Source organism: Cetorhinus maximus, chromosome 17, assembly GCF_964194155.1.
Source record: "Cetorhinus maximus chromosome 17, sCetMax3.hap1.1, whole genome shotgun sequence".
Classification (NCBI taxonomy): domain Eukaryota; kingdom Metazoa; phylum Chordata; class Chondrichthyes; order Lamniformes; family Cetorhinidae; genus Cetorhinus; species Cetorhinus maximus.
The window spans coordinates 100,062,251-100,350,608 of NC_135895.1; the positions used below are offsets into that span (position 1 = coordinate 100,062,251).

The 288,358-nt window shown below is 43.2% G+C and overlaps 1 protein-coding gene and 1 long non-coding RNA gene across 2 annotated transcripts; both read right to left on the bottom strand.

Moving 5' to 3' along the window:
- Window positions 1-27,916: 27,916 nt before the first annotated feature.
- Window positions 27,917-113,343, bottom strand: ptprc (protein tyrosine phosphatase receptor type C). The gene is made up of 30 exons (XM_078561801.1): window positions 113,169-113,343; window positions 110,567-110,629; window positions 106,169-106,249; window positions 105,206-105,280; window positions 102,666-102,692; window positions 98,705-98,953; window positions 97,653-97,772; window positions 93,273-93,410; window positions 90,530-90,640; window positions 84,663-84,830; window positions 79,634-79,836; window positions 79,482-79,539; window positions 77,094-77,202; window positions 74,515-74,549; window positions 74,299-74,408; window positions 73,334-73,424; window positions 72,027-72,103; window positions 71,480-71,516; window positions 64,610-64,707; window positions 60,552-60,677; window positions 60,289-60,446; window positions 59,103-59,238; window positions 53,781-53,930; window positions 45,946-46,036; window positions 45,630-45,766; window positions 39,360-39,491; window positions 37,863-37,982; window positions 35,023-35,189; window positions 31,269-31,404; window positions 27,917-29,952 (listed from the first exon to the last, which is right to left on the bottom strand). The coding sequence occupies exons 1-30, from the start codon at window positions 113,341-113,343 to the stop codon at window positions 29,677-29,679; spliced, it is 3,654 nt and encodes a 1,217-aa protein (XP_078417927.1). The 3' UTR covers window positions 27,917-29,676.
- Window positions 113,344-124,999: 11,656 nt separating this feature from the next.
- Window positions 125,000-190,301, bottom strand: LOC144692643 (uncharacterized). The gene is made up of 3 exons (XR_013579362.1): window positions 190,197-190,301; window positions 189,968-190,085; window positions 125,000-126,748 (listed from the first exon to the last, which is right to left on the bottom strand). It is a non-coding gene; the product is annotated as an uncharacterized LOC144692643 (long non-coding RNA).
- Window positions 190,302-288,358: the final 98,057 nt, after the last annotated feature.

Sequence of the window (288,358 nt, forward strand, 5' to 3'; positions counted from 1 at the left end):
TAGCCCTCAGGTGACATTTTTGCCCTCTTCACATGGAAGATTTAACCACATTTGATGTACAATGTACATAAACAAGGGGCAAGCAATGAGAACCTTGATAAAGAGAATGACCTTTTTGATAGAACATTTAAGTCTGAAAATTGCATACCAATGCACAAATAGGAAAAAATCCCTAAAAGCTGGATTCTGAACTTAAAACCAATTAACACGATGCAAGCAACAGTTCAGGAGGATGGGATGGGAGGAGTGCTGATGGTAAAAGAAAAGAGGGATAGAAAGTTGGAATTAGCACTCCATGAGTTTGCCAATAAACTGGATTGGGTGGATTTGTCTTTTAGATTAGTTTTGTAAATGGCCCAGATGCAGAATGTGCAAGGTCGTTCAACGCATTGTGCCTGTATAAACAGTGCAGGGAGCTTCTGGTCCAATACAAAATTTGGAAAACAGTTAATCTGCTTATGAACTCATGCTAGTTTAGTGTGCTGTCATTCTCTTAAATCAGGTCAAGGACTTTGTAGCAAAGGATACACAAGATACACAACGTGTAATAAATTTATGCGCCCTGTCGAGGTGTCAAGAATATCTTCAATCTTACAGAGCCGAATTTCTACCTAATTTTGCCAATGCAGCTGAGCTGAGCTGAGCTGAGGTTATATTAATTCGGTCCTTGTTGACATTTGCAGACATGCAGCAGCTCAAGAAACTTCTGTCACTTAGTGATTACAAAGGCTCTGTTCAAAATAAGAAGTCTAGCCACAGGAAAGGACAAGATATAGCTACTACATAAAGACCCCTCCGTTTCTTCTAAATTTACACAAACCTATCCACAGAGATATTTATCGCTGAGGTGCCTAGGTGGATATTAACCCTGGTTACAGGACTCTCAATGCTGATATCTGATCCGTCCAACTGTCACTTGTCTGCAGAGGAAGAGCTAAAATGAATTTATTGGAATGTGTGCAGTGCAAAGAAAGGGCCTCACTAAGTATGGAGCAATAGAACCTCTATATACTCAAAACATTAGTGCTTTATCTGGTTTGCAAACTGTTCTAATGTTAGTGGAAGTTCCTTGCTTACTGAGGTCAGGCACTATTTATGTTTCAAACCCAACACCACAGCCACTTTGTGGCCTGTGTTCCTGATTACAAGAAAACAAATGACGCATCAGCCAGTGGAGGTATTACAGAAATAAGGAACTCAGACGCCACCATCCCTCACCCCTTGTATATCATAAAACTTTTGCAAACTCCATCTTGAACTCTAGCAGAGCCATCCGTGGCTAACCACAGACAGCAGTAAACAAAAATGTAGCAAAATGTCAGGAATGACAGCGTAATATACAGAGCAAATGAAAAATAGGCTCCCCTATACATTAAACTCAGTGATTCTCCTGTCGATTATTTCATTTTTTTGTCTGAAAGCAATTGACATATTTTTGAACTCTCTTCTTTTGAATAACAAAACACGGTTTGTTAGAGGTAATTCCCAATTAAATGCTCACAATTCTGTTGGGAACCTTTCTGCCCGAAATGTTGCCATGTTGCAGTTGGATTTGTTATTCTCATGATATTTTCAGAGAATTTCCTGTTTCTTAAGTCTCCAGCTCCACATTCTGCCCATTTTCAGTCAGTACGCAGCTCACCTTTCTTGATCCTCATGCAGCGAGTTCTGATCGTTTATAATTTAGTGTAACTTTCATACTACAGCACTTACTTTCTGTAGCTGGCAATTCAGTCAGATTACCATAGGACCGCAGCTCTTGCTTTCATTGCCTTACCTTAGATCCACACAAGCATGTGAAACATGTTTCAACCTGCCTTATCAATTTAAGATGGTTCAATTTTAACCTGAAGTGCACAGTGGGCTGTTGGCACTGCCCATCCATTGATGCCTCATATGGCACTAGTTATTGAGAGACCCAGTTTCATCTAGACACAGCGTAAGCTGGGGGCACCAAACACACAACCCCAATGCAGTTGACCGAACGCGGGGAGGCAAAAAATTGTCCAGATCTTGTCCTGAGCTCCTGGCCCTCACGAATTAAAAATTCGCCCAATCCCGAAAGGCCTTCAACGATCCCCTTTAAAGGATCACAGGTTAGGTTGCTCAATGCTTAGCACAACTGAGCAGAGTTTGTGAACTTCACACGCTATCGGAGTTCTATGTAGATCAGAGTGCCAGATATGCATGGTACAAATAACCCCACCTAAAACAGGAAATGGTCTAGCTAACCATCTTAGGACCCGACCTAAGCTGGTGGCCGCTGTACTGCCAGAGTACATAACTCGGTGCTGGATTCAGTGCCATTTTCAGCACTCACTGCTCATTTATACAAAGGCGAAGGGAGTTAAAAAGCAGCCTTTTAAAATCTTTTAGGTTTTGTACCACAACATATGTAATGTTAAAACTGGTTTCACATTTATCTTGTCCTCTCCTTTCTGCACCTTCAATATGTTCAAGTGAATTGACCCAAGTGATGGCTGTCGCACACCTCCATATTTCCTATTAATATAGACTGCAGTTATTGTGCCACACTCAAGCCAGAAGCAGTCTGTGGTGTGAATCCAGGCTTGTCAGCTGTACCTTGTGCTCTATGCCTACTGCTCTCAAACTGTTGCAGAGCTATAGCTTCTCAAGCCTTCTGGGCAGAAATTTTCGCTGAGTGGGTGGGCGCACGCCCAACCCGCTCGAGCAAAAAAATGAAGCGCGATGACATCGGGCGAGCCTCCCGATATTTCAGTCGGCGGGTAAGCACGGGAGCCGGCAGTGTGCTCGCCGACAATTAACAGGCCTAATAAGGCCATTATAGTTCTAATTGAATGAAAGGTTGGACAGCAGCAAAAACTAACGGTTGGCAAACAGGTGAAAAGGCCAAGCGGCCTTTGGATCTTTTAGGAAACCTCATCCACGGGCGGGATGAGGTTCCCAAGAGCAATTAAAAATTGAATAAAAATGTTTAAATTTCATTTATTACATGTCCCTGCTCATGTGGCAGAGTCACATGAGGGGACATGTTTTTAACATAACAAAGTTTCCTATTTCTGATTTTTAAAAATATTCAGTTCCCCGAGGCAGCTCTGTGCCTCAAGGACCGCGCACTCGCACGCATGCGTGAACCTCCGCACTCACCCTCTTCTCGTCCCTACACCAGCAGCGCTGCAGCGCACATTTTGTGCTGGCTGGCCGTTAATTGGCTAGTCAGCGTAAAATTGAGGCCGGGGCCCGATCGCGGTCAGCGTTCAGCTTCGCGACCGCTCCCAGGCCCATCTCACAAGTTAAAAATCCTGGCCACTGTTTCTTAAAAGGGTCAAAATAGCTTCCAAGATATTTCAGGGTCATTTTTACGATTTCCTAGGGAATCTCAGTGGTCATTTGAAAATGGGTTAATGCATCAAGGGCATTGGCATCACGTTCACATTTAGCAGCGAAAGAACAGGAATGGACTGGGGCCCTGTCAGAACACCAGCAAGTGGGAAGAAAGTGGAAAAGAAAATAAGAACAAGGGGAAGGCAAAAGGGTCAAAAGCTGCTCTTTCCAGAAGGCACAAAGAGGACTGTGCATGGCTAACGTAAGTTGAGCATGTGGGAAATAGACTTTCAAAGTACAAGATATACATATCACTCAAAAACACATAGGTCGCTGGCTATGTGGCAGGAGGTAATAAAATTCTTACCCAATTGAGGGATGCTGCTCAAGTGAAAAACTGCAGGAGTTAAACTCAAACTCCCTCCACCCGGTAAATCTGAAGGCTGGATTGTTGTCTTTAATATCCAGTATGTGAAGGTTTATGGACAGAATGTATGTGTTCTCTTACTGCCCATAATCAGTATGTTTTGTATGGAAAGGAGTGTGTTTTTTCATATCCTTGGAGTATGCATTCCAATTAAATATTTCAGCAGCAAGATTTCATGAGTTTAAAGTAAATAAGGTTATTTATTCTCACACACTTACCCCGAATTAATGTAATGTCACACATTCGATATAATGCAAGCACATACGCAAAGATTGGATACAGATGGAGATAGTGTACTTTTACAGATTATGGTTAATTACGGGGCAGGCTTGAGGGGCTGAATTGCCTACTCCTGCTCCTAGTTCTTATGTTCTTAATTCTGTCTCTGGTTTATGATTTATTGTCTCCCGCATGATAGGCCTATGATTTTGTGAATGGATTCAATGATTTAAAGTTGAAGCAAAGTTCTTGTAAAGCGAAGGGTTCACAGCAGGTTCAGGTTTCTTGTAGTCAAATATCTAGGACGTTGGTTCTCAGGTGAACTTTGAAACTGGAACAGCTCCAGTACTTTGGTTATTTGATGACTTGTAGTTTTTGTGTCTGTTCTCAGATTGGCTGATGACTGGTTCTGATGGACCTGCTGAGTCCTGGGGTAATAAAGGCACAATCCCTGAAACCAGCTTTGATCACATGACCACTGGGTTAACACTCTGACCCACCAAGTTTACTTGTATGGAGGAGACCATTGTGATTCAAGAGGGAGTTGATAGTGGCTATCGAGCTTTGATTTTCCCTTTTGTCCTGTATGAAACATGGGCATAGGCAGTCTGGAAACTCCATAGCTTTTAGGTGTTGGTCCATCCTTAAACAATGAGATGTGTGAATTCCACCAATGACTGTGAGGTATCCTCACCTTTGTCCATATTTACTTAGGTATTCACTGGAGACTTGAATCTCTCAAAAGTCCAAATGTCAGAAGTGACATGATTTGCAGTGGCCATCTTAACAGTTTGTGTCCAATTTTTATTGACTGTAAGTTCATAATATGACATGACAGCAGATACATTGTAAGTGCTGCCTCTTTTCTATGTCATAGATTCACTTCTAGGGTAACACTAGTTTGCTTGATCAAATTTTAAAGAATTCACCAAATTCAATTCACTGGATTTACTCATTTCAAAACAAATAACAAGAAATCATGGATCATGGATAAAGGTAATAATCTCCTAATTACTACCTGAGCCACGTGCAAATTGGTGTAGGGTGAATAAGATTAGAAAGGCAAATGTGTGTCTCAATAATTGGTGTGGGAGACATGGGTTCTGATTCATGGGGCACTAGCACCAGTACTGGGGAAGGAGAGAACTGCTCCATTGGGACGGGCTTCATTTGAACCATGCTGAGACCACTGCCCTGGCAAATTGTATAACTAGGGTTGTAGATAGAACTTTAAACTAACTAGCCGGGGGGTCGGGCGGTGGGGTGCGTTCAATTGAAGGGAAGTTTAAAAACTCAGAAAGAAACGAGAGAGCAGAGGTGTAAGGTAGTGAGGAGGCGAATGCTAATATAGTGTGACAGGAAGGGGTAGAAAATATAAGCAGAAGAGTGCAGCAGAAATTAGAACCACAATGAGTAATAATGGTAAAAAGTCAAAGCTTAAGGCTCTTTATCTGAATACACACAGCATTTGTAATAAGATAGATGAGTTAACAGCACAATTAGAAATAACTGAATATAACTTGATATCTATTACAGAGATGTGGTTGCAGGGTGACCAAGATTGGGAACTCAATATTCAAGGATATTTGACATTCTGGAAAAATAGGCAAAAAGGAAAAGGAGGTCGGTTAACTTTGTTAATAAAGGAAGTTATCAGTGCAGTGGTGAGTAATGATATAGGTGCAATAGATCATGATGTAGAATCAGATTGGGTGGAAATAAGGGATAGAAAGGAGAAGAAGTCACGGGTGGGACCCTCAGAGAGCTGCCTCACTGCAGGACAAAGTATAAATTGGGAAATATTAGAGGCATGCAAGAAGGGCGCTATAATTATCATGGGTGATTTTAATGTGCATATTGACTAGGCAAATTGGATTGGGAGGGGTAACATGGAAGACGAATTTGAAGAGTGTATCAGGGGTTATTTCTTAGAGCAATACGTTGCAGAACCAACCTGGGAACAGGCTATTTTAGATCTAGTAATGTGTAATGAGGTGGGATTGATAAGTGATATTGTAGTTTAGGATCCTCTAGGGGGTAGCGATTACAACATTGTAGAATTTCAAATTCAGTTTGAGGGTGAGCAACTCGGGTCTCAAACCAGTGTCCTCAACTTAAATAAGGAATAAAGCGGACTGGGAAAATAGACTAAGGGGAAAGTCAGTGGATGAGCAGTGGCAGACATTTAAGCAAATATTTCATAACGCTCAGCAAAAATTTATCCCAGTCAAAAAGAAGGACTTGATGAAAAGGTTGAACCACCCTTGGTTAACAAAGGTGGTCACAGAGTGTATCCAATCAAAAACTAAGGCATACAAAGAGGCGAAAACTAGTGGTAGGCCAGAGGATTAGGAATTTTAGGAACCAGCAGCAGATGACTAAAAAGCTAATAAAGAGGGAGAAAAGTGATTATGAAAGTAAATTGGCAAGAAATATAAAAACAAACAGCAAGAGTTTCTATGGGTATATAAGAAGAAAGATAGTAGCTAAAGTTAATGTCGGACAGTTGAAGAATGCTTTTGGAGAATTGATAATGGGGAACAGGGAAATGGCAGATAATTTAAACCAATATTTTGCATCAGTCTTCACGGTGGAGGACACTATAAACATCCCAAAGATGTCGAATAAGCAAGGAACTAATGGGAGGAAAGATCTTGTAACAGTCTCTATCATGAGGGACAAAGTATTTGCCAAACTAATGGGACAAAAGGCAGGCAAATCACCAGGACCTGATGGCCTACAACCAAGGGTTTTAAAGGAAGTGGCAGCAGAGATAGGGGAGACACTGGTCGAAATACTCCAGAACTCACTGTATTCCGGGAGGGTCCCAGCACATTGGAAAACTGTTAATGTGATGCCCCTGTTCAAGAAGGGAGGGAGACGAAAAGTGGAAATTATAGGCCAGTCAGCCTAACATCTGTCGTTGGGAAAATGCTAGAGTCCATTATTAAGGAAGAAATAGCAGGACATTGAGAAAAGCTTAACGTAATCAAACAGAGTCAACATAGTTTTGTGAAAGGGAAATAGTATTTGACAAATTTGATTCTTTGAGAATATAACAACCAGAGTGATAAAGGGGAACCGGTAGAGGTAGTGTATTTGGATTTCCAGAAGGCATTCGATAAGGTGCCACATAAAAGGTTATTGCACAAGATAGGAAGTTCTCTGTATTGAGGGTAATGTCTTAGCATGGATTGAGGATTGATTAACACACAGAAAACAAGAGCCAGGATTAATGGGTCTTTTCAAGTTGGAAAAGAGTAACTAGTGGAGTGCCACAACAATCAGTCCTAGGGCCTCAATTATTTACTACCTATTTTAATGACTTGGTGAAGGTTAGAGTGTAATGTATCCAAATTTGGATACATCAGGGGCATAGATAGGACATGTTGTGATGAGGACATAAGGAATCTGCAAGAGGATATAGATAGTGCCATAGAGTCATAGAGGTCTACAGCACAGAAAAAGGCCCTTCAGCTCATCGAGTCTGCACCGGTCAAACAAGTGCCTAACTATTCTTATCCCATTTTCCAGCACTAGGCCCATAGCCTTGTATGCCATAGCATTGCAAGTGCACATCCAAATACTTATTAAATGTTATGAGGGTTTCTGCCTCTACCACCCTTTCAGGCAGTGAGTTCCAGATTCCCACCACCCTCTGGGTGAAAAAATTCTTCCTCACGTCCCCTCTAAACCTCCTGCCCTTTACCTTAAATCTATGCCCCCTGGTTATTGATCCCTTCACCAAGGGGAAAAGTTCCTTCCTGTCTACCCTATCTATGCCCCTCATAATTTTACACACCTCAATCATGTCTCCCCTCACTCTCCTCTGCTTCAGGGAAAATAACCTTAGTCTATCCAATCTCTCCTCATAACTAAAACTCTCCAGCCCAGGCAACATCCTGGTAAATCTCCTCTGCACTCTCTCTACACAACCTTCCTATAATGCGGATTCCAGAACTGCACGCAATACTTTAGCTGTGGCCTAACCAGTGTTTTATACAGTTCCAGCATGACCTCCCTGCTCTTATATTCTATTCCTCAACTAATAAAGGCAAATATCCCATATGCTTTCTTAACCACCTTATCTACCTGTCCCACTGCCTTAAGGGACTGGTGGACATGCACACCAAGGTACCTCTGATCCTCGGTGCTTCCCAGGGTCCTATCATTCATCGTGCATTCCCGTGCCTTGTTTGTCCTGCCCAAGTGCATCACCTCACACTTATCCAGATTAAATTCCATTTGCTACTGATCAGCCCATCTGACCAGCCCATCTATATCCTCCTGTAATCTAAGGTTATCCTCCTCACTATTTGCCACCTCACCAAATTTCGTGTCATCCACAAACTTACTGATCAACCCTCCTACATTCAAGTCTAAATCGTTTATATATACCAAAAACAGCAAGGGACCCAACACCGATCCCTGTGGAACCCCACTGGACATAGGCATCCAGTCACAAAAACACCCCTCGACCATCACCCTCTGCTTCCTGTTACTCAGCCAATTCTGGATCCAATTTGCCAAATTGCCTTGGATCCCATGGGCTCTTACCTTGGTTACCAGTCTCCCATGCAGGATCTTATCAAAAGCCTCGCTGAAATCCAAGTAGACTATGTCAAATGCATTGCCCTCATCTACACACCTGGTCACCCCTTCCAAAAATTCAATCAACTTGGTCAGATATGACCTCCCCTTAACAAACCCATGCTGACTGTCCTTGATTAATCCCTGCCTCTCCAAGTGTAGATTAATTCTGTCCCTCAGGATTGCTTCCAATATTTTCCCTGCCACTGAGGTTAGACTGACTGACCTGTAGTTCCCTGGTTTATCCCTTCCTCCCTTCTTGAATAACGGAACCACATTGGCTGTCCCCCAGTCGTCTGGCACCTCTCCTGTGGCCAGAGAGGTATTGAAAATTATTGCCAGCACCCCTGCTATCTCCTCCCTTGCCTCACTTAACAGCCTGGGATACATTTCATCCGGGCCTGGAGATTTATCTACTTTTAAGCCTGCTAGACCGCTTGGAACCTCCACCCATTCTATGCTAATTTATTTAATTATATATTTAATTATAGTTGAGTGAGTGGGCAAAAACTTGGCAGATGGAGTTTAATGTAGGAAAGTGTGAGCTCATGCACTTTGGTAGGAAGAATCAAAAGGCAGACTATTATTTAAATGGAGAGAGACTCCAAAAAAGTGCAGCACAGAGGGATCTGGGTGTTCTTGTGTGTGAAACACAAAATGTTAGCATGCAGGTGCAACAAGTAATTAAAATGGGATTTTGGCCTGTATTGCTAGGAGTTGGAGTTTAAAATTAGGGAAGTCTTGTTACAGCTGTACAGGGTGTTGGTGAGGCTGCACCTGGAGCACTGTGTACAGTTTTGGTCCCTGTATTTAAGAAAGGATATACTGGCATTGGAAGCAGTTCAAAAGAGATTCATTAGGCTGATTCCTGGGGTGAAGGGGTTGACTTATCAAGAACGGCTAAACAGGTTTGGTCTTTACTCATTAGAGTTTAGAAGAATGAAGGGTGATCTTACTGAAATGTACTGAAGGGGCTTGACAGGGTAGATGTTGAGAAGATGTTTCTACTAGCGGGGAATCTCAAACTAGGGGACATAGTTACAGAATAAGGGGACACTCATTTAAAACTGAGATGCAAAGGAATTTCTTCTCTCAGAGGTTAGTGAATGTCTGGAATACTCGACCCCAGAGAGTTGTGGAGGCTAGATCACTGAAAGTATTTAAACAGGAGGTAGATAGATTTTTGAAATATTGGGGATTTGAGGGCTGTGAGGAGCTGGCACGAAACAGGAGTTGAGGCCTGGGCCAGATCAGCCATGATCTTATTGAATGGTGGGCAGGCTTGAGGGACCGAATGGCCTACTCCTGCTCCTATTTCTTATGTTCTTATGTTATGTTCTTATGTCAGAACAGCAATCAGTAAATGAGTAAAATGGGGAATGCACTATAAATCAAATTTCAACACAGTTTAGTGTAACTTCTGTGCAACAGCCAGAAATCTCTACTGAAAGCAATCCAAAAGAAGTAGGAAGTATTAGCTTTTGACTCCCGAATAACGTTCCCTTTAAATAGAATGCCACTCGCACATTACCTTTAAACGGTTAAGCGACTGTAACAGCACTTAAAAGTGGATGGCACTTGCCCCAAATTCATAGCTCTCATAGGAAGTGAATATTTCGAACCATGTTGCTTCATTCGTTAAACCATTGTCAAATCTGTGTCTTGCTTCACCACCTCCACTACGCTTTATCAGTGATAGTCATCATCCTCCTTCCCTCTCTTCATGGTAAGAAGGCGTCCTTCATCCAACGCATCAAACGTACGCACACCAGAAATGGAGATGAAAAATAGAAACGCTGAGTTTCAGATGTCTGGCAAGGAAAGGTTGCTGAAACAAACAGAGTGCTCTTATTCCTATATTTTTTTCCCTGCCAGTCTGGGGGTTATTTGGTTGTCCATTTCAGAAGCACACAATACATAGTGCTGTGGATACTTATCCAGTTAGGGTTGCAATGTTGTTTATGGGATGATTTCTCGGTTCAATTTGCAACAGACATTGCTACTGTGGTGATACTTTTAAGAGTTTGGATGCTGTCAGAGAACCTGACAAGAAAACAGCTTATGAGTTAGAAATACATAGTAAGCCCTTTCACAGATAATGGACTGAGGAAGATATCAATGCTGCAAATCAAAAGAATTGTTAGCTATTTAAAAGGCACATTGTCATCATGGGAGAGTGCTTAGTTTGCTGTTTTTCCGTTGGAATCGGAGATGGCCCATGCCTTTTCTTTTTCACAACATTGTACCTTGTAAGTGACAATGATAAAAATGTATTTAATAAATCAAAATGTGTGAATACCATGGGCTGAATTTTACTGGGTTGGCAGAATTTCTATGGCTGGGCCAAAAGAGGGAGGTGACTGTGCTTTGGTTGATGGTGGGGCGTGGGGAGGCATGTTCCCCGTGGTGACCAATTAAGTGGATCTCAGTCCATTCCTGAGAGCTGCTGTCCCAATCAGGGGGGTTGGGGCCATTAAGCTGCAGCGGGACCCTCCAGGGGCCTTGGAGCACCCAAAAGGGAAGGCCTGCCCGTCCCATCCTGGAGCCCACTTGGCTTCGCTTGGTGGTCTCCCCAAGCGACAGCTATTTGCCCACAGAGGCAAGAGGTAGGACTTAATTGGCAATTTAAATGGCTCTCCGTGGGCAGCTGACCTGGCAGGTTTTGAACTGCTGGTGGCATGGCAATGGGAAGACACCAGGGGCAGAACTTTGCCCTCATTGGGAGGGCTTGGCGGGGGTGGGCGGGACAGGTCAGAAAGCCTGACCGCGATTCCACACTGGTGGGCTACGTAAGGCCCACTCAGTGAGAAACACGGCCCATCACTGGCCGGGAAGGGCCGAGCGGGGGTCTGTCGGCTGCTGGGTCCAATGGTGACCTGGCGGCCTGTTTAAAAATGGCCCAGGCAGCCCCAGAAAGGCTGCTAGGGAAGGACGTCTGTCTGCCGTTCTAAAGATGGACTCGAGTGCGGCAGCAAACGCCAGGTGGGAGGGCCGGTCGGGTGGGCACTCGGCCCCCTGTTTTCCTGATGAGTACCTCGCTGCCCTCCTGGAGGAGGTGGCTGCCAGAAGAGACACCCTTGTGCCCGGGGATGAGAAGAGGAGGACACCGCACCTCACCAAGAGGGCATGGGAGGAGCTGGCAGCCCGGGTGAACAGCCAGGACACGGTGCAGCGCACCTGGGTGCAGTGCCAGAAGCGCTTCAATGACCTGCTGTGCTCAGGAAGAGTATGTGCCATGCTGGCATGAGTCAGTGTGTTCAATTGTTTTGTTAAGGGCTGGCCATCCCCCCCGTGGAGCTCAGGGGTGTTAGAGTGTGAGTGCCAACTGTGAATCACACCGGAGCTGGCCAAGGGCCTGAGCCCTGACTGCTTTGACTGAGTGCTTTGCGGCTCAAGGGCCATGACTCTGAAGTGCCCGGCAAGGTGTTCCTCAGCTGGGGTTGGCCAGGCTGCAATGGCGCTGCAGGTAGAGAGTGGATTAATGAATGCTCTGTCCTTTCAGGAGAAGAGATCCCAAAACAGTTTTGAGAGGTGGCGAAGGACCCCCATGAGGACCTCCTCATCCTCTCCTGGTACGCACAGGAGACCTTGAAGCTGGAGAGGCGCCATGCACCTCAGCTTAGTGGCCATGGTGAGGCTGGGGTGTCAGACAAAGGTAAGAGTGCAGTGCACTGAGGTCAGAATTTGGCTTGTGCAACCATACTAGTGCAGTCTCTTCATTGATCTGAGCCTCGAACCCGAAGTCCCCATTGATCATTGAAAGATGATGGCACCATGATGCAGATCTCCATTGTCTCACCAGGGTGCCTGGCATGCACAGTGACAGTGTGATGACTTTAACTAATGACATGTCCTTCTCCTCCCTTTAAGGTTCGGAAGCAGGCATTCGCTCTCTGGACCCTGAAAGGCCACCCCTGACACCGGAGGACCACCATGCTCCCCAAGCACCTGTGTCACACCCGCTCTCTGAAGCAGGCACCAGTGCAGATACCAGCACATCGGCAGCTAGTATCTCGGTCCACATCGTTGAGGGCACTTCACACTCGCTTGAGTAATAAATGGAGGCAGAGAGTGCCCAGGGCGCCAGCAGTCGGAAGGCGGCTGGGGACCAGGATGATGCTCAGTCAAAGGCTGATGATGGGCCTCTGGAGTCGTCCATTAGATAGCAGATGCTGGACGTCCAGTGGGATGTGCGGGAGGATCTGGTGGAGATCCATGAGGATCTGAGTGCCATGGTCTCCGCTGTGGAGGAGTCCCTGCAGAACGTGAGCACAGAGCGTTGACACTCATGGCCGAGCACACTGCCTCCTCCAATGAGAGAGTGGTGACTCTCATGGAGAGGCAGCTCCAGGGACAGAATCAAGGGTTCCTGAGATTGCGCTTGGACCTTCTAGCCCTCACACAGGTAATGACCTCAGCTGGTCAGTGTCTGTGAGTGAGATGGATGGGGCACCCAGTACCCCAACTAGGATAGTTGGGATCATTAGCGAGCAGGGAGGTCACATTGGCGACCTCACATTGGTGCCCGAGCTGCTTGTGGTCTCTGCGGGCTCCTCTCAGGGTGCTGTGGATGACGGCAGCAGCTACTCTGCCCCTCTGCCAGTGACCGTCGCATCTGATGAGGCAGCGATGACTGGGGAGATGCCAGCAATGGCACTGGCTATTCCCTCCTAGGCAGGTACAGCACAGGCTCCACTGGCCAGAGGACGACTGCCTGGGTCATCCAGGCCAATGGGACAGCAGAGTCAGCAGGCTGTCTCCAATGCTGGTGCCAGCGAGGGGGGAGCACCTAGACATAGCACCCGTAAACGTAAATTTAAAGCACCTTAAGCACAAGAGGGACTCAGCATGGGTGATCTTTTGTTCTCCCATTTTGTTTTTCTTTTCGTGGCACAGTGGAGGAATGTCCATGGCCTGCTGGGTGGATTCTCATGGACATGGCTCCACCGCGAAGCAGCTCACGGAAGTTGGAAAGTCACCGTTGACGCTCACAGTGGATGATGGATGAGGGGGCGGGAGAGGAAGGTCTAGCATTGGCTGGGAGAGGAGGTGGTTTTGCAGGGGGTGGGGGGGAGGTTGGGTGGGGAATGAAGGTGTCGGCGGAGTGAGGTTGGGAGCGGGGGAATCAACGTGTCGGGGGGGCAGGGAGAACAGGGGAGGGAGGGGTAACGGGGAGAAGATGGAAACTGGGGAGGTAGGTGTAAGGGGTGGAAGGTGTAAGGGAAGGAGTGTGGGGAGGGGAAGGAGTGCAGAGAGGGGTGAAGCTTGACATCTGTCATGGGGAAGTTGTTAGAATCGATCATTAAGGAGGTTATAGCTGGGCACTTAGAAGAGCTTATGGCAATAGGAAAGAGTCAACATGGTTTTGTGAAAGGAAAATCATGTTTAACCAATTTATTTGAGTTTTTTGAAGGAGTAAAGTGCGCAGTGGATAAAGGGGAACCTGTAGACATGCTGTAATTGGATTTCCAGAAGGCATTTGATAAGGTGCCACCTCAAAGGTTATTATGGAAAATAAAAGCTCATAGTGTAGGGGGTAACATGTTAGCATGGATAGACGATTGGCTGGCTGGCAAAAAGCAGAGAGTATGCATAAATGGGTCTTTTTCGGATTGGCAGGATGTAATGAGTGGAGTCCCAAAGGGGTTTGTGGTGGAGCCTCAACTTTTTACAATTTACATTAATGACTGAGATGAGGGGAGTGAAGACATGGTAGTTAAATTTGCAGATGACACAAAGATAAGTAGGAAATGTGTTGTGAAGAGGACATGAGGAGGTTGCAGATGGGTATAGATAAGTTGCGTGAGTGGCAAAGATCTGGCAAATGGAGTTTAATGTGGGAAGATGTGAAGTTGTTCACTTTGGCAGGAAGAACAAAAAAGCAGAGTATTACTTAAACGGAGAACGGCTGCAGAATTCTGAGGTGCAGAGGGATCTAGGTGTTCTAGTACATGAGTCACAAAAAGTTAGTATGCAGGTACAGCAAGTAATTAAGAAGGCTAATGGAATGCTATCCTTTATTACAAGAGGAATTGAACATAAAAGTAAGGATGTTATGATTCAGTTATATACGGCATTGGTGAGACCACACCTCGAATACTGTGTGCAGTTTTGGTCTCCTTATTTAGGGAAGGATGTAAATGCATTGGAGACGGTTCAAAGGAGGTTTACTGGATTGATTCCTGGAATGAGTGGGTTGTCTTATAAGGAAAGGTTGGACAGACTGGACTTGTTTCCACTGGAGTTTAGAAGAGTGAGGGGTGATTTGATTGAAGTATACAAGACCCTGAATGGCTTTGACAAGGTGGACGTGGAAAGGATGTTTCCTCTCGTGGGTGAGTCCAGAACTAGGGGGCACTGTTTTAAAATTAGGGGTCGCCTTTTGAAGACAGAGATCAGGAGAAGTTTTTTCCCTCAGAGGGTTGTGCGACTCTGGAATTCTCTGCTTCAGAAGGTGGTGGAGGCGAGGTCATTGAATTTTTTTTAAGGCAGAGTTAGATAGACTTAGGTAAGGGAATCAAAGGTTATCGGGGTTAGATGGGAATGTGGAAATCGAAACACAAGAAGATCAGCCATGATCTTATTGAATGGCAGAGCAGGCTCAAGGGGCCGAACGGTCTACTCCTGTTCATATTCCTAACGTTTTATGGGAGGGTGTCTGGGGGGAGGAAGGGGTGCGGAGAGGGGAGGGACTAAGGGTGGAGGAAGAAGTGAGGCTGGAGGAAGAGGTAAGGCTGGAGGAAGGAGTCACGAGGGAGGAAGAACTAAGGGTTGCAGAAGGATTAAGGGTGGAGGAAGGAGTCAAGAAGGAGGAGGGACTAAGTGGGGTGGGGGGGCGGGGGGGATGAGGTACCTGTGGTTGGGGGAAAGAGGTGTGAAGTGGGGAAGGGGCACGGAGGGGGGATGTGCAGGTGAACGTGCATGGGAGGGGGCGGATAGGTCCATGTCTGCCTCCTGGGGAGTGAACTGAGGGTGGGCGTGGTATGGAGGAAGGGTGAGAATGACCAAGGGCAGAGCGAGGCAGGAGGATGGGAGGGTGGGAGGGTGAGGGTTTGGCGGTAGTGATAGAAGGGATGGCGTGTGTGGTTGGTGGGGACCCGGAGGCAGACATGGACCCTGGGAAGGAGGAGTTTGTGGAGGTGAATGTGGATGTGGCTGGGATTTTTGGGAACGAAGGGGACGTGCATGTTCACCTGGACATCCCAAAGGAAAAGGGTTGTGGCTGGTAGGTAACGGAGGGGAGGTGGAAGGTGACACCAGGGGGGGCCAACTGTGATGGGGGAGAGGAAATGGGTGACTGGGGGAGGGGAAAAGACAGGGAGCGCACAAAGTAGTGAAACCAGACCATGCTTGCTAACTTGAAAGTGAAACAAGAATTGTGGTGGGCGAGATCAGGTGCTGCATGGAGGTGTGATCAGTGGGTGGGCTCAGGTGGACAACTGAAAGCAAACCCCAGCAGGCATTGAAAATGCTCAGGACATCGAGATGAGTGTGAAACATGAAGGATCCACATGAGTGGGAAATGCTTGCATGAGGCTCCAAAAGGCCCTACCACATACACACTTGTCCCTCCAGAATCACTCATGGCCCAGCGGCTCCCTCTACGCTGACAAAGGATGGGGTTCAGGAGGTCACAGGCAAAGGGGACTCGGAGGGAGCGGGCAGCCTCTGAGATTCCCCAATGGATGGCCCAGGGGAGTCCAGCTGCTGGTCCTCCTCCTCTCAGGTGCCCGAGGGCCCCAGCCTGTCTCCTTGAGGGGAAGGAGCACCTGGAGGATCATCGAGATGCCCCGTTTCCCTCTCACGTTGCCAATACAGGAACTCACCCATGGCTACCATGATGGAGTGCAGGTCTGCGTTCATCTCTGGACCAGGGTCTCCATGGTGTCAGCCATCCTCCCCATGGATGCACGCATTTGTGGGCACCATTGCATCAGAGACCAGTCCTCCAACTCGCATGTCACTCTGTTGGGGGCTTCCAACAGCTCTGCGTGATGTTCCCCCACCTTCTGCTGACTCTCTAGGATGAGTTGGAAGCCAAAGCCAGAGGTTCATCATCTGACTCAGACCTCTTCCCCAGGAGTCCTCCGAGTGCCAGGGAGCTTGGCTGAACCTGCCTCCTCCTGCTGTGGACATGTGTGTGTGTGGTGACCACCAGACTGTGAGCCCAAGCTTGCTCTAGATCTAGGTCCCACCAAGATGTGTGTCTCCGTGCTGGTGGAGGGTGTGGGTAAGCGCTGTGATGGGTCTTCCAGGCTGCTTATTTTCAGCTCTTCACTGGAGGAGGTGTCCTCTTGGCTGCAGATGAGGATGTGGATGGAGCTGAGGGACTGGCTGGCTGAGGGTATCGGTCTCTTTGCAGAGCCTGTGGACCAACATAGAGATCATTAGTGCATGGCAGCAGAGTCAAAGCTAGGAAAGAGAGCACTCACAGTTGCGTTGTCATTGCCAGCCATGCTGGATTGGTGATGCCACTAACCATCCTGCAGACAGAGCTGGGGTAGAGGACATCATGGCGGCACCCCCACAGTGTCCAAATGGCATTACAATGACATGTCATTAAACGTGTGGGCTGCAGTCTTTTTCCCTTTCGTGGACATCTTCCCTACAGTCATCGTGGGCAGGAAGCACTGAGATGTGTGCACGTGGCTAGACTTTAAATATGGCGCCCGACATGAAGAAGCAGCGAGGCAATGGCGTGGCGGGCAAATGAGAGCCCGCCCACCATGGAAACGACATGTTTCCCGGGAATGCATAAGTAATACGGTGGGTTTGAGATGATACGACGTGAAAACCCACCATTGCGGCCAGCGGGTAAAACATTGTTTTACTCACCCACTACTGCACTTAGTGCAAATCTGGGACGATTCCTCCCCAAGACTGCTTTTTGCAACCCAAGACCTTTCTGGCTTGACTGGATAGTTAATTTTAACTGCATCTTCTCCCAGCCTAGGAGATCTTCCTCACATAGCCAAAAGCCAACAACTCCACAGTAATTCTAAGATACCTTCTTCCCCCCCTTCCATCATTGTTCTCACACCTCTTTGAAACTCAAATCCTTCAAAATATAAAACCTTTCATGTCTCTATTTAGTCTCTGCCTTTGGGTCAATAAAATGTAATGTACCCTCTTTTGTTTACCCATGGAACTCCTGTAAGATGCAAAAATGTTTCTTGTCACCTCTGACTTCCTGTCGATATTCAAACGACTTCTCAACTTATCTAAAAATGCAAATGTTAGATTCAACCTATTTACTTGTACCTCAAACCCACCATAATATCTCATCATAAATGCACAAACTTAATGCCTCTATTCTTTCATGTCTCAAGCCTCCCAGACATCTTGTCTCCAGTAACCTTTCCCCAGCTTAATTAAATCATTTACACATACACACATACACGCAGCCTCCTTTACAGGATAACACAGTATTCCCCAAAAATATTTTTAAAAATAACATCCATTCTCACAGTACTTCAAATGTCTGTGTCAGCCTTCCATCTCATAAAACAATGGTTTGCACTGTGGTGGTCAACTCTGTGTTAAGCATCACCTGGTGTGGCTCAGGAGCCCACTTGCTACAGGGGAAGGAAGTGGGCTAAGAAGGTGCACAATTTGCTGGCCTCTATTTTTTCTGGACCCGCTTCTCGGCCAGCTGACCTTTTCGTTTCTGCTCGCCTTTTACAATGCTCTTCCAAACAGTCAACCTCCAGAGGCTATGGCCGTCAGCGACTGTCTCCTAGTTGGCAGCATCAATGTCCATCATCTTCATACTTCTCCTGCAAGTGTCCTTGAATGAATGCCCAGGAAGTCGTGACCTGGTGGCCAATTCACCAAACAGGAAGTCTTTGGGTATACAGCCATGAACGTGGCCGAGCCAGCGCGGATATCATTGATCTAGCAGTGACTATACGCTGATATAGGCCTTGGAGTGTGTTCACTTTGAGTTGGTGACCTTGGCCTGCGAAGAGCCAATTATTCCACCTCCCATCTTCTCAAAAGGCCACCATTGGCGAAGAGATCCAACACTAGATCAGTTGTGCCGGCTCAGCCTTCTACAAACTACAGCAGCAAGTGTTTGACAACAAAGACCTCTGCAAGTCAACCAAAGGCCTAGTGTACAGAACAGTTGTCATCACCACACTCCTTCGCTACAGTGAGACCTGGATTGTGCATCAGCAACACATAAAAATGCTCATTTGCTGCATCCTCCAGATTCAATAGGAGGACCATCGAACAAACATTCACGTAAAACTCCTGCAAAATCAACTTTGATGGACTGGACAATGTCTGGGTGGCTGAAAAGCACCTCCTCAGCCAGCTCCTATATTGTCAACTCTCAAATGGCCCATATTCAATGGGAAGACAAAGAAAACTCTTTAAAGATGCTCTGAAGACCTCCTTGAAGTGCGACAGCATTGACATGACTGGAGGAGCTTGCTACCAATCGTTCAAAATGATGACAAATTATCCGAATCAAGCTGCAACATGCTTCAAGCCCAAATGCCTCAATGATGAGGCACAGCAGTGGCAGAGAAGGAAAGGAAGCAAATCCTGCACTCTAGATCCCACTATCTCGTGGGACATCCTACCCCATGTGCCCAAAGTACTGAAGGACGAGAATCGGCCTGTTCAATCACATGAAGACCCATGGCAGAATCTCGCAACCCCAAGTAGACATCACCCTCGAATTAAGGGCCAACCGAACTTCCAATGCAAAATGAACATGATGGATCTTCCATATTTCACTTTCAAACATATTACTTCATTGTAGGAACCAAAAACTAAATGATAACTGTAAACTAGGTCAAACTAAACCAGTAGGAAATGAGAATGAAAGTGACTTACCCTAGGGCAGGAGCAGGCTTAACTACTTAAGATTGTATGTTGTATGATTTTAGCACACTCTTCCTACTGAAATTAATATTACTGCCTAATGCATAGGGGATAGATTACATTTTGTTTCGAACACGCCAGCTGAGTTAGTATTAATTGTACATAATGGTGGCCTATTCCTCTAATTGGGGGGAAGTTATTCCTGAAATACTTTCAGCTCATGATTTTCTTTGTTTCTATTCATACGCTTGTTCTGCTTTATAAAAATCACTCTACACACACCTCAATTCCCCTTCATTTTAAAAGATCAGTCCAATTTTAACATTTTATTTCTTTCTACTCAGGACAGATTCAGCCTCCCTAAACTTTCTTTATAACTCAGTAATCTAACGCCACAACAACAAACTTTCAGGCTTGGACGGAAGCAAATGCAAGGCACCTTCATAGAAGTACACATGTCAAACCAAGGTAGTGTTATGTTCCAGTATATTATGAACTTTAATACTTTATTTTAATACAATATTTGAACATTTTGAACACAAACAGACTCTTAAAATGGCTGCTGCAAATCATATGACCTTTGGCATGTCAAGCTCCAGACAGTCCCAATTCTCAAGCAACTATCTAATTAAATATGGCCATTTACAGCCATCCAGGGGATTCACACATCCCTTTGTTTAAGGATGGACCATCAAGAAAATAACTATAGCATTCTAGCCAGCCTGTCTTTCAGTTTCATAATGGAAAAAAGAAACATCAAAACTCAATGCATGTTAGATAAATCTGAATAGGTCCCATTGACATTCCATTGTGTTAGGATGGTCCCTCATACAAACTAGAATGGGTGGATTTCAAGGTGTCAAATGACAACACAGGATGTGTAATCAACACACCACCTCTTTTTGGAAAAAATATAGTGAACCTGTACAAGTTGCATGGTGAGGAAACCATTTTGTTGTCTCCTTTCAAACAAGAACAAGCTGTACTACGGGCAGAGCTCCATCAGAAAGCCATTAAACTAGTTCAGATTCATCTAGGCAGCCAAGGTAAGAAACAGCAATACCTTGAAAATGGAAGAAGGGCTCCCCCAACCTGTTCCAACTTCGAGTTCACCTGAGAAACAACCTCTTGGGAATTAGACTACAAGAAGCCTCACAGCTTACTGAGAATCCTCTGCTTTCCAAGTCCTTCACTTCAACTAAAACATAAACTCATCTAAGAAACCGTAGGCCTGCCACAAAAGAGACAATCAACATTGTAATTGTATTGTCGTACACAGGGTAAGTGTGTGATAATTAATAACCTTTTTTTTAAAACTCACAGATAAGCTTGATTCTGGGCTTATTTAAATTGGCGCAATCACTGAGGGTAAGAAAACACACACCTTTTACATACAAACATATTAATCACAGGCTATAAAAAGGAACACATAAATTCTGCCTGTGACAGTAGGGAAAGGAAAATCAAATACTACTTGAAACTAGATTGCGAAAGCAAAAGCAAAGAGAGCAATTGTTCAAACTAAGAGAAATTTAGGTCTGATTTAATCACCCTTTTTCACATAAAGAGTGATTAAAACATGGATTTTGGTGTAGAGACTGAAGGGGGAAATCCTGGAATCATTTAGAATACAGTTTGCTGCCATAATTGAAAGGAGGGAAAGTCCAACAGTAGGATACTTCCAGATGAATGAGTTAAAATGGTTTTCCTGATCTGTCTGGAGATTCTGGTGACTGGCGTTCTTCAAATCCTTTGCATTGTCTCTAGTGCATTTCATGAACACTAGCTTACCGATTCTGTTCTTATGCAAAGTCAATCAAGTAAAGAAGAAATAATTTCGAGTAACATTTCAATAAATCAATTTTTAATAAATGAGGTGTAAAGTAAAATAATTGGAAGAAAATAATTGAAAAAAGATTAACAGTGAGAACTTCTTAGCTTAAATAAATTTTTTCTTTATCAAATTCTATCGTGATTTTAACTTGGCAATTACATGGCACTGCACAAATGAGCATTTACCAATAGACTTAATTGACTGTACTAATCAAAACTTGACTAATTAATCCATTTGTGTCAAGTAAATCCTTTTATCCAAAAACTATTGATATATGCATTATTTATTTTCAAAAAAATGCTCTTGTATTCACATGGTGTATCCCTGGTCCCAAGTATCCCCATTTCTAACCAAATATAACCAACCATATTTCATGAATTTATGGATCTTCAGAAGCTTAGGGGCAAAAAATTAAACTGTGATTATTTAGTGATTTCATGTGCTTTCCCAAGGCTACCTCCATGCTCAATTTGGTGCATCATTGCTCAATTTATGTCAATTATCGGGTTTTTTTACTCTTTCATGGGGTATGGGCAATACTGGAAAGGCCAGCATTTGTTGCCCATCCCCAATTGTCCTTGAACTGTATGGCTTGCTAGGCCATTTGAGCGGGCAATTAAGAGTCAACCACATTGTTGTGGGTCTGGAGTCACATGTACGCAGAGCAGGTAAGGGCAGCAGATTTCCTTCCCTAAAGGTCATTACAACAATTGATGCTAGAAAGACTAACTTTCAATTCCAGATTTAATTAATTGAATTTAAATTCCATCAGCTACCATGGTAGGATTTAAACCAATGACCCAGAGCATTAACTTGGGTCTCTGCATTACTAGTCAAGTGACATTACCACTATGCTACGGACTCCCCTAGCTATTGTAAAAGGTTACATAACTCATTTTTCACCCCTCCTCTGTGGAAGGGGGAAAGAACAGGAGGAAGGGGAGAAAATAAAGGGATGCACAAATCATTGGAGAGGAAGCACGTGACAATTGATAGAGTGCTGCAGATCAGAGAGAGAGAGCACAAATCAGAGAAGCTTATCCTTGGTCTCCAACCACAGTGAATGGAACCTTCAGGGAGAGTGCTGCATCCTTCTTCAGTGAACTTCAGCTCAAGGGCTGACTTTCAGGCTGCTTTTATATTTGCCGATAAATGTCATCCAGTTTTGCAAGAATGTTTGTGCATCATTCTCCCAGGTTCCCATTCTTGCTGCAATGCCATTCTCTTAAAATCGATCTCGATTTCTGTCCAACTCATGGACTTGGCTCTCCACATCAGTTACATCAGTAGTGTGCAGCCATATGAGAGAGAACAAGTTAGTGCATATGTTTAAAACACCTTAGCTGTTGTACCTATTATCCTTTCAGGTTATCGGTGGATTTAATTCACATTATTTTAGTCTCATGTTCTTCTTGGAAAAGTGCAGGACTCATCTCATGTTTCAGTTGAATACAACCTGAGGGAGAACTTTTTCATCCCTTTTCCCAGCATTTTGAAATCTGCTAATGGGCTGTTCAATCCCTTAGTTGTTTGTTTATGGCAATATAGTAGATTTGAATATTTGACTTCCAATTATTTTACTTTACACCTCATTTATTAAAAATTGATTTATTGAAATGTTACTTGAAATTATTTCTTCTTCACTTGATTGACTTTCCATAAGAATGGAGCATCCTGTTTTCAATCTTGGCATCAGAGCACCAGGCTTCACAGCGACTCAAACAGTCTGGTATTTTACACTTGTACATGTCAATGGTTCATTTACAACTAAAATCCACCAGCAAAGCTACAAAGTGCTTTGATAAGATCTAGTGTGTCAATTCAAGTTGCTTATTGCTGGTGTTGTTGTTGGTAGGTCAGTCGTTGACAGAAGCAATAGAGACCCACAGGCTAATGTCTGAAACTATTGGATGCACCATAATCACTACAGTGTCTTGAACATAATAAAACACCCCCAGATGCTTCACAGTTGTCAAACTAAATGTGACACCAAGCCACATATGGAGAAAGGTAATCAGAAAAACTTTGTCAAAGAGATAGGTTTAAAGATGTGTCTGAAAGGGTTGGAGAGGCAGAAATGTTTGAGAGAGAGGGAGAATTCCAGAGTTTATAGCCTTGGTAGCAAACGACACAACTGTCAATGGTAGAGGAGTGATTAAAATCAGGGATGCACAAGAGGTTGGAATTGGAGAATGCAGATATCTTGGAGACCTGGATTACGGCCAGAGGAGGTTACAGAGATGGTAGGAGAATGGGGCTGTCAGGATGAGACCACAATGGGATTGGAAAACAAGGATGAGAATTTTGACTCAGAAATGTTTCTAGGCTTTCTAATGTAGATATGGAGCATGGACTGATTTGTTACAGAATTTGCTGTTTTAGGATAAGGGCAGCGGAGATTTGGTTTACAAAGTTTACAAAGGGTGCAAGGTGAGAGGATAGACAGAAGAACATTGGAATAGTCAGGTCTAGCGGTAACAAAGAAATAGATTAGAGTTTTAGCAGCAGATGAGCTGAAGCCAAAAAAGTTAAAGGCAGCACTTAAAAGCAAATTCTGCTGGATTATGTACCGTAATAAGGGATTAACATGATGATTGAAGCCTACACTCTATCTGTATCTCACTGAGTAGGCAGCCTGCAAAACTCAATTCTTTCATTTTCCAACTTAAGATTGACTGCCCCAGAAAGATTGACTCAAACTTAAGGTTACACATACACATACATACACAGACACCTTCCCAACCTCCTCAAGATTACTTCTCTTTTTGTTTGATCTGGTTAACAGCCTTAACTGAAAAGGTTATTGACATTCGAGAACAGTTTACAAGTTTTGAACCATGACAGCAGTATCCCGGCCCAACAACTCTTAAATAAGGAACTCAACATAGTCAAAGAAAAATAGGAACAACAATGTGGAAAGACTAATTCAATTACCATGTTAAGTGCTGGCATACTGTCAAAACACAATGACAAAGCATTTAAAGTAGCATTAATCACACAAGAAGTTGCACAACCATTGCCATTTCCAATGAATGCTCCTTCCATTTCCTGAGTTCACAGAGATTGTGAGAGAGGAATTCAACAGAACCTGTAACACAAATGGCCATTCAGCACAACTTGCCGATGCAGATGCTTATACTACAACTTTCCACCCTCAACACAGTTGTAGAAGGGGGGAAGGTGGTGCTGCATGTTGAAGGGAGCCAATGAATAAACTGTTGTTTCATACCCTATATTTTCCTGCATTTTCATTTCACAATAATTGATAAGGAGAACAAATGTTAAAAGCTGATGATAGGCCAATTTACCCTGGAGGATCACAATGCATGAAGTCTGAAGCGATGATCACGTCTCAGGTCTTTACTCACATTTTACCATCACCCTGCTCATGCACAGCACCAATTATCAAAATTACCACTTCCCTTAACATAAAAAGCCATATTCTCGGAGGTAGGAGTGATTACAGCTTGGTTTAAAATTGACCAAACTCACAACCATGTCTAAATAATCAGGAGCTGAATGGTATTTGTCACCTGTTTCCTCATTTTATTCTCTTCCCGTTCTAAAATCTGTGACTCTTCTAATAGCAACATTATCATTGCCCATATCATTATTTCAATGGCAAGCAGAGCAAGGTATCTTTTCGGAGGCCTCACAAGTTAACTTGAAATCAGACCCTTAGTCACAATGTAACATTTAACCAACAGTGAGAAGTGACAAGGTAGCTGTGTGTGTCGCTGGGCTTGACTTTAAACTGAATCCTGCATGTCTGACATGTCATTGGTGATAACATGTGACAGAGGTTGTGCTTAACATTGAGTCCCCATCACCAAAATAGCAAACAAAAATCAAACCTTGACTCGGACCAAACTCAGGTCTTCAGAGGCAATAAACCATTGGCTCAAAGCAAAGAGTTTTGCTTTGTTACTGTGAGGAATGTTCCCCAGCCCATATGGAGGTCACTGTTGTAGGATAAAAACAAAATACTGCGGATGCTGGAAATCTGAAATTAAAATCAGAAAAACAGAGCTCTGAAGAGTCATATGGACTCGAAATGTTAACTCTGTTTCTCTCCCCACAGATGCTGCCAGACCTGCTGAGTGTTTCCAGCATTTGCTGTTTTTATTTCGCTGTTCTAGGAGATGGTTTTTGTCTTGCACTCTGTTTGCAACAGGATTTCAGCACCGCCTCCATCAGATCTAATGACGAGATTGTGGACCACCTTTCGTCTTCAGACTAAAAAGATCTTAAAATTAACAATGTACTAATTTGAATATGACTTTCCTTATGACTGATCAGAGTGTGGTGCTTCAACAAACTTTCTCTCACCTTCTTGCATAAGGCATTGACATAGCAATAATCACTCAAACAACCCTTAATCCTGACAGTACAGGCAGTAGGAGGATATTATAGCAGAGGCTAATCTGGTCTTGGCCAGTCAGTTAACCATGAAAAGGTTTCCACAAATCAATTCAATACCCCTCCTTAACCCAAATAGGATGAGGCTGATTCTAGAACTTGCTATCTAATCACACTCTCTGACTGAGAGCAGCTAACTGAGAACAGATTGAGGATCAAACTTGGGATCTTCTACTGGATACATTCATCGAGCCGCTGATGAAGTTCTATTGATTATATTGGAGTTAAGCAGAAAATAAGTGAATTGCAAAAAATAAAGTTTAGAGCACAAATTCTGCAAGAACATGAAATATACGCTATCAGCAAGCTAAATGTATCAGGATCGTTTTCACTGCATTTGAGAAACAAGATTACATGAGGTGCTGTCTGTGGTTAAGTGCAAAATCTGGCACTAAATGATAGCAATAAATGATAAAATTATATCCCACTTTTCCATCAGTATTAGTTGGAGAAAAGTTGGTATTAGAATGCTGTTGAAGCAAGATCAATTACTTTTAAAATGGTTGTGCCAGCTTTGGACTCTGCAATGGGACAAAGTCACAAACTTCTGCCACCACCTGCATTCTATGCAAAACTGTGATTTAAAGATGGACACCATGGAAGTCAAATTTACCTTGAAGAAATGTTAATATAAAGAAATAACATTGAAGAATCCTTCGAAAGCTACAACAAACATCTGGAAAAGTGGAGGGTCCTTCAGGGTCACTGAATACATGCAAGGGGCAAAATTTCTTTGGAGACATTTCCTCTCTATGCCGTAGCCAAGAGGAAGTGAAGACAACAATCTTTTACGCTACTTTTAATGTTGCTCTGCGAGTGGCAATTCAATAGTGAGAGAACAACATTCTGTGCTCAGCATGTTTCTACGGACACTTAAAGGATTGCTGACTTAACTACTTCACAACAGCTGGCACAAGCATATGCCTCGCCACACCACAACTGGTGACACAAAATGCATATCCTTCACTGTGAGAGGCATCCGCTGGCACAAAGCACACCCTTCACCGTAAGAGACCAACTGGTGCATAGCACATCCCTCACCTCGAGATGCCTGCTGGCACAGACACATATTGGTGGGTATGGCTTTGCAGGGATTTGTATGATCAGATCTGTTAGACAGTCAGCTAGTACAGGCCTCACAATCTTGAATATTCTGCACCTTTGGCAAGATAAAAAGCTGCCACCCTTTCGAGCCAAACAAAGGAAGCTTACAAAATCAATCAAATCCAACTGGGGTGCATGGCTTTAAAAGGCCATTAGGAAATTTGACATTCCTCTACCTGGAATCAATGGCTTTGGATTTGGGAATGCATATTGCAAACAGGTGCCTCTGTTAGTCAAAGTCAGCAGAATCAATAACTACCCCTTAACATCAATTTAAACTGGGTACTTAGCAATAGGAAACTGAGGACATAGAAGTTAACTACTGGCTTACGAGAGGATCTAGTTGAAAACAACACACTTGCAATTTAAGGTTAATGCGCATCTTTTTTCCACATCCATGTAAAAATAATGAAATCTAAATAATAGATAAGGATTCTTTCAATGCATTGTTGTTTTATAAGGTGCCTAGTGACATACTTGTAAATGCCTTGAATCCCTCTTGGAAACTGCTGTGGTTCAACTCTTAGAATAACACTGGGATTTGACTTGTGATTATTATTAAATCCTGTGGTGATTTTGTTTTTCCAATTTTTTTACAAATCCTCATGAAGTTGAGCTCATCTCATCCACACAGGGGGCTGTAAATAAAGGCAGGTAGCAACGCCTTAGCTGCACAACAGCTCATAGCCTGAGAGCACCTCTGTAGCCATTCTTCATGTGTTAGTGTATGTGGTTGATGGTTGACAGGTCATTCAATCATGGAGGCTATCGGATTTGTCATGAGGAGCAAGATTCCTCACCAATTTCTATTCTCCAATCGAACCCGAGACTTACTTGTCTGAGTGACTCCGAATAACAGCAGTTTAAGGCTGTACTTACTCCCCAACATATGCTACCCAAACTCTTCAACTCTCAGTCCCCAAAAGTGCTGATGGTGATATTTCTATTCAATTTACATTTTTTTAAAGTCCTCAACAAGACTGGTGTTGTGTTATTTTGTGCAAAATACTGCAAAGTGGATGGCAAGGCATCTTAGAAAACCATATTACATGATGTTATTTAGATGATGAATTATTCTAGGCAGTGCATGGCTACTGCTGGGTTCAATGCTGCTACTGACTAGTACTGTGCTGAGACGTGTACATTAATACATTCATACTATACAAAGGAACATGTGATACAAATTACTTTCCTTTTGTTTATTCAAAAACACTATTAGTACAAAATTTTTTGTCATTATCTTTACAAGATGTATTTTTGAACAAAACAAATTAGAAAACACTATAAGCTATTGAAAAAAGAACCCAAAACTGGAAATAGCAAGCTCTTGTGTAAAATATGCTGCAACCAACTTTAACTTGACAGACCAAACAAATTCCTGGTAACCATGGTAACCATCCGCTGTTTGAAGCAACACATTTTCTTCAACTAATGACATAATAACCTTGTTATAACTTGAAGAACAAATTGATTTTTACTGTACATCTTGTTGTTGCTGTTTAAACTTGAACCCCTAGCTAACTCCTAGAGACCCCACTGAGATTTGGAATATCTCTTCCATTTGGCAATACTTTATGCATACCGTGAATCCAGAAAACTTTATTTAAGAAAGGAGAGCCGCTTGATCAACATCCATGGACCAAAGAACAAGAAAGAAAGATATACATATCTTCAGATGTTCATATCCTCAACGACCAAAACCTTAAAACTACCCAAGTGACGAATGCCATGAAACTCCTGACCTGTTGGCAGTTCATTCCAAACTTGCCATTTCCGATACATTATTGACTGACACTTGGCAAAGGCTGCTTCTGTCCAATCTTAGAATCAGCTTTCAAGCATACGCTCGAACATCCCAATCGGTAATGTGACCTTGCGTCCTTTGATGAGTGGAAATGCAGATTGTCAGTAGATTCCGAGATCTTTTGCTTCTCAGGCAAACTGCAGCAAATCAACCCATGACGAGACTGCTGTGAATTCCTTCTCACATCTCTATCACTGATCCTTTCTATGGAGTCGAACCTATTTAAGTTAGGCTTAAATCCACAGTGGTATTCTCTGGTGCTGCTGCTGTATTGTACACTTTCCCAAAACCCTCCTCTGAAGTCATGTTTCTGTTTTCTTAATACTGACTTATTTACGAAGTCATGCTCTGTCTTACAGGCAACATAAAAGAACAGGCTTCAACAGACCATGTTTGTCAGCAAAGTGTGATATCTAATTTACAAAAGGCAGCAAACTCCCCTCTCTGACCCTCTGCTGTGTTTTCTGAGTCGGGTACACCAGAAATCAGTTTGGTCCACCGGAATAATATATTTTCTCAATGCAACATAAGTTCAAACAGTTAAATACATCTGATAAGCAGATCAACTGCACAGCTTTTAACTTTAAAAAACAACTATAAAAATAATTTGCAAAGGACAGTGAAAAAATTGCTGCATTATAAATGTCAGAAATCTCAAAACTTAATAAACCTGCCAAATTACTTCATACTCACAATGAACTTCATCATAGTTGTAACATAGCATCTTTGTAACATTTTAAAATGTGAACACTGCCAAAACATCTTGAAGCAGGTTTGGCATTTAGCTTTTCCACACACCTGATAAAATATATATATATAAAAATGATCTGAGAGTTTTTTTTTAAAAAAAAGCTATCTGTGCCCTTCTTTTAGAGTTACCAGTGTAACCAGAAAGACCAAAACATTATAATTGAATTTTAAATTAGGAAACTATTCCTTTAATTGAGATACATTCACACTTACGTTCAAGTAGATTACCATTCTTGAACAGTTCTGTATACAGGCCTGTTGGAAAGCATCCAGTGATAAACCAAGCTTTGTACATGTAAAAATGAAATTAATGGTGATATTTTCAAATCTCCCTTACAAACACATATATTGATTTATTCGTACCTATACTTCACACATCGCAACCTTCCTTCACTCAATTTCACCACTTGTAACAGGTCCATTAATAGGATTTTCTGCTGGTTGTTTGTTGTTGCTGCTGCTAGACTTTGCTTCATCATCTTCCGTGGACAACACTTCCTTGTTCTCAGTAGAGTCAGAAGCAGTATTTTGTTGAGATTTGTTCTCTGGATTAGTTTCAGAGATTACCTTCACAGTGGTCTGTGCTGGACCATTATCAGATATTAATGTCCCATTCTGCACTGGGTAAGTGCTGGCAATTATGTCATAGAGAAACTGGTACTGCTCCTGTCAAAGAAGAACAAAACAAATATACAGTTATTTTTTTCTTTCAATCTCAGTTTCCTCTAGAATCTTTCTACCACCCCAGCACCATTTTCTGGCCAACTGGCCCTTAACTTTCTCCTAACCCCATTTCAATGGCGTCGGCACTGGAACTTCTGTGCAATTTTCTCCTCTCTCCTACCTTGTGAGCTCTTGAGAAAGTAGCTCACCTCCACTTGTCCACATGTTTCACTGGACATCTGTCCTTCAGATCTTGCCATGAAGGGAAGGCTAGGGGAGAACCTACGCTTTGACTTTATGTTGCACAGCTTCCCCCATCTTCCCAAAAGAACTGTTTACAAACTTTCGTCAGTATCAGTTAAAATGCAAAACTTATTTTAAAATTAATTAACATTGTGACAAAAACAGACTTACATAAATACTGCAGCACTTGGTCTAGCCGACTAATCAGGTTATCTTAAAATCGAAAGGGATGTGCACAGTTAAAGGGAAAAAGTAGAATAGGGAGGCAAAAGTATTGTTGAGGCATCAGCAAATGGTCAGAAAGCATTTCAAGCCATTTGCAACCTTTGTTAAGGCTGAAGCAGGAAGGTTAAGAAGTGACACAACAAATTGGAGTGAAAGGAAATCCAAGATGCAGGCGTGAATCTGCAGGCAAGTGGAGGCAAAACTGTGCAACTGACTCCTTGTTTGAAGACTGCTGAAGTTGCAATGGTTGCAAGGTGTGTGCCTCTTTGACACTCTTTACAGCATTCACACAGCATGCCGAAACGAGATGGAGGCAGGCTTTAGATTACAAGCAATCAGCACTATTACAGGTTTTTCAGGTGACCTTGCAGCAGACGGCACAGCACTTTGGAGACCCAGAGCCTTGCGAAGGTAGTCTGACCAGCCTCTAAGCCTGGAAAAAGGTTGTTTTCAGAAAGCAAGGTGGGCCCAATGTGGCAACAAGCCAGGTCACCTATACTACAATTCTGTTTCTCACCAATATTTCTAGGAGGCCATGCGTTTTTTTTTTCCCTGTTTGTAAATGTAATATTGTTGGGAAATATTGTTAGGTGTGGGACTCACATGTCCATAACAGTGGCCTACTTCAGTGAATAACTAATACTGTGAGACACTGCCACCTTGACTTTCTGTACCTCCAGCAGCTTACATTCCTCTTGAAAATCATTCATGCTGTGAATATAATCTGCTTACATTGTTCAACACAAAGGCTTTTCTGAGACAGTAGAGAAAAGTGGGTAATGGATTGAAGGTGCCCGACAGAGAAGGATTAAAAAGAGGAATAGTCAGTTGGTGGAATAGCCACTACTTACAAAGGTTGGAAGCATTCCTGGCCGCTGTTTGCGCAGTGCTTTGACTGTCTGGAGAACATCTATTAAATTTTCAGTATTTGCACTGTCAAGGATGTTCCAGAGCGCATAGAATAGTCCCGTCTGCTTGGCTCCATCACTGAAAGAAATGAGGATTTTACAACGTAAGAAACTTAAAAGGTGTGGGGTAGACAAGAACAGTTTTGGGAGTGAAACTCAGCTTTGGTGGTGTTGGGAAGGGTGGGACACAATGGGCTATGGTGGATTGGCTGCATCCTGGTTTTCCTTCCCACTGATGTCAGGATAATGGGTTACCAGCCACTTTGCCCTGCTTTAGTTTTGGGCACCACACAAAGCATTGGACGTTCCATTAACCTGCGTTAAGGAAGGAAACTTTTATAGGCATAATCATAGAATCAGTGCAGTGCAGAAGGAGTCTATTTGGCCCATCGTATCTGCACCGCTCTCTGAATGAACAATTTACTTAGTACCATTCCTCCACTATTTCTCTATTAATAAAGTCCAGGGTACTGTATGCTTTATTAACTGCTCTCTCAACCTGTCCTGTCACCTTCAATGATTTATGCACATATATACCGGGTCCCTCTGCTCCTGCAGCCCCTTTAGAGCCATACCATTTATTTTATATTGTATCTCCATGCTCTTCCTACCAAAATGAATCACTTCACGTTTCTCTGCAATGAATGTCACTTACCGCCTGTCCACCCATTCCACCAATTTGCACATATCCCTTTCAAGTTCTACACTATCCTCCTCACAGTTCACAATGCTTCCAAGTTTCGTATAATCAATGAAGGAATACCGGCTGACAATTTTCTCAGAGTGGCTCCCACTCCCTTGTCATATCTTTGCCGGAGCAAAATCCTAGATCAAGTGCACTCCGAGGAAATTCCCGGCCATTATATGTGTAGGCATTTACTCCACACTGTTTGGTACTATTCTTTATACCCATGATACAATTTCATTAACTGGACGATCAAGGAGGTCATGGATATACTTTGCTACAACACCAAAAGATACTCCTGCCAATCTATAGATTTGAACTGTTGTGAAATTAATTAGTCCATTACACAGTCAGTAGAGTTACTGATCAAAGTGGGAAGAACCTGTCTCTCAAAGATACAGCATCAGCCTAATAGAGCATTCCCTTACACTACTATTAATAGTCGTGTTCATAGAGAGAAAAATTCTTGTTACAAGAGTAATTACTAATGGCCTGAATTTTACCATAGTGGCAAACAATTGGCATCAGCCACTCATTAAACTTACACTTGCCCTCAGAATTTCTATGTACCTTTGCGCTGCAAATTGCAGTAATTAGAGAACCAAAACAGTGCAGTGTTCTACACATGGGATCTCAGACTTGTGTTACTAGAGCAAGCAATGGCATGTCTCCTCAATCAAATGGATTTAAGGATCCTTCATGAGACATGCAGAGCCTGAAGCAAGAAGTGTGAATTAGGATAGTTAATTCAATGTCAAATCATGTAGAGAAAGTGAAAAAAGAGAGGGAAAAAATGGAATTAAGAGATGAAAGAAAAAGGAAAAGGAAAAAAATAATTATTTTAACATTTTTATTTATTAAAATCTCCAATTACAGTTAAAATCTGACAGAATGATACTCCACACCAGTGAACGTAAATTTTCAGTGCTAGAGAGGTTGGAGGCAGTAACTAAGAATTACTGCCCCAGTAAAAATTCACTTACACTTGAATGGACAAGCCCCAGCTATTTCTGGTGTGTTTAGTGGGTTTCTGATGGGTAGGTAGTGCAACTTGATGCCCTTCAAGTGTTTCAATGCCAAGTCTCTCGGCAAGATGCTGTTAGACCAAAGTTTCTGGAGATGCAGTACATCTCTGCTAGCAGTTTCCTGATTTCCACATTTAACCGCGCACGTGCAGATATCTGAATTTTTATCTGATAGTCTTGCTATTATTTTTACTGCAAAAATGGTCTACTGTAATTTTCATCTTTATCATAACTTCTCTGCTTGAAGGCAGGTCCTTGGCAAATATTCACTGAACCATGGCTTATATGTTGTGGCTTTTACTACAGGTAGGGTGAGAAGGCAGGCCCCAAATCTACCTCAGCTGGAACGGGGATCGGACCCTGTGCTGTTGACATTAATCTGATCCACACACTCACTGTTTAGCCAACTGAGCTAACCAGCGTGCCCCCAACCCCACCATTGTGATTTTACTGTAGCCTTAAAGCTAGTATGTGTTTACATCAGAAAAAAAATTAAAGTCGAGATTGTGCACATAATTTTCACTGTGGAGCTGATAAAGATATTTTAGTGACTTTTAAAGTTGTGGTGACTGTAGTAGTCGAAGGCCTACTTGTATCTGGCTGGGAATACTGGGAGCATTTATTGGCACACGGCATTTGCACCCCACCAGGTCTCCGGGACTTGGCTTTGAATCTAGCCTAAACTGAGGGACTGCAGACCTTTCTCTGCTAACTCTAAAGATCTTGTGAGTTTGTATTGTCACAACTCAATACTTGACTCTTAGTCAGTGAGGGCTCGCAAAACAAAGCAGCTTATAGTTAGCATACGTACGAACTAAACTGACAATCTCGAGCAGATGGAAGACGAGGGTAAGAATGGGAAAGGGAAAATTTCATACTAGTGCATTAAGGAGATACTTTTCTGAAGTTGTGCTTAAGTGAACCACTAGGCAAAACACAGCACGGTTAGCTCTGGGCTGGATATCAAGCTGAGGGTGGGCTCCCTGCATCCCAGTGTACATTTCAGATTACAGCCCACCTCCGCTTAGCTGGCTCACCCCGCTTAAATTTTTTCAAGCGATGGCCCTTTAATTAGGCATTGAATTAATGAGGCAGGACTTCCATCCAGCTCCTGGAGGAAATCCCGCTTCACTGAGCTGCCGGCCAATTGGAGGCCAGCAGCTCTGCACACCAGCAATGCCAAGCAGAGTGGTGGCCACTACTGGTACTGCAGGTAAGGCAGGAGGTGGACCCAAACATTCAGGTAAGTCCGAGATCTCAGTGGCAGGGCCAGCAAGGAGGGGCGGGGATGATGTTAGACAGGGCAGGGGGTAGGGTGGAAGTGAGGAGATTAAACTGTGAGGGCAGGCGGGGGGTGACATAGGCAGTCAGTGAAGGAGGCACCCCCAACACCTCAATGCCTCCCCTGCTTTTACTGACCAGTAGTCCGCACGATTAAACCTGTTGGGCTAAACATTGGGTGCAGGCCTCTCGTACTGCCCGTTATATCAGAGCAGTGGCAGGATGAGACCCTTAATTGGGCATTGATTGTTCACTTATGGGCCTCAGCTGGGCCATGGGTGGGTGACCCATGCAACACCTCCCCAGCTGCCCATAAAATCATGGTGGGGTTGGATGAAATGACAGTGGGCACACCGCTGATGGCATGATGCTCTAATTTACAGGTCCACCTGCCTGTTTTTATGCTCACTTGTGGCCTGGTAAAATTCAGCCCTCTATGTCTATGCTACTAGGCTATTTTTGAGGCTGATGTTGGATACTTGGAATGTTGCATTTCCCCAGCATTGGCGTCACTCTCCTTTAACAAAACTTTCATCAAGCATAATGAAGGGAAAAAAATACACATAGAAATTCAAACCTAAGGAACTACCTAATTCACCTTTCCCCTCTAGAAGTGAGGCATAACCCACAAAAATGCTAAAAATAGGATATTTGTTGCAAATGATAATCAAGAACAGCTTCAACACATTGATGCTACTAATATTACCTGCAGTGTACAATGACAGGTGGTACTAATTCTTCAGTTTCTTTGAGTGTTGACAGTTTTTCCTTGATGCTCCTTATCATATTGACGAAGTTATTGGGATCTTCAGGAAGCTCTGATTCAGTCCAATTGTGAAAATGATACTGGTGTACTTTCCGAGTTTCTTTTCTCTGAAGAATGAAGTAGTTATATCAGTCATCAATTTTTGACTAATTTTATCAACACTTTCCATTCACTCAGTTGATAGCAAATTAATGACGTTCAAGGAAAGTTTCTAGTCACTGCAAAGCTAATCAAATACTAGGATAGATCTGGCAAGGATTACACAGGAGGTTGAAATTCTAATGTCGTGTCAGTTACTGGTGCAACTAGATTCAGAATATAGTTGCTTAATTTTGGAAACCCTTCTTTCAGAAGGACAAGGATATATTGGAGAAGGTTCAGACAAGAAAGAAAATTGTTCTGGGCCCAAAGGTTATGAGAAGAAACAAACAAACTTGGACTTATTTTCAGATGATAAAATGAGCTTAAAGTTCCATGATCCCATGTAAGTTCAGATTTTCAAATGGGCAAGGCCTTTCAGCCCACTCCAATACTTTAGGTGGCTACTTAATGTAAGTACAAAGCCATTACCACTCTGAGGTGTACTCTCCGCATCATTTTTCTCAGGAGATTAAATGCATGGTGCAGCCCGAGATAGATTTTGATTAGAAAGGATCTAATTTGTCCTTTTCTCATTCATCTTTTAAAATGTACTAATGACACGATTATTGAGATAGATTAAAGGCCGTGTCTATTATATACAGCCATTTATCACCATGCTGTGAGAATTTGTTTATTTTCAAATTCCCAAACATTTCCCAGTTAAAACTGTTTCCCAGTACATAAGGCCAATTTTGTATCCTCATTTTGCTAGGCTTTGGGACCCTAATATGAAACCTTAATGACGTTCACAATCAGTTTGGGCAGAAATTCCCATCTGTGTGCACTTTAGACAACCCATGGCTACCTTGGGAGTTGAAGCATAATCTTCAACATAGGTTAATTCACTGAGATTGAGATCCTGCAATTGTCTTCCAAAGATCCTGGGCAGGATTTTCCCGTCAGCAAGCGGAACTCCCAACGTCACCATTCCCCATTTCAATTTTCAGGGAGGCGGGGGCTCAGCAAAATCAGCTGTGCACCTGCCGACCTGTCAATGGCCAATTGAGGCCATCGACAGAGTCATTAAACTAATTAATGGACCTGCCCATCTAACCTTAAGGTTGGCAGGCAGGCCAGGAGCCCTGGCGGGCTCCAAAAAAAGCATGAAACTTCTTCCATGGGCGGGATGAGGTTTCATGTAGGTTTTAAAAAATTTAATTAAAGCTTTTTAAAAAGTTATGGACATGTCCCAACTCATGTGACAGTGTCACATAAGGGGGCATGTCAGGGAATTTTTTTTTTCTATTTTTAATAATTTGTACATTGGAACCGATCTCCCTGAGGCAGCACTTTGCCTCAGGCAGATGAGTGCGTTCTTTCGTATGCATACGCGGAACAGCGCACTCTCAGGGTTAGGGAATCCCCCCCCGGCCTGCACAGGGGGTGCATAGTGCTTCCATGCGGACGTCACGCTGGGTGGGCCTTAATTGGCCCGCCCACGTAAAATGGCGGTGCCATTTGGGGACACCAATTGGAGGCGTGTCTCCGCGCACTCGCACTTCAACTTCCCCCTGCCCCCTGTTTATTTACCTGGCAGATAGCAGCAGGAGAGAGAGAGAATTGGCATCAAATTGAAAGGCACAGGGGACTGTAGATTAGCTGGAGGCATCATTGGAGAGCAGAGATGGTTGGAATCATCAGCAAGCGTGCCTTCAAGTTGGGCCTTGAGTTGTCAGGCCAGAGTCTGGATTGATTAGATGTGACACCCACTAAGCTATGGCATGTGTCGAGGATTGTGACTTTACAAGATGGGTGTTGCAACAATTGAAAAAAGGGACAGGAAATTTTATGGCTAAGTTGGTGGTGTTTTTGTGGATGATTGAAGAACTGTAATAGTAGCCTATATCTTGGAGCATTTTTTGTTGCTGTAATGCATTTTGTACAGGTGTTTTTACTGGAATATGATTGGACAGATAATTTTGGAGGAAAACAAGTTTTTGTTTGCACTTTTCAGAGAATTATAGAAAGAGAAACACAAAAGCCGAACCAAAAAGGAACAAGCAAACTAACAAATTGTGACTATTGGTGAACATCTTCCATGACTATGTTCACCAACTTATTAAAGAGAGAGAGAGCAAGAAATAGAGATAGAGAGATAGCCAGATAGATACATAAACAAGAAGACAGATCTTGATTTCCTGACCTTGTAAGTGTCAAATTACCATTTGCACCTCATTATTCCCCAACAAACACTTTGTTCCTTTCACACTTTTTCTCCACACATACAGAATGTAACCATTTACAAAATACGTCTTCCCTTTTATTTCAAAGGACTAAATATGCTTTCTGCTTTGAACTTTTACAAACCACCTTTTATGATGGCACAACACTTTCTGACAAGAGGTGGTTAGCAATCCTCCTGCTAGATGTTACTTAGTTCTTTCATTGGTTTCAAAATTACCGAAAAAGTTCAGATCAGTGAGTCACTTTCTTTCATCCATTTGAAAAGTTAATTATATGTTGCAACAATTCAACCACACTGTTTAATGGATGTTGGACCATAGGGAGATCTCTGCAAACAGTTTACAGCAGCCCAGCAGAATTAAAATGATTGCCTGTTCATTCAAAACATAGGGAAATTCTGTGAGCCTACAGACAGTAATAGCTCTTTGTCCCTCAAGATATTACAAAAACTTTACCTTTGTATGTCTTATTTCAAAGACACGAACAATAAATGCTGGATCGTTAATGCATTCACCTAACGTAACTTCAATATCATTATAGACTTTCGTCTCATCTTCCCAATATTGTGAACAATCCTAAAAGCAAATTAAATTGATTAAATTATTAAAACACTGAGGCATTTATTGGCAATGAAAGAAAATTATATTATACCACTGTGAATGGTGTAGTTCTCAGCAGCTAGGCTACTTTGCACACGATCTGTTTCATTGAACAATATCTCTATCACTGTAAGATAGCATGGTTATTTCCGTGAGTTCAGTATACATTTCCTGCAGGAAATACATGTTTCTGTTTAGCGAAATTACATGGTTTTGTCACATCTCGTGAAACCATCATGTAACGTGTATCCCAGAATATCCATGACAATTCTGGAAAGAGCTGAACAAATCCAGCAGGAATGTCTGGAAACTAGGCACGGACCTGGTTATGTTGAATCCCAGCCTAGAACTGAGGTCCCCAGATGAGCCTCGTGGGGATGGATCCGCCAACTGATGCTTACAAAGCCACTGACATAAGGAATTTGTGGGGTTTTGCATCCTGGGCCTTTTTAGGGATGCTATATATTTCAGGCCGAGGTATGTATGGTGGGAACAGATGAACCAGTCGATCCAGTGTGGGAACCACCTCCAGGTTTGGGGCGCGTGTGTAGGTGAACATCTGAAGATGTGAGCTTGCAAATTTTTGAAGTGATCTTAAGGTGCCTTCTATCTACTTTGCAAAGGACACACTGGGGGGGGAAGGGATCACTTGTTTCCAAGGAACCTGTGCACCAATGCCAAGCATGCTGGTTTCTTTTGTGTAGTGGTTCACTCCTGAAACAAGCAGGCCTTAGGGCACAGATGGTTCACTGAATATGCCACAGAGTGAGCTTTGGAAGGTGATGGGCATTTTTGAGGAACCTCCTCTGAAGACACGCCTCAGACAATTGCAGGCACACAGCCTGAACTTTGGCATTAGTTGGCATCAATGGACGGAAAATCCTACCCACCAGTTTCCTCATTGTCAGCACAAAGTTAGAAACTTTAGCACATAATTTGCGGACTTTCAAAGCAGAAGTCAAAAAGGGTTGGGAAGACTCATTTTCTGTTAGTGTAAAACGACCCTATGCCTGCCATGCACAATATGGTGAGGAATATCGGAACGGCCAATTTTTCCCGTCCTGGAATGACACATGTTCCTCAGGCCAGGGATATTCTAGGATTTCTACCACCTGTTACTGTAAAATCTAGTATGTATTCAAAGTATTAATTCAATACAAAATTTCTAGACAAATCTTGGTTTTAAGCACTTGTCTCTTGACACGTAAGTCAAGCTTCTGTTATCTCTCATATTTTGGAACATTAAATGAAACACTTTGCATTGTTTTGCCGGTTACCTTGACGAGGCTCGTCAACAGGATTATGGTCCTGTAAGGTAAAGGTAAGGTCATGAAAAAGAGCACTAGTTCCTACCTTCTCATTTTTTAATTTGCCCAGCATTGCGATGATCTTCGCCTTCTTTTGATACATCATCATCCAAAAGTCAGCAATGGTTTCAGGCAGCGGAGTCTGAGTGGCAATCAATGTTTCCGAATGCCAATATCCCTGAAAGACAGAATGCAGAAGGCAGTTGACGTTGGAGTTTTGTAAGGGTCCTTTTAATGTGCTCTGCAGATCCACAATCCAAGAGAATTCTCCATACTCTGTTCTAGATTTCAATCTTGTGAGTTGCTTCTTTTTTCCTCTGGATTGAAAATAATCAGAATTCTTCCTGCTGTCCTATAATAAAAGTTCCCAACACTCCCTTTGTTTCTGAGACTGTCCAAATGTCATGTTTCCTTTTAATGAACAGATTTCCTGCAGATTTAATTGAAGTTTTACTTGAACTGTCCCTCATGTAAAAAGTGGCACAGTTTCAACATTCACTAACACATGCACAAATGGGGATCAGAGTCAGCACAAGTGCAGGGGAGCTTCAAAAAGTGACGTCAACACAAAGGTGAGAGCTGATTGGTGAGTAGTGGGTAAGTGTTTTTTCTCTCCAGTTTGTTCTCCAGTTTAAAATAGATTAAGCTAAGGAAAGGTAAAAGTTCCAGTTTTTACTTAAAGTACAGAAATAATTTAATGTTTTTTTTTACTGTACTTAACTTAAAATAAGGTTTTTTTTTGAACTAGAGGCATGGCAGGGCAGCTCAGTCCCGTGTTATGTACCGCCTGCAACATGTGGGAAGTCCTAGACGCTCCTTGCGCTCTGACCGACCACATGCACAGGAAGTGCCACCAGCTGCAGCTACTTGAACTCCGAGTTTCGGAAATTGAGCGGCAGCTGGAGGCTCTGAGGTGCATCCGCGAGGCTGAGAGTTTCGTGCTTAACACGTTTTTAGAAGTGGTCACCCCACAACTTATGGAAATGCAGACAGAGAGGGAATGGGTGACCATCAGTCAGAAGAAAGGTGTCAGGCAGGTAGTTAGGAAATGCCCAGGGTGCATCTCACTCGAGAACCGTTTTTCTGTGTTGGAAAACGGTGAGAGTGATAGTTCCTCTGGGCAGTGCAGCCACGCTCATGGCACTGTGAGTGGCTCAGCTGTACAGGGGGGGAGGAAAAAGAGGGGAAGAACAATAGTGGTAGGAGACTCGATAGGAAGGGGAACAGACAGGCGTTTCTGCAGCTGTAGATGTGACTCCAGGATGGTATGTGGCCTCCCTGGTGCCAGGGTCAAGGATGTCACTGAACGGCTGCAGGGCATTCTAAAGTGGGAGGGCAAACAGACAGAGATCGTGGTAAATATTGGTGCTAACGACGTAGATAGAAAGAAGGATGAGGTCCTGCAAGCAGAATTTAGGGAGCTAGGAAGCAGATTAAAAAAACAGGACCTCAAAAGGTAGTAATCTCTGGATCACTTCCGGTGTTACGCGCTAGTGAGTATAGAAATAAGTGGTTAGTCCAGATGAATGCGTGGCTGGAGAGATGGTGCAGGAGGGAGGGCTTTAGATTTCTGGGAGGGGTGGGACCTATACAAGGCCGACAGGTTGCACCTGAACTGGAATGGGACCAACATCCTTGCGGGGAAGTTTGCCAGTGCTGTTGGGGAGGGTTTAAACTAACTTGGCAGGGGGATGGGATCCTGAGAGGAGGTACAGCAGGGGGAGATGCACAGCCAAAATTAGAAGAGAGTAAGTGAGTCTGGAAGGCATAGAAATTACAGGCCAGTTAAGGTACAAGGGAGTTTGGCAAGGTTGGATGGTATTTATTTTAATGCAAGGAATCTGATGAATTAGGCAGATGAGTTGAGGGCTCAAATTAACGCATGGAAGTATGATGTCATTGCTGTCACAGAGACATGGTTGAGAGAGGGGCAGGATTGGCAGCTCAATATTCCAGGATATAGGGTCTTCAGGCGAGACAGGGAAGGAGGTAAAAGAGGAGGGGGTATTGCAATATTAATCAAGGAATCAATTACAGCAGGAAGGAGGGATGACATCTTGGAAGGCTCCTCAAATGAAGCCATATGGGTAGAACTGAAAAACAAAAAAGGAGCAATCATTGGGAGTGTACTACAGGCCCCCAAACAGTCAGAGAGAAATAGAAGAGCAGATATATAGGCAAATTTCAGAGAAGTGTAAAAATAATAGGGTAGTAATAGTGGGAGATTTCAACATCCCCAATATTAACTGGGTTAGTCATAGTGTGATAGGTTTAAAGGGAGCAGAATCCTTAAAATGCATCCAGGAGAGCTTTTTAAGCCAATACGTAGAAGGTCCTACAAGGGAGGGAGCGGTCCTGGACTTAATTTTAGGGAATGAAGCCGGGCAAGTGGTAGAGGTATCAGTGGGGGAGCATTTTGCAGATAGTGATCATAACTCCGTTAGATTCAAGGTTGTTATGGAAAAGGACAAGGATGGGCCAGAAATCAGAGTTCTAAATTACGGGAAGGTCGATTTTAACAAGATCAGATATGATTTGGCCAGAGTGGACTTGGGAGCAGCTACTTTTAGGTAAATCTGCGCCAGAGCAGTGGGACTCATTCAGGAAGGAATTAGAGAGAGTACAGGGCCAACATATTCCAGTAAAGACAAAGGGTGGGACCAACAAATCCAGGGAACCCTGGATGTTGAGAGATATACAGGATTGGATAAAGAGAAAATGGGAGGCTTATGGCAGATACCGAGGGCTCAAAATAGCGGAAGCGCTAGAGGAGTATAGAATGTGTAGGAGGGAAACTTAAAAAAGGAAATTAGGAGAGCAAAAAGGGGGCATGAAGAAACACTGCCAGGTAAAATAAAGGAAAATCCAAAGTTATTTTACAAGTACATTAAGAGTAAGAGGATAACTAGCTAAAGAGTAGGGCTTATTATGGACCATAGTGGTGATTTGTGTGTGGAGCCGGAAGACGTTGGTAGGGTTCTAAATGGATACTTTGTGTCGGTGTTCAAAAGTGAGACGGACGACATGGGTATGGAAATCAGGCAGAAGGACTGTGATATAATTAAAGAAATTAGCATAGAAAGGGAAGAGGTTCTAAGTGGTCTGGCAGGCTTAAAAGTAGATAAATCTCCAGGCCTGGATGAAATGTATCCCAGGCTGTTGAGTGAGGCAAGGGAGGAGATAGCAGGGGTGCTGGCAATAATTTTCAATACCTCTCTGGCCATAGGAGAGATGCCAGAGGATTGGAGGACAAACAATGTGGTACCATTATTCAAGAAGGGGGGAAGGGATAAACCGGGGAACTACAGGCCAGTCAGTCTCACCTCAGTGGTGGGGAAACTATTAGAAGCAATTCTGAAGGACAGAAGTAATCTACACTTGGAGAGGCAGGGATTAATCAAGGACAGTCAGCATGGCTTTGTTAAGGGGAGGTCATGTCTGACCAATTTGATTGAATTTTTGGAAGGGGTGACCAGGTGTGTAGATGAGGGCAATGCATTTCACGTAGTCTACCTGGACTTCAGGAAGGTTTCTTTTAAGGTCCCGCATGGGAGACTGATAATCTAGGTAAGAGCCCATGGGATACAAAACAATTTGGCAAATTAGATCCAGAATTGGCTGAGTGGCAGGAAGCAGAGGGTGATGGTTGAGGGATGTTTTTGTGACTGGATGCCTGTGTCCAGTGGGGTTCCACAGGGATCAGTGTTGGGTCCCTTGCTGTTTGTGGTATATATAAATGATTGTAGGAGGGTTGATCAGTAAGTTCGCGGATGACACGAAAATTGGTGGGGAAGTAAATAGTGAGGAGGATAGCCTTAGATTACAGGAGGATATAGACGGGCTGGTCATATGGGCTGATCAGTGGCAAATGGAATTTGATCTGGATAAGTGTGAGGTGATGCACTTGGGCAGGACAAACAAGTTACGGGAATACACGATGAATGCTAGGACCCTGGGAAGTGCCGAGGATCAGGGGGACCTTGATGTGCATATTGAGGCGGCGGGACAGGTAGATAAAGTGGTTAAAGAAGGCATATGGGATACTTGCCTTTATTAGCCGAGGCATAGAATATAAGAGCAGGGAGGTTATGCTGGAACTGTATAAAACGCTGGTTAGGCCACAGCTGGAGTATTGCATGTAGTTCTGGAATCTGCATTATAGGAAGGATGTGATTGCACTAGAGAGAGTGCAGAGGAGATTTACCAGGATGTTGCCTGGGCTGGAGAGTTTTAGTTATGAGGAGAGATTGGATAGATTGGGGTTATTTTCCCTGGAGCAGAGGAGATTGTGGGGAGACATGATTGAGGTGTATAAAATTATGAGGGTCATAGGTAGGGTAGACAGGAAGGAACTTTTCCCCTTGGTTGAGGGATCAATAACCAGGGGGCACAGATTTAAGGTAAGGGGTAGGAGGTTTAGAGGGGATGTGAGGAAGAATTTTTCACCCAGAGGGTGGTGAGAATCTGGAACTCACTGCCTGAAAGGTTGATAGAGGCAGAAACCCTCATAACATTTAAGAAGTATTTGGATGTGCACTTGCGATGCCATGGCATACAAGGCTATGGGTCTAGTGCTGGAAAATGGGGTTAGAATGGCTAGGTACTTGTTTGACCGGCGCAGACTCGATGGATTGAAGGGCCTTTTTCTGTGCTGCAGACCTCTATGACTCTATGCCGAGTCAACCCAGGAGACTGTCAATGGTCCACCAATAGCTTTGGAAAAGCAAACACGTGCTCAAAAAAGCTGACCCCTCAGGAACACATCTAAATACAGGCTGATGACATATAATTAAATCAAGGGCATGGGTTTGTCATTATGTAAGCTGAAGCTTCCAAATATATAATGGGAAAAATTGGTACTCAATGATAATTAGATTATCTGTGATTGTCATGAGACACAGAGGCTCCTCACCCCAATCCCATCCCTTTCATTCATAAAAGCATTGTTCCTGCCCCTTCTCTCCTTCAACTGGCATTTGCACTTCCTTCCTATAGTTCAAGCTGGCTTTCTCCATCTCCTTCCTACCCACTATGTACTGACGCTCCTCTTCTTCCCCCTCACTTTACAGATCACTCTGGCACTCCTCACTCCCTAATTCTTAAATCACCTCTCCTTCTCTTCCCTTTCCCAGGTCTTGCTAGCATTGTCTTCCTTCTCTTCCCTCATTTCAAGCTGGCATTCTTCCCTTCCCTTGGTTTATGCTGACAGTCTTTTCCACTCTCAGATCATGTTAGTGCTCTTCCTGCTCCTAAACACAGACTTTCTAATGGCAATCTTCATGCCTCCAATCCCATTCAAACAGGCATTATTCTCTCCTACCTCTTTGCTGTCGCTAATTCATTCTTCCCTCCAACACACCCCTCACCTGTGTCATCCTGGCTCCTGTGTCGTGCTCTTGCTCGAGGGGGTTGAATGCTGCTGCACATTGTAATTGGCCACTTCTGGTCTTGCAAAACTATTGTGAGAATTCCTGACTAGCAAATGCAAGAGCAATCAATTCCCTGGAGCATGAGCTGCAGGCAGGAGCTAGGAGAACCTCTAACTTTCATCCACCAGTCTGAACAAAGGAACAATGATCTGAAAATGTGAACGCTCAATGTGGTTGGCATGTGCGTGCCTGTGTGAAACATTTAGTCAGGGACCCACAATGTCAAGGACACACAATGTGAGCATGTTTCTGAAACGTGATTAACACCAACAATAGCAACAGTGATGAATCTGAGCAAAAGAATGAGGTAGAAATGCAAACATTTCTGATAAATATTAATCAAGGTCATAGCTTAATATAGCACCGAAGGAGGCTATTTAGGCCGCCGTGTCTATGCTGGCTCTTTCAAAGAGCTATCCAATTACTCCCACTCCAGTACTCTTTCCCTGTTGCTGTGCAAATGTTTCTCCTTCAAGCATCTGTCCAATTCTCTTTTGAAATTATTATTAAATTTGCTTTCACCATTCTTTCAAAGGTATTTTTCAAATATCCTCACAATTTTTACCCTTCCTGTCTGAGAAACCATCTCCAGGCCTAGGCTCCATTCCTCTGGCTCTGAAATATTGTTTATTCGCCACTTCGGGCTCTCTGCTAATGGAGCAACTGGCAGTGATTGTGCCCCGGGATTCTCTCAAATTCAATGTGCCTTGTTAACTCTGTCTCAACCCCACCCCCTCCTCTTTATGCAAAAAGCCATTTTCTGTACTGTACTTTTGGTTTCTGCCACCCAGTTCTTCCACTCCCCTTGAGCATCTACTTTCCTCAATGACAAAACCTTTAGATGGTCTTCTACAAGAGAAGAATTAACTTCTTGTGCTAATACATACATCTATGTAGGAGGCATTGATATATTTAATGAATTCTTCATCTTCACTCTCATCAGAGGATAAATCAGTGTCACTGTGGCTCTCGCTGTCTTTGCTTTTCTCGTCGTCCAATTTGATAGTTACTCTGTTGTAATCATCTTCAAAAGAACAAATTTATAAATCACATATCAATTTCATTTCAGGATTGGTGCCAATATAAACAACGTCCTCTTCTTCTGACCTTTTGCAATCAATTTTACAGTCATATTATGATGCAAACCTGAACACTTTCATGAAGCATCAAGCAAGACAGAGAAAGATCAAACTTAATACTCACATGGGATCACCGAAAGAGAACGATTTTTACTTTGATTTTCTGCCCGTCTTCCATTGTTCTGTGATCTCCAATCAGTATAAGGTGGGATCCTCTGCAGGATTCAGAGATATGAAATAAAAACCACACAATGTTGTTCACACAAAATTGAAGAATGAAGAAGAATAATCTTTAACATTTGTTTTCTTTCAAAATATTTAGCACATTGTGAGTCATTGCTTGGAATTGAATTGCTTGCTTCCTGTAGTTGGGATTTTTCCTTTATTGCCCCCTCAAATGATTTTCCTGAATTTTTCCTCATTGAAAACTCCCCTTTGGTTCTTCTTCTTCTATATTAAAAATGAGGGGTAACTTGGAAGTGGAAGTGCTGAGGATTTCCAACTCTGCAAAAAGCCTCACATCACCCCAACCCGCCCCCACTGCCCTCCACCTTAGAAAGCCAGTTCCACCTTGTATCAGTGTCTAAAGCTCCTGGTAAAACAATTAGCTTTTGATACGACTGAGCTTCAAGGGAGTTACTCAGCATGTCTCCTTCAAAGACAAAGACTGCTTCAAGGTCTTAGCTCCATACAGCTTCATAAGCAAGTTTGTGTGTTTCCCCTCAAACTTGGATTTATCCCCATGCCATTATTAATCCCACTAACCAGCAAGCCAAAACACCAAACAAATCATGTCATTCACCCTTACTTATTAAACAAAGGAGCTAAAAAATAAACAGTTATGTGCAGAGTGAACAAAAGGTCGGCAACCGAGCCCATCACTCCCTTATTGTTTGAAGATCCATATTTATGGCCTCTAGTTATGTTCTTTCCCACAAGAGAAAACATTCTCTTTATATCCATTCTATGAAAACCTTTCATAAATTAACGACCTATATTAGGTCATCCCTCAGCCTTTTTTTCCCCAAGAGAAATTAGATCCACTCTGTCAAGCCTATGTATGCCCACGCACTCACGGTATCATCTTTGTTAATCTTCTCTGCATCGTCTCCAGTGTCTCTATATCCCTTCGATAAAATCGTGACCAGAACTGCACACAGTACATCAAGTGTGATCCAACAAAGGTTTGATGCATAACTTCCCTACTTTTCAATCCTATCCCTCTAGGAACAATCACTTGCTTTGCTTTTTAATGCTTTATTAGCCTGTGACACAACTTTTGATTGGTGCATTTATCCTCCAAAATACCTTAGATCCTCTACCCCATTTAGACTTGCACTTTTCAAGTAATAAGTGATCTTTCTATTCTTCAGACCAAAATGTACTGCCTCACGTTTATCTGAGTTGACCTTCGTTTGCCAATTATTTGCCGATTCTGCAAGTTTATTGATCTCCTCCTGTTGCAGTCCTCCTCAGTATTGACAAGCCCCACCCCCCAAACCCATGTGGTACCAAGCGCAAATTCAGAAATTGTGTTTTTGAACCCAAAATCCAAATTGTTAATGCAAATTATGAACAGCAGTGGTCCTAGCACTACTCCTTGTGGAGCTCCACTTCCCACCTCCTGTCACTCTGACTAACTGCCCTTTAATCCCATTCTTTCTAGATCAGGATTAGGCGTTAAATGGTCAGAGAGTGGGGCTAAATGTACTGATTCATGACTAGGGAGCTGATCACACTAGTTCTGTTACTGGCATGACAGTGCTCCCATTATTCAAATAACCCTTGTCCCGATGATTTGGATGCCAGCCTTAATTCATTGCCCGTGCCAGAAATTGCTTTGCTTGACACTGCTTTACAAAACAAAACAACTCAAGAAACCTTCTACTTGTTTAATTAACTTGGGTTTGTTTAAGTGGAAATGTAATCTTAATTTGTGGATAGTCTGCAAATTGACAGATTAAGTTGGCGGGCAAAACTGTGGCAGATGACTTTCAATGCAGATAAGTATACCGCCATTCGCTTTAGATCAAAACACATAGATTTAAACACCATGGCCTGAATTTTTCCCGCGTCGCGCAGGCTTGGCGGGAGCGGGCAGGGGGGTTCGGGAACCCGACTGCCACCCGCGGTTGGGTCCACACCGCTATTTTACGCGGGCGGGCCAATTAATGCCCGCCCAGCGTAATGCGCGGCTCCGGCATCAACGTGAAGTGGCGGGGGCTCAACGTCCACGGGGTCCAATGGTGACCCAGCGGCCTATTTAAAAACGGCGCAGGCAGCCATGTGAAGGCTGCCATTGAAGTGCCGTCGCCACACAGAACATAGTAGCAGAACAGGGCAGGCGGGAGAGCAGGTCAGAGGGGCAGTCGGCCCCACGGTTTTCTGATGAGTATCTCGCTGCCCTCCTGGAGAAGATGGCAGCACGCCGGGATACCCTTGTCCCAAGGGACGGGAGGAGGAGGCCCCCCCAACCTCACCAAAAATGTCTGGGAGGAGGTGGCATCCAGGGTGAGCCCCCATGATGTGGGGAGGCACACATGGGTGCAGTGCCGCAAGCGCTTCAATGATCTCCTGCGATCGGGAAGGGCGAGTACTGTGTTGGCATGGGTCACTTAGCACAGCAGTTAGGAGCACCCTTCCCCCCACCCCATCCCCACCATCTGGACCTCAGAGTTCTTAGAGTGCGAGTGGCAAATGTCAATGAGGCAGCATCTGGGCAAGGGGGTGAGCCCTGGCTGCTTGGCCCGAGTGACTTGCAGCTCCAGAGTCACGAATCGGCTGAGCCCTGCGAGGTGTTCCTCAGGTGGGGTTGGCCAGGCTGCAGTGGCAATACAGGTACAAGGTGGACTAATCAATGATCCTCTGTCCTTTCAGGAGAAGACAGCCCACAGTAATGTTGAGAGGCTGCGGACTGGCGGAGGACCGCCCCACCTTCTAATATTGACCAGATACGAGCAGGAGGCCCTGGAGCTGGAGAGGCGCCATGCACCTAGGTCAATCGGCCACGGTGAGGTTGGGGTGCCACAGGGAGGTAAGAGTGCAGTGCACTGAGGTCAGAATGTCTGTAATAGCAACTATTCCACTGCTGTCTCTATATCGATGTGAGCCTCGAACATGGAATCCCCATTGATAGTAGAAAGACGAGGGCACCCTGATCTGGGTGCCAGGCACGCACAGTAACAGTGTGATGACATGTCCTTGCTCTTCCTTTCAGGCTCACCAGAAGCCCATCGGGGTGAGGAGCCCGTAGGCCCGCCACTCACCCAAGAGGACAGCGACCATAGGAACGCGCCTGCATCACACCTTCTCAGCCAGGCAGGCACCAGCGCAGATACCAGCACCTAAGTGGGCATTAGATCGTCAGATAGTATCTCGGTGCACAGCGGTGAGGGCACTTCATGCTCGCTTGAGGTACGGGCGGAGGCAGAGAGTGCCCAGGGCGCCGGCAGTCGGAGGACTGCTGGGGACCAGGAACATGCTCAGTCATTGGCTAGCGTGCCTCTGGAGTTGACCCTGAGGCAGCAGATGATGTCCAGCGGGGTGTGCAGGAGGATCTCGCGGAGATACACGAGGGAATGCGTGCCATGGTCTCCGCTGTGGAGCAGTCCATGTGGAGAATGAGCAATGCAATGACCCTCATGGCCGAGCGCAATGCCTCCTCCATGGAGAGAGTCGAACTCTCATGGAGAGGCTCCTCCAGGAGCTGAATCAGGGGTTCCTGGGGATGTGCTCGGGCCTGCAAGCCCTCACACCGGCAAAGACCTCAGGTGGTCACTGTTAATGTGGGAGATGGATTGGGCACCCAGTATCCCAGCTAGGTGCCCGTCCATCAATGGTGAGCAGGTTCAAAGCCACCTCACATTGGCACATGAGCTGCTTGTTGTCCCTGTGGGGTCCTCTCAGGGCGCTCCAGATGAAGGCAGCAGCTCCGCCGCCCCTCTGCCAGTGACTGTGGCATCCAGTGAGGCTGCAGCGACTGGGGAGATGCCAGCCATGGCACTGGCCGCTCCCTCCCAGGCGGGGCCAGCACAGGCTCCACGGGCCAGAGGATGCCCGCCAAGGTCATCAAGGCCAACAGGACAGCAGAGTGAGCAGGCTGTCTCCAATCCCAGTGCCAGTGAGGGGGGAGCACCTAGACGTAGCATCCGTAAACGCAAACTTAAAGCACCTTAGGTACAACATGGACTTATCAATGGTGTTTTTTTTTGCCCCACGTTTAAGTCATTTATAAGTTGGTGTGATGGAGAACACCTTTCCATTTAATTTGATTTATGTATACCAGGCACCACACCATTAAATGTGTTTGTTTTCAACAAGCCTCTGGGTGCTTCACTAGTTCTGCAGGTGCAAGATAACCCATGATGTTATGAATGACTTGTTTGTGACTGAACTTTATTGAAATGGCACATAGCGCATGTTGTTCACCAAGCGAATGTTCCTGTCAGGTATTGAGTAAGGAGCCTTTAGCCCTGGCATGTGGTGGTGGTTCAGCTTTGGTAGGCTAGCTGAAGGAGCGTTGGATTAAAGCCTCCCGGGTGTCCCTTCCTCCCTGGAGGTTGCCCAAGTCAGTGTCTATCCCCTCAGCATTCTCCTAACCGTGTTCCTCCTCAGACTGACTACTGGCCTCATCGTCTACTGACAGAGCAGCTGCGTCAACATCTTCTCCCTGCACTGCATCCCCCCTTTCCAGCGCCAGATTGTGGAGAGCACAGCATACAACCACTATCAGTGACACACGATCTGGAGGGGTATTGGAGTGTGCCTCCTGAACGGTCCAGGCATCGGAAGCGCATCTTGAGAAGACCGATGGTTCTCTCTACCGCCGCACATGTGGAGGCGTGGCACCTATTGTACCGCTGCTCCTCCTCTGTTCTTGGGTGGCGGAGAGGTGTAATGAGCCACCTTTTCAAGGGATAGCCCTTGTCACCCTGCAGCCAACCATCCAGCCGGGCTGGAGCACTGAACAGCCCCGGCACCTGGGAGTGTCTGAGGATGTAGGCGTCGTGGGAGCTGCCTGGGTACCTTGCACAGACTTGCAGAATCAGCATCCTGTGATCACACACTATCTGCACGTTCATGGAGTGGAAGCCCTTCCTGTTGACGAAGGCACCGGGCTCACCTGCTGGCGCCTTGATGGCCACATGTGTACAGTCTATAGCACCCTGGACACGGGGGAAGCCAGCAATGGCCGCGAAGCCTCTGGCTCGCTGTGTCTGGCTGGCCTCATCCATGCGGTTAGGAATGAAAGTCATTACCCGCCTGAACAGAGCGTCTGTCACCAGCTTGACACAATTGTAGACAGCTGATTGGGAGACTCCATACAGATCCCCCACTGATCCCTGGAAAGAGCCAGAGGCATAAAATTTGAGGGCCACTGTGACCTTCAGAGCTTCTGGCATGGGGTGTCCACCCACTCAGTCGGAGCTGATCTCAGGGCCGATCATCTGACAGATGGAGGTCACTGTCCCTTGAGAGGTGGAGCCTCCTTCGGCATTGCACCTCAGCCATATTGAGGAGCTGCATCATTGCCTGTAAACCCTGGCAGCAGGTTAGTGGCGTCTTCTGCAGCGCCTTCCACCTTGGACTACCTGCTGGCCCTGCGCTCCTTGTGCCTGCGCCTCTCCTCCCACAGGTCCCTCCCCTGGGGGCTGAATAGGGACACCCGGCCTCCTCTCCCTTCTGCCCCTCTCTTCCTCCTCAGAGGAGGTGCCTCCAGCGGAGACCACAATCCCCGTTCCCAGGGTAAGGGACGGTGTCTGATACCTGTCCAAGTGGTCTGAATCCTCCGGAGCCTTAGACTGAAGCCTGTTATTTCTGTCAAAGCAGCTCTGAAGCAAAATGAAGTTGTCCTGTTCACACAAGCAAATAGCAGTAAGTCATAATCTAAAGTACTAACAACTCACATTCGCAAGCCCACTCAGCCCTCTTATCCCGCCCGTGGATGAGGTTTTTGAAAATGTGGCCTATCCGCCTGCCTGTTGCGCCCATGCGACGCCCTGAAAATCGCACAGGATGCGCAAAATCAAATTCAATTGGTGCCTCAAGGGCTTTAACTGGCCCGTTAATTAATGGTGGGCGCGCCTCCGCCCTCATAGCGCCCGCCTACAGAAACATCGCGATGGTGTGCGGTAATGTCGGGATGCACGCTTGATGTCATCGCGCGTCATTTTAAGTTTCGGCCCGTTTTACATGTCGGGCCCACCCTCGCACACAATGTAAAATTCTGGCCCGTATGTTTGAGTCATAAGGTGGTGGTTTCAAGCCCCAGTCCAGAGACTTTGTACATAATCTAGGCCCACATATAAATTCAGCAGAAATGATGCACTGTCAGGTGTTTATCTGCTCGGGTAGACATAAAAAAATCCAATGACACTATTCGAAGTAAAGCAGGGATGTCCTCTTTGTGTCCTGACCAATATTCCTCCTTTGATAAACACACTGAAAATTTGCTGCTTGTAGATCCTTGCTATGCACAAATTTGGCTGCACATTTTTAAAAATTCATTTAAGGGACGTGGGTGTCACTGGCTAGGCCAGCATTTATTGCCCATCCCTAATTGCCCTTGAAAAGGTCATGGTGAGCTGCCTTCTTGAACCGCTGCAGTCCATGTGCTGTAGGTACACCCACAATGCTGTTAGAGAGGAAGTTCCAGGATTTTGACCCAGCGACAGTTAAGGAATGATGATATATTTCCAAGTCAGAATAATGAGTGGCTTGGAGGGGAACTTCTAGGTCGTGGTGTTCCCATGTGTCTGCTGCCCTTGTCCTTCTTGATGGTAGTGGTCGTGGGTTTGGAAGATGCTGTCTAAGAAACTTTAGTGAGTTTCTGCAGTGCATCATTTGACTACATTTGACTACATAATAACATTAAGTACACTTCAAAAATAACCCATTGGCTGTGAATCATTTAAAACATATTGAGGATGTGAAACAGGCTATATAAATACAAATTATTATTTTTTAAAACATTGAACAAACCAAATTGAATTCGAAAGAAGTCTAAATTTAACTATTTGTGAAATTGGGGTTAATAATATAGCTTATATTGCAATGTATATATTGTTACATAACAGGCAAAGTGATAAAGAAAAGATCAGTGTCAGACCAACACAGATCAATGTCAGAACAAATGAATTAAATCTCCATTCTGTGGAACTTCCTGTGTGTTGATAATTCTCCCATTCTTGGCACAAACACACATCAGCAATTTTACCCTCTTGCTTACTGAAGCCACACTGCTCCCACTGATTACTCTCACTAAACACTTTGTTACATCTCACCCAAAACACAAACTAGTGTGAACTACAGCAAAATTCATCATCATTTTACTCTGGCTCCTAGTTGACTTTACTTCCCCAATGACAAAACTCCCAGTTTAACCTCTGTAGTGGCACTGAGTTAGAATACAGCTCTTTGAGGTTTTGGCATTTCAGAGAACAGATTAATTTGGTGAATCCGTTGTTTTGATATGGCTCAGAAGTCCAGGAGCCATCAGGTAATAGCTTGGGCAACAGATTTTGTAATAAAAACAAAAAGTGCTGGAAAAGCTCAGCAGGTCAGACAACATCTGTAGAGTGAGAAATAGAGTTAAAGTTTCAGGTCAAGGATCTTTCATCAGATGAAAGATGCTGATGAAAGATCCTTGACCTGAAATGTTCACTCTGTTTCTCTCTCCATGCTGCTCTAACCTGCTGAGAGTTTCCTCTTTGTTGCGTTTTTATTTCAGATTTCCAAGATCCTCAACATTCTGCTTTTCGATTGGTTACTTTGTGCCCTGCTGAGTGACAAAGCACCCCAACAATATCTTTCTGCTTCCTAATATTTGATAGAGTTGGCCTGAAGTTCAGCTAAATAGGCAGTAACTCAGTGACCTTTTGCCCTACTTTTGCTATTATTTGATTTATGAGTCATTTATGCTGACTCTTGAGGTCAGCTTTTCTAGATGAATGAACTGACCTGGAACTCTGATTCCAGCAGGGATGGCTCAGTTGGTGGGTCATTCTTTTTAAAGTTAGTGAGGTGCTTGGGTAGCTCAGACAGGCTGACCTCAGTTTCACCATAGAGATAGTACTCCAACAAAGCCTGGTGGATCAGAATGTACTGGGCCTGCAATAAAACATACCTTTGTTAAGACACTAATAAGTCAGTGAAGCTCAATAAAGCCTAATGATAAAAGTAATTAGTTAACATAATCAAAATCAACATTTTTAATCAATAGCTCTTTGAGGTTTTGGCATTTCAGAGAACAGGGTAATTTGGTGAATCCATCAGAAGCTCCATAGGCAGAGCCAGACATTCAAAAGTCAAGTCCCATCTACAGTTGAGAGACTCCATCTTTCCTCAGATGGAGAGTGGTCAAGCTGTGTTGTGTCATTAGTCAGAGTGGAAGCTGGCCTTCCAAATGACAAGAGACCATGAAAAGGAAGTAATCTGGTGTTCTAACTTCACTTTCATTTTAGCACCCAATAGTTCAACACAGAGTTACATTTGAACAGAAATCATGGAATTATGTATTGCTGGTTGATCACCCATTTTCATAGCAGTGCATGTTGGTGAAAAGATAAAAATAGAAAGAAATAGTCACTTGGTAGTACAGAACTTCAGTATTGCTCTAAAAGGAGACATTCTGTTGAAGCTTTCCACCTTGCACTCATCAGGACAGAATTGCAATAATACCAAATTTCAAGCTGAACAACAATGTATACTGCATGAGAGAAAGGTGCTAATTGGTAGGCAAGTGGGCTCTGATTGGTCAGGGTGTTACACCATGTATGTGTGTATTATGTATGTACATATTTATGTCAGGTATGTAGGCCATACGTCCCAACAAATGATGGACTGCACCAAACAGCGCGTCCCATCAGCTGTCCACAACAGGCAGAGAATAGACCACACTCAACCAGTCCGTGCTCGCAAAACTCAGAACACAGGGTCCAGCATTAGATATGATTCCACAATTGGGCAGCACTTACTTAACAATCATCAGTGTGCTAAGAATTGCACTAATTCAAGATTATCAGTCTGGTTCACAATGGGGCCCACTTATATTTGCTAGAGGCTACATATATTCTCAAGCAGGGCCCTGTCTTCTGTAAACAAAAAGAGCATGTTCAGGCATTGTGCCTTTTTCAATTAAACAATAGCTTGAGGGAACAACATTTCCCTGGGGCATTCCCCCATGGCAACACCTTGACCAATCAGAGTCAACTTGCCCGAATTGAATTTAAACAAAAGCTTGGGAATAACTGTTACTTCTTTTGCTCTCCAAAGCAACAACTCAATTAGAGTTCACTTGCCTACCAATTAGCACCCTTTTCTCATGAAATTGTTGTTCCCTTTGAAATTTGGTATTCTTGCGACTCTGTCCTGATGAGTGCAAGACAAAAAATTTTGATAGCATGTATCATTTTACAGCAATAGACAAATAGAAAGAAGGAAACTTTGTAAATTCAAACTAACAAACAAAACTTTAACTGAAACAAGGACTATGCAGTGAATTGACCTTGGGATCCGGGGTTAATTCCAGTTTAGACAGAGAGGAATGAACATTTTCTCTCTCTTCTATGATGGCTCTGCATAAATGAGCCTAGGCCACAACAACCCAGTACACAAAGGGTACAGATCCACAGAGCAAATCCACCACTAACTGTGCACAAATCAGTGGACCTACAGAGGTCTGAAGGATGGCTGGTGTGAGAAGATTTGTTGTAAAAGTCAAACTGTTCCCTTGATCATCACAGAAGAACATAACCATACCAGAACTATATTGCCTGGATTATAGGTGGACATTTTCTTGAAGTATTAGGCAAGTACCTGAATGGTAGAAATCAGACTCCCCCAACTAGATTGCTTGAGTCTGGACAATCACGAGTAGACTGCAATGCCTAATATTGCCAGTTGCCCATGAGTTAATTTGGCACCTTGAAAGACTTCTATCAGCTTTTCATACAAAATTTGTTGGTCTCTATGCATCAGCAGGAAAATGCAATGAGTACCAAGTCTCACAGAATGGTTTGCTATTATGTGACTGCTGCTGGAAGCCTATGTGTAGAAAAGACAGCATCAAGCTTGACTGTGATGATCTACCCTCAACTCCCCTCTCTCCCTCCTCTACATTTGGGCAATGAAGTTCCTGGCACTATCGTGCCAACTGCTGTTGGAAGGCCTTCAACCTAGCTCGACAGAGGTGTGGGAACCATGAGAGCACATTAGAGTGGAATACCAGGGTGCATAAAATACTGGGAGAAACAGATAGCACTAGAATAGAGAACTGTCAGTTAATAGGTAGATTCGGAGTAAGGGGGAAAAGTCATGAAGTCTAAATCAAGATTACTGTGCACGGATGTGAATGAATGGAGTATAGTAAATAAGATTGGGGGGGGTTACAGGCACAGATTGCCATGTGGAAATATGATGTTGTGGCGATAACAAGACCTGGCTCAAGGAAGGGCTGCTCTGGGTGTTAAATATTCCTGGGTACAAGGTGTTCAGGAAAGATAGAGCAGGAAGGAAAGGAGGAGGAGTGGCTGTATTGGTTACAGAAAGCATTGCAGTGTTGGAGGAAGAGGATGTCCCAAAGGGGTCAAGGACAAAATCAATTTGGCTACAGCTAGGAACAAAAAGGGTGCAGTTACATTGCTCGGTGTAGTCTATAGGCCACCAACTAATGGGAAGGGTGTAGAGGAACAAATCTGCAGGGAAATTACAGAGAGTTGCAAACATTATAGAGTAGTTATAATTTAATTTTTAATTGCCTACTTTATTACTTTATTAATTACTTTAATTATCTGAATATAGACTGGAGTAGTGGTAGTGTCAGGGGCAGTGAGGGGCAAGAGTTCCTAAAGTGTGTTCAGGAGAATTTTCTACAGCAGTATGTGTCCATACTGACAGGGTACACGGATGGACCTGGTTCTTGGAAATAAACTGGGCTAAGAAGATTAAGTGTCAATGGGGGATCATTTAGCAGACAGTGATCACTGTACCAAAAGGTTTAGGATGACAGTAGAAAAGGGCAATGGGCAATCCAGAGTAAGAATAATTAACCGGGGGAGAGCCAACTTCAATGGGGCAAGAAAGGAGCTGGGCCAGACAGACTGGAAGCAAAGGTTGGCGGGAGAAACTGTAACTGAATGATGGGCTATCTTCAAAGAAGAAATGGTTCAGGCACAGTCAAGGTATATTTCATTGAAAGGGAAAGGTAGGGCAAACAGATCCAGAGCTCCCTGGATAAAAAAGGAGATCGAAATTAAGATAAAGAATAAAAAGTATGCTTATGACAAGTGTCAGGTAGAAAATACAGTAGAGAACCAAGCTGAATAGACAAGTTTAAGAGGAGAGGTGAAGATGCAAAAAAGAGAAGCGAAGAGGGATTATGAGAAAAGATTGGCAGACAACATAAAGGGGAATCCCAGTGTCTTCTATAGGTACATAAATAGTAAAAGGGTGATAAAAGGAGGAGTAGGGCTGATTAGGAACTAAAAAGAGGATGTACGCATGGTGGCAGGGGGTGTGGCTGAGGTGTTAAATGAATACTTTGCTTCTGTCTTTACCAAGGAAGTAGATGCTACCGAGGCCACAATGACACAGTGACACAATGTCACTAGAAAGATTTAAAATTGATAAGGAGGAAGTGTTGAATAAACTGTCGGTACTTAAAGTTGACAAGGCACAAGGATCGGATGAGATGCATCCAAGGATATTATAGGAAGTGAGAGTGGAAATTGCAGGGGCATAATCTTTCAGTCTTCTCTAGGCTCAGGGAAGGTACCAGAGGACTGGAGAGTTGCAAACATTATGCCCTTGTTTAAAAAATGCTGTAACGATAAGCCCAGCAATTACGGACCAATCAGTTTAACTTTGGTGGTGGGGAAGCTTCTAGAAACTATTATTCAGGATAGAATTAGTAGTCACATGGAAAAATGTGGGTTGATGAAGAAGAGCCAACATGGATTTCTAAAGGGGAAATCATGTTTAACTAATTTGCTGGATGTTTTTGGAGAGGTAACAGGGAAGGTTGATGAGGGTAATGCTGTTGATGTGGTGTATATGGACTTTTAAAAAGCATTCGATAGAGTGCCACACAACAGACTTGAGAGAAAAGTTATAGCTCATGGAATAAAAGGGACAGCAACGTTGATAGAGAATTGGCTGAGTAACAGGAAACAAATAGTAATGGTCAATGGATCTTTTTCAGGCTGGAGGAAGGTTTGTAGTGGAGTTCTCCAGGCGTCAGTATTGGGACCCTTGCTTTTCCTGATATATATTAATGTTCTAGATCTTGGTGTGCAGGGGACAATTTCAAAGTTTACGGATGATACGAAACTTGGAAGCACTGTAAACTGTGAGGAGGACAATAAAGAACTTCAAAAGGACATAGACAAGTTGGTGGAGTGGGAAGATAGGTGGCAGATGAAGTTCAATGTGGAGAAGTGTGAGATGATGCATTTTGGTGGGAAGAACATGGAGAGACAATACAAAATAAGGGGTACAATTCTTAAGTGGTGCAGGAGCAGAGGGACCTGGATGTATATGTGAAAAGATCATTGAAGGTGGCAGGACAGGTGGAGAGAGCAGTTAGTAAAGCATAGAGTATCCTGGGCTTTATTAATAGGGGCGTGGAGTATAAGATCATGGAGGTTATGCTTAACTTATATAAGACACTAGTTTTTCCTCAGCTGGAGTATTGTGTACAGCTCTGGGTGCCACACTAAGGGAAGGATGTGAATGTATTGGAGAGAGAGTGCAGAAGAGGTTTACAAGAATGGTTTAAGGGATGAGAAACTTCATTATGAAGATAGATTGGAGAAGTTGGGACTGTTCTCCTTGGACAGGAGAAGGCGAAGGGGAGATTTGATAAAGGTGTTCAAAATCATGAGGGGACTGGATTGAGTAGATAGGAAGAAGCTGTTCCCGCTCGTAAAATGATCGAGAATGAGAAGGTACAGACTTAAAGTGATTTGCAAAAGAAGCAAATGTGGTGAGAAAGAACTTTCTCACACAGCAAGTGGTCCGAGTCTGGAATGCACTAACTGGAAGTGTGGTGGAGGCAAGTTCAATTGAGGCATTCAAGAGGGCGTTGGATGATTATTTGAATAAAAACCAATGTGCAGGGTTACGGGGAAAAGGCAGGAGATTGGCACTAAGTCATAATGCTCATTTGGAGAGCCAGTGCAGACACGATGGGCCAAACAGCCTCTTTCTGCACTGTCACAACTCTGTGATTCTGTGATAGTCCACTTGTGTACATGTAGCGGTTGGTTATAATGGTAAACCTACCTCAACCTGCACCATGAGGCAACGTTGTCGGCGGAGCTGAACTATATAACCGTAGATATCCACTCGCCCCTCAGCCTCGAGGCCCTGCATCATGGCATCAATCCCGATGTAGCTACCTGTGCGACCCACCCCAGCACTGTGAATGAATACAACAATCAGTTTACCACACAGATTAAACACAAGAAATAGATTAATAGCAGAAAACACCAGAATTACTCAGAAGCTCAGGCAGCATCTGTGGAGTGAGAAAAGACTATGTCCTTCCAGCATTTTCTGTTTTTATTCCAGGATTTCCAGCATTGGAGGTATTTTGCCTTTGACCTAAATTAATGTTTTTGACTGACCCACAATGGAAACAAGTGCACATGAAAAAAATAAATCAAATGACCCTTGGACTAAAAATTCAAGAGTGATGCATGCGCTGGTTAACCGAAGACCCAACTCCAGGTCTATTTCAGCAAAATACAGCATCTATTAAATATCAGATTTATATCATTTATATTCTATTAAAGATGATGTGATCAAATATATTTATTCTTATATGTACTCTTCTAAGTTATTTTTAAATAGCTTGCAATAGGAACTTAACGAAGAACAATAGTATATGTAAGTGCATCTTCCGCGACACTTTAAGGAGATATTGGTTAGGTGATGCTGGGCATTATTTGGGTAATTCTGACAAGCTATGGGCACTGAATCAGCACTCATTGGCAGCTTGCCAGGCAAAGCGGGGATGGAAAATTCAACAGCTACTCCATGGATCTATGTTAAAAACAATTCAGCCCCACCAACGGCCGACAGTGTAGTTTCAGGACAACAAGCTCCCACGAGCTTTATGTATTTTAATGGAAAAGTTGACACAAAAGTGTGACAAAAACCTAAAAAAAGAACAAATCTTTGTCCCGTTGTTATTCACAAATGATTACACTTAAAATAGGAAATACTACCCGGTATATACTACATATCAAGAACGTTCATTTGTTATACTGTATTTTGTGAAAGTAAGCCAAAATGCAGGATCATTTTTATCAGCTTGTTTACCAGAAGGACATTTTTTGTTCAGATTGGAAGTCTCGCTGCAATGCTAACCCCATTTCTGTGACATGCAGATAAGTACAGGTATTAGCAAGTAAAACCTTACTTCCGGACTATGGCAGAACGCTACCTTTTAGAAATCCTCATTTACCTGCAATGCACAACTATTGGGCCGCTGAATAGGTTTCTGAATGCATTAACTCTCTGACGCAATTTGAGAAGGAGGTGTGGATCTTCTGGAACACCGTGGTCTGGCCACCTAATGAACTGGATGTGCGTTACTTCTCGCTCAGGATTTTTTTCCTTCTTCTTAAGAAATACAGAAAAATATCAGTTTGCGATTTCTTCAGTCAGTCACAATGAAAAGCAACAGTGACTGGAGTAGAAACTAATGAAGAACTTATTTAAACTCACGTGTGAAATTAAGAGTTTCCGAATGACATAGTCCGGGCACCACTTCTCCTCGTTAATTCTTACAGTGAGGTCGCCAAAGGAATTGGACTCGTCATCCAAATTAGGCCAATACTGAGCACATTTGGGCTGAAAAAATTAGGTTTTTTTTAATGGCAATTGCATTCTAAAGGTTTTTCCCCACCCCCCACCTCCCCTGCATAGAAGCCAATTCCTACAAGAGTCAATTTTAACTTTTGAAATTAATAGTTAAGAAATCCAAATAATGTCAAAGAAAGCGTAATACAATATAGAACACAGGTTGGTACAATGACTGCCTGATCTCTGACTTGCTGTCAGGGTTTATGCAGGTTGGAGATCATGGCATTGCCAAACCTGGTGGAAGAATTGGTAAGTCCAACTGGGCGTGCAGCTCTGGTACATGTTGAGTAAGCATAATAAAACTGTCATTATTGGCACTGGTAGGGGCCTGCGAGTGGGTGACTTGTTGACTGTCCTGATTGTGAAACATGGAACACTCAGAGACATCTGAGTATAATAGAAAACAAATGAAAGAAGGAGCATTCAGCATCATGTCTTGTTACACAGAACTAATTGATATCATGGAAGATTTCAGATTTTGGATATGAAGTTGTACTTTGCACAAATAGCAAAACGGTTCTTTAAATATCCTTAGCATAAGTAGTCCACTATTCTCTTGTCATTATATTTTATTATGGCCCTCTCAAAAATACCAATCTTCTGCCAGGAACTTCAACATACCTGTCAAAATGTCAAACCAAAATATTACAATCAAAAGAGAAACCAGTGGATCAATGAACTAGAGAGAAAGAATAACCTGAAAAGGTAATCTCAGAGATAAGTAAGTTACTGCTGCCTCTTCCATACCAACGTTGGTTCAGAGTGTTTTATTGAAACAAATTTCTCTCAGGCGTTAGCTCCAGATATATGTACGGTATGTGTTCTGTGGCCATTAAAGCATTATGTACATTAAAGGATGGCAATAGTGTTCAGTGAAAGAAGCCTAGATTACCAGCAAGAATCGTACTCCTGCTTTGTGGATTATAAAAAGCTTTTGACCAGGTGACCTGGCAAAGGCTATTGGAAGTGCTGGAAGTGAGCAGAGTTGACTGGAGAAATAAAAGAATGATTGGAACTCTATTGGGACAGACTGCTACAATCAGGACAGTATTTTGTGAAACTGAACTTGCTGTAATCGGGTGTAGGATGAGACAAGGCTCTCTACTATCACCATCATTAACATCTATGCAGAAGCCATGGTAAAAGATGCATTAGGTGAAGTACAGAAATATGTCAAAGTAGGAAGTCAATTGGTGAAGGTAGTGAGATTTGCAAATGACCAGGTCCTGGTGGTTTGCGCAGCATAAGATCTACAGATACTAATGGGTAGAATGAATGATGTGGTGAAAGCTTATGAAATGAAAATTAATGTAAAAATGACACAAATTATAAAGATCAGAAGAAAAAATGGTGGGAAGGCAGAGGACAAGACACATGGTCAACAGCTGGACTAGGTATTGCAATTTATGGAAAACGTGGAAACATCCTGTCAGAAGATGGTAACCGTCATAAAGAAATCAGAGATAGAATAGCCTTGACAAAGAATGCATTCTTCAAACATAAAGGAATGCTCAACATAGGAATGAGTAGAGATCTTAAGAAAAGGATTATCAAGACAATGGGCAGAGTTTAGCCCCGGTTGGACGGGCTCGGCAGGGGCGGGCGGGAAGCTGACTACCGCCCGCGATCGAGGCTGGAAGGCGATTTCACGCTGATGGGCCACATAAGGCCCGCCCAGTGTGAAATGTGAGTGGCAGCGCTCAGCGTTGCCTGTGTGGGCGGGGGAAGGAAGGCGAGTGAACTTTGTGCACGTGCACAAGTGGGTGTTTGAAAATCTGCCTGAGGCACAGTGCTACCTCAGGAAGATGATGTGTTTTTAAAAATAAAAAATAAAGATTTGAAAAATGTAATAAGTGCAGGGGCATGTTATTAATTAAATTTTAAAACTTTTATTTTATTTGTATTTGCTTTTGGAAACCTCATCCCTCACGTGGATGAGGTTTCCAAAAAGATGCAAAGGCTGCTTGGGCCTTTTCGCCTGCCTTCCAACCATTAGGTTGGGCAGGCAGCGAAAAATTTAACTTAATTGGTTCTCTAATGGCCTTAACAGGCCTTTTAATTTGCCAGTGGGCACACTGCCGACTCCAGCGGGTGCCCGCCAACTGAACGATCACACAACTGCGCACTGATGTCGGGATGTTCGGCCGACGTCAACGCGTGACATTTCAACTTTGAGTGGATCGGGTGCACGCCTACCCGCCGAGCTGAAGATTTTGCCTATGAATCAGAGTGTCTCGTTGTACAGGGCTAAAACATGAACCTTAAGAGAAGTGGACATCCAAGTATGAGAACATTGTGAAACGGGGTCCTGGACAAAGATGGAGCGGGTCAGATTGAGAGAGCACAACAGCACTGAAGAGGTTTTCAGGATAGAGGAGGAGGAAAGAATATTAGTGAGTTTTTTTTATTCTTTCATGAGATGTTGGTGTCGAAGCTGAAGCCAGCATTTGTTGCCCATCCCTATCTGCCTTTGAGAAGATGGTGGTCAGCCACTTTCTTGAGCTGCTTGCCTTGTTGAGTTGCTGCTGTGCATCTTGTAGATGGTACACACTGCTGCTATTGTGGGTGGAGGGAATGAATGTGTAAGGTGGTGGATGGGGTACTGATCAAGTGGGCTGCTTTGTCCAGGACAGTGTCAAGCTTGTTGAGTGTTTTTGGAGCCGCACTCATCCAGGCAAGTGGGGAGTATTCCATCGCACTCCTGACTTGTGCCTTGTAGATGGTGGACAGACTTCGGGGAGTCAGGAGGTGAGTTACTCGCCTCAGAACTCCCGGTATTTGACCTGCTCCTGTAGCCACAGTATTCATATGGCTAGTCCAGTTTAGTTTATGATCAATGATTGTCCCCAGGATATTGATAGTGGGGGATTCAGCGATGGCAATGCCATTGAATGTCAAGGGGAGATGGTTAGATTCCCTTTTCTTGGAGATGGTCATTGCCAGGCACTTGTCTGGTCCGAATATCACTGGCTACTCATCAGTGGTCAAGAAAAGGAACAAAACTAGGTTGGCCATGTTCTAAGGCATGAAAACTTCAGAAGAAGATAACTGAAGGCACGTTAGAGGGATGTAGAGTAACAGGAAGAAAGACATTGATGATAGTAGACAACTTCAAATTGAAAATGGGAGACTCCTGTGGGCAACCGAAGAGGAAAGCACAAGCCCATAAGGCATGGAGAAATGAGCAGAGGACATGCCCCTAGGTATGTCACTATTACAGACACATTGGCCTGAATTTTCCCTGCATCAGGCAGGCTCGGCGGGATCGGTTGTGGAGCTGACTGCGATTGGATCGGCACCGTATTTCACGCAGCAGGCCAATTAAGGCCCACTCAGTGAGGATCGTGAGAGGCGCTACCTGTGCGGGTGGGGGGAGGAGGGAGAGTCGGGTCCAGCGCTCTTTCGCGCATGTGCGCGAAAGGGCGCTTAAATCTCCCTGAGGCACAGAGCTGCTTTTTGCAGAGATTATTAAAAACATTAACAATTTAATGAAACTTGTCCTCTCGTGTGACTGTGTCACATATTTTTATTTTTAAAAAAAAACAGGTTTTATTCAAATTGTAAAAGCTTGAGGAAATCTCATCCCGCTCGTGAATGAGGTTTCCTAAAAAATGTAAAGGCCGCTTGGCCTTTTTGCCTGCCTGCCAACCGTAAGGTTGGACGGGTAGCGTAAATTTCAGGTTAATGAGGTTGCTAACGGCCTCAATAGGCCTTTGATCGGCGGGCGCGCAGCCAACTCGGGCACGCACCTGCTGAGTGAAACATCGTGAGACTGCGCGATGACGTTGGGATGCACGCCCGATGCCATCGCACGTCATGTTACGTTCCGGCGTGTGGGGGCGGGCCCCACACGCCGAATATAAAATCCTGGCCATCAGAGTTAAAACAGGCAGCAATCAATTGGAGAGAATGAGACTTACCCGCTTCCCTTCCTCACAGCGAGTCACCATGACAATGATTGTTGCTTTCTGTTCCCACACCATTTTCCAGAAGTCAGCAGATGTTTCTTCCTTTGGGCCTAAAGAAAACAGAAGTCATTGCTGTGTAAATATTTCATAAATTAATAATACTTTTGTGTGATCTGTGCATGTAAATCTTCCTGATTTCTGCCTAGGCCGGGTTAGGGAAAGCTACAAAATCAGGCAAAGGAACACCAAGAAACTGACCGGAGGCTTGAGGAAGGAAAAGGAATGAAACACAAAGAGAAAATATAAATGACAATAAGAAAGCGTTCTTATGGGAATATCAGGAGCTAGAGACAGGTGGAAAGGATTGTTCACCAATCGGAGTGGGGAGATGGTGTCCGAGGAAGTGGTGCAATTAACCAATCATCATTTGGTGACAACTTTTGCCACTGAATGCGGGAGACATAACTGCTTTGAGGGAGAACAGACTGGAGCTCCTGATAGCATAAAATGCTTGCATTTATAAAGGGTCAGATGGTTGAAGGTAGTTAAAGCTCCTGACAAATTCTATCCAAGTGCATTGGCGGTGTAAAATGTACAAGCAGCTTCTTTTTATTGGAAAAGACATTCACTTAAATTTGTGAACCCAGCATTTGACTGGTTCTCCTCTCCACATATGTGCTACCTTATCCTTTGAAATACCTCAATGACCATGGATATCCATCCTTTGATTTTTATTTCATTTTTCATCGTCCAAAATAACCACACTGCTAAACAATTTATTTCCCTACAAGTGACTTACCAATAAGTGTTTTTATAACTTACCCTGCTACTTCCCCTTAGTCCCAGTGTATGGCAGGCATCTTCTAGAACCTCCTCCAGTGCTTCTCATTTGTACTTCCCCTGTCTGTTAGTGGTAACCCTTGGGATTGAGGTGGCTCTGTACCTGCTTCTGCTGTGACATGATCATGACCCTGCTATTTATTCCACCATATTCGGTGGTGGGTGGTTGGCTGATGGTCCCGTGCAGCTTGATACCTGTCAGAAATCCTCTTTGCATTTTTGTTGCCTCCATGGCATTTTTTTCCCAGCCAGGTACTCCGTCCTATTTAGATCATTTGCTCCATCCAGATACTTTGTGATGCAAACTTATTTTTGCAATCCAAACATGGTTGCAATCCAATTATTTTGTACTCCACATTCCGCTACTTGGGAGTAAAAGTCAGGGGCACAACATGGGGCATAGTGGATCAGATGCCCTTTATGCATCGAATTCAATGGATTGGAAAATTGGACAGGGTGTGTGGTGATTGTTGCTTTAAGGCCAGCCTTACTGACTAAGGGTCACGTGGTCAGAACAGCCAATCAACACCAAGCGCAGGAAATCTCATAAAAGGGTGGAGTTTTTCCAGTCTGAGGGAGTGTATTGTAGTCTTGCTAGAAGCAGGCAGCTAATCCAAAAGCTCTGTAAATAAGGTTTGTTGTTCAACTAAAGAAGCCTCTCGGCAGTACACCTCCACATCTGGCGACAAAGATAAATGATCCTGGTGCTACCTCTCACCCTACAACTGTTGAGTATCTCATTTTAAAGAAGGAATGAAAGAAAAAAATATATACTCAAGAGGGTGCCTCTCTTTGGGAGGATCAACCCATTTGACCCCTCCATGGATGACTGGATTCAATACATCGAGCGCCTTGGGTTTTATTTCCAGGCCAACGAAATTGGGGAGGAGGCAAAGCATCTTGAACATCTGTGAGAGTCAATACTATAACCTTATTTGCAGCCTCACAGCCCCAAGTGCGACCGACTTCAAATCGTTCAGTGAGCTCTGGATTTAGTGAAGGGCCATTTTTACCCCAAACCATCAGTCATTATGCAACAATTCAGATTTAACATGTGGGTGAGGGACCCAGGCAAGCTGATCGCAACTTATATTGCTAAGTTGAAGCAATTGTCAGAGCATAGTGATTCGGAGCGACCTTGAACAACATGCTATGGGATCGGTGAGTTTGTGGCGTGCGTGATGATGCCATTCAGCATTGATTGCTGGCAGAAGTTGATAGAAATTTTAAACAAGCAATGGGGATAGCGCTGGCCATTGAAAACGTTGAAAAAGATTTGCAGGAGCCATACAGCTTGCACAATGGCACTGTTTACTAGTTAGGGCAGGAACCTGCAGCCAGGCGTGGTGCCAAAGCCCCTGAAGCAGCCACAAAGCCGGAATCATTCTCAATCACCCAGAAATCAAAAAAAATACCAGAGGCAATCAGACAGTGATCCTGAAGTTGAAATGTTACCAATGTGGGGGCAACTATACCCCTGAAACACATAGATACAAGGAAGCCGGGTGATATTACTGTCGCAAAACAGGACATTTGATAAAGCAGTGCAGAGCTAAGTCCAGACTGCCAAGTAACCAGCCGGCAAAGATGTTAGAAGTACATAACGTGAAAGAGTCTGAAATAACTGATTCTGACATTGACTCTCTTTTTAATCTTAATGCAGTTAAGGCAAACCCTATTGCAGTCACATTCCATGTGAACTCTAGTTATGGAGGTGGATACAGGGGCATCAGCCACAGTGATGGGTGAGCGCACATTTCAATACCTGACAGAAGGTACCCAAACCTTAAGCCTGGAGAGAACTTCTGCCCAGTTGAACACGGGAGAAGCAATAAAAGTAAAAGGCACCACCGTGATACCTGTGAGCTATGGGCAGCAGTCAGCCCAGCTCCCAGTAATAATAGTGACTGGGGAAGGACCAAGCCTTCTGGGCCGTGATTGGCTAAAAGAAATCAAGTTAAATTGGTCCAAGGTTTTTCAAGTGCGGGCAGGAGGACTGCTAGAATTGTTAAAAAAATACGACAGCGTCTTTCGCAATGAATCAGGTAAAATCAAAGGCTTACAAGCCAAGATTTATGTTGCTCCAGAGGCAACTCTCTGATTTTTTTTAAGGCAAGATCAGTACCATATACCTTAAGAGAAAAAATGGAGGCTGAGTTAAACAGGTTGGAGGAACTAGGCATCATACAGCCGGTTCAATCTTCAGAATGGGCAGCCCTCATCGTCCCCGTACTGAAACCGGATAAGACCGTCCGCATTTGTGGCGATTATAAGCTAATAGTTAATCAGGCGCCATGTTGGATAAATATCCAATTCCAAGAATTGAAGACTTGGAGGCAAAACTGGCAGGAGGTCAATCCTACACTAAGTTGGATATGAGCCACGCGCACCAGCAACTTGAGTTAAATAACACATCCCGGGGCTTTGCCAAAATAAACACAAACAAAGGCCTGTTCCAGTATACGGCATGTGCAATGTTTCACTGGAAAGTCTGCCACAGGGATTCCCAGGGGTTGGAGTTTACCTTGACGATGTCCTTATAACTGGATCGACAGAGGCCCAGCATTTAGCAAATTTAGAGGTGTTAAAAAGATTTCTGGAAGCTGAAGTCAGCCTAAAAAAAGGAGAAATGCACTTTCCAAACCACCGAGGTTACCTACCTGGGGCACTGTGTAGACGCACAAGGATTACACCCCATGGAAGAAAAGACTAAGGCGAAGAAGGCTAAGGCACCACAAATATCACCAAACTCAAATCATTTTTAGGGATGGTAAACTACTACAGACAATTTTCACCCAACTTGTTGGCTGTACTGGCCCTCTTGCACATACTGCTGAAGAAACACCATTGTTGGTCCTGGAAAAGCTCCACAGGAGGCAGCCTTCAACAGAGTAAAACAACTGCTGCACTCCTCAACCTTGTTAGTGCACTTCTAAATAAATCTAAAGAATTGATATTGATCTGCGACGCCTCTCCATATCTCGTTGTTGCAATATTGTCCCAGGAAATCGATGACAGTTCTCAGAGGCCAATAGGTTATGTATCAAGAACCCGCTCATCGGCCAAAAAATGTTATTCACAGATCAAGAAGGAGGGGCTGTCAATAGTCTTCGGAGTTAAAAATTCCACCGGTACTTCCGTGGCAGGCACGTTACAATCGTCTCCGATCATAAACCACTTTTGGGCCTTTTCAAAGAAGGCAAGGCTTTCTCGCCGATAGCCTCGGCAAATATTCAGTGATGGGCATTAATTCTGTCCGCCTATGAATACGCTTTCAAGCACCGACCTGGGATACACATAGCGAATGCGGATGTTCTTAGCTGTCTACCCTTACAAGAAAGCATCTCGTGTACTCCTGTACCCCAAGAAATCGTCCTTGCATTGAATTTTTTTAGACACATCACCCATCTGCGCAAAGCACATCAGGAACTGAACCAATCAAAATCCACTTCTGTCCAAAATGAGAAACCAGTCTCCGAGAAAATGAAACTATTTTTTACCCGCAAACATGAATTGAGTTGTCAGGATGGCATTATGCTCTGGGGAGCAAGAGTAGTCATTCCTATACCAGGCAGGATACAGCTCCTAACCGCATTACACAGCACTCATCCTGACATTTCTAGAATGAAAATGCTCGCCAGGAGTTATGTGTGGTGGCCCGGTATAGATGCAGGTATCGAGAAGCTAGTCAAGCACTGTCAACCGTGCCAACTGCAACAAAAGCTGCCAACCACAACCCCCCTACACCCTTGGGAATGGCCTGGTCCAGCCACGGGTGTGGATCCATATAGACTCCGTGGGTCCATCCCCAGGCACAATGTCTTTGCTCATAATCAGCACACACTCAAAATGGATGGAGATTTGTGAGGTGAAATCACCCAGGTCGCATGCTCCTATCGAAAGGTTAAGCCAATGCTTTTCGACTCACGGATTGCCTGAAGTTATTGTATCAAGACAATGGAGCCGTATTTACAAGTGCTGAATTTCAGAACTTCACCAATCTAAACAGCATTAAACACATCCGAGCTGTGCCTTACCACCCAGCATCAAACAGACTAGCCAAGAGAGCCGTCCAAACTTTCAAGTCGGGACTAAAAAAATTGTCGGGAGGAACCTTGGAAACCAAAGTTTCACGCTCCCTTCTTGGCTACCGCACGACTCCACATGCAACAACTGGAGTTCCACCAGCAGAACTGCTTATGAAGTGTCGTCTCCAAAAGAGACTAAGCTTCGTATTTCCAAATTTTCCAAGGAGGATAGAGAAGAACCAAGGTAATCAGAAAACAAGCCACGATTTGTATAGTACAGCCTGGGAATTTAGGGTAGATGAAGCCGTACATGTAAGGACCTTCGGTAGCGGTCCAAGTTAGATCCCAGGGATTATTGTCTGTGAGACCAGACCCCTTTCATACCAAGTAGACATGGAAGGCTGAATTGTTCGTAAATACATGGATCATCTGAGGAGCAGGGAGATGCTTCCCCAGTCAATGTTGCCATCAAGGAATGTTATTGAACCTGTAAGCACCGAAGTACCTGATCGACCTGTTACAGACATAACTGATGTCTCCGTTGAATCAATAAGTGATGAACTGCCTGTGCCATAAGAGGTATCCATTATCACAGTTCCTGTTAGTGTTGATCTTATAGGAAAGCCTCAAGCTATAGAATTACACTGCTCTACCCGAAATGGAAAACGCCCTCAACAACTTGATTTGTAACTACTGGACCCATGTATCTAAATGTAAAATCTGAATTCATGACAAAGTGCCAGTGTGATTATTTCTTAGATTTTTTGATATTGTTTTCTATTCACCTGTGTAAAGTAATTTGTGGAAGGAAATGCAAAACAAGGCGTTAAAGGGGGAGGGATGTGGAGACTGTTGCTCTAAGGCCAGCCTTACTGAGTAAGGGTCACGTGGTCAGAACAGCCAATCAGCACTGAGCGTGGGGGATCTCATAAGAGGGTGGAGTTTTCCTAGTCGGGGGAGCGTATTATAGTGTTTCTCGAAGCAGGCAGCTAATCCAGCAGCTCTAAATAAAATTCATTGTTCAACTAAAGAAGTCTCTCGGTAGTACAACTCTACAGGGTGCATAACAAAGAGATATAATGATGGGGCAGGCTCCACAATGATTGGGGGGGGAGGGGGGGTATAAATGATGCGGTAGGCTCTATAACTAGTGCTGAAGATACAGCAATGAGAAAGGCTCCAATCGTGGTGGGATGGGCTCTATAACAAGGAGCTGGGCTATATGGAGGAAGCAGGTTCTATAACAAGGGCAAAAATACCTGAAAAAACTCAGCAGGTCTGACAGCATCTGCGGAGAAGAATACAGTTGACGTTTCGAGTCCGTATGACTCTTCATCAGTCATATTGACTCGAAACGTTAACTGTATCCCTCTCCGCAGATGCTGTCAGACCTGCTGAGTTTTTCCAGGTATTTTTGTTTTTGTTTCAGATTTCCAGCATCCGCAGTATTTTGCTTTTATCTATAACAAGGGGACAGGCTCTATAATGAGGCGGTGGGGGCATAATGAGGCACTGACTCTGTAGCAAGGATATTGGTTATATAAAGAATGAGCGGGCTGTATAACAAGCAGGTGAGGGGCTACAACCAGTGAGCAGGCTACATAAAGAGCAAGTTGGGGTACAAAGGGCATGCAATCCACTATCACCTGTTCTGCACTCCCACCGACATTGAATTTTTATCTTACTTACCATTCCACTTGCATTGAAATAGCCACTGCAGCCCATGATATTGCTGCAGCAGGACACAAAATCCCATTGTGAAAACCCCCAACACCATGCATATTTCCGGCTGGAAGATCACACATTAATTATTGTGCTGAGCTTGACCACTCTGTCTTACTAGCTGTGCAAACCGTGTGAGCACACTGCCCCATGATCCTCTGTCTTTCATCCTGAATATTATTTAGCAAACTTTTCAGTAACACATTTCTATGACAGTGATTTCCTGGGCTACACATATGATTAAGCTACATCACCAACTACAACAGTAGTGTCTACATAGAACTAAACGTACCTTGGGCAGCAATGTACTTCCGGGACTCGTTGAAGCCCTATTGAGAAAGACACTAATTAATGATAAATATGGTACCAGTGCACTAATAATTAAATATTCCTACAATGGATAAAATTAAAAATATCAGAGCTACGAAGTATCCCACCCTTACAATCATCAGAATTCAGTTCATTCATAATGGGTGTAAAATATGTTACATGAATGGTGAGGCCAAAGCACTTCAGGCGTCATTATAATGGAGCCTGTGACACTTAACAGCTAGTGGTCAAAGACAAGAGCAAGATCAGGCCAATGCTAGCATCACAGTGGTACTCAGGCAAGTGGATCCTGGGAGTGGGTTTAGGACCTGGGCCAAGGGTTGAATTGGGAGTCGTGCTGAGGTCAGAGCTTTTATGTTTTTACAAGTTGTAGTTTTATATGAAACCAAGGAACACATTCTTCTGGGTTAAGGATTGCAAAGATCCTATTTCCATCAATTTGGGGCAGTATTTATAACTATAAATTCTTAAATATTATTTGTCTGTCACTTCAAAATATATATACTTACATCAATGAAGCTTGCATTGATATAATCTGAGCCTTGCTCTCCAGCCACTGGAGAAAGCTGAACACGGTTGTAATCATCTGTTGGGAAAATCCAACCCTTGTTAGTTCTACTTGAAGAATTCACCAAATTAACAAGGTAAAAGTATTCTAACTTTAATCTATTAACTGCTTACAACCACAAAAGAAGGTCTAAGTATTGTCAGTGATTTTTTCTTTTACACTGACCAAGCCCTTAATATGTTACTGCATTGAAAGATTGTGGTGAGTTTTCATTAGAACAAGAGAGATTAAGGGAGAATGTGATAGGAGTATTTCAAGTTATGAAGGAATGCAACAAAGAAACTTGAAATAGATTGTTTTCAGTGATTGAGGAGGCCAAGAATGAATTATACAGCATGTTAAATGTTGAATAAAAACACTCTTACTGCACTACAGGTTGAAATAAACATAGTTTAAAAGATTAATGACAGATAAGGGAGAAAGTCTTTATACTTAGAGGGTTATGAGACTTTAGAATACGCTTCTGGAGTTTGTGATTGAAGCAGAGACTATGTTAACATTTAAAAGCAGGTTAGAGAGATGGTTTAAGGAAAGGGATATAATGTGATCTGGAAACAAGGTGGACACTTAGAATTATGCTCGAATGAAGGATGAACATGGACTGGTTGGGCCGAATGTCCTGTTTTTGCGATGAAGTTTCTATATGAATTTGTATATCTTTTCTTAATGGAAAGTATGGTTTAAAGTACTGAAACAGTAATAGTGGTAAGATAGCAGAGGGTGTTTGAAGTACAATGGAGCAGCAAGTGTTAGGTCTGACCATTTAACGAAGTTGAAAATGTACAGTAGATCTGTCTCAATGGGTGCCTGACTGCTGCAGCTGTGAGAAACAACTTGACAGGGACTTTCCTTCCCTGACCTATTTGCATGTCCCATCACCCCCAAAGCACAGAATCAGAGAATTCATCAGTTTTATGTTAAATGTTTGAAGAAATAAACATTTTTTCTGCATCACAAGTAGATGATAAATGAAAGCTACATTACCAAAGAATGCTTTCCTTAAAAAAAAACAGAATGGGTGATTGCTTCAAAGAGACAAGGATGAATTATAATTTGCAATGAACTAGAATAAAACAATTGCTGCTTAGGCCTATACAATGCATTAATCTAACATATTTCTTTAGCTTTTTCCTCAAATCTCTTGGTATTATTTCAATATTGAATTATTCTGTGAAGTTTTGCTTTAACTAATGGCATATTATTCAGATAGACATCTTCAACTAGTTAGCAGATTCCACTGATACTCACATGGCAGGATGTCAACATATCGGTTCTTGTTTGTATTACAACCTCGCCGTGCCTCCTTGACAGAAAATTTGCTGAAAACTCTTGGAATACTCTGTAACAATAATTTCAAAAATACGTTTTTTTCCATTGCTAAAATAGGTACACTTCTAATTTGGTCCACAGCTAAGTTCTGGGTATTTCATTATTATCATATTGTGAATAATTGTCACCTTCGCTGTCAGACTGACAGAGTGGATCACCTGTCTTTCATAGAATCCACTCAGTTTTAATTTCATGGAGTGGGGAGTGGGAGGTTGGGGTAGGGAGATGGTGTAAATAACCCCAAATGTAAGAACTTATGACATACAGGTGTTATGTGCATTAATAAGGCATGGGGAAATATTTAAGTGTTTATCTAAAATGGCATCAACTACTCATCTGTGATTGGGATGATGGGAGTGGTGGGGTCAGACAAGGTGATGAGGTCAAGAAAGCGAATGTTAAACCAGGTACCTGTCTGTCCTCTCAAGTGGTTGTAAAAGACTGCCTGGCACTGTTTGAAGAAGAGATGCTCCCTGGTATTCTGGCCAATACCCAATTGTCTATTAATATCACCAAAAATATTTGCTATGTGAAAATCACTTTTCTTGTATGAAAGCAGTGACTACACTTTAAAAAGTACTTCATTTGTTGTGCAGTGCTTGGGATGTCTTGAGGTTGTTAAAGGCTCAATATAGATACAAACTATCTTTCTTACTTTTTTTCCTGTTCTTTTAACTTCATCCTCACCAAACACCTGAGCAGTCAACTCCCTTTCTAACTTACATCCTAGCGGAGATTATAAACGGTTACCTCTCCTCACTACTGCTCCCCTTTCAAAATAGCAATCGTTAACCCCTCAGTCCTCATCATGGGCAAACAGTTCAAAAATGGAAAATGAAACAGTTACAATCTTAGGAAGGTAATGATTCATCAAGTACACATACTTGGAATTCTGCTAAAAATAATCTTGATTCATCAGCTTGTTTTCTCCTGTATGCGTCAATCAGTTGTTCTGCGAGGATGGGGTCCACATTGAGTAGCTGCTTTTCGTCATCTGCAAGAAGTGATAGATGACATTAAAGCAGTGAACATACTTTCCCAATGGGAATTTATATACAATGCTGCACAGAAAAAGTTAAAGGGAAGGTAAGGTAACTGACCATGTTCGATAAGTTCCACAGACTCTTCGGAATGTCTATTTAGGAGAGAACAAAAACAAAATGGTTCTGCATCATTGGCAGACTTAAAGACAAAATATCATTGATGAACATACTTTGTATTGATACCTCACATGACATATTAATATGCACTATGATAATGTTGCACTGCACTTGTTCGCACTTGTCAAAGGCATGCCACTTATATGCAAAAATATTCAACGTAATGGTAATGTGATTTTTCACTGACTCTTCTGTTAATTTGCCCACAAACAATAGCATATTTCATGCTAAATGGAATTGACCGAGTCTGTTTGAAAATAAAGGGGTGAGTGGACTAAATGTTTCAACTGTCTTTTCCCCTTTGGAAGCAGAGTTTGAGTCCAGACTAACTGATTAGAGAAAAGCTTCTGGTCAGTGTAGTTGGCCACAATCGCATACCAGCCTAGACTAAGTAATAACTTACATTAATTTCGCAAACTGCACAAAGCCAAAAGCGTGCCTGATGCAGGAAATAAAATGCTGGAGCACCTCAGTGGAGTTTCTTTCTAAAATTGGAGTTACACTACGTTTTTGAGGTGAAATGCTAGAAGATTTTAACCTTTTTATATCGGAGTTGTGGGTGCTTAATGCTGAGAACAGTTGTAAAGTGTTAAAAAGCATTCACTTCCCCAGCATTCACCTTGAGAAGAATATAAGAAAACACGTGGGGGAATTCTGAAGCTGGAACTTTGCCATATTCTGCTGAGTTCCTCTTGAGTGTAGGAATAACTGTCCTACTACAATCTTACTTTGCATTGATATTGGTCAGACTAGAAGTTTCCACTTTTGCTATCTAATTAAAAATCAGAGCCAAAAAACATTTCTGCTGTAAGGAATAAGCTGTCTGCTACTAAAAGAAAGGGGTATGTTTCAAAACTGTTGAACACAATTCAGCACAGAGTAATCCAGACATCTCTTAAACAGTAACTTGGGGCACAATTTTGTTGTGGGATATGGGGATGGGGACAGAAGAGGGCAGCTGTGGAATTTCCCGATTTTGGCAGGATTGCCACTTCCCCGCCACAGTCCTGAGGCGTGGCTATTGCCCTGGAGGCTAGATCAGGCACGGAATGGCTACCCATCTGCAAGCAGCGGGTAGCTTGTTAACTCAATCCAGAAGCCAATTAAGGTCACTGATCAGAGGGCGGCTGGAATTTTCCATTTGGCTTGTGAACTCTCCATGGCATTGGGCGCACAGCAGGTGCCTGGAGGCGGCCTCCAGGTGACAGAATGGGCAGCCAGCGCTCCAGGGTCACTTTGAGGTACCCCTGTAGCTGTCATACCTACTCAGCCACAGCTTTTTCCCCTCCACGTTGGTGTTCTGCCATTTCATTCCTATGGATCTGTCAAAAGTACTGAGAGGGTGCCTTCATCTGGAGGTGCCTATTGGTCCTTCAGCTTTGAAAGCCAGCCCAACCTCCTTAATTGGACAGTGAGTGCACGCTCTGGCCATTACTTGGCTAATCCAGTCAAAATCACTATCAGGTGACTAGTGCTGACACGGTACAGGGTCCAGACCTAGATTTGATCCCAACATCAGAGTCCTGACTCCAAAACAGAAAATCTTGCTCTTGCACTTTAATTCAAAGCTAATTTGCTAGCTTAAGACTTCTCCATTGAGCACGCCCATTCTGTCTTCCAATCACTTCATGACTGAATTGACACAGCAAATATGAGACATTAGCATGAGGAACTGAGGCTGGCGATCTCATTGAAAAAGTGAAATAAAGTCGATCACATTCACATGGAGGGGGGGGACACACATTACAATGAAATCAAAACTTTATTTTCTTCACTGCAGAGTCAAGTCTAAGCTTTGGTACCCACAAATGCCCGTCACTGCTGCCAGCAGTTAAACAATGTATGAGCAGTGTCAGGTGCTACACGATGCTAAAGTACTTTGTCTCAAAGAAACAATAAGGGCCATCAAAGCAGACCTTAGAAACATAAGAAGTTTACAGCACAGATTGAGGCCATTCACCGCATTGTGCCTGTGCCAGTTGAAAGAAAAACTGTCCAGCCCAATTTCATGATACAGCTCTTGGTCCATGTCCTTGATTTGAAGATGCAGAGCCTGCTCCCAGCCAGTCTCTCAGTAATAGGCCGGGATTTTCCAGCCCTGCCATGGCAGGATCCACTGTGTGGGATGTGACAGGCCAGACTAAAGACCACTGGTTTTCGGCGGGACCAGAAGATCTCAGCGGTGGGCAGGGCCGGAAAACCTCAGCCATAGTAACACAACTATGGGAAAATGTTCCTGGTTGAAGAACAGAGTGTAACAACAGATGGAGAAAAATGGGTAGTATTCAAATGTTTACAACAATTTAAGATTGGAGTCATTCCAATAAACTCCCAAGGAACTTATCAGAATCCAACAGTTCTTTCCAAAAATGTCAATTCGTTCTGAGAAAGTACGCTTTCTGGTGTAACGTTCCTATTACTTTTCACCATGCCTGTGGAAGTATTTTATTGGTTGGTACAGAGGTAAGGCTAATTTAAAGTGTGGGTTAAAACAATTTTTAAATGAATAAAACAGATACCTTGAAGATTTCCTCTGCAAAATGTATATTTTGTAGAGTACGATGGCCAGAGCTAATGAAGTCACAACGATCAGGAACACCAGGAATCCAATTAAAGCCTTGTCATTATCTATAACATGAAATTCTATCATTACTCACAAGACACGGTTTATTGCAGGGAAATGTACAATTCAGTTTAAAATATATTCAAATGGTAACTTTGCATTTTGGACAACTAATGGTGTTCATTATGGGTGAACAGTGTGTTACTTCCAGCATCCAAGAGTTACAGTTCAGGTGCACTTTTAGAAGTCTGAATGTGTTGAAAAAACATACAATGCACCAGATTATGACTGCAGTAACAGTGCTGAGCACCCTATTCACTGGCTTAAACATTCACGCTCTTTATCACGAGTGTGCCATGGTAGCAATGTGTGCTATCTACAGAATGCACTAGAGCAATTCACTATGGTTTCTTTGACAACACCTCCCACATCCATGACCTCTACCACCTAGAAGGACAAAGGCAGCAGTTACAGGGGGGCACCAGCTTCTCCAAGTTCCCCTCTCTGATAGGGCGGGAAGAGACTTTGGTAAAGCATAAACACTGGCATAGAGGGCAAACAAGACCCAGGTGCAGTGAGGACATGGGTTATACAGCTTGTGGTGAGTAAGCCTTGAACTTGAACATTTAAAAGATTAAGGTGCCTACATATTGCAAGCTGACCTACAAAGGTCCTTCTCCCATGATGAAAACAAATGTCAGCCCTTCTGCTGATGAGAAAACTCTGAGGTGTGGAAACAGTAACCTGAAATTGTTTAAATTAGCTTATTCTTGTTCATGTATGCATAGGTTTAGGACTTGGTTTAATCTCATATGATTAAGGCTTTTGCTTTATTTTCACTCATAGCTTGTAGATTTGTACCGAGGCGAGGGTGGTAGGAGTCTATTTTTTGCTGAGGTGCAGGATGTGGGTTGCAGGATGTGTGATTCATTACTGTTAACTTTGTTTTGTCTCCATATTGTGAAACAGCATAGCCAAAACAAGATAGGGACAATGGAGGCATGATGATTGGTTACCTTCTCAATGGTAAAATAGCTTGGTCACCTCGAGGTTTTGTAAGAACTACCTGAAGATCCAGGGTCATCTTGTTCACAATAACTGTTATCACAGAATCATTAAATAGTACAGCATGCAGGAAGCTGGAGGTGGTGGCGTAGTGGTATTGTCATTGGACTAGTGCTCCAGATACCCAGGGTAATTCTCCAGGGACCTGGTTTTGAATCCCACTGTGACAGGTGAAATTTGAATTTAATGAAAAATCTGGAATTACAAGTCTAATGATGACCATGAAACCATTATCAATTGTCAGGAAAAACCCATCTAGTTCACTAATTCCCCTTTAGGGAAGGAAATCTGCTGTCCTTACCTGGTCTAGCCTACATATGACTCTAGACCCACAGCAATGTGGTTAACTCTTAAATGCCCTCTGAAATGGCCTAGCAAGCCACTCAGTTCTCAAGGGCAATTAGGGTTAAGATGGGCAATAAATACTGGCCCAGCCAGCAACACCCACGTTCTATGAATGAATTAAAAAAAAAAGCTATTTGGCCTCTCAAGTCTGTGCCACTCCCCAGTTCATTCCACTTATTTAAGAACATTTTCTCCTTCAAGTAATGAGCCAATTCCCCTTGGAAAACTTATTATTCAATCTGTTTCCACCACCCTGTAAGACAATGCATTCCACTCATTGCATAAAAAAGATTTTCCTCTGTCACCTCTGGTTCTTTTGCCAATCATCTTGAAGCTGTGCCCTCTGGTTATCAACTCTTTACTTATTCTATCTAAACCCTTCCTGATTTTAAATACCTCCATCAAATCTCCTCTTAGCCTTCTCTGCTCTAAGGAGAACTTGAGCTTCCCTTCACAATTTAGAATTCAACGTGTGTGTCTGTCATATGTTTAGGAGGATAGTATCAAAGAAATTGACAAATTTCATAGTGTTTCGAGCTGTTCACTGTGTCGATCAGGGGCGGCTCATAGTCCCTGCTGACTGTTAGGCTCATAGATGGCTGAAAGCCAACTAGTCTCAACCACTTGGTTGGTGAAGGAAGGAAAACAGGATTTAAAACAGCGTGCCTGAAGATGGGAGTTCAGAACACATCAGATACTCAAATTCAGTAATATGATAGGTCAGCAATACTCTAGGGTATTGTTGCTGAGTAACCAGCCCCATTAATCAATGAAACCTGGAAGGGTCAACATGTTAGAGGGAACTGGAACTTGTTGCACTTGGTTATGGAGAATCATATGAGTCTAATACAGTAACTCGTTTGTGGGTAAGCAGCAGGATGCTTCCAAGCACTTGGTGTTGGCAAAATGTGATTTTAACAGGCACTTCACTTACAATTAGTTTTGATGAAATCGGAAGTGTGTGATGAATAAAATCCATTAGAGGCACTTAGCTGTAATAGGACAAACAACAGTTACATTGGTAAAAGTATGGCGTCTGCATCATATAATTTGAAATAAGCCTGAAACACAACAAATTCACGTTACCACTATTTCGTAGGTAGTCAGATAGTCTAAGTTTTCAAATGTAAAGACTGGAGTCAGTTCTGTCTTATTAAATTTTCCATTAACAGTGGCTGAATATAAGATACTTTTTCCGTGGATCTGGTCTTTTGTTAATTCGTAACATTCGACTTTGATCACATTATTTGATAGTAAGGATTTTTTGGCTATTTTCAGTTTGTCTGGATCTGTGAGAAAAATGGAAATATTTTATTGAAACATGCCATCATATTAAATTAAACAATAACATAAACACATTTGTGTTTAAATTTCAAGGAGAAAAGAGGTTCCATGTTTACAATACAGAGCTGAAGCACAATTGCACTTCAAGTTTTCTGTCACAGTGATTTTAGTGCTCAGCAGATATGGTTGTGGCGTTGTTATAGTTATGAAATGATACAACTGATGAAAGTTTGTGGTTTGGTCTTTAAGCTACTAGTGTCTCTGTTAAATAATGGGCCCAAATTTTGGAGACACAGTTGACGTTTCGAGTCTGGATGACCCTTCATCAGAACTAAGACATATAGAAATGAGATGAAATATAAGTTGGAAGAAGGGGGTGGGACAGGAGAGCTCGATAGAGGGCCAGTGATAGGTGGAGGTCAAGAAGAGACTGCCAAAGATGTCATAGACAAAAGGACGAAGGAGTGTTGACGGTGGTGATATTATCTAAAAGATGAGCTAATGGGGACATTAAGGGTAGTAAACAGGACAAGCGATGGCCCTAGTGGGGGTGGGGTGGGGGGAAGGGATCGAAATGGGCTAAAAGGTGGAGAAGAAACAATAGATCAAAATAAATTTAATAATAGGAGGGAAAAGAAAAAATATAGTTGTAAAAAAAATATATAATAATAAAATAACTATAAATTATTGGAAAAAGGGGGATCAGGGTGGGGATGGAGGGGAGAGTTCATGATCTGAAATTGTTGAACTCAATGTTGAGTCCGGAAGGCTGTAAAGTGCCTAGTCGGAAGATGAAGTGCTGTTCCTCCAGTTTGTGTTGAGCTTCACTGGAACATTGCAGCAGGCCAAGGACGGACATGTGGGCATGAGAGCAGGGTGGAGTGTTGAAATGGCAAGCGACAGGGAGGTCCGGTGATACTCAGCTTCATGCACATGGCAAACCTTGGGTGTCATCAGCAAAATGACAGATGTTTCAGTAGCAGTGTCAAATGTTTGAACATCTATCGCAGTTTCTAGAGGCAGAGCAGTCCCATTACCAAATGATGGAGGAGTCCATTCATGCCACAAGTGGCTCCGTATCCCTAGCATGTGAGCACATGACATCCTCCATCGAGACAGTAGCGACCCTCATGGAGAGACAAATGGAGGGGTATTTAATTAGGTGGGATGGTGATGTAACTGAACCCTCCACATTCCCACCTCTGCCAGAATTAAGTTCTGGCTTTGGGGGTGGAAGTCACCCATTGCCGACCTTCCTGCCACCTATTAACACCCTTAGGTGGGCAATTAATAACCACATAAGGGCCTCATCCTGCTGCCGCTGGTATTAACCCAGTGGCGGGTGGGCCTGTTGCCCTGCAGCCTACATGGCAGCTAAAACCGTGCAGCTTTTCACCTCTGGTATGGGGTGGGGAGTGGAGTATCTCTCCCTTAAAGGCACTCAGTGCCTGATCAAGGGACTCCACATCAGGAAAGGGGTTCCCCACATCCACCCCCTACCCCCCTCTCCATTGAGAGCCAGCCCCTGCCCTTGCAGCTGACCCCACTGCACCCCTCCCGCCACAACCCCCTCCCCTTGCCTGCCGCCACATTCCGTACCTGTGGCCTGGGTTGCTCTGCGAACCTGCGATTCTGGTGCCTGTCTTTCTCGCAGCAGCCACAGCCTCCCCTGTAGCACTACTGAGCACAAGAGCTTCCGGTCTCCGATTGGCCAGCAGCTCTCAGTAGGAAAGACCTCCAGCCTCACATCCCCCACAGAGTCTTTACTCCAGTGGTTGGGGCAGAGTGGGGAGAGGGGGTGCCATTGCCTTCGACACCGCCTGATTGGCTTGTGGTTCAACAGGCCTTCCTGAAAAGAGGCAGTGTGGGTCTCTCACCGGCTCTCCAGCCAGCAGGCAAGACCCCTGACGCCTCAACAAGATTCTGCCCTAAGAATTAGCCAAAGTGAACATCAAGCTATCTGACTGTTGTTAAAAACAGCTGTTTCACTAATGTGCTTCAGGTAAAAATACTTCACAGACAGTAGTGCTTCCAGACAGTGGGACATCATAACTTTTTTAAAAATGTGATCATGGGATGTGGGCATCACTGGCTAGACCAGCATTTATTGCCCATCCCTACGCATAAGAGTCAATCACATTGCTGTGGGTCTGGAGTCACATGTAGGCCAGACCAGGTAAGGACGGCAGATTTCCTTCCCTAAAGGATATTAGTGAACCACATGGATTTTTACAACCAATCAACAATGGTTTCATGGTCATCATTAGACTTATAATTCCAGATTTTTTTTAATGAATTCAAATTCCACCATCTGCCGGGGTGGGATTCGAACCCGGGTCCCCAGAGCTTTACCCGGGGTCTTCGGATTACCAGTCCAGTGACAACACCATTGCACAACCATTGATGGCCGTGAAATGCCTATATCCTGAGAATGGGCAATATCTTCCAATCTGGAGTAGCAGTTTGATGGCATGAACAGAAGTGAGTGCCACTTCCGCTCATGGGCAGATCAGCCTGGATGCACGAGGAGCGTAGCGAATCTTGCGGCAGGGCAGGCATGAAACTGACACTCGTCGTTACCTTATGGGGTCAAAGGCCCGAGCACCATATTTAAAGGGCACCTGGACAGGCAGTTATTCACTCAAGCCAGGAGCTTTGATGGATGTTTGTCGTGTTTGGTTCTGCAGCTGTGTGTACCATCTCTTCACCTGTCCCCACCACATCCCACCCCTTGCTTATTTTCATCTAATGAATCCTCCCTTTTACCTGCCCCACTTTTGGATTACCCCACCTTTTACCAGCTTCCCAGCCCCTCCCCCCCAACCCCCACCCAGAATGTCAAACTGCAGATAAAGAGCGGCTCTGCGGTTTAGCAATACTTTGGTGCAGGTGCTCCTCCAGGCCATCTGGGAAAGGTGGGGGTTCCTTTATCCCAGGGATGGCAACAAAAGGCCCTCCAATCTGACCAAGACAGTGTGCATGGAGGTGGCAGCCTAGGTCAGCGTCCATGGGGCCCACAGTAGAACCTAGATTCAGTGCAGGAAGAGGATGAATGATCTGCTGCGTGCGCGCTGCTAGGTTAAGGAGCACTTATTATTCACTGCAACCCCTGGCACTCATTAGGGCAGCAGTACTAAACAAGAGGGAGATAAGGAATCTTGATCTCCCTCCTGGTTCCCCTTTTCCTCAAGGAGGCAGGGAGATGCCACCACTCACCAACAAGGAGGAAGAGTGCAAGCAAGGCATCCCAGGACACTCCAAGGGTATGCTCTCAATCCACCTCCTCTCTGCCAGTGACCTCATCGTCTCCAGCAGGTCAGACTGAGGAGGGTGCACCTGTACCTGTGAAAGAGACCTTGAGCAGGCCGGAGACCCCTTGGCCTTGGACCACAAGAGGGCAGCTGCCAAGGTCATCTCAGGCAACAAGGCATAGCAGTCAGCAAACTGCCTCCACGTCAGCTGTGGATGTCGGGGTTACACCTAGGTCTTGTAACAGCAAAAGAAAAACTCATGAACGGGCCTAAGGATTTCACTTTGTGCAGGGTGCAGAAGATCCTAATAATACAGGATGCTTTTTCTGGTGAGTATTGCAACACTCCACCAGAGCAGTCCAAGCAGCAGAACCTCATTACTAGCTGTCCAATAGTCTGCTCTGTTTGTTGCCCTTGTTGAGGCATGGACACTCATCCTCAGCGGCACTAGTGTCATCAGCCTGGTCATCTGTGGGTATTCCTTTAACAAGGAGCCAACCCTGCAGTCAATGAGGTGGAGCATACACCTTTGGCACCTGAGAGTTGTTCAGGATGTAGGCTTTGTGAAAGCTCTCTGGGCAGCACACACACCGAAGGATCGGTTTTCTGTTATCACACGCCAGCTGCCCAGTCAGAGAATGAAATCCCTTTTTGATAATGAATGCAGTGGATTGATCCCAGGGAACTCTCAATGCCACATATGTGCAGTCATTTGCCCCTTGCACTTGTGGGAATCCTGCAATTGTACAGCTCTGGCTTCCTGGCTTTGGGGGTCTGTACTGAAATTTACAAATTCATTTGCCCTTCTGAAGAGAGCATCTGTCACCTCCTGGACGCATGTGTGCGTGGCAGACTGGGATATTCTGCACATGTCCTCTGTGGAGCCCAGGAAAAAGCTACTGGTGCAGTAGTTCAATGCTGCTGTCACTTTAAACATACTGCCATTGGATTGCCTCCGGGTCGGATGCAGGTCCTCATGGAGCAGCTGGGATAGGTGAGTTACCACATCCCGTGACATCCTAAGCTGCCTCCGGCATTGCCTCTCAGACATTTGCGGGTAGCTGCGCAGCCTGTGGCATACATGACTGCATGCCAATGCTCGCTGTTGCACTAGCCCCTTGTTGCCAGCGTCATGTGCTGCTTGACCCTCCCCAAAGAGGAAAAAGCAGCAGCTACTCATGCCACCTCCAGCAAGTAACTACCTAACATACTGCATGCCACTTATATGCAGTAATGTATTTGAATGCATGTATTTCTCGCTCGTGGACAGCTTAACTTAATTCTGGATTTCCTTCTAATGAGCATGCCATGCAAATACACACAAAAGATCTACCTGCCACTTGCTGTCAGGAAGGTCAGCCCACCTTCAAATTTCCCTGAACTCAATAGCTTAGTTTCAACCCACGATCGGGAAGCTGATTTTTGGCCTCCTGTTCAATAAATTCCCCCACCTGCCTTGCTGCCCAGTCCTGCGAGCAGCACAAGATTCCATCCAATAAATAAAAAATGTTAATGGCCTTTAAATGGAACAACAGTGTTCATTATAATAATTACAATAATGCTAGTATTAGAATACTTACAATCTGCTTCAGTCAAGGCCGTTGCGTTAGATGAATTTGACTGGTTCCCACCTTCGCATTTCTGATTGGTGGCAATAATAATTACAGTATAATTTGTGTATGGTTTTAGATTTTCACACACAAATGGTTTTTGATGAGTCGCATTCATTATCGTATGCCTGTTTTCATCTGTAAAGGAAGGATACAGGTTTTGAATTATTCTTATGAAGGCTTGAACTTGGAAAAGCTCGCTCTCAAAAACGGCTGTGTTTCCGTGGTACATCATAACTTCAGTAGGTCAGAGAGTAGCTGAAATCCAGGCCAAAAGCCTGGATGGTTTTCTGATATTGAAAGCTCTGCCAGTCCTTTACTGCTGTGAGTGAGGTGGTGGAGATTAGATTACTATTATTAGATTAAAGCTCTTTCTACTACCTTAGTTATTCAATTCATCAGGGTTTAACATAAAGCAGGCTGGGATTGGTGCAGAGAGACATGAAGTAAACTGGGATTGGTTCAGAATAACATAAAGCAGGCTGGGATTGGTGCAGAGTGACATGAAGTAAACTGGGATCTTGTAGTAGTAACTTCAATAATCTAATGAACAGAGCCACAGAGGTCTACAGCACAGAGAAAGGCCCTTCAGCCCATCAAGTCTGCGCCGGTCAAACATGTGCCTAACCATTCTAATCCCATTTTCCAGCACTAGGCCCATAACCTTGAATGCCATTGCATTGCAAGTGCACATCCAAATACTTCTTAAATGTTATGAGGGTTTCTGCCTCTACCACCCTTTCAGGCAGTGAGTTTCAGATTTCTACCGCCTTCGGTGAAAAGATTCTTCCTCATTTCCCCTCTAAACCTCCTGCCCCTGACCTTAAATCTATGCCCCCTGGTTATTGATCCCTCCACCAAAGGGAAAAGTTCCTTCCTGTCTACCCTATGTCCCTTATAATTTTATACACCTCATTCATGTCCCCCCTCAATCTCCTCTGCTCCAAGGAAAATAACCCCAGTCTATCCAATCTCTCCTCATAACTAAAACTCTCCAGCCCAGGCACCATCCTGGTAAATCTCCCCTGCACTCTCTCTAATGCAATCACATCCTTCCTATAGTGTGGATTCCAGAACTGCACGCAATACCCTACCTGTGGCCTAATCGGTGTTTTATACAGTTCCAGCATAACCTCCCTTGAACTTGGAAAACCTTGCTCTCAAAAACGGCTGTGTTTCCGTGGTACATCATAACTTCAGTGGCAGTAGGTCAGAGAGTAGCTGAAATCTAGGCCAAAAGCCTATTCTATGCCTCAGCTAATAAAGACAAATATCCCATATGCCTTCTTAACCAAAACAAAAATAGCTGGAAAAACTCATCAGGTCTGGCAGCATCTGTGGAGAGAGACACAGAATTAATGTTTCGAGTCCATATGACCCTTCTTCAGTCTCTTCCCACCTACATCTGTGATTCCTCTGATGTCCTCCGTCATATCAACAATTTCCAGATCCCTGGCCCTAACCTCCTCCTCTTCACCACGGATGTCCAATCCCTCTACACCTCCATCCCCCACCGGGATGGTCTGAGGGCTCTCTGCTTCTTCCTCGAACAAAGGCCCGAACAATCCCCATCCATCACTATTCTCCTCCGTCTGGCTGAACTTGTTCTCTCACTGAACAATTTCTCCTTAAACTTGTCTCACTTCCTCCAAATAAAAGGTGTGGCTATGGGTACCCGCATAGGCCCCAGTTATGCCTATTTCTTTATGTGGTATGTGTAACATTCCTTGTTCCAACCCTACTCAGGCCCCCTCCCACAACTCTTTTTTTGGGTACATCAATGGCTGTTTCGGTGCTGCTTCATGCTCTCGTCTGGACCTGGAAAAAAATGATCAATTTTGCTTCCAATTTCCACCCTTCTATCACCTTCACATGGCCCATCTCCAACACTTCCCTTCCATTCCTTGACCTCTCTGTCTCAATTTCTGGTGATAGACTGTCCACCAATATTCATTACAAGCCCACCAACTCCCATGGCTACCTCGACTACAGCTCCTCACACCTTGCTTCGTGTGAGGACACCATTCCATTCTTTCAGTTCCTTCGCCTCCGTCACATCTGTTCTGATGATGCTACTTTGCAAAACGGCACTTCTGACATGTCTTTCTTCTTCTTTAACCGAGGTTTCCCCCACACTGTGGGACAAGGCCCTCAGCCATGCCCGACCCATCTCCCACGCCTCTGCCCTCATATCTTCCCCTCTCTCCCAGAACCTTGATAGGATCCCCTTGTCCTCACTTTTCACCCACCTGCCTCCACATTCAAAGGATCATCCTCCGCCATTTCCGCCAACTCCAGCATGATGCCACCACCAAACACATCTTCCCCTCAGTCCCCCGTCAGCATTCCGTGGGGACGGTTCCCTCCAAGAGACCATGGTCCACTCCTCCAACACCCCCAACACCTCATCCCCTTCCCACGGCACCTTCCCACGCAATCACAGAAGGTGCAACACCTGTCCCTTTACCTCCTCCCTCCTCACTGTCCAAGGGCCCCAAATACTCCTCTCAGGTGAAGCAGTGCTTCAGTTGCACCTCCTTCAATTTGGTCTCCTGCATTCGCTGCTCCCAATGCGGTCTCCTCTACATCAGGGAGACCAAATGCAGACTGGGTGACCACTTTGCAGAACACCTCCGGTCTGTCCGCAAGCATGACCCAGACCTCCCTGTCGCTTTCCCTGCCATTTCAACACACCACCTTGCTCTCATGCCCACATGGCTGTCCTTGGCCTGCTACAATGTTCCAGTGAAACCCAAGCAAGCTGGAGGAACAGCACCTCATCTTCCGATTAGGCACTTTACAGCCTTCTGGAATTTACATAATTAACAGCTCTGAAGAAGGGTCATACGGACTCGAAACATTAACTCTGTTTCTCTCGCCACAGATGCTGCCAGACTTGCTGAGTTTTTCCAGCATTTTCTGTTTTTGTTTCAGATTTCCAGCACCCGCAGTATTTTGCTTTTATCAAGGACAGAATCTATTTGATTTAAATTATTGCATTGCATTGCTGGGTGTAATAGGCCACTAACAAATGGGAAAGATATAGAGGAAAAAATTGCAAACAAATGACAGAGAGGTGCAAGAATTATAGTAATTATAATTGGAAACTTTCATTATCCTAATATAGATTAGGATGATAATAGTTTAAAGGGCAGAGGTTGGCAAGAGTTTCTTGATTGCGTTCAGGAGAATTTTATACATTAGTATGTTTCCAGTCCAATGGGTAAGGAGGCATTACTGGTTCTGGTTCTGGGAAAGGAAATGGGTCAAGTGGATCAAGTGTCAGTAGGGAAACATTTAGGGGACAGTGATCACGTTGGTATCTCAATGTCATACTGACACGCAGCTGAGTGCTCTCCAGCTCTTGGCTAGGAGGGACTTGCAGGTGGGGTGAAGAGATGAGGGGGAATTTGAAGGTCTTTGGAGAAAGTCAAGGGGGCAGATTGCCCAATCATGGAGGTTCCTCAGGCAGACCCCTAGAACCAGGAGTTTGGCATGAAGGCACTTTCCTCCTGAATCCTTCAAGTTTAAATCCTTACCTCAAGGGAGCTGCCAGTTTCCTGAGCCTTGGGAAACCCAGGCAACAACAGTTAAATTCAAATTCAAAACCTATTCAAAATGTAAATAGCAATCAGGCTCACTGCCTCCTTTTCATATTTAAAGTTCCAACCCGCCTCCTTGGACCAGGTTAGGCATCACCTACCTTCCAGCCTCAGTTAAAGATGGAAATGGATGGGTTGGAGGTGAGTTTGGGGGGGGAAACAGATTTCTGAGTGTCAGGAAGATATAATAATTTTCATAATGTTATTTGGAATTTATTGTAAGAAAGTGTGTGTGTGTGTGTGTGTGTATATATATGTGTGTGTGTGTGCACATGTGTATGGTGGGGGCAACTTAACTGAATTAAAGACAGCTGATCTGAAGGCCTTGATGTAAGAAGAGAAGCTAGGTATGAAATGCTAAATAGGTAAACATGGGTGAGGGTTTAGAATGTGAGATGTAAAGGCAATATTTACATTTTTCAATATACCAGAGTAGCTTTAATTCAAAAGAGGGGAGTGAAATGTTACACCTAGCCAGAAGTAGTTAAGAAACAGTGTGTTTGTTTTTTCCCCAAAGATTACTGGTAAAATTAGTACTATGATAGGTTTTTATTATTAGAAAGGTAAAGTCCAAAAACAGTGAAACAATGGGAATTTGCATTCAAAGAGAAAAATATGTATAAAGGAGAGAAGGCTGTGTGTAAGGGCAGGCATTTTAAGATCTAACACAAGTGTGAAAAGCTTCAAGTTGCTGTCTACTAGGAACTGAAGCTAAGGAAAACTTCACCCCGAATTTGACTGTCCAAGGTGTATGCTTTACCTGGGTCTGTTTAAATCGATGTGTTTTATGTGGAGGTGTAATTGGGAGTCAGATTAATTAGGGGATTTAGGAGTTATTATGGTAGTAATTTGTAGACATATGTATGTGTTTAAAATAGTTTTCTTTTATTAATAAATGTTCAATTTCATTTGGTAAAAAACTTCTGAGCTTCGGTGGCCTTCTTTTTACTGAATTCAAAGCTCGCATCTCAAAATAAATACAAATTGTAAATAGTTGTGGCAGCTTCTTCAAGTTTCCTTCTGGGATTTGAGTAGATTGTCATTATCATCTGCCTGCCATAACTTGAGATGTTAACAACCAGCACACCGCCTTCCCCCTACCACCAACCCCCCACATCAACCCCCCACTACCTGACCCAAATCCACTCATTGTTTTAAAGTTCAAATTCAGCACTATATGTCCAGTTCTGCGCACCACACTTTAGCAAGGATGTCAAGGGCTTAAAGGAAGGTTTAGAGAAATTTAGTAGAAAGTTATCAGGACTTCAGTTACATGGAGACTAGAGAAACTAGGATTGTCCTCCTTAGAGAAGTGCCATGGAATGTTACAGATGCTATATAAATGCAAATTGTTATTACAACATAGAAGCTTAACGGAAGGTTTAATAAAGATATTCAAAGTCATGAAGGATTTGGACAGAGTAAATAAGTAGAAACCATAGGCAGAGGTATTAGTAATTGTGGGGCACAGATTTCAGGTAATTCGAAAAGATCTGGAGGAGGATGAGGAAAGTTATTTTTCTTCAGGGAATTACGATGATCTGGAATGCACTGCCTGAAAGGGTGGTGTAAGGGTATTGGAAGTAGAGTCAATAGCAAATTTCAAAAGGGAATAGCATATGCTGACTTGCCACATGAAGATCTTGTATTTGCATGGGTGGATACAAAGTAAACTCATCACAGAAAGTTAAATCAAGTTACTTCAAGTCTAAGTACTCTTCTTTTGATGATGTGATAACTATTAATTACTGCCAGTTATCTTATACTGGCACAGATAAGTAACTATTACAAGTGTAGAGTCTCAGTCCTTCAAGTTGTAATTGTTTTCTCAGAAAATGTTAAAATAAAAATATTTTGCTTTTTTCCTTTGTCTCTTTTTTTAACCTCTCTTCTTATTCTAGTTTATCTTTCTCCCTCTAATTTATTTGACAATTCTAATTTACACCTCCTTGTGTTGCTAATTTCATAATCCCTCAATCTGATTGGTTAAGGAGATACACAGTTGCGTGTCCTGTTTACTCAGATCCCAGATGTCCTGTAGAGAGTTTCCATGTTATTTCCATATCCACTTCCAGCAATTTGGGAGATGAAACAGGGCAAGTTTAACTAACAGCAGGAGCTGTTTGTTTCTCCAGTACAGCAACTTCTGAGGCAATAAGGTCTTCAAATGTTGCACTTGTGTTGAAAGGTACCAATGCTGTTGCTTGTATTAGCCATAGTAAAAATGTTTCTTACCACAAACTATAGTAATATTATTTACACGTTTTAGCGTGGTGTTATTCACTTCCAAAGTCACTTCAATGCTCCTATTTCGAGGTGTTAGATGCATAATTGGCACGTGCGGACCTATAAAATTTAAACAGTGCAGTGTCAGCAATCCCATAATTATTTTGTCTATTTTTCTAAGAAGGGTTTGAATTTCTTGGTGTCTGAATCAACCCATGTCCAGCTGTAACACAAATAAGCATATTACTTAATGTTCTTGTATGAGTTAATTAAGATGTTAGAGACAAAATCCCTCAGTGGCTGTTCAGTGGGTTTGTAAAAGGCAAAACATTCATATGGCCGAGATAGTCCAAATAGTGAAGAGGAGGGTGCAGGAAAGGACACAATCACTGGAACGGAGCAATCGGCAGTGATTAGTGCTGAAGAATATCACAAAATGTTACTTGTCAACCTGCTATAAATTTATTTCAAGTCCTCAGATAACTTTAAAGCTCTTTCTCTACTTACCTTGCATGCTCATACTAGAACAGTGTTTAAACTAAAGGACATGGCACATTGATTAGGGCTTTGCACACCAAATCACTGAAGTACAATCTACATCAATCTTCTTCAGGTTGGCCATAAGTTCATGCTCCATTATAGTGGGGGAATAGTACCAAACTCAGTCCCAGGAATCATACATTCCCAGCAGTCAGCGCAACGGTTACTAATCCCATTGAGATTTAAAGCAGCATGAGGATAGATTCTAGAAAACACACAGCAACAATAACTTACATTGATATGTGTCTTGAATGTAAAGCAATGTCCCAAAGGGTTTCAGCATTGATGTAAAGAAAGAGGCGCTGAAGTTGGTTAAAGAGAAAGATTTTAAGAAAATTTTCTAAGGTGGAGAAAAAGTGGCAAGGCAGAGAAATTGAAGCTCTATAGAGCAGGACAGAAGCAGCTGAGGTCTTTGCCATGATAGGGTGGGAGGCTGCACAAGGGGACTGGAGCATTCAGGAAACAGCGCAGGCTGGCATAAATTGAAGAAATAGCGTGGGACAAGGCCATGTAGGACTTATAGATGAGGACAGGGATTTTAAATTTAACACATTGGAGGACAGGGAGTCAGTATACGTCAGGGGGTGATGCAAAGCAGGACTTCGTGTGAGACAGGATGTGGCAGCCCTTTGGATAAATTAGAATTTATGGAGCATGAAGGAAAGCTGGCCTACAAGGAGAGCATTGAAGTAGCTCTTGATGTAGACTGCACTTTAATTCAACTTTATCTCCGCTTCTAATGGAGCAGATAAGATAAACAGATGGAAGGATAGGCACACAATGCAGCTGAGTTAGTGCAGAGTGGAGTGCTGGTGGAAGTGTTACCAACGAGGTCATTGTTCAGATATTGACAGGACTGTTATTGTATTAAATGGATCAGACACTTGGCTGAGTGTCTAATTCTAGCTGCAAAGCTGTTTCATCAAGAATACCTTTCATTGTCAGCATTCCATTTTCACACTAGAAGCATCTGGGCTTCTCCATCCTCCACTACTTATATTCTGGCCCCTATGGACGGTAAATCTGTACCTCATTCAGCAGACTCTTCTTGAAGACGCCAAGTTGTAATGTTACTTCCTTACCTCACCGAGTCCCACCTCACCCAGCTTTTCACCATCCCCTCTGGATCTGTGCAATTATCCTCATGGATGCATAGGCCTAGTTCTATACACATGGCACTTGTGATTGTCACAGCAAGGTCGGGAGCCAAGGCCGAAATGTGTAACCTTGGCATGCTGGAAAACCACATTTCCGACTGCCTTCCTCTTCAAACAACACAGGAACAGTAGGTTGTCTTAAATTAAATGAATGATGTCTACTGCCTCAGAATTGAATATCTGTTTGCATTATCTTGTGTTGATGGTCACAGTTCACCTGCACATTTATGAGCGTATACCCTTTGCAGTTCATGAATGCCAAAGCATTTTGTGAAGTGATTTTGATGGCTCAATTGATGCCATGAATAATGAACTACTTTTCAGGAACCCTGTTGCCTAGGAAAAAAAAAATATCAGTATCCTCTCATTATTCTGCCAGCTCTCCATGGAAAAACAGTCAAATGAGTTTGTTCCAGGAAGCAATGTCCCAGTGACCTACTTGATGCATTGCTGTACTGTAGATTGATTTATATTCCTCCTTGGCTGACTGGGAGGATCAGAGGTATAAGAAGTTCAGTTCTGCCCTAATGATTGATGTTATTTGTGGGTCACATACTAGGGTAGAACATGGATCAGTGCTTTCCAGTGAAGCATAGGCAGTAAAGGAAGTTGACGACTGTCATTCTAAGGCTAGTGCCTAGGTCTGTACAAATGGATGTCAGCCCTAGTGCAAAAGAAACTTCCTGGTGTCGATCCTTACACCTTCCTCTGGCTCCTTTAACAGAATGACCTCTCTCTGCACCATAACTTTTCTGTGGCTCTAACTCAGACAGGAAATGTGGAATTCATAGCCTAAAATTTGATTGTTAACAACAGAAATGGAATAGTCAAAAGGAAAGCAGCAGTCAAAAATCCAGCAATCTTTCGGTCAGTGTAAGAGGTTTTTGTTACACCAACTAGACAGCCACTGAGAGATCTTCTCCAATTCCATGACCCTTGCACACTAGTTCCGTGTGCCACATATCCCAGCAGGAAAAGCTATCCCTCATATCACAGCAATTTTCAGAGTTACTAAGAGTTTTGACTGACACGAAATTGAAATCTTGAAGGCTTACTTTCATAATCTGCTCTTATGTGATTGGTTCCTTCCCAGCTCCATTTTGTAGAATCTTGTTGAATTTTGACAGAGCAATTGTAATATTTACAGGCAGCTATATTATGAAATGTTACAATGTGACTGTCATTTTCTTTATCTGAAAGTCAAAAAAACATATAAGAAAAAAATAATTGATATTCTTCTAACTTCTCTGAGCTGGCATGTTGTTCATACATTGAGTCTAAGCACAGAGACAGGCCATTTGACCCAACTGGGTCAGCATTTATGCTTCATTCAGCCTCCCTCCTCTTCAGCTATTTCTATCAGCTTATCCTCATATTCTTACATTTCTTTCACTCATGTGCTTATCTAGCTTCCTTGTAAATACATCTACATTATTTATCTTTTTGTGGTAGTACATTCGACATTCACAGCACTCATTGGATAAAGACATTTCTTCTGATTTCCTGACTGGATTTATTAGTGACTATCTTATGTTTATAACGTCCAGTTTTGGACTCCCCACAAGTGGAAATATCTTCTGTGTCTAGTCTATCAAACACCTGTGTTATCTTAAAGACCCCTATGAGATGACACTCATAGCCTTCTCTTTTCCAGAGAAAAGACACCTAGCACGTTCAATCTTCATAATATTTGTGAATCTTTTTGGCACTTTTTCCAATACCTTCATATTCTTTTTATGATATGGAGACTAGCACTGTATACAGTACACCAAGTATGGTCGAGGATTCAATACAGGTTTAACATAACTTCTCAGCTTTTCAATTTTATCCTTCTAGAAATGAACCCCAGTGCTTTGTTTACTTTTTCTAATGGCCTTACTAAATTGTAGTTTATTAGTGCTATTATTATGGTAAGAAAAGGGTAAATGGACTGGCTACGAGCTCAGGCCAATGCATCTTATGTGGAAACAGGATCAGTGTAATACAATGATACATGCTGAATTGAAGGGAACAATTTACAGTGAATGGAATAATTTGAATTAAAACATAACAGCTGATCACAGCAAAATTATCGGAATCAGACAGGTAATGGTATGGGAGGGAGTCTTTATATGGCTAAGCCAATGGAAGACAACTTGGGAATACGTTAACTAACAGCTGATCACGCACCCAACTAACCAATCTGTATCCAGAAGAGAACTGTGCGTGGGCTTTTCGAAAAACTTTATTCTGTATGTAAACCCCTGTAAAAGGCCTACACAAGAGCACTCAAGAAGGAAGACAGAAGATACATCTCAATGGGCAGAGAATCATTGAAGCAAGCAGGAAGATCTCAGTCAAAGATCACTCCTAAGTGACCTACAATCATTCTAGATTGACCATCTGAGGGGTAACCATATCATTTAATTGAAACTATTCTGTTTAAAATTCTCAATTAAGGTGTTGAACTTCTTGTGGGATTGTGTCAGCCATAATTCTCAGTCTCTGAATTTAGGAAAAAGGTAAAATCGCCTACAATTGTCATTTGTGAATATGTACTCCTAGATCCCTTTGATGACCTATTCCATATCCAAGCAGTATGCAGCCTCCTTATTCTTCCTACCAAAATACACCACCTCACATATATATTGCATTTCATTGGCCAATTCTATGCTCTGCTGCAGTTTATTAATGCGCTCCTGTATTTTGTCACTTTCTTTTGTGCTAACTGTGCCTTCCAATTTTGTGTCAAATACAAATTGTGTTTCAAATTTGAGTCCAAATCATCGTTGTCAATTGTGAATAACAGTAGCCCCATGCTGATCCCCGTAGCTCAACACTTCACACCTTTGCCAGTTTGAGTAGCCAACCTTTACTCTGTTTTCTGTTTTGTAGCCAACTTGCTATCTGTTACTTGTCCTGAGTCTACATGCTCTGACCTTAGCCATGAGGCTATGATACAATAGCTTATCAAAGGCCTTTTTTTCATTCATTCATGGGATATGGGCATCGCTGGCTAGGTCAGCATTTATTGTCCATCCCTAATTGCCCTTGAGAAGGTGGTAAGCTGCCTTCTTGAACCGCTGCAGTCCATGTGGTGTAGGTAACACCCATAGTGCCATTAGGGAGGGAGGTCCAGGATTTTGACTCAGCGACAGTGAAGGAATAAGCGATATTTTTCCAAGTCAGAGGCTTAGAGGGGAACTTCCAGGTGGTGGTGCTCCCATGTGTCCTTGTCCTTCTAGATGGTAGTGGTCCTGGGCTTGGAAGGTGCTGTATAAGGAGGCTTGGTGAACTCCTGCAGTGTGTCTTATAGATGATACACACTGCTACCACTGTGCATTGGTGGTGGAGAGAGTGAATGTTTTTGGATGGGGTGCCAATCAAGTGGGCTGCTTTGTCCTGGATGGTGTCAAGCTTATTGAGTGTTGTTCAGGCTGCAATCATCCAGGCAAGTGGAAAGTATTCCATCACACTCCTGACTTGTGCCTTGTAGATGGACAGGCTTTGGGGAGTCAGGAGGATTGCTGCTCTTGTAGCCACAGTATTTATATGGCTAGTCCAGTTCAGTTTCTGGTCAATGGTAACCCCCAGGATGTTGATAGTGGGGGAGTCAGTGATGGTAATACCATTTTCTCTCTTGTTGGAGACGGTCATTGCCTGACACTTGTGTAGCGTGAATGTTACTTGCCAATTTTCAGCCCAAGCCTGGATATTGTCCAGGTCTTGCTGCATTTGGACATGGACTTGCTGAGTGAGCTCCTCCCAGGAGAGAAAGTTAGGAGCTAGTGGTAGAGCACTTGCTAGGAAACATTTGCAGAGGACATTGCCAGTCAATGGATGATTGTTATAGGTTGCGGGTTGTGTGAGAATCCAGAAGTGACTAACATAATTGTCACCGGGGCTGGGGTTTGCCTTAAGAAATCTAGATCAGTATTAGAATCCAGTATTAGGGTTAAAGTAGTTGCTTTAAGAAAAATAAATAGTCTTTGTCAGGAAGCTGCTTTCAGCTTCAAAGGGAGAGAGAACACTCAGCAACAGATGTGAAGTGTGTAGATATAAATAGAGAGAAAGTATCAGTAAGTGGCTGTGAAACATGCAGCTACAGCAGTTAAGGCAGGCTGGGAAATTAGAGGTGAAGTCTTAAAGCTACAAAAGGGGTTTTGCATGTATATTAGAGTTAAGTTAATTAAGTTACAATCTCAAACAATGTCATGAGTCAAGAGACTAAGGTCAAGCAACCAAGAAGACAAGACCATAGAAGTCCCAGGAATTACGGGGAATACAGTGTATCATGCTATGCCTTGGCTAGTGGAGTGTTCAGTATTAATCTTTGTTGTCCAATAAACCTTGATAGTTTGCATTCTAAATTTGTGATTGTCTTTTTTGCCAAAAAAAAGATTCCCTGATGAGAATTTGCTTACTCTTGGGGTTTGGTACAGAGTCCAAATACCAACAGCGTGGGTGTTCCTCCCTCCATAAGGAAAGCATAAAGAGGGAATGATGTACACTCTTTGAAGTAGCTCTGTGAAGGAGGTTTAGGGGGAGATTGGAGGGTGACAGGGCCTGCGCTGGAACCAAGGAACGTAACTGCAGGCCCAAGGGGCTGCAGCCACAGAAAAACTCAAGGTTCAAAGATCAGTCTGAGGGGGTGGGGTTAGGGGGGAGAGGAAGAAAACTTGAAACTGTATATCTTCAGGGTGCTCCCAGACCCTCCACAGACTTTCTGGTGAAAGCCAGGTTTCTGAGGGCACCTCACTATTTTATTTCCCCACAAGTGAAGTCACTGGCAGTGGGGTTATGCCCAAGATTGCTTGCTCCCATCTTGCTTATATCCTCATCCTACACCTCCAATATGCACAGGCCTAGTTAGACTGCATTCAGGCAGGCGCAGGAATCCCAGGATCGTGTCATTGAGAGTGGTCTCTAGCCCCATTTGTTCTTCACTGCAACTGAGAATTGAGCATTTTTCAAGGAGACCAAGTAGAAGATTTTTTTTTGCACTATCAGAGCAGCCATCTTTCAGTTGAGATATCAAACCAAGTCTGTCCTCTCAGTTGGAGCTAATAGATCCCACAGAAGAGCAGGGTGAGATTTCCTGGTGTCTGGCCAAAATTTATCCTTCAACAAACACATAAAAAAACAAATTGTCCAGTCATTTATTTCACTTCTGTTTGTGGGGTCTTTCTATGTGCATATTGGCTGTCCTGTTTCCTATCTTACACCAGTGACTACACTTCAAAACTACTTCATTAGCTAGAAACCACCAAGGGCAGCAGCATAAAAGGTGCTAAATAAATACAAATTCTTTGTCTTCTCTAGCTGCACCATTTGCAACAGATCTGTTTGAATGAAAATTGATTCTGTCAATGTCGCACAAGATGTCTTAAAAAATTGTTTTCCTGGAGACTATGAATAATGGAAAAATACTGTGGTAACATTCTTATTATAAGTACCTGTGGAGTTATTGCAGATCCAATTATATGTCAAAGTGCAATTCTTCCAATTTTCCGGTTCTCTCAGCTTAAAAATAATTTTACCTTCAGTCTGATTCGAAATTATTTCGGTCTCAGGATCTTGTAAAGAAATGAGTTAAAAGAAACAGTCACCTTTCAATGAAATACTTTCACTGATCCATGCTACATCTGTACTTGCATACATTAAAACACCTGGGGCAGAATCTTTAGGTCAGTGTGCGGGCACGTGCCCGACCTGATCGGACATGAAATCGCGCGTCCCAATGTCCTCCCACGCTCACGCAATATTTCGGTCAGCGGGCTCACGTGAGTGTTGGAAGCACACCCGCTGACAATTAAAAAGACAATTCAAGTTGTTAAGGTTCCAACTGTCCCCAATTTTTCGTGGTCCGCCCAGACTTACAGTTGGCGGACGGGCGAATCTGCCAGGCGGACTTTGCATTTTTGTTGAAACCTCATCCAAGGGTGGGATGAGGTTTCTGTTATTAAATTAAAAAAAATAAAATAAAAATGTATGGCCAAAATTTTCATCGTGTATATGTTCAGGTGACTGATTCTGATTCGTGAACATTTTTTTCTGGATTTTAAAATATTTAATTTTTTTGATGTCTTCAGCTCCCTGAGGCAGCTCTCTGCCTTCAGAGAGCCTTCATTCAGCGCTCGGCCATGATCATGTCAACGCCCGGCCTCCTCCTGCCCCCACCCCAGCAGTGCTGAGCATTTCAGCAGTTTACTTCACGCTGGCTGGCCAATCGCGGGTGGCGGGTCTGTTCGCCGGCCGCTCCCGGGCCTGCCGATTGTGCCTGCATGCCAACCTACAAATCCTGCCCTTAAAAATCACAAGTTTTGAAGACTGTAAACTTTAATGAGAACTAAACATCATCTTTTAAAACGGTTTTGAAATTTTTCCTATAGACTTCTAATATTTTGCAATCCAGCATTTAGCAATAGAACTGTTCAAAGATTAACTTGCACATCGTGAACTACATTAACAAAAGCAATATTTGAAAGACTCATTGAACAGTACTTACCAGGAGGTGGGTGTGTTGTGAAGTTTGCCAGTGAAATATTGCGATTACAGTTCCCATTGAGAGACCCGATGAGGTTATAACTTCCACAGGGATTTAGATTGTCTATTTGGATTATGGCAGAGCTCTTATTTGCAAACAATCTATATTGATTATTCCGAATCGTGATGTTATGATTTTCTTCGATGTTGTAAATAATGATAAGTCTGACATTGTAACTTGTGACATTAAATTCTTGAACACTAACATTCCCTAAAAGAAGAAATAGAAAAAGAAAAAAACATAGTTTTCGTCACTTATATGTCAACGAAATAGCATTTTTAAGGTCAATTATTTTTCTTTTTGCAAGGGATAAAGAAAGCACTATCATTTTATCAATGAACCAACTGTTAGTGCAAGAGTGAGACTCTCAGAAGTGAATCAGCCACTGTCCCTTCAATAATGAAATACATCTGCAAATTTCATTTGGTTCAAACTTGTTTCTGACTTTGCCAATCTGGTTTCTAACCTCCTCCGATGTTGGTGAAAAGTCTGCACAGGACACCAATGGGGACAGGACAAAATGGAAGACGGGGCACAAATTCTAGTGGTTGTACCCACACATGTTGGTCACCACTGGCATCCAGCAATCGGAGACATCCATTACCAAAGGTGTTTTGCTTCCATCAGTGATGTTGTTGCCATTCACCACCAAATAATTTTCTCTCTCACTGCACCTTTTTTCATGCAAACATACAGGGCTGGATTCCCTAGTCGGGAGTTACCAGAGATGAGCTGGAGAAGGGGCTTGACCCCTACCTCGAACTCAGCCCATTTTCTCTGTTATGGCCTAACAAGGAAAACAGGGCGTATTTTGGCATCGGCTTGGTCCTGCAGAGGGAGCCCACAATTGATGTGTAGCAAGGTCTGGTGGCATTGCAGCGCCTTAGGAGGAGGAGGATCAGCCAGAGCTTTTTTAAGATGGTAGAAAAAAACTGGGAATGGGCCTTTGCTTCTCTTGCAGGTGATAGGAGCAGAAGGGAACAAAAGGTGGTGACCAGGCCCTGTGCCTCTCGCGATTTTGTCATTGCTCCAACAAATAGCACCATTTGCATATTGATCTTAGCTGTGATGAGCGGGACCAAGGCAAGTCAGCAGGGAAATCAACCAGTTTCTATTGGAAACCTCCCCCCAATTCCACCCACTCACTCAAGGTGTCATTAAGAGTTGGCTGAGCAATCAAGGACCAAGCTACTAGATTCTCTGCTGGCTGGGGAGGGGGGTAGAAGCAGGATCTCAAGGATCTGGCTGTAGTTCTTTTGTCCCCATTTTAAATTCCAAGTGCAAATACACATTCCCTTGAAGAGATTTAGCACACAAAATTTAACAGTGCAACAACGTAATGATTAAAGCCCAAAAATTCCTTAAGAGGCTTGAGGTCTCCCACTGTAATTCTTGCCATGTAACAGAAGGACCCTCCTTCTGTCCCTTACAAGGCAACTGGGGACAGAACCAAGGATGAGAACTCCATAAGCCCAGAATTTCCACTCCAGTAACTGTAAGGGGACCTGGAATTTCTGTGGCAGCTGGCAGACTGAGTGAATAGTCAAGTTTCTAATGAAAAAGGGCAGAGAGAAGGTAGAGAGTGAGCCTAAAGTGGCACTTACATCCACCCTTCCCATGTCAATGAGACATCCTCCCACTGCCGCCACACCCCCTCCCAACAAGCAGATCTGGTGGGGTGAGCGTTGGATTACATCAGTGGGCACTATGCCAGATCCTTTAAGATGAAAACGAGGAGGTTGATAGTTGTTGGGTTCTCCCTTAACTAGTTGTGTTTTCCCTTTCAGAAACAAGGAGACCCCATCATACCTGAAGTGATATTGGCAAGTTTGTAAGTTATGTTTTAAAGGGTTTAGTTGTTTGTTTCAATAAGAAAAATAATATCTATCTAAAGTAAGATGTAGGGTATCAGTTGTAATCAGAGGTGAAAGGCTAACCTTTCTTTAAATAATTTATAAAAAAAACTGCAAGCAAATAGAAATACAATTTATAATTTCCATTTGAACAAATTAACATACGAACATACGAATTAGGAGCAGGAGTAGGCCACTCAGCCCCTCGAGGCTGCCCCAAAATTCAATTAAATAATGGCTGATCTAATTTTAACATTTATCTCACTTCCTGCTTATCCCCAATAACCTTTCACCCCCTTGCTTATCAAGAATCTATCTACTTCTGCCTTAAAGATATTCAAAGACTCGGCCTCAACCATCTTTTGAGGAAGAGAATTCCAAAGTCTCTCAGCCCTCTGAGAGAAACATTCTTTTCCTCATCTCTGTCTTAAATGGGTGACGCCTTATTTTTAAACATCGGCCCAGATTTTCCCACAAGAGGAAACATCCTTCCCACATCCACTCTGTCAAATCCCCTCAGGATCTTACATGCTTCAATCAAGTCGCCTCTTACTCTTCTAAACTCCAGCAGATACAAGCCTAGTCTGTCCAGCCTTTCTTCATAAGACAACTCACCCATTCCAGGTATTAATCTAGTAAACCGCTGGACTGCTTCCAATTGCTTTACATCTTTCCTGAAATAAGGAGACCAATACTGTATACAGTACCCCAGATGTGGTCTCACTATTGCCCTGTATAACTGAAGCATAACCTCCCTACTTTTGTATTTAATTCCCCTTGCAATAAATGATAATGTGCTATTAGCTTTGCTAATTACTTATTGTACCTGCATACTAACCTTTAGTGATTCATGCATTAGGACACCCAGATTCCTCTGTATTTCAGAGCTCTGCAATCTCCCACCATTTAGATAATATGTTCCTCTTTATTTGTCCTGCCAAATTAGACAAGCTCACATTTCTCCACGTTATACTCCATTTGCCAGGTTTTTACCCACGCACCTAACCTAACTATATCCTTTTGTGGCCTCTTAATTTTTTAAAATTCATTTATGAGATGTGGACATCACTGGCTAGGCCAGTATTTATTGCCCATCTCTAATTGCCCTTGAGAAGGTGGTGGTGAGCTGCCTTCTTGAACTGCTGCAGTCCAGTGGTGTAGGTACACCCACAGTATGTTAGGGAGGGAGTTCCAGGATTTTGACCCTGAAGGAATGACGATATTGTTCTCTTCACAACTTACTTTCTTACCTATCTTTGTGTCATCAGCAAATTTAGCAACCATACCACTGGTCCCTTCATCCATATCATTTATTTAAATTGTAAAGAGTTGAGGCCCCAGCACTGATCTCTGCGGCACACCACTCATCACATCCTGCTGACCCAGAAAATGACCCATTTATGCCTACTCTGTTTCCTGTTAGCTAGCCAATCTTCTGTCCGTGCCAATATGTTAGTCCTAAACCATGAGCTTTTATTTTCCACAATAACCCTTGTTGAAACACTTTATCAAAAGCCTTCTAAAAATGTAAGAACACTACATCCACCAGATCCCCTTTATCCACAGCACATGTTACTTCTTCAAAGAACTCCAATAAATTGGTTAAACATGATTTCCCTTTCACAAAACCATGTTGACTCTGCCTGATTACCTTGAATTTTTCTAAGTGTCCTGTTATAACACCTTGAATAATAGCATTTTCCCTATGACAAAGGTTAAGCTAACTGGTTTATAGTTTCCTGCTGTCTGCATCCCTCCCTTTTTGAATAAAGGAGTTACCTGGCTATTTTCCAATCTAATGGAACCTTCCCCAAATTTAGTGAACTTTGGAAAATTAAAACCAACGCATAAACTATCTCACTAGCCACTTCTTTTAAGACCCTAGGATGAAATCCTTCAGGACATGGGGGCTTGTCAACCTGCAGTTTCAATAATTTGCTAAGTATTACTTCCCAGGTGATTGTAATTTTCTTGAGTTCCTCCCTCCCTTCCAATTCCTGATTTACAGCTATTGTTGGGACGTTACTTATAACATTTACACTATATAAAAGCAATACAAGTTTTCTTACCACAATCCTTATCTCCAGATGGGGTAGCTAGGATTAAAAGCACATTACAGCATGTTACAAAGCTGTATTCCTAATTTCTATAATTAAATGCATTTTCTGCTTAGGCAGTTTATATACAAATGTAGTGCATTCCTTATGCATGTACAGATTGTACTAAACAGTGACTGCACTTTTATGAAACCATAATAAGGATGATGGGTGCAGAACAAACTCAGGAATATGAATACTTCATCTAACAATTTGAGAATTTCTTTCTTAAATTAACAAACCCAAGAAAAACATCAATGGCCATATGGGCAGGAGATCATATATATAAAATCATCAAAGTTGAAACATGTGGAAGTGAATAAGGGAAAGAAAAATCAAGACATTGTGCTTAAGTGGTGTCAAGATCAGACTTTAACATTCTATAGATTGCAACAGAAGGAGACACTGAATAAGACAAGGAAAGCCATTTTTAAGGATCGGGTGAAAAGATAAGCCATGATGCATTCACATTACAAGTATAGTGTTTCTGTAAAGCATATTCATCTTTGCACCGATGCCAAATTTTTGCAGTTTAATCAGCTGTCAAAGTTCCTTACACCCAAGTGTAAGGTTGGACAAAGTGTTACCAATTCTGGTTGGATGTATTTCTGGAAATTTCATCGTATGACCAACCCCGCTCCAAATGTCCTCACCACCAAGTCAATATTTCTTTCCTCCATCTCTGATATTTTCAGAAACAAAACTGTTGAGAAAAAATATTAAGAAAAACACTATTTATTTTAAAGCCCCTTAGGCTTTTTATTCTGGGTTACTCCTGGCAATGTGCGGGAGATTGATCTTTAATTCCTGAAGGCTTCAGGGCAATCCTGCAGTGATGATGACCCTCAGCTGGACTCTGACTCTGGATTCAGGCTGTACTTCCACTTTGATTGGGGGATTTCTGTGAAGTGAAACCACTTTCTGCCAATGCTATAGTTACAATGTGAATGCACCCATAAAGCAACAGACATTGCAACGAGTCCTGCTTTTAACATGAAGAGGAAGTGGAGGAAAGGTGTATTTGGACATCAACAGAGATCATGAAAACTAACCACAGTAATAGTAATATAAAATAACTTTAAATGGTATAGGCAGACACCAATTGAACACTTGAGAGAAGAGAATCAGTAGCATTTTTCCCACAGCCTGTCCAGTAGTATGAAAAAGCTGTCAGAGAAGCCCTTATCAAACACTTGAGCATTATGCAAGATTTTGCTGTACGTTTGCTTCATAGGAAATTTGCAGTTGCTGAAGGGACAGGAAATGTTAGTCAGTAGTTAAGTGAGTAACAATTCACATTAACAAAACCCTGTACATAAACTACTCAGATTAGTATCTATATGGAGGAAACTAAAATATAAACTCTTCAAAAACACAAAAACTTGACAGCACATACTAAACCAAATAAGGTGGAAAAGAAATAAAAAAATTCACATTTTGCTTAGAAAAACTATAATACATAGGATTTGAACTTAGATACACAAAGTCCAACAACATCATATTCCTTCTGTTTGGGGAATGAAGGAGTTTTGTTGTTTGCCTGTAAGGAATAAACCTGTTTTCCAATGGTGACTGTTATGAACTACAAGAATGGACAGGAACATGGAATATGTCCTCTTTTATACTGAAGTCTAAGAATAATAGACATGTCTCATTTTATACTATTTTGTTCAGTTTGGGACCAAACATTTTTTGCTGCAGTCATGAATACATCAGTGCTGTTTAATCTTGCAGTTTGAAACTGGACCTTGTGGTGCTCGCAAGGAAAGAGTTGAAATATGTCTCTTTCCCACTATTTTAACAACAGTGTTGACCTGTTTACCTTTAATGGATAATTATTTCATTACGAAAATAGGCACACAAGCTTCATACACAGCACAATTTCAACCCCCAGGAGTTTTCAACCTGTGGTAGACTGAGATCCTACTGTGTCTGTCTGAGCCAGTGCAGCAAGGTTGAGGATATTGTCAGTTGATAGTGTCCACCATGCATCAAAGCAAAAGGTACACACCACCAGATACTTGCACCTCATTTCTTGCCCTTCCTTCTGTCTAAAACTTCCAAAGGATCGGGATTATACAAGACAATCAAATGTACTTTTGGTACATCTTTAAGGTCATGAAAAAAGAACAAAATAATCAGTTTACTTCGTCATCACACTTGCTAATAAGGGATTATTCTTGATTGTAAATAGAGGCATCGTTCACTTCATCCTCTTAACTCTGTCATCCTCTGGTTAAAAGAAACAACTACAGATTACCATGTGGGGTATGAGGTACAGGATACAGGAAGAATGGAGAACTTGTGATTTATTTTTAAGTGTGTGTTTCCTCCCCCGCGTCCATCCTATAACTTCTTCCAAAGAAGTTATCTTAATTTTGGTCTTTCCCACCAATGCTGCAGCATTCAAAATGTTGGTGCTGTTTGCAGCTGTTAGCTCAGTCAGCAATGAATACATCCTTTGAGTTACTGAACTGCTGGACAGAGGTGCAAAATGGCCTTTGCAAACATACTTGAGTTTGTGGTGATGGGAATGGGTGCAGTAGTCACTGTTGTTGAAGGGGAGCCTGTATTTGTGTCAGCTGTGCCTGTGGAAAAGATCAAAGCAAATTAGTGAAAATCCAATATCTGAAAGAGCAGTCATTAACAACAGGTATTTCACGTCTGCTACCATTTAGGGCAGGTAGTATGATTGGTAAACATGCAGTCAAGTGGGACATGTAAATTTGTGTCTCACAGGACACTTAACTTCACCAACAGACTATTACTCAGCTTGCTATCAGGTCAAGGTCTGTTTTGCCCTTGTGTGCTAAAATGAGATTGAAACTTTGTTGAAATGCATAACTGTGTTAAGATTCAGTAAATTAAAAACTGATTGGTAAGTTGTTTACACTGATTCCATATCTGCACTATTTGTGGATTTACAACTCTTTTTTGTTTGTGATATGCTGGAGGTCACAGAATACAAAAACAATGTAATACGAAAATAATATAAATAAAAGTACAAATGAAATTGTTAATAGCATGGCCAGCAGTAAGAATGGAAGCATAAAATTATGAAGTGATATTGATAGATTAAGTGAATGAGCCAAATCGTGGCAACTGAATTTCAATGCCGGCAAATGTGGGGTTATCCACGTTGAACCTAAAATGAATAGACAGGGTACTTTCTAAATGGCAACAAACTAGAAGCAGGAGAGACCCAAAAGACTTGAGGGCTAAGGTACATAGATCACATAAAGAATATGTTATGTTCTGAACATACAGAATGTAACCATAAAGACAAATAGAATACATGCATTTCTGTCTTCAAACTCCTGTGAAGTGCCTTGGGATGTTTTAGAGTTGCTATATTAATGCAATTTGTCGACATTGTTTATTTGGTGAAAGTCAGGTGCCAGTGCCACTGTTAAGAGCAGAAAGATCTGGGGGGATAGGTGCTCATGCCAATGGTCGGGTGAGAAAATAAGACGTGCCTGGGGATGTTGTTGGAGTTTCTGAGCGTGGAGGAGTCACTGTTGTTGAGATGGTGCTGGAGTTGGTGAGTGATGTAGTACCTGTTGAAAGAGCCAAAGAATAATGATTGATCTGAACTAATACACCATTGATACAACAAGATTCATGAAGGTGTAAACCAACTCCAAAGAGTTTCTTGTATGGGTGACATAACACACCTTTCTATGTTAGACAACCTAGAAACATGTGGCACTGAAGTCCCCAAAGCAAGAACTAGAGAGACCATGATTAGCTGAAGGGAGGCCAAATACTTCCTGTGGAGGGGGCGGCAGGCGTAAACATTTCTGTAAATGCTCTTCATGCCCTCCTGGCCCACGAGGAGTGCAATAGAACACATCTACGTACAGGAGCCAATAACTCCAGCCCCCATTTTGCTTCCAGGTTTCTCGAGCCCTTGGAAACCTGCACAGCAGCAGGTAACTATAAAACAGGTTTCTAAATATACTGTGATTGCTGATTTAAACATGTTAACGAAGCCTCCTGCCCCTTAAAGGAGTTCCTCAGAAGGCTGAAAGGAGGCACATGAAATTGGCCCTGTTACACAGGGGAATCATTTCCACCCACCATTCTTTTTAAGCTGGACCCAACAGCTATTGCCCAGTGTTGCTTTGAAAATTAAATCTCAATCAGGCACTGATCTACCTGCCATCAGGATTCCTGGGCCTTTGGAGGCGAGATCCTGCCTCTAAGAGCTGCCATCCGACCAGGAGCAGCTTTGGAGGCCCAGAGGAGAGATAAGGGAAGTGGGCTCATAAGGGCCCATTAAGTGGCTCCGGTGAAGGGGAGGTGGTCACGTGGAGGGTAGGATGGGGGTCTTCCCACAGGGGAAGCGCTTGTTTCCAACGGGGCTCTCCGGGGCAGCACAAGCTTGCCTGATCAGGAGGCCGCACCCACCCACTCCCAGAGCCTGCAAGCAGGCGCCAGGGAATGCCAGACTGCCTTTCCATGTGTCATTGGTCCCACCCTGGTAGAATACTAGCAGTGGTAGGATGAAGCCCTTATTTGGCCATTTAAGGGCCTCAATCAGTCTAGGGCTGGGAAGGCTGACCTTGACCTTCTCCCCTCCTGACTTAAGAAGTAGAAGTCGGGAAGGCAACGGGCTCTCCATCCCTCATCCTGTTGCCCGGTTGAACAGCTCTTCCCACCCACCCTGAATCCCAGCCTGTTCCCAGGAGGGGCATTAAATACCAGCCTGGGTTTCTTTTCTTTTCAGTTTTTTTTTTAATTCATTCATAGGTTGTGGGCATCACTGGCCAGGCCAGCATTTATTGCCCATCCCCAATTGCCCTTCAGGAGGTGGTGGTGAGCTGCCTTCTTGAACCACTGCAGTCAGTGTGCTGTAGGTACACTCACAGTGCTGTTAGGGAGGGACTTCCAGGATTTTGACCCAGCGACAGTGAAGGAACGGCGATATATTTCCAAGTCAGAATGATGAGTGGCTTGGAGGGAAACTTCTAGGTGGTGGTGTTCCCATATGTCTGATGCCCTTGTCCTTCTTGATGCTAGTGGTCGTGGGTTTGGAAGATGCTGTCTAAGGAGCCATGGTGAGTTCCTGCAGTGCATCTTGTAGAACTGTGTGTCGGTCGTGTTGGGAGTGAATGTTTGTGGGTGGGGTGCCAATCAAGTGTGATGCTTTGTCCTGGATGGTGTCAAGCTTATTATGCCTTGTAGATGGTGCAAAGGCTTAGGGGAATCAGGAGGTGAGGTACTCGCCACAGGACTCCTAGCCTTTCACCTGCTTTTGTAGTCATAGTATTTATATGGCTAGTCCAGTTCAGTTTCTGGTCAATGGTAACCCCAAGGATGTTAATAGTGGGGGAGTCAGTGATGGTAATGCCATTGAATGTCAAGGGGCGATGGTTAGACTTTCTCTTGTTGGAGATGGTCATTGCCTGGCACAAATATTACTTGCCACTTGTCATCTCAAGCCTGGAAATTGTCCAGGTTTTGCTGCATTTGGACATGGACTGCTTCAGTATCTGAGAAGCCACGAATGATGCTGAACATTGTGTAATCATCAGTGAACGTCCCCGCTCCTGACCTTATGATTGAAAGAAAGTCACTGGTGAAGCAACTGAAGATGGTTGGGCCTAGGACACTACCCTGAGGAAATCCTGCAGTTATGTCCTGGAACTGAGACGATTAACCTCCAACAACCACAACCTTCCTCCTTTGTGCTAGATATGACTCCAACCAGCGGAGAGTTTTCCCCGATTCCCATTGACTCCAGTTTTGATAGGGTTCCTTGATGCCACATTTGGTCAAATACAGCCATGATGTCAAGGGCAGTCACTCCCACTTCACCTCAGGAGTTCAGCTCTTTTGTCCAAGCTTGAACCAAGGCTGCATTGAGGTCAGGAGCTGAGTGGCCCTGGCGGAACCCAAACTGGTTGTCAGTGAGCAGGTTATTGCTAAGCAAGTGCTGCTTGATAGCACTGTTGGTGACCCCTTCCATTACTTTACTGGTGATCCAGAGTATACTGATGGGGTTGTAATAGACTGGGTTGGATTTGTCCTGCTTTTTGCGTACAGGACCTACCTGGGCAATTTTCCACATTGTTAGGTAGATGGCTTGTGGCGCAGCAAGTTCTGGAGCACAAGTCTTCAGTACTACTGCGGGAACCTTGTCAGGGCCCATAGCCTTTGCAGTATCCAGTACCTTCAGCTGTTTCTGGAGTGAACCGAATTGGCTGAAGACTGGCATCTGTGATGCTGGGGACCTCCGGAGGAGGAAAGTTTCGTTTATCCCTTCATAGTGCTTTGCCTTTCAGCATTGGCAAAGACTAATAACAGGTTAAGGCATCCTCTAAGGATCCCCAAAGACATTCAGAAATATTATTCTTCCTTCTATTGTGGCACTTCCCTTTAGTGGGCCCCATCCTTTAAATTTGCCTGACATGCAGCTTTCCAGGTTGTGTTTTTAATTGACCAGATCTACCCCGAAGCTTTACAAATGAGCTGACCGTGATATAAGCAACCCATTTCCCTTTAGGCAGTCGGAAAGCCGTTCTGACAGTGAAAATGACAAAATAGGAAATTCGGGCTGGAATGTCTACGAACTGTTTTGGTATCCGTATTTTCCCTCAGTCAAGACACAAGCTACTTTGTGGCAATCGCAACAAAATCCTTCCTGAAATGGCAAATGCCATGCAGACCAGAAACTGCATTTGGTACCAACTTCACCTGTATGATAAAATACCACGTTGCATGTAGCCCTTCACTTCTGAGCCATCAGAAGAGCTCTGGCATTTTTGGCTTCCTGAAGGTCTGTCATGTCATGACAGCAAGATTGCATAATTATAGCCGTGTCATTTGTTTTCTTAGTGTTAGTCTGGAGTATAGCAGATTGGTACATCTACTAATCCATACTTTCCCTTTTGTACATTTTGAGTATGTTAGAATCCGCCAGTGCCCCACTTTTATGAGGATTATTAAGTAGAAAGCCAAATTACAGTTCCCCGCCATCACAAAAGCATATATCGCTTGCCGCTCCCCATCTGTGTGAGTGAAAGTTGGCTGTTAAGAGCAGGGTTTGTAAGCACAGGAGATGCAGTTGTCTTAATAAATGGCCAGGCTACATCATGAGCTGGAAAACATACGTGGAGGTGGTGCAGTGTTTTTGGACTGAGCTGTTGTGCTGGAGTCTCTGAGTGTTGTTCCATGACCATCTGCAGAAAGGTCAAGTTACAAGGAATGAAAGTCAAAATGCATCAAAAATAAGCACCATCTTTTTTATACTAATATAACCACTTCAACTTCACATCATGAACATTGCATGGAGAACAGCAGCTTGTCAACATGTATCAGATTCATAGCAGATATAGGTAGTGCCACGCAAAATAATTTTCCTCCCCATCCCTTACTGCAGCATATTACAGGTGGTACACTTGGCTAAACGAGGCTGTCTTTCCAATTTATGTATCATTGTGAATTGGTGTAAAGTCCAAATACTCTGGCCTGTTTAAGCACCATGTCAGGAATACCTCAAGAAACATACATGGTGCACTCGTGGGGCAGACATTGAGTATAACAGGCTTGATTTAATTTTGCCACTTCTGTTTCACCATATAAGGGGATGCATGCAGGATATTGAACTGAAGAATGTAGTGGCCATTATCATGGTTACATTGAAAGTTGCCCAGCTCTCAATGTTCCACCGGAACAGGTGGTTATCTAAATAACCAACGGGATGTTACTAAATGCATTTATAGAGTTTTTGATGAAGTTTGTTAAGAAAGGGTAGGGATAGGGTTTGTTCATTTTTAAAAATCGGTGAAAACCAGACAGAATTAATAGGTTGAGGAAATGCGGGCGGTACCCATAATGATACCAATGAAGTGAAGCGGCTATACTTGAACCTGCTGTGAATGAAGAAGTCACTGTTGCTGGAGCTGTGCTGGAGAGTGTGAGTGATGAATGACCTGTTGAAAAACCAAACAAGTGAGTAACATTCTGTGTCACAACTGAATGTAACAACATTACATCGTTGTTCATTTACACAGACTACAAAATGAAGAAGTGTGTTTCATATCAGTAATCTTCTACAACATAATATCATAACTGATCTTTTTGAGATTAGTTTAAGGGAAGTGCATTTAGCTTTGTCCTGGAAAAATGGGCTTATTGTCCCAACACTATATCCCACTTGTTATGAGTATAGAGTATATTTCATTCACTTTGTAAAAAGGTCCAAACTGCATCAAAACAACCAGGATGTTGTATAAGAACATGCGAACTGATGAAACTTCATTGAGGGATGCAACAGGATAAAACTAGTCCATTTTCAAAAATCAGGAACAATTGATAGCCAGACATCAGGGCACCAACCATTCTGATACCAAAATGAAGAAGTAAGGCATGTTCACGGACATACTTGAACCTGTTGTGAGTGCAGTAGTCACTGTTGTGGGAGTTGTGCTGGAGGGTGTGAGTGATGAGTCATCTGATGGAAGATCAAAACAGAGAGTAACAATGCACATCATAATTATATGTATAAACATTATATCATTGGTAATTTACAAAGACTGCAATATGAAGATATGCTTCATACTGGTCAATTTCACTAAAACCAAATAACAGGCATTTCTCTGGACTATGGAGAGTGTAGTTTTACTTTTAGCCTAGACCCTCATGCCTGTTGAAACAGTTTGTCATTTCGTCTATCAATTCCTCTTATACCCTTGAACACTCTAAAGATCCCTTTACCCTCCTATGCTCCAAGGAAAACAATCCTAGCTTCTCTAGTCTCTACCACATCCACCATGATAACCTCGAAACTGAGAATACACCAGAGAAAACAATCCTAGTTTCTCTAGTCTCTCCAACTGTACCACTAAAAATCTTGATATTGAGAATACACCAGAGAATTGAGAGCCTTTTGCAATAGAGCAATCAGGCAAAATGTGTATTAGTTTTTAATTGCTTGGAACTCAAGACAAAAACCAGCCCTAATAATTGCACTGTGGTACCAATGGCACATTCCTCAATTGTGATCTACGAATTCACTACTGGTTAAATAGCTTTACCAAAGACACAGGTACGATGGGCTAAATGACCTCTCTTGGACTGTAACGTTCTAGAAAACAAACATTCTAACTTCATTGTGAAAATCAGATGGAATTTATACATTGAGGACATTAGGTTGGCACGCATGTTGACACCAAGACAAGAGCATACTTGAGACTGCTGTGGGTGCAGTAGTCACTGTTGGAGCCGTGCTGGAGGGTGTGAGTGATGAGTGATCTGCTGAAAGACCAAAACAGAGAGTAACAATGCATGGCACATCTGAATACAAAAACAATAGCCTGGAGTTTGAGGTCAGGACGAAGCATGAATGCTCGCCATTGGTCATGAAGTAAGCCTTACTGAGGGATCATGCGTTCTAGCTGGTAAGAATCTCTCCTTTATCTCTGTGTTGTGGTAATGCAACTGATTGCAGCATTCTTCACTGGGGAGTTCCTAGGTAGCAGCTGCAGTGATGTCAGTTGCAGCCAATCACATTAAAGGGTTTTCTCACAGTCTCCCAATCAGGAAACAAAAAGCAGTAAAATAGCATCATTTTTATTAAAATTTTATGCAGAGCAGGTTAAAAAAATGGGACATGCACATGGGCTGACGTAAGGGCCAAAGTATTCTGAAAATAACTTTTTTTTACAATTAATTATTTTTAAACGTTTTGAAATATCCTTACCATTTTTTTTTCACAGCACTCCACAATTATAAAGTTGTGTTTTTCTCAGGGCCAGTTGTGTTGTTTACCAAATTGTACTAAACACATCATCGTTAAAAACACAGTTACACTTCACTGAACAAGGTGTAACTTTTTAAGTGGTTTCGAACAGTAATGTGGGAGTGGAAAAATGTGAAATTCTCTCCAATTTCAGTCCATGTTCGCTCTGGGACTCAAGCCACAGCGTAGCCTGTGTTGGAGCCCTGAGTGAGAGATCACAACTTCAGGATTTTCGCAATAAGCTGCACATGCCCAACATCCTGAAATTGTGGCTAGTCTCAGAGGATAATGGTGGTGAATACTGACAGTTCACTGTCAAGAACCTACAAAATCTGGCCCAATTTCTCAATGGCCATTTACAAAGTTTATAACAAGAAAACTGACAAATATCTTGAAACTAAGAGCTTAAGTGATGCTTTTTACAACTAAATTAGGGAAATATAGATCTAATTTTGTCCTGGAAAAATTGGCTTTACATCCCAGCATGTGACCATGTCACTTGTTACAGGGTGCAGAGGATATTTCATTCACTTTGTAAAGAGAGATCCAAACTGCATCAAAATAATGAGGATGCTGCAAAAGAACATTCGAGCTGGTAAAACCACATCAAAGGAAATAAACGGATAAAACTATTCCGTTTTCAAAAATTAAGAACAATTGGGCAGTCAGGCACTAGAGGAGCAACCATTTTGCTACTGAAATGAGGAGGTAAAGAATGTTTATGGAGGAACTTGAACCTGCTGTGAGTGCAGTAGTCACTGTTGTTGAAGCCGTGCTGGAGGGTGTGAGTGATGAGTGATCTGTTGGAAGACAAAAACTGTGAGTAGCAATGCACGTCACAATTATATACATAAACATTATATTGTTGACAATTTGCAAAGACTGCGAGGTGAAATCGTGCTTCATATCACTAATTTTCCCTAAAATAATGACATAACATGCATTTCTCTAGACTACTTTAACTGTAGATTTAGCTTCAGGCTGAACCCTTACATCTGTTGAAATATTTTGTCATTTAATCTATCTAATCCCCTCATGCCCTTGAACACTCTAAATATCCCTTTACTCTCAAATACTCCAAGAAAAACAATCCTAGATTCTCTAGTCTCTCCAACTGTGCCATAATCACCTTGAAATTGAGAATACACCAGAGAATTTAGTGCCTTTTGCAATAGAGCAATAAGACAGATGGGTATGAGTTCTTAACTATTTGTAACTAAAAACAAAAATCAACCTTGGTAAATGCTGTGTGGCACCAACAGCACATTCCTCACATGTTTGCCCCTAATTCATTGCTGGTTTGAATAGCTCTATCAAAGATCTGACACATTCAGCCGAATGGGCTGAATGACCTCGCTTGTACTGGATAATTCTAGAAAACATATGCTCTGACTTCATTAAGTGAAAATCAGATGGAACTAATATGGTAAGGGCATTAGGATGATACCCATGTTGTTACAAGGACAAGAGCATACTTGAGACTGCTGTGGGTGCAGTAATCACTGTTGGAGCTGTGCTGGAGGGTGTGAGTAATGAGTGATCTGCTGGATGATCAAAACAGAGAGTAACAATGCATGTCACAGCTGAATACAAAAAGAATGGCCCAGAGTTTGCGGTCAGCGGCCAAGCATGAATGCTCGCCATTGATCGTGAAGTAAGCCTCAATGGGAGGTCAAGGGCAGAATTTTGCCCTTGGTGGGCAGGCGGGCCCCACCGGTTCGGCGGCGGGCGGACAGCCGGCCACCGAAACGGGGCCCGCCGCCATTTTGAGTGGGCAGGCCAATTAAGGCCCGCCCAACGGCCTGCCCGACAGGAACACTTGCTGTGCAGGGGGCGTGGGGAGGGATTCCCCATCTGTCAAAGAGCGCACATCTACCTGAGATCAAGTGCTGTCTCAGGGAGATTACCGACAGGTAAAAAAAACACCAAAAATAGAGAAATATTAAAATTATTAACATGTCCCCCTCATGTGACAATGTCATATGAGATGGGACATGTTAATAAGAAACACATTAACTTTATGAAACTTTTTAAAAACAGACATGAAACCTCATCCCGCCAGTGGATGAGGCTTCATGTATTATCAGAAGCCCGCTGGGGCTCCTGGCCTGCCCGCCAGCCTGAAAGGTTGCACGGACAGAGTCTTTAACAATCTTAAGTCCCCTGTCAAATGCCTTAATTGGCCATTGACAGGTCGGTGGGAGGACAGCAGATTTTGCTGTCCGCCCGCCTTCCTGAAAAGTTAAAGGGACCGGGATGATGTCGGGGGTTCCGCCAGACGTCATCCTGTGTCATTTTCCAGTCGGCAAGCGGGCCACTCCCCCAAATCGCCAAAGGGAAAATCGAGGCCCGAGTGGTCTCCCTTGGTAAAAATTTCTCCTCGATCCCTTTGCTGCGGTAATGCAACTGATTGCAGCGTTCTTCACTGGGGAATTCCCAAGGTGGTGCAGCAGTGATGTCATCAGGCTGCCAATTGCAGCCAATCACATGGAAAGATTTTCACAGTCCTCCAATCAGAAAATTAAAAGCAGTAAAATAACATAATTTTTATAAATATTACAAGGAGCAAGTATTACAAATCGTGACATCCATATGGGGTAAAGGTGAGAGCCAACATGTTCTGAAATAACTCATAATTAATTCTTAAAAAACAGTTTTGAAGTCAATTATTTAACAACATTCCACAATTATGAAACAATCTTTTCAGGACCAATTCTGTCATTCACATTTTATTAACCACACCGCTGTTAAAATTCCAGTTACACCTCCAAGGGATAAACTTTTAAGGGGTTTTCTAACACTTCTGTTGGAGTGGGAAATTTGAAATTCTCACTGATTTCGGTCATTGCCAGCTGCGGGTCCACAGTGCAGCCTGTGTCGGAATCCTGAATGAGAGATCGTAACCTCACGAGTTTAACACTAATCTCCACGCACTCGACACCCCAAAGTTCTATTTACTTTCTGAGGGGTGATGATGGCAAAAGTTGACATTTGCCATTAAGAACTTGCAAAAATCTGGCCTTTTTATTTTCACCAGTCACCTACAATGAATATAACATGAAGACCAGTAAACATTTGAAAGGAAGAGTTTAACTGTTGTTGGAGTCATGCTGGAGGGTGTGAGTGATGAGTGATCTGCTGAAAGATCAAAACAGAGAGTAACAATGCATGTCACAGCTGAATACAAAAAGAATGGCCCAGAGTTTGCTGTCAGCGGCCAAGCATGAATGCTCGCCATTGATCGTGAAGTAAGCCTCACAGGCAGATCAAATGATCTCCCTTGGTAAGAATTTCTCCTGTATCCCTGTGCTCTAGAGATGCAACTGATTGCAGCATTCTTCACTGGGGAATTTGCAAAGTGGTGCTAGAGTGATGTCATCAGGCTGTCAATTGCAGCCAACCACATTAAAGGATTTTCACAGTCCTCCAAATGGAAACTTAATAGCAGTAAAATAACATCATTTTTATAAATATTTCAAGGAGCAAGTTTTAAAATTGAGTTACAACTCAAGGTATAAACTTTTAAGGGGTTTTCTAACACTAACGTGGGAGGGAGAAATTTGAAATCCTCACTGATTTCAGTCATTGCCAGCTCTGAGTCCACAGTGCAGCCTGTGTCGGAATCCTGAATGGAAAATTGTAACCTCACAAGTTTAACACTAACCTCCAACTGCCTGACATCCCAAAGCTCTATTTACCTTCTGAGGGGTAATGATGGCAAAAGTTGACATTTGCCATCAAGAACTTGCAAGAGAGTGGTCTTGCCCTGCTGCAGCAGGAGAGACTAAAGGGAAAGGAGTGACTGGTAAGTAGTGGGCAAGATTGGGTAAGTATTTAGTAATTTAATCGCTTATAGTTTAAGGTCTTTTTGTGGTTATAGTTCATATATTCCATAGTAATGAGGATCAGGAATGAAGGGCCTGATTACTGCTCAGAGTATTTAAAAGGTTTAATTTAAAGGGATAAGCCATGGCAGGAGAGCTCAAAGCCATGGTGTGCTCCTCGTGCTCTATGTCGAAGCTTGGGACGTTTCCAATGCCCGGGACCAGCATGTGTGCAGGAAATGTGTCCAGCTGCAGCTCCTGGAAGCTCAGGTTTCAGAGTTGGAATGGCGGCTGGGGACACTGTGGAGCATCTGCGAGTCTGAGAGCATTGTGGATAGCACATTTAGAGAGGTGGTGACACCACAGATGAAGGGACTTGAGGAAGGAAGGGAATAGGTGGCCACCAGGCAGTCCAAGAGAAACAGGCAGGTAGTTCAGGAGTCCTCTGGGGTCCCGCTCCCAAATCGGTATTCCATTTCGGAGGCTGATGAGGGCACTGCTTCCTCCAGGGAGTGCAGACAGAGCCAAGCTTCTGGCACCACAAGCAGCCTGCCTGTATAGGAGGGGAGGAAGGGAGGAAGAGCAATAGTATTAGGGGTTTCTATAGTCAGGGGAACAGTTAGGCCCTACTGTGGCCGTCAACGTGACTCCAGGATGGTATGTTTCCTCCCTGGCGCCAGGATCCGGGATGTCACTGAACGACTGCAGGGCATCCTGAAGGGGGCGGGTGATAAGGCAGAGATCATGGTACATGTTGTATCAATGACATAGGTAGAAAGAGGGATGAGGTCTTGCATCAAGAATTCAGGGAGTTAAGCAGTAGACTAAAAAGGAAGACCTCTCGGGTTGTAATCTCTGGATTACTCCAAGTGCCACGTGCTAGCGAGCTCAGAAATAGGAGAATAGCGCAGATGAATACATGGCTTAAGAGTTAGTGCAGGAGGGAGGGTTTTAGATTCCTGAATCACTGGGACCGTTTCTGGGAAGGTGGGACCTGTACAAGCGGGACGGTCTACATCTGAACCAGAGCGGGACTAACATCCTTGTGGGCAGGTTTGCAAGTGCTGTTGAGAGGAGTTTAAACTAATTCGGCAGGGGGAGGGGACACAGAATGTTAGCAGAATACGGAAATATCATAATACAGTAAAACAATCAAGTCAGAGGGAGTACAGCTGCATTAAGTTTCAAGGGAGTAAGGCAAGGCTGGATGGCATCTACTTTAATGCCAGGAGTTTTATAGGTAAAACGGATGAGTTAAGGGTGAGGATTGACACATGGAATTGTGTTATAGTAGCCATCACTGAGACATGGTTGAGGGAAGGGTAGGATTGGCAGCTCAACATTCCGGGATATAGAATCTTCAGGTGAGACAGGGGAGGAGGTAAAAGAGGAGGAGGTATTGCATTATTAGTTAAGGAGTCAGTTACTGCAGTAAGGGGAGGTGATATATTGGAGGGGGCATCGAATGAAGCTTTGTGGGTAGAGCTTAGGAATAAAAACAGGAGCAGCCACATTGTTAGGTGTTTATTATAGACCCCCAGATAGTCAGCAGGAAATTGAGGAGCAAATATGTGCACAATTTGCAGAGGTGTGTAAAAGCAATAACAATAGGATAATTATATTAGGTGATTTCAACTTTCCCAACATTAATTGGGATAGACATAGTGTTAAAGGCTTGGATGGACTGGATTTCTTGAAATGTGTACAGGAGAACTTTTTAGGTCAATATGTACAGGGTCCAACAAGGGACGGCGCAGTGCTGGACCTAATTCTGGGGAATGAAGCCAGACAGGTGACTGAGGCGGTGGTGGGGGAGCATTTTAGTGATAGCGACCACAACATAGTACAGTTTAAGCTTGTTATGGACAAAGAAATAGACAAGTTGCAAAAAAATGTTTGGGATTGGGGGAGAGTGGGTTTTAGTAAAATAAGGCAGGATCTGGCCAAGGTAGACTGGGAACAGCTACTTGTGGGGAAATCTACAGAGGAGCAGTGGGGGGGTGTTCAAAAAGGAAATGGGGAGGGTACGGGCTCAACATGTTCCCGCTAGGGTGATAGGAAGGAGTAACAAGCACAGAGAACCATGGATGACCAGAGATATTCAGGATACGATGAGAAGGAAAAGAGAGGCTTTTAGCAGGTACAAGGGAAGCAAATCAGCAGAGTCATTTGTGGAGTACATAAAGTGCAAGGTGGAGCTTAAGAAAGCAATTAGGAGAGCAAAGAGGGGATATGAGAAATCTCTGGCTGGTAAAAGTAGGGAAAATCCCAAGATATTCTATAAGTATATCAATGGGAAGAGGATAACCAGGGAAAGAGTAGGGCCCATAAGGGACCAAGGGGGCAATTTATGGGTGGAGCCAGAGGACATCGCTAGAGTGTTGAATGAATACTTCACATCCGTCTTCATCCAAGAAAATGAGGATGAAGGTATCGATCTCGGGGAGAGAGACTGCAAGGTTCTTGAGCAAATAATATAGGGAGCGACGAGGTATTGGCGGCCTTAAAAGTGGACAAATCTCCAGGTCCCGATGATTTGTGCCCCAGACAGCTGAGGGAGGCAAGGGAGGAGATCGCAGGGGCTCTGACCCAAATTTTTAATTCCTCTCTGGCCACAGGGGAGGTGCCAGAGGACTGGAGAACAGCTAATGTGGTTCTGCTATTTAAGAAGGGTTGTAGAGATAAGCCAGGGAACTACAGGCCAGTGAGTCTCACGTCAGAGGTAGAGAAACTATTGGAGAAAATTCTGAAGGGGAGAATCAATCTCCACTTGGAGAGGCAAGGTTTGATCAGAGATAGTCAGCATGGCTTTGTCAGAGGGACGTCATGCCTAATAAATGTGATTGAATTTTTTGAGGTGTGACCAGGTGTGTAGATGAGGGTAGTGTAGTTGATGTCGTTTATATGGATTTCAGTAAAGCCTTTGACAAGGTCCCACATGGGAGGCTTATAAAGAAGGCAAATGCACATGGGATACAGGGTAATTTGATAAGGTGGATTCAAAATTGACTTAGTTGTAGGAGACAGAGGATGATGACAGAAGGACGCTTTAGTGACTGTAAGCCAGTGTCAGTGGAGTACCACAGGGATCTGTGCTCGGTCCCTTATTGTTTGTCATTTATATAAACAACATAGATGACTATGTGGGGGGTAGGATTAGTAAGTTTGCAGATGACACAAAGATTGGCCGGGTGGTTAACAGTGAGGTTGAGTGTCTTGGGCTACAGAAAGATATAGACGGGATGGTCAAATGGGCAGATAAGTGGCAGATGGAATTTAACCCTGAAAAGTGTGAGGTGATGCACTTTGGAAGGAGTAATTTGACAAGGAAGTATTCAATGAACGGCATGACACTAGGAAGTTCTGAGGAACAAAGGGACCTTGGCGTGTGTGTCCATAGATCTCTGAAGGTGGAGGGACATGTTAGTGGGGTGGTGAAAAAGGCATACAGGACATTTGCCTTTATCAATCGAGGCATAGATTACAAAAGTAGGGAGGTCATGTTGGAGTTGTATAGAACCTTGGTGAGGCCACAGCTGGAGTACTGTGTGCAGTTCTGGTCGCCACATTATAGGAAGGATGTGATTGCACTGGAGGGGGTGCAGAGGAGATTCACCAGGATGTTGTCTGGGATGAAACATTTAAGTTATGAAGAGAGGTTGGATAGACTTGGGTTGTTTTCATTGGAGCAGAGAAGACTGAGGGGCAACCTGATCGCGGTGTACAAGATTATGAGGGGCATGGACAGGGTGGATAGGGAGCAGCTGTTCCCCTTAGTTGAAGGGTCAGTCACAAGGGGACATAAGTTCAAGGTGAGGGGCAGAAGGTTTAGGGGGGGATGTGAGGAAAAATCTTTTCACCCAGAGGGTGGTGATGGTCTGGAATGCGCTGCCTGGGAGGGTAGTGGAGGCTGGTTGCCTCACATCCTTTAAAAAGTACCTGGAAGAGCACTTGGCACATCACAACATTCAAAGCCATGGGCCAAGTGTTGGTAAATGGGATTAGGTAGGTAGGTCAGGTGTTTCTCACGTGTCGGTGCAGACTCGATAGGCTAAAGGGCCTCTTCTGCACTGTGTGATTCTGTGAAAATCTGGCCCTTTTTTTTAACCAGTCATTTACAATGACTATAACATGAAGACCAGTAAACATTTGAAAGTAAGAGTGTAACTGATGCTTTTCTCAGCTGGTAGGGTGCAGAGGATATTTCACTCACTTTGTAAAGAGAAATCCAGATTGCATCGAAATGATGAGGATTTTACAAAAGAACATTCGAGCTGAGAAAAACTCACTGACAAAGACACAGGAATAAAACGATTCTGTTCTCAAAACGTTAGGAACAATTGGCAACCAGGCACTAAAGGGACAACCATTTTGCTGATGAAATGAGGAGGTAAAAAGTATTAATGGAGAAACTTGAACCTGCTGTGAGTGCAGTAGTCACTGTTGCTGGAGCCGTGCTGGAGGGTGTGAGTGATGAGTGATCTGTTGGAAGATCAAAGCAACAGCATTTATAAACACATCAGTGGTCATTTACGAAAAACTCTAACATGAAGACATGCTTCATACCAGTAACATTCTTTAAAGTGGTAACATAGTAGATGCTTTTCTTGACTGGTTTAAGGGGAGTGCTAGATTTAGCTTTAAAATTGGCATTTTGTCCCCACACTCTTACAGGATATAGAGGATATTTCATTCACTTTGTAAGGAAAGACCCAAATTGCTACAAAACAATCAGAATGTTGGAAAGTAATAACTGAACCAAGGAAGACAAAGGGGAAAAAGTATTCAGTTTTCAAAAATCAGGTACAATTGTTAGATTGGCTTCAAGGGAACAAACACTTTGCTGTTCAAGGGAGATGGTGAAGATTTTTTAATGCACACACTTAAACCTGTTGCGAGTGCAGTAGTGCAGTAGTTGAGTAATGGCGGAGCGTATTGGTTAATGGGTATTTTTTGGGCTGGAAGAAGGTTTGTAGTGGGGTTCTCCAGGGGTCGGTATTGGGGCCCTTGTGGACAATACAAAACTTGGGAGAATTGTAAACTGTGAGAAGGACAGTGTAGAACTTCAAAAGGACATTGACGCATTGGTGGAGTGGGCAGATAGGTGGCAGATGAAGTTCAATGTGGAGAAGTGTGAAGTGATACACTTTGGTAGACAGAGCATGGAGAGACAGTATAAAATAAACTATTTTATACTATTCTAAAGAGTGTGCAGGAGCAGAGAGACCTGGTTGTATATGTACATAAGTCATTAAAGGTAGCCGGACAGGTAGAGAGAGCTGTTTCTAAAGCATGCAGTATTCTAGGCCTGATTAATAGGGGCATAGAGTACAAGAGTAGGGAGGTTATGATGGACTTATTACAGGACACTGGTTAGACCTCAGCTGGAGCATTGTGCGCAGTACTGGGTGCCACACTATAGGAAGGATGTGAACGCATTGGAGAGGGTGCAGAAGAGGTTTTCAAGAATGGATCCAGAGATGAGACACTTCAGTTAAGAGGAAAGATTGGAGAAGTTGGGTCTGTTTTCCTTGGAGAGGAGAAGGCTGAGAGGAGACTTGATAGAAGTTTTCAAAATCATGAGGGATCTGGGCAGAGTAGATAAGGAGAACTTGTTCCTGCTCGTAAATGGATCGAGAACCAGAGGGCACAGTTTTAAAGTATTTTGCAAATGCAAGGAGAGAAAAAACATTTTCACATAGCGAGTAGTTAGGGTTTAGAATGCACTGCCTGGAAGTGTGGTGGAGACAGGCTCAATTGAGACATTGAAGAGGGCATTGGATGATTATTTAAATAGAAACAATGTGCAGGGTTATGGGGAAAAGGCAGGAGATTGGCACGAAGTTAAAATGCTCAGAGAGCTGGTGCAGACATGATGGGCCGAATGGCCTCCATCTACACTGTAACAATTCTGTGATTCATGCTGGATTGTGTGAGTGAAGCGTGATCTGCTGGAAGGGGAAAACTGAGAGTAACAATCCACGACTAATCTGTGTGTAACAAAAGAATTCTTATACAAGGACTGCAGCACAAAGATGAGCTAAATACTAGTAATGGCCTTTTCTAAACTGGTTCAAGGGGAAGTGTAGATTTTGTTTTGCATTAGGAAAATCGGCTACTGATTTAAGTGATGTTAATTCTGATAAAGAATCATCTTGACCTGAAATGTCAACTCTGTTTCTCTCCACATATGCTGCCTGAACTGGTCAGAGCATTTTTTATTTTTATATAAAGGAAAGGAGGTTGAGCCTATTATCTGATTGTACAAGAATACTCAACAGTTTTATTGTTAGTCTGTTCACTGCACTGCTTAATCTGAACCTCCAGATGAAATATTTTGCATTAAAATCTCCCATAAACAGTACTTATTTCCTTGGTTCTGTAAAGCAAAGCAACAGCATCCAGGCACATTAATTTTATCAGTAGTTGTATGTTAGGGAGATCTTGTGGGCAGTGGTCTTTCCTCTGGGCGAGAAGCTCTGCTTCAAGTCCCACTTCAGGATTTAATGGTCACAGAAGTTGCGTTAATAATGTGGCTAAACAAGCTGATTAACAGCCTGTAAATCCTTCCAATACGCCTGATGGCAGGTGGTAACAGCAAGAGAGCTTCCAGTTTCCTGACCAACCATATTGCAGAGGGCAATGGCAAACCACTGCAGTACTCTGCCACGCATAATCATGGACTAATCCAATTGAAGGCCATGGTCGCCAAGGCCTCTTAAGGCATGGTACCTGGAGGAGGAGGAGTTGTATGTTACTGTTCGTTAAAATAAATCCTTTAATTTTTCTTTCCTTTTGCCTCTTTTGAAAATGCTGATAACTCACATTGGAACACGCTTTCAAAGGGTCACAAGGCCCTCACCCAACTGGGTTTCTTCATGTGTTCACCTGAATGTAGTGACTGTAGCCAACATTTAGGCTGATCGGTCCTCATACATCATTCACATACACAGATTTGTAGCAGGGATTACTGGATAGTAATGAGAAGTGGAAACATTGGATGATTATTTCTCTACTGTATTAGAGAGACTAATTGTGGCTTCATCACTATGTCCTTAGTTGAGAACTCCCAGGCCAGAAACTCGGGCCTGTCTGTTTTGTGCAGTTTAATACTACACTAAGCAGTGCAATAAACCACTGCCATCAGGAAAGCTTTATTCAAATTCTTTTCATTCAAAGCCACTGATGTCACATCCTAGTGCGGGCATGCTTGAAGGCCACAGTAGTAAATTCTCAGTTCTGATTCATTTCAAGAAAAGCCCTAGTGGCGGAAGTTTACAGGACACGTGGTCCCTGCTCACCCTGCTAAAACGTTGGTGGTGAGCTTGCCCACCATATTGCTGGCTGCCCCTCGGCAATTTAACACCGGAAACAGCATCAATTGCTTTAAAGTGAGACTGCCACCCCTGTCTCAGGAGAAAGTCCCAAAAAGCTATCTAGCTCTGTCTTAAAAATGCTCAAAGACTCTGCTTCCACCACCTTTTGAGGAAGAGAGTTCCAAAAATCTACCACCCTCAGAGAAAAAAATTCTCCTCATATCAGTAGTGAATGGGTGACCCCTCATTTTTACACAGTGATCCCTAGTTCTGGATTCTCCTACAGGAAGATACCTCCTTTCCACATGCACCCTATCAGGACCCCTCAGGATTGTTTACGTCTCAGACAAGTTGCTTCTTTCTCTTCTGAATTCCAGCAGATACAAGCCTAGCCTGTCCAGCACTTCCTTCATAAGGCAGCCCACCCATTCCAGGTATTAGTCTAGTAAACCTTCTCTGAAGTGCTTCCAACGCATTTACATCCTTCCTTAAATAAGGAGACCAATATTGCACACAGTACTTCAGTGTGGTGTCTTAATTGAACATATGTGAATGTGAATGAAGGAATCACTGTTAGTGTAGTTGTGCTAGGGTTCAACAGTGTCATGTGACCAATGGGAAGGTGACAACAAGAACCACTATTTTAAAAATACGTAACAGTCAAAAATAAAATAAAAAGACTGTCATAAAATTGCACTTCACCATGTAACTTTGTTGTAGAGGTGACATTTTGCGTACATTCAGAGCAGTTCAATCTGCCCTTGCATGAGAAAGATGGAGCATTTGCTGATTCTGAATTCCCATTTCCATGGTAACAGCGGGTTTTTATAAAACTGTTCAGATACATTTCTAATCTTAAAGGAAGAAGAAAACAGTCCATACCATACTTTTCAAATGGTTAAACTGCCTGTTAAAAATGGGAGTTACTCACTTAAAATCAGAAACAAAAAGTATTTTCAAGATGTTTACCATCAGCAAGATATGTCATGTTGCACCAGCTGGTATTTATGCTGATGTAAATATTCTTCCCTCAGATGGCTGAGTGTACTCAATGGAACAAGTTTTAAAATGGGAAAAATGATTGATTCATGACAAAATTGGGGCTTAGCACCTGCCTGGCCTTAAATATGCCAACACCCATCCAAAAGAAAAATATGAAATCAAATGGCATGTGTTGGTTCTTCAGCTTATAGTTCCCAGTTTATTCCCAAGGGTTTGTTGCTGCTCCCTAACACTTGTACACGAGGATTTGAAACTTGCCTGTGTGCTTACATTTCACACAAGAGAAAAGTAAAGCTATTTTGACAAGAAGAATAAAAAAAAGAATCTCCAAGTTTCTTCTCGTGAATGTTGACCATAAATTAATCCTGGTAAAAGCAGCTGTTCAAGAAACCTAAACTGTAGGATTGGTTGTTTTTTTTTGCTATACTTACATCAATCTGCTGCAGGGAAACTGAGATTAAAAGTCCCTGTAAAGTCTGCAATAGAGTTTGAAGGGTACATTCTGTCTGGTTGTGGGAACATTAAAATTAGTGTGTAATAATCCCTGACGCGAAAGTGAATCAGGTATCGCCTGCCCAGATCCATACAACAATAAGTTGTAATACCTCACACTACTCACCTTTGAACATGTCTGAAACCCTCTTGTAACGCTGGACAAACTTGATAGCAGCATTAAGATTATTGCTTCACCAGAAACACTGCAGATCTGCAGTACCTTTTAGGCTTAAGGGTGTTTTTTTTTAACCTGAGCGGTTTCTGCGGGAGGGTTGTTGGGCCAGTGCAAATTGTACCCACAGTCACATGACTCCCAAATTTCATCCATACGCTGCTGGTCAGTGTCGCTACTGGCAGATGGGCAACCACCAGCACTAAGGGAAGACTCACCAGCAACCAGCTCAGTTGCGGGTGAGGTTTTCAGCTGGGTCTCATGGGTGGGCACTGGGGCAACAGAGGCCCAGACTTTCTTTGTGGGGCCCACAGGAGGACTCCTGCAGATTTGAATTACATGGGAGGGACTCCACTGCCCACAGACGAGGTTTTATTGAACGGGGCAGGTGGGTTATCAGCATCCTATGTCACAGGAATCTGATAAGTATTTAGGAAGTGAGGCTCCTGACTTTATTTGGAAGGTGGTGAGACATCCACCAAACGCAGTGAAATGAGGGCACTCCATTTTAACTATCCCCTCACTACATTCCCACTGAGTTAAAATCCACCATGCACCCTTAATTTCCATTCAAGCATTATATTAATGATGCAACCTGAGATGATTAATGCTGTTCATTGTATGAATGTTACATATTTGTAGTGGTCAAAACATTTCTCTGCTGTGATGCCACTGAAAGTGGGAAATAATATTAACTGAGGACTGGAGTTTTCAAGTCATTGTTTCCTATTGAAGGGAGGATCGGCCATGTCATCCAGCATCAATATGGACACACTGGAACAATGTAGTAATTCTCCCTCATAAATTCACAATTATTACTGTTTTGCAACAGTTCTTAAATTATTCACAATGAGGGTACAGGCCAAGGGGCTGTGAAATATTATTTTCAACAATGGGTGAATATCTTGGGCTCTCAAGGAACAAACAATGAACACATTTTCTCAAAGAACATTGAACTGTGATATTACATTTCTCCCCAGTAGGTGATGGAAATAATCTGTGGAGGTCTAAATGTGTGGAGAATGAACCTGAAGAAGAATAATCTTCTTAATTTAATTGAATGTAAGAAGTGATTTCATCACTTTCAGAGCTAGCTTTGGTACATTGGTAATCAAACATTCCAGAAACACATTTAAATTAGACCATAATATTATCTGAACACTTTAAACTTGTTTATGTTCCTAACGATTTTTGCATTATATGTAAAGAGCTCTCCCCAATACAAAAACATATTAACAAATAAGCTTTTATTCAATTGTAAATGTTATTCTGTTCTCTAAAACAGACCTGTTTCTCAGATATCTGAGACTTGCTTATTAAGATCATCAGTGTTGTTACTGAAAACATAATGGTGTAGATTTTCAATTTGACACATCAGCATAAAACAGTGTGGGTACGCGTTACAGAATGACCACCAACCAAATGTGAGGTGACCATGCTTGATTCAGGTAAAATTGCTGTCTTTGTGTACTTACCCACAGTGCTGGAGGAAGCTGTTGTGCCTGTAACAGAAAGGAGATTAAAACAATTCAGTGAGAGTCATCAAGCACAAACAGAAACACAAGCCACCCTCAGTCCTTCACAACGCCGCTAAGATGATCAACTTTCTCAAAGTGCAGTGCTGCACAAATGCAGGGCTGAATTTTACCGGCCCGTGTGGCAGGAATGGAGGATGGGGTCGGGAGGTGGTGGGAGGAGGGGGCATGGTCAGTTAAATAGTGGGGAGCCTTGTCGGGGTGGCCCTCCCATCGCTGTCCAGGGAAGCAAGCAGCCGATTTGCATAATTAAGGGCCATTTTACGAGGCCGCTGATATTTGGCCAGACGCCACATGGAGCATCAAAACCAGCGGCTCCATGGTCCAAAGAGGGCTCAGGTTCCGCTTTTCACCGCAAAATCAGGGTTCCAAAGCCCGCAGTAAAATTCAGTCCACAGTGTTTGGGTTCCCTCCTAAAATGTCCCACGGTGTTTCAGGGGAAATCATGGTCAAAATCAACAGAAAAATAAACATCATACACGAGGAACAGATCACTGGTACATAGACTTCCATTTGCCCATGTCCCACCAAGTTCTGTAGGACACAACCAAGATTACAGAGTCACAGTTCGAAGAGAGATTTAAAGCTGTTTGGTTATTTATGGTAGTACCTGCAGTGTTGATTGGCTGATTTGAGCTTAAACTGGAGGATTTAACCTTATCCATTATAATTAAAGAGGAGAACGTAATCTTCCATGAGTGGTGAAAGTTACAATAAGATTGGGTTTTCATAACATCATTATATCAAAGCATCATGTCATAGAGTCATAGAGGTCAACAGCACAGTAAAAGGCCCTTCTGTCCATTGAGTCTGCGCCGGTCAAACAAGTACCTGACTATTCTAATCCCATTTTCCAGCACTAGGCCCAGAGCCTTGAATGCCATGACATCGCAAGTGCACATCCAAATACTTCTTAAATGTTATGAGGGTTTCTGCCTCTACCATCCTTTCAGGCAGGGAGTTCCAGATTCCCACCACCCTCTGGGTGAAAAAACTCTTCCTCACATCCCCTCTAAACCTCCTGCCCCTTACCTTAAATCTATGCCCCCTGGTTATTGATCCCTCCACCAAGTGGAAAAGTTCCTTCCTGTCTACCCTATCTATGCCACTCATAATTTTATACACCTCAATCATGTCCCCCCTCAATCTCCTCTGCTGCAGGGAAAATAACCCCAGTGTATCCAATCTCTCCTCATAACTAAAACTCTCCAGCCCAGGCAACATCCTGGTAAATCTCCTCTGCACTCTCTCTAGTGCAATCACCTCCTTCCTATAATGCGGATTCCAGAACTGCACGCAATACTCTAGCTGTGGCCGAACCAGCGTTTCATACAGTTCCAGCATAACCTCCCTGCTTTTATATTCTATGCCTCAGCTAATAAAGGCAAGTATCCCATATGCCTTCTTAACCACCTTATCTACCTGTCCCGCTACCTTAAGGGACCAGTCGACATGCACACCAAGGCCCCTCTGATCTTCCCAGGGTCCTATCATTCATCCTGAATTCCCGTGCCTTGTTTGTCCTGCCCAAGTGCATCACCTCACACTTATCTGGATTAAATTCCATTTGCCACTGATCAGCCCGTCTGACCAGCCCATCTATATCCTCCTGTAATCTAAGGCTATCCTCCTCACTATTTACCACCCCACCAATTTTCGTGTCATCCGCAAATTTACTGATTAACCCTCCTACATTCAAGTCTAAATCGTTTATATATACCACAAGCAGCAAGGGGCCCAACACCGATCCCTGTGGAACCCCACTGGACATAGGCATCCAGTCACAAAAGCACCCCTCGAAAATCAGCCCCTGCTTACTGCCACTCAGCCAATTCTGGATCCAATTTGCCAAATTGCCTTGGATCCAATGGGCTCTTACCTTCATTATCAATCTCCCATGCGGGACTTTATTAAAAGTCTTGCTGAAGCCCAAGTAGACTACTTCAAATGCATTACCCTCATCTGCACACCTGGTCACCTCTTCGAAAAATTCAATCAAATTGGTCAGACATGACCTTCCCTTAACAAAACCATGCTAACTGTCTTTGATTAATCCCTGCCTCCCCAAGAGTAGATTAATTCTGTCCCTCAGAATTGCTTCCAATAGTTTCCCCACTACTGAGGTTAGGTTGACTGGCCTGTAGTTCCCTGGTTTATCCCTTCCTCCCTTCCTGAATAATGGTACCACATTGGCTGTCCTCTGGCACCTCTCCTGTGGCCAGAGAGGTATTGAAAATTATTGCCAGCACCCCTGCTATCTCCTCCCTTGCCTCACTCAACAGCCTGGGATACATTTCATCAGGGCCTGGAGATTTATCTACTTTTAAGCCTGCCAGACCACTTAGAACCTCTTCCCTTTCAATGCTAATTCCTTCAATTATATGTCTGGTACAACTTTTAAAACTGATAGTCAGCCCTCACATTTTCTTTGAGAAGTATCAACCATGAACAGCACAATTATCACAATAATTCTGATGCCATAGTTTATTTGTGCAACAAGGTCAATTGTCCTAGTGAACTGTCCTGAGGGCTCACATTCTGCTTGTCAAAGGTCAAAGCATCTAGTGAGGGAGGTGCCGTTACTCACCATCCCTAATCTGCAGCACCAGAGGGGAATGGAACAAAGGCCATGTTCACCAGTGCTACTGGGATTCAGCTGGTGAACAGGGTCACAGCTATAAGGATATCATTTAAAAACAAAGCAGCAACAAGTGAAGTATAATCTATAGGATGCAGATAAGGAATCATCGTGCGCAATATGGTAGGAAGGGGAAAGCACTACAGAGAAGACGAAATCGCTTGTAAACCTGTTGGGGTAACTATAACTCCATCCACCTATCAGAAACTAGATGGAACAGAAGTTAATAAACCTGCCATTCTGTTGTCACTCCTGCAGCAATTTTAATACCGTTGTTTTTTTTGGATAGTTGAAGTTGCCAGCCTGACTCAGGCAGGAGCCTCCGGAATACATGTCAATCAGACACTACGGACATGTTAATGTCCTACAGGGTGAAGTGTCTCCTATAGATGCTCCACTTTATTAGACCTGACAGGGAAGAATAAGAGTCCTTTACAACTACATGTTAAAACAAGAGTGGGTGCTCTCTTAGGGCAGTGAAGAGCAAGTTTGTGCAGCTGCTACCCCCAAACTCTTCCATCCACTCCGCACATTCTCCCCTCCTCCCACACCCTGTTCCCACCCTCACAAAGCACATTCACAAATGCCTGTCCAAAACCCCTCCGCCGATTTATTGCACTGCTGCCTGGGAGGCCTGGTCTGTGCTCGCTGGAATCCACGCGAGATGCCTCTGGAGGCTCAGTGCAGTTGAGCAGGCAGGCAGCTCCCAACATTTGATGTGTTTTTAGCGGTTTGATATAACTGAGTGGCCTGACAGACCATTTCCGAGGGCATGTAAGAATCAACCACATTGCTGTGGGCCTTTTTCAAAAATTCATTCACAGGATGTAGGCTTCGCTGGCTGGGCCAGCATTTATTGCCCATCCCTAGTTGCCCTTGAGAAGGTGGTGGTGAGCTGCCTCCTTGAACTGCAGCAGTCCATGTGGTGTAGGTACACCCACAGTGCTGTTAGGAAGGGAGTTCCAGGATTTTGACCCAGCGGCAGTGAAGAAACGGCGATATATTTCCAAGTCAGGATGGTGAGTGGCTTGGAGGGCAACTTCTAGGTGCTGGTGTTCCCATCTATCTGCTGCCCTTGTCCTTCTAGATGGTGGTGGTTATGGGTTTCAAAGGAGCCTCAGGGAATTCCTGCAGTGCATCTTGTAGATGGTACGCTGCTGCTACTGTGCATCGGCGGTGGAGGGAGTGAATGTTTGTGGAAGGGGTGCCAATCAAGTGGGCTGCTTTGTCCTGGATGGTGTCAAGCTTCTTGAGTGTTGTTGGAGCTGCACTCATCCAGGCAAGTGAAGAGTATTCCATCACACTCCTGGATTGTGCCTTGTAGATGGTGGGCAGGCTTTGGGGAGTTGGGAGGTGATTTACTCGACGCAGGATTCCTAGACTCTGACCTGCTCTTGTAGCCACAGTGTTTATATGACTAGTCCAGTTCAGTTTCTGATCAATGGTAACTCCCAGGATATTGATAGTGGGGAGTTCAGTGATGGTAATGCCATTGAACATCAGGGGGTGATGGTTGGATTCTCTCTTGTTGGAGATGGTCATTGCCTGGCACTTGTGTGGCATGAATGTTACCATTTGTCAGCCCAAACCTGGATATTGTCCAGGTCTTGCTACATTTGGGCATCTGAGGAGTTGCAAATGGTGCTGAACATTGTGCAATCATCAGCGAACATCCCCACTTCTGACCTTATGATGGAAGGAAGGTCACTGATAAAGCAGCTGAAGATGGTTGGGTCGAGGACATTACCCTGAGGAACTCCCGCAGTGATGTCCTGGAGCTGAGATGACTGACCTCCAACAACCACAACCATCTTCCTTTGTGCTAGGTATGACTCCAAACAGTGGGGACTTTCCCCCCTGATTCCCATTGATTGCAGTTTTGCTAGGGATCTGGAGTCACATGTAGGCCAGGCCAGGTAAGGTTGGCAGATTTCCTTCCATAAAGGACATTAGTGAAGCAGATGGGTTTTTATCACAACCAACATGATTTCATGGTCATCATTAGACTTTGAATTCCAGATATTTGATTGAATTCAAATTCGAACCCGGGTCTCCACAGCATTATCCCGGGTCTCTGGATTACTAGTCCAGTGACAATGCCACTACACCACTTCCCCCACCTAACAGCACTGTGGGTGTACCTACACCACATGGACTGCAGCAGTTCAAGAAAGCAGCTCACCACCACCTTCTCAAGAGCAATCAGGGATGAGCATAAATGCTGGCCTAGCCAGTGACAACCACATCCCTTGAATGAGTAAAAGAAAATGCACTAGGGAGGCTGTTAAAAAAGTAACCTAGCCTCTCTCAGCACCTTCCACAGGGACAAACCCACAGTTTCACCAGCCAGACACCCAGGGTTAAAATTCCCCTTTTACTTTTATTGGCAATTTTAGTGTGTATAATAACACAGTAATAAAGGTGCACTGCCAACCCTATGGCATTATTACTTTGAGAATACAGTGCAGGTGAATTGTGCATTGGATATCCCAGTGTTATAAAAAGCCCCTGGGCCACTCATTCTGTGCCACGGCTGTGATTGGCTATCCACAAAAAGTTTTAATTATGGTCTCATCATAACTTTGCATCAAAATTCTGTCCAATTCTATTGCATTAAAATACTTGCTGCAAATTGAAGGTCTGTTTGACATTTCTTCAATCCATGTTAATTTTAGATTATTCAAGCATGTTGAGAACAGCGCACAGCATGGACGTGATGGGCCAAACGGCCTACTTCTGTGTCATTAAATTTTCTATGATTTCTATGAGTAAACCTAGCACAGTGGGGTGGTACATTGGCACACCTTTGAGTTGTGGTGCAAGTGCCAGTGTGTACCTTGAATCTGTCCATACGGAAAGCTGACAATCCTCAGAAAGCGCTTCAAGGTTTTGTGCTTTTGAATCGATACACACTTTCTTGTTCACTATGGTCTAAGTTTGCACAAACGATGATAAAAAAAAGCGAGTGTTTTAACAGCAATAACTATAAATAGCTTTTTTTGAAACTACTTTTTTTGATGCTTCTAAAGAGAGAGAATGTTATACAGTAGCTTTTTTAAGGTCTTAACTGACCATTGGGTGGAATCCTCTATTCTCCCTTGTGTTTGGAAGAGGGGAGGGCATTTAATCAGGCAGGATGGTGGTGGGTGGGGACCACCTTCCTGTCTCCATCCTGATTAAGTCCATGGTGGGAAGGCCCATGGATGGCCTTCCTGCTCCGCTGCCAATTGAGGCCCTTAAGTAGACAATTAATGGCTACTTAAGGGCCTCATGCCGCTACCATGAATAATAATCCAGCAGTGGGCAAGCCGATGAAGGGGAGGGGGGTGTGGGGGTTGTGGGGGAGTGGTTGTGGGTGGAAGGGTCTCTTATTCAAAGGCACTTAGCGTTTGTTTGAGGGGCTCGGCATCTGAAAGGAGGGGACCTGCTGAGAACCAATCCCCTGCTCTTGCTGCTGATCCCCCCATACAATCCCCTCCCCCATGACCCCCAAACCATGAAATCCCTCCTATCATTACATACCTCTGGCCTGGGTGGGTCTGTGGTCCTGGGCTCCTGTTGGCCATCGTTCTGGCAGCAGCCACCCTGGGCCTCTGATTGGCTGGCAGCTTTCGGCGAGGGGGACTTTCCGCCCCCCCACCCCACCCCACCCCGGGTCCTGATCCTGTGGATGCCTGCCAGTGGCCTCTCAACTGCCTGATTGGCTCATGATTCGGTGGGCCTTCCCCAAAAGAGACAACGCGGGTTTCTTGCTGGCTCTCCAGCCATGGGGCAAACCGCCGTCACCTCCATAAAATCCCCATTATTGTTAAATTGACAACGTTCCTTGAGAGAAACTGAAGATATAAATATACTGAAAGGGTGAACAACGCCATGGACAGGAACTTGCTCACAGCTGCATGTGCTCCATGGCTGTGACTTTGCCACGAGTGGTGCAGGAACCCCGTTAAAAGGAGTAAACGGGGACTTTTCTGTATTTTTAACTGACAACGTTCTATCAGGAGCTTGACAAGTTCCCTTTCCACAACTTATTTTCTAGCATCCAACTAAACTATTTGGCTAAAAATCTCATAGGCATGACCTCTAGTCTGGCCATTCCTGCCTATTCAAATATACAGACAATCCATTACAACACAAAAGCTTACTTGCTCTCCCTAAGCACCCAGGTTACTTAACTATCTCTAGCAAGTGATCTGCTCGAGTCCCAGATCTGTTTCTTTTGACGACTAGCCCTGTACGGGTACACACACATGCCTGAAGTCCCTGGCCCAACAGCACAGTGAATACTTTTCAAATTGAATCTCGCAGAAAGGTGTCTGTTGCTGATCGCACCAAATGGAGCTAAACAAGCCTGAATAATTTGGATTATGAACAGTCAGCCCCAAGTGTTGTCAATCTGAATTGGAAAATCAAATGCTGCAATTCAGATACTATGTGAGGTGTGGGCTGATTAAATCAGGAATTAAAGGGTAACCCAAATCCAACCCGCCATGAACACCTTCTTCCAGGTTGACCACAGCAAGGGCTGGGCTTTCTAAGTAACCTGCTCTGGAGAGGAGAGTCAATGATTACCAGAAATAAATGAGGCTACATTCCTCCGATTCTGGGAGCGATTTGAATTTAACAGCTGCGGGTAGGTTTCCCAAGGTTGGCAGCCAAAGAGAGGCGGGAGCTACCAGATCCAGCAGCCCAGCATTTTTAGAGCAATGCTTGTGGGCCTGAAGGAGCAGGAATGTTTCCCCCCAATCCTCCAGCAAACCTGCTGCACCCCGCTCTTCCCGCTGCAGTAATTGTACGTTAAACTTTTCATGCTATTATGGGGATCATGTGACTGTGCAGGCGAATCAGCCCTAAGCACAGGCAATCTTAGCGGCAGAGTTTTTCTAGCCTTGGTCTTGGTACAAGCATGTAGCTTCATCAGGAGCTCTGTAAATCAAGTTTACTGTTTCTTACAAGAAACCTGCCCTGCACTTGAAGTTTGTTACAGTTGGCGACGAGGGTAAATAGCTCCAATGCTGCAGCTCTCCTCATGGATGCGAGTACTTCAATTTTTAAGGGAGGAAGGGAAAGCATACTGACCAGCAATACCTCGCTTCAGCAGAATTGACCCCTACTGCTCATCCATCGAAGATTGGAGTCAGTACATAGAGCACCTAGGTTTCTACTATGTGGCAAACGAAATAACAGAAGGCAATTCTCCTAAGTGACTGTGGGGGTAAAATGTATAAACTAATCTGTAGTCCGACAGCTCTGAATGCACCAAATTCCAGATCCTTCACCGAACTAGTAGACCTTGTGTAGGTGCATTTTCAGCCTAAACCATCGCTGATCATGCAAAGATTCAAGTTCAAATCTAGAGTAAGGGCCCCCGATGAGTCGATCACAATGTACGTCGTGGAGTTAACACAGTTAACGGAGCATTATGACTTCAGTGATACTCTAAACAATATGTTGCGAGATCGTTTGGTTTGTGGCATACATGACGATGCCATTCACCGCCGTTTACTTGCATAAGTTGTGATAGACCTGAAGCGTGCCATGGAGATAGCGCTAGTAATGGAGAGTGCTGAGAGGGACTCGCAGGCTTTGCAGAGAGTGCAACATGGCACCGTTCTGCAGTTAGGGTGGGAACCTGCTGCCAGGCATGGCGCGAAGAGCAAGGAGGCTACAGTGAAGTGTGACACGGTCCCTACCACATAAAAATAAATACTGGAAGCAGCTCACCAGTAATTCAGAAATTAAAGTGTTACCGGTGTGGGGGTAATCATGTACTGGAAACCTGCAGATTTAAAGAGGCAGAATGCCATTACTGTCACAAAAAGGGGCATGTTGTAAAACAGTGCAGGGCAAGATCAAGACAGTCATACAGACACCAGGTCAACTTGAACGAAGTGCACAATATAGATGAACCAGAAGCTGCTGATCCTGATATTTATTCCCGACACAATCTCAAGGCCAGGAAAACTGAACCAATCACCGTTACCCTTCAAGGGAATGTGAAGCCGCTAGTCATGGAGGTGGACACAGGAGCATTGACCACAGTGGTGGGAGAACACATCTTTAATTACCTCAGAGAAGGTTCCCAGCCATTGAGTTTGGAGCAAATCACGGCTCAGGTAAAAACATACACTGGAGAGGCAATACAGGTGAAAGGCATCACCTCTGTACCTGTATCCTACAGGCAACAGACAGCCCAGCTGCTAGTAATTGTTGTAACAGGTGAAGGACCTGGCCTTCTGGGCTGTGATTGGTTGAAAGAAATTAAACTCAACTGGTCAGAAATGTTTCAGGTTAGAACAGTAAGAAATCCTGAGTTGTTAAAAAAGTATGACAGAGTATTCCAAGATGAGTTGGGAAAAATAAAAGGTCTACAAGCTAAAATATATGTGGATTCTGAAGTAACACCCGGCTTAAGGCCAGACCTGTGCCTTACGCTCTAAAAGAGAAGGTGGATGAGGAATTGTGCCATTTGGCGAAGTTAGGAATAATGCAGCCAGTCCAATTTTCAGATCGGGCAGCACCCACAATCCCTGTGATGAAACCAGATCAAACCATCCGCATCTGAGGAGATTACAAATTAACTGTGAACAAGGCTGCTAAATTAGACAAATACCCAATCCCAAGGATTGAAGATCTGTAAGTTAACCTTGCAGGAGGAAGCTCCTACACTAAACTGGACATGAGCCATGCTTACCAACAGCTAGAGCTGGACAACACATCCAGAGGGTACGTCACCATAAACATGCACAAGGCCTGTACCAATATACACACCTATCCTTTGGTGTGTCATTGGCCTGTGCGATTTTCCAAAGAACCGTGGAAAGCCTACTACAAGGAGTTCCCTGAGTTATACTGTATCTGGATGACGTCCTGATCACAGGATCAATGGAAGCAGGATATTTGGCCAACCTAGAAGAGGTCCTGAAGAGGTTTTTGGACGCTGGCGTAGGTTTAAAAAAAGAGAAGTGCACTTTCCAAGCAACTGAAGTCACGTATTTGGGCCATACAGTGGATGCCCAAGGATTGCATCCATTAAAGGGGAAAGTCAGGGCAATCAAGGAAGTGCCCTCCCCTACCAGTGTCACTGAGCTCAAGCCTGTTTTGGGCATGGTAAATTATTACGGTCAATTCTTGTCTAATATATCCACAGTGTTAGCCTCTTTACACTTACTATTGAAGAAGCACAGATAGTCCTGGAAGGCACAGCAAGAGGAAGCCTTCATAAAAGTCAAGAAGTTTTTGCACGCGTCATGCTAGTGCACTATCACCCATCAAAAGGATTAATATTCACTTGTGATGCATCTCCCTATGGAGTGGGAGCATTATTGTCACACAAGATGTAGGATGGATCTGAAAAGCCAATAGGATATGTATCCAGAACCCTCTCGGCAGCCGAGAAAGGTTACTCACAAATTTAAAAAGAGGGCTTATCTATTATATTTGGAGTAAAGAAGTTCCATCGATATTTGCATGGTCTACGCTTCACCAAGGTGTCAGATCACAAACCACTGTTGGGTTTGCTTAATGAAGATAAGGCAATCCCATCAATAGCTTCAGCTAGAATTCAAAGATGGGCTTTAATTTTGTCGGCATATGAGTATAATTTTATGCACCATCTGGGTGTGCATATAGCAAATGGAGATGCCCTCAGGCCTTTCCCTTTGCCAGGTAGCATTACACATGCTCCAGTACCTCAAGAGGTAGTACTTGTGCTGAATTTCCTGCACTCCTCACCAGTCTGTGTGAAACAGATAAAGAATTGGACAAATCGGGATCCAATTTTATCAAGAGTCCATGAATAGGTATTGCAGGGATGGTCAAATGCACAAGTCTCCGAAGAATTAAAACCATTCTATGTCCGTAAATCTGAACTGAGTGGTCAAGATGGTATCTTGTTATGAGGAGCAAGAGTCTTTATCCCTTTGCAAGGAAGAGAACCACTATTGACAAAGCTTCTTAGTGCGCATCCTGGTATTTGGAAAATGAAGATGCTTGCGCGATGTTATATCTGGTGACCAGGTATGTACAGCGATATAGAAAAAATGGTGAAACACTGTCTCCAGTGTCAGCAACAGCAGAAGTTTCCTGTTTCAGCTCCACTGCATCCGTGGGAGTGCCCTGGTCAACCTTGGGTTAGACTACACGTCGATTATGTAGATCCATTTTTAGGTACTATGTTTTTAGTGATCATTGACACACAAAGTGGATGGATGTGTATGCAGTGAGATCGTCTACATCATGTGCAACTATTGAAAAGCTGCACCAACGTTTTAGTGTACATGGCCTACCAGAAGTTATTGTGTCAGATAATGTTACTGCTTTCACGAGTACTGAATTACAAAGATTCGTGAACCTAAATGGGATTAAACATGTCGGAACAGCACCGAATCATCCCTCACCCAATGGGTTAGCAGGAAGAGCAGCACAAACCTTTAAAACAGGTGTGAAGAAACTATCCATGGGAACGTTAGAAACATGAATTTCAAGATTTCTGTTCAACTATCTCCTCATGCAACCATGAATTCTGAATTGCTAATGAAATGCTGATTTCATACAAGATTGAGTCTAGTATTCCCTCATTTAAAGGGGAAGGTGGAAAAGAACCAGAGGGGTCAGAAAGTGAATCATGATGTTCACAGTAAAAGTCGAGAATATACCATGGGGGGAGACAATTTTGGTACAATCGTCTCTTAAAAAGGATCTTTGTCATATCCAGTGGAAGTGGAAAACAGGATTATTAGGAAACACATGGATCATCTCAGAAGCCGAGAAACCCTCCAACAACCAGTTACTCCACCTGAAATCGAAGTCGAACCTTTGATCCCTGAGGTGTCAGATCGACAGAGAATAGACATATCTGATATCTCTGCTGAAGTAAATAATTCTGAACAGCCATTGTCTAAGAATACCCCTGATGCTGCAGTTCCTGGTCAAATCAATCTAATGGAAGAATCTCAAGTTGTAGAGTTGCGTCGCTCTATCTGAATCAGAAAACCTCTTCAAAGAACTAAATTTATAATTGCATGAACTATATATAATTGTATAGGATATGGGTTAAGATATTTTTGTAAATGAGAATGGTAAAACAAAATTAAAGGGGGAGGAATGTAGTAATTGCAAGTTAAACCTTTTGTACCATTTTGGGGATCATGTGACTGTACAGATGAATCAGTCCTAAGCGGGGGCAATCTTAGGGGCGGTGCTTTTCTGGCCTTGGTTTTGGTACAAGCATGTAGCTTCATCAGGAGCCCTGTAAATAAAGTTTACTGTTTCTTACTAGAAACCTGCCCTGCACTCCAAGGTTATTACAGCTGCCCACTCAGCAGACCCCAGCCATGGCTGCCTTCTCCAGGTTTTCTGAGCTGGTCAGCTTATCAAACTGGATGGTTGCCAGGTAGGAAATGGAATGAAAATATACAGCTGACGATGCACAGGTTAATTTGACAGGGCCTGTGCATTTCTGGGTTTCCTGGCTGCAGACCCCTGCTCCCTCCCTGAATCCCCGCACACCCCGCCCCCACCACTAAATATTGTGACCCCAGCTTTACTTGTATTTAACTTAACTAACAATTATCTCCACCACTGATCAAACAGCTTCGATTTTGTGAACTTCAAAAAAACACTGGTTATATATTTGACTATAGATTATTAGAAAGTCAAGAGATTCACTATTAAAACTGGCACAGAATCTGCAGAACACAATGTGGCTTCTCCTGCCCCCTTGTGGGTTTTAGCCATTGGTACAGCGCTGATAGTTGAGCAATGGTCATAACAATCAGTAGCTAAACATATCCTATTTTCCACTGATAACATTACTGTTCTATATGGATAGTAATTTACTGGCATATATCCTCTTTATCTACAGTTGAGGATGTAGGATTAAGCACACTAGGATTCAGCTATCTTCCAGGTAGGATTTCTTCCATTCCAGAATATGATGCAGTTAAAGTGTATTTCTTATACACTTGTGTTCCTTTTCCAAATAATCAAATTTTCAATCTTTTTGTGGGGAAAGATCACCCCAATGGTTGTGGAGCACACACACAGTTGCATGACTAATCTTTCAGATATCTGCATGTTGTGGAAAAGAAATACACTTTGCACAATTAGTGCAGGCAAAATGTTGCCTATGCATTTAAATTCACAAATAAGACAAATGAGATGATTTTAAAATTCCCTTGGATAGAGCACAGACTCTCTTTCTCTTAAGAAATGACCATTATTAATTCAGTACGGGAAAGGCAAGAGGGACATTTCAGGTTGGAATCTTTTGCCTGATACATAGCTCAACAATGCCGCCAAGGTTTTGAAATGTGTAGAATGTATCACTGTAATAAAACAGGACTCCTGAAGGGTTAAGATCCACTGCCAACTCGCAACAGTCAGTAAAAAAAATGTAGCTCAACTTTGTGAAGACTAAACCAAATTCTATGTAACTATCTTGTGCAATGATGGGGTAAATGTTAACAGTTAATCAGCATGGCATCTCTTAACCAAGCACTTCAGAATTACTCAATCCAATCCTGTTTTTGAAAAATAGGTATAATTTGGGTCAAGATCCAAGCAGATATTTAACAACACATCAGGTTAAACCTACATTGGGGTTTGCAACTGGTCACTTGCATGGGTGTCTATGTTTCTTATTTGCTTGTTCACTCAATCCTCTCAAATACGAAACCGGTTGGGACAGGCAGCTGACAGTCATTCCTAAATATGAATGTGCCCTAATCTGGTGCTTCAAAGCCCTAATACTGTACTGACAGCTACTGTAAGCGACTGAACGTTGGAGCAGTTTATCATTCCACATCGTGGCCAACTGTGAACTTAATCAGATCAGTAAATTTGGTCTTAATTTGGAGGCACATAATTAATTAAGTAATGCTGTGGCTCACCAATTGAAAAGATTTCATTTGAGGCTCACGAAATTTAATACACATCTTCCAATCATGGGAATTTCATGAGGTAAAAGTTATATCTGGAGAGAGAAGCAAAATACAATGGGCTGTTTTGAAAAGCTTTCTGGTTTAATTTAAAACATATTTATTCCACTTTTCTGGCCCGCTCATCACTGGTAATTTTGAGCTACGAACTTTTCCTCGACACAGTATCATTCATGTATACAGGAAGTGAAGAAGTGCTGGCATCCTGCTGAAAAGGTTAAATTTGTCATTTTTTTCTCTTCCTATCAGATGAAGGCCACCTTGTGCCAATTACAATGTTATTTTACTTGTTACTGAATCTGCTCTCATCAACATGACAAATCCCAGTTTCAGAAACCAAAATTATTTTCAGTTTTTGCAGCCAATGTCAGCATCAAGAGGTCAGATGCAGTGGAAAGTTTCTTCTGCAATGTATCCAAATTACACCTTAATGCTAAACTTTGATGAACACAATTTGCTGCACCAGTGTTCAAGTACAGTTTCTCCCATCAGTCATCTTATGGCTTATCTGTTCCAGCCACAATTTAGCAACCATTTATTTTATGCTTCTGGAAAGAGAGGGATCACGCTATGTGGGGCTCATTCAGCCACCTTTACCATTAAATAAATGCAAATAACGACTGTTGTGTTCACAGTGCATTTTTACACATATACCTGCATAGTACCTCGTCACTAATAATAACTTGACATGAATCACAAATAATAACTTGACATGGAAAATTTTTTTAAAACTCCAATAATGTTGCAAAGCAGAAATGTACTGCACAATTTCGAAAGGTTACTGTGCAATAATATCGACATATCATAAATGTGGAAGTGACTGAAAACCTAAATAAGGAAACTAGTTGCACAGACTGAGACATGGCATCAAAAGTGTACGAGGACACTGTCACATGAAGAGGATTGGCACATGAGCCACTCTCCCTCATTTCCCTCCTGCAATCTCAGAACACACAACTTGCATTTACTGACTACCTTTAATGTCCCAAGGTGATTCATGGAAGCTCAATCAGACACAAATCAACACAGAACCAAAAGAGACATTAGAAACCCAAAAAGATCAGTAACAAATAGGAGGTGCACAATGAAAAAACAAGTAATTCAACACAACAGGAGATAGATAAATTTCAGTGAATGTCAGGTAGTGTTTTAATGATATTGTAAAGACATTAACTGCCAGTCATGCACAATAACATGAAAAGGACCAGCCACCAATCAACATCTCTAAGAGTGCTCTCCATGGACTACTTGGAAAACTGAGGGTAAATATAATGGGATCAATGACCGCCCAGTGTTTAAATCAAAGAGCTGTTCATATACAAAATACAATTTGTTTCACAAAAAATACAACTTCTATTCATAATGGCGTTATCACATACAGTAGCTTAATCAGATATTGCACTATATGTAGAATTGTGATATTATTTCATGGACACATAATAAAATCATTCAGCATGCTAAAGTCATTATTATTAGATTCTTAAATATCTATTCACATTCTCTGCAGGCCAACCTGGATCATCAGACCTTTCAAGGACCGGAACAGCAACAGACACGTCCAAGAATGCACCAATGCAAATATATCCTCAGTATCAAATACTGATGCAATAACCATGGCAATTGAATGAGAAAAAATTGAAACAGTTGCACCAATCACCAATAATAACAATGCCACAAATCTATACCAGCCCCAGAATGTGTCATTATCACAACATATGCATTAAGCAGTGCTCTCAGCCAGAAGGCGATTGCATGACATCTCAGTAAAATTCTGCATAGTTCAACTTGGAATCTGATCAGAGGATGTGGTGCCAACATGTTTATGATAGTTTCAAATTGGTCATTTAAAACCACCACAACAGAAGGTCCTCACCACAGATGGAACAGTTATCAGCATTATCCCTCCTATTGGTCCAAGTTCACATTCCCTCAATCAGCTTTGTACAAAGTAGTGAGAAATAAGATCACAAACGCAAGCTGTTCAGTTTGCATTGAAATAGACCACCAGAACTCAGAGCAGACACACCAAGAATAATGTTGCGATTGATTCCATGGCTAATGCTAGGGCATCCAGCTAACATCTTAGGTAGCTCACAGTCTTCCATCAGAAGTGTAAGCCCCTGATATTTCCAGTTCTATATCTCTGAGTAGACATGTTGTTTATCATGCAATACATTAAAGGACATTTTTCAAATGTGCACACAATGGAACTGTTCTCAATCTGCTTAAACTGTAGAATGTTAACTCAAGGATATAAATTGTACTGTCAATTATACTCTTTATTCATCAGTTCTGCTTCATTTCATATTTGCAAATTAGAGATCTGAGGCTGTTTAAAGGAATCAGCTATGTTTTCAGGCACATTGACACTGATTTTTTTTTTCATTAGTTTAAAGGCTTCTGGCCACCCTGCTTGGCACAGGATGAATTAACCTTTAATCGCACTAGGACACTTAACCATTAGTTAGTTGAAAGGACATGAACAGAATAGCATACTTGATCGTTTTTGAATGGAAGAGACTGTTCCTTCGACACAAATGTTAGGATGGTGCAGTTCACCACAGCAATCACACGGGGAAGAAAAGCATTTTTTAAAATTCATTCATGGGATGTGGGCTTCGCTGGCTGGGCCAGTATTTATTACCCATCTCTAGTTGCCCTTGAGGAGGTGGTGGTGAGCCTTCATGAACTGCTGCAGCCTATCTGGTGTAGGTACACCCACAGTGCCATTAGGAAGTGAGTTCCAAGATTTTGACCCAGCGACAGTGAAGGAACGGCGATATATTTCCAAGTCAGGATGGTGAGTGACTTGGAGGGGAACTTCCAGGTGGCAGTGTTCCCATCTATCTGCTGCCCTTGTCCTTCTAGAAGGTAGTGATCGTAGATTTGGAAGGTGCTGTTGAAGGAGCCTTGGTGAATTGCATAGGGGTACTTAATAAACCAGAGAGCAAAACACTGCCAGTTCTTGGAAATCTGACATGAACAACAGAAAATAACTCGACAGGTCGGGTAACAGGTCTATGACCTTTCTGTAGAATTATTAGTGGTTGCCGATCTATGGTCCTGGCAAGTGATAACATCCCCATTTTTGGAACAGAAGTTCATCTGCCACTTTAACAATGTAGTTGAACATTATTGACAATGCTAATTTGTAGAAATCCTTTCATGTTAACAGAAAGAAGTAAAGGCATAGATATCAAGAGTAGATGGTTATTTAAGATGATCAATTGACCATGTGGCAAATATTAGTAATGATATTTATATTAAGACAAAATTGACAGGCGAATGCTTTGTGGTGAGCCAAGTACTTAGAAGTTTGCTGGCATATGCTCTGGACAAATTTATCTCTTAATAACACACTCAAACTCTTCACTCACAAACAGATAAAAGGGGACTAAGTGTCCAGGTACTTTAGGGTACTTGAAAATGGTTAGATATCACTCATAGCAGAATAAATCACACCTCTACTTTGACCAGAACCACCCCGAATTATTGAATTGATTGTTGATTTCGTCTGTGATTTTTCCATATAAAACTTACACAAACTTTATCTTGTTGATATGGTTCAGTCTTTTGTTATTAGAATCATTATTAGGACAATTGTCCACTATTCTAATACTTAAGAGCTTTAGGGCCCTCTGGCTTGGAGGAGAGCTTCCAGGTGATGGTATTCCCATGTGTCTGCTGCCCTTGTCCTTCTAGATGGCAGTGGTCATGGGTTTGGAAGCTGCTGTCTAAGAAGCCTTGTGAATTCCTGCAGTGCATCTTGTAGACGATACACACTGCTGCCACTGTGCTTTGGTGGTGGAGGGAGTGGCTGTTTGTGGATGCCAGGCCAATCAAGTGAGCGACTTTGTCCTGGATGGTGTCAAACTTCCTGAGATAAAAACAAAAAACTACTGCGGATGCTGGAAATCCAAAACAAAAACAAAAACAGAATTACCTGGAAAAACTCAGCAGGTCTGGCAGCATCGGTGGAGAAGAAAAGAGTTGACGTTTCGAGTCCAATGACCTGTTCTGTTGAAGAGTCATTGGACTCGAAACGTCAACTCTTTTCTTCTCCACCGATGCTGCCAGACCTGCTGAGTTTTTCCAGGTAATTCTGTTTTTGTTTTTGTTTTCAAACTTCCTGAGTGTTGTTGAAGCTGCACTCATCCAGGCAAGTGGAGCGTATTCCATCACACTCGACTTGTGCCTTGTAGATGGTGCACAGGCTTTGGGGAGTCAGGCGGTGAGTTATTTGCTGCAGGATTCCTAACATCTGACCTGCTTTTGTAGCCACAGTATTTATATAGCTAGTTCAGTTCAGTTTCTGGTCAATGGTAACGCCCAGAATGTTGAGAGTGAGGGATTCAGTGATGGTAATGTCATTGAATATCAAGGAGTGATGATTAGATTCTCTCTTGTTGGAAATGGTCATTGCCTGGCACTTGTGTGACCCGAAAGTTACTTGCTACTTGTCAACCCAAGCCTGGATATTGTCCAGGTCTTGCTGCATTTGGACATGGCCTGCTTCAGTATCTGAGGAGTCGCGAATGGTGCTAAACATTGTGCAATCATCAGCGAACATCCCCACTTCTGACCTTCATTAATGAAGCATCTGAAGATGGTTGGGCCTAGGACAATCAACTATGCAATAGCTGCTGCAGCTAGACATGAAATATTTGGGGTTCCTCTTGAAACAAAATAATGCTCAAATTAGGCTGATGATTAATCTTTTTCTGTTTTTTTTCCACTTTTCTTGATTTTTTTTCCCAAGTTTTTTTAATATCATAGTCTTGTGAACATTCGCACTTTCTTATTAATATTTAATTGGACATCATAATTTGAAGGCTCCACTCTAATTGAACCTACATCACTGACCTGAATTTTCATCTTTGAGTCTGGTAGCAGTAGTCGGAAAAATTCCCAACTTGGCCCGCCCGCCTTGGGAGAAAGTGCCCGCAAAAGGGGCAAGTGCTGGCTGGAGTCAGGCCAGCTGACCTGGGGAGAAGTTTGGAGGCAGCCATAGGGCTGCCGGGAGTGGAAGCAGGCTGTTTGAAAGGCCCGTTTCGGTGCAATGGGACTCCTCCTGGTTAAAATAGAAGCACAAAAACCCTCCAGACCTCATCCCTCACACCCCCTTAACCCTTCAAACAGTCCCCATGCCCCATCCATGTCACCTCATGCACCTCACCCACCCTGATGACCCCTCATGCTCCCTTTATCAAACTCTGCCCTTCCATCCACTCCCATGGCCCTTCATGCCACCTATGCCAAGCTTCGTCCTTCCGCTCACTCCTCTGTCACCCCTCATGCTCCCTAAGCCATGCTCTGCCCTACCACTCACCCCTTATGGCCCCATGGTAAGCTATGGCACTCCATGTCCGTTGACCCACTGTACACTGTCTAGAACCAATGAATCCTGTGGTGTATAGTGAGTTGTGTAAAAAAAAACAAGGCTTTGAAGATAAGTAATTCAATCATAACTTTCTCCAATGTTGAAAAAAGTCATTTCACTCCAAGTTAATATAAGTATCAATCATCCAAGCCCTTTAAAGTATCAATAACAAAAAAACACAAACCCTTGAAACCACATTTTTCAAATCGTGATGTCCAATTAAACATTAATAAGAAAATGTGAATGTTCACAAGATCGTGATATTAAAAGATTTTGAAAAAAAATCAAGTGGAAAAAAAACAGAAAAAGATTAATCATCAGTCTAATTTGAGCATTATTTTGTTTCAAGAGGAACCCCAAATATTTCATGTCTAGCTGCAGCAGTTATTGCATAGTTGATTGTCCTAGGCCCAACCATCTTCAGCTGCTTCATCAATGACCTTCCTTCCATCATAAGATCAGAAGTGGGGATGTTCGCTGATGATTGCACAATGTTCAGCACCTTTCACGACTGCTCAGATACTGAAGCAGTCCATGTCCAAATGCAGCAAGAGCTGGACAATATCGAGCCTTGGGCTGACAAGTAGCAAGTAACATTCGCGCCACACAAGTGCCAGGCAATGACCATCTCCAACAAGAGAGAATCTAACCATCACTCTCTGATATTCAATGACATTACCATCGCTGAATCCCTCACATCTCATCCCACTATACATCAAAGAGTTCATTATTCTAGAAGTATACAGTGGGTCAATGGACATGGAAATGCCACGGCTTGGCATGGGGGCATGAGGGGCCATAAGGGGTGGTTGGTAAGGTAGTGCATGGCATAGGGAGCATGAGGAGTGAGTGGAAGGGCAGAGTTTGGCATAGGGGACTTGAGGGGCCATGTGGGTGGATGGAAGGGCAGAGCCTGGCAGATGGGGCATGAGGGCGACCTTTGGGACTTAACCTTTAAAAGGTCCCCTGATGCAGACTAGGGTTCATGACTTCTGTGAGGGGCCGTGAACCATGACTCTTTAAAATAGTCACTTGGAGTACAGAACTTGAGTATTGCTGAGAAAAGAGACAAGTCAAAATTTTTCATCTTGCACTCATCAGAATACCAATAAAATGGGAAAACAACAATTTATACTGTATGTGAAGAGAGTGCTGATTGGTTGGCAAGTGGACTCTGATTGGTGGAGGCGTTGCCATGGAGAACACACCAGTGCTGATGACTGATACTTAACTGCCAAGCATTGGTAGGCACAAGATGGGAATTAAGTACCTCAGTCTGAGAATTAAAAAATGTTGGTTATTCTTCAAATTTGGCTTTTTCAAATTTTGCTGAAATGGTGATATTGACAATGAACAGTACAAATTAGATGGTTATGTTCTCCAATCCTTTAGTAGCAGATTAACACAAAAATTTGCTGGCAGGCTGATTACAGTAAGCCATCAGTGGATTGGGAGCAGCACTCTTAATGGGTAGTTAAGAATTCATTTTGATAATCAATGTCCACAGAATCTCAATAATCAGATTGTAATTAAACACTCCATGAAAGTTTAATTTTCATTACAGTTATAAAAAGAATGAATTGCTCTCCAATACCAGTATATTGCTCATTTTCAAAACGGAGTTGGATGAAATCTTTATAAAATTTGCATTTTGGCATGACTTTAAAAAATGGCCCGAGTTACTCTTGCCATAGCTTCTTGGAAATAATCATAGCATGTACCATAATGGTGCAAATTTCCAGGAGCTTCCCACCCATTATCCTAGCGATGTGATTTTGCTTCTATCATATTTCTCCATTTAGCTGTTGCTCTGTATTGTATTTATTTGGCAAGATTAATTTTTGTTTTGTTCTCTAAATTCTGAGTTGTTTCTAACCTTGCCCAAGTGAGAACTTAAACACCACAGAATTCCAGTCATTAAAGATGATAACGTTATTTTTAATGATCTATTCTAGGATTTATGGTTTCACTTCAACAAGCAGTAAAGATTTGTGCACACTTAAATGTATCTTATGTAGATCACTTGCAGAATTTTATGGTAAACCAATTTAATCTTTGCAGTATTCAAGGTAAACAAAGGGCAATTCTGAAACAAATTGACCAAAATTCACCCAAGTTGCTAACCTAACAGCGTAATTATATAGTGTGGGTTCCTGTGCACTATAGGCAACTGATATAACACCACATATCTGCCTGAGTTGTTGCTGACTTTGTAGACAATGCCGATATTTTCCAACTCTTACTGTTTTCATCCAGCTAACAGCTTGTTAGCACTTACAAAGAAAAAGCAGCTTTATCTACAGATCTCACTATTTAGATGTAATAACCAATAAAATTGCATTGAGGATGGGGTGAGAGATTGTCAAAACCAATTATTCTTCAATTCTTGACACCCATAAAGTTGAGGTGGAAAGATTTTAAGATTGTTTTTTGAGAGTCAGTTTTGCAGGCCCCCAGTTAATTTTTACTTAAGATGAATTTTGTAAAAATTTAACAGTTGTATGTCAACTGTGATCCAGTTGGTAGCACTCTTGCCTCTGAGTCCAGAAGGTTGTGGGTTCAAGTCCCCCTCCAACACTAGGGCAGAGAGGTCAAGGCTAACGCTCCTGTACAGTACTCACGGAGTGCGGCATTATCCAATTTGCCGTCTTTCAAATTGGACTTTAAATTGAGGTCTCCTCTGCCCCCACCAAGATCCCATGGCCCAGTCAATATTTATCTCTCAATTAACATTGCAAAAACAGAAGCTAGTCATTATCACGTTGCTGTTTGTGGGAGCTTGCTGTGTGCAAATTAGCCACCGCATTTCCTACAACAGTGGCTACACTTAAGAGGTTCTTCATTGGCTGTAAAGCACTTTGGGATATGTGGCGGTCATGAAAGGCATTGTATAAGATGCAAACCTCTTCCTTTCTTTCAAAGTTAAAGGTGTGTTTATTTAATATACTTCCAAGGAGAAATTATGTATAATAAAGGAACTATTAAGATGGAGTTTTTGTTTTATTTTTGGGAATTTTCTGATTCATGCCCATATGTTATTGTATATTTTGCCAAGGCTGGTTGCTTTTTTGAGGTATAAATGGCATTCCTTAGCACAAAAGCACTGAGTATTTGAGTATCCCCATCACAGCACTTAAGGAAGAGTCAAAAGAGCAATTATAGGCCTATCAATAAAAGTTGACAAATGTTTAATGTGTTTGAATGGTTTTCCTCTATCTACCTGTTACTTTCCCCTACTCCTATACAAATGTAACTGGAATGTTGCTATCTCACAAGAGCCACTGAACACACTAGCTGTATCCTCCCAATAATTCTTTAATTCACTCCAACTCAATTTGTAATATTTCTACAGCCTCCTCTTTTTCACTTCTTTATTTGAGCCCCTTGTCACACATCTGTCTTGCTTCTCATTTTTGTCAAGTGCTTTCTGACATTCCTCAATTTCTTTCTGCTTTTTTTACATTCATTTTCAATTAAGACCCTGGGTGTCAAATCTTTTAATATTATAGATTTGGCTTTTAAATTGGATTGTGGCCTGTATTTGGTAACCTAGTTATTATCATTCTGAGTGCTGAAAGTTTCCTTTTCCAATTTCCAAAAAGTTTCTTTCAAGCAACCATTAAAAATGCTATGTTACCTTTTTAACTTCTTGCAGCCATTAATTGTGGACTTGAAATGCACATACCAGAATCCCTGACAGTCCAGCCCAAGAGAATGCATTATTCGCCAATAGCGTATAGTATTCCCAACTTGTACTGAGGCTTATAACATCTCTAAGTACATACTGCATTATGATGAGGTCATTTTTTAATTCTCAGCAGTAGGCCACTCACTGCCGCGGCCTCCAGCACTAACAAGCAAACTTGCATAGCTTTCGAAAACCACCTGAGCAACAACAGCAACGCAAATATCCTCAAGGGACCAGGGCCGGATATGGGGCCTTGAACTTTAGTTCATGAAAAGTCTTTATCATTTCTGTCAGGACATTCATGTTAAAACAGCTAGGCCAAGATTGCAGCCTAAGTAAATTGAGAAAAAAGTCAAAAAATTGTTCAGTTGTAGATAGGCCTGTTGCATAACAGATACAATGTACAGCTACCAGGTTCCTTCTGCGGTTTCTCCTGCTCCTGTTTACTTTTTTTCTTCTTTTGAAACTTGCAGAGAAGGAAAGGGTGCAGTGCAATGTGGTCAAAAATTTAAATTCTCCAAATAGCGTAACTTCTACGTTACTATGGTGATTGTCCTACACACTTATCTACGCCATTACACAGATAAACCACAGCTTCCCCAGAACAAGTCTTCAGTTCCTCAGTGAAAAAATAAGACCAAAAATGTAACGTGCTGCCACAGAATTTAAACAGGCTCGCTTAATGCTTGAATTTTGCTGCTCAGGACATGGAATCACTCGTTCAGGATTTAATTTTTGGCTATGTTCAACCAAAGCTGAACAAAGATTATCATCCTTAGGTGAAAGAATGTCCAAAAAAATGTTGCCTTCTATGGTTTTCTGTATGTTGTGTGTAAAAGTGATAAATACCAGGCCTCGGCATCCAAATATATCCTCGAGCTATGCTTTTTATTTACTGATGTTTGGAAATAAGAGTCTGGTCTGGGACGTTCCAAGGAAAAAGTCAACAACTATTTTCAAAAATATAAAAATACTTAAGATTAAGAACCATTATTGACATGCAAAAGGGAAATTTGCCATAAAGCAGTACAGTTCAAAGTCACATCTATGGGAGCCAAGAAATTGTTCCAAACCTTATTTGGGTCTGCTTCTGATGCAGTGTATGCTGTTGATTGAGAGCGGGAAAGGACCATGGTCAATTTGTCCACCAGCTTCATCACGATCATACTCTGGGGATGTGAATGGGCCTGAAGCGTGTCAGGAGAACGTTGGGGACGTGGCATGTCAGTACAGAGAGCAGCCAGTAAGGGAATCAGGATTGACACCAGCCCAAGTCCTCAAAAAAGTCTGGTATGGGGAGGCAATTAGGTGTAGGGCAAATGCCGTGAGCAGTGGCCTCTGGACTTAACATGGAGCTAGGAGGGACTAAGCACACTCCATGCTGCATTCACTTGCAGATTGTATGGGGGCTTTAGACCCCTGATTTGTGTATGCAGTGGGCCTAACGTCACTTTTAAGTGCACACCCTGGACATCAGTGGAGGAGACCTAACCGACATGATGGGCAGTGCATTTCATATTTAGTATAGAATGAGTGCGCGCTGTTTGCTATGTTTGATACTTAGACACCCATTTCACACCTGTGAAACAGGAAGCAGGGAATCCAATTTCTAGACAAAGATATTCATGACAAAGAGCAGGAAAAGTTGTACCGAAATGATTGTGAAATGGCGGAATGCATTACTGGAGTTAATGATCGAACCAGAGGGCATGTCAAATTTTAAAAACAGATTAGGCACTGAAAAAGACAAGGCACAAGTGAATGTAGGAACAATGAAAGCTAATGGGACTTCATCGCCATTCCACTGCACTCACGATTCCCTGATGGCCTTAATCCAGATTTCAATTAGGACTTTGGCATCTTTAGCTGATTTAAACTGTCTGAGCTAGTCTAATGTTAGTGATACCAGCTCCCGAGCTCAGGTCTCATGCAGCCAGCTATAGTACCTTAAACTAAAACTGAGATTGGCAGAGGCCAATGGTTGGGAGATCTGAGGCATCCCTGCTGTGTTTCTGGCAAAGCCCAGTTGTGCGATACACACAGGTGAGGAACTGGCATAGCTGTTAGTGCAATATAAAAAACCAGCATCACTTTCTGAGGAACTCACTGTGTACAATAGAGGGAGTTGGTCACAACACAGACATGATCATCAAATCAACATCAATATTTCAGATTTCCTGTGTTTTTACCACAGCCCCTTTTTAATCAAAGAGGAGAGCTTAAAACCGAGGTTCCAAAGGACTCAGACCAAACTAGATGTAATGGAAAACAAAAACAAAAACACCTGGAAAAACTCAGCAGGTCTGACAGCATCTGCGGAGAGGAACACAGTTAACGTTTCTGTTGAAGGGTCATTCGGACTCGAAACGTTAACTGTGTTCCACTCCGCAGATGCTGTCAGACCTGCTGAGTTTTTCCAGGTATTTTTGTTTTTGTTTTGGATTTCCAGCATCTGCAGTTTTTTTGCTTTTAAATAGATGTAACGGAATGCAGGGGGCTTAATAACGTTTTTCTTGTGCCCTGTAGATGGTGGACAGGCTTTGAGAACTTTGGAGGTTAGTCACTCGCTGCATAATTCCCAATCTCTGGCCTGTCCCTGTAGTCAGAGTATTCATATGGCTGGTTCTGTTAAGCTTCTGGTCAAGCAATCATCAGCAAAACTCAACCCAAACCTTGCTTCTACCTCGGTCCCATTGTCACTTCTCTGGCTTTTAAAGTTAGCAAAAAGGAGAACAACACTTAAAACAAGCTTTGGCTACAGGATGGAGGGCAGTGATTTACAAGGAAAGAACCTGGGGTGGAATTTAATGCCTTCCCCCGAGGCACATTTGGCTGAGGGAAGGGCATTTAATCAGGCGAGAGGGTGGCAGGTGGACATCCCCACTAGCTTCTCGTCTCCACCAAAATTAAGTCTGGGCAGGAAGGCTCGTGACTGGCCTTCTTGACCCCCCCCCACCCGGACCAGTCTGCCACCACTGGTATTAAACCAGCAGAAGGCCATCCTGTTGCCACACAGAGATCTCGAATAGAAAACCCTGGCAAGTTGCTTTTGAGCTCCCAGGGTGGCACTCATTGCCCGATTAAAGGACACAGCATCGGGAAGGGTGAGACCTGCTGAGAGCCAGCAACCCCCCTGTCCTTCCTGCCAATCCCCCTTCCCTCCAGCCAGTGACCCCCACCCAACCCCCCACCCCCCACTCCCCACTCCTTGCGAGTCCCCTCTCGCCCTCACTCGCCTGTTGGGCCTGGGATCCAGCACTGATCCTTTGCCTCTCTGGTACAGTGCAGTCAGCAGTCACTGTTACCCCCTTGGTGGCTGACAAGCACCGAGAGCTACTGGCCTCGGATTGGCTAACAGCTCTCAGTGGGCAGGATTTCTGTCCCAAGGTTCTTGCTCCCAGGAAAGGGCTGCTGCTAGTCAGTTAAGTGCCTGAGTGGGACTTAATTTGACAAGCCTTCCTTAAAAGAGGTGAAGTGGGGCTCTCACTGGCTCTCCAGCTATCGGGCGAGACTCCAGTCACCTCCAATAAATACCACCCTTGGTCTCATAGATTTTTGCATGAATGCAGTTGGAATATTCTGTGGTGTGGTTAACTACCATGTAATGAAGTTACTTAACATAGCAAATTGTCACAAAGCACATGCTCTAAAAATTCTTTTTGAATTACATCAGGGCAATCATATCATTTAAGACAACTCTTTCATCTCACGGGGAATACATAAGTTTCTCTTTAACAAGTTTATGATAAAGTATATGACATTTATTAAAATTAACAATGGTCATGAGCTTCTCTGTAAAGCAATACGGAAGAGGTTAGTTACCAGGCGTGGCTGGTGCTGTCACTTCTGCTATGCGTGACATTATTTTCTGCAATCATTGAGCTATTTCTGTAACTATGTATTTCTCTGTCTGTCAGAGTCTCTATTATCAATCATAGCAAGATGGGTGCTTTGACTTTAAGAATGTATTCGACATTTTGTGCTTTCATCCACCTGAAGCATGTTTCAACAGGCTTAACACCAGACCTATAAGCTAAGTCATTTAATATGCATGTGGTCTATTAGCACCATGTTTAAGCAAGCTAGGGGAGGCCCATCTCATATCTGATGTACATAAATACATGGTTGTGACTTAGAGGACAGCACCACCCTACTGTAGAAATTCTCAGACGTTCCAAATAACATCATCTTGGCTGATACTTCTGTGCTACACTGTCTATTAAAGAAACTTCATTTATTCGGCACCTTTGATGACCTCAGGACACCCTAAAGTGCTTTATGGCCAATGACGTTTGAGGTGTAGTCACTGTTAATATAGGAAATGGGGCAGCCAATTAACACACAGCAATGGACCAGAAACAACAATGTGGTAAATGATCAAATCATCTGGTTTTTTTTAAGGTGTTGGCTGAAGGATAAATATTGGCCTTGACACTAGGAGAACTTCACTGTTCCTCTTCAAATAGTACCAGGGGATCTTGTCCACCCAGCTGAGAGGACAGGCAACCCAAGATATTAAACCAAGGCCCCAATTGCGTATTCAGGGATGTAAAGGTCCGGTAAAATGCACGCACCGTTATTTCCTTCAGGCCTATCATGAAATGAAAAGATTTAAGAATGTTGACTTCTATCCATTGTTTGCAAAATTTGTCAAAATGGGTAATCATATTTATTAAGGAGTAAAATACATAATGTGGACAAATGGGTTAACATTTAGATAAAAGCAAAATACTGCGGATGCTGGAAATCTGAAACAAAAACAAAAATTGCTGGAAAAACTCAGCAGGTCTGACAGCATCTGTGGAGAGGAAGACAGATATGACTCTTCATCAGAACTAAAGAGAAATAGAAATGAGGTGAAATGTAAGCTCTTTGAGGGGGGTGGGACAGGTGGAGCTGGATAGAGGGCCAATGATAGGTAGAGGCAAAGGAGAGATTGCCAAAGATGTCATAAACAAAAGGTCAAAGGGGTGTTGATGGTGGTGATATTAGCTAAAGGATGTGCTAATGGTGACATTAAGAGTAGAAAGTGAGATGAGCAAGTGACAGATGGCCCTAGTGGGGGTGGGGTGAGGGGACAGGATCGAAATAGGCTAAAAGGTGGAGATGAGACAATAGATTGAAATAAATTTTTAAATAATAATAGAAATAGGTGGGGAAAAAATATATTAAAAATATATAATAATTATTAGAAAAAAGAGGATCAAAAAGGGGGTGAGGATAGAGGAGAGAGTTCATGATCTGAAGTTGTTGAACTCAATGTTAAGTCCGGAAGGCTGTAAAGTGCCTAATCGAATGATGAGGTGCTGTTACTCCAGTTTGCATTGAGTTTCACTGGAACATTGCAGCAGGCCAAGGACGGACATGTGGGCATGAGAGCAGGGTGGAGTGTTGAAATGGCAAGCGACAGGAAGGTCTGGGTTATGCTTGCGGACAGACCGAAGGTGTTCCGCAAAGCGGTCACCCAGTCTGCGTTTGGTCTCTCCAATGTAGAGACCGCATTGGGAGCAGCGAATTCAGTGGACTAAATTGAGGGAAGTGCAAGTGAAGCGTGTTTGGGCCCTTGGATGGTGCGGAGGGGGGAAGTAAAGGGGCAGGTGTTAACATTTAGTTCTTTAACTATCATTTCTAAACATCAGCTTCTTTGATTAACATTAATGATATATTATTATTTTTGCTGATACAGTAATTGTTTGAAGAAACCATTATTCTTTCCAACAGGAAATAGGGAACTGCTTCACTGCATCGAAGGGGCTGTAGGATGCTGATTTTGTCTGTAATTCCCATCATGGCAAATTCCTAACGTCAGTCAAGGTACATTGAGAAGCCAAGAAGATCGTTGACAAATTGCCGTGGAGAGAGAGGCCAGAAGAATCAGAGGGCTAATCTAGCTGCAGCAATTCATGACCACCTCCAAGTAATTGCCTAGCCTGATGGTGGGTCTTAAATAGATGGGAGGGAATGGCATTAAAAATAGAGAAGTGCTATTTTATAAAGAATGACATCATATCACTGTCAGATCTTCTGAAATGGTGCAAAGGCTGAGGTATTTCACAACTGAGTCTCAAGTATATTTTTAACCAATGAATCACCAAATATGATTCGACATACACCTAGATGTAATAAATTTCAGGCAAAATACTCATTTCGGCCATATTTTAAGGTGCAAAGACAAAAAAAGGTTTAAGAAGCACAAATCAACCTCGTGTAGATTGAAAAGATGTGAACCATTCCACATCTTTGTGCAAATCAGATTTGTTCTGCCTCTGAAGTGCTATTCTACTGTTGAATAGTGAACAATGTACATGACCATGATTAAAGTGACATTACTGTTGTAGTACACTATTGCTACCCAATTGGGCCAACTCTGCACAACTGCCCACCTCACAGAGTCAACCTGCTAATTAGCAGGGATTGGAAACCATTTGGACAGCACACTCCGCATTTAGGAACTCAACATCATATCCAAAAACAGTGCCATAAGATAATAACAACTAACATGTTTCAAATTGCCACCCTTGGATCACTTTGCTGATGCATGTTTTTGTACAGGAGGCCATGCCAGGAACCCAAAGCTTTGCTTTTAGCAGAATAAACAACTCAATGGCACCTTTTCATAGTCCCGTGGTTTTATTTTTTTGGAGCCTTTGGACTTAACTTCACATAACAGAACTCAAACAAAGTGTGTCACTGTGTGAACCATCCCCAATCTCCCTACAATTAGGATTAGTTTAGAGCTGTTAAATATTACTCATTGTGCATATTTCTTCATTCGAACATATGGTGTACATAAACTGGATTTTACACAGGGAGAAATTTGTGATCACATCTGTCATTAATGTAATCCATGTTCTGAAATTCCAAAAGTTCAACTTTCCAACTCGATGGCTTTGTTAGCTAGGTGGAATACAGTTAACAAATATAATAGTGATGTTACACAGCCGAAGTCTTGTATGGAGGGCAGGCCTCAAACAACAACAACTTGTATTCATTTGGCACTTTTACATAGTGAAACATCTCAAGCACTTCACAGCAACACTATCAAACAAAATTTCATACCAAGGCGGATAAAGAGATATTAGGATAAGTGACCAAAAGCTTGACTAAAAAGGTAGCCTATATGGAGTATCTCAAAGGAAGTGAGAGAGGGGTAGGTAAGTTTAGGGAGGGAATTCTGGACCTCCAATCAAATATATATTAATCTGCAGTATGAGGAATCTCTATAAGAGGATACATCTTGTCAGCATACGTTGAGATCACACTGCACGTATTACAATTTGTGACAGTGGCTAAACAATTTTAAAATACTGACTGCTTCTGAGCTGCAACCTGAGATTTACAAGCAGATTCCACACTGCAGAATTCCCTGATCAAACGATTCAAATGTGAATGACCTAAGGCTGTGTTTACTTGTAGCAATTAGCTCTAAGTCTCTGAGGTTTAAACACCTTTAGTTACAGAATGATATATTATACATTGTGTAACGCTCCTGTCATTATAATTCAGAGCCACATCTGAATCACCACAAATAATGCTGTAGGATGTCAGTTAGTATGGGGGGACTTTTAACCCCCAAAAGCAGTGGGTTTGGGTCAGAGGGTTTGTTAAAAATCTAAAGCCTGAACACCTAACACGCCTTTAACCCGCCCACTGATTTTAACAAAAAATTAGATTTCTTAATATTATTATCTCCGAGATCATGAAAATAAATCTTGTTGACTATGGCTTTCCTAGCTCTGAATTTTCAATAACTATTTAAGTCAGATTTAAAACCTAAATGCTGCTCCAGAATTATCTTCAAAAAGCTGATTCTTTGCAATACCTGTAGGGTTAGGAAGAATGCACCATGGGCCCTGCAATTCTGAAAACTATTTATTTTAAATGGTAACTGTCATGGACAAATAAACGTGTTAAACAGCAAAGGAAAATGAAGTAACCTTGCTTCACCGAGTCCTAGATTGTGTCTGAAAAGGGCATATTAATCACTATGTTGTGTAACCTTGTGCTTCTGTGCTGTTGGCCTAGTCACAGGCAAATGTAAGAAATAGTTACGGTAGGTGGTGAACACAGAACAAAATATCACATCATTGAACAGGCCTGCCATTGTGCTCAAGAATAAGGCTTTTTTTCTCCGTTTGGGCAGCAGCCATTGTCAGCATCAAGCTGTGTCTGGTCAAGTGTAACACAATCAGGGTAAAATACCTCCTTTACTCAGACACACCAGCATACCCTCAATGTCAAGTTCACATAGTCCCCTGTACTGACATGGTCACCCTTGTTATTTTCCTGGGTGGCACTGCCTATTTCTAAACAGATAGTGGGGCTGATCTGGTCCTATGGATTTGCTGCCAACATTTATCAATTCACAGGGTTGAACCTGTCAAAGTTTGGTTTACTTTCAAGCTTTAGAGGGAGAGGGGATTGTCAACTCGTTATTCAGGACCTCTGATCCCAAAGATGATAGAGCATCATCTTAGCCCAGTTTAAAACCCAACCTAAAATTTACCTGCTGCAAAATGCACACATTCATAAAAGTGCTTTTTGCTATAAACAAGGTTATATGCGGGCAGGGGTGGGAAGGGCGTGGGGGTGGGGGTGGATTTGGTGGCAGGGGTGGGATTGAGAGAAACGTCAGTAAGACAATTGAGATTTCCACTGTTAGGATTGCGCATCTATGTTGAAACCTGAGAGCTTTTCAATTTTTTTTAAAAAACATCATTTACATTTGCCGAGTGCTTCTGAAATGCTTCCAAAGAAAGCTACGAGCAGTACTAATTTTCTGCCACCAGATGCTGCACAAGGCTTTGAACGGTATCCAGTAGCTACAAGTGCACTGCACAGTTTTATAATCAGAACTCCATAAAAATTGAACTATCGATGGGTTAAGTTCAGTAGGTCCATGAACCTTTACACAAGCTTGAAAACAGGTCCAAAATTAGATGCAAACAATCCCAATTGCTGGAAAATGTGTACAAACATGGATGAATACAGACCCTTCATGGTGAGATATCCCTGTAGTCAAGCAAAATTGAAAACGAGAGTAAAGCAGTTGATGCCACATGCTATCACACTGTCCTTGCACCTCCAGGATTAGTGCTGAAATTCAGCCCAGGCTGATGCAATGAAAAGTCTCCATAACTAGAGCTGAAGTAAGTTGAGGAAAACACAACTCAATGAAAAAGCTGATATGCATTCACAGCACAAAACTGTCACCAGGTTAATGCATATATCTGCCCAGTTGTCTCTCCACCATATTATATTTGTTAAGAGAGCCTAATCCTTGTAACAGGTGATCACTTTGGCCACCCACTGCTAGGTCTCTATAAAAATGGTAATACTGGACGGTTGCAGAGTAGTAAATCTACGGTCTCCATTTTGATGCCTTTGGAACCTCAGTTACATCACAATGCCAATTAAATTTAAAATTAAGTCAAATTAAAATTCATTTAATTAAATGACTTTTAATTTGACTTAGGAGTGAAAGAGAGGCATTGGGCCTTTTTCCCATGTTTTTCTTTCATAAATATAATCCCCACAAACAGATAAGAGCCCTTTCATATTCAATCCACAAACCTACACTCACCCACAAATGGGGCACATTTCACTGATGGATATTTGCAGCGTCTGGTTGCCAATTTTTTTTTCCATGGCTGCCTTCTAAACCAAGTCCCTTCTGCTCCCCTTTCCACATGCTAAGGAGAGATGAAAATACTAACCTGGTATGTGGACAGTTTTACTGTTATTTGGAGGAACCAGGAGAAAATGAAATTCTGAATCTATATCTGCATTGGCCTAAATATCACCAAAACAGAAACTGGAGCCTTTCACTGTCCCAACATATAATAAGCCTGTTGAAAATAATATTAAATTCTGTTTTCGTGGTGTTTGCTAAATCACTTCCATTTGCTGAAACATAGATGCTACAGTTAAAAATACATAAGATCATATCTCACTCACTAAGGCTACAATTTATTTATTTTATTTAATCTTGGGACATGAGCATCGCTGGCAAGATCAACATTTACTGCTCTCCCTTAATTGTCTTGAGAAGGTGGTGGTGAGCTGCCTTCTTGAACCACTGTAGTGTATATAGATACACGCACTGGTTTTTCTTTTTAACCTATAGTGGCTTCTTATTACGAGTGACTTGCTACACCATTTCAGGGGGCTGTAAAGAATCAATCACGTTATTGTTTGTCTGGAGTTACACTTAGGCCAGACCAAGTAAGGATGGCAGATTTCCTCCCTTGAACATTAGTGAACCAGATGGGTTCTTATGACCAGCTGGTGGTTTCATGATCATTATAAATGAGACTAGCATTTTATTGTAGATTTATTGATTAATTGAATTTGAATTCCCCCAGTTGCCATGGTGAGATTTGAACTCATATCCATGAAGTATTAGCCTAAGCCTCTGGATTATTAGCCCAGTAACATTTCCACTATGCTCCCTTCCCACTCAGGATGTACATACCTACCTTTTGGCTGCTGTAAACATGAGCATACATTCGCCTCACGACTATCACAGACCAGTCGCTGTTTGAAATGGCAGCAGAAAAAGCAGTAGCACTGTCCAATTAGGTTGCAGTGTAGTTTTCTGAGCTAATACAGAAATGTTATTGTTTCTACTGCTTCTGCAATATTTCCATATTAACTCAGAAACCCACTGAGAAAATGGATAGCACCTGATCTACTTCTCCTGATACTACCAGCGCTCCTTCCCCTTTACCCCCACTCATCCCAAATTCTGGGAACTCTCTTCCCTTCCTATTTTCCTAATTCTGTCAGTTTTGCTCCAGCCTCACTCTACCAGATATTCTTCCTCTTCCCCCCATAAACCCACTCCCTCTCCTGTTTCTCCAACATTCACATTTTCCCCATTCTATTCCAATTCCAGCAGATCTCTCATCTTGTTTCAGACTCCAGCAGCTTTGCACACCGACCCAACACCCCTCCCATTTTTTGCTCCCAGCCTAATAACTCCCTTCCCACCATCAAAATTCCAACTATCTCTCATAAAGCCTGTTGCTTATTCTTTCTCACTCTCAATTCTGGCCTGGTGCTCTTGCAATGGTGGAATACCTGAAGAGCACCACCCCCAGCCTTCTCACACTGCTACAGGTGGTTAGCTACAAATTAGCTCCTGGGACCAGCCTACCAGCTGGCTTTTGGCAGTTAACTGCAAACTGGCTGTTGGCTGCCACCTGGTTGCAGATTGGCTATTCATGACTGGATGTTAATGATGTTTGGCTGGCTTCAGGCTGATTTGCTGATGATTAACTGACTGAGGCTTGCTATGGCTGCATTTGAGTTGCTGGATGCTGGTTGTAGATGTATGGTTACTGAGACTTGGCTAGTGGTGGTGGTGATTGGTTTGTGATAGTCTGGGTAATTGGCTGGTGGGGTAGTGGTAGCTGGCTTGTTATGGTGGTAGTTGGCTGGTGGTGGTTACCTGGCTGGTTGCTAGTTATAAATGGTAGCTTTTTTTGCTGGATGCAGGTTATGGAGGGGTAGCTTCTGATGGTTAGCTACCACTGACTGGTGAAGATGGCCTGACTGGAGGCTGGGGCATGTTGGCCTTCTTGGTCTCCATGGTTCTGTCAATCACTACATAAACTCACTGAGCTAACAGGGAACTAGTTTTGTGCATTTTCATTTTACGTCCTATTGTTGCACATCTGAGATATTATGTACAAATCATAAAGTATTTATGCATAAACTATAAAATTTGCACACCAAAATGCTAGGGAGTGCATCAAAGCAGCAAAATCAATGACCAGCTCTAGCGCTAAAATAAATTTTGCTCAATTATTGTTAATTATTACACTGGGGTATATTTGCAATTTACCACATGGGAACAAAATGGGCATCATGTAACAGCCGCCTGTTAGAAACAACAATGGAAAATCTGGCAGCTGATCTGCAACATCAGTTTTATGCCAGGCACAGGTTGCAAATCTACCTCAGTGGCTTTTCCCATGATTTAAAAACTGCCCGAGTCGAGTGGACATCCCATCACAGATAGAAGTCTCCATTCATCCAGGAGCCAGTACTTGAGTGAGCACAGATTACAATTGTCTATGATCTGGCAGTAATTGGTATTGAATGTGCAATAATATTCAAAGAGGCCACAGAAGTAGCTGTTACTGTCAACTAGATGAGACCTAATGGTTCAATAAGGTTATCTCCCTGATGTTAAATGTGAAGCACATTACTGGAGCAATATAAAAGAAACTGTTCTCTGCATCTCACCATGCCATACCTTGGCATTGACGGTAGAGGGCTGACGGGCAGAACTGGGACAGTCACCCTTTTTATAACCAGGCAGGATGGATAATGGGTTGCCAAAATGCAATCACCATTATTCCACCACCACCAAAGTTAAAATGAGCCTTAATGTGCAAAATGTGATAAACATCTCCTTTTGTCCCAGCTGTGGCTCTGAGTCAGAATTTTGTGGGTTCAACACACACCCAAAGACTGATCTATAATCCAGACCGATACTCCAGTGCCATATTGAGGGAGTGCTACACTGTTGAAGATGTCATCTTTCAGATACGATGTTAAACCATGGCCTCATCTGTCCTGCTGGATTGTAAAGATCCCACAGCACTATCTCAAAGAATAACAGGGGGGTTCTATAAACAACAAAAAATGATATTTACATTTAACCTAATTTCAGTCAAAGTGGAGAGCTGCTGGGAGAGCCTTCACATCATCAGGATGAACCAGATCTCTTCTAGTCAGTTAACATGCAGCTCCTTATTCTAAAAGCAGCCAACTGGATCACTCTGAGAATCAAATCAGATCTTTATGGTTACAAGAGCTCAAATTCTCAAAAGCAAAGTTGTCAACATTTGGGCAATTAAAGAAACTGATATGCAGAAATCGGCTGCTTTCAAAATAATTCAGACTCGCTTCCCAGCCTTGCATCCATGTACCCCATTAATATGGGTGCTCAACTCAAATACTCTGAATACATGGCATCCAAGGTTTAACAAACAGCAACCGAGCTTAAAATACAGCAATGAGTTCCACAGTTTGCAATCACCAACTGGGTCCTCAAGATTTGAATTCTGATTAACAACAGGGATATTGAACTTGGCAAAAATGTCTTTTTGGACTTGTCACAGTTCCAAACAACAGGTTCAAGTGGTCTCGAATGACTGACTGCAAGATTAGACACATCAAATCAGCGGAAGTGAGGAGTGGTAGGAGTAAATAAACATGCTTGTATCCCAGTGCTTTTGATATGGGTGTCAGCTACAGCTCAGTGGTAGCACTATTTCACCACCGCCCCCCGCCCCCACCGAGTCTTGAAGGTTCTGAGTTCAAGTCCCTCTTTGAGGACTTGAGCACAAAATGTAGGCTGATACTCTACTGCAATACTGCTGAAACAGTTCCTCCACCCACTTTCACTTCATTTTGTCATCACTGTGAAAAAAAAAAATCCCCTGAGATGGTGCTCAGCTGAAAATAGGCTCTCGGATAAGTAATAACTGGCATTTATCACGCCAAAAGGAAGTAAAGAGTTACTGAAGAAAGAATTTAATGAATGGATCATCACCCATATATAAAATTGGTATCTACTGCCTCTCTTTGTTATCTGTCTGGAGTCTGGCGGGAGCAGGAGGGGCTACAAACAACAAGAAGCTGCTACTTTTGTAAATGCTATTGGAATTCTGGTATTGTCACTGGTCTCATATTCCAGACGAACCAGGGTTATGCTCTGGGGACTTGGATTCAAATCCCACCAAGGCAGATGTGAATCCAGTAAAAAATCGGAAGTTAAAAGTCTAATGATGACCACAAAACCATTGTCGATTGTCATAAAAACCCATCTGGTTCACTAATGTCCTTTAGGGAAGGAAATCTGGCGTCCTCACCTGGTCTGGCCTACATGTGACTCCAGACCCACAGCAATGTGGTTGACTCTTAAATACCCTTTGAGCAAGGGCAATTAGGGTGGGAAATAAAGGCTGGCCTAGCCAGTGACGCCCATATCCCATGAATGAATAAAAAAATCCATAATTTGTATTGATTTTATAATTTGACAAGTTACACAATGACACAATGAAGGAAGACTATAGGGAAAGGTTTCTTCCACATACTGTGTTAATAAGAACGAGCAAGAGTGGGCCAATTGGTCCCTAGAGCCTGCTCCATAATTCAGTAAGGTCATGGCTGATCTGGTCGTGGCCTTAACTCCACTTTCCTACTGGGCCCCCCCCATATCCTTTGACTCCTTTGCGGATCAAATGTAACTGAGTTCTTTAAAAACAGGCTGATGGTTTTGTTACACTTAGTACACAGAGGAAATCTTTTCCTCGTGTCTTGCCCCCTTAAAGACTCTAAAAGACTGAAATATAAACTTGACCAGCGGATGATACCACAAAGGAGCAAGGCCCTCATTTCCAATTGAACCCAAGAATTTCTGCGAGGTTTCAGAAAAAGACTAGATGTGCCCTCAGTGTCAAAGAACATTACAGCACTGAACCCCCTGTAAGGCACAAATAGACCCAAGGATAGCATCATGGATTGTATTATCCTCAGCAATTGGTTAGCACTCAATGTCAAGAAAATTTAAACAAAATTTGCTCTAATTTCTGGGTGAACTGAGGCCTTGAAGTTACAATAAGGGATAAAGAAATACAAACGTTTATCGCATTTCTCTGAAATGGTTTGTTCTTGTGTTTTGGTGATGGTGTTTGACAGAAACAGCCCAAAATAGCACATAAAACAATTTCAGATGTAAAATAAGGGTTTGAATGCTAGCATTCTGTGGCATCACTTGTGTTTCTAGTGGTATAAAAAAAAACACATCAATGGAACATTAACATTTGTTTTTAAATTACTGGTATTAAAATAATTGAAAATGGAAAATTATTGAAAGTGAAACAAAACAAAGATGCGTAATACTTAGTACTTCCTTTGTGACCTAGTGGGGCACCAGAGACCAGAGCAGCACTGGGAAGAATTGCAATAGACGGTAAACAGTGCTCAAACTATCATTACAGAGCTGTGTAAATGCAAAGCAATCCCAACTGTTTCACCTGGACAGAGAGGTACAGCTCCTGACTAACAGGAGGCTAAGACGATGTCCTCTAACCCAATGAATATCACAACATCACAGCATCACATACACAAGAACAACAACTTACATTTATATAGCACCTTTAATATGGAAAATCATCCCAAGGCACTTCATAAGAGCATTACAAATAAAATGTTTTAACAACAAACCTGCAGGAGATGATATTAGGGCAGATTACCAAAAGCTTGATCAAAGAGGGAGGTTTGAAGGAGCATCTTAAAGGGGGAGAGAGAAATGGAAAGGTGGAAAAGTTTAAGGAGGGAATTCCAGAGCTTAGGACCTGGTAGCTGAAAATATGGTGGTGCGATTAAAATCGGGAATGCACAAGATGCCAGGATTGGAGGAGCACAGAGATTGTGAAGACTTATAGCTTTGGAGGAAATTACAGAGATAGGGAAGGATGAGACCATGGAGGAATTTGAAAACAAGGATGAGAATTTTAAAATTGAGACACCAGCGTCATTCAGTGAGCACAGGAGTGATTTAAGATATGGGCAGCGGAGTTTTGGATGAGCACGTGTTTATCAAGGTAACAAGATGGGAAGCCGACCAGGAGAAAAGTAGTCAAGTGTAGAGGTAACAGGGACATGGATGGGAGTTTTAGCAGCAGATGAACGGAGTCACGGGTGGAGTCGGGTGAAGTTACATAGACAAACTTGATGATGGAGCAGATATGAAGTCAGAAACTCATCTCAGGATCAAATATGACACCAAGGTTGTGAACAGTCTGGTTGAACTTCACACCCAGGAAGAGGGAAGGAAATGGTGGTCAGGGACTGGAGTTCACAGCAGGGAACAAAGACAACAACTTCTATAATCCAAATATTTAGCTGGAGGGAATTTCTGTTCATCCAACACTAGATGTCAGAAAAGCTTTCTGACAAATCAGAGACAATGGAGGGATTGAGAGAGGTGGTGCTAAGGTAGAGCTGGGTGTTGTCAGCGTATATATGGAACCTGATGGTACATCTTTGGATGCTGGTGCTGAGGGGCAGCATGTAGATGAGCAATAGGAGTAGTCGTTTGGGGACTTGGGAGGAAATGGTTTGGGACTGAGAAGTGAAGCCACTGATTGCAATTCTCTGACTATAATTATATAGATAGTAATGGAATCAGGCAAGTACAGCTCCACCCAGTTAGATGACGCAGGTGAGATTTTGGAGTAGGGTGGTATGGTCAACCATGTTGAAAGCTACGGAGAGGTCAAGGGGGATGAAGAGGGATAGTTTCCCATCATCACAGACACAGAGGGTGTCATCTGTGACTTTAAAGTTTCTGCACTGTGACGGAGGCAGAATCCCGATTGGATGGAATTCTGGGAAATATGGACCAAATTTGGGAGGGCACAGGACAGACTTTGGAGAGCAAAGGGCCGGTGGAAATTTGGGTGGTAGTTTGCCAGATCAGAGGAGTCAAGGATTGTTTTCCTGAGGAGACCAGTACAAGCCTAACTCCTCAGGTCAGAACACAGCAATGGGTTGTTAGATAGTTATAATAGGGGCCAGCTTCCCTCAAATGTTGGAGTGCTGCTGTACATGTGCTTGCACAATCATGCTGCTTGAAAGAGGACAGAGTGTAAATTGTAGGTGACGAGCATCTTCCAGTCAGTATAGCTGCAGCAATATCATTTAATGTGGTCCACAAATGCCAACATTGAAATCTGGACCATCGCCACTGAGCAGACTTAAAACAAGTAGATAATGTTCCAAAGAAAAGGAAATGTTGACTTTTAAGAGCCACTGATGGGTTTTGAAAACAGACAATGGTTGAACTGGCTAGATAAGAACCTGCTCATATATTGAGGGAATTTGTTTTTTTATCAAGGCAAGTCTGATTGAATGTATTTTTTGCCTTTTGTGCGATGAGTACCAAGAACTCACCAAGTGAAATCGCACAGTATTTTTTCGAACCTCTCAGAAATGCAGAAGCTCTTGCTACAGCCGGCGTTGACTAGTATGACCCACTTACCTCCGACAGGAAATATATGCAGATCTGTGGCTTCTGTAGAAGCTCCTCAAGGGGATGGACCAGCTAAACCATGCATGCTAAAAAGTGCACTGTGTGCTTGTGCAAACTTCAGCACGCTGCAGAACTGAGATTAAAAAAAAGCACCCACATCCGGTGAGAATATACTTATTCACTTAACGGAGGCTGGAACTGAAGAACATGTTTTGAATTTGTTCGGAGCTAAAGTGAGGCCCAAAGCACTAGAGGCACTTTTGTCTTCATTGATAAATCGAGTCATCGTTAAGAATTTGTCATCATGGCAAAAAATATATTTGGTATGTGCTTAAGATGCCACATATTTAAGCCATGAACTTCAGATTCACAATTGCAAGACACTAAAGTATCTTTACTCAAGAGAGTTGGTGAGGATGTACAATTCAGTTCCATATAGAGAGGGTGAAGCAAACAGCATTGATGTATTTATGGAGAAGCTAGATAAATACAATACAGGAGAACATAATAGAAGGATACAGTGATAGGATTATAGGAAATAAGTAGGGAGGACACTTGTGTGGAGCATAAACACCAGGACAGACCTGTTGGGCCAAAAAGCCTTTTTCTGTACTGTAAAATTTTGTAAACAATAAATATTGAGTCAACAATCCAAATCATGAGAGGAAATAAAAACATGTATTGAACTGAAAACTGTCGGGCACAGTCAGCAGATTCAAAGAGTTAGAAATTTATGGATCACTGCAGGTTTTGTGTGTGTGTGTGCATCTCTCTCTACTGTACAGACTGAAAACTTGGCAGCTGACACAAACACAAATAATGGTTCCCTTATTGCAAGGAGTTTTTTGAAAATCGATGACCATGTTATACAGCAACTTTACAGCCAGTGAGAAGTAGTTACCTAGGCTACCTGCCCCACATCTAACTAACAGATCAGAGAGTTAGAAAGGAAAATAATCTTTTTATATTGACAAAGCTTGATGCAATCAGCACTAAAACATCAACAAAATTCAGCTGATCTCAGCATGGAGGTAAACCAATGGAGTAACGCAGCTCCAATCATTTTACAACGCTTCTGGTATGAGTAAAAGATTGCCCTTTCCCACTGTAACTGACAATTAACATGGCAATGCTGCTTTATTTATAGATAACCCCTTCCCAAATGCACTCTAGTCAGCTGGGTCTCTGAGGGGAAATGGGAAGTTTTAGCACATTAGATCATTGCTTATCCAGTGTTTTGCAATCATGAGCAGTTCACACAAGCAAGAGCAATTTCACAAAATTTAATTCATTAAACAAGTTGTTTTTGACTTACATTAAGAAACGGAAGTTTGTTTATACTACTCTTTTCTTTGTGGAAACCTTCCCAAAAAGAAAGTGTTAGGGAATGGAGTTTAAAAAAGTTCAAAATAGGCCTTAGCAGAGCGATCATTGGTATAGTGATTATTCCACTTATTATTAAGTGATGAATTTGGTTAGTTCTTAGTCAGCTTTCCAAGCATCCTATCTTGTGCAGAAAGACTTCATTCCATCCAGCTGGTCCAGCAGGACTATAATGAATGAGCTGTGACACGAGTCAGGCAGGCTTCTTCTGACGGTTATGACAGGAAGTAGTTGAACCATGCAGAGCAGGATATTCCCACGTTCAATCCTCACTCAATTATGAATGGGTTTAGCTCAATTCTGGGAGGTGGTAGGGGTGCTGCCAGTAGGCTCAGGGTTAGGGATGTTAAATTTGGCAAGGAAGGACGGCTGTATTTTTTATCACGTTGCTCACACAAAAGAACACCTGAGCCTCACAAATGAAGAGATGGTGAAGGTGAATTCTGAGGAGGGGAGGGGAGAGAATCAGAGGAATGGCGAGGCAGGAGGCTCAATGATTCTCAAAGAGAATCATTCACAAAGAATGGATCGAGCATGTGGTGGGATTGGGAGATAATGGCCGGAATTTTCCGACCCCTCCCACCAGCAGGATCTTCTGGTCCCACCAAAGTCAATGAACTTTGGAATAGCTTGCCACTTTTTCTGGCCCCGCCCCTGCCACAACAGGGCCAGAAAATACCACCCAATGATCTTGGAGGCAACTTTCTGATGTACTCTGGGTGTTTTGGTCAGATTTTCAAGGCGTTAAGCAGGGCTGGACACTGACAACAAATTTCAGGATTATCTACAGTTTGGGAAGGGTAGAGGCTAGAAAGTTGGTGGCAAGTGATTCAGTAAACTCTTTTGAGGCTATTCCAATGCTCCCTTGACCAATCTCCTACTTTCCGCCCTCCATAAAGCTTGAACTGATATAAAACTCTGCTGTTGAGCTCTTAACTCACACCAAGTGCCGTACACCTGGCACAACTATGCCCCCTGGCTTAAATTGATTTCTAGTCTAGCAAAGGCTTGATTTTAAAATTTTCACCCTTCTGTTCCAATCCCTCCACAGCCTCGCCCCTCCAACTCTCTAATCTCCTACAGCACGACAACACAGTGAAATATCTGCCTTCCTTCAGTCTTGGCCTCCTGCATGTCCTGGATTTTAATTATTCCACCAATGGCGACCGTGCCGGTGTCCTAGGATCTGGAACTCCTTCCTTACACCTTACCATCTCTCTACTTCTCACTTCCTAGGATCTGGAACTCCCTCCTTACACCTTACCATTTCTCTACTTCCCACTTCCTAGGGTCTGGAACTCCATCTTTGCACCTTACTACCTCTCACTCCTCTGTTAAGACACTCCAATAAACTTACCTCTTTGAATAAGATCTTAGTTATCTGTCCCAATATCTTCTATGTGGCTCAGTGTCATATTTCATTTGATAATGCTGCTGTGAAGTGCCTTGAAATGTTAAAGGCCCTATATTAATGGTCGTTGTTGTTGTTGCAATGAAGGTATAGATTAGGAATTTGATGATGAGAAATAGATTCGAAGCAGGCAATTTCCCATGGCTGGAAGAATACAGCATTGCAACAAACTGAGTATGGAGTAAAAATCACAGGTTAGAGTTAAACATAAGACCAAGGTTTCACCCCATTAGATAAAACCTGAAAGAGCAGTGGAGGGTGATAGAATGTAGTTCAAAGCACATAGGATGCTAGTGAGAGCCAAAAAGGATGGATTACTTTTACTGTGCTTGTGTTGAAGAAAATTTTGACTCACCCAGGCCTTGCTTTCAGACAGGCAATTGGAAAAGCTATCAAGGACCTTGGAGCTGACATTGATAGCAAAGAGGTAAAGTTGGGCACCATCAATATAACTGGAAATTGGCCTCACCCTTGCGTAGGAATCAAACAACCCCATTCCTGGTTGCTTAGAAGTGACCCATTGCTGGAGGTTCATGCGAGTGAATGTCAGATAAGGAGACAATTATGATTCCCTATAACCAAACACTTTGCCAACACTTGGGTATCCAAGCTCAGACATGAAGAATGTGAGGGAGCAAGGTACAGAGAACACCAGAGAACAGTAACCCTGAAAGAAGGCAGCCAGCTGGAGACTAAAGATTGTGAACTGAGATACAATGAATAGATAAAGAAGGGAAAGGAAAAATTGAGTCACTGAGGAACCCAGACAACTGACAAAGAATATGTGGAGCAACTGTAACATGGAAAAGAGACAATGAGTGAAAGGACAATTGAAAGAAAGAAGAGATCTATAAATAAATAGGTGTAGATAAGGTTCTATTCATTAGACCAGTTTCTTGAAGTATTTCCACAGTAATAGCCACAGTTTAGGTGAGAGCCCAAGTTTTTGCTATCTCTCAATCAGTAGATACAAATATCAAGTTTCTAGCCAGCTGAAAATCTAGCAACCTCAAAAAGATGAGTTTTGTAAGCCATTTTGTCATATAAGAGCACAAGGTACTGATGAAAAGTTTCATCTTATGGGAGGAAGCCCTGCTTGAACTGTGCCCTGCTGCCACCTTACACAGCACTTATAGACTAACCGGTAGTATAGGCCTTGCAGAAGCTTGTGTTGAGGCGGGACAAAATAGACTCCCATTCCAAATGAAACATGCTGAGGCTGTTCGGCCCTTAAAGCCTTAATCATGGCTGTACCTCAACCCCATTTACCTGCTTTGTTCTATATTGCTTGATACCTCCATTTTAAAAATATCAATTGACACAGCATCTGTGCCTCTTTGGGGAGGAAGTGCCAGGTTTCCACTAGGTTTTCTGTGAAAAAGGCTTCCTCTTTTCTCTCCTATAATTTTAATGTTATGGCCCCTTGTTCTCAATTCCTGAAACAGAGTTACTTTCCTGTCTCATTTTAAACACCTCAACCAGATCGCTCCTCAACCTTCAAAATGCAAGAGATTACAAACCAATTGTAAGCAACCTGTCCTTATAATTTAACCCTTTAAGCCCTGGTATCATTTCTGGCAAATCAATTTAAATCACAGCTCCTCAAGTATCAGAATAATTTTACATCCATTAGAAAATTCACTTCTTAATAGGCAGTAAGAGAAAACAAATTATCATCCCCTCCAAATTAGATGAAAGTTCAAATTTCAGTTATAAAAAAAGAGCAATGGGAATGATTTACATAAGAAAAGAAATTACTGACCCAGAGGCTTTTCCACCATTTTAGCAGGGTTCTGCATTAAATGTGGCAGAAATTGATTTTTTTCCCTTTGTTTCACATATTGTTCCCATTCTGTATACATGTTTCAGTGTCGAAATGTTGGAGAATCCATGCGTAATGAGAATAAGGATTCAATGACTTGTGAGCAGTCTTGTAGGTGAGCATTAGCCCATTTGCAGATTTAATCCCTCACACTGCTGAGTGTCACCTTTCGTAGCCACGTTACTATACAAAAGGACTAAGTGGGGAGACAGTGGGGGAGAAAGATTTTACAGTCTTAGAGCAAAGTTACTGTCTGTTCCTCTTAGGCTGCCTCAGCCAATACGCAACACCATAGAAAAGCCTCTGACAAGAGGAGGTATCTGCTTCCAAACTTATTCTGATGGCACAGCATAACCAAAGGGTAAAAAGAACAAGTGGCTTGGTTACTTGAGTTGGGCTTGGAAAAAAAGGTTTGGAATTCTCTGTCTCAGAAGGCTGTGGAAACTTAGTCATTGTGTACATTCAAGACTGGGATAGATATTCATGCACAATAAGGGAATCAAGGGATATGGAGGTAGGGTGGGAAAGTGGAAGGAGATCAGCCTTGATCATACTGAATGGCCAAGCAGTTTTGTGGGGCTGTCTGGCCTACTTGGCCTCCTATCTCTTGTGTTCTTATCCTGAATTCAAAATCTCAAATGTTCATTGATTTTATCCATTCGAAGCAGAGAAATTAGTACTATAACTTAGGACTTGGGTCAAGCCAAAAGACTGTGCTTAACGCTTGCCAAACTCTTATGGTGTATGCACGTTACTATGCAAATGCAATACTATGCAATGCTGGAATGGAAAATGGAGACTGGCACCACACCTCATAGACATTCATGACTTAGGAAGACTGACTTCCATACACAATTGTGTTCAGCATGGAATTAAAAAAAAATATGTATGTCATTAACAACTGCATTACTATAGTGACACCACTTCATAGGTACTTCATTGGCTGTAAAGCACTATAGGACATCCGAGATCGAGAAAGGTGCTATAAAAATGCAATTTATTTCTTTAGCAGAGCAATTCTCTTTTGCCTACTTCTCTGCACACACTGAAGGATGGGATGGTATTCAGATAAAACAGATGAATTTTTTTTAAAAATCCAATCACTATGTCTGCTCAGGATTCACCAGCGTCAGCTTTCCACTTGCTGAGTTCCTGCTCAAAACAGGTAGGGTCTTGTAAGATATTTAAATCAGGATCCTGCACTAGTATAGGACTTCAATAGACTTTCTCAAGTATAAATAAGCCCATTGGTAAGAATAAAAGGAAGAAACTGCATTTGTATAGTGCCTTCCACAATCTCAGGACATGCCAAATCACTCATGACATATTGGATGAAGAGTAGCCTAACTAGTGGTCCTTAAAGAAACCACACCTGAACACACTCAAAAAAAAGACCTTTAGCACTGATTTAATGAGTCCAAGCTCCTCTGGGCCTACAAAAACTCTTCCCACCCATACTGATGGCTGTTCAGTGCCCACTTCCCCCTCGGGCCTGCCTCCTGCCCATTTAAGTGATTACTTCCAGCTTGGCTCTGCAGAAGACCCACCGAATTCCCTACCTCCCAAATTGGTGAGGTCCCTGCCTCTACTCTTTTAGAACTGGCAGCTTACCAACCTCATTCAAATGGAACCCAATCTCAAAAAAGGTTCATGCTTCTCGCAGGTGACACTGGATGAATAGCACAAATGCTCCACCAGCATCATCAGCCCAATATGTTTTGACTGAAATTGTGGTCATTTGAATTCGAATCAGCGATATTGCAATTGTAGTAGTGAGAGGCTGATTGGATCCAAAAACTGCCCTCATCCAGCCAACCAATCAAGTAGTGAGAATTAAAATCAAGTGGTTTTTGATTGGATTCTTTGAATCTAAAATGGAGCTACTCTATCGCCAGATTCAGCTGTTGCAGGGCCAAGAGTGCATCATGTTACATAAATAAGTTTGCCACAAATCAAATGTACAAAGTATACATTTAAAGGAATATGTGTTAAAACCTAGTCTGGACTAAATTATGAAATGCCTTCATAAACTGATGCCTTCATTATCAAAGAACCCTTCACAACTCAATATTCTGCACAAACCTTCACACTATTAGAACCTATCATTAAGCTTTTTCCACCTGTGACGTCTGCCATGTCAACCTAGTGAGGGTACGAGTGATTACCAGTGGTTAGCAACTGTCTGAAAAATGTAAAAACAAAGTCATTGTTTCCACGATAATTAATTATTGATATCGTAACTAAAATCACTTCAGGCATTACGGAAGATTGCAAATGGTGATATGGAATGTATCTTCCGTATCATCTATTTTCTGAAGGACTTGTCAACATTTCGGATATCTGCCAACTTACAATACTATTCATGAAAAACTACAATAAAATACAATATTTCATACTTCTCTTTAATTTTTGGCCCTAAATTGCTATTGCGGCCATAAACCATTGTACTTCCCCCTCAATCAAGGAAGCAAGGCTCTCTGAGCAACACCTGATACAGATATAGAGTCAAAGCCTTTCTACAACAAACCAGCAAGAATTGCACTTTCACAGAGTAAAGGTTACCTCTGACTAATTCTTTTTCACGCCCCTCCTGGAATGTTCCACCACTATAAGAATCTGTACCTGGAAGCCAAGCCAACCCGCGTGCAAGTATTTGATGAAGGTGGGAATTGGCAGAATGCTACATTAAGCGATTTTAAAGAGGTTCCGACCTAATGCAAACTCGCTGCACAGATCCGAAGGAAAAAGTGGCATCGTGCATGTGATTTACAAACAAATCAGCCTTCCCTTGCCGATGCCATAATTCAGAGTTTAATTGCAGCAGAGAAAATCTTTCAATATGGGAGAGATCAACTTCTCAGCTTTGCAGTTCCAAGATCACAGAAGATAGAAAGGGTGAACAAGATATAGCCCAGAAGCAGCATACTTCTGGGATCTCTGAGGGACTCGTGACTAAATAAGCAAGATGACACATGGGGAAGAATTTTCCCGTTGGCGAGCGGGGGCAGGGCCCGCTCGGCTACACGTAAAATGATGTGCCGTGATGTTGGGCGGGCGTCCCTACATCAACGCGCGTCATTTAGATTGTCAGTTCGGCGGGCGCGCAGCCGCTGAACTATCAAAGGCCTATTAAGGCCATTATCAAAGTAATTAAAGTTGTTAAGAATGCTGTCCATTGGTGGGGGGCAGGCGAAGAGCCCAGGCGGCCTTTGCACTTTTCATGAAACCTCATCCACGGTGGGATGAGTTTCGCGAAGGGTTTATTATTTAAATAAAATTTTTTGAAAAGATTAATGGACATGTCCCAGCTCACGTGACAGTTTTACATGAGGGAACATGTCCTTAAAATTTTTTTTCACCTTTATTAAATATTCCAGAACTTAAACTGATCTCCCTGAGGCACCTTTGTGGGGTGCCGATTGGGTTCGTGCTCAATCCCGCCCCAACCAACCCCCCCCCCCCCCCCCCCCCCCCCCCCACCGCCCCCACCCCCCAAACGTGGGGTGGGGGATAATTCAGCCCATGGGCTTTGAGGAAGGAAAATGATTTTAAATGAACGTCTTGAACTTGTTCCAAAGTTTCAAACCATCCAAACGCTATGAAATTAACACTATGAAAAAGAACATATGAAAAAAATAAAATTGCAGCCCATAAAAAAGGAAAAGCACGTACTGGACATAGTTTGATTATAGAATTTAAAACAACTCCTCGGTAAAACGTGACGTCCACTTCACAAATTATTCAGTTTCTTCTTCGTAAATTTAAATAAAACTTGAATATAATTTACATAATGAGATGGAAAAGGAAGTCTTGCTCTATGCTCAAAGGAAATAAATTGGGCAGTTTCTGCTCGTGTGACTCATTCACAGCTAAAAGTCCCTTATGAAGCAACTTCCAAACTTTGGCCAAAATATCTTGCTGCGTAGCAGTTCTTACTGTTCAGTTACTGTCTACTTTCATTCAAAAACCTGCACTATCATCCGGAGTTATAGTGGAATCTGCAAAACAGACCATGGGCTTATTACACCATTTATCCAGAATGACATACTAAATTGTGAGCGAGAATGAGAGAGCAAGCATTAATCCACTCAGTAAGGTGGAGTAAATCTCTTAAGAGCACTGATAACTGCAACGGCAGGCTTGTGCCTGCAGCTGAGAACACAGAAAATGATATAATAGATGTGACGCCATTTAGGGCACATTTACACAATGAAGCATCAATACCAACTGATTTCACTCCACACCAATGTACAATCATAACATAAATTTAGCTTTCATCCAAAGAAAAGTCCAACATGATATTGGATGAAGGAAATGAAACTTCACTTTGGCTTAGAGTCAGGTCCAGCCTTAACTGTGGATTTACACTGTACAGATATTTAAGCACAGAATCACAGCTGACACACCCATGCATTACTGAGACAGTGCTGCACTGTGGAAGCTACCACCTCTTGGATTAGACTTTAAACTGAGGCCCCATCTGGCTTCTCAGGTGGGAATACAAAATCGCATGGCACCATTCAAATAAGGGCAGGGAAGTTTTCCTGGCATCCTGACCAATATATATATCCCTCGACTAACATCATTAAAGCAGATGACCAGGTCATTTAATTCATTGCTGCTTGTAGGAACTTGCTGGTCCATTTTCTACAACAGTGACTACTTCAAAAGCACTTCATGGTCTGTAAAATGTTTTGGGACAACCTGAAGTAGTGACAGATGCTATACCAATGCAAGTCTTTCTTTATTCTCTTAATAGTGAGGAGGAAAGCAACACATTTGTCTACTTATTAATGGATCAAATGCAAAACTGGAAAATTTAACTTTCAAACCAAAAACTTATCAGTTTGACAGTTTCAATCGGGGGCTTTTAAAATCATACCTTGCACTAATAAGCCTGCTTTTCTAGTAATAATTCAAATATCCAAAATTCACTTCAGAACCAATTTTATGCTCAGCTAAATCATTTGAAGGGATTATTTTGCAGTTGAATGTTGTTATTCACATGTATTTCTAATTACATGTACATTTATAGAACTATTTTTCACTAAGCTATCTTTGATCCATTCTTAAGCCAGGTAGTATTTATCCTTGTTGAACCAACACTTTTCTCATCACATTTAAGCTCATGGCGATGGGAACTTGGTGGAAACCCCAGCAGAGAGTTGCTGCATCTTAAATGGCTCCAACTGTGACAACTGACTCCAGTAATGTTGGTGAAACATAGTGGTGGACTTTATTTGCCTTACCTATACTTATCAAGTTAAGACTAACTACTGTGTTGCTTCCTGTGAAACCAGGATTGCTTTAGAATAAGAGGAATTGGTACTAATGCTGATCCCATTGGAAGCTGTACACAGTATTGTGGTGGATAGAAAAGTCTAACTCAGACAATGAGTCTAGACCATTGCAGTTGTTGTTATGATCCAGTGTCTCAATTACTGTGGCTGCACCTTGCTCAGTCTCAAGTGACAGGTCAACATGTTACAAGTAGGGGCATCAGGATAATGTCATTCATCGTAGAATTAAGGACCGAAAACAGTGTGGCCCATTGTACTGTGCAGCTATAGGCTTCTTCACAAATGCGATCTTTCTAATCCTGACACTTTCTTCATGTCCTTTAGAATTTCCTTCTTCAAGTGTTTATCCAATTCCCTCCTCACTGCTATGATTGGCTCTGTTCCAATAGATCACTTATGGTTAAAGCTTTCCTTTCCCTAATAATCCATCAAGTGAAAAGAAAATGCTACTGCAAATTCCCCTTTTAGTATCTAGTGTTAAACCTAAGGTCATATCCCCTTATTACTGATTTATGACCAGTGGAAATAATTTTTCTCTACTTAGCATCTCAAACACTTTCATTGTTTTAAACCCTTCTGTTTAATCCACCTCTTAACCTTCACTGCTGCACAGAATGCATCCCTAGTTTTCCAAATCTCTCATCCTTGGTATCATTCTCATGGCAGTTACCTCTGTAACATCAGTCACTGAACTAATTTGTGAAGCACCTGAAGGTGTTCCCAGGAGATATGAAGGAGCACAAGATAAGTGGAAATCTATCTTCTATTCATATGCCCAATATCCTTTCTCTAAAGGAGAATCTAAAACTCATACATAATTGCGGCCTAACTGATGTCGTGTACAAATTCATCACCTGCTTTTGTGTTAAATGTCTCAAACAAACCCTGAAGCCCACTTGCTCTTGTATTTTTAAAAATCGTTGGGAGTAACTTTCACCTTCACAACTTGGACGATTAGCAGGCAGAACAAGCAGCCTGGCTGATTTTTATTTCTGTTAAAATCCTCTAAGAGTTTTAATGAAGTATGACCTGACCTTTAACAATCTATGTTGAATGTCCCTCATTTCTAAGTGTTCACCAATGTTATCCCTAATTGTTCTCTCTGGTAGATTTCATATTACCAATGGAACTCTGCCTTGTCTGTATTTTTTTTCCTTGCCAAAATCTAGTCAACTCCTGAATCCAAAAAATTTTGTGAAGCGATGTTTGGTCCCTCTACTATTCCATTACAAAGCTCACACAGTCTGAACTTTCAGATACATTAACCCTTTCAATACAATATCTTTGTTAATATTTACTCATATTAGAGATAAGATAGTTATTCTTCCAAATACTTCTGCAAGATTATGAATGCAACCTATATAGTGACAATACTATTTCTAATGTCATAAATCAGAAACAATGACAATCAAGATTATAATCATAGATTATAGATTAATTATAATATAGTATTAAATAGTGCTATGACATTCTTAAATAAAATGTGAAAGAATTTTCAAAAACAACTTGCATTTAACATTGAAAAACATCCGGGAACATGGAAGCATAAAACATGGAACATGGAAGAAGAGAGTATTTTTAAGGCAGAGTTAGATAGATTTTTGATTAACAAGGGGGCAAAAGGTGATCGGGGGTAAGCAGGAATGTAGGGTTGAGGATACAATCAGATCAGCCATGATCTTATTGAATGGCGGAGCAGGCTCTAGGGGCCGAATGGCCTACTCCTGCTCCTAATTCATAAGTTTGTATGTAAAATGTGACACCAAGCCATAAAGGCAATATTAGGACAGGTGAACAAAGCTCGCTCAAAGAAGTACATTTTAATAAGCGTCTATAACTCCCTCTCCTCATCCGAGAGGTGGACAGGTTTAGGAAAGAAAATCCAAAGCTTAGGTCCTAGGCAGCTGAAGTCAGAGCTGCCTATTGTGGGGTGATTAAAATAAAGGATGCACAGGAGGCCAGAATTGGAAGAGCGCAGAGATATCTGGGAGTTGCAGGCCTGAAGGAGATTACAGAGATAGGAACAGCTGATACCATGGAGGGATTTGAAAACAAAGATGAGGATTATGAAAGTGAACTGGGAACCAATGTAGGACAGTGAGCACAGGAGTGATGAATGATTGGGACCTAATGCAAGGTCGGATAAAGTGGACAGTTTTGAATGAGTTCAAGTTGATGGAGGAAGGAGCGTGGTTGGCCCAGAGTGCAAGGGAATAGTCAAATCTCAAGGTAATAAAAGGCATGGATGAGGGTTTCAGAAGTTGATGAGATGAGAGAGGAGTGGAGACAGACAATTTTAAAGAGACCCAAGCAGTGTGTTTTAGTGATGGAACTGATAAGGAGTCAGAATCTTATTGCAGTATCAGGTTGGATGCCAAGGATCGTGATAGGGCTGGTTCAGCCTTGGACAGTGACCAGGGAAAGGGATGGAGTTGGTGGGCAGGGAACAGAGTTTGTGGTGGGAATCAAAGGCCAGAATATGTCGCCAAATTTTCCATCCTGCTCTCGACAGGTCCCGCCCAATCCCGACCAAGGACTTTGCTCTTCTCAATGGTTAGCTGAAGGAAATTTCTTCTCATCCAACACTGGACGATGGACAGATCAGAATGTGACAAATCAGAGAGAATAGATGGGCTGAAAGAGGTGGCGGTGAGGTAGAGCTGGGCATCATGAGCGTACATATGAAACCCTTTGGTTTTTGGATGATGTTGTCGAGGAGCAACATAAGAGTGACAAGGATAGATCCAGATGTAATGGTGCAGGGACGGGAAGGGAAAACATTGCAGGCAATTCTCTGGCTATGATTGGTTGTATAGGAATGAAACCACATGAGTGCAGTCCCATGGAGGAGAGGCATTGGAGGAGGATGAGGTGCCGTCAACTATTTCAAACACTGCAGAAAGGTCAGAAAGGATGAAAAGGCCTAAATTACCTTTGTCACGGTCACATAGAATGTAATTTGTTACTTTGAAACAAGTCGTTTCAGGAGAGAAACCTGATTAGAGGTAGTTTCAGGAAAGATGGGCACAGATTTGGGAAGTGACAATACATTCAAAGACTGGAGGGGAGGTTGGAAATGGTTCAGTGTGGTGTGCAAGGACAGAGCAGCTAAGGGTGCTTTCTTTTAAAGGAGAGCTGTGATGGTAACAAATTAGGAGAGGGAACAGTACCCAGGGACTCGATCAAGGTCACCAAGGAGACCAAATACAAATTTTTCTTAACTAATTTATAATAAATATAAATTTTGCTGTGGCTATAAGAGTGGCGACCATAATCATCTCTCGTGTTTCTCTCGAAATAAAACCTACAGGTACCCAAGCAGTGGTTGGCTCTTTCAGTGTTAGTTTAAATCATTTTCAACAGATTTTGGGTCACACATTTGAGCCCTTTGGATATCATTAGAACATCAAATTGAATGTGCTACTTGGCATTAGACAATTCAAAGGTCAATTGTTTCCATTGATTTTATGAAGTACCTGGCTATCTAAGTTATAACTTTCATGCAGCTTTGTAGCTCGTGATTAAATCAGAGATTAAATAAAATGAATGTCCTCACAATTACAGCTGTGGAAGGAGGAAGTTTAATTGTCATTTCCATGCCATTTATGATTATATTTTAGCCAGTTGATTTTATGTAAAGTATCTGTAGATCAATAGCAATTGTGTCCCAAAGGAAAACCTATTCTCTTCAACCTAATGGTTGCCATCTATTTCAACAGCGCCTGCATCCATTTTGTATAGAAATAAAATGCCTGCCTAAAGCAGATGGGTGCTTTACTGAAGTCCCATAAAGGTCACAATGCCACCACAATTACAGATAATAGCAGAGTCTCAGGGTGGAGTTTATCCTGCATTTCTTGGGGTGGAATTTTCATTCCAGCACAACTGAAAGCTGCAGTAAGGGGAGAATTTTCCCCATGTTAGGCAGGCTGGTCGGGAGCGGGCGCGGGCAGGCGTGGAGCTGATCCACACCGCCGTTTTGCGTGGACTGGCCAATTAAGGACACCCAGATTGACGCACGGCCGGTCAGCGCTACCTGTGCGGGTTGGGGGAAGAGGGAGAGTCGGAGCCTGCGCTCTTTCTGGCATGCGCGCGAAAGAGCGCGGAAATCTCCCCGAGGCACGGAGCTGCCTCAGTGAGATTAAGAACATATTGAGAATTTTTAATAAAGAAAGTTAAAAATCATTTACACATGTCCCCTCATGTGACACTGTTCACATGAGCTGGGAGTTGTTTATGAATTGAGCAAAATTTATTTATTAATTTAATAAAACCTTCATGAAACCTCTTCCCGCTCGTGGATGAGGTTTCATGATAAACGCGAAGGCCGCCTGGGCTCTTCACCTGCCCGCCATCCTTAAAGTAACTCTTTCGAGTTATCAACAGATCGCATGTAATTCTTTCGAGTACAATCACAGTTCTTGGTTTCCGGGAGTGGGACATGAACCCACAACCTTCTGATTCAAAGGCGAGGGTGCTATGAACTGAGCCACAGCTGACACCTCTTAACCTTAAGGTAAGACGGGCAGTATTGAGAATTATGTTAATTGGTTTTTAAATGGCCTTAACAGGCCTCTGGCAGTTCAGTGGGCATGCAGCCGCCTCCGGCGCGTGTCCACCAAACGACGGACCTGAATGATGCGCGGTGATGTCAGGATGCACGCCCGATGTCACCACGCATTATTTTACATATCGGCGTGCCAGGCCCACCCCCGCACGCCAACATGAAAATTTTCCCTTAAGTACTTATTCAGTGGTGGCATTTCCACTTCTGAGTTACAGGGTTTGTGCCCCACAGCCCTGGTGAATGGAGAAGTGACTTCCAGTCTCTGAAAAATGGGTTGATATTTAGTGGGGTTCTCATGTCCCACAGCAATGGAATGGGCCTCCCCATTGTAAGCCTCGGGAACAAATCCAGCCTTCAAATACTGGAGGGATATCCGGCATACGATGGGAGTGGAGTGACAGACGGCTGGTTCTCCCTGGTCAGGCTGTTACTGAAAACTCTCAGCATGACTAATGACTGTAGTAGAAATGGGTTACCTTCTGTACCACAATGTATGGAAGAATGTACATCATTGCTAACCAGTATTCATATCAAATACCTTTTACAATGAAAAGTCGTTCTAGTTATTAGAAAGTCTTGGAAATCATGTGGTACAATCCATTGTACCACATCTGAGCAGCATTTTCTAAACCAACATGTTCAATGTTACATAGAACTGGTTCATTGTCCCCTACATTAAAACAAAACTAACAATGCATGGCCAACGTCCAAAAACCCTAGGCCTGAGCTTTCCCTTTATAGACCACATCCTTTGTCATGATCAGCCATGCCACCCTTATCAGCTACAAAAAGTAACACCTATAGTTAACAGTTTGCTTCAAGCCTTCTACAAAAATGCACCAGCAGCTTCTACACAGAGCAGAGAATGATATTCCAACCCAGATTAACCAAAACCTAATTGTTCATCCATGAGCTAATGGAATGGTGGAGCAGACTGGAGGGGCGGAACGGTTTTTACTGATACCGAGGAAGCAAAACAGCAAAGACACAAATGGAGGCAAACATAATGGGGGCAGTTAGCTCACAAACATGTCCTTGGTGGTTGCCGAGACCCCGGGGGTAAAACATGACATTTTCCAGCCTAAATGAAACAACTGGCAGATTAAAACAGAAAAATAACTCCATCACATGTTCAACCAGCATACACCAAGGCCTCAAAATGGACCATTACACTTCCTGCTGGAATAGGAAAAAGTCTAACTGCTTATGGCAGTCGTGGGACCCTGTTTGTAATTATCAGCACGAATGGGTGAAGTGCTGAGTCCTTAAATGGATCATAGAAATGAACATTTCAGATATAAAAGCTGATGCCCTCAATGCCAACCCTTTGTTTCCCTCCCCTTCCCTTCCGGCATGGACTCAATGAGGCAAATGGATTCCTTCTGTGCCATAATGACTCTATAACCTACCAGCACTGACTGGGCTTTATGCTAGAGTTACTGGATTTTCACCCCTCTTCAATCAGCCAGTCCCTCTTCTATGGAATGGAATTGAGATCCAACAGCGAAAATCAGGCCCTCACTGCAGATATGGGGTACAGAAATCCACCCTCTTTAGGTGAGAGTTTAAAATTGTTCCCCTTACTTCCCCACATTTTCTGAAAAACTATCATCCCTGTATTCTACCTTAAAACCATGAACATTCTTTTCCTGTGCTTTGTACCAGGGGCATTAAAAAGGTGATATTTCCCTCAGCAAAAATCTATTTTCTCTGTAATTATCTACCCTGTACTCAAATTTGTGTTGCGAGATGTTTGGAACTGCCAATTGATGCATCAGTATTTGTGGGTCACTAAATATGGAAGAAATCATGCACTTACCCACTTTTCCTTAAAGGATGAATTTTAGTTTCATATACCCACTAGCCTCGAGCATGATGCAATTAATTCTCAGTGCTACAGTGTTTGTAACCATGTACAAAAAAAGAGCTGATAAACAAAGATGAATTTTAGAAATAGATAGGATCTCAATCTGTTTTAAGTCCCCGCCATGCAACCCTACACTGACCCTCAACAACTGACATCAAGTATACATTTTAAATGTATTCCGGGTGGTTATAGTGTATTTACAAACTTATAATGTTTGTAACATTGCAACTAATGATAAATAGTTCTGGTCAGGCAAACACAGAAGTTACTTGGGGTCTGCGGCCTGCACTGTGTCTTTATGAAGCCTCCCTGCCCACTCCGCTGCCTCCATTCCTCCTCACATACCCACTAACTCCGTTAACCCCTTTCCAATCCCCCTTTTTCCAATAATTTATATTTTTTTAAATATATTTTTATTTTCCCACCTATTTCCATTACGTTTAAATGTACTTCCATCCATTGTTTCATCTCCACCTTTTAGCCTATTTCGATCCCTTCCCCCCATCCCACCCGCACTAGGGCTATCTGTACCTTGCTCGTCCTGCTTTCTATCCTTAATGTCACCATTAGCACATTCCTTAGCTAATATCACCACCATCAACACCCCTTTATCCTTTTGTCTATGACATCTTTGGCAATCTCTTCTTCGCCTCCACCTATCACTGGCCCTCTATCCAGCTCTACCAGTCCCACCCCTCCTCTACCAGCTTATATTTCACCTCATTTCTATATTTCTTCAGTTCTGATGAAGAGTCATACGGACTCGAAACGTTAACTGTGTTCCTCTCCGCAGATGCTGACAGACCTGCTGAGTTTTTCCAGATATTTTTATTTTTGTTACAGAATTTACTCTGTTTGTCATAAACCATCTTCATCTTGAGCCATTGTGCTCCAAGTCTCTGAGGCATGTAGACTAGGAAGGTCTTAGGTTTAATCTCGGAGTCTATACTGAGTTAGTTGATCGCAACTAGCAGCCACAATAAGGGAAATACAGTTGGCGGCAATACTCTGGATTGGAAAAGGGAAAACTGACCAGGTATGCTGCTCCTGAGCTCCATTAGCCACAATATCACAACTCCAACAACTAGTGTATTTGTGTGGATGCCAGGTGATACTTCATAGCAAATGTGTCCAGTGGAAGAGAACGCATGATGCCGATTCACTATGAACATGCTTCCCATGACTTAGGAAGACCAATTTCACTCCTCGAATAGATTTCTAGCAATTGTTTGCTTCCTTTTTCTATAAAAGATCACCTGGGCAAGTTACCATATACAAGGCTGTACTCAATGAGGATATCAATGCATCAGCAAGGGAGGGATGGAAACAAATTGGCTTTTCATTCACATGCACCTGCAACTATTGGGAGAAAATATTCATTCTAAGCATCATCTCCAAATAGAATGTGTCACCTCCAAATGGAATGCCACATTTGAGAAAAAAAATGATTCTCTGACATTCATCTGGTCTTGCTGCATCTCAATTCCTGTCAACTGATTATGAAAGGCACCAATAGCAAATACAAGGAAACCATATGCCACAAATTCCCAGAAGAGATTCTGAAAATAAAAGCTAGAATAAGGAACTATGTCTGATAAGCTGCAGAATCCAGAAAAGCTAAGAAAACCTGGTTAAGTGTAAATTAACTTCTAAAAGTCTTGCATTCTTTACTATCTGTAACCCAAGCAGGAACAGCACATGGAATACAACTCCTGCATCTTATCAATTACCTTGTTCACTGCACTAGCTTTCAGTACAGGATGCAAATCCTTCTGTACTAAAACTCCCTTATGACTAAACTGTTACAGTACCTTACTTCTCTTTCCTACAACATGATGGTTAACCATGTTATAGTTTTCTCATAAAACTGGGGACTAAGCTACAGGACCAAACACTAGGGAGGAGAAGCGAGTCCACTTGCTTTCATGTAGGCCATGTCTGACTGTGTGGCCTGCACCAGGCAATGCTGCGAACAGCTGCGACACCACAAACTATTCGCACGAAACTGGTTAAGACGCCAAAGGGTGGGGGGGTGGGAGGTGGGGGGGGAGGGAAGAGGTAAAAGTGAGCCAGGAAAAGAAACTGAAGCAATTTGATTGAAAAGAATTCTTATTATTTACCTTCAAAGCTGACAGCCAGGTATAAAAAAAACTGGGAGATCCGCAGCAGGACTTTGAGTGAATCACTTATTATCTAAGTTAATTTGCCTAACGTATAATATCAAATCATGCCCAAGTATCCTCGCAATCTCATTAGAATTTAACTTAAATAAAACTTAAAAGGATGAAACCAGCATAAACAATCAGAGCCCAAGAAAAGCTTCAAAACCCACACCATATATTTCTTCTTTAAGTACATCAGTTTAAGCTTTAAGTCATTTATTAATCATCATTCATGAACATCAGTTTAGAAACCTATAATCAGGGAAGCTTTTTAATCAAACTTATTGCTTTTGCCACAGAGATTTATTCAAAGGAACAGAAAATACTGAATAGGTTTTATGGTGAGAATATTTTTTTAAACACCAGGAGAATGGTTTTGTCTCTTGCTGTGCCTGAAAATCTGGTTGTAATACTGAAAGACCCCTCTCCCTCAGCAAGTGTAATTGGATGATACCCACATTTGAGAGGCGAAGGTGTGGCCACTTTTTTGGGCAGAGATTCATTTGGGCAATTTTTGATAAAAGGACATAAAAGATCAAGGAGACTTTAGTGTATTGTAGCTATGCGTATGACTCACTCACTCCCTAAATCCCGCCATCTTTTAATCAACCAAATTGTTTTTTGCAGGGATTACATGACTGTCAGAGGCCACTGTAGAGGAAATTTCTAGCCTTGGTGATTGTTAAGCAACAGTTTGGCAGCAATAAAGTTTGCAGTAAAGTCTGCATTGTTTTTCACATTAATGGTATATTTTTGGATATGTGTGTTATGGGGTCTTTCAGAATAAATTTATGATGCATTCAATTTGTCCATCACATTCATTACTTTCACTTAAGGCTGTAGTAAGAAGGCCCTTATGTAATTAATGCCTGCAAACACACACCTGAACATATTTACAAATTACAAATAACAAAGAACGGTAGGAAATGTGGAGAGACTTTTTGCTAAAAGGTGGTAGGCATGTGGAACAGATGACCAGTACATGTGGTGTCTTACTGGATATGAACAGATAGGATTCAACGTTATTTGGAAAGCACCAAGGGAATGCTGTCATTCAATGGGTGGAAGGAACTGAAAGTAAACTGCCCCCTGTAACCGTATGTCTTCCATGTTTGGAAACTGGCCACCGGATGAAACTTGAAAGAGGCCATTCTATATTTGCAATGCTCAATTTATTTTACGAGCATATGAACTTACGAATTAGGAGCAGGAGTGAGGCCACTTAGCCTCTTCACCTGCTTCACCATTCAATAAGATCATGACTGATCTGATTTTAACCTCCCACCTACCCCTTATAACCTTTCGCCCCCCCTTGTTTTGAAGACTATCGACTCGCCATGAGGAAAACAATGAGCTTCAAATTATTAATTTAAAATGTCTTTGGTGACAGCTTAATTGTTGTTGAGTAAAGGCCCATTAAACCTGAACTTGTAGTTCTTCACTTATGATCAGGTGGATAACTGAATGTAAAATTGAAATTGAATTTAACTTTAATGAATATTTTTTTTACTTTATATTCATATCTTAACATTTCAGTGACTAGCTTTTGCATCAACACGCCAGTTGAGGAAGGCAGCAGCACACAAAGCTGCATCGCCTAGTGAACTAAATGAATTGCTGGGCTTCCTACCACCCCATCTTTTTTGGTATGTGCACACATTGGTTACTTTTGATTGTTAGGCCAGTGCCAGCTGATGTCAGATCCTAGAGGATACCAGGTTACTTTAGAATTTAAACATATCAGAAATCCTAATTTCTTATATGATATATTGATGCTGCGTAACTAATCATGATCATACATCCAGTGTGTTAAGCCTGTATCAGTGATATATTCAATCTCATCGCATCTTGGGGCTGGCTTGAGGGGCTGAATGACCTACTCCTGTTCCTACATTCATAACATTAAGAAAATCCATCAGATTACAACTTTCTTATCCCCTAACACCCCCACAATTGAGAAGATAATTTGTGAGACTCCACTGTTCTTCTGATCAACTGAAGCTAAAATCTTGAGTTGTCTGCCTCAACTGGGGGTAAGGAAGTCATAACCCAGTGGATTCTAAAACCGCACCAATTGATACAGTACATTTTGCAACATGTTACAGCAGCTATATTTGCCAAAGCTGAATCTACTATCATGGACAAGCCAGCCATTTGCATTTGTGAATCCAAAAACCCTCATACAGACAAACCAGTAAGTAGGCTTTGGCTTCCAATAACAAGATTCAAACATGCTGCAACTTTTTATCCCTCTGAACATTAGAAATTACAAAAATTCATATTCCAGAGACTTGAGTACATAACCTAGACTGACACTTCAGTGCAATACTGAGGGAACACTGCACCTCAGAGGTGCCGTCACTTGGATGAGAGATTAAAACAAGGCCCCATTTCTCCTCACAGGTAGATGTAAAAGATCCTATGGCACTTTGCGAAAAAGAGTAGAGGAGTTCTCCCTGGTCTCCTGGCCCATACTTATCCCTCAATCAATATCACTAAAAGATATTATCCGGTAATTTATTTCACTGCTGTTTATGGGACCTTGCTTTGTACAATTAAACCCATTGCATTACAACAGTGATTACACTCCAATAGTACTTCATTGGCTGTAAAGTGCTTTGGGATATCCTGAGGTTCTCCCTTTTCTCCTTTGTTCTGATCTACAACTCTAAATTGGCACACCAGGGATTGATTTTATTTGAAATATGATGGCGTATACCTCCCATTACCCGTTACAAGCAGTACTAAAACAGAAAAACAAATGTGTCTATGTACCATGACTAGGATTTAGAGGGATGGAGATAATGTTCTTTGTATTAATTCTTTCTACTTTCAAAAGTACTTTGGTTTCTCACACAGAATCTAATAAGATATTGTTCACAATGTTGTTCCTATCTATTTTGTAGTACATAAAAGGTGTACTGTAGAAATATTTTACTTGGGATGTTGGTGCCGCTATTTAAAGGATAAATCATTTAGCATTCAAAGTTATGAATGTTATTTTACACGGGAACTAGGTTAAAAAAATAATTTGAAAGCAGTACCATCTGAAGTACCACCTGGCTCTGTTCACTGGAACGTTCTTTCCCTCTGCCTTCAAAACCCTCCTGAAAATTCTTTGCTTTTGCTACATTTCCATGCCCTCACATCCATTCCCCTCTTTTCTCCATCCTTTCCAACGTCCACCACTCTGCAAACCATTCCTTCACGCTTCTGTTCATGCAATTCACAATAGAAATACAGGGAGGCCTAATGTTTGAGCAAGCAGTCTTCGTGGGCAGAAAAATATGGACACTAATAACCAGATTAAAAAGTTAAGTGCACATGGACCCACAAAATATAGGTTTACTGTAGCAACTTGCTGTATTCTTTGGGTATAAAGCGCTTTGGGGCATCCTGAGGTAACGAGAGGTGCTATAGAAATGTAAGTCCTTTTTCTTTCTTTTAGTAGTTAGGAACTATCAGTCTAAGAAGGATTAATTTAGCTCCCCAATAGATGATAATTTGTACAGCAAAATGTTTTTTGAACCACTGCCTGCATTTAATAACTCCACTCACAACAGGTATCGATTTGCATTGTTACACCAACGTCTTCCTTTTGTAAAGTTCAGAAATGTACAATTCTGAAATGCTCTTTCTACTCATAACTGAAACCAATATACTGTGTGTCTAAATACGTTTGAAGCACTGAATGGAGACCATAGATCAAGCCCAATGCACCGCGTTATGAGCAATAACCACCATGAAAAATCCCCAATCCGGAAGGCATAATTCAAGGAAGATGGGTGTTTAGCAGAACAATTAAACCAAGATAAGAAAAGTAGCAGATAACATCAGAAGCAAACAACAGAATAAAACAAATCCTTTCAAATTGTCTACAGGCATGCAAAATTCTGCATCTGTCCCTACACTTTGTCGATCAATGACACCCATCCATCTGAATCAGGGTAACATCACTTCTCTTTGACTTGTAAGTAAAAACTTATTCCCCTTTAATGAAAATTTTGATTGGGTCTTGAACATTTTGTCAATTAAACATTAAATAATGAAGAAGATTCTGCACAATTAGAGAGTAGACACAGAATAAAGCATCCAAAAGAGCTCATCAAAAATTTGGATTTGGAAAAGAACCATGAATGAAGAAATGACAAGACCCAATGCTATTTTTTTTTAAATTAAAGTTAAAAAAACACGAAACTGATTAATGAGTCCAATGAAACCTTGATCTTTTAATTCCACTGCCAACACTATAATATAATATGTAATAATCATCCAAATAGAATCCAAAACACAATGCCTTACATATTTCTTTTCATGCCTTCTCTATCGGCACTGCTTAAGCCCCCAATATATCCAAATCAACATTTCATCGATTAATGTATTTGAAAAAAAAATCAGGCTTTTGTTAAATGTGAAAAGGTGCTTAAACACCAAGTGAACTTTTCAGCAAAAAGGTGCAATTTGCAGTCATCTTGGGCATTTCTTACTTCATATATATGAACAAACAAATTGTCCGAGGTGTATTTTAGCAAGTGGCAAAATTCTCCCCGTAGCGGAAAAAAAAACACCCCATTCTAAACAATTAGGAGAATAGGGAAACTAATGATTCGATAAGGGGGGGTATGCTCCCCCAACCCCAACCGCACCATCACCCACCCCAGTCATATTACTTGTGTCAAGGGAAGGTTTTCCTAACCTTCAGGGAATTTCATAGAAATTTGCCATTATCCTGACTTATTTACAGGACACATTTCGCCTTGTCACATTACACAACTAACATTTCCGTTAAACAGTCGGCGAGAGGTACCATTCGACTCTGATGTGTGTATATTTTTTTAAAAACTGTAAAGCGAAATATTGTGTGGCCACTGTTCTAGCCATTCATCCTCGCCAGTTACAAATATAAAATCCAAGCGACTTCAATGCTAAACATATATATTTCACAGAACGAAGCACATAAGTTATTTCCTTTTACCTTGGGCGTCAACAGTTGCACCCAATAGTGCAGCGGCAAGAGCCAAGTATTTCAGCCAGGAAAACTTGCTCATGTTTTAATTCTGCTGGTGATCGGCAGTACTTAAACACCATGCGTCCTGTCAAGAAATAATACAACTATTATTCGGTGGGGTGGAGAAAATAAAGAATAAAACTTGATCATTCCCTCTAAAGTTCAAACTAACACACGTCTTAAGAAGGGCGCATACGTTTGCCTTGCTTGATGTTCAATGAGTACAACTTCCTCCAAGTTTAGCAGAAGCCTGAACCACTTGTCTTGATATACAAGTGATGTAAGTTACAGCTTCTCATCGCTCTCTCTATAGGTCCTCAGCAATGTCTTCAGGAAGTCGCTTGCTTGAGCAAAACTGTATTGCATCGAAACTTCCTCAAAACTTAAAACTGCAAGGCAGGCATCTATCTGTAACGAATAATATACACATATAGTGTGTGTGTGTAAAATATGGATTCAGATCTAGATTGTTAACAGAGGCCTGGGGCTCTGCATGGGAACTAGGAGGGGACTGGAGGTTCAGTGTGAACCATATCTTAATTGAAATCTGCATACAACAACTTTCATTCACCTCGTAGCAGGAGAGCAGGTTTCTTCGGCTATTTTAGACGCCAGCCCCGTCAAATGCAGGTGTGATCTGCTCTTGTCAAACAGTAAGGTGCTCTGCCAAACAGCAAAATATTTGGGCCTCCCCCCCACCAAAACCATGACTCCAATGACGTAAAATCAGAATCGTCAATCTGATATTTCAGGCCGGAAATGTAGTTATTCAGTCAACTGGAAAATATGGCAACCTAAAGACAAATGGTGTCACTATAATTAACTGCACAAAAAAGCTGCACTGCCCAGAACAGGCCCTTTTAAAAGAATGCTGTCACTGATGGAATATAGCTTGTTCCTTCACCTAATATTAACTGGATTTCAGAATATTTACATATATCTCACCCCTGGGGCTTAAATGTAAAATGTCATGCAACCCTAGAGTTCTAAGTGTGTTCCAATAACTTTAACTACATCACCTGTGATTTGTAGAAATTGAAAAAAATCGGAAGAAAAACAGAGCTAATAAACAGTGTAGCCAAAAGTGCATTTTGGGTATTCTGATTATTTAGAGCACATGGAAGTTGAAAAAATAGCTTTTACTGAATACCACATAATGGAACATTGCTGACAGTAATAAGAGTTTCGAATGAAACGTTAACTCTGTTTCTCTCCACAGATGCTGCCTAACCTGTTGAGCTTTTTTTCCCCCCAGCAGTATTTTGCTTTTATAGGAGTTTAAGGTAAATTGGCAAAGCATTAAATCAACTGGTCAACACTTGGATAAAAGCAAAATGCTGCAGATGCTGGAAATCTGAAATAAAAACAGAAAATGTTGGAAAAGCTCAGCAGGTCTGGCAGCATCTATGGTGAGAGAAACAGAGTTAACGTTTCAAGTCTGTATGACTCTTATTTTCAGTCAACACTTGGATTGGAATTTACTTTCTCTCAAAGTTAGCAAAAGACAATTATTTTAGTGCTTTTTATTGCCTCCATCAGGGAAGGGATCTATCACCCCTATCACCTGCCCAAACACATGCCTGTGCTCTGTACTAGGCTTGATCCTTAATACCCCAAAGCTTTTCAGCCACTCGGTTATAAAAACACATGTTACTCAAGAAGGAGGCTTAACGCCACTTTTTCAACACCACTTCCTTCTCAGACCACTTAGGGATGGGCAGTAAGTGCAGGCTCCAGGCACCACCCACATCTCAACAGCATTTGGAAAGAATCCTCATTGTCGTTTGTTGATTGACCCTCACAAATGTCTTTCAGACCTTTTGAATTTGGAATGTACAGAAACATAAAGAACATCTGTGCAGAATGACTATATGGTCACAAGGACTAATTTCTAGGAATATCCTCTCAGCAGCAATACAGGGGTAACAAATGATTAGGTAAATGATCCAGGTTCCTGTTTCAACTACAACATGTATTTAAATGGCACCTCTTAGGAATAAAACATCACAAGGCATTTTACCTACACATTATCACATTATCAAATTACACATTATCAAATCAAATATGACATTGAGATAATATAGATGACCAAAAGCTTGGTAAAGGGGTTTTAGGGAGTGTCTTGAACGATGAGACAATGCAGAGATGTAGGGGTTCAGGGAGAGAATTCCAGAATTTATGATCCAGACAGCGGAAGGCACAGCCACCCGTCGTGGAGCAATTCAGATTGGGGATTCTCAAGAGGCCCGATTTAGATGAGTGCAGGTATCTCAGAGGGTTGTGGGGCTTAAGGTGATTACAGAGAAAGGGCAGAAGGATTTGAGGACCTGGGTGAGACTTTTAAAATCGCATTACTTAACCAGGATCCAATGTAGGTCAGCCAGCACAGGGATGATGGTTGAACAGGACTCGATGTGAGTTAGGAGACAGGCAGCAGAGTTTTGGTTGATGTCAGTGCAGGAGACCAGCCAGGAGTGTGTTAGAATAGTTCAGAGGTAACAAGAGCTTGGATGAGGGTTTCAGGAGCAGATGAGCTGAAGCAAGAACAGAATTAGAATTGGTTTCAAATAATAATGAGCATGCATTCCCAAGCCAACATCATTGCAGTGCCAAGAAACTATTCAGGATACTAAATTGGTCATTGTTTTTACTGGGTCAACTGGTTAGAAATCCATCATTAATTTTAAGAGTTGCCAAACCAAGCCAGTCAGAAATCCACACTGTTCCTGTTTGTCCAATATGAATGACATACTTCTTTCTTGTAGAGGCATACTTCATTACCCATGTCCAGAGAGCTTGGCTCTGAAATTTCCCAGAGGTACAACTGTTCTTTTGCCATAGAGGGGAGAGATAGAAAGCCCATGAAATATGCAGTTGACAACTAAACCACATTAATCAGCACTTAACACTGGTACACTTCCTGCTGATGGCCCAACCAAGACCACCCAACTCATTAAGACATTTAAGGAGTTTTCTGCAACTGAGTGGGGAAAATAACAGCACCTTCATAACAAGTTTACTCCACCAGGTTCCATTTGTCGACCAGGCAAGTTGGTCAATCGTAAAAAGTGCCCTGCAATACTGCATACCTGCCTGGCACTGGTGTCAGATTACCAAATCTGGCACAGTGGTTTAAATTTCCACTGCTACATGTGTCATCTTAGACACATGTTGACCCAAAGTGACCCCACTTACCTGCCTCCTCCAAGTAGTCATCACCAGGCAACTGACAACAGAGGGTTTGAGCCCTTGCTAAGCAGGCAGCAGTAAATAGGAGTTCCTCACAAGTGACATGGTGGTCAGCACAACTCAACACAAATTTTCCACAATTCCCCTTTACACGCACACACCATACCATATCGATGATTCCATGAGTTGGAGATACAGACCTTCATAGCTCTTTGTCTCTCTATGACATCCTGAGTTACATTAAACTGAAAGAGCCTTAGAGAAGATATTAATATGCTTGGTTTACATCTGACTAAGACGTAAGAGTATATTGTAAGTAAGACTTATTGATTTACTGTAGTGCTTATATTACCAAAGCCCTCTTACATACTTCAATGTGACTGCTAAGGTGTCCAAATATTTGCCTGAAGGATTTCTTCTATAGGCCACAGTGAAACTAAACATCTTTTTCACCAATTCACAAACTAATTACTTTGCAAATTTTAGACATTTAGTTTTAATTTTCCTGCCTCCTCCTTAATCTGCAATTGGACGCGGTATATGTCATATTTAGTACAAATCAGCAGAACATTTACTCTGACCTTTAGGCTCAATGTACTTTATCTTCTTGACAATCAGCTTCCAGCATGGCAACTATGACAGTACTTTCCAACCCACTTCAAGGATCTACAAGAATTTTGGTCTATGATTGAAGGCACTATAGGGCCAAATACTGTTACTTCAAAGCAAAGATAGTAAACACTTAAAAATGATGAAAACTGCTACCATATAGGAAATAAACTCAATAGTAGTGAAGAGAAGAAAATAGCATATATAGACAATCACGCCAATCAGTAATTTCAATAACTCATTCAAATTTAAGACTGGAGGTGGGGGAATACAAATAGGGCAAGTGAAAGAAAAACATTTTGGGGGTGGAGATATGACATAATGACTCTTTCCTACCCCACCCCCCACCCTTTCTCCTCTGCCCTGCACCTGAGAAACTCTATTCCCTAGGGACAAGACAACAGGAAACTCTACCCTAACATTCCTGGTCACACTTTTCTATTTCAATCTGCTTAGGGATTGCAACATCAGTTGTTACATCAATACCAGTACAAAAAAACCCATCAGGTACTACCGAAAGAAGTAAAACATTGGAATTCAGCATCACCCAGTAATAATGTATTTCATTTCAATTTGCTTTTCCATGGATTGTTCTCATCTCTTTCATTTTCATGAAGATAAACTGTGCAGTTTATTCCTGCCTTGCAGAGGTGAACCAAGTCAAACTCTGTAATATCCATCACCGTGTATCCCCTATGTTCTGCACCCCTAACTCATAGTCTTCTTGACCATAACTCCATGATCCCAACAATATACTAATAACCATCAATTTTTGTTTTTAATCAGATACTGATTCAGTTCTTTTATAAAAGCGATATTTATTCTGTATCTGGTTATCTATTCCACACATACATTATTTTATGAGGAAAATTTCTGTCTTTCGAAAGTTAAAACTTGCTAGAGGCCTGGTAATGTTGTTAAAACCTCACAACTGTGTTCACTGTCCACATAAAATAACCACTAGCAGCTACATATCCATTTCTTTCACCTTGCTAAAATCTTGAGCCTTGGCTGGTTTCCATGATTGCAACACAGAAGGAGGCCATTCGGCCTGTCATGTCCGTGCCGGCTCTCTGTAGCCCAGCTCCTCCTCCCCTTCCCCATATCCCTGCATTTTTTTGTTCTCTTTGGATACTTATCCAACCCCCTTTTGAAAGGCACATTTGAATCTGCCTCAATCATATCCTCAGGCAGTGCATTCCAGATTCTTACCACTTACTGCATAAAAAACTTTCCTCATGTCATCGTTGCTTCTTATGCCGATCACCTTAAACCAGTGTTCCCTGTTCTCAACCCTCAGCCAATGGGATCAGTTTCTCCCCATCTATTTTGTCCGAACCCCTCATGATTTTGAATTTCCAATAATTTCAATTCTACAACTGTTCTCTCATAACTCCCCTAATTCCAGGACAGCACTCAAGACATGAAAAGCAGGAGGTCTAAAACTTCAACAACAACAACAATTTCAAACCTTGGTTTCTTAACAGAGCATATTGAGCCTCGCGACACACTGTGGGTAAACCTAACACAGTGTGTGGCAGGACTAAAATTGAACAAAAAATGGCCAGATCAGCATAATCTGTGCTGCCAATATTTTGCTGGGCTGATCTAAACTTTTAGTGAACTGAAATCAGGCCCCCAGCCACATGCAGTAAAGAAAGAAAATAGACTTGTATTCATAAAGCACGTTATCATGATGCGCAAGCATTTTAAAGTGTTAAGGAAATGTAGCTACTACCTTTATAATAATTATTTAATATAATTCATTTTATCTTAAGCATGTTCAGAACAGCAATGAGAAAAGAGGCCAGTTAAACTGCTTTTGGTTAAGGAAAGTGTGTTGGGCAATGCACAAAGACAACTCCCTGTGTTATGACCGGGATGGGAAGAGTGTGTGAATTATCAAGCCCCAATGCTCCACAGGCCTTGCCAATAATTTAAATGTTTAATTTTATCACCGGAATGGCCAATTGTTTACCTATACGTAATGTACCCAGAAGAAAAGAGACTCTGACCAGGCTTCTTCCAAAAAACTCAGAATGATTAATTTATTATAAAACAAAATTCCTTTTAAACAAGTTTCAAGAACTGGTTGACAAACGATTGTAATCCAGAAGTGTAACTAACTAACCCTTTTAAACTTCCCCAGCAAACACACACACACACACACACACACACACACACATATGAACGCAGACAAACACAATACACACAGGTAGCTTCTGCAGTCAGGCGGATGGAAAAATACTTTCTTAGAAAGAAAAAAAAATTCAAGTCCCCAGAGTTTCGGTGCTGTCAGTCTGATGTTCCCTTGAGTGTAGACGTGCCACTGGACCCAATAGATGTTGGGAAGTTCACTGACAATGCTTCAGCGTGAAGGAGAGTATAGATGGACCAATTCTTCCTGTCTCAGCCAGCAAGTCCAAAATTATGCAGACAAACTACACTCAGATGATGATTATCTGGCCACAGGTCAAGACCACACAAGGTTTCACAAAGCAGAGAGGGAGCGAGAGCTAATCAGGGCAGCCTTCTGCTTTCAGCCTTTCCCCAACAAGACTGAAAGCAAAACCACAGGTTCAAACTTAAGGTTCACCTCTGCCATGTGATTGTCTTTTTGTCTTCCAGCTTCATTAATTAAAGCACTTTGCAGCTCAAAGCAAACAATCAATTCCTTTTTTGAACAACTCCTGCTTCTGACAGAGCATTTTTTAGTCCGAATGGCATTACTCAGCATTGGTTTAGCCCAATTAGCACGACAAAAGCCAATATCTCCTTAGCTCACGATGTTAAAGGTACTTGCCAGTATCCTTTCAACAAAGATAAAAACAAAAAACTACTGCGGATGCTGGAAATCCAAAACAGAAACAGAATTACCTGGAAAAACTCAGCAGGTCTGGCAGCATCGGCGGAGAAGAAAAGAGTTGACGTTTTGAGTTCTGTTGAAGGGTCATGAGGACTCAAAACGTCAACTCTTTTCTTCTCCGCTGATGCTGCCAGACCTGCTGAGTTTTTCCAGGTAATTCTGTTTTTCCTTTCAACAAACCTATCTTAGTAAGCAATGCGGCACTGCCAACCCTGTCAATACAATCATCTAGAAGAGCGATCGGGTAGGAATCTATTTTTGTTACCGCATTAACCTTTCTATAATCTATGCAGAATCTTATTGACCCATGAGGTTTAGACCTAACACTAGTGGAGTACCACCAACTGCTTTGATGAGGCTCAATTTGGTGATTTTCTAACATATACTTAATTTCTGCTGTCACTTGATCTTGTTTCTCTGGACTTAAACAATAAGGATGTTGCTTTATAGGAGAAGATTCACCTACATCCACATCATGTTTGGTTAAAGTTGTAGACCCGGGTTTACCCCTACAGATCCCTTCAAATTCCATAAGTAACCACACTAGACCCTCTCTTTTTCCTATTTCTAAGTATGAAAATATGGTATCTAACCATTCTAATATTTCAGTGTTAGCTAACTGGATGTCAGAGCGTCAATTTGTGAACTGTCTAAGTCTCCTTCTACCTCATTCTCTCTGTCTCTTTCATCCTCCACTATGCCTACCTGACAGAACTGCTCTTTCCCATCTTCCTCCCTACGATAATATCATTTTAATATATCAATGTCATACAACCGATTCTTTTTCCTATGATCTAAAGCATTTATCAAATAATTTACTTTACTAATCCTCTTAATTACCTTGCATGGACCACTGAATCGTGCTTTCAGAGGTTTCCCTTGCAGTGGCAATACTACTAACACTTGTCCTGCATGAATACAGGTGGAGAGAGTGGAAGCAGGATGTCTGCCAGGCCAGATAATATGGATGCCTGGCATGTATAGGTGGTGAGTGGCCCCATGAACGGGATGAGGACAAAGAAGGTGTGTGTGAGAGATTGAGTGGTGATGTCCCTCGGACTGGCAGTGAGTGAGGGCCCTGTGGGTGTGTGATGGGTTTGTGAGTGTGTGAGTTGAGAGTGATGAGAAGAGTGACTTACTCTGGCGGAATGGAGGAGATCATTCATCCTCTTGGATGGGTGGTTGTCCTCTTTTGCAGGGCGTTGGCACTGATCACCGCTGCCACTGCCTCCCAAGCCGGATTAGAGATGTTGCTGCCCATCCTGCGACCAGAGCAGGGGTAGAAGACATCACGGCAGGCCTCCACTGCATCTAAAAGGTGCATGAGGGACGTGTCATTGAACCTGGGGGCTGCAGTACTTTTGCCTTTCAGGGCCATGTCTTCTTTGAAGCAGTCGTGGGTTGGTAGCACTGAGAGGTCTGTGGGCAGCTGCACTTTCAATACAGCGCCCAGCATGAAGGAGCAGCGAGGTTTTGGCATGGTGGGTGAATGACAGCCCACCCACCATGGAAACGGCAAGTTTCCCAGGAATGTATAATTAATGTGGCAGATTTGGGACAAGATGGCGTGAAAAGTTGCCAATGCGGCCGGCGGGTAAAACATAATTTTACCTGGGCACAACCGCACTTAGTGCAAATCTGGGATGATTCCACCCATTACGTTCTGAAACGTTTTAGACATTAAATCAGAACATTGATCCGACTGGATCTCCACCGGTATTCCATATCGAGTAAAAAATTGGGTTAACTTCTCTACCACTACTTTAGCTGTAATTGTCCTTAAAAGGATGGTGTCTGGAAATCAAGTTATCATATCCATAATAGTAAGGATATACTGGTGTCCTGCTTTCATTCTTGGTAACGGTCCCATACAGTCTACTGACACCTTGCTGAATGGTTCTGCAAAAATTGGTATGGGAGTTAAAGGTTACAGTTTGATTGCATGTTGTGGTTTTCCTACTATCTGGCACATATGGTACTTTTCCAAAACTGCACCACGTTTTTATAAAGACGTGGCCAGTAAAACTGCCGATTTATCCGTGCTTGATTTTTCCCTACATGTCCTGCCGTAGGAATTTCATGTGCTGTCCGTAACACCTCTTTACGATACTTGGGCATTAACACTACCTGATGAACAAGCATCCACTCCTCATCTGCAGGCCAATGGGGAAGTCTCCACTTCCTCATTAGAATTCCATTTTTAATATAACATCATTCTGGAACTTCCTTAGCCTCAACTTCCAGTTTGGGCTGATTGTGCTACCGTACTTAACTCTGAATCAGCTTGCTGAGCCTCAGCTAGATAAGATTTGTTGAACATCTCTTTCAGATTACCTAAGTCTTTAAAGAAAGTTTCAGTCAGCCAAATATCTGTCTGTGGTATCACTTTGACCTTTGATGATGAACTTTGCTTTGCCATTGCTCAGGTCATCATGCACAAAGGAAAATTCCTGGAACCTTTTCCTTTAACTGCTTCGTCTCTTTAACCTTATTTGGGCTCTCTGTAATTATGGGAGAAACTATTACCTTCGCTCTAGCTAAATCATTTCCCAGGAGTAAATCAACTCCATCTATGTGTAACTCCTGGATAACCCCTACCATCACTGTCCCAGACATTTGGTCACACTCCAAGTGCACCTGGTACAAAGGTACAGATACATATTCCCCACCAATACCATTGACACTGAAGAAGAGTCATACAGACTCGAAACATTAACTCTCTTTCTCTGTCCACAGATACTGTCAGACCTGCTGAGTTTTTATTTGTGTTTTTTTTTTGTGTTTTTATTTCAGATTTCCAGCATCCGAAGTATTTTGCTTTTACCATTGACTAAAACTTGGGCTTTTATTGCACTCTCTGGTAGAAAAAGTTATGTCTTTCCCCAGCAAAAGTTTTTGTGTGGCTCCTGTAGGATTATATGTTTAACTGTATCATTTCAGGAATAAGGGGTTACTTTCACCCCTCGGCAAAAATTCTTGAGAACTCTCATGTATCTTATTCACCTCTCCTGAACTTACAGCAGTGTTCACACTTGGTTTCATAGCTGTAGTTAACACGACAACTTGATCTGTTGCAGTTCAGTCAGGGCTCCTTTTCCTGAATCGCCTTTATGTACCCCCATAAGTCCCATAGATTTCCTGTCCAGCTCCCAGCAACTGGCACGAACGTGTCCCACCTTGTTTCAATAGAAACACTTAGGCCTTCAAATCTGACTTCCAGCCTCAGCACCTTCCTTTCTTGTCTGAAGTGGAGCTTCTGGGGAATTCCCAGCTGCACCCCCTTTTCCCTGGTTACTTGCCTTCCTTTCGCTTTCTGACCATCTCTCCTTCTCGGGTTTGTTGCGGTGACGGGGGGCTGGGGTTGGTGGGGTGATGGATAAAGGGTTTAGCTTTATGGGCCTGCTCATAATCATCAGCCATCTCTGCTGCCTGTATAGCTGTCGTGACCCTCTGGTCTTCAACATGGGTTCTAACTACTGGAGGAAGTGAATTTTTTAATTCTTCCAGGAGAATTATTCCCCTAGGAGCTTCATATGTTGTCTCTACCTTTAATGCCTGTATCCAAAGGTCAAAATTACTTTGCTTTACTATCTAAAATTCAATATAGGTCTGCCTATGCTGTTTTCTTAGATTACAAAATTTCTGCCTGTATGCCTCAGGGACTAACTCATATAAACTCAGGATAGCCTTTTTTACTGCAGCATAACCCACAGAAACTTTTTCTGAAAGTGAAGCATAAACCTCGTGAGCTCTACCCACCAACCTACTCTGTAAGAGCAATGTCCAGATTTCTTTTAGCCATTTCATTTGCTTTAGCTACCTTTTCAAATGAAATAAAGAATGCCTCTTTATCCCTCTTCTCAAACTTTGGGAGGGTGTGCACAAATTTAAACATCTCCCCACTAAGCTTTGGGTTGGAGGTTTTTTTCAGCATCAGACCCTTCCTCAACATCTGAGGCCTCTTTTTTTAAAGTCTAGCCTTTTAAGCTGGTATTCCCTTTCTCATTCCTTCTCTCTTCCCTTCATTGCTAAGGTCTCCCTCTGGAGGTCAAGTTCTCTTATCTTATCTCACTCCTTTTCTCTCTCCTGCATTTCTGCTTGTTCCCCTTGAAATTCTCCCTCTTTTTCCTTTTCCTCTCTTTCTCTTTTCTTTTTCTTTTGCCTCCAATTCAAGTTTTTCTGTTCCTTTTCATGTTCAAGTTGCTTCATTAGCAACTGGATCTTAGCTAACTAAATTGATTCACCCCCTGGAGAACATGGTCTCTTTTGTATCCCTTCCAATTTCAAATGCCGCATTATTTCTTCAACTATGTCCGCTTTCCTTGCCCCTACAGGTAATTCCAACTTCAACATATCCACCAATTCCGTTAGCTTACTTTTTGTAACCTGTCAGGGTTACATCTTCCATCTGTAGAAAAGTCTTAGCAGCTTCCAACACCATTTCAGTTTAGCCATGTATAAGAAACCTGGTCTCTATCCTTTTATCCCTTACCAATTATTATTCCGCGTCCAATTACCCACTGTCCGCATTTCAAATCCCACAAGAGCCCCCAATTTATGTTATGACTGGGATGGGAGGAGTGCATAAATTATCAAACCCCACTACTCTGCAAACCTTGCCAATAATTTAAATGTTTAATTTTCTCATTGAAATGGCCAATTGTTTATCTATGCTTTGAATACCTAGAAGAAAAGAGACTCTGACCAGGCTTCTTTCAAAAAATTCAGAATGATTAATTTATTATAAAACAAAACTCCTTTTAAACAAGTTTCAAGAACTGCTTGTTACTGATTGTAATCCAGAAGTGTAACTAACCAACGCTTTTAAACTTCCCCAGCAAACACACACACACACACATGCACACACAGACACACATAAAACACAGGTAGTTTCTGCAGAGTTGGGCGGATGGATAAAAAGTTTCTTAGAAAGAAAAAAATTAAAGCTCCCGGAGGCTCGATGTTGTCGGTCTGAAGTTCCCTCGGGTGAGCACACACCACTGGACCCAGTAGATGTTGGGAAGTTCTCCAACGATGCTTCAGCGTGGAGAGAGTAGATCTGGAACAATTCTTCCTGTCTCCGCCAGCAAGTCCAAAATTAGATCAACTACACTCAGATGATGATTATCTGGCCACGGGTCAAGACCACACAAGGTTTCACAAAGCAGAGAGGGAGAGAGAGCTAGTCAGGGCAGCCTTCTGCTCTCAGCCTTTCTCCAACAAGACTGAAAGCAAAACCACAGGTTCAAACTTAAGGTTCACCTCTGCCATGTGATTGTCTTTTTGTCTTCCAGCTTTTCACTAATTTAATTCATTTGCAGTTAAAAACAAACAACTCCTCTCAAGTACCATATAGCTCAGGTGATTGCTTGGAAGAGGCCTGCTTGTTGACAGTTCCAAGGTGAATTTATGACCTTTTTTAAAAAAACTCTTGGGCAGCCTCCAATGTCCAAATAATGTGATGTCCTTACAAATTTTAAAAAAGTAAAACCCAATTTAAAGAAATATGATTCTAACACCTGCTCAGCTTTACCGAGTTACTTTAACAGTGCCACGTGATCAGTAACATTCACCTGCAACAGTTAGAAAATGTGAGGCTCTGTTTTACTAAGCTGATACCTGGGATGAAGGGGCTGCCTTATAATGAAATATTGGGCCTATACTTATTGAAGTTTAAAAGAATGAGAGGTGATCTCATTGAAACCTATAAGATTCTGAGGGGGCTTGACAGAATAGATGCTGAGAGAATGTTTCCTCTCAAGGGGATATCTAGAACCAGTTTCAGAATAAGGAGTCTCCATTTAAAATGAAGAAGACGAGGAATTTCTTCTCTCAGGGGGTCATGAATCTTTGGAATTCTCTATCCCAGAAAGCTGTGGAGGCTGGGTCATTGAATATATTGAAGGCTGAGATAGACAGATTTTTAAACGTTAGAGGAGTCAAGAGTTACTGAGAACAAGCAGAAAATTAGAGTTGAGGTCAAGATCAAATCAACCATGATCTTATTGAATAGCAGGCAGAACAGGTTTGAGGACCATATAGCCTACTCCTGCTCCTATTTCTTATGTTTTTAACAATTCATCAATATGGTAGCAGCTCCAACAATGGATGCAGGCGTCCCTCAGCACCATCAATGCAGATTAGATTCTTCAACCCTGAAGTGTTGTCCAACTCATAACCCTGCCTCAGAGGCAAGAGTTAGGGGCAAGAGTTCTACCGACTGATCCAAACTAACACAATGGAGGCAACTTTTTCCCTTCCTATCACCCTGCATGCATCTAGAAACTAAACTGCAATGGTTTGGGAAAGAGAATGGCCGAGCTACCATTAGTTGCCTGCCACTTAAAATTTTGGGCATTTAAAGGGATTTTCAGATGGTCTCAGGTAAAACACAGGAAAGCTTTAGGAGACAATTTGTTTGTTTTATATTGTGGCTTTTTGCAACTTGGGCCAAGGTTTTAATTCCCACCCGAAGTCAACGGACTTTTGGCTGCTCCTCCAGATTTTCCATCTAGCTCGTGGCGAGAAACGTCACAGATAGGACTGGAAAATCCCAGCCTTAGTATATTGAAAAGTGAGTAGCCAATAGAAGACACAAGTTACATACCAGAAATAGAGGGTAACCTAGGGGCTAATAAGAGTGAGGAACTTAGGTCATCAATATTGGCAGAGAAAAATAATTGGAGAAACTCAAGGGACTAAAATCTGACAAATCCCGTGCAGGACCTGATGGCCTACACCCTAGGGTTTGAAAAGAGATAGCTACGGAGATAGTGGATGTGCTGGCTTTGGTTTTCCAAAATTCCCCACAGCCTCAGCAGGTTGGAAGTAAATGTTATACCACTATTTATGAAAGGTGGGAGAGGGAAACAGGGAACTACAGGCCAGTTAGCCTGACGTCAGTCATCAGGAAGGTGCTGGAGTCTTAACAATTCACCTGGAAAAGCATAGTATAATTAGAACAAATCAACATTGTTTCACAAAAGGGAAATCGTGTTTGACAAATAAATCACAATTTTTTGAAGACATAATTAGTAAATTAGATAATGAGGAGCCAATAGATATGGTCTACTTAGACTTCAAAAAGGCTTTCGAAAAAGTGTCACATTGGAGGTTAATATGCCAGATAGGGGCTCATGGGTTGGGTGTCATATATTAGAATGAAGGATTGGTTAACGGACAGCAAACAAAGAGTAGGGATAAACAGGGCAATGTCAAGTTGGTAGATTGTAATCAGTGGACTGCTGCAGAGATCAATGCTAGGACCTTAGCTTTTTGCAATCTATATTAATGACTTAGAAGAAGAGACCAAGTAATATATCCAAGTTTTAGAGCAGTACAAAGCTAAGTGAGATTGTAAACTAAGAGGAGGAAGCTGCAAAGAGATATAAATCTGCAAAGTGAACGGGCGACAAGATGGTAGATGGAGTATAATGTACACGATGTGAGATTATTCACCTTGGTCGTAAAATTAGAAAAGCTGAATATTTTTGAAAAGGTGGATGATTTTTTAAATACTGATTTCAGAAAGATTTGGATATACTTGTACAAAGAACTAAAAATTTAGTATGCAAGTACAGCAACTCGAAAGGCAAATGACAGGCCTTTATTACAAGAGAATGGTGTACAAGAACAAAGAAGTCTTGCTACAATTGTCTAGGGTTTAGTGAGACCACACCATCAGTACTGCGCACTTTTGGTCTCCGTATTCTTATTGTGAAGGCAGTACAGCAAAGGTTCACTAGATTGGTTCCAGGGATGAGAGGGTTGTCCTATGATGAGAAGCTGAATAAATTGGCATTATACTGTCTGGAAGAAGAGTATCCCTTCTCTAGAAGAAAACAAGTGATTTCATTGAAACATACAATATTCTGAAGGTGCTTCACAGGGTAAACACTGAGAGGTTGTTTCCCCTGACTGGGGAATCTAGAACATAGGACCAGTCTCAGGAATAGGTGATAAGATATTTAGGACTAAAATGAGGAGAATTTCTTCACTCAAAGGGCTGTGAGTCTTTGAAGTTCTCTACACCAGACAGTTTTGGGTGCTCTTTTGTTGAGTTTATTCAAGCTGAGATCAGAAGATTTTTGAACTTTCAGGTAATCAAGGGATATGAAAGTAGGAGGAAACATGGGGCAGGAATTCCCCCCGTTGGGGGTGAAGTTGAAGGGTGGGCGCGCATAGGCACGCTTTCGATCAGCGCACCCGATTGGGGGTGTGGTGCCATTCTACGTGGGCGGGCCAATTAAGGCCCACCCAGCGTGGCATCCGCGCGGAAGCGCTATGCGCTCCCTGTGCGGGAGGTGGGGGGAATCCCAAAATTATCAGTGCGCTCTTTCACGCATGCGCACGAAAGAGCGCACTGATCTCCCTGAGGCTAAGTGCAGCCTCAGGGAGATTGGCTCTAAATGTAAAAAAGCTAAAAATAGAAAAATAAAATTTCCCTAACATGTCCCTTCATGTGACACTGTCACGTGAGTTGGGACATGTCCATAATTTGTACAAAAACTTTATTAAAAATTTTAAAAACCTACATGAAACCTCATCCCACCTGTGGATGAGGTTTCATGCTTTTTCTAATTCGTGCCAGGGCTCCTGGCCTGCCCGCCAACCTTAAGGTTGGATAGGCAGGGCCTTTAATTACTTAATTGACTCTTACCTCAATTGGCCATTGACAGGTTGGTGGGCGCGCAGCTGATTGTGCTGCGCCCCCGCCTACCTGAAAATTTAAATGGGGCGTGGTGACGTCGGGGTTCCGCCCAACGTTACCGCGCGTCATTTTACGTGTCGGCGAGCGGGCCCCGCCCCCACCCCCGCTCGCCGATGGATAAAATCCTGCCCAGGTAGTTGAAGCGAAGATCAGCCATGATCATATTGAGTGACAGAGCAGGCTCAAGGAAGCCTATGGCCTATTTCTGCTCCTATTTCTTATGTACAACTGCATGGTGTTGGGCTGGAGTTTTACCTAGGCCAGGCTAGCTGTGGATGGCAGGACCCTTCTGAATAAGGCATTAGTAAACCAGTTTTGTTTTCACAACAGTCCAGCAGCTTTCATGCTCCATTAGTCCATAAAATAACAGATTTTTAGAAAACAATCTCGTAACTTACCAGCGTGGAATTTGAACTTTTTAACTACAAGTTTACTGAAGGCTGGCTATCTTGATAAAACAAAATGACAATTCTGCAATGAAGTTACTGCAATTAATACCAAAGGAAACCTGTAGTGCTCTGTAACAGCCATTGAACACCAAAATTTAATTTCAACCAGAACAATTAATATATAATATTAATATATATTCTATAACATTTGTTACGGCCCTGTTAGGGACCATTAACATTTTAAAAGCAATCTAAACGCCTTGTGATTTATAGAACTACGCCACAAGATTTCACGTTTTTATGGAAGAACAAACTTTATTTTATACTAAAAGAATTAAGCAAAACAAGTAGTATTAACTTGACACCATAGTTTAAAACTACTTCAGCTATGGACTCAGTTCTACTTTATACTTCCCCCCAAGAATTACCTTACACATTACAAGAATCTGGAAGGTTAATTCACTTCTCTAGAGACCAACTCAAAGGTCTGCCACAACCCTCCGGAATTTACTTTAATTCTCCTCAGAGTTCCAGTTATCCTCCGAGGTAAGATTCTATGGGGATCTTCCATATTTTTTTGGCTACGTAACCCTCCACCTTTTCTTTACAGGCCTCATGACTGTGGATGCCTCAGGTCCTTGTTCTTGTTGCCGGCAGATACCCAACTGCCTTCCCACAGTTTTCCAAGCTAATGCTGTTGACTGCTTTCTGCCACCAGGTTCTGTGAGGATCACTGTATATTTTGCCCATCAGCTGTAAGCTACAGCAAATCTTGCAGCTGCTTTTCCTTCACGAAATCCAAATTGAGAGAGCCCCACCAACATTCCACATAGTAAACGATGAAGTTAATATTTGCTGTGCTTGAATTGCAGGTGTAACTGACTAACAATTATTTTCTCCAGCTCTCCCAACTCTGAGCTGTAGACTACATCTAAACCAAAACTAACTGCCTCTGTCCATTCCCAAACTGAACTACTTGCTTCTGTCAGCAAATACACACAGATAACTTAAACAAGAGAACTTTCCTATTAAGGCTCCACCCTAAATCACTATCCCTATGGCAAAATGGCATGCTTTTGGGAAGGTTCAAACAGAAATGCAAAGAAATTATTTCACCTTCAACATAACTCTTTGATTCTGTAACCCATATGAATAATTTCTCTCTAATGGAGTTTTGTGACCCTTTCCCGAGATCTTCTGGCCCCTTTACAATTTTAGAGATGGATCATTTATTGTTCAATTTCTTTTCAATATAAATACTGGCTGTGTAAGATAAACACAGGTTAATTAAACCTAGGTTTGTTTGATTTCCCTTTACATTAGGGTTATTCATCAGTTTCTTAACCAGACTTTTCTATTTATCTCACGTTTAAAACTGAATACAAAAACTAAAAGTTATATTCTAAAACATATGAATTATGAACTAGGTATTCCCAACACATTACTAAACTTAAGATAAAAGCAAAAAAACTGCGGATTCTGGAAATCCAAAACAAAAACAAAAATAGAAATACCTGGAAAAACTCAGCAGGTCTGGCAGCATCTGCGGAGAGGAACACAGTTAACGTTTCGAGTCCGCATGAGAGTTTTTCCAGGTATTTTTATTTTTGTTTTTGTTTTACATTATTAAACTTGTTAAACTGCCTCTATTTTTAACACCTTGATTTATACTTACAGACTAAGTTCCTGTTTCAGCATTTTTCATACAGTGATTAAACTGCCTTTACCAATGTGGTTAATTATAATAAGATAATTCATACAAACATCCATTGTGCTGCTTAACTGGGGGTCAAAGAGATCAAGATGGTAATGGTCTGTGTAGGTTGTGTTTTGGTGGGATGGGATAAATCTGATGGACCAGAAGGTATTTTCTTGTCCTTTTATCATGTTTATATGTACAAATCCTGTGCCGCTTTTGTAACCAAAGTGAAGCCCTGAATATTCAGCCATTATTTACACTTTCGTAATAAAAGGCTCACCACCACCTTCTCAAGGGCAATGAGGGATGGGCAATAAATGCTGACTTAGCCAGCAATGCCCATGTCCTGTGAAAGAATAAAAACATTACATAATTTGAAATAAAAACATAAATAGCACCGTAAAGTGGGAATTTAGCACTCTGAAAATATTCAATGATCAGATCATTTGAATTGAGTAACTTTGGCTAGAATTTTATTGCTCCTGGACGCGAGCTGGCAGTTGGGGGTGAGGGTGGGGTGGGATGGCAGGGGCAATTAACCCATTGCCTGCCCACCTTCCCTGTAATTTTACAGCGGCAGGTGAGGTGCCAGGCAGCCCACCTGCCCTTGAGCCAACTGAAGCCCTTAAGTGACCAAATAATGGGCACTTAAGGACATTGTCCCATCGCTGCTGGGTTTTGACCATGCGCTGGGCATGTCCACGCTCTGTGGCGAGGCCTCCAGATAAAGCCTGCCTGAATGCTGGCTCGGGCGGGGGGAGGGTCCTTTCTGTTTGGGCGCCCTGTGCTCCATGGACAGCACCCTCCCCCTAATGGAAAGGGCCTCCCCCACTTGATCACCTCCCTCCTGGCTTCCCGATTGCCACCTGCCTTAATAGGTCCTGCCTGACTGACCCAGGTGAGGCCTCCCCACTTAACTGTTTCTCTGGCCTCCATCACTGCTCCTGTTCAGTTACTGAATCAGTCCCCGCAGCCTACTAGGATGGAAGGGCTGCTAGCCATCTGATTGGCCAGCAACTCTTGGTGGGGGGATACGATCCTGTTTTGGGGGTGGAAGCCACAACTTCAGGCAACTAATTGCCTGACGAACATAAAATCCAGTCATGGTTTCCAGGAGCAGCAGATTCGTGCTTACATCGACTTTACAGCCAGTGGCCAGAGCCACCACCTCCATCTTAAATCCCAGCCTTTAAATTAATAGTGAACAGTGCTGATTCAATCAACCACTACATCATTGACATAAACTATAGGATTGCTACCCACAAAGGTTTCAAAGATTTATACTCATACAGGAAACTCAACCAGAAGCACTAAATTTGGATGAATATGTTTTGACTCATTTTGAGAGGAAATAGAAGCAAACCCGAAGAATATCACATGAAGAATAAATTGTTTCCAAGGTCATTTTATACCACATCATGCCCAAATGCCTCTTTGTGGTGCTAAACAAATGTATTTTCTTCTTAAATTACTTCAACATAAATGTAATTAAATCCACTAAATTTGTGAAGATTTTGTTAATTAGTAAAACACTTTTTAAATCACTTGAAAAGATGCAAGTCTCTTTTTAACAATACAGAGAGCAAGACCAAAACTATGATCAACCCCAGAAAGTGTACCATAGGAGCAGGAGTAGGCCATTCAGCCCATTCTGTCCCTTAAGCGGATACTTAATTCTCCATAAATCAGTTCAATGTCATTCTCAGCTCCTGATGGCTGCTTCCTTTTGCCTTTTAGGAACATAGGAGCAGGAGTAGGCCATTCATCCCATCGAGCCTGCTCCGCCATTCAATATGATCAAGGCTGATCATCCACTTCAATGCCTTTTTCCCCACACTATCCCCATATCCCTTTACGTCACCAGTATTTAGAAATATGTCAATCTCTGCTTTGAAGATACTCAGTGACTGAGCTTCCACAGCCCTCTGGGTTAGAGAATTCCAAAGATTGATAACCCTCTGAGTAAAAAAAAATTATTTTCACCTCAGTCATTAAGTGGCTTCCCCCTTATTTTGAAATTGTGTCCCCTGGTTCTAGACTCCCCAACCATCTTACCTGCATCTACCCTGTCTATCCCTTTAAGTATTTTGTAGGTTTCAATGAGATCACCTCTCATTCCTCGAAACTCTAGAGAATACAGGCCCAGTTTCTCCAATCTCTCTTCATAGGACAGTCCCGCCCATCCCAGGAATAAGTCTGGTGAACCTTCATTCCACCCCCTCTATGGCAATAATATCCTTCCTAACATAAGTGGGCCAAAACTGCACACAGTACTCCAGGGGGAGAATTTTCTCCCCGTCGGAGGGGTTGGGCGGGAGCGGATGCGGGTGGGCGCGCAGCAGATTGCTGCCCGCGATCGGCTGGGCGCTGCCATTTTGCGTGGGCGGGCCAATTAAGGACTGCCCAGCATGACGCACACCTGGAAGCGCTGTGCGCTCCCTGTGCGGGCAGGGGAGGTGTAGGCTGAGTCGGGGCCTGTGCTTTTTCACACACATGCGTGAAAGAGTGCAGAAATCTCCCTGAGGAATAGAGCTGCCTCAGGGAGATTAGTTTGATTTTTTTTAAATTTTAATGAAGAGAAAAAAAATTTTTAAGACATGTCCCTTCATGTGACAGTGTCACATGAGCTGGGACATGTCAATGAACTTCATTTTAAAAATTTATTTAATTTATAAACCCTTCATGAAACCTCATCCCGCCCGTGGATGAGGTTTCATGAAAAATGTGAAGGCCGCCTGGGCTCTTCGCATGCCCGCCAACCTTAAGGTTGGATAGGCAGCTCAGTTAATGATCTTAATTGGAATCTAAATGGCCTTAATAGGCCTTTGACAGTTTGGCGGGTGCACAGCAGAGTTGGTTGCGCGCCCGCCGAACTGAGGATCTGAATGACGCACGCTCGATGTCACCGCGCATCATTCTACGTGTCGGTGAGCGGGACCCAAACAGAAGATTCTAGCCCAGTGCGGTCTAACCATGGTTCTACACACGGGAAGCAAAATTTCACTACTCCTATACTGTATCCTCTTGTAATAAAAGCTAACATTCCATTAGCCTTCCTAATTGCTTGCTGTACCTGCATGTTAACTTTCAGTGACTTATTGACAAGGACTCCCAGGTCCCTTTCTACATCTACACTTCCTAACCTCTTACCATTTAAGAAATACCCTGCACATCCGTTCCTAAGTGGATAGCCTAACATTTTTCCACATGATATTCCATCTTCCATGTTCTTGCCCATCACTAAATCTGTCCAAAACCCCTTGAAGCCACTTTGCATCTTCCTCACAACATACATTCCCACCTAGTTTTGTGTCATCTGCACACTTGAAAATATTACTTTTGGTTCTCACATCCACATCATTGATATGTATTGTGAACAGCGGGGGGCCCAAGTACTGATTCTTGTGGTACCCCATTAGTCACAGCCTGCCAGCACAGGAATGACACTCGATTATTCCTACGCTCTGCTTTCTCCCTATTAACCAATCCTTAATCCATGCCAGTATTTTGTATTATTCATTTATGGGATGTGGGCATCACTGGCTGGGCCAGCATTTATTGCCCATCCTTAATTGCCCTCGAGAAGATGGTGGTGAGCTGCCTTATTGAACTGCTGCAGTCCATATGGCGTAGGTACATCCACAGTGCTGTTAGGGAAGGAGATCCAGGATTTTGACCCAGCGACAGTGAAAAAATGGCGATATATATTTCCAAGTCAGGATAATGAGTGGCTTGGAGGGGAAATTCCAGTTAGCAGCATTCCCATCTATCTGCTGCCCTTGTCCTTCTAGATGGTAGTGGTCGTAGGTTTGGAAGGTGCTGTCGAAGGAGCCTTGGTGAATTCCCACAATGCATCTTGTAGATGGTACACACTGCTGCCATTATGTTTCGGTGGTGGAGGGAGTGAACGTTTGTGGATGGGATGCCGATCAAGCGGGTTGCTTTGTCCTGGATGGTGTCAAGCTTCTTGAGTGTTGCTGGAGCTGCATTCATCCAGGCATGTAGGGAGTATTCCTCCTGACTTGTGCCTTGTAGATGGTGGACAGGCTTTGGGGAGTCAGGAGGTGAGTTACTCGCCACAGGATTCCTAGCCTCTGACCTGCTCTTGTAGCCATAGCATTTATATGGCTAGTCCAGTTCAGTTTCTGGTCAATGGAAATCCCCAGGATTTTGATAGTGGGGTATTCAATGATGGTATTGTGATTGAATGTCAAGGGGTGATAGTTAGATTCTCTCTTTTGGGGATGGTCATTGCCTAGCACTTGTGTGGTGCGAATGTTACTTGTCACTTGTCAGCCCTAACCTGGAATTTGCCCAGGTGTTGCTGCATTTGGACATGGACTGTTTCAGTATCTGAGGAGTCACAAATGGTGCTGAACATTGTGGAATCATCAGCGAACATTCCCACTTCTGACCGTATGATGGAAGGAAGGTCATTGATGAAGTAGATGAAGATGGTTGAGCCGACGACACTATCCTGAGGAACTTCTGCAGTGATGCCCTAGAACTGAGATAATTAAGCTCGAAAAATCACAACCATCTTCCTTTGTGGTAGGAATGACTCCAACCAGTGGAGAGTTTTCCCCCGATTCCCATTGACTCTAGTTTTGCTAGGGTTCCTTGATGCCACACTCGGTCAAATACTGCCTTGATGTCAAGGACAGTCACTCTCACCTCACCTCGGGAGTTCAGCTCTTTTGTCCATGTTTGAACTAACGCTGTAATGAGGTCAGGAGCTGAGTGGCCTTGCACAAACCCAAACTGAGTGTCAGAGAGCAGGTTATTGCTAAGCAAGTGCTGCTTGATGGCACTGTTAGTGTCCCCTTACATCTTTTTATTGATGATGGAGAGTAAATGGATGGGGCGCTAATTGGCCGGGTTGGATTTGTCCTGCTTTTTGTGTACAGGACATATCTGGACAATTTTCCAAATAACCGGGTAGATGCCAGTGTTGTAGTTGTACTTGAACAGCTTGGCTGGGGCGCGACAAGTTCTGGAGCACAAGTCTTCAGTACTATTGCCGGAATATTGTCAGGGCCCATAGACTTTGCAGTGTTCAATGCCTTCACCATTTCTTGATCACATGGAGTGAATCGAATTGGCTGAAGACTGGCATCTGTGATGCCGGGGACCTCCAGAAGCGGCCGAGATGGATCATCCACTCAGCACTTCTGGCTGAAGATTATTGTGAATGCTTCAGCCTTATCCTTTGCACTGATGTGCTGGGCTCCTCCATCATTGAGGATGGGGATATTTGTGGAGCCTCCTCCTCCAGTGAGTTGTTTAATTGTCCACCACCATTCACGGCTGGATGTGGCAGGACTGCAAAGCTTAGATCAGGTCCATTGGTCATGGAATTGCTTAGCTCTGTCTAATCACTTGCTGCTTATGCTGTTTGGCATGCAAGTAGTCCTGCGTTGTTGCTTCACCAGGTTGCTACCTCATTTTTAGGTATGCCTGGTGCTGTTCCTGGAATGCCCTCCTGCACTCTTCATTGAACCAGGGTTAATCCCCTGGCTTGGTAGTAACGGTAAACTGGGGGATGTGCTGGGCCATGAGGTTACAGATTGTGTTCAAGTACAATTCTGCTGCTGATGTTGGCCCACAGTGCCTCATGGATGCCCAGCCTTGAGTTGCTAGATCTGTTCAAAATCTATCCCATTGAGCATGGTGGTAGTGCCACACAACACAATGGAGGGTATCCTCAATGTGAACACAGGACTTCATCTCCACAAGGACTATACGGTAGTCATTCCTACTGATACTGTTATGAACAGATGCATCTGCAGCAGGTTGGTGAGGACAAGGTCAATTATGTTTTTCCCTCTTGTTGGCTCCCTCATCACCCGCTGCAGACCCAGTCTTGCAGCTATGTCCTTTAGGACTTAGCCACCCCAGTGCTTCCCCCAAGTGATGTTCAACATGGAGGAGCACTGATTCATCAGCTGAGAGAGGGCGGTACATGGTAATCAGCAGGAGGTTTCCTTGGCCATGTGTGACCTGATGCCATGAGATTTTATCGGGTCCAGAGTCGATGTTGAGGACTCCCAGGGCAACTCCCTCCTGACTGTATACCACTGCGCTGCCACCTCTGCTGGGCCTGTCCTGCCGGTGGGATAGGACATACCCAGGGATGGTGATGGTGGTGTCCGGGACATTGTCTCTAAGGTGTGTTGCTTGACTAGTCTGTGTAACAGCTCTCCCAGTTTTGGCACTATCCCCCAGATGTTAGTAAGGAGGGCTTTGCAGGGTCAACAGGGCTGAGTTTGTCATTGTCGTTTCCAGTACCTAGGTCAATGCCATCCAATTCCATTCTTTCTAGGCTTTTTAGCAGTTTGATATATTTCAGAGGCACGTGTAGGCCAGACCAGATAAGGATGGCTGATTTCCTTCCCCAAAAGGGCATTAGTGAACAAGATGGGTTTTTCTCACAATCGTTTTATAGTCATAATTAGACTTTTAATTCCAGATTTTTATTGAATTCAAATTTCACCACCTGCTGTGGTGGGATTCAAACCCTGGGTTCCCAGAGCATTACCCTTGGTCTCTGGATTACTAGTCCAGCGACAATACCACTATGTCATCACCTCCCCTAAGTACATTACCTCCTATCCCATGGGCAAGATTTTCCCCCCATCAGGGGCGAAGTTGAAGTGCGGGCACGCACAGGGGCACCTCCGATCAGCGCCCCCGATTGGACAGGCAGGTCCGTTAATTAATTTAATGACTCTGTCAATGGCCTCAATTGGCCATTGACAGGTCGGCGGGCACACAGCTGATTTTACTGCGCCCCCGCCTACCTGAAAATTTAAGTGGGGTGCGGTGACATCAGGAGTTCCGCCCGACGTCACCATGCATCATTTTACACGTTGACAAGTGGGCTCGCGACGTGAAAATGCTGCCCCACGTAACATAGAAACATAGAAACTCGGAGCAGGAGTAGGCCATTCGGCCCTTCGAGCCTGCTCCGCCATTCATTATGATCATGGCTGATCATCCAACTCAATAGCCTGCTCCCACTTTCTCCCCATACCCTTTGATCCCTTTCGCCCCAAGAGCTATATCTAACTCCTTCTTGAAAACATACAATGTTTTGGCCTCAACTACTTTCTGTGGTAGTGAATTCCACAGGCTCACCACTCTCTGGGTGAAGAAATTTCTCTTCATCTCAGTAACTTAAGAATCTAAACCCTAACTTCTTATAATAGCATTTATAGCATAATATAAAGAATATATAACACATATAGCATAATAACATTTTCCAAATTATTTGCATGTAGGAATTCTTGTTCAAGACTGTTACATAACAGTAATACTGCATTTCAGTCAACCTCCTTCAAATAGGTATACACACATATATACACAAATGTTCATTACCAGCAATGAAATTTTATATCTGAAGATAACTTGGGGTTAATACATTTCCTTGCCACCCCCTGGCACCCCATCATCCCCAGAAATCTTAGGAATGACATTATAGAGTCCAGCTGAATTGCATTTCTGTTACATTTGGTATACAAGTGTTAGCTTGGCTCAGTTTGTAGCTCTCTTGCCTCTGATTTCAAAACACCCACTCTAGGACTTATACAAGTAAGCTATGCCTATACTTCATTAGATTGCAAAGCAACTACTGAACAGTGGAAGATGCCTTTCACTTCTGCCTGCCTCATTGGACATAAAAGATCCCATGGCACTGCTTAAGAGCTAAGAATTTCCCTGGTGTTTTGTTAAAAATTCCCCCCTTAAACAACAATACCAACAAAACCAATAGTTAGTTGTTCACTTTATCTGCTGCTTGTAAGCCATTCTGAGTACAAATTGACTGAAACGATTGCAGATATAAAAACTGACTGCTCTGCAAAATTAAGATTTTGTACATAATGTGTTTTGCTTTATCCAAAATATGCAATTAAGTGCCTTCTAAATCCAAGTTCTTCCCCTGGTAACGCACTGGGAAATGTGTAAAATTCCTCAGTATGCAACTTTTAACTCAGTCATTTGGGGAAATAATTAGGAGTAGAGGATTTTCACACCAGCTCATTAGCTGGTGCACCAGCAGGGGTAATTAATGATGTGCTAAAGTTAAGGTGAATAGCATAGGTGCCTTCAAGGGAAAGCAAAATAAGTCTATGAAGGAGAGAAGAATAAAAGGAAATGGTAATAGAATGAGATGAAGTAGTGTGCAAGGAGGCTTGAATGGAGCATGAACACCAGCTTAGGTGTTGCAACAAATGACCAGTCTTGGAGCTGTGAATTTGACGTAATGTGAAAACATTTTGTATTGTATCATGCACAATGTGTCATATGCCATTGCTCTACTGTTTTTTGGCATGCCCTAGATTTTAACAAAGATTATCTTGTGTCGTATTCAGCATTGGTTCGGTGAAAAGAAGCACTTTGTGAGACAATTCACTTAACAGGAGATGTTGAAGCAGAGTACACAATTCCTTTCCGCACGAGCTTTACTGAAACCCTCCTCAGTTTGTGAGTCCTTGTCACTCTGGAGTGTAGACAGGAAGATACATAGGGGCAGATAATACAATCGTCTGGTGCCAGCGTAATGTACTGCACATGTCTATTTCTGGTAAGGGTACAAAATGAGCAAGTAGCCTGTAAATTGAATCATTCATTTGCACTGGCTAACCTATCATACCTCACAAGCATATTTGCATTCAAAAACAGAACATATCAAACTAATAAAAAAAACAAATCCAGAAATCATGTGAGTAATAGTGTGTGGCAGAGAAACAAAGAGGCATTCTATTTCAGGCTCGATGAATTTTTTGCATTCACATAGATAAAGGATATCAGTACAGAGATGGGAAGGATCAAATGCCTTTGATCTTGTTTTCTTCATTCATTGAAAATACTATATCCTGCATGAAGCTTATTCCACTTGAGGTTTATTCAGTGCAACAATGACCCCCCAGGAGTCATAAGCTCTAGGTCATGTCCTCCTGCCAAACATTGCTGAAGGCTGTTCTTGCATAGTACTGGAAATAATCTCCAAACAATCCAAATCAGAAACTGTCAGAAAGGTGGATGGGGAAAAGGAATGTGGATTATACACTATTAAACATAGAATAAGAACGTAAGAAATAGGAGCATGTGTAGGCCATTCAGCCCTTCGAGCACGCTCCACCATTTAGTGAGGTCATGGCTAATCTACTTCAACACCATGTTCCCACACAATCCCCATATCCATTGAGAGTTTAGCCTTGATACAGTGCTTAGGGATTAAGCACTGTTACAAATTTTGGGTATATTGTAGATATTCTCTCCAGTTGTGTAGCACTGGTCACTCCTGGAAGAAATACAGGGATGACCTATTTTCAATAGTGTAATCACATTGACCAATATCTCCTTACATCATAACATAGTCTGGGGGGGTTGGGTTGTGCTGTAACAATGCTTCCCCCATCTTCTCTAGATAGAGTGTCCTTTGCATGTGCCCTCATGTATACTTTTCCTTTTGGCATACTGATTAACACTTCAATCAAATGAGACCAGATGCAAATCATTCAGTTGCTTAATTTTACAGTCAATAAATAAACATACAAAGCAACAACTATAGCAAATCTCCAACTTAATGGCCAGGATCTTGCCCTCAACGGGCGGGCTCTAAATCTAAAGGCCGCTTGGCTTTTTTCGACAATCGCAAGGTTAGATGGGCAACGAAAAGTTTAATTCAATTGGTACTTTAGTGGCCTTAATAGGCCTGTTAATTGTCGGCGGGCCTACTGCCGACTCCTGCACGCGCCCGCTGACTGAAATATCGCTTGCCTGACATCATCGCACATCACTTTATGCCCGGTCAGGTCAGGCGCGCGCCCAACCAACGAGCGGAAAATTCTGCCCAATGTGTTTCAGCTTGCAACTCTGTCCTGATTAGTGGTGTAAAAATGTTTGCGTTTGATCAAATTTAGCAATGAATTGGACCAAGTCATGTATTGAATCTGGTCAGTTCTATTTTTGAGGTAACTTGGTCTCAACTGGCCTCTCATATGCAAATAAAAACAGAAAATGTTGGAAAGCAGGTCTGGCCATATCTGTGAAGGAGAAAAAAGATTTCCAGCATTCACAATATTTTTCTCTAATATGCAAGTTTTTATTCTCAGTTCTATAGGAAGCTGGGGTTTGATATCTGACCTCTCCCCTGCTCAGAGTTGGTCAGTAAAACTGCTAATCACACCTCGCACCATGCTTCTTGCTCTGAAATTAGCTTCATGTAAAGAGTAACATGAAGGAACATTCCATCCCCCTCTGGGTGAATTTATGAGATTAAATAACACCCCTCTTCTATTATGTGTCAAAGTTACAATTGCTGTTGCTTAACCTGCCAACCCCCTTCTTGTCCCAGCAGCTTCAGCACGTAGCTATAAAATAGGCTTTAAACAGTTGAGAACTTGGTTTAATTTGAAAGTAACAACTGAACATGAAGAAGATCTCCAAATCCTTCTCATGGAAAAATGGTCAAACATCCCAAAACATGAGTCATGTTCATGCTGAAAAGCCTATCTATAATTTGATGCTTGGTCAGATCTATAAGACCAACTCTCCCACTAGAGAACTGTATTCAATTCTGCCACCATGCTTCAGGAAGGATATATTGGCTTTGGACTAAGTGCAGCACATTTCACCAGAATGTTTAAAGTGTTAAATTGTGTGGACAATACAAAAATCTTGGCTTCTATTCCCTTGATAACAGAAAAGAATTCTGCACTTCTGGTTTTTCCTTTGGTGAGGAAATCAAGGATGAGGGGACATCTTAAAATTAGAGGTGGGCCATTTAGGAGGGAAATCGGAAGTACTTTTTCACACAAAAGACAGAAGAAATTTTGAATTCTCCCCCCAAAAGGCTGTGGAATCTGGATTAATTAGAGCATTTAAGACTGAGATTGGTAGACTTTTGCTCGGTAAGGATATCAAGTGATATGGAGCTAAGGCAGGTAAATAGAGTTGAGATACAGATCAGCCATGATCTAATTGAATGGCACACCAGTCTCAAGGGGCTGAATGCTCTACTTCTGTTCGTATGTACTTATGTTCCAAGTTTTTTCAAGTCTTTCATTCGTATTTGCTCATATCTAATATCTTAAAATCCTAATATTTTCCTATTCCCTAATATTCTAATATCAATATCCTAATATCTTTCCTATAGTGTAGAGCCCAAAATTGCATACAGTACATCAGCTATGGTCTTCCTAAGGTTTTATATAGGTTCACCATTACAGTTGAACAATCATTTCTATCTATCTACAGGACATGTCCAATCCTGTGTACAAGGAGATGCTTTACTAACCCACGGAACATTCTTCCCTCAACTAACATCAAAAGCTGATGAGCGCATTCATCTCATTTGCTATTATGGACAAAATGGTTGTTGGATTTCTCACATAAAATTGGTGGCAGCACTTCAAAAATAATTAATCAGTTATGAAGCACTTTGGGATGTCATAAGGATGCAGCAAGGCATCCTATAAATGCCAGTTCTATCCTTCATGCATCATGAGATAGAGGAAATAATTGCAATTGCTGGAAAGTCAAACATTAGCCAAAATGGCAAGTGTCTTTGTATGAGGCAGCCACTATAGCAATGACCACTCCAGGAGTGAGCCACAAAAATTCAGTGGTAGCATTCTCACTTCAGAGTCATAGGGTGAATTGTACGCTTTTGGGTGGGTTGGGGGAGTTGTGGTGGGAATCCGATCTGGAAGTGTGCAGTTCGCCAACTCCCACCCCCACCTTTTAAAGACACCAAAAAACACATCTTTAAATAATCTTGCGGCCAATTAGCAGCGGCCCTGCGGGAAGCCGGACAACGGAGTAAGGGAAGGGTGGACAGCGTGCCCAATCAGGCCTCCAGTGGGGGACGCCCAACAAGAGAGGGGTCAGAAGTCGGTCACAGCTACCCATTGAGAGGTGCCCTGGCACGGGTTTGTGACAGCTGCAGCAGAAGTTGTCGTTTGGAGGCACAAATTTTTACCAAAAGACTGTTAACTCCATTGAACTATTGGAGCAGCAGTAGCTAAGAGCTTGTTTTTAAATTTTGGGTTACTATTGTGCCAGCGGTGTAGCATTCTGGGCCTTTGCCGGGAAGGAAAGAACATCTGGTCACACCTGTCCCATTCCCCTTCTGAATAATAAGTGTTCAGAAGATGACTACAATTATACCATTTAAACCTGTTTGACACTGTAAGGCCACCATATGCCTAGAAGAATAGAGGAAGGAGCTGTGGAGGGACCCAGACCAAGGACAGCGCCACAGTTTGATGGTGACTCTCTGCAAGGGAAGCTGTGAGTGATCAGCGAGAAGTCCTCATGCCTGCTGACAGGGAGAGACCTCTCAGCATCACCAAAGCGGCCTGGACGGAGGTTGCAGAGGTAGTGAGCAGCCATGGGCTCCAGTGCACATACATAACCCGATGGGATTGCACAAATCGACTCAAAGGGACCCATGCATCTGCGAGGACATCACAGTCACAAGACCAGCTGTTGGAGACTGAGATAGATCTGGCCCCTGACACTCAGAGGAGTATTGGAGGTGACCTCAGTGCTGAGCCCCAGGCTGATGATGAGCTTCTGGAGTCGCTCATCAGAAGGCAGATGCTGGGAATGCAGTATGAGGTATATGGAGATGTCGCAGAGATTCCAGAGAGGTTGGTGTGGACAGTAGAGGAGTCCATGCAGAACATGATTGCTGGAATCACCCACTCTTCAGATCACATGGCTTCCTCCATTGAGACACTAGCCACCGTCATGGAGGGCCAAACTCAGTAGCTCACTGATGGAATACTGGATATGTGTTCTGACCTGCATTCCATTACCTTGTATCTGTGCTCAGGTACCCAGAGTCAAGGCGAGAGGGGGACGAGGTGCCCAGAGTCACAGCCAGTTCCTATTTCCCATCAGGAAAGCAGCAAGGGCCAAATGGACTACACAGCAACGGTTGAACAGCTGATAATGCCATTGGGGAGCACCTCTCAGGGCACTTCTGATGGGGTAAGCCTCTCCTCCGCCCCTCTGCCATTGACACAAGTGCCTCAGAGTGCTGAGTGGCAACAGATGAGCCTTCTGTCACTGTGCAAGAGACTCCCACCACACCAGGGCCCTCACATCCTTTGGCAACCAGAGGACGGTCACCAAAGTCATTCAGGCAAAGGGGCATAAGGGTCAGCAGCCTGTCTCCAGCACAGTTGGCAGTGAGGAAGGACCACCATGCCATAGCACCCGCAAGAGATTTAAGAAAACAACACGTTAGTCACATATGAGTTCAGAGGGTGTTTTGTTAGTTGTGACTTTTTTAAAATTTAAATTGTCAATGAATATTTGTTCTTTGCACTTGTACTTCTGGCTGCATTAGTGTTTCTTGTTTGTGATGTGTTGGTTTTGATTTGGATTGACTGCATGTTCTTAAGGGAGTTTGTGTACATGAGTACTCTGTGTACTCTTGTGTACTCTGATCAGTCTCATTTGGTACCTCTACACTGGCACATGCACTGGTGATCCTGATGTTGATGGTGGGAGATATTAAGAGAAGATGAGGGCAGACAAGATGTTCTCGTTGATCAAGTCACAGATTGCGAATTAAATCTTCATGTTATTGATGAATCTCACGTCTCTCTGGCATCCAACACATCCTTCACAGTGGCTCATGCAGCTGGTATGGCTCATTCCCATCTTCAGGCGTAGACTCCTTGTTAGAGCAAGGGGCTCGCTCCATTTGATCCTCCTCTGCCAGGGCTTCCCGCACACCACAACTCTAAGTGATACTTGAGCAGGGCAGTATTGCAGAGCACCACCTGACTGGTCCAAACATCAAAATCTCATTTCATGCAGACTAATGGAATGCTCAGTGATGGCCCTGGGGGAAGCTTAGCTACTGTTGTGCCGCTTCTCAGACTCTGTGTGCAAATTTCGGTTTGGCATCATGAGCCATCTCTTGAGGGGGTATCCCTTGTCATCCTGAATCCGGCCATCTAAAGATTACGGTCCACAGAGGCATAAGGGTCAGCTCCTTGGCACCTGGGAGTGCCTGAGTATGTATGCATCATGATTGCAGTATAGATAGCATGCACATACCTGCATTATCCTTTGCCTGTGGTCACATACAAGCTGCACACTGATGAAATGAAAGCCTCTTCTGTTTTAAATATCCTGGCTGTGCCGATGGTGCTTTGATTGTCACATAAGATGTTAAACAAAGTCCCTGTGTGCCCACTCAGCCCACTCAATTGTACATAAATGAGCTCATGTCACTATTTCAAAAAGAGATGAGAAATTCCCCCAGTGCCTTGGCAAATATTTATCTGCCCCCACTACCCCGCCACCGAATACAGCATCACTAAAGCTGATTATCCAGGAATTTATCTCACTGGTTTTGTGGGAGTTCATTGTGTACACAAGTTCTTGCATTACAACAGCAACTATGATACAGATAACTTGACTGTGGCACTGATAAAATGACTATGATACTGATGATGTGACTGTGGTACTGATAACTTGACTATGGCACTGATACATGACGATGGCACTGATATGTGACTATGATACTGATAATGTGACTATGATACTGATAACGTGACTATGATGCTGATAACGTGACTGTGGCACCGATAATGTGACTATGGTACTGATAGTGTGACTATGATACTGATAACGTGACTGTGGTACTGATAGTGTGACTATGATACTGATAACATGACTGTGGTACTGATAACATGACTGATACTGATAACATGACTATGATACTGATAACATGTCTGTGGTACTGATAACATGACTGTGGTACTGATAACGTGACTGTGGTACTGATAACATGACTGTGGTACTGATAACATGACTGTGGTACTGATAACATGACTGTGGTACTGATAGTGTGACTATGATACTGATAACGTGACTGTGGTACTGATAGTGTGACTATGATACTGATAACATGACTGTGGTACTGATAACGTGACTGTGGTACTGATAACATGACTGTGGTACTGATAACATGACTGTGGTACTAATAACATGACTATGATACTGATAACATGACTGTGATACTGATAACATGGCTGTGGTACTGATAACATGACTGTGGTATTGATAACGTGACTGTGGCACTGATAACATGACTGTGGTACTGATAACATGGCTGTGGTACTGATAACATGACTGTGGTATTGATAACATGACTGTGGTACTGATAACATGACTGTGGTACTGATAACATGGCTGTGGTACTGATAACGTGACTGTGGTACTGATAACATGACTGTGGTATTGATAACATGACTGTGGTACTGATAACATGGCTGTGGTACTGATAACGTGGCTGTGGTACTGATAACGTGACTGTGGTACTGATAACATGACTGTGGTACTGATAACATGACTGTGGTACTAATAACATGACTATGATACTGATAACATGACTGTGATACTGATAACATGGCTGTGGTACTGATAACATGACTGTGGTATTGATAACGTGACTGTGGCACTGATAACATGACTGTGGTACTGATAACATGGCTGTGGTACTGATAACATGACTGTGGTATTGATAACATGACTGTGGTACTGATAACATGACTGTGGTACTGATAACATGGCTGTGGTACTGATAACGTGACTGTGGTACTGATAACATGACTGTGGTATTGATAACATGACTGTGGTACTGATAACATGGCTGTGGTACTGATAACATGGCTGTGGTACTGATAACGTGACTGTGGTACTGATAACATGACTGTGGTACTGATAACATGACTGTGGCACTGATAACATGGCTGTGGTACTGATAACATGACTGTGGTATTGATAATGTGACTGTGGCACTGATAACATGCCTGTGGTACTAATAACATGACTATGATACTGATAACATGACTGTGGTACTGATAACATGACTGTGGTACTGATAACATGACTGTGGTACTGATAAAATGATTGTGGTACTGATAACATGACTGTGGTACTCATAACATGACTGTGGTACTAATAACATGACTGTGGTACTGATAACATGACTGTGGTACTAATAACATGACTATGATACTGATAACATGACTGTGGTACTGATAACATGACTGTGGTACTGATAACATGACTGTGGTACTGATAACGTGACTGTGGCACTGATAACATGACTATGATACTGATAACATGACTGTGGTACTGATAACATGACTGTGGTACTGATAATGTGACTGTGGTACTGATAACATGACTATGATACTGATAACATGACTGTGGTACTGATAATGTGACTTGTGGTACTGATAACGTGACTGTGGTACTGATAACATGACTCTGGTACTGATAACATGACTGTGGTACTGATAATGTGACTTGTGGTACTGATAACATGACTGTGGTACTGATAACATGACTGTGGTACTGATAATGTGACTTGTGGTACTGATAACATGACTGTGGTACTGATAACATGACTTGTGGTACTGATAACATGACTGTGATACTGATAACATGACTGTGGTACTGATAACATGACTATGGTACTGATAACATGACTGTGGTACTGATAATGTGACTTGTGGTACTGATAACATGACTGTGGTACTGATAACGTGACTTGTGGTACTGATAACATGACTGTGGTACTGATAATGTGACTGTGGTACTGATAATGTGACTGTGGTACTGATAACGTGACTTGTGGTACTGATAACATGACTGTGGTACTGATAACATGACTGTGGTACTGATAACGTGACTTGTGGTACTGATAACATGACTGTGGTACTGATAACGTGACTGTGGTACTGATAATGTGACTTGTGGTACTGATAACATGACTGTGGTACTGATAACATGACTGTGGTACTGATAACGTGACTGTGGTACTGATAATGTGACTTGTGGTACTGATAACATGACTGTGGTACTGATAACATGACTGTGGTACTGATAACATGACTGTGGTACTGATAATGTGACTTGTGGTACTGATAACATGACTGTGGTACTGATAACGTGACTTGTGGTACTGATAACATGACTGTGGTACTGATAACATGACTGTGGTACTGATAACATGACTGTGGTACTGATAACGTGACTGTGGTACTGATAACATGACTATGGCACTGACAACATGACTATGGCACTGATAACGTAACTATGGCTATGACAATGAATATACTTATATGTACCCTGTGGGGTTTTTTAAAAAATCTTCAACTTCTGCACTAGACTGCTGTAACTGTTTTAATGTTTTTAATAAGTGTTTGAAGGAAATTAAAAATAATCATTTTAATAAATTTGTCTCCAACCTTATGGTAGCTAAAAGATATCCAAAAAAAATTTAGATTAATAAATAGGGGGCTGAAATTTCTGCCCTTTGGCCCAATGGAAACAGGGCAGTAGCACCCCAAAAATGGTGGGCAATGACCTATCACCCCTGTATCCTCAGCAATGCCCATGGGGGTCTGTCGCTAGGCAGCGGAAGTGGCCCTGAATCGACACATTTAAGATAGAAATCAGGGTCTTGTTACATTCACAGGAGCCTGCTTGACATTCCTGTACTGCACTTGTGCATTTTACATTCCAACCAATATCAGCTGAACAAGGTGCCAAAGGTAAGTTCCTCTTTCTTTTTGGGGCTGGAAGAAGGAGCAGGGAAACTCTCCCAGGGTCCACAAATACAGACCCCTGGGCCACCATTGATCCAGTGGTTCCCCCAATACAAACTACTGCCCACACAAAACAACCTTCTTGGTAGAGATACCAACTCTGACTAGACGTCCTTCTGAAGGTTTCCTCACATGACCTCTCTCCTCCAACTGTCCCAAGCAGTAAAATATCCTATTTATTCATCTCTAATATTTTGATATCTGTCATAACTATGGGAAATTGTGACTGAGTTATATCTATCTATAACTGCACCAGCTAACCAAAAACATACTGATCTTTGAAGAGGGCCTTCTTTTAAAGACAAGAAAAGGCACTGACCAAAGATGGCTGCCAGAAGTCACCTGATGTCAGGAATTATATGTTGACTACTTTTCTGGAAAGTTACTATATGGATTACACTAGACATGACCTGACATGTTGCTCATGGAATTTCACACCTGAGGGTGTGAAGGTCTACTTCAAAAAAGAACAAATGAAAAGAATGGGACATGACCTTTATAAGCTGACCTCTCCAGTGGAGACCAGAAGTCTACCAAGACAATAGCTACCTAGAAGAGGTTCATCAAAATGGATAATGACTCTGTAGTAACCTGAAATGTAATATACCTTTAAGATAAGTATTGTAACGTAAGGTCACATGATCTTATTATCCAACAGCAGAGTAGTGCGGGCTACCTCTATGTGAGAGAGTCTTGAATTAGTTACTGATGAGGGAAGACAGAGTTTTTATGTTGTCATACAATCATAGAGTCATAGTGTTATACAGCACAGAAACAGGCCCTTCAGCCCATTATGTCCATGCCAGCCATCAAACACCTATCTATTCTAATCCCATTTTCCAGCACTTGGCCCCTAGCCCTGTATGCTACAGTGTTTCAAGTGCTCACCTAAATACTTCTTAAATGTAGTGAGGGTTCCTGCCTCTACCACCACCTCAGGGAGTGTGTTCCAGATTCTAACCACGCTTGTGGGTGAAAAAAGTTTTCTTCAAATCCCCTCTAAACCTCCTGCCCCTTACCTTAAATCGATGCCCCCTGGTTATTGACACCTCCGCTAAGGGGAAAAGTTTCTTCCTATCTACCCTAACTATGCCCAACATAATTTTGTATACTTCTATCAGGTCCCCTCTCAGCCTTCTCTGCTGTAAGGAAAACAACCCCAGTCTATCCAGTCTCTCTTCATAGCTGAAATGCTCCAGCCCAGGCAACATCCTTGTGAATCTCCTCTGCACCCTCTCCAGTGCAATCACATCCTTCCTATAGTGTAGTGACCAGAACTGCACAAAGTACTCCTGATGTGGCCTAACTAGCATTTTATACAGCTCCAACATAACCTCCATGTTCTTATATTCTATGCCTCGGCTAATAAAGGCAAGTGTCCCATATGCCTTCTTGACCACCTTATCTGCTGCTGCCTTCAGGGATCTATGGACATGTACACCAAGGTCCCTCTGATCCTCTGTACTTCGTAGGGTCCAATCATTCATTGTGTATTCCCTTGCCGTGATAGCCCTCCCAAAATGCATCACCACACACCTCTCAGGATTAAATTCCATTTGCCACTGCTCTGCCCATTTTACCAGCCCATCTATATTGTCCTGTAATTTAAGGCTTTCCTCCTCGCTATTTACAACACCACCAATTTTTGTGTCATCTACAAACTTACTGATCATATCTCCTATATTCACGTCTAAATCATTAATGTACACTACAAACAGCAAAGGTCCCAGCACCGATCCCTGTGGTACGCCACTCGTCACAGGCTTCCAATCGCAAAAACAACCTTCGACCATCACCCTCTGCCTCCTGCCACTAAGCTAATTTTGGATCCAATTTGCCAAATTGCCCTGGATTCCCATGGGCTCCTACCTTCTTGACCATTCTCCCATGCGGGACCTTGTCAAAAGCCTCACTGAAGTCCATGCACCACATTCAACTACACAACTAGTCAACTCCTCGAAAAATTCAATCAAGTTTGTTAGGCATGATCGCCCCCTGACAAAGCCATGCTGACTATCCCTGATTAATCCCTGCCTCTCCAAGTGGAGATTAATCCTGGCCCTCAGAATTTTTTCCAATAGTTTTCCTACCACTGATGTTAGACTCACTGGCCTGTAATTATCTGGTTTATCCCTATTACCCTTTTTGAATAATGATACCACATTCACTGTCCTCCAGTCCTCTGGCACCTCTCCTGTGGCCAAAGAGGATTTGAAAATTAATGTCAGAGCCCCTGCAATCTCCTCCCTTGCCTCACTTAGCAGCCTGGGATATATCTCATCTGGGCTTGGGGATTTATCCACTTTTAAGCCCACAAAAACCGTTAATACCTCTTCCCTTTCAATGCTAATTTGTTCAAGTATATCAAAATCCCCCTCCCTGATTTCTACACCTACATCATCCTTCTCCATAGTGAACACAGGTGAAAAGTAATCATTCAAAACCTCACCTACATCCTCCTGCTCCACGCACAGATTTCCAATTTGGTCCCTAATGGGCCCTACTCTTTCCCTGGTTATCCTCTTGCCCTTAATATATTTATAAAATGCCTTGGGATTTTCCTTTATCTTGCTCATCATTGTTTTTTCGTGTCCCCTCTTCACTCTCCTAATTACTTATTTAAGTACCCCCCCTCTCCCATACATTTTCTATACTCTAGGGCTTCCGCTGTTTTCAGCCCTCTATCTGCCATATCCCTCCTTTTTTTTTTTCTTATCCAATCCTCTATATCCCTTGACATCCAGGATTCCCTGAACTTGTTGGTCTTACCCTTCACCTTTACGGGAACATGTTGGCCCTGACCTCTTCACTATTTCCTTTTTGAATGACTCCCACTGGTCTGACATAGACTTTCCTACAAGTAGCTGCTCCCAGTCCATTTTGGCCAGATCCTGTCTTATCATATTGAGCTCACAAGTATAGTTGTAGAGTTAGTTTGTAAATAAGCATGTGTTTATTCTAACAATGATGTTCTCTGTCTATGTACCAACTTGGTCACTATGAACAAAGCGTGTAACACGGATCCTTTAGCCCCAGCAAACCAAGGGCACTGGATCCAACAAACTGGCGACGAGAGTAAAAGCACGAAAAATCATGGAAAAAAACGAGGTAAAAAGTGAGAGAGAAAATGGAGGAAACCAGAAGAACCAAAATCAGCCTGTACCTCGCACAGTAGTTATAAGTTAAAGAAAACTTCCTTCTGAGCATCAAATTAATTCCCTAAGAGATGCTGCAATTTGGAAGAGTAGAGCCATTCAATCCAATCTCGGACGACTGGTCTCACTATGTTGAACACCTCGTGTTCTTCTTCCAGGCAAACAACATTGCGGGGGAGGAGAAGAGGCGCGGGATCCTTCTGTCCACATGTAGGAGTAAGACATAAGACAAAATCTGTTGGTGCCCAGCGCCCCAGACTCTAAAAGTTTTGATGATATAGCGAACCTCATAAGAAATCATTACCAGCCCAAGCCGGGGGTGACAATACAAAGATTTAAATTCAACTCAAGAATCAGAGCTGCAGGGGAGATAGTTGCTTCTTATGTAGCAAGTCTGAAGAAATTAACTGAATATTGCGAGTTTGGTAAATCTATCAATGATACGCTTAGAGATCGGTTGGTGCGTGATATAAACGAAAATGCGATTCAGAGGAGATTGTTTGCTGAAACAAATCTGGATTTTCAGAAGACATTGGAAATTGTTCTTGCAATGCATGACTCAGCAGCCATTTAAGGAGCACAAAATGGCACTGTCCTCTTTGTTGGATGGGGAGCCTCGAACAAAAAGAGCGCGAAAGTGCAGAGCTTTGTTCCAAAGCAGGAAGCAGCCACTGCTAGCTGGCAAATTAAAAAGGAAATCTCAGTAGCAAAAGCATGGCATCATATTAACAGAGATGGAAGTAGACAGCCCTGTAATGAAACACAATTTTAAAAGATTGAATGCTTCTTTCGCCATCAATATGGACACCTCATGAGAAATTGTAAAGATAGAATCAGGCAGACTGTCAGACAAAGGCAAAAATCCAATGAGACGAACAGCGCTTAAAAGCCTCAAGTAATAGATGCTGATATCTATTCATTATATAATTTAAAGGTAGGAAGAATGGAGCTTATCTATGTAACCATGAGAGTGAATGAGAAACCTATCAGGCTGGAGGTGGATACTGGTGCAACTACTGCGGTGATCGGAGAGGATAATTTTCAATACTTAAATCATGGAGAATGTAAGCTGAATTTAGAAGAAACTGTTCAAAAATTAAAGACTTATATAGGAGAAAGCATACAAATCAAGGGTGTATCTAAAGTCACAGTAAACTATGAAGGTCAAACAGTGAGATTACCCTTGGTGGTAGTAGCAGGCGAGGGACCTAGCTTCCTCAGACGAAACTGGAAGAAAGAAATTAAATTGGAATGGAATAAAATATTCCAACAAAGAACTAATGGGTTATCACAGCTACTACAGAAATATGCCTCTGTTTTCAAGGAAGTACTTGGAAAAATTGAGGGGCTACAAGCGAAAATTTGTGTAGCTCCCAAGGCAACACCAAGATTCATGAAGGTAAGGCCAATACCTTATGCAATGCAGGATAAGATAGACACTGAACTGGACAGATTAGAAAAGTTGGCAGTGAGACAATCAGTGCAATTTTCAGAGTGGGCAGCTCCCATTGTACCTGTACTCAAACCTGACCGAAATATTAGAATATGTGGGAACTATAAATTAACAGTCAATCAAGTTGCAAAATTGGATAGACACCCATACCAAAATTCAATATTTATACACTAAACTGGCAGATGGAAAGGCTTAATGAAGTTAGATTTGAGTCATGCCTCCTAGCCATTGGAATTAGAGAAGGCATCCGAAAAGTTTGTCACTATAGCTACGCCTAAGGAATTGTATCACTACACCCGTTTACTGTTTGGCGTATATTCTGCTTGTGCCATATTCCAAAGAACCATGGAAAGTTTGTTGCAGGGATTGCCCCATGTTGTAGTTTATCTGGATGACATTCTCATCACTGGACTCACAGAAAAAGAACATTCGATGAATCTGGAGGAAGTTCTAAAACTTTTTTCGGAAGTGGTAGTGAGATTGAGAAAGGAAAAGTGCTCATTCCAGACTAAAGAGGTAACTTACCTAGGTCACAAGGCAGGTTCACAAGGCCGACATCCCATTGAAGAAAAAGTGAAAGCAATTAAAGAAGCCTCAGAACCAAAAAATACATCCGAACTGAAATCATTTTTGGGGATGATTAACTACAATGGATGTCTCTTGCATAGTCGATCGACAGAACTGGCACCAGTATATTCTTTGCGCAAGAAAAATCAGAGATGGTCATAGCAAACACCACAAGAAGAAGCTTTCATAAAAATGAAAAAGTTGTTACAGTCATCTACATTTCCAGTACATTTTGATCCAAAGAAAGAGTTGATATTAACATGTGACGCATCAGTTTATGGAATAGGAGTGGTGCTTTCTCATCAAATGCATGATGGATCAGAACGACCTATAGGTTAAGTGTCGATAACACCTAGTACTGCGGAGAAAAAATACTCTCAGATTGAAAAAGAAGGCCTGACGATCATTTTCTGTGTTAAAAAGTTTCATCGATATGTGCAAGGTTGTCACTTTACTACCATAACAGACCACAAGCCATTATTAGGACTATTCTGTGAAGACAAGGCTATACCCCCTTTAGCCTTGGCTAGGGTACAAAGATGGGCGTTGATCTTGGCAGCGTATGAGTATACTTTTATTCATAGACCCCGAGTCAAATTGCAAATGCAGATGCACTCAGTCGTTTACCCCTGCAGGTAAAAGATGAGGACGTTCCAATTCCTCAGGAATATGTATTGTTATTAAACTTCCTGGACTCATCACCGATATGTGCTAAACAAATTAAAGATGGATGAACTGAGACCCAGTCTTATCCAAAGTGAGAAATCAAGTTCTTTCTGGTTGGTCAAAAACATAAGAATCCAATGAAATGAAACCATATTTCCAGAGAGGATACGAGATAACCAGCCAAGAAGGTATTTTATTGTGGGGAGCTCGAGTGATTGGTCCTCTGACAGGACGAAAACCATTGTTATCGTAACATCTGGGAATGGCCAGGAAGACCATCGGTACGAGTACACATTGACTATGTGGGAACAATGTTTATCCTTATCATAGATACGCATTCTAAATGGATGGATGTATATGAAGTGAGGTCACCCACCTCTTCAGCGACAATAGACAAACTACGGCAAAGCTTCACTATAAATGGATTACCTGAAGTGCTTGTTTCAGATATTGGAACAGTATCCGCAAGTGCTAAATTTAACCAATTTACAAGCCTCAATGGTATTGTTCATGTGAAAACATCTTCATATCACCCTTCTTCAAATGGACTTGCTGAGAAAGTGGTTCAGACATCAAAATCTGGTGTGAAGAAATTGTCTGGAGAAGGACCAGCACGGTTGTTCAGTGAAATAAGTGCCGTAATAGGACCTCTTTCCTACCATGTGAAAGTTGAAGATCGAATAATAAGAAGACATGTGGATCACATACAAAGTGGAGAAGCCAAATATCCGGAAGTGATTCCACCGGTGTTCGAGACTGAATCAACATTTCCTGTTGAAAATTCAACCAAGTACAAATGTATTTGAAGGGCCGATTGTACCTGAAAGAGTCGAAGAAACAAATTTACAGGTACCTGTGATAGAACCTGAAGCTCACACAACTTCAGTAAGGGAGACTCCAAAGCAAACTTCAGAAGCTGTAGAGCTGAGACATTCTACACGCATAAGGAAACCCCCAGAGAGACTGACTTTGTAAATAATTGAACTGTGTAAATAACTTGATATATTGAAAAATTGTGAAATGTATTTTTCAGCAAAGGGGGAGGGATGTAATAACCTGAGATGTAATATACCGTTAAGACAAGTATTGTAATGTAAGATCACATGATCTTTTTGTCCAATAGCAGAGTAGCACGGGCTTCCTCTATGTGAGAGAGTCTTGAGTTAGTCACTGAAGAGTGAAGACAGAGTTTTATGTTGTGAGCACACAAGTGTAGTTGTAGAGTTAGTTTGTAAAGAAACAGCATGTGTTTACTCTAACAATGATCTCCGGATGTTCTCTGTCTCTCTACTGACTAGGTCACCCTGAACAAAGTGTGCAACCCGGGTCCTTTAGTCCCAGCAAACCAAGGGCACTGGATCCAATAGACTCCTTCAGAAGCTAATGATTGGGATGTTATAAGCCATTGAACAAAAGCCAGATTCAGACAACAGATAAACAAACCCTTGCTGAAATCATTGTGGGGAGAGAAGGCCATGTGATGAGTAACCATTTTGAAATCTCTTCAATACAGCTACGAAACTCAAAAGCAAAGGTAGTCTGGAGGAGATGCTAATGGAGCAGTACAGAATCTCTCTCTCTCTTAAGTCAATTAAAGTCCCATCCCCTAACAGTGTAAAAATCCATCACAAGAGATAGTGAATTTCCAGCAGGAAGAACCTCAGGAGAAAACTTACCGATTTCTAGAAAAGACAGCTTATGGAATGAAGGAAATTATCTCAAGCAAGTGCAGTTGCATAGACTCCAATTAAATTCTGGGATTTTAAAGGAACCAGCTAACTTAAAACGACCATAATGTTCAACAATCTACACCACAAGGACAGACAAAGGACTTAATTTTTTATTTGGACTCTAACTTTGCTTACTTTGATGACTGTGTGTATGACGTTGTGTATTTTATTATTTTCTACCTCAGGTTTAGTAGTTAATAAACTTGCTCTTTCTTTGACTGGAGAAAACCTAGATTGAGTGGCCTTATTGTTCACTGCATCGATAGAAAAGGGCACATTTGGATTTGGAAAAGGCATCCACGGGGGGAAATTTTTGTTGTGGCCAACGAATAGAGGGGAGCCACTTCACTCCTCCTCAACTCGTCATGACATATCAAATATGTACAAGTGTTAAAAGAAATTGAATATAATTTGATTTTTTTTTAATGCCTCTCTGATTATCCTGCAGGTTGTTTGCAGCAGTGGTTAGAAGATTAATCTTCAATTTCTGGATTCTACTGTGCAATCCTGGAAGGTTGGCAGCTGGCCTGGTCTGTCATCCTGACACAGATGATGTTCGGAACTCAAAATGGTACAAACCTCCTGCCGGGTGGTAAGTGCATTCCACCCCATCTTGAAGTCCAATTGAATATGGGAGTGAGGTGGGGGGGGGGGGCGCACTGGGGGGAGGGGATGCACTCCACTTTTACCTGAAGAAGATTGTACTTTTTTATTTAACAGTTTAACATTACTAAGGCAGTGCACAGGTTCATGGCTTTGGCTGATGTATGTCTATACAGTAGGGGATGTTAGACAGTTAATGGTGCAAATATCTCGTTCAACACTTGGTACAACTATGTCATAAGTTTCCAATGTGCAATTGCTCAAAAAGAGAAGCACTGTTAGTACTAGTTCCTGCGTCCTTGCGAAACAGTTTCCAGTAACTGGGGGATAGCAGAACTGGTTGCCTTTTACAAGTGTGAGCAGCCATTTAAGTGAACAGTGCTGACATTTGACTCAAAGCTCTTCAAACATTAGCTTTAGAAATTGTTAACTGTGCAGTAGAGCTTTACCACCTCCATTTTGCCAAAGGAAGTTCCTCTTTACTTGTTATTGTTGATAAAATCATAAATAAAACAGGCTGGGGCTTTAATCTGATTTTTGAAAGATTAGCCCCAGGATTACAATTCCACAGATAATCCTTTTTTTTTGTAAAAGATGCAGCTCTGCTAATGCACCCCTGAAGCTTTAGGGTCGTTAGTCATATCCAGCATATTATATCGGGTCATGGATTAGTTAATTATTTTCAGTTTTGACAAAGCGACCAAGTCAAAAACAGCCGAGAACAATGTTTTTTTTTAAACTGTGAAATTCTGGTTTCCTGTGTGCTCACATTGAACTTTAGGTGATTGTTGCTGCATTGTACATGCAATCAAAAGTGCATCAGACTAATTATTTTTGTGGGTGGTTGATTTTAACTCGCCTGCCTGGTGGAAACCAGGTCGGAGGGTGGGGTGGAAGTGCCAGTCACACCCACTCTTTTCCCGCCCTAATCTGTCTGACTGGCAGATGGTGAGTACACCTGTTCCAAGCCATGAGGTCCTCTTTAAATATATAGGTCAGAGTTCACTGGCAGCATCAGGGCCCAGTCTGCTACTGGAACCTGAGTGAGGCAGCAGTGGTGACCTCCACAAGAGGCAAAACCTGTCAGGGGCAGAAGATGGGTCAGAAAAGGCCCAGCAAGGAGAAATTAAAAAACTCTTTGAAAAGAAACAGCTTTCTTGATGAACCAGAGGAGCAGTAGTTCTCCTCTAGACCCAATAAGAAAACCTGAGCCTCCCTTGTCCTGAGCTCCTTCCCCACCCAGACTCAAACTTCAATTGGGATTCCTCTCCTGGAGCACTGATCTTGTATTGGTACCCCAAGACAGCCTCCTACTGCCTGATTTTAATGACTGAACAGTCGCTACTCACTGACTTCTGTTCTGAAATTCAGAAAACAGCATACATACGAAGGAAGCCCAGCCATTAGAATCGGAGAAGCCAGCCACTGTTGCTCCCAAAGAGGCATACCACTCACTTTGTCACAATCCCATAACTACCCCCACCCCCATGAGTTAAAATCAACACCACCAACCTTCCTCCTGCCCCGACAGTATTATTTTCAATGAGGCTGTCCACCCACCCTGAATTGCCAAAACATCAGGATTGTCCTGGAGTCTCCAGGAATTGAGGATCTATCTCCAGGACACTGCGGTGTGCAACCCTGGAGAAAAATCATCGAGACATTAAAAAAGATTGGTCAGGGTATTCCCGTCCAGTCCATGGAGAGAATGTCTGCTGGTGGGATGGAAAATTTGGCTGATCAGCAAAAGGACCATTGACTTCAGGACGGGAAAATCCCCGCCAGAGCTTATTTTTGTCATTTTCTTTGAACATTACTCTTAACCAAATATAAAAATATTGGAAAAGGGGGAAAAGGTTGGTTGGCTGACAGTCAAGCATCATCCAATTGGGTAATGAGTCTTTTTGCTTTCCAGTGTAGGAAGGCAGCGCCTCACAAGGATGGATGTGTTGGCCAATGAATGACTGGAGTGTGGGTACTGGTCATGTGATGAAACCTCCAGGAATACATTTCATCGCAGTTGGCAACCTTACCTTGAAACCATGTTTAATGGGACCTGAGCAGTGAATGCAAACATGTAACTACCAATATTGCAGTCCTACCTTTCAATGTGATTGGTGCCCCTCACTTGTTGATATTGCTCCTTACTTTGTTAATTCCCCTTCTCCAGCTCATTAACCTGCTCCAAAGCAAAATACTGCGGATGCTGGAAATCTTAAAGAATAACAAAAAAATGCTCGAAATGTTCAGCAGGTCTGGAAGTATCTGTGGAGCAGGAGCAGCAAAGTTAATGGTTCAGGTTTGTGACATTTCATCAGAATTTCAACATCAGAAAATCAGTTCTGATGAAAGGGCACAGATCTGAAACCTTAATTCTGTTTCTCACTCTCTATAGATTCTGCTTGCCTCAGGACCGGTTTTTATGCAAACACACCCCGGGGATAAAGTGCCCAGAAGTTGGGATTTTCATTCCAGGATGGCAGGGTTCACTGGGAATTGGGCCCACCGCGTCTGAAATGAGCGCGGAGGTGGGGCGGGCGCAAGGTCTATCCCTGGGCTTCGGCACATTGGTTGGAATTTTCCTTTCCAGAGACTAAGTGCAGTGGCGGGCGGGAAGATCAGCAAGCAAAAGCTGCTGAATGGCAGGTTGGGTCCTTGCGCCAGATCTTCTGCTTTTCACCTCATTATCTATGCATCAGCAAGGAGCTCGTCGAATCTCGTGGCTGACTGTGAATTGTCCCGCCCTGATGTTACCTCATGGGATCAAAGGTCCTGCCGCCATATGGTACCCACACATGCATTCACTCACTATAGGATAGGTGTGTGCTGATGAATCAAATCATGGCACCATGGTAAAGCAAACCCTCAGCTCCAGGATTCAGCAAGGCCTCCATGGAGAGACTCCTCCAGGCCATCCATGGAAAGGTGGGAGGACCTCTTTCCGAGGGATGGGAGCAGGAGGTCCGCCTCAGCAGTCTGGGAGGAAGTCGCCAGGGAGGTCAGTGCCTGTGGCCCACCAGAAGGGAATGTTTGGCATTGCAAGAAGGAATTGTTATGAAACTATAATAGTTTTCATAATAATATTGTGGGTTATTGTAAAGTAGGTTTATAAGGATGAGTATGGATGATTCTGTCTGTGTGTGATCTAATGAGTTGGAGTCAGCTAGATTGCAAACTTGAGATTATCAAAAGGAGTTCGGTGTAGAAGGGTACTTGAAGTGCTAATGAGCAAACATGGATGGGGTCTTAGCATATAAGGTGGGAAGGAAATTTGCATTTTTAGATAAGTGAAGGAGTTGTTTGGATTTCAAAGGGATGGTAGGATGTTTACAACTGGCAAGATAAGCAAGGCCAAGCAGTGTGTTAATTTTTCCCAAAAGAAAAGGTGCCATATTGGCAACATGAAAGATTTTTATATTTGGGGGAAAGACAATTTACAAAAACAGATGAAACAATGGAATTTACAGATTAGAGAGAAGGAAACATATATAAAGGGGAATGAAAGGTTATGTTTGGGGCCATGTAAGATCTAACAGGAGTGTGTGAAACAGCCTTGAAGAAGCCACCAGCTATTTTTGTAAAAGTCTGCTGTGTCCAGTAACTAAAGTTGGAGAAAGCCTTTGGATTTACAGTGTTGAGTGGGTGCTGTGGGAACTTGCTGACTTGATTTTTAAATTTAAAATCTATTTTGGACTGTTGCCTTAAAAGGGGTGTGTAGTTGAATTACAGTGTTGAGTGGGTGCTGTGGGAACTTGCTGACTTGCTTTTTAAATTTAAAATCTATTTTGGACTGTTGCCTTAAAAGGGGTGTGTAGTTGGGAGTCAGTTTAATTAGGAATTTTGGGGTTTGTTACAATATTAGGTAATTGTAATCTTATGTATGTGCTTGAAATATTTTCTTTTGCTAATAAATATTTTATTTTAATTTTTCAAATCTCTAAAGGTCTTAGTAGACTCAATACTTCTGAATTCAATGCACACATCTTCTCGTAATAAATAAAAATTGTAAAACCATTGTGATAGCATGGTCAAGTTCGCTTGTGGATTTGGTCCACCTGGCACACATCACCTGCCACGTCATAACAGAAATGAATGATTTCATCTGCTCTGCCAGGGTAAGTCAGCCTTCCCCTCACTCCAAACTCACACACTCATAAGCTCATCAGGCAGCCTAAGGGTTAGAGTCCATAAGGATGTCACACACATCAGCACTGAATGTCTGCCAGCCAATTTAACATCACCATCTCTTGTAAGAGCCCACACAAATGGCCGCTGCCTCCAGTCATGTCCGATTTTCATTCGCCAGGAGTGGGAGACACAATGTGTGCAGGTTAGACCTGGTAGGAGCAGATCTAAATTTGCAGACTCCTTTGGAGAGGTGGGGTACCCTTTTGGAAGTGTATCTCAGCCTTTTCTGGGAGGACTCAGCACACTTTTACCATCAGTCCAAATTTTGTACCCCTGCCCACCACAAGTCGCAGGTGGGAGTGGAAAATTCCACCTTGTGTCCAAGATTTTTAAAAAAGCAATAAAACAAAAAACAGCCTTCCAACCCTCACCCATCACAACCCACACATTCCCCATGCCCTATCCATGTCAACTCATGCCACCTAATGCCCCTCCAGTCACCTCTCAAGGCCGCCATATCCTCCATGCTATCCTATGCCCCTCTACCCACACCCATGGTCCTTTATAACCTTATGCCAACTTAGTGCCAACTCATGCTAACCCATGTAGCCCAATCACTGTCTGCCCTTACACGTACCATGCCAACTCACCGAGTATCCACCATGGGCAGACCTCACTAACCATGTTGAGATTAAATGAAAGAAAGCTCTAAATTGTAATTGCAGACTGTAATTTAAAATATAGTGATCTCATTTATAAAAACCCATTCAGCACCATTACATTCCCTCAACTACATCCTTATAAAAACAAATATATCATTCAAATGCTTAACCCCTTACAAAGAGAAACATTGAAATTCATAGCCCCACTTCAAAGAATTGATGATCATTTGAAACTGTCAATAAAACTGTGAGATGCCAGGCACCCTGCTGTGATAATACAAGGTTGTGAAATCAGTCATGCAGCACTAATCAATTAACGGTAACCCTCAAGTGTGTGTCAAAAGACAGAGTGAAATTGCAAACAATTACTTTTCTTTAAGCATTTTTTTCAAAGATTTAAAGAGCAAGAGGTTTGACAGTTCAACAGTTGCTTTTGACAGTTCATTTTGACACTTTTGACAGTTGCTTCCGATAGTTAATTTTGATACTTTTGACTGTTCCAGTGAGCTTGACAGTTGATGAGTTTATGCACTATCTACACACATTCATGCCTAATTTTAATGATCCCAAGGGACACTTTACCTCTCCCAAGGGGCACTTGATCTCCCACAAAGGCACCTGATCTCTGCCAAAGATGCCGCAGGACCATATCTAAAGAGGTGCACTACATTTCCAAAAGGGTACCCCGCCTCTCCAAAGGAGTCCGCAAAGTTTAGATCTGCTCCTACCAGGTCTAATCTGCACACATTGTGTTTCCCACTCCAGGCTAATGAAAATCGGACATGACTGGAGGCAGTGGCTGTTTTGTATGGCAGCTGCCTCCCTGAAATGTACATGTGCAAATCTTAACCTGGGCGGGATTCCCAGATTTTGGCCTTTTCTGCCATTTTCACAGAAGAGGCTCTGTTGTCGCAAAATTTCAGCCTCATTGAGTGTTTCAAACATTATCTGTTTTGATTTCATTAACCAGTTCCATTGGTATTCTCAGGCTCTTGGCTTGAACTTGCTTCTTGAATCATACACGAGGTAATTTCAGTTTAATTTTTCAACTCTTTTTGGAAGAAACATTTTAGCACAGGGCTCTGGACAGGTTGGAAGCAAGTCCTGAAAATGTCAATGGAAATGGAAGTAGATACATCGGGAAAGTGGAAAGATCTCTGGGAGATTAAAGGCAAAAACAGCATTCACTTATGTAAGATGTGGCTTATGCGGAGTCTGAGGAGACAAAGGGAAAGCGAAATAAAAAGCAAGAAATAAAAAAGAGTAGAGAATTGAAATTTATTAATGAACTATAAAATTCATCCCAAACTTTACTGGAATCTGTGAAAACTCATGGAACTTGCTTTTTTTTTGCTTTGTGACTTGATAAATATACCTTTGGGAGGTAAAAATACAAGGATTACACCTGGAGTGGATTTTGCAGTAAAGTCTGCCTCACAGAATTATGCTGACCACTTTGGCCACTGGTTTGATGTGGCAGCAATTATAATACTCCCTGACAGCACTGTGGCTTTACCTACACCAGGAAGGCTGCAGTGCTTTAAGAAGATAGCTCATCACCACTTACTCAAGGGCAATTAGGGGTGGGCAACAAACGCTGGCTTGATCAGTGGCGCCCGCAACTTATGAATAAATGAAAATATAGAGGCCAGAATTTTACGTTTGACATGCAGGCATGCGCCCGACACGCCCGAGCGTAATATGACACGCGATGACGTCGGGCGTGCGTCACAACATCATCGCGCACTCACGCGATATTTCATTCGATGGGTGGGTGCTGAAGCCGGCTGCGCGCTCACTGATAATTTAAAGGCCCATTAAGACCATTGACAAGCTAATTCAAATCAAATCAATGCTGCCCATCCAACCTTACGGTTGGCGGGCAGGCGAAGCGGGCATCCACGAGCGTGATGAGGTTTCCTAAAGCAAATAAACATTAACTGAAAACTTTATTTTTGAATTAAAAACATGTCCCAGCTCACGTGACTCAGTCACATGAGGAGACATAAATTTTTACCGTCTTTAATAATTTTTTTTAAAAAAGTGCTTCAATCTCTCTGAAGCAACTCTGTGGCTCAGGGAGATTGAAGCACTCTTTCACGCACAATCGCCCCCCCCCCACCGCCCGCTCCCACCAAGCCCGCCCAACGAGGGGAAAATTTGGGCCATATATTTCTCAGGGCGCACGAAGGAAGAAAGACCGAGTGCATGACCATGCATTTACATAGAACCTGATTACATCTGTCACATTAAATGTAAAATATAACAAAAAAAAACAGGAAAAACAAGAGGGACAGGAAAATGGAGGGAAAAGTAAGGAATGACTTAGCATCTAGGAGAAGGTGGCAAAACTGGAAACAGGGAAAGAAGGAAAACAATACTTTGCGATGAGTATCCTTGCGGTTGGATTGGAAGTGGTTGTTAGAAAGTGAGTAAACATACACAATTCATGTACAAGACAGAACAGAGAAGCTGTGTGGTTGGTAGCCAAAGCAAACTGAGGTCAATGTGGGTAGCAATAAGCAGCAGTGTTAGGCCAGGTCCTAAGGCCTACATAAAGGCTAGTCCAAGGAAATAGTGCTTGGTGTTTTCTTTTCCTTAGTGACAGGCCACAGTGCAAGGAAACATAGAATTTGACTGACATCTCAAAATAACATTTATTTCAGAACCATATATTATGCGATATCAAATACCAATATCAAATAGACTAAAGAGATAGCAGGGCTTTATAGCTTGGTCAGAGTGTGATCCATGGTGTGGTTGCCTCACAAGACAAAACTCCAGCCCTCAGAACTAATCCCATTACCTTGAATCCCTGAGAAACATTGGCTACTTGCCAATCCCTCAGCAGTGTGACAGGCCATATAGCCCACAAATATCCTCCTCTCCTTTGACAACTGGTAAATTTTCGTTTCCCAATTCTATTCTCTTAGTCAGCCAGATCTTGTTTCCCAGATGTCCCTCCCTTAATCGCTTCCTGCCTTTAAAAGCCTTGATATTTAACTTTGCTTTCAGATTATTACCCCAACCATCCTCCTTACCCCACACTTTTCCCCAGTTCCTTAAGTGTTCCTACTCTCACTCCTTCTTCCTATCTGCTTAGCCTCCACTGTTCATTTTTCCTTCACCTTACAAAAGACTGATCCAGCAGCCTGAACGTGAGAAGCACTATAGAAATAGATATTGCAGTATTACGGTGTTAATGTGTGGAACTGGCAAAAAAGTACCAGCCTCATGATGAAGTAAGAGAGAGTCACATGACTAAGAGTCTAGAAGGAGAAAGCTCATGGCTTACACTGAATAACACCTGTGGCCTTGTATATCTGCAAATAGTTTTGTTCGTACAATAAACCAGTTATTGTTCAGACATATCTATGTCTCTGCAACTGTTCCTTAGCCAGTCACAACCGGCGTACAACATGGTGGCAGCAGTGAAGGACCCCGAAATCTCTGAAAATCAACTTCAAAACAGTTTGTGAGTTTGACCTGAAAAATGGCGACAAAAGTGAAGTCTTCAGTAAGACAGTTGAAAATCTCCAAAAGAGCTCCGTAGAAGACATAAAGGCTGACAGGCAGAGAAGAAATCAACTGTTCAGCTTACTAAGGGCTACACCACAGCACGTGGTGGTCCATGAAAAATCCCGATCCAGCAGCAGAGTCAAACAACCTGGCGACGATCGAGGAAGGGTGAACAAACCTTGTAAAGGGCTCAAAATCTTCAAATTTATAGCGCAGTAAGCAAGCAGCACTGAGCAAATTCCATTTTGAGGCAGCGCAGGTTTCAGTACACCCTGCATTCTGAGGGCAGAATCATCCCAGATTTGCACTAAGTGAGGCGGGGTTAACAACATTTTAGCCGCAAGCCACAATGGCAGCTTCTCACACCGTACCGCCCAAACCCGCCATATTAGTTATGCATTCTTGGAAACACACCATTTCCATGGCGGGTGGGCTCTCATTTGCCCATCATGCAATCGCCTTGCTGCTTCGTCATGCTGGGCACCATATTTAAAGTGCAGCCGCGCGCATACATCTCAGTGTTTCCAGCCCAGGACAGAAGACATGGCCCTGAAAGGCAAAAAGACTGCAGCCCCCAGGTTCAATGACATGTCCCTCGAGCACCTTTTGGCCACGGTGATGGCGCGTCAGGATGTCCTCTACCCTCACTCTGGCTGCAGGATGAGCAGCAACATCACCAACCCGGCTTTGCAGGCGGTGGCAGTGATGGTCAGCGCCAAAGTGCTGCAAAAGAGGACAACCACTCAGTGCCGCAAGAGGATGAATGATCTCCTCTGTTCTGCCAGGGTAAGTCGCTCTTCTCATCACTCTCAACACACACACTCACAAACCCATCACACACCCACAGGGCCCTCACTCACTGCCAGTTCAAGGGTCATCACCATTCACTCTCTAACAAACACCTTCATTGTCCTCATCCCATCTATGGGGCCGCTCACCACCCACACATGCAGGTTTATCATCTGGCCTGGCAGGCATCCTGCTTACACTCTCACTATCTTTATTCATGCAGGACAAGCTGGCACACAAGAGAGGGAGATCGCAGATGGGTGGAGGAATGCCTGAAATCATGGCCCTCACGGACTTTGAAGACAGAGCCATCCAGTTGGCCGGTGAGGATCTGGACCGTTCCAGTGTTGACAGTGAGGTCAGCGCTGCTCTACCAAGTGAGGGTCCAGCAGCGCAACATCCATCAGACAACCATGCTGTGAGTGATGTGTCCTGTTTCACAGGCCACTGCTATGCACTAATTATCTCCCCTTGCTTTCACAGGCACATCTGCCAAACAGCCGACAGAGTCCATGACCCAGGGCCTCCAATCAAGCCCCAAAGAAACCTCTGAAGAGAAATCTGAAGGCACCCTCTCTGAAGATCCATCACAGCGCTCACCCACACCCTCCACCGCACAGAGGCACACACCTTGGCGGGACCGAGCTTTAGAGTAGCCTCAGGATCACAATCTGGTGAGCACATCGCACTTTCTGATCCACAGCAGGTGGAGGCAGGGACTTCCCAGGTCCCCGGCACTCGGAGGACTGCTGGAGGCCAGAACGGTGCTGAGTCCGAGTCAGATGATGAGCCTCTGGACTCAGTCATGTCACAGTTGCTGGAGCTGCAAAGACAAGCTCGGGAACATTAGGAAGGGATGTCCGCTGCACTCCTTAGATTGCAAGGCACAATGGAGGAGTCCGTCCGCTTCAGGCTGAGGTGATAGCGCCAGCATGCCAACGCACCGAGGTCAACACTGGTAGGATGGTGGCCGCCATGGAGACTTTGATCCAGGACGTTGCTCCTGCACTGCTGCATGGGATGAACTCCATCACTGACGCCATAGTTGGCCTCTAATAGTTTGTACTCAAGAGGGGTTTGGGGCAGCTTGATCTCACTCCAGCTAGCCCTCCTCCTCATGGAGTCAGCTAGAGGCCCTTGGGCACCCATAGGGAGGAGAGTCAGCAGGTACATACCCCAGGGCCATTCACCCAGCTGACTCCAGGATTGTCCATCCAAATCCCCTCTTCCTGTGACCTCAGCAGCTCCAGCTCCACAGGCTGAGGAGGGTGCCACTGCTGCACAGCAGGACCCTAAAAGCAGGCCGGTCCCTCCAGGTCTTGGTCCTCCAGCGGACACCCATCATGGTCATCACAGACAGGGCATAGCAGTCAACAGGCTGCCTGCACCTCTGCTGTGGATGTTGGGGAGCACCAAGACGTAGTGGCAGGGTTAGGAAAGTTAAGAAGATGTAGTTGCACAGCCTGGGCATGGGTATTAATCACTTGTACAGAATGTTCACAGTTGTAAATAAACTCTCTGTCTCCCTGTCCATGGCATCTTGTTCTGATGTTCGTGTTCGTGTCACTCAGACGTGAAAGCTATCTGCACAAGATGAAGGCAGGTGTCTCAGTCCAGATGTCTCAGGTGTCCCTTCCCTGAGCTTTGTGCAGCCTGATGATCAGACCCCACATTCACTGGAAACATTACTAATGCCTACACCTCTCAATGGTTCTTGTCATTGCTGCCAGATTGTAGGGGGCAGGTGCCACAGAGTGCTCTCATTCTCTCTGTGTGCTCTCAGCAGCTTTAAGGTGGGGCTGGCCCCCCTCTCTTCAGCATCTGTGACAAGTGATGTTGTGCTCCTGAAGGGGTCAGGTGCTGAAGGCGGACAAAGGATCAGGTGCCTTTAAAGTTTCATGGCTGTGTCTCTGAGATGGCCCTGATCACAGAGCACAAGCGAGCTACCCTCGGCCAGACAGGAGTCAGACATTCTCAGAGCCTATGTGAAGATCTATGGAGTGTCCTCACTGCATATTGTCATCATCCACCTGCAATCGAGCGACTATTAGGGCCTCCACTGCGTATCCATGACAAGAGCATTCTCACAGAGGGTTTGTGCGCTGCCATAAGCCAGACTGGAGTCAAATGTTCATAGATGCGATGTGAGGATCTGTGGTGTTTCCTTACCGCATGTCGTCATCAAATCTCTACAAATCTAGCAGCTATGAGGGCCTCCCGAGCATGACTGCCTCGCCTGGCCATTGCAAGGGCCTCATCACCGTTATCATCGCCTTCGAGGAGGCCTCCAGCTCCTCCATCTTCTCCTCAGCCAGCTCCACTCCCTGTTGCAGCGCCAGGTTGTAAACAGCGCAGCAGACAATGATGACAATGCATGACATCCTCTGTGGATTATATTGCAGGGCTCCACCAGACTGGTCCAGGCACCAGAACCTCATTTTCAGCATCCGATTCATTTGCTCCACCAAGTTGCGAGCTGCAGTATGAGCCTCATTATACCAACGCTATGCTGCAGTCTGAGGCCGCCACACGGGTGTCATCAGCCATGTCCTCTGCAGGTAGCCCTTGTCCCCGAGGAGCCAACCCTGCAGCCTCTGCGGACCCAGACATCAGTGATCTGTGACCGACTGAAAATGTAAGAGTCGTGGACATTCCCTGGAAACAGTACGCTGACCTGCAGGATGTGTTTCTAGTTATCACGCACCAGCTGTACATTCAGCAAATGGAATCCCTTGTGGTTGACATAGTTGTCTACTAATTGCCACGGAGATCTGAGCACCACCTGAGTGCAGTCGATGGTGCCCAGCACAACGAGATCTGGGTAAATCCAATCGCTCTTGCATCCTGGCTCTCCTGGTCCCAGGTGAAATGCACAAAGTTGTGTGCCCTCGCAAGGATGGTATCTGTGACCTCATGGATGCATTTGTGGGTGGAGGCTTGTGACATCCCACAGAGGTCACCTGTGGAGCCCTGAAAGGAGCCACTGGTGTAAAAATTAAGCACCGCAGTCATTTTCACAGCCACTGGCAGTCGATGCCCTCCATGTCCCCATGGCGCCAAGCCCTGCAGTAGCTGGCAGTTGCGACCGACTAGTTCCCTAGACATGCGCAGTCTTCGGTGACACTGGTTCTCAGTCATCTGCAGGAATGAAAGGCAGCATCTATAGACCCTGGTCTAGCTAGGTGCTGACCAGTGATGGCTCACTGTGGATCTTCAGCAGCGTGTGCAGGAGCCCCAGCTGCCCCTTCTTCCTGAGGTTGCTGTTCCTCCCTCTGCGCAGCCAGGCGCCTCCATCACTCTCTTCTCTGTCGTCTTCGCTCTCTCTACACCACGAGGCATCCAGATAGTTCACCAGGCTCCATGCTCCTCGTGTACTCCTTCTGAGGATGAAAGAGAGAGCTGTGTGGGTTAGCTTGGTGTTCTAAGACACTCTCTTGTTTCAGTCAGAAGGACCCTTAATGCATCCCGGAGAGTGCAGGCCACCACTTGGATGGTCAGAGTTTAGTACGCTGCATGGCTGCCCGAAACTCCATCCACCCCTGCCCCACTCCAACTGGCCGACAGATGGCACCTTTTCCCATTGCACTGCATGCTGTGCTCAGCTCAGGCATTCTCCTAACCCACGCTGCCAGGCTGCTCTGTTAGCTTGAACCATGGGGGAGACTGATCCAGACCGGGATGCTGACATTGCAAGAGGCTGTGAGCACCTCCACCAGTGACTGCTTCATGGCTCAGCTTTAGCAAGGAGATTGTACAATGTGCCCAGTCATCCAACTGTTCGACAGTCCACCAAAATGTTCATTAGTTTGCAGTCTGTGCCCAAGGGGTGAAAAGCTCCAGAGCACTTGGTGGCACTTTCATGCCTCTGTGTTGCTTGACTGGGCAGATAAGCTGGAGTCCTGACTCCACGCATGTCAATGTGGCTGCGTCTGAACTGTCTCAGCTGCAGAGGAATGGTCACTTTATACAAGGTATCCCTAATGCAGGGCTGTTTCCCTCCTCCTCTACCCTGCATGGGCTTGTACATCACTTTCAACCGCTGGGCAGCCCTTGCACCCCCCCCTCCAAACAAATGCACCTCAACCACAGGGAAGCCCTTGCCCTCACCCTCCAAGGCGCCTCACTCTTGAAGTCCAACAGTTGACCCTTGCGATTGCTGGGCAACATTACTGTGCACTCACCTCAGAGTTCCTCTCAAAGTGCGGCCTGCCAAGTACTCGCCTTATATATGCTGTTGTGAAACACGTCGGCATGAAATCACGCTGACATGATCAGACCACCCAGCAGCAGAGGGAGGATGATTCCCTAGGGCGGCCTTATCATGACATGCAGGGATATTACAATGAGGTTCCTGACGTCCGAAGTCAGGAAACGCAGCTCGCCAACGACGGACTGAGTGGACAATTGCCAATTGGTTGTGATACCAATTTCTGGCCTTCTTACCATATTGTCCGCTCATGCCGCCGAGCATGGCCGACGCCAGCGGGCAGAGAAAATTCTGCCTGGGTCTGAGGTCAGGCGCCGTTACACACAGCAACCACATGACAGCATTATTCAACAGGAGAAAAGCAGTGAACTGGGCTTAATAATAACTTCCAGCGATTAGTTTAAAAATTCAGCGAAGTTAGGAATGGTTATCAAAAATGGTCACCGACCACAAAGGGTGTCAGTGATAGGCTGATCAGAGCCAGGAGACTAAATTACTGGAACAGAAGTTTAAAAAGTCCAGGTAGATGTCCTAAGAGCTTGAAACAGCAACAGATTCCAAATTTACCTTGCCAGAACGATTTCGACATTTGGAAAGGCCAAACCAAGCACAGAATTGGACACCATGGAGAAAGTGATTTTTACGATTTAGAATTGCATCTGGGTTGAACAATAAGGCAAAGACTGAACAAGTCAATACATTATTGCATTCTATAGGAGCAATTGCCAATGATGTGATGGCAAGAAAAGTTATTTCTGAAACATCAGACAAATTCGAAAAGGACTTAAAAACCTTTGATAATCATTTTAACCTACTGAGTAACAAGATATTAGAATAAGCCAAGTTCAGCAAAAGGGCCCAGAAACCTAGTGAATCGCTCCAGTACAGGACCAAACAAATACTGAAAACATTATATGTTATTCACAATCAGGAATTTTCTCTTCTGAGCTAAAACACCTGTGTTGATCTTAACTCATCAAAACAGTGGAAGTCATCAATGAATAGGCAGTTATCAATGAATAGGCAGTTATCAATGAATAGTCAGTTATCAATGAATAGGCAATGATAGAAAATCTGAGCTCCTCAAACTGTCCAGATGCTCTGACGACCTCAATTGGGACTTCAGTGCTGATTTTTCGATACTCTTCACTGAGGCCAATAATCCAGCCCTTTTCCAAGAAGATGTCCGGGAGACTGAGAGTAAATTTGATCTTACTGAAATGGTAATGAACCAAGGGGACCAATGAATACCTGAGTGTGACCAGGATCCTTCATCACTGTATACATCGCTGAGAAGGTGGAAGACGAAACTCAGGTGACAGCACACTGGTACAGTACCACATTCACCGGGCAGTGGTAATCCTTTGGTAAGTGCATCCACACCTATCAATCCACCAAAAGTGGTAGTCCAGGATGCAAGAAGTCAAACAAGTCCAAAACCAGAGACAGAATTGTACTTGGCAATGTCCACCTCTTCCACATTAGAAGACACTAACCTTACTGCTACACTAGGGTTACAGGAGTCTGAGGGATAACAAGATGTTGATCCAGTGCCTCCCTCACAGTTTCCTGTCCTGCCTAAACAATTAGTTGCCAAGACAGAGGCCCAGGATTACCCAAGATGTCATGAACCAGAGGCTATAAGGAGTCATCACTCCAGGAGTAAAGAAAGGCGGACAAAACTGTCATAAGGAACCAGAATCAACTCAACAGGCAAGAATAGGGAACATAGCAAATGTAAAGAAAGGGATAAACCCACAAAATCCAATCAGGAGAGAGAAACAATGGATCAAGAAAGGAATAACAGCAAGGAGTGGAAAAAGAGGATCAAGTCTAGATCCAGATAAAAGAAACTTCCATTATACATTTGGGAGAACCAGATGTTGAGAGTCAAACTGACAATGCACCAGATGCTGCAACTCTTGTGAAAGGCCAACCAAATCAAAGCAAAGAAGTCGAAAGGGAAACTACAGATCTTCCAAGCCTCACAAGGACACAATCAAGGAGAGTCAGGAACCCTCCAGGCCGATTAAACCTATAAAGTCAGAGGCTTGGAGGGTGGGGGGAGGTGGTTGGAGGGGTAGTATGTAAATATAAATGTAAAATAGATTTGGTCAAAGTCTTGAGGGGTGAGGTGGTATTAGGGTGTTCAAGGCTGAATGGGTTAATGTGCGGAACTGGGGAAACATGCTGCCCACATGATGATGTAAGGGAGAGTCACATGAATAAGAGTGTAGAAGGAGAAAGCTCATGACTTAGACTGAGTCTTGTATATCTGTAAATAGTTACGTTCGTAAAATAAACCAGCTATTATTCAGACATATCTATGTTTCTGCAAATGTTCCTTAGCCAGTCACAACCAACATACAATACATATGTTTTGTTATTTGTTAATGGAGTATTCATGCCTAGGAACTGAAAAATTGTTCATGTTGCATCACTGTTGCAGTTGACAGGGGGCGTTCTTCCACAATCAGCAAGCTGTGCTTGTTATTCGTGAGCTACATTAACAATTTTCTTTTCCAGTAAACAAGCAGTATATGGAAAAATAATGGAAAAACCCAGTAATATTAGGTACTAATATTACCCAAGTCAGTATTATTCAATTTGCTATGCTCTTTATTAGTCTAGTATGACTCTAGCATCTTGGGTAATGGAGCGATTGCAACCGTGAGGATTTCCTCCAAAACACTCCTGCGCATACAGCCCCATACTTTGTTTCAATTAAAACATATTCAGAAACCTTTTTTTTTCAGATTTCACTGGCTTCCTGTCAAACAGTGGCAGAAAAACCTTGGCACTAAACAGCCTGTTCAGGTCATTGAATTTTTGGGGTTTATATTTTAACTGTGACAAAATCACATCTGATTATAAAATTAAGGTGGGGGAATTTGTTCACTTTGCATACTGCAAAGCAGGCTCACGTCGATTCACCGGGAAAGACAATGGTCCAGGCAGCTACCTACCTAATCCAAGCAGCATTCTTCAGAGATATCAATGGAGATTCTAGAAATGGCACTATGCGAGCAATTTCCTCCTCCTAAATGTCTTAGTAACTCTGCAGGGAGCTTAAAATTCTAACTGATTTAACTCTGCATCATCATAGTGATCAGGAATATTCCTTCTCACAGCCAGAACCATAAAAGTTAGGAGTTAAGAGTTTGAGGCTGATTTTCCAAAGTTGTCCTTTCTTGGGGCCTTAATTTATAATAATATGCACCCTGCAAAGGTAAAAATCCTCAGAGTTCTGCCTTTTACAGTGAATGAAGAGACAGTTATAGACTGTACACAATCAATGGTGCCAATCAGCCAAGAATATGATTTTTCAAAGATTATTTTTCCTCCCTCCAGTTGTCTCCCCCCCCTTCCCAAGCACAGTCCATTCTTCACATAACGAACTCAGACACAGAGTGGCAGCAAGGTTATTGAGTAGTGGGCAGTGTACCAGATAAACCTGATTCTGTCCTTGCTTGAACTGCACAAATTTCGTAACAGAATAGGGATGTTGCAGTAGTGATGATATTGCTGTCACCCCCAAGATGTAATAATTCACCATAAATTATACCCGGACCCTTCTTGATCTGCATCTCATCTGTTTACTAAATAATCTTGCTGAGTCAGTAGGGGAGCCATGTTGATTAGACCTCAGCTAACTATTGTGTCCAATTCTGGGCATCACACTTTTGGATGGATGTCAGGGCCTTAGAAAGGATTCAGAGGAGAATTGCTTGAATTGTACAAGGGATGATGGATTTCAGTTAGCTGGAGAAGTTATGGGAGCTGGAGTTGTTCACCTTAGAGCAGAAAACATAAGAAATAGAAGAAGGAGTAGGTCTTTCGCCCCCTTCGAGCTTGCTCCGCCATTTGACAAGATAATAGGTGGCCTGATTACGACCTGAATTTCATTTTCCTGCCTGTCCCTCATAACCCTAGACTCCCTTGTCGATTAAAAATGTAACTCAGCCTTGAATGCATTCAATGACCCAGCTTTCATGGCTCATTGGGGAAGAGAATTCCAAACATGAATGACCCTCTGAAAGAAGAAATTCCTCCTAATCATGGTCTTAATTTGGAGATGCCTTATTTTGAAACAGTGTGCTTTAGTTCTAGATTCTCCCAGAAGGGGAAGCATCCTCTCAGCATCGACTCTGTCAAGCCCCCTCAGAATCTTATATGTTTCAATAAGATCATCTTTCATTCTTCTGAGGGGGGGATTGGGTTTTCAAAACTACAACACAGTAAATAAGGAGAAACTACTTCTAGTGGCAGAATGGTTGATGACTAGAGGAGGCCAATCTAAAATATTTGGCAAAAAAAGAGGGAGGGTGAATAGGAATATTTTAATGCAACAAGTTGTTACTTCCTGGAATGCACTGTTTTTGAAAGGGTAGTGGAAGCAGATTCACTGAAAAGTTTCAAAAAGAAATTGGATAAATATTTGAATGGCAAAAACTTGCACGGCTACAGGGAAAGGACGGTGGAATGGACTAATTGGATATGTGTATGATCTGGTTAGGGAACAGTAACTTTTTGCTTAAAAGTTGACAAAGTTCGAAATCACAGTTACCCACTAGGAGAATAAAGCTACAAGATTCCATGGTTTTAAACAACCAAAATAAACTTTACTATACAAAGTCAGGAAAGTGAAGCAATTTACAATATTTATCTTATACTCTGACATTCAGAATTAGCATGAGCTAAATATGAATTAACAGACAAACTGTAGACAAACACACCACACTGCACAATAAATGGCAGATGCAGCCAAGATCAAACCTAGCCAGATGTCAGTGACCACTGTGAGTCACAATATCTTCTTAAAATTATGTCTCCCACATGGGGGATTTCAACTCTTCACTTTCAAAGATTTCACATCAGTATTCCCTCAAAAGCCGTTCTGACTCAAATTGCCTCAACGACTGCTCACCTTCCAATGGTTCAATCACTTCTCCTGAGACTGCATTGCATGGGATTCACAAAGCTGCACTCCCACCTCTAATTACCAGCACACTTCCAATTCTTTTACAAACTGCTACCTTCATTACTCTGGCACTGCCACTGGGTTTTTTTTTTCAAACTCAGTCTCGCAGCTGCACCGAGCTATAAATGGCTCCAAGGACTTCTCTGAGCCCTAAATGCCTGGAGCCTGCTAACAGATCCTGGGGCTTCTCAGTGAGCTGCAAACCACACAAGGTCCAAACGACAACCAACTCCCTCTCCCAGCAAACACACAGATAAATTTAAACCAGCTCCACCCATCTCCATGATGATGTAGTCTTTCAGGGTCCACTGAATGCTTTTAAACTAATTTAGCTCTAACTCATCTCTCTGGGCTGCACTTTTTGCAAGCAGTGTAGACATCATGTCTCCAGTTCTCCAGCTAAGTAAGCCCACCTGCTGTTTTATGGCTCCATCTCTTCTACTCTGACTCTATTAAACAAGCATGGGTAACCTTCTGAACTGCCATTTTCTTTTAGGTGTTCTGGCAATCTCTAAAGCCCAGCATTTTATGACCTTACCTTCACAACTCCAGAACTAAACATTACCACTAAAATATTAACATAAACCATGAACTAGATATTCGTCGCAGATAGCTCTTTCAAAAAAGCTGGCACAGGCATGTATGACCTCCTTCTGTGCTATATTATTCCATGATTCTATGATCGCAATGGAGCATTTGTGTCACATTGAGGATGGTGTAAGAATTTCTACCTCATTCTGGTCTCCAATGCTGTCATGGAAGCTCATTAAGAATCAGCTTTCTATTGGATGTCATTAAAGCTGTTTCATCTGGTTTCAGAACACAAAATTAGGTTTGTGATTAAAGTGTCCTGTCAAATTTCCACAGAAATAACCCTGTAAAGTATAAAATGAGAAGACAGCTCAATACATGAAACTAATGTCCTGTAGTTTTCAAAATACACAGCAGGTCTGGCAGCAACTTTGGAGAGAGAAACATGAGATAACATTTTGAGACAAATATGATACTTATTCGACTGGAAATGCTAATGCTGTTTCTCTCTCCCCAGATGTGGCTAGATCTGCTGAGTATTTCCAGCATTTTCTGTTTTTCTTTCAGATTTCCAGCATCTGCAGTATTTTGCTTTTCTTTTAATCCTGTAGTTCTCATTCTCTTTCACCATATGGGTCAGGAAAAAACTAAAGAAAGCTTTACATGCTTAGATATTGGTCCTGTTATTAGTCACCTCCCTTAGGTAAATAAATTGAAGAGCAGAATTCTCCCTGGTGTCCTCACAAACATTTAGCCCACAAACAGCATCACTAAACAGACGACTTAATCGTTATCACATTGCTTTTTTGTGGGAGATAGTTGTGTGCAAATTGGCTACTGCATTTTCTACAGTGCATTGGGTTGCCAACTGTGATTAAATCTTTCCTGGAGGTTTTGTCACATGATTTCCTCCACACTCCAACCATTAGTTGACCAACACATCCATCCTTGTGACATATTGCCTTCTCACACCAGTGGAAAGCAAAAAGACGCATTATCCAATTGGATGATGCTTGACTGTCAGCCAAAGAGCCATTTTTCCCCATTTTCAAAACTTTTATATCTGGTAAAGAGAAATGTTCAAAGGAGATGACAAAAAAAATAATGTCCTGATGATAAATAATGAACAGGACACCATGGATAACTCACCTGCTTTTCTTTGAAATTATACCATAAGATCATTCACGTGCACCTGATATGGATGACAGGGACTTGGTTTAACGCCTCATCCAAAAGGTGTCACCTCCCACATTGCAGCGCTCCCTCAGCACTTCATGGGAATATCAGCCTTGGTTTTTGCACTCAAGACATGGAGTGGGTCTTAAACCCACAACCTCTGTCTCACTAACAGACTTACTGGTCATTATCATACTGTTGTCTGGAGTCAGGAACAATGTAACTCCTGACACCAAGACACACGTCCCGCACTGCATCCGGCACTGCATCCGGCAGTGCATCCGGCACTGCATCCGGCACTGCATCCGGCACTGCATCCCGCACTGCATCCCGCACTGCATCCCGCACTGCATCCGGCACTGCATCCGGCACTGCATCCCGCACTGCATCCGGCACTGCATCCCGCACTGCATCCGGCACTGCATCCTGCACTGCATCCGGCACTGCATCCGGCATTGCATCCGGCACTGCATCCTGCACTGCATCCGGCACTGCATCCGGCACTGCATCCGGCACTGCATCCCGCACTGCATCCGGCACTGCATCCGGCACTGCATCCGGCACTGCATCCCGCACTGCATCCCGCACTGCATCCGGCACTGCATCCCGCACTGCATCCGGCACTGCATCCGGCACTGCACCCGGCACTGCATCCCGCACTGCACCCGGCACTGCATCCCGCACTGCATCCCGCACTGCATCCCGCACTGCATCCGGCACTGCATCCCGCACTGCATCCGGCACTGCATCTGGCACTGCATGCACAGTATCTCCCATCGCTGATGTTGTTCCCTCTTTTGATTTAGATTTCACCTCCTGTCACTCACAAAGACTCGAGTCCCAGGCAGTGGTCCAGCATTCCTGGCCCTAGAACAAAAACACTCTGCCCACTGCTGAAGAGCCGGAGCACAGAGAAGGAGAAACTGTGGTGTGCATGGAGTTCCCACACAGCACAGCTAGTTCAGTTAGTAGATAATGGGACTCTCAGTCCCAGGGTTGTGGGTTTGTGATGATTTTTTCTCCTTAAAAGATATTTTATTCAAAATATGTTTTTATTGATTGTTTTATCAACTCATTAATAGATTATAAATTGAAAGACTAGGGCGGAGTTGAGAACCATCCTTGCCAGTTCCAGCTCCAAGATCAATCTGGATCTGTTCCACAATGCGTTTATTATTGATTTTTAAACAGCTTACTTCATTATTTATTTTTAAATGTAATTCCACTGCCACTCATTTCTCCCAATGCTGCCACTTTTACTCTTTATTTTATCTTTAAAGACTTAAGGAACCAATTTTCCAATTCAGCCAGGCAGGAGGTCACTGACAATGATGTCACTGACTGTATTTGCACATGTGCAGGAAGTGCTCCCCCTGGTGTTATGGTGGCAACAGCTGGAGCACTGAGAGAGCTTTTTTTAAAAATTCATTTTATGGGTGTGGACATCGCTGGTTAGGCCAGCATTTATTGCCCATCCCTGATCGCCCTTGAGAAGATGGTGGTGAGCTGCTTTCTTGAACCACTGCAGTCCCTGTGGTGTAGGTACACCCACAGTGCTGTTAGAGAGGAAGTTCCAGGATTTTGACCCAGTGACAGTGAAGGAACATCGATTTATTTCCAAGTAAGAATGGTGAGTGGCTTGGAGGGGAACTTCCAGGCAGTGGTGTTCCCATGTGTCTGCTGCCCTTGTTCTTCTGGGTGGTAGCGGCTGTGGGTTTGGAAGGTGCTGTCTAAGGAGCCTTGGTGAGTTCCTGCAGTGCATCTTGTAGATGGTACACACTGCTGCCACTGTTCGTTGGTGGTGGAGGGAGTGAATGTTTGTGGATGTGGTGCCAATCAAGTGGGCTGCTTTGTCCTAGATGGTGTCAAGCTTCTTGAGTGTTGTTGCCACTGCGCTCATCCAGGCAAGTGGGGACTATTCCATCACACTCCTGACTTGTGCCTTGTAGATGGTGGACAGGCTTTGAGGAGTCAGGAGCTGAGTTACTTGCCACAGGATTCTGAGCCTCTGACCTGCCCTTGTAGCCACAGTATTTATACGGCTAGTCCAGTTCAGTTTCTGGTCAATGGTAACCCCCAGGATGTTGATAGTGGGGGATTCAGTGATGATAATGCCATTGAATGTCAAGGGGCGATGGTTGGATTCTCTCTTGTTGGAGATGGTCATTGCCTGGCACTTGTGTGGCACGAATTTTACTTGCCACTTGTCAGCCCAAGCCTGGATATTGTCCAGCTCTTGCTGCATTTGGGCATGGACTGCTTTAGTATCTGAGGAGACGCGAATGGTGCTGAATATTGAGCAATCATCAGCGAACATCCCCACTTCTGACCTTATGATGGAAGGAATGTCATTGATGAAGCAGCTGAAGATGGTTGGGCCTAGGACACCACCCTGAGGAAATCCTGAAGTGATGTCCTGGAACTGAGATGATTGACCTTCAACAACTACAACCATCTTCCTTTGTGCTAGGTATGACTCCAAGAAGCAGAGAGTTTTCCACCTGATTCCCATTAACTCCAGTTTTGCTAGGGCTCCTTGATTCCACACCCGGTCAAATGCTGCCTTGATGCCAAGGGAAGTCACTCTCACCTCACCCCTGGAGCTCAGCTCTTTTGTCCAAACAAATGGGACTAAAGGTAGACAGGTTGCCAGGACCTGATGGCCTGCATCCAAGGGTTTTAAAGGAAGTGGCTGCAGAGATAGTGGAGGCATTGGTCGAAATATTCCAACTCACTGGATTCCGGATTGGATTGGAAAACTGCTAATGTGATGCCCCTGTTCAAGAAGGGAGGGAGTCAAAAAGCAGGAAACTATAGGCCAGTCAACCTACACCTGTAGTTGGAAAAATGCTAGGATCCATCATTATGGCAGAAATAGCAGGACATTTAGGAAAGCTTAATGCAATCAAACAGAGTCAACATGGTTTTGTGAAAGGGAAATCATATTTGGCGCATTTGCTAGGGTTCTTTGAGGATATAGCTAGCAAAGTTGATAAAGGGGAACAGGTAGATGTAGTGTATTTGGATATCCAGAAGGCATTCGATAAGGCGTCACTTAAAAGGTTGTTGTACAAGATAGGAGCTCACGATATTGGGGTAATGTTTTAGCATAGATTGAGGATTGGTTAATACACAAAAGACAGTTGGGAGAATTTTTCCTGTGTCAGGCAGGCCCGCGATTGGCTGCGCGCCGCCATTTTACACGGGTGGGCCAATTAAAGCCCTCCCAGCGTAACACACAGCCGGTAGCACTCAGCACTACCTGTGCGGGCGGTGGGGGGGTGGAGGGAGAGTTGGGGACTGCGCTCTTTCGCGCATGTGTGCGAAAGAGCACAACAATCTCCCTGAGGTACATGAGCTGGGCCATGTTAGTGAAGTTTGGAAATTTTATTTATTTATTTTATAAAAGCTGCAAGAAACCTCGTCCCACCTGTGGATGAGGTTTCCTGAAAAACGCAAAGGCCACTCGGGCTCTTCGCCTGCCCGTTAACCTTAAGGTTGGACGGGCAGCATTCTTAACTAGTTCAGTTAGTTTCTTAATGGCCTTAATAGGCTGTTGACATTTCGCCCAGTGCGCAGCTGCCTCCGGCGCACGCCCGCTGAACGAAATTTCGAGATGACGTGCGATGATTTTTACAAGTCAGCGTGTCGGGCCCACCTCCGCACGCCGACTGGAAGATACAGCCCAGAAAGTCGGGATTAATGGGTCTTTTTCAGGTTGGAAAGACATAACTAATGGAGTGCCACAAGGATCAGTCCTAGGCCTCAATTATTTACTATCTATATTAATGACTTGAAGGAGAGGGTAGAGTGTAATGTATCCAAATTTGCTGATGATACAAAATAGGTGGGAGGGCATGTTGTGATGAGGACATAAGGAATCTGCAAGGGGATATAGACAGGTTGAGTGAGTGGACAAAAACTTGGCAGATGGAGTTTAATGTAGGAAAGTGTGAGGTCATGCACTTTGGTGGGAAGAATCAAAAGGCAAACTATTATTTAAATGGAGAGAGACTCCAAAAAAGTGCAGCTCAGAGGGATCTGGGTGTTCTTGTGCATGAAACACAAAAAGTTAGCATGCAGGTGCAGCAAGTAATTAAGACGGCAAATGGAATTTTGCCCTGTATTGTTAGGGGGTTGGAGTTCAAAAATAGGGAAGTCTTGTTACAACTGTACAGGGTGCTGGTGAGGCTGCACCTGGAGTGCTCTGTACAGTTTTGGCTGGCGTATTTAAGAAAGGATATACAGGCATTGGAGGCAGTTCAAAAGAGATTCACTAGGCTGATTCCTGGGATGAAGGAGTTGACTTATCAAGAACGGCTAAACAGGTTAGGCCTTTATTCATTAGAGTTTAGAAGAATGAGGGGTGATCTTATTGAAATGTATAAGATTCTGAGGGGGCTTGACAGGGTAGATATTGAGAAGATGTTCCCACTGGTGGGGGAATGTCGAACTAGGGGACATAGTTACAGAATAAGTTACACTCATTTAAAACTGAGATGCGAAGAATTTCTTCTCTCAGAGGGTAGTGAATGTCTGGAATACTCGACCCCAGAAAGTTGTAGAGGCTAGATCACTGAAAGTATTTAAAGAGGAGGTAGATGGATTTTTGAAACATCAGGGAGTTGAGGGCTATGAGGAGCTGGCATGAGAGACAAGTTGAGGCCTGGGGCAGATCAGCCATGATCTTATTGAATGGCTTGAGGGACTGAATGGCCTACTCCTGCTCCTATTTCTTATGTTCTTATGTTTGAACCAGGGCTGTAATAAGGTCAGAAACTGAGTGACCCTGGTGGAACCCAAACCAAGCATCAGTGAGCAGGTTATTGCTTAGCAAGTGCCGCTTGATAGTACTGTTGATGATTCCTTCCATCACTGATGATGGTGAGTAGACTGAAGGGGCGGTAATTGGCCGGGTTGGATTTGTCCTGCTTTGTGTGTACAGGACACCACCTGGGCAAGTTTCCAACTTGCTGTGTGCTAATTGGCTGCCATGTTTCCTACATCACCACAGTAACTACCATGAGAAAATACTTCCTGTAGTCATGAAAGCATTACATAAATGCAAGTCGTCTTCTTTTTTGGCCATTGGAGAGGCCAACGGCCATATTTTAGATGGTCTAGTGAAAGGAAAGACTTTATCTGTTGCACAGTTTATTACATAAAGTTAAAGCACAGAAACTGGTCATTTGACCCAACTGATCTATGCCAGTGTTTATGCATATTCATCTATTCCTTTCTCCTGCATGTAGTGACCTAACATTCCCTTAAAGACAGCTGCCAGTTCCTTGTTCTAACCACTCTCTGGGTAAAGACATTTCTCCAGAAATGTTTACTGGATTTATTAGTGACTATCTTATATTTATGACTTCTAGTTTTGGACTCCAAGTGGAAACACCTTCTCTACATTTACCCTGTCAAGCCCTTTTATCATTTTAAATACTTCGATTAAGTCAGCTCTTGCACTTCTCTTATCCAGAGAAGAATAAAAGCCTGTTTGATCATTCTTGATAGCTCTCTCCTCTCAAATATCTTGCTTGCTAATGTCTGAAGCCTGGGTATTAAAAGGCAGTAATTAACTGAGATTTGAAGTTATCAAATGATGCAGTTCAAGCACTTTCTGAATAGCAAAAGGATTATAAACCAGCAGCATTAACCCTACTTCCCCCTTCCTGCAGATGCTCCCTGACCTGCTGAGTATTTCTATCATTTGCTCTGTGTATTCAGATTTCTAGCAACTGTGATATTTTGCGTCCCTGCAGAATCCAGAGATTGTATCGTTGCATGAATTCACTGCCAATTATCTTTCTTTGCCTATACACTCATACAGAAATCAATTTCCTTCCTTATAAGCACTTGGCCTCACACTGTGCTCCACAGCTAAGTACTCTGGGCACTGTTTTATTTTTTTCATGTGAGTGCATACTAATTAACCTCTTCACACGAGTCTGAAGCACACCATCTTAAGAAGTTTCAGGAAGGAAATGGACTCACACGGCACATTACGTATTCACAGAACATTTTTCAGAGGCAAGAAACAATATTTCTACCTCATAATATTTTTAAAAACCTTACAGGACCTTTTGCCTTTTACAGGTTTCTTGCCAATTCTGCCAAAAGAAATATTATGTAGCACAGTACCTTTGGCAGAGCCACTGAAGGATAATTAGTAAAATATTATTATTGCCTGATTAATATAGGAAGGAACATTGAAACAGCCTCTCAAACCTGTGCTGCCAATCAATTAGATCATGGCTGATCTGCATCTTGAATCAAGCTGTGGCTCAGTTCATAGCACCCTCGCCTTTGAATCAGAGGGTTGTGGGTTCATGTCCCAGTCCCGGAAAACCAAGAACTGTGATTGTACTCGAAAGAGTTGTGACTGTTGATAACTCGAAAGAGTTTGAATCAATTTACCTGCATTGGTTCCATAACCCCAAATAGGAACATGACCACTAATGTTATTGTTTTCCTCCCTCTGGCACTGGGACACATGGTGCAACACTTCCCTAGGTTTACAACATGCCAAAGTGAATTGATTAGGTTCAGACAGTGTCTTATGATCGCTTCTTGCTAAGGGCTATAATGAGTCATGACAGTTTCAGTGCAGTTCCTAATGGCCATCACACGAGTGTCTCAAGCTGACTATAACTTAGGTCTAATTAAAACAAAATTGCTATTCTCAATTACACCTCAATCAGGACAGCAAGAGGAATCGAAACTGATCTGGATACCATTTACCAATCTGTATAACCCAAACTGGTTTTATTTTGCGAGTATTTAACAGGGTCAGTCAGACCCAGTTCTGTGACAGGCCTCATTTTCAGGCCCACTCAAATTGTGACAGTGTTCTAACCATGTGAAGTGTTAGGTGTATATTTTTAAAAATGCCACTGGCATTTTCAACAATGATGCAATGACTGTGTTTCAGTGCATTGACACTGTCTGTACTACCACAAGGATGTCACTAGCCAGTGCTGAAGTGCCTTGGCTCACGATCCCAGGAACTATCCCCTAGATGGCCTTCAAATGTGCGTGGCTGTAAGATTGAGACTTTAACGTATTTGACCTAAAAGACATGTTTAATTATTTTAGTCAGGAACAGTTTACAAAGATTAATTCCAGGAAATACACAAGGCAATTTAGACTGTTGTTTAGGGCAGTTAGTGGACAGCAGATGAAACAGCCATCAAACTTATCTATTCTCACTTAACACATTGGGCAGAATTTTCTGGGTGACGTGCTTAAAATGGCACACGCTGACGTCGGGCAAGCACCCCGACATCACCGCACGCCATCGCGATATTGAGGTGGGCGGGCGCGATGAAGTGCAACGCGCACCCGCCATTAATTAAAGGGCTTGTTAAGGCCTTTAACTCAGCAATTGACGCCGATTTTGAGGAGCCTATTTTAAGGAGCTTCGGCTCAGCTCATGGGCGCAACGGGCAGGCGGGTAAGTGACCTTTTAACAAAACTCATTCACGGGCGGGATATGTGGGCTCAGTGGGGTTGTCAATGTTTTATGTGAAGTATTTATTGTAACAAGTATTGTAAACTTGCCTGGGTGATCTGTAGCAGTTCAGAATGAATTCCAACAGCTTTCTCTGTACTTTGAAGCTTCAGCTCAGCACTCTTCAGTCAGGAATCTTTATCAGGCCTGCAGCTTTCCAGAGGCCTCCATTTAGCCTGGGTATGGATTCTGACATCTCCACTGGAGGCAGCTCCTCTGAGGAGGAAGGGAGGGATAGAATAAGGAGGAGGCCAGGAGTGGACAATCAGCCTCCAGGGGAGCCACCTTTGGGAGGCCAGGCGCAGGCACAAGGGGCGCAGGGCCAAGAGGTTGTCCAAGGTGGAAGGGGCCGCAGAAGACGCCACTATCCTGCTGCCAGGCTATACAGGCGGCAAAGCAGCTACCTCAATATGACTGAGGTGCAGTGCCCAAGGAGGCTCTGACTGTCAAGGGAAACAGTCAACTATATCTGTCAGATGATTGGCCCCGAGATCTCTAACTGTGTGAGCGGACACCCCATGCCAGCGGCTCTGAAGGTCACAGTTGCCCTCCACTTCTATGCCTCTGGTTCCTTCCAGGGCTCGGTGGGTGATCTTTGTGGTGTCTCCCAATCAGCTGTCCACACTTGTGTCGAGCAGGTTACAGACGCTCTGTTCAGGCGTGCATTGACCTTCATCCACTTCCGCTGCGACCAGGCAAGCCAGACACAGCGAACCAGAGGCTTCGCGGCCATTGCTGGCTTCCCCCGTGTCCAGGGTGCTATAGACTGTACACATGTGGCCATCAAGGCGCCAGCAGGTGAGCCCGGTGGCTTCGTCAACAGGAAGGGCTTCCACTCCATGAACGTGCAGATAGTGTGTGACCGCAGGATGCTGATTCTACAAGTCTGTGCAAGGTACCCAGGCAGCTCCCACGATGCCTACATCCTCAGACACTCCCAGGTGCCGAGGCTCTTCAGTGCTCTAGCCCAGCTGGATGGATGGCTGCTGGGTGACAAGGGCTATTCCCTCAGAAGGTGGCTCATGATGCCTTCCGCCATCCAAGAACGGAAGCTGAGGAGCGCTACAATAGGAGCCACGGCACCACAAGGGCTGAGGTCGAGAGAGCCATCGGTCTTCTCACGATGCACTTCTGATGCCTGGACCACTCAGGGGGCGCACTCCAGTACCCCCCAGATCACGTCTCTGTGATAGTGGTTGCATGCTGCACTCTCCACAATCTTGCGCTGGAAAGGGGGGGCACAGTGGACGATGAAGACCTTGATGCAGTGGATGCAGCTGCACACGATGACTCCAGCAATGGTTCAGAGGATGAGGAAGCACAGGGCGATGATGAGGGGCAGCACGCTGACCCGCTACCACACCAAGCAGGCAGGGACATCCGGGAGACTTTAATCCAACGAACCTTCAGGTAAATCCACACAAATGGATCAGCAGGAGCAGCATTGCCTGGCGCTTCCACACGTGGCATTTAAGTGCTACATCTTCCACCTCATCAGCTGCAACTAAGGGCTTAGTACAGAAACATCAATGTCCATTCAAACACTCATGAGATGTCTGTGAAACAGACAAATGCAACACAAAGGAAACACCCTCAGCCATGGTAACAAATGTGGATTTTATTCCCATCCATCAGATGGTGCCACAAAATACATAACAAAACGTTGCTCCGATGTTGACAAATATAAATTCCCTAATCTAGGGGCAACAGAAAATCACCAGTGACATACCCATGGAGTGCCTAACGTGCCTTATGCTTACGTTTGCGGGTGCTACGTCCAGGTGCCACCCCATCGCTCGGAGTAGCTTGTGAGCCAGCCTGCTGACTCTGCTGTCCTGTTGGCCTCGATGACCTTGGCGGCCGACCTCTGGCCCGTGGAGCCTGTGCTGGCCCCGTCTGGGAGGGAGTGGCCAGTTCCAGAAATGGCACCTCCCCAGTTGTTGCAGCCTCAACGGATGCAACAGTCATTGGCAGAGGGGCGGAGGAGCTGCTGCCCTCATCCAAAACGCCCTCAGAGGAGCTTGCAGCGACGACAGGCAGCTGCTGCGCCAACGTGAGATCACATTAGACCTCCCTGCTCACCGCAGATGGATGGGCACCAAGCGGGGACACTTGGTGCCCAGAACATCTTCCATATTGCGAATGACCACCTGTGGCCATTAGTGCTGTGAGGGTTTGCAGGTCAGAACGTAACCCAATCAGATGATTATCAATCTGCTGGAAACCCCTCTCCATGAGAGTCGCCAATCTCTCAATGGAAGAAGCCTGAAGCTCTGTCCTGAGGTTCATGCCATCACTGACACTCTGCCTGGATTCCTCCACCACAGAGACCAAGTGAATCACACCCTCATGCAACCCTGCCAGATACTCCCGCGTACCCTGCCGCTTGACCTGCAGCTGCTGCACAGCGGACATCTCCAGATGCACATCATCACTGCTGGACTCAGCATGTGCCTGGTCCCCTGCAGTCCTCCGGCTGCTGGCACCATCGGCACTCTCTGTCTGTGCCATCTCCTCCAGCGATTATGAGGTGCCCTCTCCACTGTGCCCCAGGACACTAGTCAACGTCATAATCCCCACCAAAGTGTTCGTCGCTGCGTTGGTGCCTGCCTCGCTGAAAGGATGTGACGCTTGTGACAATTGACGCCCCTCAGGTGTGCAAGGGGGACTCTGGACGTCCTCCTGGCGGCCATGCGGTGGTGATGCTGAAATTAACAACAAGGACAGTGGATCAGTTAGCGTTCAGTCAGTAACACAACTCATCCCTTTCCCCCCCAGGCTCATAATGCGCTCAACCTTCAAGAACCCAAGGAGACGAACATTGGTGGGTGGTAAATAGTCAAGAGGAGGCCCAAACATTACACGCACATACAGACAGGCTGGTCAGATGGCCTATGGAATGCCACGTGGAATGTTATGTGGATAAGTGTGCGGTTAAGCACTTGGGCAAGACAAACAAGGTACGGGAATACAGGAGAAACTGTAGGACTGTGGAAAGTAAGGACGATTACAGGGACCTTGCTGGGCAGACCTGTTAAGGGAGCAGAACAGGAACATAAGGTGTTTAACAAGGTAAAAGCCAGACTTGCCTTTATTAGCCCAGGAATAGAATGTAGGAAAAGAGAGGTCATGTTGCAAGTGCAGAAAACGCTGTCGAGGCCACAGCTACACTTCTGCATTCAGTTGTGACCTGTGCTTCATGGGAGGGATGTGATTGGAGTGGGGAGAGTGCAGTGGTTCCTGACCTGGATGCATGCTGGCCTGGAGATTAGGAGCGATGAGGAAACTTTGCAGACACTTGTGACATTTGTCGTGGAGCACAAGAGATTGACAGGTCACATTATTGACCTTCATACCATTATGATGGGGATAGAACGGGTAGACAGAAGGGAACATTTCCCCTTAGCACAGAGATGGCTAACATGGTGGCGTTTATTTAAGTTGAGGTTGACAGGTGAGGTGCTGAGGACCTTTTGGACAGAGTAATGTGGGACGCACTGGCTGAAAGGGTGGTGGAGGTACAAACCCTCCTAAGATGCAATAAGTCTTTGGATGTGCAGCAGTGATGCCATGGCATGTTAGGCCATGGGGATAGTGGTCACAAATGGGATAAGGCGACTTTGGAAGGTGCTAGAGACACGCATCCTCAAGGGGCTGAGGGACCTTTGTGTATGACCCACACGTCTGTCTGTGAATGAGCAGTGTTGCTGCATTAACGATTGCAGCAATCATCAGTGCTTTGGATGGTGGGGAGACAGAGTGGATGGGACTGTGGACCTCAAATACCTGGTCGCTGCACCCCAGCCTCGCCGACATCTGCTGACCTGGCTGCCTGCCTCCTCCCCAGCTCCATGGCCTGTTCTTCGAATCGGGTCAGTGTGTGCAGCATGGCCTGGCCACCACCAGTGCGCGAATGCTCATGGCTGTTGTGTGCAGTTTTCACCTGCAGAACAGAGAACATCATTTATTGGGGCTGATCGCTCATGTACTCTGCACACGCATGCCGCACCCCAACCACAGTGGCCCAGCTGAGGCCTCCAGCGGCTCCTGTCCACACTACTGCTGATCAGTCACCGGAAGATAGTACGGCTGGTCCCAACCCCCTCCCCCAATGGCCTCCTTGGACACATTCAGCGTCCATCACTTTCAATATCACACGGGTCTTAGCGCCCATGGCAAGGAGGCGCAACTAGGTGCGGTGCTGAGGCCAGCAGATGGCTCTTGGCCACGACACCTTGAGGCTCCCCTTCCACCATCTCATCACCATCAATAAGACATGTGTTGGAGTTCTGAGTATGTGTCAGGCTGCCTCCCCTGCAGGTTGCCCCCACACTACTCAAATGCGACAAACACCAACATATGCTGCGGGGAGAACCCATCTTCTCCTCAACCACTAAGGCTGATGTAAGCATGGTCACTATCTGCTTACCCACCCAGCGTGCGCCAAATGCTCAATGCAGTAACGACACTAATAGGAGGGTGGGGGGCCTCAAAGACTAAGGCTACCTGCTGGGTTAAATGGCCAAGGCTGACATGGTGCTCACCCTTCCAGAGCGCAGCAAATCATTGAAGCGCTTGCGGCACTGAATCCGTGATCGCCGCACAGCATCTTGGGAGCTGACCACCTCTGCCACCTCCTGCCTGCTTCATCACATGGGGGGCCCTCCTCCTCCCATCCTGGGGAAACAGGACCTCTCGCCGTGCAGCCACCTCCTCAACAAGGGCAGCAAGGCAGTCATCAGAGAAGCAAGGGGCACATTGGCCCCCCCGCTGGCCTACCCTGCAGCCTGCCCTCCTCCTCTGGCCTGCCCCCCTCCCCTGGCCTTCCCTCTACCGGAGCCTGCTGTGCAGACCCCCTGCACCTGGAGCTGGCCATGGTGATCAGCCTAAAGGAGGCTGCCTGGCCTTTCTTTATACAGACTCCTGGCTCCTCATTAGAACTGGCAGTCTGTACACACCCGCCGCAATTTTAAAAGTCCCGCTCTCCACGGGAGTGTGAAATGCGCTGGGCTGGCCTTAATTGGCCCGCGCAAAATGGCAGTGTGGCCTGCCCGCCCGCCCGCGATTGGGTCAGCCCCGCCCGCTGGACGAACGGAAAATTCAGCCCATTAGGTTTGAGATAGTGGGAATCTGTCAGCTCCTATGGTTTCTGACTCTGGTGCTACAAGAGGGTTCTTAGTGTAATTTAAGTTTGAAATCTTACTGATAAAGTAAATGTAGATCTCATATGATTACGTTGACAAACAATAACACAGTGGTAATGCTACTGGAGTAATCCAGACTAATACTCCATAGAACTGAGTGCAAGACCCACCACAGCAGCAGCCGGCGGGGGGGGAATTTAAATTTAAATTTAAATTAAACCAATCTGGAAGATTGTCCTTTAGAACACATTTAGTTCATTTATGTCATCCTATCAGGGAAGAAAGTCTGCCTCCTATAGCACAACAAATCACAGGCCACTCAAATGTATCAAATTACTACAATAAGTCGAATAAGAATAAAACAGGGCAGGCGAACTAGACATCGGATATGGCAAAGGAACTCTCTGCTCACTCAACCCAGGCAAAATCCTACTCACTAACATGTGGGGGCTTGTGCCAAAATTGGGAGATCTGTCCCACAGGCTCATCGAGCAACAGCCTGACATAGACAGACTCCCCGAATCATACCTTACAGTCAAAGGTCACAGACTCCACCGACACCATCCCTGGGTATACCCTGTTTCACTGGCAGGACAAACACAGTGGTATGCAGGAGGGAGTGGTCCTGGGAATGCTCAACATTGGCGCTAGACCCCATGCAGTCTCTTGGCATCAGATCAAACATGAGCAAGGGAACCTCTTGCTGTTACCACCTACCACCCTCCTTTAGCTGATGAATCTGTGCTTCGCAAGGTTGAATATCACTTGGAAGGAGCAGTTTGCACTTTGGTTGAGGGATGTAATCATCCATTGCCAGGAGTGACTCAATAGTACCACTACTGACCAAACTGGCTCAGCGCTGAGGAAATCGCTGCCAGTGGGCCTCTGGCAGGCTGAGATAGAATGAACAATAAGGAAAAGCTGGCTTGACCCCATCTACATATCACAGTGCATCAGTCCGTGACAGTATTGGTAGGAGTGATTTTCGCTCAATCCTGTGGAGACAAAGTCCTGTCTTTACACTGATGACATCCTCCATTGTAATGTGTGGCACTGCGGTCACGCTATATGGGATAGATTCAGATCATACCTAGCAACTCAAAACTGGGCATCAGTGAGCAAGGACATGGAGAGAAATTATTGGTCTGGTGCTTCCCCTGTTTCCAAACTCCGCTTATCCCCCCCTCTTTAACCCTCCCCTTCAATCATGCATGTTATCTTTCCCCCTTTCAGGATTCACCAATCAATTTTCTTTAATTTAAGTTCTTCATGCTTAATCATAGCCTTCATGTATTTCAAATGTTTGCAATTTTTACTTATCCATTACTGATGTGCCAGTGTGGCTCAGTTTTTATGACAAAAGCGAATATGCTGGGAAGAGTCTTTTTGTTTTATCAAGTGAATCTAAGAAATTAATTGGACTGAAAATTCATATATAATATAAAGAGACAAATTGAAATTAAGACATTTTATTTGAAACAAAATTCAGCTTTCAATATTTGCAAGTAAGGGGATGACAACGGGATAAAAATTAAGCATTGAAATAAAAGTGAATCAAGCGAATCTAAAGGAAAATGCCTTTTCTAGCTTTCATGATAGCAAATGAATCAATATCATCAAAATTAATATCTCCTACCTATTCATTCTCAAAATCGTTAAGTCAACTAATCACCCATTAGCAAGCCAGACAACATCTGTGCAGGAATCTGTCAACCTTTTAGGTATAGAGCCTTCATCAGAATGAGGAGGGTTTGAGCATGTGTCCAATCACCATCTGGCAACTTTTGTCTTCTCTATAGATATTGCCTGACCCGTTGAGTTTTCCCTGCTTTTCTCGTTTCTGTATCAAGAGTAATTTCTTGTTCTCAAAGCCTGGTGCTTCAGTCGGAGTAAATAAAAGTGCAAATAGTCAGAAGCGACTACAGCAAATACTAACTTACCACTAATAGCAAATTGCTGTGGAGAAGACCAGAGGTCGCTGTACATTCTGACTCCAATGTTGAGTAGGAGTATATTGAATTTCAAAGCCTGAGAAAATATGAAAGGTTGCTTCTCTTTTTTAGTTTAAAGTGAGGACTTCAATTCTTCCTGTTATGCTATTTGTTTTAAAAAAAAACCTAAATCAATAACTCAAAATGTGGAATGCGTTCAAAGATAATTGATCAAATCCATTTTTGTTACCATCATAATTTCTACTAGCAGAAAATATCTAGTTACCACTTCTTGTTGAATTCTCTCCACAGTAGTTAACAGCTGATTGTCACTGGATAAGTATGTCTTAATCATTAGTTCTTCATTATTAAATAGCAACATGGACTACACCAACCTTAAGCAGCTTTTAGCAAATACAGACTTGAAGCTGACAAACAACTTTCTGAATCTCAAATTGCAGACTGTGGAAATTTTAATGTATTAATCCCAACAGGATTTTAGGGGAGGATTATCCCCTCGTTGGGCGGCCGCAGAAGGCGGGACTGGGAGTGGCCATGGAAGGTTCCGCCACCCACAATCGGGCCCCGACCGCGATTTCACACTGACGGTAACACCGTTAATTGGCCAGTCAGCGTGAAACACGCGCTGATAACCTCAGTGCTGCTGAGGTGAGGGTGAGAGGAGCGGCGAGCGCTGAAGTTTGCACATGCATTTGGGGGTGCGCTCAGTGAAAGTTCCCTGAAGGCACAGAGCTGCCTCAGAGAGCTGAAGATTTTTAACATTAAAAAAAAGTTTTCAAAAATAAGGAAAACATGTCCCCTCATGTGACTCTGTCACACGAACAGAGACATGTAAAAAAAATGAGACTTAAACATTTTTTATAGTTTTTTAATCACTGTTCGAAACCTCATCCTGCCCATGGATGAGGTTTCGCAAAAGATGCAAAGGCTGCCTGGCCTATTCGCCCACCCGCCAACCATAAGGTTGATGGGCAGGGAAAAGTTCACTATAATTAATTTATTGATGGGCTTAACAGCCCTCTTAATTTTTGCTGATGTGCTGCTGACTCCCGTGCGTGCCCGCAAGTGCACGATGACATCGGGACGCTCACCATATGTCTTTGCATGCTATTTCACACTCGTGTGTGTCAGGCACGCACCCGCACGCCAAGCTGAAAATCCTGTCCTTAATGTTTGTCCACACCTTGTCCTCACTTGACTCTGGTGTTTAATTTCCATACTTTTCCCCATGAACACATTTGTCCTTATTTAGAATGAATTCTCCCACAATAAGATACTACACACAATAGGCTAATTTTCAACGTTCCCTCTTTCTGCTTATTGAGCAGTGCTGCTAAAGAGACAAACTTTCGCTTTTCCTTTTGACTGCTTCAGCCAAGCACCTTTGTGATGCGCTTTGGGTATTATAGAATAGGATAGTGCAGCCAGAAGGAGGCCATTCAGCCCATTGAGACTGTGTTAGTTCTTTCAAAAAGAAATCTAGTCAGTCCTACCACACTGCCACAACACCCCCCACCCCCCAACCACCCACTCTTTCCCTATAATTATTTTCTCCAAGCGTTTATCCAATTTTGTTTTGAACACCAATTTGAATCTGTATTCACCACAATATCAGAGAGTGTATTCCAACTCCTAACCATTCTTCATATAAAAGTTTTTCCTCAAGTCGCCTCTGGTTCTTTTGCCAGTTAACTTAAATCTGGGCCATCTGATTATCAGTTCATCAGTCAATGGAAACCAGTTTCTACTTATTCTATCTAAACCCTTCATAATTTAATACACCTCTATCATATCCCCTCAGGCTTCCTGGTTGTAAGGAGAACAACCCCAGCTTCTCTGTAATCCCTCATCCCTGGAGCTATTCTAGTAAATTTCTTTTGAACCCGTTACAAAGCCTTCACATCCTTCTGCTGACCAGAAGCGGAAACCATAGTCACAGTGGGGTCAAACTGTTTTGTATAAGTCGAGCAAAACTTCTTGACTGTTGTACTCTATGCCCCTATGTCTGTCGAAACTGTCAATATGATATTCTTACAACCATGGCTTTGTCAGGCAATTACACACAAGTTCATTCATGTTATGCAGCCAGCTTCGCTTCTTTGAACCAGACAGCAAAATCCAAAAGATTTGAACCTCACAAGTACCGCAAACAACAATCCCATGCACAAATGAGAATATCTTGAACTAACAGTGACTAATTCTTTTGATGCATGACTCCTGATTTCACTTCCAGGTTTAAAAATGGCAAAAATTTCCATTAAATTAGCACCGACCAATGCAACTGCAATAATGTGCTATTTCTATCCACACAAGTGGATTTAACAGAAAAAAATACAATCTGCATTGAATGATAAATATTTTCTCATTTCAATTTGAAACTAACCATACTTACTAATGCCCAGCATGGAGCATACGATAGGAGAGCAAAGTACACAGATGCTGGCGCTTTGAAATATAAACAGAAAATGCTGGAAATACTCAGCAGGCCAGCAGCATCTTTGGAAATAATTAACACTTCAGGCCCACGATCTGCATTAGTTCTGATAAAAGGTCACTGCCCTCTGTTTCTCTCTGCGCCGAGGCCACCAGACGTGCTGAACATCTCCAACACCTCCCGTTTCATTTGGAGCAAAAATGACCCCTTTTTCCAGCCTCCAAAAAGCAATCAGACTTCTGTTTGCTTCTCATTCTCCTTCAGCAAGAAAGCCAGCAGCCACTGCCTGAGATCTGGTTTGGCACAACACTAAACACGCATTTCGAGAAAAAAGTTAAGATATGAAGAAAACATAAACAATTGGCTGAGCAAGAAAAATCAATGTCAAAGCAATAAATTCATCATTTTAAAAAATAACTAATTGATAAAAAATGGCCATTAAAAAGTGCCAAGCAGCACAGCTAACTAATAAACCTTTTTTTTTTGCCTTTTTGCTTAAGAAACAGAGGTAGAGAGAGAGGGAGGCAGAGTAGGCCCCAAGTCCTGGCCACCAACGAAAGGAGAGGGGACCAGGGTGGAGCTCAGGAGTTGGGTTTAACTAATACTGACTTTGTGTTCACCTCCGGGGAGCACAGACTCCGAGCTGGCCTCATTGGAATTCATTCAAAAGTGGGGGTTGGAAGTGGATTTTTGGGAAGGGAGGAGGAGGAGGGGAGGGGGTGTGTGTGTGTGTCCCCACCTCCCCCTCACCGGGAGGTTTGAGAATTACTATCACTGAGGAGGAGTTCAGGACAGCTGTGAAGGTGGCACTAGGTGCTTCCTCTCCGCTGTCTAACATTCAGGTTGCCCTGTCCCCAGGGCCTTCTGTTGCTGCGGCCACTGCACCTCCGGGCATCCCAGCTCCACCATCTTGATGCGAGGTCAACTCCTGTAGTCCTGCGCAGGAGGACGAGAATGCGAAAACAAATAGCCATATGGGCTTTAGCTCTCACTCCAGGACAATCGAGCACTAGAACTTTGTCCCAGAGCAGAGGACCCACCACACACTCGTGTGACTGCACTTGAGATGGCGAGGGGCAGTGCTCCCAGTAAAGGCAAAGGCAAAAGCAAAAGCTGCAAGTTGAGCCTTGTCCCTCTGAGGCACGGATTCTGGTGTTTTTCACCTTGTACACTGCCTTCTCCCGGGCCTTGTCTAGGAATCACTGTGAACCAACAGCAGCAGAAGAATCCTATTCAATCACAATCTGTAACCTCTTGGGCCAGCATGTCCCTCACTCTGCCATTACCATCAAGCCAAAGGACCAACACTGCTACAATAAAGAGTACAAGAAAGCATGAAGCATGTCAAGAGCTTGGTAACCTGCCAAATCCGGTCCTGAATGGTGGTGGACAAGTAAACAACTAAATGGAGGAGGAGGCTCCATGAACATCCCCATCATCAATGATGGCACATCAGTGCAAAAGGCAAGGTTGAATTATTTGCACCCCATTTTCAGCCAGAAGTGCCAAGTGGATGATCTATCTTGGGCTCCCCTTGAGGCCCCAAATGTCATAAATGCCAGTCTTCAGACAATTTGATTCACTCCACATGATACCAGGAACAGCTGCGAACACCAGATAAAAGCAAGGGTTATGGGTTTTGACAACATACCAGCAGTAGTGTTGAAGACTTGTGCTCCAGAACTATCTACGTCCCTAGCCAAGCTATTTTAGTACACCTGCAACACTGGATTCTACCTGACAATGTGGAAAATTGCCAAAGTATACCCTAAGCAGGACATATTCAATCCAGCCAATGACTGTACCACCAGTCTACTCTCGAACATCAGCAAAGTAATGGAAAGAGTTGTCAGCAGTGCTATTGGATGGCACTTACTCACGAATAACCTGCTTTCCGATGCTTAGTTTGGGTTCTGCAAATCTCACTTTTCTCCAGACCTCATCACAGCCTTATTCCAAACACTGGGCTGAATTCCAGCATGAGGCGAGAGTGAGTGCCCTTGACATCAAAGGAGGCATTTGACTGTGGCATCAAAGAACCCAAATTAAATTAAAGTCAATGGGAATCATGGGGGAAAACTCTCTGTTGATTGGAGTCATACCTAGCACAAAGGAAGATGGTTGTGGTTGTTGGAGGCCAATCATCCCAGATCCAGGACATCAATGCAGGAGTTCCACAGGGTAGTGTCCTCGGCCCAACCGTCTTCAGCTGCTTCATCAATGGACTTCCTTCCATCATAAATTCAGAAGTAGGGATGCGACTCTTCAGACAATAAAGTAATCCATGCCAGAATGCAGCAACATCTGGACAACATTTAGGCTAGGGCTGCAACATTTGTGCCACAAATGTTCCAGACAATGATCATCTCCAACAAAAGTAAATTTAACTATCTTTCCTTGACATCGTTGAATACCCCATCATCAACATCCTGAGGGTTACCATTGACTGGAAACTGAACTGGACGCCCAACAATGGAAATACCATGGCTATAAAAGCAGGTCAGAGACTGGGAATTCTGTGGCGAGTAACTCACCTCTTGACTCCTCAAAGCATGTCCACCATCTACAAGGCACAAGTCAGGAATGTGATGCAATACTCCCCACTTGCCTGGATGAGTCCAGCTCCAACAACACTCAAGAAGCTTGACCCCACCCAGGGCAAAGCAGGCTGCTTGATTGGCACACCATCCACCACCATAAACATTCAGTCCCTCCACCACTGTCACACAATGGCAGCAGGGTGTACCATCTACAAGATGTGTTCCAGCAACTCACCAAACCTCTTTCAACGGCACTTTCCAAACCCACAACCTCTACCACATAGAAAAACAAGGGCAGCAGAGCTGAAGGAACTCCACCATCTGCAAATCCAAGCCACACGCCATCCCGACTTGGAACTGTATCACTGCCTCTTCACTTTGTTGGGCCAAATTCCTGGAACCCCCATCCAATAGCATTGTATGTGTACTTACACCACATGGACTGCCACAGTTCAATGAGGCAGCTCACCACCAGCTTCTCAAAGGCAATAAATGCCACCCATGCCCGCAATACCCACATCCCATGAATGAATAAAAATACAGCAGAGCTGACAAATGTGGATTAGAGCTCAGCCAAAGCATTCACCACCGTGATTTAGACATTGAAAGTTAGTTTAGAGGTTTCAGTGAACATGCAGACATATTATGCAGAAGGTGTTTTCTATTCAAGTGAGCCTATCACAATGAGGTATCTGTTGAAGATATACTCGGCAAAGAGAGGGTAGATGGTTTCATTGGCAAGTCTACTGGCTAATTCTTGAACAGGGAAGTGGGCCTTGGAGAAAAGGAGAAGAGAGGTAAATGAACATTTAGTAAATTGGATAGTTTAGTGTGAAGGGAACCTGACAAGAGTGTGAAGAAGTTTACAATCTCAAGGCCAAAGGCAGTCAGAGTCAAATTGGCAAGATAGCCAATCCTGTGAATGGAGATAGGGTAGTTGCTTATTTTTGAGGAGGGTTCAGTAAATGGATGGTGTTGCAAATATTTAGTTCATAATTCATATGTTTTAGAATACAGCATTTAGTATTAGGAATTGAAGTTTTAACTGTAGAAAATGGGAGTGTCTGATTGGGAAACTGATAAGCAACTTTGATGTAAATGTTTGGAGTTTATTATACTTAAAAGATAACCTGTGTTTGTTTTGCAAGGTCAGTTATCTCTAAGCTTGTAATGGAGCCAGGGATTCAGGGGAAAGGTGTTGTGAACTTCATTAGAAATATAAATTATTCTTTTATGGGATGGGGGTGTTGCTGGCAATATGTTGCCCATCCTTATTGCCCTTGCTAGGTCATTTCAACCACATTGCTGTGGGTTTAGAGTCATATGTAGGCCAAACCAGGTAAGAATGTCAGGTTCCGTTCCCTAAAGGACATTAGTGAACCAGATGGGTTTTGGCAACAATCGATGATAGTTTCATGGTCATAATTACTGAGAGGAGCTTTATATTTCAGATTTATTAACTAAATTCAAATTCTACCAGCTACCATGGTGGGATTTCGAACCCCTGTCCCCAGGGCGTTAGCCTGAGCCTCTGGATTACTAGTGCAGGGACATTACCACCCCACCACCATCTGCCCTTCATATGGGTTATAGAATCAAAGAGTTATGTTGAAAGTTAAAAAAATTGAATTTCTGGTTAAATCATCCCAATGCATGTCATATTACCTTAGTGATAGTGATTCAGGGTGGAGCCTTGGTTAGAAGGTTCTTTTGTTTGATTTATTTATCTTTATGTGTTTGCTGACAGAAGCAGGCAGTTCAGTTTGGGAACAGACAGAGGCAACTGTAGCCTCGCTTTGGTGTAGACTACATCTCATCGGATTGAGAAAGCCAGCAGGCGGTGATGGTCAGTCAGGCCTGCATTTCAAGTGGACAAACGACTAACTTATTCATTCACCACTTGGAAGACGGGTGGGGCTCCATCTCAGCTGGATGGTTTGCTCCATCTTGCAGCTAGTGGAAGAAATCTACAGCCGTCCTCACAGAGCCTGGTGACAGAAAGCAGTCAGTACAGTTATCTTGGGAAGCTGGGGGAAGGCTGTTGGATATCTGCCAGCAACTCAAACGAGGAACTGAGGCATCCACAATTATGAAGCTGGTAAAGGAAAAGGTGGAGGGTCACAGAGCCAAAAAGCTAATGGAAGGACCCCCCAAAGAATTTTACCTCAGGGGATAGCTGGAACAGTGAGGAGAATTAAAGTAGTTTCTGGAGAGCTATAACGTACCTTTTGGGTTGGTTCCAGGAAAAGTGAATGAACTTTCAAAATTTCGTAAGAAAATGGAGCTCTTGGAGGAGGAGTAAAGAATAGAACTGAGTTCATAACACAAGTCTTTAAAAGCTATACTGTTAAATTACTGATGCTTGCTTTATTTCATTTTTTTTTATGTATATGATGCAATTTGTTTTGTTAAAAAACTTGACATCTTGTGGCGTATTTCTGTCAGTTAATTGCTGGATGTTTAGATTTCTTCTTTAAACGCCGCAACAGTGGATCAAGGTGAGATTTGATTCCAACTGGTACCCTGGACATCCACTTGCTCTCTGTTATCAAATCGTACCTGCTCTTATCCCAGTAAGTGTTTTATCAGAAATGATCAGAAACAAAAAATGCTGAGAGAGAATCAGACATAACTATTTAGGTTGATGAACTGGGAAATGTTAGAAATGTAATCGGTTTTAAGCAAGTGAAACAGGGGAGTTGGAGTGGGTGTTGGGTGGGGAAAAGGACAAAGGGAAGCTGACAGGTTAGAGGGTAGGAGAGATTAAATGACAAAACAGTTGGTGGTGCAAGGCTAAAGGGAATGGTAATAGGACAAGTAAAAGTACAAACGAGGAGGTGTGAATGGCAGAATGATGAACAACTGCTGTTTGAAAGGGAAAAAAGAGAGAAAAACAAGAAAGTAAAACCAAAACAAGCAAAGGAAAATGAAACAAATTGGGGCAGATGTTATGATCGAAAATTGTTGAACTGAATGTTGAGTCCGGAAGTACCCAGTTGAAAGATGAGTTGCTGCTCCTCAAGCTTGCGCTGAGCTACAACAGACACTGCAGGAGGCTGAGGACAGAGGTGTCAGAGTGAGGAGAATTTGGAGAATTAAAAATAACTGGCAAGCTCGAGGTCATGCTTGCTAACCGAACAAAGGTATTCTGTAAAGTTGTCACCCAATCTGCAGTTGCTCTCCCTGATGCCGCACACCACATTGTGAGCAGCGAGTGTACTAAATTGAAAGAGATAGAAAGAAACCACTGTTGCACTTGGAAGGAGTGTTAGGTTAAAGACTCCTGTTCCGGAATGAGATTGTCGAGGACTTGGGGGACAGATCACTTCCAAACCCCCTTGAATGTGGATGATGAATAAGACTGGAAGATCAAAATGCAGGAAGTGAGGCAAATGGAATTTAGGGAAATTTTACTGTCACAACAGAAAAGGAAGTACAGTTCCAACCACTTCAACTGCCCACATTTCAATCAGGCAGTCATTTAAATCAGGAAAATATCCCAAACCATTTGCCATTACCATTATTGTCAATTTCAAAGTCACTGTTTACAGCAAGTTAAGCATGCTAGCTATTGGTTTTCAATGAGCAGTGAGAACTTCATTCAGGTGCTGTTACACACTGTACCTAATCTGCTCTGAGTGGCCTTGTTTAATACTGAATGGATTTGAAGATTGAAAACACAATCATTAGCAAGAGTGTAAACAGAGGCACCTTTCAAGCTCAGTTAATCCGATTTCATTGGCTGAGGCGATGTTCAAAAACCATGTTCACTTTCAGTCTATCCTGATTGAAATGATTCTATGATGAACAGTTTGTAACTGAAGCCCATCCTTCAGTTGCCCTTGTTTACTCACATAGAAAGCAACATGTCAAGCTTTGCATGCAGCCAGCGAATACCATGAAAGACATGGCTCAAAGAACAGTTTTATTAGTCAGAGGAAGAATCAAAGGGGTGGCAATGAGTCATCTGTAGTATTATCCGGGGTTATAAATAGACAACAGATTCACATAAACCATCCAGTGCACATAGTGGTAACATTGAATTAGTACCCAGTGTGGTGGGGACTGCTCAAAAAGGTGCATTAGCCCAGGTTACATGATTATTAACCAGCTTATTTGATGTCAAAAGTGATCAGTCAAGAAAGAAAATCATGCGTTGGTCTAGCAGTAGAAAATCTGTGTTTTACCACCAAACCACTAGAACCTAGAAATTCAGCTGTTGCAGCCCCTTTTCTCAGGTTCTACCTGGATGACTAAACTAGCAGTGTGGCGAGCGGTATAGTGCACACATTTCCAGCCTGTTGCACGCCACCCATCATATTGGATAAGATAGGTGCACTGGTGGCAAAAGCGTATGTCGGAAACAATTAAACACAGAAAAATTTGTTTACATCAGGATCCTTCTGGAAACACATTTTCAGGTGCACCAGCCCTTCATTCACCTCGTGTTGAAACCCGCAAAGTACAATGTGGCACAAACAGGAATGGAAGCACTCTTCACCATCACTATTTAAAGAGATCATGACTGCATGTTAATTGCTAGTTTCTCATTCCAGGCTGCTGGTTGACTTTGGGGCATTTTTTGGTGTGCTATACAACACAGGAAAGTTAATATTTTCTCCCCAGAGAAAGGTTTTGCTAATCTTCCATTGTTGTTGTTTGCTCAGCAATAGCCTGGGTGTGGACGTGGGTGATGTCATAGGTCTGTCTTAGGGGCTCTTCTGGTCAGCCTTCCATCTTTCATCCTCTGTCTTCCCATCTTCCATCTTCCATAACCTTCAGCTCATCCAAAGCTTTACTGCCTGTATCCTAACTCTTGCCAAGACCTGTTCATCCACCACCCAAGTTCACTGACCAATATTTGCTCCTGGTCTACCAATGCCTCAAATTTAAAATTCTCATCTAGTGTTTAAATCTTTCCATGGGCTCACCCTTCCCTATCTCTGTAACCTCCTCCATCCCTACCACCGAGAACTTCCTCCAAATCTGGCTGCTTGTGCATCGCTCCACCATTGGCGGCAGTGCCTTCAGCTGCTGAGATGCTAAGCTCTGGAATTCTCTCCATAAACCTCTCCATTTTTCTATCTCTCTCTCTCTCCTTCACTTTTACAATCCTTAAAATCGCTGTCTTTTTTCGGTCACCTTTCCCAGTGGCCTCTTTTGTTGCTCAATGTCAGATTTTTTTTGATCACACTCCTGTGAAGAGCCTTGGGTCGTTTTGCTGCATTCAAGACACTGGGCGGAATTTTCCCTTCCCGTTGGTGTCGGACGTGTTTGGTAGATTGACCGGACAATGTGGCGAGAAAGCCAAAGATCGGTTTTACGCCATCGTGAAATCGGCTTGCGATTGTCCGCTCCACCCATCAATGGCAGGCCTCATTTCCCACCACTCCATATCGGGAACCTAATTTCAACACCTTAGGATCTCATTATAATCCCTCCTCGCCGGAATCATCCCTCCTTGTCGATGTGTTTCACAACTGTATCTAAGCGATGCGTACCCGGTGAGCTGCACTTTGCTCAGGACCTCAAGGTTTGTTTGCCTACCTTGCTTCGGGCAGCACTCACGGTCATCAGTGCCAGGCTTTACAGGCAGCACCACATCACTTTTAGGGGGGCTCACAGGCAAGTGTCTACCTACCAGACCAGCCGTAAGACAGGGGTGGCTTTTCAATGTCTGTAGGGCTAGGGTTTGCTTGGGGAAGGGGCAGAAGTGGCCTCAGGCAAGGGAAAAGGCTGCAGGACGAGGGCTGTACTGGGGAAGGGGGCTATCCCAGGATTTGTGTGGGGGCACATGTTGATCTGTGCAAGCGGCCTCAAGATGGTGAGAGCCGAGAAGGCAGTCTCCAGAGGAGATGAGGCCAGATGGAGATGAGAGGTGTATGAGAGGGCGAGTGGTAATGTCCCTTGAACTGGATGCCAGTGAGTGTGTGATGGGCTTGTGAGTGTGTGAGTTTAGAGTGATGAGATGGATGCCTTACCCTGGCGGCATGGATGAGATAATTCATCTTCTTCTGTGCAGCGTTGGCACTGACCACCACTGCCACCGCCTCCAAAGCTAGAGCAGTGAGATTGCTGGACCTCCTGCAGTCAGGTGGGGCGGATAAAACATCAATTTTCACGCCTGCTTCCGCACTTCATACAATTCTGGGACGATTCCGCCCACTATCTAACTGCAGGTTGGTGATATGGATGAGGAGGCAGAGGAAGAGGAGAAGATGCATTGGCCGTGCATGCTCCTACCTACCAGAACTCTCAGTGACCAGCTCATCAGGGAGTGCTTCGCCTAAATCAGCCTTTCCATTCCTCATTCACCAACTGTGCCACAATCCTTATCATTTTCCTTATAACCACCATTTGATAGCCTTCCATCACACCAGACTAATGAGTCTTGGCCCTTACTTTACCATGAGAACAAAGGAATAAATATCACCAAACCCAGAACAACTGGTTGGCTAGACAGCTGGTTTGTGATGCACAGTGACGTCAACTGTGTGGGTTCAATTCGTGGAACAGCTGAGGTCATCCATGAAGTCCCCGTCTCCTCAACCTCGCCCCTCGCCTGAGGTGTGGTGACCCTCAGGTTAAACTCACCCCCAGTTGACTCTCTCTAATGAGAGAGCAGCCTATGGTCCTCTGGGGCTACGGTGACTTTCACTTTTCATTGAGATGCCCATGGAGGATGACCTCAAGCAGCACTGGGCCTCTAGGACCCGGCCACAGATGGCTTATTCTTGGCATGAGCTGCAGCCACCTGGGTTGACCGGTTGAGTGGCACTCCCAAGGGTACTAGCGGAGTGATTTATTCGGTAGCCTGTCGCCTTGAAGAATCCCCTGCAGCAGAACTATAATGTGACCTCACTTTCCAGTGAGATGGCACTTGTGGTGTCCGATTGCCCCTGCCCTAGTCCCTGAGCACTTGCGCCTGGTGCGTCATGAATTGCAGATACTTATTATAACTTAGCCTCTGAAGTTCCACATGAATATCTGAGCTGGTGCCTGTGAAAGGCAGATCAAGTGTCAGTACACCGAGGGGAAGGTTAGAGTCCCCTTCCCTGATATCCTCAGCAGCTGAAATGAAAGAGAGGGACAAGGATTCGATTGTGCTTTTTTTTATTCATTGCCGGGATGTGGGCTTCACTGACTGGGCCAGCATTTATTGCCCATCCCTAATTGCCCTTGAGAAGGTGGTGGTGAGCTGCCTTCTTGAACTGCTGCAGACCCTGTGGTGTAGGTACACCCACAGTGCTGTTAGGGAGGAAGTTCCAGGATTTTGACCTAGCAACAGTGAAGGAACGGTGATATAGTTCCAAGTCAGGTGAGTGGCTTGGGGGGGAAATTCCAGGTGGTGGTGTTCCTATGTGTCTACTGCCCTTGTCCTTCTAGGTGGTAGTGGTTGTGGGTTTGGAAGGTACTGCCTAAGGTGAGTTTCTGCAGTGCCACTTGTAGATGATACACACTGCTCCCGCTGTGCATCAGTGGTGGAGGGAGTGAATGTTTGTGGATCTGGTATAAATCAAGTGGGCTGCTTTGTCATGGATAGTGTCAAGCTTCTTGAATGTTGATGGAGCCGCACTCATCCAGACAAGTGGGGAGTATTCCATCACACTCCTGATTTGTGCCTCGTAAATGTTGGACAGGCTTTGGGTAGTCAGTGGTTGAGTTACTCACTGCAGGACTCCTAGCCTCTGACTTGCTCTTGTAGCCACAGTATAGATGCTTGAATGCTTCCTGATCTCAGGGAGTTGGGGGAGGGGAGAGGACGTCCCTCCTGCTCACCACTAGGGCCTCCAAGGCAGCACCAGAAAATTATGGCGCCTCCTCATTACCTCCTTCAGCTATTTGTTTGACACAAGTACTTGCTTGGCGTCTGTAGCCAGAATGTACTTCCTCTTTAGGAGATGCTGGCTGCCTTTAAATAGTGTCGGCATTGCCCGTTAATTGTGATGCCTAACGCCACCTGCCCACCCTTTACATAAGGTATGATGCTCTGCTTGCATCATTACAATCAGCAGGCAACATGGATATTGCAAGCCACCCAAATCAACATTAACAGGCACATGCAGAGTTCCTGGGTGTGATTCTATCGCGAGAAATATCAAATCACTCACTTTTTTTTTTAAAAAGTCAGCTTCTCAAATTTTTCTGAATGTGGCGCATTGAGAATCTTTTCCGTTTGTGGTGTCAGGATGAAACTTATATTTATAAAAATAAAAACATACTTTGAAAAGTACCAGGCCAAACCAGCAAACAACAGTCAGTTACGACTGAAAGGCCATCTTGTTCTGTTCAAACGGTTGAGTTTTTAACATTTCATAAGACAAATCAATGCATTTTCCCCTCATCGTGCTGCCAGGAAGTATAGTCTGCAAAGGGATATAAAGAATGCTTTCAGAAGAAAATAAAAAAAAAAGGAAAGCAAACTGGACTCAGTGCAGAAGCATGTGTCAACAGATTGGAAAGCTTAGTGAATCAGGAATTTATGCTAAGTTATTTCCATTATAAGTCACTCTTCAGAAAAGAAAAAAAATATTGTGTTTACTTCATCAGTTCTCCCTGTAAATTGCATTGTTCCTCAAAACAGTTTTAAATTTAATTTGGTCAGTTGCCAGAGACTTTGTTTTCAATTCAAAGACTGTTCTATAAAATTATCAATCTTTCCTGCCATTTAATGTGCAGCACAGGAACATCTTGGAATGCACCTACAGGCTTCAAACATTTTCGCTGTTAACTGGTGAAAACAAAACACAATAAAAACTGGAAATCCTGTCACAAAAGCCGACCCTGGACATGGGCAGTAACTCATTCTTTTGTGCGCGCATCATCAGTCCTGATGATGACTGGATTGAAACAAACACTGTACACTCTCATTGACATATCATTTCACTTCATCCATCATAACACCCTGCCATTTAATTGGTGTAACATCAAAACTACAGTTTATCCTCTTACAGGATGGATTAACACCCTCAGCTTTTATAGCCATTGTAAAATGTCATTCAATATTGACAATTTTGCTACTCAATCAATGCAGTGATACTTAATGCCAGTACAAAGTATTGATAATAGACCACACTAGCACAACAGCCCATGTAAACGTCCAGTGCTATGATCTGTAAACATTTGAATGAATAGCATTAACTAAATAGAAATAAAGAAATGTGCTGTCTGATATATATTCCCCATTTCCAACTTGTGATTTTTAAGTACAGACTCTTATTGCAGTACTCAAGGGACTGGCTGTACAATCTGTCAGTCCATCTTGCTAAGGTATATCTATTATTTTAAAACAATAGAGTCAATCAACAACTTTTGCACAGGCTGAAGGGTCTGGGCCCTTAGATGACAATTATTTCCTGATAAAACTTGAAACATGGCTCTAACTTGTTTGCTTTTGTTATGGGGGAATTACACCCCATCTCTTCCTAGTTTGTAGAAAGTGTGTGTGTGTGTGTGTATGTGGAGGGTTGCCTGTTTGCGTGTGTTAGTGTGTGTTTGCTTGTACATGTATGTTGTATGTGTGGGGGCGGAGATGTCTGTCTGTATGTCAGTGTATGTTATTGTGTGTGTGCTTGTGCATGTGTGCTTCTATGCATGTGTGCGTGTGTGTATATAATTTTGTGTGTGTATATCTGGCTACATGTGTAAGAAAGAGAGTATGATACATTATCTTCCTTGCTTGCTGTGTCCCTTATACTTGATTTCTAAAATTAGCTTATTTTCCTCCTGAAAAAAAAAACTGTTTTCAGTAGAACAGCACAAGATACACCACAAGTATTTGGCAGTGGGCACATTTGCAACTGTAAATGGGAGTTTAACATTTTGCTAACCAAAGTTAAGTCTTTTTTCCTCTCTCCTTTCAGAAACCATTGAACGTTCAGAGGATCTGTTTTTATTGACTCAGTTCAGCCCCTATATCTGAAGTATATTTCTCCAGCTTACCTGAAATGTCACTTCTGCACAGACATGTCAACTGCTTTTTGCATATTAGCTCCAGCTGCTCTGTTAAGATGCAACTGGCCTTGCCCATGCTGCTGACATGCCTTATTCCTCCGTGCTCCCGCCTCTATCTTCTCAACTGCTTCTGACCTCAGTCTCTGCCACTAATAACCACATCCTCTCTAGTCCTCCATTTCACCATTTTCTTGCCAAAATATACTGCTCCTCCACCCAGTCAACAGAATTAGTTCTCTGCTGATGTCAGACACGGATTTTAATGCATTAACAGCTGACTTCCTTGTAGATTTGACATATTCTGCAGATAAAATGGATTTCTCTTAAAGACAAAACACAATATGGGAAACCTCTCCTTTGCTAAAAATTCATGTTGTTTTGTTCACTGAGCAGGGTATACACAAACAGCTTCCAGGCTGTATTACAAGCTGATTTTAGGCTTGTCAGATTTAATGGATGAAAAAATAAACACCATGAAGTCATTAAAAATCCAAAGTCACAAAATAATTGTTAATTGTAAATTAGATACTTCAATGGGAAGATCCCAGAAACAGCCGTGAAGAAAAATGGAGGACAGTATTGGGGTTAAACTATCTTTTCTTTCCCCATGTTTTTGACAAATATGGTGTACATGTTTAATTGCATACTCTTTGATATTCAATTAAACAGTTGATAACATGCATTAAGAAGGCTTTTGTTTTAAACTTTCAGTCAGGTTCACAACCACTCATCTCCCTATTTGTGTGAAAACACACAATTATATATAAATTTTGTGTTCACCACTGAACCAAATGCTGAATGACATGGCAGCCAGTCTGTACCTACATCAGGTTGTGAAGGAATCAACACAAGGGAGTCAACCCAAATACATGCCAATGGCACCAGTCTGCCTATCGCAAATAGCCAACCAGCCAGTCAATATTCAAGAATCCTCCATCACCATCCCTGAGATGTCCTTTCCTCACCAGAGGCAGCTGTACAGTTGAATACAGTCTGGGAGGAATGACCCTAGGAGTCCTCAACATTGATTCCTAGAAAGCCTCATGGCATCAGGTCAAACATGGGCAAAGAAAACTCCTGCTGATTACCAGCTATCACCCTCCATCAAGTGGTGAATCAGTGCTCCTCTATGTTGAATGCCACTTGGAAGAAACAAAGGTGAGGTGAGAATGACTGCCCTTGACATCAAGGCAGCATTGGACCGAGTGTGGCATCAAGGAGACCTAGCAAAACTGGAGTCAATGGGAATCAGGGGGGAAAATCTCCACTGGTTGGAGTCATACCGAGCACAAAGGAAGCTGGCTGTGGTTGTTGGAGATCAGTCATCTCAGCTCCAGGACATCATTGCAGGAGTTCCTCAGGGTAGTGTCCTAGGCCCAACCATCTTCAGCTGCTTCATCAATGACCTTCCTGCCATCATAAGGTCAGAAGTGGGGATGTTCGCTGATGATTGCACAATGTTCAACACCATTCACGACTCCTCAGATACTGAAACAGTCCATGTCCAAATGCAGAAAGATCTGGACAATATCCAGGCTTGGGCTGACAAGATGAAAATAACATTCATGCCACACAAGTGTCAGGCAATGACCATTTCCAACAAGAGAGAATCCAACCATTGCCCTTTAATGTTCAATGGCATTACCATCACTGAAGCCCCCACTATCATCTTCCTGTGGGTTACCATTGACCAGAAACTGAACTGGAATAACCATATAAATACTTTGGCGACAAGAGCAGGTCAGGAGCTAGGAATCATGCCATGAGTAACTCACCTCCTGATTACCCAAAGTCTGTCCACCATAAACAAGGCACAAGTCAGGAGTGTGATGGAATAATCCCCGCTTGCCTGGATGAGTGCAGCTCGCACAACACTCAAGAAACTTGTGTGTATCATCTACAAGATGCACTGCAGGAATTCACCAAGGCTCCTTCGACAGCACCTTCCAAACCCATGACCACTACAATCCAGAAGGACAAGGGTGCCAGATAGATAGGAACACCACCACCTGGAAGTTCCCCTCCAAACCAGTCACCATCCTGACTTGGAAATATATCGCTGTTCCTTCACCGTCACTGGGTCAAAATGCTGGAACTCCCTTCCTAACAGCACTGTGGGTGTACCTACACCATATGGACTGTAGTGGTTCAAGAAGGCAGCTCACCACCACCTTCCTGAGGGCAATTAGGGATGGGCAATAAACGCTGGCCCAGCCAGCCAAGCCCACACCCCGTGAATGAATTTTAAAAAAGGCATAGAAGGTACTCTGGATGAGGACTTCAATGTCCAAGAATGTCAGTGTCACCAAGAGTGACTCGGTAGCAACATGGCTGACCAATCTAGGGGAATCCTACAGGACCTGGCTGCCAGACTGGGCCTGCGGCAGGTTGTGAGAAACCAACACGAGGAGAAAACTACTTGAACTTGTCCTCACCAATCTACCTGTCAAAGATGTACCTGTCCATGATAGTACTGGTAGGAGTGACCACCACATAATACTTGAGAAACAAAGTCCTGTCTTCACACTGAAGACAACCTCTATTGTGTTGTGTGGCATTACCATCCTGCAAAATGTGATAGATTCAGAACAAATCTAGCAAGTCAAAACTGGGCATCCATGAGGCGCTGTGGGCCATCAAGCAGCAGAATTGTATTCAAACACAATCTGTAAACCTCATGGCCCACCATATCGCTTGCTCTCACTCTACCATTACCATCAAACCCAGGGACCAAACCTGCTTCAATGAAGAGTGCAGGAGAGTATGCCAAGAGCAACCCCGGGCATACCTAAAAACGAGGTGCCAAGCTCACAGTACATGCAAGCTAAACAGCCGAAGCAGAGTGCTATAGTCAGAGCTAAGGTATTCCCTTCCTCAACAATGGCAGAACCCAGCACAGGAATGCAAAGAACAGGGCCAAAACCATCATAACTTTCTTCAGCCAGAGGTGCTGAGTGGATGATCTATCTCGTCCTTTTCCTGAGGCCTGCACCATCACAGATGACAGTCTTCCATCAATTCAATTCAATTCATGTGATATCAAGCAACAGTTGAGCCTTGGCAACATCCCGGCTGTAGTGCTGAAGACTTGTGCTCCAGAATTAGCCACAACTTTAGTTAAACTATTCCAGTACAGCTACAACACTGGTATCAAAGTGGAAAATCAACCAGGTATATCCTGTCCACTAAAAGCAGAATGATGAAATCTTCCACACTAGCACTTCCCATATGTTTTCCATTTTCCTCAACCAAGGATTTTCCATTTTCCTCAAGGGTTTCCTCAACCCCAGCCTGGTTGTCAGGGCCTTCCACAGTGCCCGTTATGCTCTCACCCCTTCCCCTCCTTCCCAGAAGCATGATAGGGCTCCCCTTGTTCTCACCTTAAGCCCCTTACACCACTCCGCCATTTTCGCAACGTCCATTGGGATGCCACCACGCAAACACACCTTCCCTTTTCAGTATTCCAGAGGGACCTTTCCCTCCACAACATCCTGGCCCACTCCTCAATCACCTCCAACGCCCACTCAAATTTTTGACAGCACCTTTCCATGCAAGCGCAGGAGGTACAACACCACCCAGGGCCCCAAACACTCGTGCCAAGTGAAACAGCAATTTACTTGTTTTTCTTTCAATTTCGTATATTGTATTTTCTGCTCAAAATGCGGTCTTATCTGCAGTGGGGAGATCAAATGCAGATTTGGATGACCGCTTTGTGGAATGCCTCTGCTCAGTCCACAAGCATGACCCTGAGCTTCCTGTTGCTTGTCATTTCAATTCTCCACCTTGCTCCCGCTCTAATCTTCCTGTCCTTGGCTTACACCAGAGGTCCAATGAACACAAGGTCAAGGAGAAGCACCTCTTCCTTCAACTCGGCACTCTATATTCTTCTGGATTCAACACTGAATTCAGCTATTTTCAATCATAAGGTCTGCCACCAGTTTGCTCCTTGTTTATTTTTTGTTTTGTTTTTCTTAATTCTTTCACTTTGCATTCGGACAGCTGTTATCCAGCTAGTCACAACTCAGCTGGATACATCTTTTGTTTCTTTACCCATCCTATTACCACTCACTGGGAATGCACATGACCACAACAACCTCCGAGAATGCCATCCATGACAAGAGTAGCTTGCTTGATTGGTCCACATACAGCTGGACCCATTACCCACCTACACTGCCGGCACACTGTAACTGCTGGATGTACGATCTGTGCGGTGCATTTCAGCAACTCACCAAGATTATTGCAGTAACAGCTCCCTCCCCTGTGACCTCTACCACTTAGATACACAAGAACAGCAACGCCATGAGGACACCACCACCTCGAAGCCCACCTTGGAGTCACATAGCGTCCTCATTGACAACACTGCTGGGTCAATATCCCGTAATTCTCCACATAACAACACCACCACAAGGCATAAAAACAAAAAACTACTGCGGATGCTGGAAATCCAAAACAAAAACAGAATTACCTGGAAAAACTCAGCAGGTCTGGCAGCATCGGTGGAGAAGAAAAGAGTCGACGTTTCGAGTCCTCACGACCTCAAGGGTCGTGAGGACTCGAAACGTCGACTCTTTTCTTCTCCACCACAAGGCATGTAGGAGGTCCAGGTTTTAGGAGGAGATCCAGCTCAGTATGGGCAGTAAATGCAACCTTGCTCATCTCCCACATCCTGAGAACAAATAATTTTTTTAAAAGAACATGATCAGTGGTGGATCTTTGTCACTAGTTTAGTTGGACTAATGGGTCCGGCTGCACGTTTGTTTCAGGATGACCGAGTTGATACCATAGATATAGCAGATCAGCAGACAGTTCTTATGTGGAACATATTCTATTTATTTACAAAGGAACTCAGCAGCTACACCTGTGTGCTTACACCTAAAACTATGTCTCTACATTACAGACTCTTACTCTAGTCTACTCACTACTGACCACTAACTACTAAGGTAGACCGCTTTACTCTGTCATTGGATAATAAGATCATGTGATCTTCTATTATAACATTCTTCTTAAAGGTATATTATACACCAGGTTACCACAAACAGTAACCAACCAGAGGAGCAAAATGATTATTTAAGAATGAGGTTTAAATCACTTGAAAAAGTAAGCTGAAATATCCTGAAACTCCTGCACTGAGATAAAGATCTAATTGTTGGATAAACAATCTTAGTTTCTCATTTGCAGTGCCCAACTAAAGAATTCGCAGGAATGTCTAACCACCTGCAGGGGAACAGTTCCCGATAGGACAGAGGTGCAAGTTAATATTTTTCATTATGACATTTAACGGGAGGAGGACATTGAATACTCAAGCCTCCAATTTGTTGCTGATTGCTGGCAGCTCTTCTGTGCTAATCAGCCCCACTGGGGAGGCAGTGGCTGCCGCCAATACAATATCTACCCAAGGCCTTGGATTAAGGAGCGGCCCATATATAAGTGAGTTAGGGAGGAAAGGGGATCGTGGGGAAGTGGGATTGGCAACAGCAAGGGGATTCGCCGTCAATGGGCTCCCCTCTTCCTGATGCCGGGATGCTCGATCAGGCACCAGCTGCCTTT

Excerpts from the sequence above, each read along its gene's own strand:
- ptprc (XM_078561801.1), bottom strand. The coding sequence starts at position 113,343 with ATGAAGCACGATTTCACCTCGCAGTCTTTGCAAATTGTCAACAATATA. Across the intron at positions 110,630-113,168 it reads TGCACTCACAGCAGGTTCAA|GTCATTCATCACTCACACTC; the intron begins GTTCCTCCATAA and ends GTTTTTCAACAG. Across the intron at positions 39,492-45,629 it reads TCAATGCCTCCTACATAGAT|GGATATTGGCATTCGGAAAC; the intron begins GTATGTATTAGC and ends TCTGTCTTTCAG.